This window comes from Vicugna pacos, chromosome 9 (assembly GCF_048564905.1).
Source record: "Vicugna pacos chromosome 9, VicPac4, whole genome shotgun sequence".
Classification (NCBI taxonomy): domain Eukaryota; kingdom Metazoa; phylum Chordata; class Mammalia; order Artiodactyla; family Camelidae; genus Vicugna; species Vicugna pacos.
In genome coordinates this window covers 73,197,592-73,485,949 of record NC_132995.1, presented here as the reverse complement: position 1 = coordinate 73,485,949, position 288,358 = coordinate 73,197,592, and the positions used below count along the sequence as shown (strand labels likewise).

At 41.5% G+C, this 288,358-nt stretch overlaps 1 protein-coding gene and 4 long non-coding RNA genes across 10 annotated transcripts in view; 3 read left to right on the top strand and 2 right to left on the bottom strand.

Annotated features, from left to right (window-relative positions):
• RWDD3 (RWD domain containing 3) overlaps positions 1 to 8,486 on the top strand; it is a 13,853-nt gene extending 5,367 nt beyond the window's left edge. Inside the window, exons 2-4 of the mRNA XM_072968158.1 lie at positions 4,095 to 4,582; positions 6,418 to 6,533; positions 6,632 to 8,486. Of these exons, the coding sequence (XP_072824259.1) occupies positions 4,095 to 4,582; positions 6,418 to 6,533; positions 6,632 to 6,746 (719 nt within the window). The 3' untranslated portion in view covers positions 6,747 to 8,486. The remainder of the gene's footprint in view (positions 1 to 4,094; positions 4,583 to 6,417; positions 6,534 to 6,631) is intronic.
• A 43,864-nt stretch (positions 8,487 to 52,350) lies between these two features.
• LOC140698536 (uncharacterized) lies at positions 52,351 to 57,797 on the bottom strand. The gene is made up of 3 exons (XR_012076354.1): positions 57,059 to 57,797; positions 52,742 to 52,811; positions 52,351 to 52,547 (listed from the first exon to the last, which is right to left on the bottom strand). It is a non-coding gene; the product is annotated as an uncharacterized lncRNA (long non-coding RNA).
• A 140-nt stretch (positions 57,798 to 57,937) lies between these two features.
• Positions 57,938 to 62,517, top strand: LOC140698535 (uncharacterized). Of its 2 annotated transcripts, none has more exons than XR_012076352.1 (2): positions 57,938 to 58,313; positions 62,168 to 62,517. It is a non-coding gene; the product is annotated as an uncharacterized lncRNA (long non-coding RNA). The 2 variants fall into 2 exon arrangements; XR_012076353.1 differs by having other exon boundaries at positions 57,938 to 58,619.
• A 13,597-nt stretch (positions 62,518 to 76,114) lies between these two features.
• On the top strand, positions 76,115 to 265,950 carry LOC140698294 (uncharacterized). Of its 4 annotated transcripts, XR_012075999.1 has the most exons (4): positions 76,115 to 76,201; positions 96,439 to 96,512; positions 150,086 to 150,183; positions 265,797 to 265,950. It is a non-coding gene; the product is annotated as an uncharacterized lncRNA (long non-coding RNA). The 4 variants fall into 4 exon arrangements; XR_012076001.1 differs by lacking the exon at positions 96,439 to 96,512; XR_012076000.1 differs by lacking the exons at positions 76,115 to 76,201; positions 96,439 to 96,512 and adding an exon at positions 115,902 to 116,109.
• On the bottom strand, positions 220,136 to 238,017 carry LOC140698295 (uncharacterized). 2 transcript variants are annotated; one of them, XR_012076003.1, is made up of 5 exons: positions 237,888 to 238,017; positions 234,439 to 234,513; positions 228,880 to 228,971; positions 224,170 to 224,224; positions 220,136 to 220,490 (listed from the first exon to the last, which is right to left on the bottom strand). It is a non-coding gene; the product is annotated as an uncharacterized lncRNA (long non-coding RNA). The 2 variants fall into 2 exon arrangements; XR_012076004.1 differs by lacking the exon at positions 224,170 to 224,224.
• Positions 265,951 to 288,358: the final 22,408 nt, after the last annotated feature.

Below are 288,358 nucleotides of genomic sequence, written 5' to 3'. Positions count from 1 at the left end.
TTCTGGGGATGAGGACGGAGGCATCTTTGGGCCAACTTTTGGCCTACCACAGGCACCAGGGACGTCTTCACCCGGGAGACCATGACTACAAGCTAGTGGCGTAGTGCTCAGAGCTGCGTGACTGTAAAACTTTAAAGTTCTTTTTTTTTTTTTACAAATTATAAAACTATTTCTTGGTTGTTGTCTAAAAAGAAAACTGAGATATTCCTGTGGAGAAGAAAATAGTTAATTTGGTTCAACCATAATAATTCTGGGTATGAAAACACCACAATAAATTCAGAGTACCATGGAACTCGTAAGACAGGCTTTAGAGAGCAGCTTTGGTGGTTGAACAAGAAAGGGGCAGAAAGCGGAGAGGTAAGGGCCTTTCAGGGAGCTGGGATAGGAGGAGCAAGGCCCAGAGATGGGAAACCAGAGACTGTGTTCAGGACGTTGCAAGAAATGGGTTAGCTTAAGTAAGGAGAGAGGACGCTGGGGTGGAAGGCTGGCTCTCGGCGTTGGGTGGAGGAGTCTGTAATTCGTTTCTCAGTCCGGGAGAGTGGCGTGGGGTAATTTGGTTTAGGGAGAGGTGGGCTGGCAGTGAGGAACCCACTTTTGTAGAAACCACAGAAAGGCTTGCCTTAGGGTAGTGATAGTATGAATGAAAAGGAGAGAAATTCTAGAGAACTTGTGGTGGGACTTTGGCAATTGAATGTTAAGTGTGAAGTAACGGGGGAAAAAAGAGGCCAAGGTGACTTTAAGAATTTAAGCCTGGGTGACTGGACCATGAAAGTAGTTCATGGGGTTGTACTTTAAAGGATGCCCTAGAGGGTTAGGAAAAGGAGACAGAGCAGCAAAGGAAACATCAGGGGTGTAGGGAAAGAAGCAGGACAGTGTGGCGTCTGGGAGGGGAGGGAGGAGAGCACTTTGAGAAGGAGATTGGTGCAGTGGGTCCAGATGCCGTGGAAAGCTGGGGCAGGATAGAGGCCGTCGAACGTGGCTGGATCAGGGGTCCCAGGCCCCCTCAGGCTAGAAAGACTCACAGGACTCAGCAAAGCTGGTGTACTCGTGGTTACAGTTTATTACAGCAAAAGGACAGGTGAAGTCAGCAGAGAGGAAGGGAGCCTGGACTGAGGTCCGGGAGAAAGCAGGGCGAGCTCTCAGGAGTCGCACAAACGTGCGCAGTTCTCTCGGCAACGTGTGGCAGCACGTGACAGGTGTCGCCAACAAGGGGCGCTCCCCCGAGCCTGGGTGTGGAGAGGGCGAGTTGGGAGGCGGTCACAGCGGCATTCTGCCTGCATGGCTGACCTCAGCTGCTCAGACTCCAGCCAGAGTGAGAGTTACCGTACATCCTGCTGCTAGCATGTACTGCTCAATCAAATCGGTGCCCTGTTGCCCAAGGCCACAGCCACACAAGAAACACTCCCATCAGGCAGAATATCCCATGGGCTCATCGCTCACTTCTCAGGAGCCAGCCACCTGAGGACAGGCCTTCCTAGGGAGTGCGGCGTCCCAGCACCCCGGGCCTGCTGGTTACCTTCCAGCATGGCGGTGGCTGGGAGCCCACTGGCAGAGTCTGGGAAAGGAGTTTCCGGGAGCAGTGATGAGAAGCCTCGGTACCGGTAGCTAGGCAGGGGTGAGAATGAGAGCTCAAGAAGATTGGAAATGAAAGGACAGAGAAAGATCTGTAGCCTAAGAGAATTAGTGGCACTGAATTTTTTTTTGAAGCAAGGAGAAGGTAAATATTTTATAAGCAGAAGGAAGCAAACATTAGAGGGAGGGGTGGAAAATGCAGGCACAGGAGAAGCGATCAAGTTTGGAGCCATGTCTGAGAGGTGGTGCTGTTTGCTGTGAAAGGGAGGAAGACACTCCCTTCTCAGAGAGAAGAGTGAGGAGGAGAGAGCGAAACGCTGGGAGAACGAACGTACTGCCAGGTGGTCAGGCGTTCCTGACCACCAGCGAGCGCTGGTGCACTTCTGTCGGGACGCAGTGAGCCCTGGTGGACTTCGCCAGTGTATTACTCACTGCACCGCAGGCAGCATCCACTTCATGCTCATGTTGCTTCCCCTTGTCCCGCAAGTCCCATGGGGCCACGAGGACACTGTACACACTGGGGGTCTTTGTTCCAGCTGAGGAACACGGAGCCCCCAGTTTTATAAGGGAGCCGTTAGCAATCCTGCCCAACCTTTGTCTTGATCATGTTATCTTTATTATTCTGGTCTGGAAGTGAATCTGCCCTGGCCTGCAGGGAGCAGCACATTGGCTTCAAAGGCTGTCCATCATGCACATGCTCTTGACCAAAGCTGTCAGTGTCCTTGGTCAGAAGATACTCAGAAATGCCACTCCCATGAGGAGTAATCTCCATGGAGATTAAAAAATATATACAGGTTTATAGAAATTATATGAAGATATGCTTGTAAGTAAAGACATTTTTGGGTGTAGAAGAGAAGGTGAGGAAGACCACCTTGGCCCTGTCCACTGTCTGATGTTGCGAAACTGGGTTGAGTTAAGGCTGAGGGCTATGTGTCCTTCCCACCGTTTCCTCTCAGACTGGTACAGTGCCTTGGGCCCGTGGGTGCTCAGTGAACACTTGTTGAATGATGAATGAATGAGGAGCTTTAAGTCATGCCTCCTCCTTGAGAGGGAGGGTGGGCCCCCTCCGTGATTTCTGGAGGGTTTATTTAGCCTCGTGTGTGTACTTTGCCTCTAGGTCCGTTTATAATGCCTGTTTCACCTAGAGAAACGTACTGATCTAACTGACATATAGGGCGCCTACTTTAATAATAAAATATTTTTTAAAAAGGATAAGTAAAAAGATGGAAGAAAGAAGGGTTTTGAGGAAATGGTGATGGGTTTTAGAGGAATTACTAAGTTATGGTTGGAAGATCTTTATGCACACACATTTTACTTACATAATACAAATCTAAGTTACAGCATTTTAGTATGATCTTTAGAATGGTTACTGCCTGGGTTTTCAGGGTGGTGTCCTAAAACAGCAGTGCTGTGCAGCTGGTACTGAAGTTTCTATTAAAGAAAAACCCTGTATAACAGATGTGTTTGGCCCAGTGCGAATCAATGTCTGTAGCAACCGCTTTTTATGTAAGTGGAATCGGATGGCTAGAGAGTCATTTTAATGTTCTGTTAGGTTCTTTAAAATGGGGAGGCATTCAGGTTTCCATTGTTGAGGCTGGTGAGCAGCAATCCGGGTATGAAAATGAGAACGATTTGACTGCCTGTCTTGTGAGGCAGAATGAAGCACGGACTGTGGGGGAAGGAGCGGGGTCGACGAGGCAGGTTCGCTTCCAAGAGCCTTGTCTGCGCCCAGTTCTCTCCTCCTCTGCTCTCTGATCCGCGTGCTCCTGCCCCCTGCAGAATGAATTGGCCTGACGTTTTATCAGCTTTTGAAAAGTGGGGTGAAGTGGAGCAAATCTGAAAGAGAGCGGCGTGTTTCATCTCGTTCCTCGGTGTACTTTCCCCTCCTCCTTGGGAGCCATAAACGGCTGACTTGGTGTCCGCCCAGGTTTAGCTCCTCTCGCCGCCCTCGTGTTACGCCCGATCCTAATGTATGTGAAGTGAGAGAAGAGCGGGTCCAGGCAGTTCCCGAGTCGTGCACAGTCATCACGCCCTCTGCACCCCTACAGCCACGCGGGATCCAGTGTCTGCTGTGACTTGGACTTACTGCAAAATGACTTTCACTGGATTTCGTATATAACTTTTAAACTAATTACTGATTTTATATATACACAATACACAATTTTTTTTGAATGTTCATATGAGTTTATTAGGAATTTTCAGAATTATCAACTAAGTCTGGGTAGGAAAAAAACCATGTGCTGAGAAACCTTTCTGGTAACCTTAATAAAAATGGGTTAATAGCAATTGTAAATGCCAGTGAAATCCTGGGTGCTGGTCTGCATGAATCTGTGGATATGTATGTATGGCTGAAGGAAATAATCTGTAAACTGTCGCTTTCTGAGTATGATGTGTCTCTTCATTAAAGAACTGAGTTTTCACATGAACAACAAATCGACACTTGAAACAAAAATTTTAACTTGTTAGTGTTCCATTCAAATTGCATTAGGCACAGCTAATCATTATTTTTGGATGCCTTCCAGAGACAGATGGGACTGTGTTCAGAATTCTCACAAAAGCCGAAGGATTTATGGATGCGGATATACCCTTACAATTGGTGTTCCATTTACCGGTCAATTACCCATCGTGTCTACCTGGTGTCGTGGTTAACTCCGAACACCTGACCAGGGCCCAGTGCCTGACTGTGAAAGAGAAGTTACTCGAGCAAGCAGAGAGCCTTTTGTCGGAACCTATGATTCATGAGCTAGTTCTCTGGATTCAACAAAATCTCAGGCACGTCCTTAAGCAACCCGAAACTGGAAGTGGCAGCGAAAAGTGTACTTCCACAGTCAGCACGACTGCGGATGATGGATTGTGGATAACTCTTTTGCATTTAGATCACATGAGAGCAAAGACTAAATATGTCAAGACTGTGGAGAAGTGGGCTTCCGATTTAAGGCTGACAGGAAGACTGATGTTCATGGGTAAACTAATACTGATTTTACTGCAAGGAGACAGAAACAACGTCAAGGTGCCAACAGTTTAATGTTGAATATGAATTTGGCCATTTTCTGCTGACGTGGTGTGTCTAATGTATAAATGTGTTTTATAACAGTGAGACCGATTAATCATTAAGATGTTTTTGCTTTCACTCTTAACATGTTAATGGATCGTTACTTTTCTTCTTAAAGAATATCTTTAACTTCTACTTACAACTACAGACTTGCAAAGAATAAGTAGAAGATTATGTTTTAAAAGTCATGCCGCTTACTGAAAGTGATAGGTTATTAAAAAAAATCTCTGTGGTGCATGAGTGTTTGTTTCTGTAATTAGCGTTGAGCCTAAACTTTATATAAATTTGCCCTAAAAGTTTGGGCATATTTTGTTTCTTTTCTTAAGCACAGCAAAGTGTGTATTTGTGAGTAGTCTGCAAAAATCTTAACTTTTTGGCATTCAAAGATACGTTCTGACGCTTGAATTGGTGTGTGCAGTACCTGGAAAGAGGAGCTGGTCCCTGCTAACCAGGATTCAGTGTGAGTGGAAGGAGAGTCGTTAGCGCTGTCAGCTTGTCACCTCCTCCCTAACTAACTTTTGCTTTCCACCTGACTTGTCTCAGCAGCTGCTTTCAAAGTCATCATCTTCTTCCCGTGTTTCAAGTTCTCATTCTAAACTCAACTAACCTGTGTGGGACCAGACAAGACAAGCTGCTTATTACCTTTTAAATCTTAAAAGAGCTACAAATAACCCAATAGGTTTTTATGCTTCCAGTTGGGGTGGGTCAGCAATAATTACAGTGGAATTTATTCTAAACAGATTTATGGATTTATCTTGCACAACCTATCATTTTACAGATTTGTAGGGTAACTACCTAGCTTTTTCACGGTGGGGTCTCATCACGAAACTTGCTGGTAAATAGCTTCGGCTAAGCAGAGTAGTGCTGGGTTATAGCATACAGGCACAACAAGCAATTCAGATTTATATAGATCCTGGGCTGGGGTCTGGCCAAGGAGCCACATATTTTAAGGTGATTTATAGTATATGTATAAAACTTGATCCTTTTGGGTAAAATACTGGCTGGCAAAATGAATACAAATTAATTTCCTTGCTCATATTTCCCCAAAAGGCTCAGCTTTTTCTTTAAGCCAGCTCAGGCACATCAGGCTCAGGGCGGCTGATTTTCAGATGTTGCCCAAATTGGATCCATCAATTAATTACCATGCATTTAATCGTATGGCTGGAGCTCTGCTACTGCAGAGTACTTTTGAAAGAGTTCTTTCTTTTTTATTAGCTGTCCCTGAAATGTCATTTAACGTAAATATCTCTTCAGTTTTTATGGTTGTGTATCAGGAGAATTAGTTACATATTTATAGACGGCATCAATTTGGGACGTTAGGTGCTGTGCACCTCTGAACTTCATTCAGGCCTTGAAGTGGTAACAGTAATGACAGCAGCTGGCGCTGTGTTAAGCACCGTGTGCCAGGCGCCCCTCTCAGTGCTTTTACATGTATTAACCCATTTAATCCTCACAACTGCCCCGTAAGGTAGGTGTTGTTATGAGCACCATTTTGTGGAGCAGGTTACTGAGGCACAGAGGGTTGTTGTCACGAGTGCCAGGATCAGACCTAGCAGGCTGTCCAGTCTAGATTTAAGCCTATGTAGTTCGTTTACATCCTCCTTTTACTTCAGCACTCGCCAGTGCGTTATGCATCCAAGGATGTAAAGACACTGTGACTCACTACTTGCTTCGGAAAGCAAGTCAGTACTCTGTAAGCATGAAAGTAAGCCGGCAGGTTTATGGCTCCTGTAAAACTAGGACTTTGAAATTCAGAGTAAGATATGTTTTTAATGTACTGCTTTATCCTTTAGGAGTACCTGATTCTTCAGAAAACCTCCAAAGTAGATGTGGACTCAAGTGGAAAGAAATGCAAAGAGAAAATGATTAGTGTACTGTTTGAAACAAAAGTACAGACAGAACACAAAAGGTATAATTTAGTACTATTGCAGATGGAAAAGCAACTGAATCGATAATTATACTCTGACAAATCTAAGCATATTCATGAGTTTCTCTTGTATAATGCAGGTTTCTGGCATTTGAAGTCAAAGAGTATTCATCGTTGGATGAGTTACAAAAGGAATTTGAAACTGCAGGACTTAAGAAGCTTTTCTCCGAATTTGTACTTGGGCTGGTAAAATGAAATGGGAGACAGAAGTCTTTCAGTGAAGCAGTGGTGGGGTTTTTGTTGTTGATTCTGCATTGGATTTGAGGAGCAGCTAATTGAAATACTCATAAGGGAACAATTTTAGAGTTTCTCTGAAGCAAAATGACAGACACCATCACAACTTTAGGAACAAAAGCCAATTCTGTTTATGGAATATTAAACAGTAAAAATAACTGTGTATTCTAATTTTTGCCAGTAAAGGCTTGGTTTAATAGATAGAATGTTATTTGAAAGATAAATATAAAAAGATGATGGTAAATGCGCCCTTGTGTTTATACAGAGTATTTGTTTGGAACTGCGCTATTTTCTGGCCAATTTTCTCGTAATTAAGTGAATTTTTAAAAAGAGATTTATTTTCATGTTTACATGTTTAGCATTTGATCACAATTTTCCCCCATTCAGCTTATTATGTCTAATGTTTTAAGTTGAATGTTAAGAAAAATATAACACTGATTTTCTTTGTGGAATTGCATAAATGCTTAGTTTAAATACAAACTAAAGAAGTTCTATAGAACTTGATTTACAATTTCTTTCTTTGGGGTCCCAGAATAGCATGGTAGTTATAGGACTGGAGAGTCAATTTAGAATAAAATTCTCTTTTGAAATATTTACCTTCTAGTTTTATAAGGGGAGAAATGTTTCACACAAAATTAACTTGGCTTCCTGGATGGAGGAAATTATATAGAGATACTATTTTTTATTTCTTACGAAATTTGTTAAAGTATGATAACCTCAAAATGCATTTATTATGACCTGAGGAGAGAAGTCATAAAATAAAAGCTTGTGTTAAAATCTGTACCACAAGCATAAACAGGCACTTATGTTTGAAAAAGGATAGTTGTGTGCATGAAGCCACCTGTGCTTTGAATAAGGGGCCAAGTGATGGAAGAAAGGCCAGGCACATCCCTCTCACTGCAAGTACGGGATGTCATTATAAAATTATAACTGATGGGAGAGAGAACTGAGGAAACGTGCGGCGTGCTGAGCAGCGTTCTCGACAGGGCTGCCCCGTGACTGTGGCAGTTCGATCTGATTGGCTCGTTTTCAGGCGCCCTTGTACCTGTTGACTGTTTTATGGGGCTCCGTTAATGAGAGGGGATTTCGGTTCATTTATCTCACTCTAGAGTGTCGATGATGTTTTCCTGGAGAACTGGCAAGTGCAGCCAGGTGGTTCTACGGGAGGGTGACTTCTCGGGGCTCAGAAGCCACAAGGAGCCTGCGCCCGCGGCTGCAGCGTCGGAGGCTGTTGTCATTGAGCCTGGTTCTGCTCGAATGGTGCTGCCTCGAGTGGAGCTGCAGTTGCTGGCAGGAGGGAGTCAGAGTCACTCCACCCCTGTTGTGCCACCGCAGCAGCTGCCAGCAACCGCCAGGGCGCTGGGACTCTGCCTTCCCAGCAGCACCCCCACCTGGCCAAGCCCTACAGCAATACCGTCGGCCAAGAAGGCCGGGAAATGTAGTTCGCATGTCCCAGCCCCAGGGGGATGGGTGTGCCGCGGGAAGTGCGGGGAGGGAGCTGAGTGCCTATGGTACGGACCCAGCACGACCTCCCCTTTGAGCTGTTGAGCATCCACACACAGCCTTCTGCCCATGTTTAAACTCCTGTATGACAACAGGTTTATGCTTCTGTCTATGCAGACGTGACTATCTTTTATACAAATGAAGAAACTCTCACCTTCTTCCCAAAAAGGGGAGAAATAAAGTCCCATCAGTTACTATTATCCGTAGTGGTGTTAAGTTTTCTAGTTCAGTCACAGTCCTGCCTAGATGATTAAGCTGTCAGGTTTGCTACCACCACCATTTCTTATATAACTTGACAGAGGGTAGGGGAAGAAAAAAATAGTTAATACGCACAAAAATGCATGGAACAAGCAATGAAGCAAATTTGCCTAAGTGCTTATTTCTGTAACTGGTCATGAAACTGTGGTTTATACTGACAACTTCTTCGTCTACTTCATTTACTTTGTTCCCGGCCAGCACTTTAGCTGGTCAAGGCTCTTTACCTAGTAGGGAGGCTGACTCTTCATTCTGGAAGGATCTGAGTCCTTAGGCGTTGGTTGTTTATTAGCTTTCACTGTTTAGTAAGAGAATATTAAGAGGCAACCTGAGACTGGGATTTCAAAATGTAGGATAGATAAACAAGATTATACTGTATAGCACAGGGAAATAGATGCAAGATCTTGTGGTAGCTCACAGCGAGGAAAATGTGACAATGAGCAGATTTGTGTTCGTCGTGCTCTTCACTGGAATTTGACACAGCATTGAAAAATGATTATACATCAATAGAAAGTGTTTAACATTAAAAAAAAAAAAGAACAACAACAACAAAAAGGCAACCTGAGAATCTGCTGGGTTCCTGACGTAGTTCTTACTGACCCCACTGTATAGCAGAAGACCAGCTTCCTTGTGATAACCTGGATCCGTCACCCCAGCCATGGCAGGAACCTCTTTCTTTGCTTATTGGTTTAGTGTCATAAGGAGCCTAACATATTCAGGTGTCAGTCTTCTAATTCACCTGAACCATTTTGTGTGCCCTGGTAGGAACACTTTTTGCCCCCATGAGAACTGACTGCCGAATCAGCATAGCCCAAGTTTATGGGATGGGAATCTAAAAATTCTGTGAGTGAGTTATTAAACATGACATTGAGAGAAATCCACCCTATTTTTCTTCTGGGATTCTTGGACCCATGTATTCTGGCAATGGGAGAAGTGATACCATATACCAATCACTGGTTCAGAGTGTAGCTACGTCTTACATAATAGCACCTCAGCCGCTCAGGGGCTTGTCTCCCAGCTGGCCTAATATCCGAGTCTTAGTAGGTTAGTACATTATTCTCTCAAGCCAGCCACTTCTGGGTGATCTGGTACATGGAAAAACCGATGAATTTCATAGCTATGAGCTCATTACTACATTTCTTTTGTTGTGAAATGAATTTCTCATTTAGAAGTTACGTAGTGAGAGAGAACCATGTCTGTGAGATTATGGTTGGCGGTATTATGGGAAGGGACTTAGGCTTGACACCCAGGATAAGTATTTTCATGAGGACAAATTGCTGGCCCTTTTACTAGAGAAGGGATCCAATGTAATTAAGCCACTAGGTGGCTGGTGTCTCCCAGGAAGGGAGGCCCTGCTGGTAGCTCAGCACTGGTCTCCGTTCTGAGCAGGTTAGGCACTCAGCAGTGACAACAGTGAGATCAGGATTGTTGAGAAGAACTTCATGTTGCTGAGTCCATGTATAACCTCCATGCTGCTGCCATATGTACTTTGTACATGAGCCCGCTGAGCAAACTCTGGGGTGCTAGGGACAGAGGATCGCTGACAGCCGCAGGGTGGGTGGATGAAGACTCCCTCTGCAGTGGTGGTTCTGTGACCATCATATACGACGCAGGTCGTCTCATATCTTGTGCTCATCCTGAGAGATTCATTCACACATCCCTGCCCCTGATTCCTTGTCATTAAATGTTTTCTGATCTTATTCTCTCAAAGCCCCCGACCACCTGGCCAACCATTAGCCACTGCCCATGAAATACTGTAGATTTGCATCTGAGGGCCTCTCTTTACATAGACAAAGCAGACAACCGGAAGTCCTGCTCGAAGTTCAGCCCACCGAGATCTCCCTTCACCTTTACCTTTCAGAGACACTCTAGGTTGGAATGGCAGTTGCTAAAAAATATTGTGAAGAACCATCCAAATACCAGGCCTGAGTTCCTCCTTCCTCAGCACACAAGCTCTGGGCGTCCTCAGGACCCCCTAGGTGTAGACTGAACAAACAGCTGTTTAGGAGTCGCTGTAGGCCTCTGAGCCACTTGATCATGCAGCTTGCTGGTGCCTTCAGGACCTGCTTGAGCCGGATCTTGTACATATCAGTTCATTTGCACATGCCCAACTTCGTAATCTCGTGGATGAAGTAATACTTCATTAGTAATTAGGAGAAGTGCAAATTAAAACCACAATGATACCACTAGCCACCCACCAAAATAGCTCAAACTTAAAGGATGGTTAATAGCAAGAATTGACAAAGAAGTGGAGCAGTGGCACCACTGATACACCGTTGGCAGGAGTATAAATCAACCCAAATATTCTGAACAAACAATTTGGCATAATCTAGAAAAATGGAAAGTCCCATATGTTACAACCTAGCATTTGTGCTTCAAGGCGTATACCTTACAGAAATGTGTGCATATATGTGTGATGTCACCTGTACAAGAATGTTCATAACAATATTATTTTTGATAGATCAAATGAAGCAACCCAAACACTCATGAACATAGAATAGACAAGTAAATTGTGGTACATTCATGCAGTGAAACACTATACAGCAAAACTAAATGAGGGTGTCATAGCCACATAGAGCTACATGGATTCATCTTAAAAAAAGCAATACTGAACAAATGAAGAAAACAAAAGGAATATGTACCATATGATTCTGAAAGTTCAAAAGCAGGCAAAATGACATAGAATTGTGAATGCATACTCAAGGGCTAAAACTAAAAAATAAGCAAAGAAGTTGATACAATAAAGGTCAAGATGGCAGTTGCCTATGGGGAGAGGATGAGGTTGGAAAGAGGCACATGGAGGGTATTCTGGCGGGTGGGAGAGATGGCTGCGTTCTACTTCCTGACCAGGGTGCTGATTCTCATTCACTTCATTTATGATAATTCATTAAACTATACACTTGCTTTAGTGCATATTTCTGTATTTCTTCCCCTATAAAAGTAAACTTGGCTTAAAAAAATGCCAGAGTTATAAAATTTTGGTAAATGAGAAAAATATTGAAGATAATTCTTAAATCTTTGTCATTAATAGCAATTTCTCCCATCCTAACATTTGGCCCAGCCATGGACAAAATTGTAAATTAGGTGCGAAAGTGTAGTTTATTTAAAGTAGGGTGGTTAGGGAAATCTGTAAGGGGATGACATTGGAATTGATAACCTGGAAAAAAGGCACCAACCACAGGAAAAGGAGGCAGCAGGAATTCCAGACAGTAGGAACAGTAAGTGTGAAAGAGCTGAGGCCTAGAGGAGCATGGCCCGTTTGAAACAGTCAGAGCCAAGAGTGGCCTCTATGGGAAACAGTGATGTATGGGGTAACATCTACAGTGTATGTGTGCAGTGATAAGTTTGGAGAGGGAGAGAGCCAGATCCTGTTGAGTCTTACAATCCAATGGAAGACTCCCCCCCACCCCACGCTACGTGTAATGGGAATTCATTGCACTGGAAATAGATGTGATATCTGATTTACACTTTAATAAGATCATCTGGCTGTTACAGAGCAAATAGCAAATGGTCCAGCTGAGGGATGATGATGGTCTGGTTGTGATGGTACTGGAGACAAGTGGTCAGATATTAAAAACATATTGGAAATAGAGCTGAGCAGACTTGATGCCAGACTGAGGTTGAAGATGCATAAGAACAAAATGAAAGATTATATTTAGGTTTTGTCCTTAGTAGCTGGGTGAATGGTGGTACCATCGACTTATGAATTAATGGGGTCTGTGCAAGAAGCATATTTGAGAGATGTGTTAGAGGAAATTGTTATATTTTCTTGCCTCTTCTTTGCTGCCATTCTAGGTCTGTTGGAAAAGAGGACTTAAAAAAATGAATTCAATGAGTTTTGGAGGAGGTCATTGAGAGGACGTGCACTGCCGGTTGACCCGAGAACTGGACCCCTCAAACCCTCCTCTGTCCTTGGAATGTATGTTCTCCCCACTGTTCCTAAACTAGGATCCCTTTCAAGGAGGCAGCCTTAAGAGAGTAAGGTGCAGTTAAGAGCACCTGGACTGAATATGTGACTGAACCCACAAGAGTTAAGATTCTGGCAGGGTGTAGAGATCTACTTGTCTTAGGGCTGTCCGCGACAAGCCTTGTATGTAAGTTCACCTGCTTATTAAAACCCACCACCTACTAACCTGGAGGGATCTGCCTCTTTCTTAGGTCTCTCCTTGTTCTCTGTGTACGGGGGCCAAATTGTGAACCAACAACAAGTTAACAAATGTTAAGTTCTGGCAGCAAATGATATAATTTATAATAATTTTTCCAAAAGCAGTTTGGATGAAAAAAAATTGTTCTAAAATCAATTGTTTGGGTTGAGTATTATGAATTACTGATTTTCATCTAGTGGAATTTTGGTAAACCATGGAGAGAGTAGCTTTTGCAATGTTGGTGTGCCCCTCTGAGTGTGAGTCTCTTGTAGCCATGCCATTCAAGGTGTGGTTCACGGACACAATCTCATGCACTACCCCAGACCTGCTGAACTAGAGTCTATAGTTTAACAAGATCCCAGGGTGATCTGCATGCAGATTAAGGTTTGAGAAGCACTATCCTATAGTCGTATGTTCCTCAAATACGTGAGGAGGTTGAATGTGAAAAGTTGTAGACATACACGTTGTAAGGGCATTCCAGGCCCAGGAGGCAAAACATATAAAATTCTTAATTACCCCTTGTCTATCAAATAATATTTGATCGTATATTTCTAGCATTTCTCACATATTCTTAATCTTGCTCTTTGTCTCATAATTAACACTCAGCTGAGTGAAGACGAGAGATTGCACGATAGAAGCTGTGCCGCCCCTTTGCGTGCCACATGATCTCCATCTTCTCTCAATTGTGCTCCCTTTACGAGACCTTTGCTTGTTAGCATTCTTTTTGGCCCTTTAATTTGCTGTTTCCCACTTATTTTTATACAAAAGGGAAAATGTAACATTTAAATAATTGTAAAAATACAGCTACATAAGAAGAAGATGCTGTTGAAATTTTGGAATTGTCATATGATGGCTGATTTGTTTGTAAGTTGATGCACACAAGTCTGAATTTGATCAATGAAAAACTATTTTTAAGTTTTTACTGCATAAATTGCACTGGGCAGGAAGGTGGATTTGAAATAAAAAATTAAAAATAGGAGCAATTGCCTCACATTGTGAAAAAAGACAAAAATGTCTAAAGGTTGTAAAATTGTCAATGATGTACAAAAATTATCAAGAAATAAAAAAGGGAGTGGAATCTTAATTTTGATCAGTTTGTTATTTCAACTACTTTAATGCCCCAATCACTTTGCTTTCTACCATTTGGTTTTTGACTAGATTGCTTTTTTCCCAGACAACCTGAATCACAAATTGCAATTTCTCCGATTTCTTCGTATCGCCTGAAGTTAAGTAGCTTCATTCCTTCCACCTGTCTTGTATTAACCAGAGAAACAGAACCAACAGGACATACGTTTATTTATTTTAAGGAATTGGCTCATGCGATTATGGAGGCTGGCAAATCCAAAGTTTTGCAGAGTGGGCCGGCACAGGCAGAGCCCAGGCAGTAGCTCCAGGCCCAGAGCTATCAGCTGGAGGACCCAGGGAAGAGTCCGTGCTGCAGTTCAAGTCTAGAGGTTGAGGCTGGAAGAATTCCCTCGTGTTGAGAGGTCAGTCTTTTGTCCTATTCATGTTTTCAACTGATTGCACGAAGTCCACCTAAATTACGGAGGGCAATCTACCATAAAGTCCACCAATTTAAATGTAAATCTCACCCCCAAACACCCTCACAGAAACATCCAGAATAATGTTTAACCACATATCTGGGCAATGTGGTCCAGCCAGGCTGACACATAAGATTAGCTCTCATACCTGTCAAGAAATATCTCATCTGTAGCTTTGTTTTCTGAGGTGAGGAATGTGGCTTTTCGTTCATATCTGCTTAACTCATTGCAATTTATTCTTACCATGTTTTCATCGCTACAAAACATTAAATACTGATATTGTTACCCAGTCCAAACTCGTTCTGCTTGCTGCATGACAGGCCAATAAATTGGGAGACAAGGGGTTGGGGCAAGGAATAATGACTTTATTTCGAAAGCCACCCGACCAAGAAGATGGGGGACTAATATCCTAGAGAATCATCTTGCCCAAGTGACAATTCAGGCTCCTTTTATATGAAAAAAGGGAGGGCATGTGGTTGGTTGTTGCAAACTTCTTGGAGTTGGACTCCTTTGTTCTTGTAGGAGTCAGGTCATGATGTTCCTGTAAACCTCCAAAAAGACAAACGTTATTATCCTCTGTTCTGCGACTTTTTTTCTCTATGAAAGGAGAAGTGTTATACCCTTAAAGGTCAGAGCCTTGAGAGTTGGCTGTCCTGTGTATTCCAGGCTGCAGACAGCATTCTTTTACAAAAGATGCAGAACCAGGATGAGTAGGCGCAGGGAGCAGAGCACGGGGTAGAGCTAAAGAGCAGATCTAACATGGAGCCAGGTTTGTTCCTCCCTATCGCGGTATGAGTCTGTAGCAGCGCTGGTAAGAAGGAGATCATTTTCAAAGAAAGCTAACAACTTGACAAACTGTAGTTTACTTTGGCTTGAACAGTCCTGTTTGAGACAGAACTGGCCACAATGATAGACTCCACAGAAAGCAACATTTCTCCTAGACTGGGAGAACAAAGAATGTGGACTCAAGGACATATATTGATTTTAGAAAAAAGTGAACTCATCTTCTTCGGGGCATCTTTCCAGGGTTCTAACTTTATGTTTGCTCAGCTTACTGTTGGCAGCAGACGCCCCGAAGTGTCATTAGGAGAGAACTCTGAAGCTGTGCCCCTTGCTCTGTGAGCCCGGTGCATTCCGCTGCACCTGACAACGCTGCTTCCCCGTTGTTAAGGATGATTAGCCTCTGCTAAGCTTCAGCCGTAGACCTTTCATGCAACTAAGAAAACTAGGTCGGAAAGTGCTAGTGATTTCCGCAAATGCTATGCATCTCTCACTTTATTCCTTGGGAATTTCGTCCATTTCCATGTCTTTCAGCACCCCCCCTATGTAGCTGAGTCTCAGATTTGTGCCTCAGGCCCTGATCTCTCACCTGAACTCTAAAAGCCTGTAACTAACTCTGCCTGACATCACAACCTGGATGGTGTTCGCCAGCATCGTAAACCCAGTATGATTAGAACAAACTCATTAATGAACCCACTTTTGCTGTTGTTGATATTGTTATTGAAACTGCCACTAGGCTCCCAGGAATTTCCTTTGACTACTTCCTCACTCTCTTGCATCAAATTAGCTGCCAAATCTAGTTCCCAGTGGTTCTTACATTCACCCGTCTTTTCCATTTTCACAGCTACCATACTTTACTTGTTTTTTTTTTTCTGGCCAGAATTATTGGAAGTGTCCAAACCATTCTTCGCACTTTGGTTCCTCCATCCCATCCTATACATTGCTAGACATTACAGTTAGTAATATCTCATATTAAATTCTTGCAGTCAGACTTATTTTAGAATGCAGATTTTTCTTTTTAACTCTTGGAGTTTTAGAAAGGCAATATGGAGAAAATACTATATATTACAAAGTCCCCATAAAGACTGGGCAGCATCTTGTAATCAAGCGTTGTTATTTCTGTAGTGAAATGCAGGAATATTCACATTAAGTAAGCTAAATAATGGTGTAAATGGTCTAAATAAATAGTCTCTCGTTGTTCATGTTAAACTTTAATGCCAAAGATCAGATTGGCTTTTGTCTCCAAATAAATTAGTAAAAACCTCCGTATTTTTGATTTTTAGAACTTTTGGATTTTGGAGTTGTGACTACAGACTGGTAGACCTGAACTAGATAAATCTTCCCCAAGGAAGCACATCCGTCCCGCTTCCTGCTGGATTCGTTGTAAACTCTTCCCTCTGCTATTTTCAGGTGCCTTCTGAATTTGATTACAAGCTATTATTTCTGGATCTGTCATCCTCTGAATATCCTCTTGCCCTAGCTAAACTAGATAAATACTCCTAGTTTTTTTTTTCTGCGTATACTCAGGTTCATCCTTCTCCCTGAAATATCTTTTTCTCTTGTCCATTCTTCCATTAACTATGTTGACATTTTTTCTAGAACTTTTTCTCCCATAAGGAGTTTAATCCCCATTCTGGGATCAGTAATTGTTCTCTGGTCTCAATTCTTCTAGCAAGTTTCAGTTGTCCCATATGCAAAGTGAGAATAATGCCACTTTCTTATCTCTTAGACTTGTCAGGGGATTAAACGATGTGCAAGTGCACCTAGCGCAGTGTGAGATTCACAACAGAAACTTCATTGAGGTTCTTTACCTTCCCTCTCCTCCTCCTCCCCTCCTTTTTCTTAGTAAATACTGTACTTTATGTTACAGTTTTAAGTGGACATTTACTGTCCCCACTATTAGATCAAAAGTTTTTTGAGGGTAGAAACTTGCTTATTGGAAGCTCAGTAAATATTCACTGTGAGATGAATACAAAGGGTGTTACTAGAGAAATTTCAACTCCTCTGTATTCTGAAAAGACCGGTTTGTGTACATATGAATGTATATTAAAAAAACTCTAAACAAAACCAAACCTATGATCACAGAACCCATCTTGATGTTTAGTGTCGTAATTTCTGCTTCAGTGGTCTCCTGAATGGCCTCAGTGTGAGGGAGATTGCTCACCCAGACCATGGCAAGTTTCAGGGCCGAGAGGAGCACATTTCCTTCTGGTGTACAAATAGGTCGCTGTGCTCCTGGGAGGCTCTTGCCAGAAACCGCTGGGCAGGATGACTAGCACCTTAGCTCACCAGCTCCTCATGGTGGACTGTGGTGCTCACCTGCATGAACCTGTATGGTGAGAGAGCACTAACTCTGCTCCCGCATTGTTCCCTGGAGCGCACTGGACTGTTCCAGAGGAGTCTCTGAATACTGAGTTCCATTTCACAAAACTCGATATTTACTGAGCTTCCAATGAGCAAGTTTCTACCCTCAAAAAACTTTTGATTTTTTGTTCGTTTGTTTTTGCCCACTTGGTCCTTTCTGGTTGGTTCGATTTATCTCAGGCTCTACTCTCTCTTTCTCACTCAAAATGTCTCCTTTAAAGTCCCTTTAACCCTCAGCCTAGAGAACAGTAAATCCTCTGGAGAGAGGAAAGCTGGTGGCGGTAGAGATCACCGAGTGTTTACCTAATTTCCAGGCCAGGCTTTTCCTTTGTAGTTATTTGTCTTAGTAATTTGCTACCTGGGTACGTTGCTGTCTAGAATAAATAGTACATGTTGTAGTGCTTCTCGAAGCTTGATATGGTCATCAGGCTAAATTCTGGGTAAGCAGAGGTACCATATGTGACTTCCAGCAAGACTTCAAGGCGTTGCCTCACCGGCAGCTGCTGCCTTTGCCGCCCCCCCACCCCCACCCACCCCACTACTGCCTCAGTGTGGACAGGATGGCTGAAACGCCGACGGCTGTCTTGGATTGTGAGGCGAGCCTGAGGGGGAAAGTGGAGTAGCAAACAGGAGCCACCTTCTGTTCATTTTTGATGTGAAAGAATATACCGTTGTGGCTTTAAGCCACGTTTGGAGCTTTCTATCATGTGTCGTCAGATCTAGTCCTGATGGATGTGAAGTTTGATACTTAGTATAAATAACAGAAGGTAAAAATGTGACTTGTGAATTATTCCAGATCTATTATTTATGGCTTAAACTTTTGCTTGGAGTTCTTAGAAATCTAGATTTTCTCAATTCAAAGTACGCTTTCAAAACACGTCTATGAGTTGAATTCTTTTGTTTACCTGTATCCAGCTTCAACAACCATTCCATACTGCAGTGAAGGCAAGACGCCCCGATTGTTTGGGCTGAGGAAAGGATACAAGGAAATGCCAGGGGAGAAGACACGTGAGTTAGTATTTCCAGATACCATTCCGCCTTGTACCCTATAGATAAATATTCCTTCGACTATTTGTAGGGAAATATCAGCTTATCACATTCTTAGTTTATGTTTCCATGTTTCTAATTTAAGAACAAGCTAATTTGGCATGCTTTTATTTTTATTACTATAATCTTTCTGTTTCCCAGAATTATTACTAATAATTTTGGAAATTTGCATGGTGCTAAGATAGCCAGGAGACCTAGAATGACATGAAGCTTTTTGCTCAGAATTCTCCTGAAGACACCGATTCCTAAGAAAAGAACACACACACACACAAAAATGGGGAGAAATCTGCTGTGAATTTATGTGCACTTGGTGGTTTTCATTAAGCCCACTGCTGGATTTACATCGTCAGCCCACACAAATGTGAATTCCCAAGAAATCCAAGTAGAAAGAGCATAGAGAGAAGGGCAGAATATATTTGATTTCTTTATGGCTTGAGCTTTGTTCTAGGCCCTCAAGTATGAAGTTATTTATATCTGCTTATCAATCATCCATGTATATATATGCACAAATTCACTCCACGTACCTCAGTTAATTCTGAATGAATGAGGTTCCTCACCACCCAAAGGTCAGTTCCTTAATTAACAAGTGTCTTTTGGAAACATCTTAGAGATGAAAACGTTTTAAAGATGTTTCATGCTCATCTGCTAAGCAGAGCGGATTGAACAGACTCCACTAAGCTCAGTGCATCCGGTTGTCACTAACAGCCAGGACTCCACTCTGCTGTGGGAGAAGGAAGCCCTCTCCTGGTCTGCGGAGGTGAACGAGCCTGGGCTCCCACTTCTGCTGCGCGGCCCCCATTGTTTCATGCTCCAGCCAGAGTTTGTTTCTGTGTTTTGTTTTTGCTCCCACTACTTCATTTCTCTTCTCTCTCTCTTTTTCCTGCTCACCATTTTTGGTGCTTTTTAAAAACCTGCCATTGCAGATATTGGCCGCTTAAGGACTTCTTTCCTCTCTTCTCTTCCCTCTTTTTTGGCCCTTTTTCTTCTTTGTAGTTTCTTCTCTCCCTTTTTGCCACATCTTCCAAATTTTATGACTTTAGGGTAACAGGGCTTAGCTTTTATAGCCACCATCACTCAATGAGAGTGTGTTTTCTTTCAGTCGGTGTGCCATCCGATCACAATCTGTCTTCTTAAACTTTATCCCTTTTCGCTTTTTGTATTGCCATTGGTATTCACAGTTACAGGCTTAAAACCTATTTTTAGGTTCATTGTTTGTTCCTGAAGGTCGATGGTGCTTGACTGCATAAGTGGGATATCGCATACATAGAAGTCATAGACCTTAGGGCCAGAAAGAACTAAAGTGATGCTTTAATCCAACTGCTTCTTTGTTTTTTTAAAGCGGGATACTAAAGTAAGTTAGTCACCCAAGGCCAGGCATATATGTGGTAGCAAAACTAGAACGAGGACCTAGGTCTATAAACTTACTTTGAAAGAGAATTGTATTAGCTCTTTCATCCTGTATGCAATCAAGGAGAACTCAGGGAGCCGAGGAAATAATTGTTGTCCAATAGTTACGGCCTCCTAGGAATGTACCTGCTCCATTCTGTTCTGGCGTGTTAGCAAGGAGAGGCCATTTCCTTTATTCTTGATTTGTAAAATTACCCTTAAATTTATACTCATGGTAAATTCATATAGTTTCCTCACAAATAAAAGTTGCTTTCTTATGATTGCGGTTATTTATATATGAATAGAGTATACAGGGCCTGTTGCCTGAGACCTGTTATACCTCCCGTTTCATATATTGCGTGTTTTAAATGGCCAAATGACCCTTTCTGGTTGGAAGTAAGCATTCTGTGCATCACAGAGTCTTATATTAATTTTTAAAACCTTAATTGAAAATATTTTTCTTTTAGAGAATTGAACATACAGTAAAAATCTCCTTTTATCTAGAAAAGTAGAATCTGAGACTCAGAAAGCAACTTAGAAATTTTCAGTCCAGTTCTCCACCAGGTACAGTAATTTTAAACAATGATAGCTCTGTTAGACATCTAGCTTCCAACTGAGAACCTCCAGAGGTCGGCACCACCCTCATGAGGCAGCTGTTACTGTTACAGGACAGCACAAGCAGATCTAAAGTTCATTCTTGCATTCAATCAGACTCTGCCGTAACTTCCAGCTCTCTCCCCTAGCTCTAGCCTCTGCAGCAGCGCAGAATCGGTACACTCATCTCTCCATGGAAGCCTTTCGAATATTTGAAAGCAGTTATTGTACCTTTCCTTATTCTTCACTTTCCAAGTTGCTTGAATAATTTATCAAAAATTATAGCTTCTCCTGTTCACCTGGACATTTAATTTTCATTACACTCTAATTGGTCAATGTCCTTCTTAACAGTGGCTCCCAGAATTGATTTCTATATTACAGATGTGGTTTAACTAGCTAGAAACACAATAGAACTGTCACAGGTAGTGATCTGTGGGTAGTAATTTCTCAGGGAAGCCTCTTAAGTCCCGTAAATGAAAGTGGCTTGTATGAAAACACTTGGTAAACTGTGAAATAATTTATAAATGAAACGCTTTGTTCTATTTCATTTAAAACCTTTAAAAGTGCAAAAAGTAATGAAAGAATGTGTTTTCTTTTCCTTGCCAATAGCAGTGCTAATTTTAACCTTTGAGTTAGCAAATTAGCAGAGTTAGCAAAAAGGCTGGTGTTCTTTCCTGGGGAAAAGTACAAAAACAATTTTAATCTTAGCCATTATGTTGGAGTACTGGGCCCTTGTGAGTTGAACAAATTTGAAATCATCTAGTCATTTTTGGAGCATGCTTTCTGTTAACACACATGGTAAATGCCATTTTCTTATCTGTATATGCTTATTTAGTGGGGCAATAGCACAGTGTGTTATTGACAAGACATCTTAATGAGTAAAACCATTTTCACATTCAAAGAAGAGTTTTACACATGTAATCTGTATACTTTCCATTTCAAAGTTTACTTTTAAGCATTTCTGAATTTTATTAATTTTGAGTAAAATGTGAATGTGGCTTAATATTGTCTTCTAACCATTCATTTCCTCTCAACTGCTTATTGAGTACTGATTATGTGTTAAGGGCTTGAAAAAGACACTGATGAATGATTTATCCTTCTTTGTTCACTAACTCTGAAAGAGGTTCTGAAAAGAGTAACTTTATGAGGCCCAAATGGCACAGTGGTGGTGCTGGGGAGCTCAACACACTCCCTGGCACATGGGGAATTCTTAATCAATACTCGCCACACGAATACAGCATATCAAAGGAGTGTTATTCTAATCAGGTGGTGAGCCTGGTGTGTCTGGAGGTTGAGGCCCGTAGGCTGATGCGCCTTTGTGCAGTGAGCACGACACACTTGGGGCTGCACTACATTTCAGACCTCATGCCTTTCTTTTAGAAACATTATTTCTTGGTCAAAGAAATTCCCACAGTTTCTAAAACTCGACAGTGTGTTGTGGTGGTTATAATTTGATTTGCCAGGTGTCAGATGCTTTAAAGAGCATAAATTATTTAGAAATACATCAATATTCAGAATGAAAAAATCAGTTGTTCTAGACTGTCCAGGCTGGAAAGAAATGTGTTGGAGAAAATAACCCAGTATATCACTTCCAGGGATTAAAGTATTTTGATATCTATTTAGAAAAAGAAGAAGAAATTAGAATTCTGGAGAATCATTACTTTTAAAAAATTGTGCGATTTTTTTTCTTGTTACAAATCTTGGTGACTGGGGCCGTATAAATTGGACGGAGCCCGCTTTGTAAAATTAGATTTGGAATCACATAATTTAAATTTATACTACTAGACCCAGAATTTCTCTTTCTATTGGATTTTCTTTCTTTTTAATAGTTTTAAAAAATTACTATACAAGTAGGTAAGCCATTCTAGAGAAAGGCAGTGTTTTCTCTTTATATTTTGTAAACTTAATCTTCCTAAGCTAGGTATTATCTGGCTAAACATACAGTTTATAGTCGTACACAGACTGAAGAGATATAAATATTCTAACAGCATCTAGGCGTTACTGTTTTTGGCTGTATAGGTGTGTGGACTTTTATATCAATATTAGTTAGTGTTTTCTAAACTTCATAGTATTTTCCTCCAGCGAAGAACTGTCTCTTTTCTGAGAGGAGAAAAAAAACCACAACTGCTTATAAAATGAGGCCATTTTGCATATTAATCAGCAGGTCTTTGAACTCTAAGAATAAAATCTGTTAATGCTTTGGGTATAAAACAATTATGCATTCAAGGACTTTAATTTTATGCTAATAATGCAACAAGCTTTACATTTTTCTTTGTTTTGTTTGCATTTCCTAAAGATAATTTAATGCAAATAATCCATCCATATACTGCATGGAGCGTGTCGGATGGCTTCCCTATAGTTAAGATTGTATCAGCACTCCCATTATAAATCTCTATTACCCATGGTTTATAATTTAATTGAAAAAAACCCACTGCAGGCAGAAACTCAACACTTAGGGTTTCAGGCTACAAGCAATATTTCTCTTTTAAAAATTGCCTCCTCTATTTAATTTCATAGTTAATGGAAATGTATGAAGGATCATCCTGGACCTGATTTTGAACAAAGCCAAACAGATCATTGTCTGTAACTAAAATAATTTCTAAGTAAAAGTAGTTGATATCTTATTGCTGGCTTAATACTACAACGTTTAACCAAATGAGAAAGGACAATGGAGTCTGTTTATCCTTTCCAACACAAAAATACGCACAAGGGGAACAAGAAAATTGGGTAAGAGGAGACATCTATAAAATACACATTTGACAATGTTGTGTGAGGTGTTAATGCTTTATTTTACTTTCAAAGTGCACACCTTACTCCTCTCAGTGGATCTGGGCTAAGGCTGTGGGATCTGCTTTTTGTCAAACTGAGATAGGAAGGGGCGGAGGGTGGGAGAAGCATGCTCTGGAATTTACTTTATCTGCTGTATTAATCTTATCTAAGTTTATGCTTCAATTACCTTGACAGGATTCAGGGGTTAATTAACAGGCATAGCAGTCTCAACCTGCTTACACAGTAGGATTGAAAAGATCGGTTTTTAGACACGTGGTGGTTTTGTCATCAGCTTTTGAACCCAAATCCTGTAGAAGAGAAAGGTTAACCTGCCAGGTAATAGGCAATCTCCAATCAAGACTTCACCGTAGTTTTATCAAACCCAATGAGACAAAGAAAATATGAATCAGTTAGCAAGATGTTCTCTGCTTCTCTCAGCCCATCAGCTTTTTCCTATTTAATTCCTGCTTGTAATGAAATTTATGCCATGATTTCTTAACCCTAAGCAGTCATCAGAAACTTAAAAATGATCTGGCTCTATCTATGAAATGTGTTTCTAAGTCAGTAGTCTGAGATCCTAGGGACAGTTATTGAGAACAATAATATAAACTCACATTTCTTACAGCACTTAGCAGTGTACAAAGGGCTTTAACACACATTAACAAACACTACTGCTCAACAGTGAGGAAAGTGGAGGCTAGGAGATTAGGTAACTCGCTGAGGGTCATGCGGCTAACAAGCGGCGGTCGGCTCTCTCCTCATGTATTCAGTCTGGTTCTTCTCTGGTTGCCCAGTGGCTCCTTAGTTCTTTTAGGGGAACCCAGCTTTTTAATTTTGAGGATGAGAGTCTAGCGATACCATGATGAGAATGCCTTGTACTTCCTTGACATCTATTGTCAGAGACGATAAGGGAATTCATAAAATTTCTCAGCCTAATTCTTTAAATATTTCATATTAACTTAGATTCATAAATGAAGAACTTAGAGCTTGGGTAAGATTTGTATATATCTAAGCTACGCAGTGAAATCAGTGATAAAATAAAAGGAAGTCATGGATTTACTATTCTCTCTCTCTGATTAAAAATTATTCTTACTGTTGATGTTTTGATTGTATCAGAAGCATCGCTTAAGTATAAAGGTCATGAGAAAAGATAGTGTGAACACAGGTAGCTGTACAGCCTGAGGAGATTTTTGAGAAAATAGTAGGTAATTACTTTCCAAGGATAGTGTAAATGTAGCACGGCTGCAATGAAGCAGGGAATGTACTGGAAGAACCCCTAGGATTGCTCTGAATCTGGAAGTCCACATTTTTTATGTATAGTGAAAAGCAGACTGTCTTCTGGTATTTACAAATTGATTAGAAAGTTTTCAGTTTTGATTATAAAAATTTTAATAGATCATTTCTTACCTTGCCCCTTTTATTTCTGTTGCTTTTGAGTAGTATACTTTTAGAATGAAGTGCAGGGTTTACTTCTAAATTTTTTATTACAAAAGGTTTCCTGACCCACTAGGTGTTGTGAGTAACGTGTGATGTTGAGTTCAGACATTCAGCATAAAAGTGTGCGGTCAGTGGATGATCATGCCGTGTGCCATGTGAGAACGCGTAACCTGTTTCCTTCTCCTGCTCTGTCCTGAGCAGACGTTATCAATTGGTGCAGTTCTCATCTCCCATCCAAGTACTAACCTGCTCGACCTTGCTTAGCTTTTGAGATCAGGCGCATTTAGAGTGGTATGGCTGGTAGGGTGGTATATATATATTTTACCTCCTTTATCTCTCTTTATCTCTCTACATTCGCCCAAGATGAACTTGCTCGTGCTCTTCTGTTTTCTTGCACTGAAATTCTCTTGCTTGGGCCACCAGAGACTCATAATGACAGCATCCAAGAGATGAGTTTCAGGCAGTATCAAGGAGCGGCAGTGAGATGTCCTTGAAACATAATGGGTTTTGGATTCAGCCCAGGGTTGCAACCTTTTCTGTAAAGAAGCAGACAGTAAGTATTTCAGGCTTTGCTGGCCATGTGATCTCTGTCCCAGCTCCTTCCCTCTGCCACTGCAGTGCTAAAGCAGCCGTAGAGAGGTCTAAACAAATGGGCATGAGTGTGTTACAACAAAACGTTAGTTGTGGACACTGAGATTTGAAGTTCATTTAATTTGCCTGTGTCACAAAGTATTCTTTTCATTTGTTTCAACAATTAAAAAGTGGAAAAGCCATCCTCAGCTCATGGACCATAGAAAAACCGAGGGCAGTGGGGATTTTGCCCACTAGTTGTAGTTTGCTGACCTTTTTAGTCAGAACTGTGTAAACAGTGGCTCTATTAATTACTGGCTCTGTGTCCTTGGGTAAGTTATTTGACTTCTCTGAGTTTCATCGGTACAATGGGAATTGCACCTACTTCATGAAGTAAATCTGAAGGTTAAACTTGATCATGTACATAAAGCACAGTGTGGTAACTGTTAATAGGTACATTGTAAATGGCAAATATAAAACTAACACAAATTTTGAATAATGAATGATTAACTTGCCTGTTGGCTTCTCCTCGATGAATGTTGTTGAGCTCTTCTTTCCTCTCACAGTGGAAATAGCTTTTTTATTCATGAATAAAAAGAATACATGTTCTTTTAAAAATACAGAATAATATGGAAATACAAAGAGAAAGAGAATGATAAAATAGTAAGAATAAGATTAACCCACAACGTTAATCCCACAACAAGCCTGTGATACAGGCACTGTCACCCCCTTTTATGTATGAGGAAACTGAAGCTCAGAGATGTTAAGTAATTTGTCCCAGGGTACTATTAACGTAGTGTTTATTTACCTTTTTATTGTCCAGAAGAAAATTTCTCTTTGGGGGAGATTGTGTTTCTTCTATCTCAAACCTGTGATGGTGGTGGGGGCCAAAAAAATGCTCATGTCCTATGGCCACAGAGTGCACGTTTATGCCAGAGAGGACCAGTCATCGTGCCCTGGTGCCGCGGCGGGCCATGTGACCCAGGCTTGTCCAATCGGTGCCATTTCCTGGGACAATTTACAATGGAAGCACCAGGGACCTCCTTTCCCTCTGGACATGAGGCTTGAAGAATATATTTTTAGTATTGCCTGTGTCTGTGGATTGAACCTGTGGGAACAGAGGGCCTGAGAAAATGAAGCCAACTGTCGGGAGCAGAGCTGGCAGATTACGGGAGGGGAGGGTCAGCAGGTTGGGGGAAGAGAAAGAAAGAACCTGATGAGGCTCAAGTCCGTGGACCCAAGTATTTCTGAAGACTTCCTCATGGTTTGGTGGTGTGAGCCGTGACTAAAACTTTTTTCTCAGGTCAGTTTGATTTCCTCTGCTTTTTGCAGTTAAAAGAATGCTGACTGGCAGCTAAATTGAGATGAAAACCCAGACCTGGCTGGCCATTGAGCCCTGAGTTTTCTTTCCAACCCTCCTCTGAAACAAACACTGCTAATAGTTTGAATTTTTCTTACCAACTTTTAAAAAAATTACTAAGCAAATGTTATGATATATATGAATATTTATATATATTTTTCTTTTTTTTATTGAAGTACAGTCAGTTACAATGTGTCAATTTCTGGTGTATAGCATAATGTCCCAGTCATGCATATACATACATAGTATATATTTTTCTTTATTTTTTTAATTGAAGTATAGTGAATGTATAATATAAGTTACAAGTGTACAATATAGTGGTCCATAATTTTTAAAGGTTATATTCCATTTATAATTATAAAATATTGACTGTGATTTCTGTATTGTACAATATATCCTTGTAGCTTATTTTATACATAATAATTTGTACTTCTTAATCCCTGCCCCCTGTCTTGTCTCTCCCTGCTTACTCTCCCCACTACTAATCACTAGTTTGTTCTCTGTATCTGTGAGTCTGTTTCTTGTTTGCTATATTCACTAGTTTGTTGTATTTTTAGATTCTACATATAAGTGATATTGTATATTTGTCTTCTCTATCTGACTCATTTTACTTAGCATAATACTCTCCAAGTCCATCCACATTGTTGCAAATGGAAAAAAAAGAATCTTATTCTTTTTTATGGCTGAGTAGTATTCCATTGTAAAAATATACCACAGCTTCTTTATCCATTCATCTGTTGCTTCTAAATATTAGCAATTGTAAATAATGCTGCTGTGAATATTGAGGTGCATGTATCTTTGTGAATTAGTGTTTTTGGGTTTTTTTGGATATACACCCAGGAGTGGAATTGCTGGCCATATGGTAGTTCTATTTTTAGTTTTTGTAGAAACTTCCATACTGTTTTCCACAGTGGTTGCACCAATTTACATTCCCACCAACAGTGTACAAGCGTTCCCTTTTCTCCACATCCTCACTAACATTTGTTATTTGTGCTCTTTTTGATGATCGCCATTCTGACTGGGGTGAGGTGATGTATCATTGTGATTTTGATCTGCAATTTCCTGATGGTTAGCAATGCTGAGTATCGTTTCATGTGCCTGTTGGTCATCTCCACGTCCTATTTGGAAAAATGTCTATTCTGGTCTTTTGCCCATTTTTTAAATTGGGTTTTTGTTGTTGTTGAGTTGTATGAACTGTTTAGGTATTTTAGGTATTAACCCCTTACCAGTCATATCATTTGCAAATATTTTCTCCCACTCAGTAGTTTTTCTCTTCATTTTGGTTTCCTTTGCTGTGCAAAAGCTTGTAAGTTTGATTAGGTCCCATTTGTTTATTTTTGTTTTTATTTCATTTGCTTTAGGAGATAGACTGAAAAGAAATTGCTATGATTTATGTCACAGGGTGTTCTGCCTATGTTTTCCTCTAAGAGTTTTATGGTCTCCAGTCTTACACTTTGGTCTTTAATCCATTTTGAGTTTATTTTTGTATGTGGTGCTAGAGAAGGTTCTAATTTCAGCCTTTTACATGTGGCTGTCCAGCTTTCATGGACACTTACTGAAGAGACTGTACTTTCTCTGTTGTATATTCTGGGTTCCTTTATCAGATGTGTGAATATTTAAATGTGTGATATGTGCCGCCAGATTATCACCCACTTTGGCTTTACTTTTATTTCCCTGAACTCTTACACGCTAGGCATCTTTTGCTGCCCCTTCGTGTGCACCCTCTACTTTTCTCTACCTTGTTTTGTGCTCTGGGAGGCTGATCTAGAGTACAGGTCCCTTGGCTTCTGGCTTCTGGTGGGGCTGGGTTGACTGATGGAAGGGTTGAGGGGCGGGGCACTGGCAGGAGAGGAGAAGGAAGGAGAGTTGGGTGAGGTGCTGCTTGTCCTGGGCCTCCCTGGGAGGTTGCCAAGGGGCTGGCTGCTTCCCCAGCCCCAGGGTCACAGTCCTGGTAGGTGAGCCTCCCTGCTCGGCTGTGTTGCTTGAGCCTTGGGGACTGCCCTATCCCTCTACCCGGCTCACGCCCTTATGAATAATCCTTTTATTAAATGCCCTTCAAATTGCTCAGTCTGAGTGTGCTCTTTATTGTCTATGTGGACTCTGAAGTAATACTACTTGTATGAGAGAGACTTCAAGTCAGGATAGGGTATTACCCATGTTTTTAATCATTTCAGTTCTCTTAAGGGGAAAATGGTATCTTGATCTAATTTATATATTTTTTATTATTATTGAGTTTGAACATCTGTCCATATGTTAATTGGCTATTTGCATATTTCTCTTAATTGCTTGTTAATAGTCTTGGCTCATTTTCCTTTCGGGTGATCTGTCTCTTCCCCTCTCCCTCTCTCTTTTAAATTCTTATTTTGAGTGGAGTATTTTTTCCTATTATATTTTCCAACAGATTGTTTTGTTAGTGTAAGTGAAAATTACTGCTTTTCTATTTTGTCATTCCTCTGAACTCTTTGGTTAGTTTTAATAGATTTTAGTTGATTCTCTTTGATTTTCTAGTATCATTTGCAAAGAATGGTAATACTATCTCTTCCTTTCTGATTTATGCCGAATTTCTTTACGTGTTTTACTACATCAGCTACATCCTTTAAAAGACGACTGAACAATAGGGGTGGGACTCTGTCTTGCTCCTGACTCTAACTCTCACCCAGAGTGTGTCCCACAGAACTCTTAACGCTGATGGGTACCCCTGGAGAAAAGCTCAGACTCATGGGGGAAGCAGTGTGCACTCTTAGAGTCCCAGTGCACAGGAGCATGCTAAAGGCTCTGAGTTTTTTTGTTTTGGGTTCTTGCTTAATGTGGCTCTGGTACTGAATTTTATGCAGTTCATTATCAGCTCAATAATTTGCATAGGTCCTGGAGGGACAAAACACAAACAAAATGTTTTGTAATAATATAGCTAAACCACTGTGTTTTTATGTAAAAACTCTGAATTATTCTAAGGCTTATTTATTATGCTTTTTCTCAATGCTTGTTAGTGTAGAAACATAAGCCACGGTATTTTGTATTTAAGGGATCATATGAATCGCCCACCACTTTGGCATGTTTCGCTCTCAAAAGAAACAATTAAGATAGGAAAAAAAAAAACCAACTAACTTAAATAGAAGGACAAATGTCAGGAAATCATACTGTTTGTTCTTTATCCCTCTCTTTCTTCTCTGTTTTACACACACATACATGTACACACAAACAACCAAACAAAAAAATTCCAAGAACCAACGGACCTCAAGTTACCATTTTCATATAATGTACGCGCTTCCTTATTTACCCCCGCCCCCTTCTCTCTAACACTTTTTCCTCCTTCCTTACTGCCCCCTCCATTCTTCCAATGCATGTTTAGTTATCGCCAGAAAAATCTTTCTCCGGTATTGCTCTTTTTCCATTCAGATTATCAGTCAGAAATTACTCATCATTGTTGATAAAAATCAAGTTAATATTAAAGAATACCTGCAACAAGGAAAGGGAAAGGCACTCGATTTTTAAACTTACCTTCACTGCACAAGTAATGTACGTTACGTGTTCACATGAAATTAAGCCCTAATGCGGAGCTGAAGACAACAACCTCCAAAGCCCTTGAAAATGCTCAGAAACCCCCTTCAGAATTCTGACAAATGCCTCATCTACATTTGCTTTCTCTTCAAATTAAATCTATTATTCCCCGAGCATTTAAGAATAATAAACTATCTTTTATTCAATTTAACTTTCCATTTTCTTTAATTGCTAGTATTGAAACAGCTTTGCTTCCTGCTATATTTCATTGTAAGTCTCTCAGCTGTGCCATAAGGCTAAATTAAGCTTTTATAGATTTTTTTTTTTTAGGATAAACCTAATCCCTATTTATTGCTTCTAGGGTAATATTCATCTTCAATTTTAAAAAACTGACATGTAAATAAAGTCTTAGAAAATAATTCACTTATAAATAGGTAATTCCTGTGTGTTGAATTAAAACCAAATGAAACCAAACCAAACCAAAAGATGGACTCTCTTATTTTTATAGAATTTCTTTAGTTAGTTCAATTAGGTCAGATTTCAGGGGCGTGATCTTAAACCACATTTCTAGTTTAATATAGAAATTCAGTGGTACCTCAATTTAATTGTTATCCCATTATTTTAGTCATATGTTTATTTTACATTTTAAATAAAATTTCTTTAATTTCTGAATTTCGAATTCCAATGTTTAAAAGAATAGATCCATGATTTTATGCTAATGAAATGGCATCCTGGGTTTTTCTTTCTTTCTTTCTTTCTTTTTTTTTTTGGACAGGGTGGTATCTGGCAAAATGTCTTTTCCATTAAATAGATATAAGAAGGAAAAAGTCATTATTGCTAATGAATTCAGAGACTTTACTTACTGGAAGTAGTCAAGCAGCCTGATACAAAAATGCACATTGCATTATGAACCATAACATTGTAAGGTTTGTAATATAAGAGCTGCTAAATATATTTTGAACATCACAAAGACTGTTTCTTGCCTGGAGCACGCTCTTTGTTATGCCCTGCATCTCATATTCTTATCTTTTTCATGAGGAGTAGTGAATCTCAATAAAATCTATGGATTGTGTTATGTTTAAAGGCTACTTACTGAGCCAATATTTTCACAGATAAGATCAATAATATATGTGTAAACCTTTGAAATTTAGATTGGAGAGGAAGCTGCCTAATAAAACTCTGGTACTGAATTTTATACAGCATCTTACCAGCCTTTTAATTTTATATTCAAGTCCCGAAGGACCAGAAGACAAACTGAACACATCTGCAATTATCTGGATTAAACCATGATGGTTTTATGCAAAAACTCTGAATGCATTTAAGGTTTGTGTATCGTGAAGACATGGTGTAATGGTTATTCATTTCATTTCTTTGTTAAGAACCTTTGCCTACTGTTAATATTTTGAATTAAAAGTTTTATGTTTACACCTATTTAGTTGGACCATTAGTTCAAGATGCAGACTAGGAAAATGCCTTAGTTCTAAAGTGTGCTTCATCCAAAGATTTTTTTAAAAAATAGAGTTGGTATCTAATGCTATATTTGTAAGGCCATCAGTTATCAAACCATGTAAGTGCTAAATTCCTTTTGAAGCTTTCAAGAGGTATTTTAATTAAGTTTTCAAAATTGCTTTTGGATCATCTTCACAATTCTTTAGTGCTTTATTTCCATTAACAAAATAGTAATTAAAATTAAATTTTAAAGGAAATAACCACAGTAGGTCATACTTTTAATAACTTGAGGTAGATAATGAACCTTTCCTATATAAAGACTGAGCTAAATCTGCTGAGAGGCTGGGGATAGTGTATTTTAATTAAGGAAATCCTTATTTGCATCTAACAAACAGCATTGCTGCTTAGAAATTTAAGACCTCAGTGATGCACATTAGTACATTACCTCAACAAATCTAATAGAGATTTAATACTTGTGTTTTAAGGAGCAATTTGTCATAAATTAAGAGCATTTGCATAGTAAATTTCAAGGATGTTATTCTTTGCAGAGTTTTCTATAATTAAGAAACACGTTAAACATTAAAATTTTATACTTTTTGTGGTACTAGGAAAGCTAGCTTTGTTATTAAACTGAGCCTTATTTTCAGTGATGCAAAGCCCTATGGAAAAGTCCACCTTTAATAAAGACATAATGAATGTACTGTCACAAAGATTTTTTTTCCTCTTAAATCCTGAGCGATGGCTTATGTGTTTAAAGAATGTTTTAGCATGCAAAATGCAACTCTGAAGACGTCTATTCAGTTGGATGGAGAGTATTTAATCATCTAAAAAGCAGGCCAAAGAGACTTACCCCAACCACACTGCTAAACAGTTATAAGCTGCATCATAGATGAATTAAGTGTTCTCTCATTGGGGGTCTGGCTAGAGTCTTTCTTCAGTCAGTTAAGTGTTTATAGTATTAATATCAACTTCAGTTAGTTAGAGTAAAGGAATTAGAAAGCTCATTTTAATTAAGAATGACAACTATATTCTCAAGGTTCCTTTTATTTTGATGGTACTACACGATAATTTTAGCATTTGCATTTTATTGATCCAGAGAGAGTGATTTTATGAAATATAGCTGAGGATAAGGCTCAGCAGCCCAGCTTACCTGTAATCATATGGATTTTTGACTTGTGGTCAGAGTGTCACTGGGACATTTTCACCTCAGGGTGACTTCGGATATGAAGAGCTAGGCTCCTCAGCAAAGGACGAGTGTATACTTTATTCAGTTTACCTTAGATTGCTGTGTATTCTTATTATCTTCTTCCGTAAACTAAATCCCTTTGCTTTTCCCAACCAAGAGGAAAGGACCTAGAGAGGGTTTGCCTGCGGTATCTACAGAGTTCACTGGCTCCTCTAGCTTGTAGTAATTTTAAAGTCTCCCCTTGCAGAGAATGCAAGTGTTAATTCAACATTGTTTCAAAAGACTAATTCAGATTATGCGGGTGTGAGCATTGTATGACTCGTGATTTTTAATTCAGCATTGCATCAATTCTAATTATAAAATATTTAGATCCTTAGTTTTATCATATATTGGAGCCCATATGGAAGGTAGTGTTTTAAGCTATTCTCATAATTTAGAGATTTCTATGCTAGCAATATGTTTTTATTATTATTGTATAATTGGCTAAAAGAGTCAGATAGTTGTAATGTGTTAAAATGAGTTATATGTAAGAAATAATAGCAATGAAAGAAAATCTGAATTCTTCCTTTCATTAGAAAGACAGGTTGAAGCTGTGGAAAGAGCAGGCATGTGAGGACAGTCTGTTGTGGGCTCAAATCTCAAAATTGTGATTATTGGCTGGGTGGTCTTGGGCCTTAATTTTTACATCTGTACATTGAAAATAAGGTTGCAAGGTTAAGCATGAGTTCCCTATTTCTTCAACTTTAAAATAATAGACGAAAGCTTGAGTGATTTTATAGACAAAATCTATGGCACTTTTCCTTCCCATTCTGTTTTCACGACCACTTGCTCATCTCTGCCCCTTGCTATTATTTAATAGTTGAAAAACTAAAGGACAGAAAGATAAAATGATTGATTGGGGTAAAACACTAAAAAATTCAGAAATAAAAATGAGCAGTAGACTCAGATCAACTCACCCGAGTCACTCAGTCACGGAGATGAATCAGGTGTTCCTGCCTCAGGTAGGACATAGTTGTACCACTGGGACTTAGACAGGAATTGCCAAATTCTCCATCATGTCAAAGAATCTACAATCTAATGCCTTAGATTAGAGCTACTTTCAGACTACTTTGCTGTTTAGGTTGAAGTGTGTTAGATGCTCAATAAAACCTGGTATTTGGAAGCTGGTCAGCTAACTCGTTGAATTGTGGATAACCAAATCTCCATTCCATTATAGCCAAAAGAGCTAAAAACCACATCCAACATTATTCAGCACTTTCTATGTGTCAGGCTCCAGGCCCTTAACTCATCTAATTATCACTGCAGCCTCCTGACACTGGTATCATTGCCACTTCATTTTACTGAGGAGAACACTAAGCACAAGAAGATGAGAAAGTGCCCGCGTGGGGAAGTCACAGAACTGGGAAGCTAACCTAGGCAGTGACGCCATAGCCCAGACTGTCACCTACTTTGCTATCCTGCCACTTATATTTCGTGGGCTGCCCAAGGGGAGCTGGTACCCAGAGAGGGATGGGCCCAGGTGTTGCCTTCAGTCACTATTTTTTAGGTTTGAGGCGGCTCTAGTGGAGGGCACACACGGGAGAGGGTCTGAGAGAAGAGCATCGGAGTGGGGACTAGTCGTGCCCCAGCGGCTTTGGAGGCAGACGTGACTTTTCCTGTTGGCTCTGCAACTCCCTAGCCTGGCCTCAGTGAGCTGCCGACGCGCTCTGAGCTTCCTGCTCAGTAAAGTGGTGATGCTCATGTCTGTATGATGGGACTGTTGTTCGCGTCACCCGCCAAGCAGATGCCTGGTTTGGAGGGAGGCTCTCTGCACTGCAGCTGTTATTATACTTCGCCCATTTATTTCACCTTAGAGAAGTAAGAAATAGCAGTAGGACTCTTCTGCCCAAAGAGCTCCCATTCAAAAGTTAAGGCCTGCTTCATTTTTGCGAATCTTGGTGGCCTACCAAGTCCCCAGTTTCTATGATCTGGGTTTTATTATTGTGTTTTCAAATACGTATAGCTTTCTTTTGGGGTGTATGCAAACATCTGCATGAGATTGGAGGCTCACTGCAAAAATATTAAGTATTTTTATAAGGCACTTATTTGCTGTTAATCTCTAGGACGACACTTTGTGGGAATTAGTAGTGGTTAAATTGATTTTGGAAGAACAGAACTCACATAGTGTGTTTTCATTTGGGAAGAAGGGCGGGAGTTTCATTTTTTAATTTCAGTGAGTATTTATGGAGAACTTCCTATGTGCCAGATGCTGCACCTGAGTGGAGTGAATGGATTTCATTTTAAGTGATCACTGAGCGATTTGATGGAGGCTGTTTGCAATGCTGTGTTGTGGATGCACTGTGATCTTGAGCTGGTAGAAAAGATTGCCAGGCACTGAGAGAGGGGGATGACAAAATTGGACTGTGTACTTGCTGCTTAGGAAGAAACTACGTCCATGTAAACAAAGTCCAAACCTGAGTCATGTTGTTTTCTTAGACTCTCCCGGTATTTACAGGGTGTTTTGAATGTGTTGACTATTTTGGACCTTATTATACATATATATAATAATGACTTATTCATATATTATATGATCATTTGGTTTATTTGCCTCACCCATAACATCATTCTCTACCATCCTGGTATGAGTGTGTAGAAGTGTATCTTCAAAGAGAAGTTATTAATTATCTTCAGATGTATAACAAAGACATAGGCCCTTTCCTTTAGGAATTTAGAGTTTGAAAAAACACTACTGAGATGAGAACGCCCTATAAATATCAAACAGGTACCTACACTGAATAAAACATTTTGTATTTCCAGAAATGTCACTCACTTACCTTAATCAGCATGTGTGCTGGTAATTTTTGCTTCTGTTTCTACAAAAACAGAAAGAACTAATGATTCAATCCTAATGGGGAAAGAGCAAAGATGTCACAAAAATCATACAGTTCTTTAAATTAGTTTTTTTTCATACTTCTTATTATTTTTCTGCTCTTTATCTATGATTGCTGCTCTAAAATATTAACCTTTTAAAAAAATTCATTGCACAGTTGGTTGCAGCACTGTGATCTGCCAAATTATAGCATTCTGAATGTTTATGCCTTTGGGAATTCCCAGCGGGTCTGCCAAAATTCCCTGAAGAGAGAGAAAAATTCAAATCATTGTTTCCCCCTTCCTGCCTTTGTTCACAGAGAGAACAGACTTGTTCATCAAGAGCAAAAGCACGGAGGTGAGGGATCAGGAAACTGTGGGACGAGGCAGCTGAGTTCTGCTTTGCTGAGCATCATCAGAAGGAGTGAGCCCTGCAGTCAGTCACCACGAGGTGTCTCGGTGTCTGAGACGGATGTGTGTGAACTGTCAGCTGAAAGCACTGACAATGTTCCATTAGTAATGAATTATGGGAGTAATTTCATTAATTTCTTTACCTCAGTCAGTACATGTTAGTGTAAGTTGCTCAGCCAAACATCAAAAGAACCCCTGCATTTTAACCTTTTAGTCTTTTACTGTGTAGCCAGGAACAGCAAAGAAATAAATTAGCGCAACATTCCTCTAAAAAAAAAGAAAAAGACTGGCGATAAGCAGTGGACATAATTTTTCCTGTTTTTAATTTAATAGCAGGTTTATAGTTTTATGCAAAACCATTCACATTACATTTGACCCTCTGGGAGCTGCCTTTTTTTTTTTTTCTGTGGGTATAATTTTGAGTCTTTAATAATCTGTTGTTAAATCCGGTCTGAGTTTGATTAATGAATTGTGATGAGCTGGAGCGTTAATTTGCAGGTTTGGTCTAATGCCCTAAAAGGCTGCTTTGTTGTGGGTATTATTAACTGTGAAAGTCTTCAGGAGAAGCCATGGGATGGCAGTGTGCTCCCAATAATGGACGAGCTACTTCTCTGGGCAATCGCAGGGATGGGGCAGTAGCTCTGGGAGTGGCTGTGGAGCCGTGTGGTTGAGCGGGAAGATCCTGCGTTAGCTTTATGTTCTAGAACTGGGGGCCACAGACTCTCTGTGGATGGAGTTCAGGGGAGGACTGTGACTTTAGATAATAAAAAAATTCTGTATTTCCATTAACCTCTAACTGAAATTTAACATTCTGTTTAATCGTGAACATCAACCGCAGACCAAAGTGTTAAGCGCAGCCGTGACTGTGTCGTCAGCAGGAGTCACAGGTATTTTCACAGCACATTATAGGGTTGCAGGTACCTCGACACATCACTGATGCTCGTCCCCCCTCCAAGGTTGTTGTCGTTATTCGGACAGCCCCTCCGTCTGATCATTTAACGTGTTAGTACAGAAGTACATACGTTACTGTGTCACAAATTTAAAACATGGTGACTGTGTTTTAATCTAATTGGTTTCATTTATAGTCTTACTTTAGATGTGATTCTGAGAAGAGGCCACTGGCCCCCAAAAGGTTAAGAACCCCCCTTTTTGAGTGACTGTTGTCTGTGCTGCCGTCTTTCCCCCGCGTAAGCGGATACTGTTCCTGATTCCTCAAGCTCTATTGTCAGGAACAGGTCCAAGGCTCACACGTGTTACCCACGTGGCCAGGTGATAGCACGGACGGAGCTGTCTAACACTGTCAGCTTCTCAGTTCCTCCCCTAGGCTCCTGGAAGCTGTGGCCTGTTTGTCTCACTCACTGGTCGTTTCCCAAGCACACATTGTGCTGTTTGACACACAGTAGGCACTTAACAAATATTGAATGAATGAATGATAGTTCAACAGGAGATAATTTTTTTGCCCCATTTCAATGAATCTGGGTTTTAAAATCATTTTTTTGAACATGAAACGAAATCTGGTATCCCCTTTCTAAAGAGTTTACTGCATTGTAAAAGGTCTTTGCAAGGCTTTAGGAGTGTTTACAGGGACTGATAGCAACCAGCTCCGTGTCCAGCAGCTTAGCTTCTCAGGGCGATGTGGACTCTCATGGCTGGTGTTTAAAAAACCTTGTTATAATGAGACAAAGAGAACTGGAATTCTCCAAAGGCAAATACAACTGCGGAGAGACAGGAAAATTAGATTAAAGAAAGAGATTAGCATGCGTGTTGGGAGTGTTTATAAGCGTGTGGTGTGTGTTTTGTGTGTGTCTCTGCGTGTAAGGAGACGCAGGCCAGGTGAGAGAGTCTTCAGAGCTGTAAGTTGCCTTAGAGGTTATTTTTCGATTTAATTTAACAAGTATCGAAACTGAAGCACAAAGGGGTTAAATGATCAGCGACCTCCGAATTGCTAAATGCGATAAGGCCTGCCCAGACCTCATCGCGCTTGGCCGCTCTGCTGCTCTTTGTGTTGTTTGCCTTTTCCTCTTTCTCCAGGCCTGTGCACGCTCCTTCTGCCACCAGCGCGCTTTCCTTTCCCGCCCCTTTCTGTCCCTGCCCCCTGCTCTTTCTTCTTCCACGGAACACATCTTGTAAACCCTCCTGGTCTCCATCTCCCAAGGAGAGATGTGTTCTGGTATAGCGTTTATCATTTAAAAATTGTAGCCTTCCTAAGTAACCTTCTTAGACATTTTTTAAAACCCTCCCCACCCTCTGGTGTCCTTGTAGTAGTGGAGCTAGTACCCCAACCTAAGATACTTTCACCCCAAGAACCAGTTTCACCTCCCTGGGGGTAAGAGCACCCCTGTTGAGAATGTGTGCTCTCGTAGAACTTGCATGTCACCAGACTCTCTGTGTCTGTGGATTCAAATGAGGTTACAAAGGGCACCAACCTTATGTTCGGCTAGCAGAAATTCCAGCCTTTTCTATGGGATTCCTCCCTCCTCAGCCTCCTCAGGAGTGTTGACCTGTTTTGTTCTTTCTGCCTGTTTCTACCTGCAGGGGAACTGGGAGCACAGACTGCCCGCAGGGATGAAACGCAGAGGAACCGTCCTCCATTTTGCCCTCGGTCTCGACGGTTGAGCCTGTGGGAGTGCTGCTGGCGGGCAGCGAGTCTCAGACCCCTCTGCTGTTGCTGCCAACACAGCTGCCTGGTAGGTGGGGAAGATGGTGGCCATCGCTGCTCTTGCTGCTGGTGGCAGCTGCCTGTGTTTGCTGGCCTCAGCCTAGAGCTTTGGCGGAGTAATTGTCAGCCAAGTGTGTTCTTAGTGGCATAACTCTTTCAGCTCCCACCTGACACAATATGCTCTCTAGGCTGCATCTAAAAGACCAGGTGAACTTGCAGCTTCCTGAGTGTTCCTTGTCTCTCGAGCCTCCAAGCTTTGCCCATGCTGTTCCAGCTTCCTGGAATGCTCTTCCCCTTTCCAAGTGGGTAACTCCACTCTTGGTTACAGTATTATAATATCACTTCTTTCAGGCAGCTTCTTGGGCTCCCCTTCATAGTCTGTGTGTGATACCCCTCCTGTGTGCTCCCACGGTGTCCTGGATCCCTGGAGTTATTACACACAGACTGTGTGTTTGTCCGTATGTCCCACTAGCCTCGAAGCTCCTTACGGTAGGAAACATGTGGGGTCCAGCCTAGCACAGTCCCAGTCACCTGGGAGGCATTCCGTGAATGCTTGCGGAGTGGATGAATTCATTCCAGGTGCCTGTGCTGTAGCAGCCAACAAAACAAACAAAAGTCTTTGCCTTCTTGGAGATTACATTCCAGTGGGTAAACATAGATAATAACAAATAAATAAAGAAAATAGATAGTATGTCAGTGTTGATAAGTGCTGTGGAGGAAAATAAAGCAGAAAAGGGGACATAACACACCAAACAGAACTGATTTTTCCCTCTTTAAACTTGCATGTTCACTCTTTCTTATCTTAGCAGCTGGCAACTACATTCTTCTGGTTGTTTGGATCAAAACCCTGGAAGTCATCCTTCCTCTTTCTCTTACACTCCTCCTTCAGTCTCTTATTGCCTCCTTCTGCTAGAATGTAAATTCCATGAAGACAGGAATGCTTGCCTGTTTCATTTACTAATTTGTCCAGAGCGCTAGACCAATGCCTGCTCATACTGACACTGGATAAACACTTGGTGAACTGAACGGAAGAGGGATTGGAAGTTGTTGGTGGAGGGAGTTGCAATGATAATGGTCAGGGACAAAGGTGATTTTTATGAGATCTGAAGAAAGTGAGGGAGTGAACTGTGTGAATCTAGGGGACAAAACATCCAGGCAGAGGACAGAGTGAGTGCAAATGTCACGGGGCAGGAAAGTCCCTAGTGTGTTCTGTGAAGGGTAGGGAGGCAGGAAGCCTGGAGCAGAGTGAATCAGCAGTGAGGGGTAGGGGATGAAGTCAATGAGGGGATGGGAGTCTAGGTCACTCAGAGACAAGAATCATGACAATTATTTGGCTTCTATAGTGAATGAAATGAGAAGCCAGTTGGGAAGTTTTGTGGAGAGTGGTGGCATGATCTGTTTCAGCCTAACAGCTCACCGTGGTGACTGTATTGACAATAGACTACAGGGAACAAGGGCAGCACCGGAAGACCAGATATGAAACTCTGAAATAAATCGAGAAAGAGATGCTGTTGGTTTAGACAAGATTAGCAGCTGGGAGGTAGTGAAAAGTGGCCAGATTTTACATAAATTTTGAATAAAAGCCAACAGGAAATGTTGATGATCTGGATGTGAAATGTGAGAAAAAGAGGAGCCAGGAATAATTTCTTCTTTTTTTTTTCGAGTAAAATTTTCTTCCAATATAACAGGCATGTAGAAAAATGCCCAAATCATAAATGTACAGCATGGTTGATTCTTCACAAAGGGACAAGACTTACGTAGTCACCTTCTCCAGCAAGACACAGAGGCCCCTGCTGCGCTCTGCTCAGTCATGACCCCTCATTCTCAACGTAACCACTATCACTGACTTTTCCCGCTAAGCACAGTTTAACTTGTATTCACAACTTTTGATATGTCATGTTTTCACCATTATTTAGGTTCAAAATATTTTTCTAATTACCATTTTGACTTCTTCTTTGACCAATTTCCAAATATCTGGGGGACATTCTAGTCATTTTGTTACTGATTTCTAGCTTAATGCCTCTGGGGTCAGAGAATACATTAATGCTTTCAATATTTTGAAATTTGAGGGAACTTGGGCCCAGTATATTGTCAATTTTGATAAATGTCTCTTGTTCCGTATGTGATGCAGAGTTTTATATACGTTAATTAAGACATGTTTGTTATTACATCATTTAGTCTGATTATTCAATGAGTAGCTGAGAAAAGTGTTATTAAAGTCTCCTCCTATCGTCTTGGGTTACTCTACTTTTAATTGAGTCAATTTTTGCTTTCATTAGTGACAGAACATGAATTTAAAATTGTCATTTCTTTCTGGTAGAATAATTTTTTACTATTTAGAAAGTGATTTTATTGTGAAATAAAGCATACATACAAAAGAGAGTTAAGGTGTCACCTATGTGTACCATTTAAAGGATAATAGAAAAATAAACACTGTACAACTTAAAGATACAGAAGCCTCTTAATCTTCTTATTTATGTTGCTACCTAGTCCTTTCTCATGCTTCTATCCTGAATTTTTTGTTAATCACACTTTCTTTTAAAAAGTTTTTCATTAATATAAGCATCCTTAAATTATTATTTAGTTTTACCAGTTTTTCATCTCCATATATAGTAGATTAAAACTTCTAAGCATCAGTTTAAAATGTCTTTTTTATGTTTAATAAAAGTATTTATATGATATGTCTCCATTCTTTTACTGTCAACCTTTCTGTATTATTATATTTAAGATGCTTATTTAGGCAACATATAATTAAATTTTTATTTTTTTCATCTAGATGGACAAACTTTGTCTTTCAATGGAAGTATTTAGTCCATTTACATGTAATTTAATTACTGATATGCTTGGAATTATATTTACTGGATATAACAACATCCTTTACTTACTAGAGTCTGATATAAATTGGTAGTTTTACCACTTCCCAGACAAGGCTGGGATTTAAGGACACATTAAATTCATCTATCCTTTCTGCTGTTTGAGTTATTGCTGTCATACATTTTAACTATACCTGCATTTAAACTTAATCACATGTTATTACTGTGTTGCAGTTAACAGTCATTTGTATTTATACTTATATTTAACTTCTACAGCTCTTCATTCTTTCCTGCATTTCTATCTTTTCATCCGGGATCATTTTCCTCTTGTCCAAAGAACCCCTTCTATTATAGGTTTGCTGACAACAAACACTCCTTTTTTTTAATGCGTTTATGTTTGAAGGATATATTCATTGTGTATGGACTAAGTTGTCAATAGTTTCTTTCACCACTTCAAGATGTCATTCTTTCTTCTGGCTGCTATGATTTCTGTTGAGAACTTAGTTATCATTGTTGCAGTTCCTTTGAAGGAACTATGCTTCTTTGTCTGGCTGTTCTTATGGTTTATTCTTTTTGTCATTTGGCAGTTTTACTACAATGGAATTAGTAATGTATTTATCCTCCTTGGGAGTTGATATTGTTCATCTGTTTTGCAAAATTCTCAGAGATTAGCTGTTCAAACAATGCTTTTGCCTGTTTCCTCTCTAATCTATGTCTGTATTTCTGGAGCTCCAGTTACACTTACGTTAGAACTTTGCCATTTCCCATGTGTCTCTTTCACTCTTCTTTTCTATATTTCATTCTTTTTTGGGTTTTTCTTTTGGTCCTTTTGTCTGAATATTCTCTACTGTGCTATCTTATAGTACTAAGCCTGTTTTCACCTGGGTTTAATCTGCTATTAAACTCATCTGCTGACTTCTTAATTTTAATTATTGTATTTTTCAGTTATAAAATTTGCACTTGATTCCCTTTTTATAGATTCTATTTCTCTGGTAAGGATATTTCTCATCTATTTTTTGAACACATTAATTCATGTTTGATAACTCTAATATCTGGATCATCTGTGGCCCTGTCTCTATTTTTTCTTTCCTTCTTTCTGTTTTGGGGTATCTGATTTTTTGGTATATCTGGTGACTTTTTATTGAACACCAGACACTTTTGAACGGAGAGCTGTAGAGGCTCTGGATGAAGATATTTTTCTCTAGAGAAGTTTTACTTTATATAGTGGAGGCAGCTGGAGTAGGACCAGAACAACTCAATCCAATCAGTGTGTGACTGGGTTTCAGAATTTGTGAGGCTCTAGAGGCATCTGCCTGGGTTCAGCTTGCAGCCTGGGTAATCTTGAGCAAGTTACTTAATGTTTCTGTTTGTCAGTTTTCTCATTGATGGCACAGGGAAAATAATAGTACTTTCCTCACAGAATAGTTAAGAAGATTAAATGAATTAATATATAAAAAGTCCTTGAACTATTTAATATATAAAAAGTCCTTGAAAATGGCCACATAGTAAGTGGCCATTAAGCATTTGCTAACGTAGCTATTAATTTTTGCCTAAGGCCAAAATCTTCTCCCTCTGTTCCTGCATTGAACAGCTATTAATTGAAGTGGCTACTGATGGAACGCAACATGTGGAGAAAGATTAGACCTTGTTTAGGGCAGGATCAGGAAATAGGGTAGAATGATAAAGCACTTAAAAGCTCTATTGAAAACAGAGTCAAAGAGGTAACGTAAGCATCTCAGTGTTGGTCCATGGTTATCCCAGATAATTTCCTACATATAATTCAGTCAGTTCCCATAATGCTAGGTGGAGTTTCAAGGTGCAAGTCTATTTCAAGGGCTGGTCAATTTCCCACTTGCCGTCTCTGGAGTGAGTGTGAGGGGTGGTTAGAGGAAGAAAAGCTCAGGAAGAGGGAGTGAATAGTCTCTACTCTTCTCTCATTCTTCCCGTCAGGCTTTGTCTTTGTGTCCTTTTGGGGCAGTGCATTCTCCATCTAGGATCCAGGAAAAAATGTTGTATCAAACCACGAATTATACACAATTTCATTACAGAAGTTCCTAACATGTTTCTTCCTCACTCTTACAAGAATCACCCTCGTAGGATCATTCCAGTTTGATCAGATTCAAGGTACATGATTATGCCACAGACACTGTACATGAAGCAATCTGTGTTTTGACTGGTGATAAATTGATAATCACCTAGCCAGCTAAGCCAGTTCACAGAGAGGCAGTTAATATTGTGAAACTTCAATAAAGTCGGCTGTCAATGCGATAGATATTACAGGTGAACTCCTTGATCTCTCATTGTAATCCTTTGAATCTCGGTTATCCATCACTCTATAATACATTTGTTTAGCAGGGAAATAGGCTTCTCAAATCTCACCATCAAAGTAAGCCTCCACAATAACATTTCTAAATCTGACACGCAAGTCTCAACAACACTGTCAGAACACTATTTAGCTATCAAATTTAGTGAGGTGATGTAAATTTACAGAAGGATGGCAAGGGATGGAAGAATGTTCCCCTTTGTTTTCTTGGACAATAAAAAAGTTTCAGAAGCATAGCGTTCCCCCCTCTCCTTACCGACTGGACGTTTGAGTAGCAGGTTTTGGTACGAAGCTTCTGAGATTTCCAATTGCTAAGTCTTAAGTGGTACAGAGCAGAGTAAATTAGATTACAGAAGGTACAGCTTTATTTTCATGAATGGAAGCAAAATTTTGAAGAAGCAGATAATATTGATGGATTTTTTTCATCTAGGAAAAAGGATTTAATTTTTTTTTAAGTTATTCTGTACTAGGTTTCATTGTCAAAGTGAGTTATCACCTCAGTAATTCTTCCTGAAGAACTTGTAACTCATAAAGGCCAAAACTCAAGAGTAAAGCCAGTCATGGCTCCATTTAGCATTTCTAGGGTGTTACTTTTTATGAAGAAGACATTTACTCTTCCTGTGGTATATTTTGAATTTATATGAACATTCTAATGAATGATCTTATTGTGTGCAGTTCAATCTCCCGAGGAAAGAATTTTCTTCTATTTAATCTCAGGAAATAGGATCAGCTCTGCCAAAGTATTATAGAGCCCAAGGAAACACTTCCTGTATTTAAATTAAGCAGCTTTAAAATTGCTTAAAGGGGTCTTACTAATTAGGATTCCACTGGAGAAAGCTTGGGAAGGTTTCAGAGCGCTGTGTCTGAACCCACCTCTCTTCTCCTCCTGGCGGGAATTTTGAGGGGATTTTGCATAGTTTCCCTAGGTGGTCAATTACAGACCTACTTTTCCCAATAATTTTTGAATTCATTATTCTCAAATATCAAAATGCACAAAGGAAAATATATTCTTTAAGCTATCGTGTAAGACATAGTGATTCAACCAAAGGTTCCTTAGAGTTTAGAAAAAAATCTGATTTTTCTCATATTTATGCAGAACAGTCTGGGAGGAGTGTGGCGTCAACACCCTCCGAGGAAATGAACTTTTCTTCATGACAGCAAGCTCCTTGAGGGTGGACACCCGTGCGGTACTTCCTACATTCTCTCAGAGCAACGTGCACGATGTTTTGTGCAGAATTAATGTTCAGTGAACGTGTGATTAAATATACTGGCTTACATTGCTGGGGAAAATACTTCTCAGGTATTCTAGAGCATTCTGATGGTTTTGAGAAAGGTGGATTTTTTTTCAAGCAATCTCCAGGCTGTTTCGCTTGCTGTTGATTTCTCGTAACAGGAGGACTTTCCTCGTGTCAGTAGAATGCTACTAGCCAACAGGATGTTTGCTTTGGCCTTTGACCCCAGCGTAGCTAATTTTTTTTTTTTTACAAGTTGCCAGCTATGTATTTATAGTAAGATAATCCCCTGGCTTTAAATAGACATTTACATACAAATGTGAACAAACTTAAAAAAATACAAACCCTTGGGTAGATGGGGGTTGCCGGGAACCCCTCTATCCTTCCCTCTCACCCAAGGGCAGAGGGATCTATCCTAACTAAATTTAATGAAAGGTCTGGGAAGCGGGGCAGGCAAGGATAAGATTAAAAAAATTTTTTTTACATACGATACGTTATTATTTCCAAAAGTAGAATTTTATCTAACATGGTAATTAAAGCAAATTTTCACAGACTTACTGGAGGTATTAGGTAATATTTTTAATCACAGTAATAAGTTGTTAGTTGAAATGCTCAGAAAAGAAATAGTAATAATAGCTAATATTTACTGAATACTTAGACGAGCCGTCTCTTACCACTGGAAAAACTGCCTTTCAGAGCTGGGTCACGTTTTCCATTTTTCATTTAACGATTTGCTCTCTCACAAGGCAACCAGCTGTGTTTTAGGTCCAGCTTAATTTCTTCAGTCCTAGGTATGTGGGCCTATGCTAATTTTCATAGTCACGTGAATGGTTTTGGATCTTTAAATAGCATTTCATCAGATGCTTCCAGCGATTTGTCAGAAAATTCTGTTCTCCATCTATCTTGCGTTTCCAAGCCGTGGTCAGTTCTCCATTCTGGGACATCTTCAGCCAATGGATTCTGAAATCTGAAGAGCTCATCGAGGCACTTCATTTTGTTCAGTGCTCCCAGTGAACCTTCATGTGCTGTGTGGAATTCTGTTCATCTGGAGCTCAGTGTCACTGCATTTAGATCGGCCAGGCCCCAGGGCAGTCAGAGGAATTCACAGAAGGAAGGAGGCCAGAGCACCCAAAGGAGGGACTGGAGCTAACAAGCCAGCGTTCATTTACCGCCCTGGATGGGCTTAGGGATATTTACACCATTTTAAACCTCGTTGTATGAAAATGCTGATAGATAAATGTGTTGGATTTGGGAAAGAAACATGGTTCCTGCGTCATGACCACACAGTGACGGAGCTGTGAGCAGGTAAGAGAGCAAAAGAACGCTGTTCCTTAGTGCCATCGAGGGCCGGTGCAGAGTAAGCTGCCGACTAACTTTTGTTGAGTGCAGGGAGGAAATGGCTATGAAGGGAGATTTTCCAGGACGGTGGACCAAGATACCACAAACACGATGATCTCAAAAGGACATTAACTCTGGATATACTCATACACGTGCGAAGTGTGAGGTCAATGGGGACAAGTGATAACCAAATGCTCACTCTGAGATTCAGTCTGTCCGTCTACCACTAATGCACTTTACAGCATAAAGGAGGTGGTATAAATGGGGGCCTGTGGAGTAATGAGGCTTTTGTTTGATCCTTAAAACTTTTTTGGTTGCTTATTTGCCTCCTATACCCAGTAACACCGCTATATGGGAACAGAGGTGTGGGATAATCTTTTTCCTTTAATTTCTTTTTTAAAAGTGGTTTTTGGTTTTATTATTTACTTATTTTTTGTTTGTTTTTTGGGGGGAGTAATTAGGTTTGTTTATTTATTTTTACTGGAAATACTGGGGATTGAACCTAGGACCTAGTGCATGCTACCACTGAGCTGTGTCCTCATCACTGCACCTCCACCCCCCGACCCTGGATCATCTTCGACAAGTCATTTGACTTGAATTTTTCACCTGGAAGGAAATGGGATGGTAATAGGTGAGCCTTGAAATCTTTTTGAGCTATAATCTTGGATTTTCTCCTTTTTGCTCCTTCTCTGTGCTTGAAACCTACCTCCACTAACTGGCTTTTATATATGTCAAAGTATATAGAGTTTCTGATTTTAAAATTATCTGCAAATGGGAGGAGTAAAGAAAGAAAGTAAGAGATTGCTTGGGGGTGGGGTGGGGAAGTATAAAAAGGCAGATGAAGAACGACTGAATCCCCGTTCCCTTATTTTAAAGAGTTTAATAATATGAAGAATGGATTCCCCAACAGGGGAGATGGAGCAGTGGTTTCTTTCTGCCCCAGAGATCTTACAGAATGTTCCTGGAAAGGCCGTGTGAGTCTGGTCTCTGGCAGCCTTGAACAGAAGGACGTCCCCCTTCTGGCTCCTGTTCCCCTCCCTGACTCACACTTGATGAACAGGCAGCCCACTGCTCCCTTCTAGGAGCCCTGGGACAGGATTTTCAAGATGGGATGATCTTGGAGGAGGAGCTCAAGGGGCTACCATAACCCCTCGGCTAACATTTTCCCTATTTATTGATTTCTCTAGGTTGAAAAAAGATGCGCTTCTCTTTGTTTTAGGAATCACCCTATTGGTGCTGAGTCAGTATGATGGGGAGGACGAGTGATTGAATTGATTGGCTTGAATTCTCACTTTCTGAAAGCAATCTATCCTATAATTATTTCATATATCAGTGAGTTTTGGGTCATTATTTCCGGTGAGCACTGGAATGTGTATGGGAAAATTAATGTAATATCTGAGAAGTAATTCTTTAAAAAATATGACTAATGCCTTACTGTATTTTAGGAGCTTCATGGATTTTAAAAAGTGTATTAAAATTAGATTAAAATAAATTGGCTATATCCTCCAGTGAATTAGGAAACTCAGGCCTTTGATAATAATACTGTTTACTTGGGACTAAAGTAACCCGTCGTATATCTGTCTACTTCTTGGATCATACTACATCCGGCCGCAGTCGAATACCAACTGGGGACACCATTAGAAGTCTACCAAAGACTCAAAGGCTGCAACTGGGGATCCAAACAGAAATGCAGACGATCTCAGTAAAAGAAGTTTTGGCTTGTGGAAGATGCTCAGTAAATATTTATTCACAGAATAAAACTGAAACTACTAACTGTGTGTTGGGGGTGAGGTTTGTGGTGCTCACTCCAAAAGCACAGCAAAAGTAGATGATTTCTTACTCAGGAAACCACAGCGTAGAGGACGTGTAGCCTTGACACGGGCGGAACTCAGTGCCATGGGTCAGCTCAGCCTCTGCTACACACTTGTGTCTGTGGACAAGTTATCCTGCATCTGTGGGCCTCGCTTTTCCTTTCCATCAAAGGAAGAGGTTGTCAGTGGTTTTTAACGTGTGGTTTTCTTTTTTAAAACTAAGTCTTCTGAAGAATTCTTATATACACAACAGGTAAAAGCAGACCCTCTTGGGCTGAGTCAGGGAAGGCAGCCTGAAGCCCTGCCTGCTCTGCCGCCCACAGGACCCCCACAGCACACAGTCTGAAAGCACCTGGACTTGGCAATCTGTGACGTCCTCTCCAGCTGGGACATTGGGGGCAGTGTTAATAATCAGTGTGACAAGGAGCATGTGGAGGAGGCCAGTGGAGGGTATTGGAGGACGTGCTTTGAGAAGTACTTCTTTTCAGTGTCATCTTCTCCCCTCCAACCTGTCCCGGCCCTCGGAGTCTCTAACTCACTTGGTGGCCTCCGTCCTTGCTGTCTACACCTGAACCCTGGGGGTTACTCGCGCCTCCCCCGTCTCTGCCCATGTCCGATAAGTCTCTAAGTACTCTCTGCTTTTACCTCTGACTCTTCCTGAAGCTCTCCTCTCCAACCCCAGCTCCACCACCAGGATTCAGGGGTTTATTCTCTTTCTCCTGGGCAAGCACCACGAAGCCCCACCGCTCTTCTGGCCTTCACTCTCATTCTTCCCCCAGCTACGTCACTCCTTTATAGAAGGCTTTTCACAGTTCCCTGTGGCCGATAGGACCACTCCCGTCTCCTTAGGAGGGCAGACGAGGCCCTCCGTGACTGCCCTTCCCCGCCTCCGCAGCCTCTCCTCCGATGTTCACCTTGCACTTTATGCTCTGGTGATAGCAGGCTGCCCGTAGTTCTTTGGCTACGTCGTGTAGTTTTACGCTTTCACCCCTTGGGTCCTGGCGATTCTCCTCCTATATTGCCCTCTAATCCTCTCCCCTGTAGCTAGTTTCTAATATTTCTTTAAGACTTTGTGCAAGTACCCCAGCTAAGTACCCCACTTTGTCTTTTAGGGCTCTGCATGTTGCTGCCACAGGATATTAAAGTTATTCACGTAGGTCTGTCTCCTTCACTAGACGGTAACTCACTGAGACCACGCCATACTTCTTTTCATACCTCTTGTTCCTCAGTGTCAAATACAGTGCTTGGCGCCCAGCAGGCACTCGCTGAGGGGCTCATCCTGGGATCTGTGGTCTCAACACACTGGCTCACTGATTCAGCTTCACCTGAGAGCAGTCAAGAGCTCCAGGTGACCTCAGGGACATGTGAAGGGCTCATGTGAAGTACAGTGCTTTCCATATTTAAAAACCGTTTTTTTCATATAAATTTATATTTATCTATTCCAGTGTTTATCATAGCATTACTTTAAGCTTTAAATATACTATTTGCTTTTCCTTTTGATAAACTACATCTTAAATTTAAGAAGAGAAAAGTCAAAATACACAGTGAAAGATTTTGAATAAATTTATTCCAGTAAATTTTGGGTCTTTTGAGAAAATTTCCCACTGTTCCTTTGTCCTAACATGAGTCCCATGGAGGGTGAATGCTCATCATGCCCCCCAGCCCTGGCGCACATGAGAATCTCAGCCAGGAAAGCAGACTTCTTCAGGATAATTCTCCCTCTGCTCGCCTAGCACCAGGGCCACCTCAGGCCTATATGGCACCTCTGTGTGAATTAGGGAAAAATTTTTTTCTGCAGTGGTACAGCCCCAAAGGCACAAGGCTGAGCCACAGAGCCATGCCTTTGTGCCAAGAAAAAGATGACTGTGCCCTAGGCAGATGGCCTCACAAGAAGGGGAGCTGGCTTTGAGGCCCTCTACCAGGCACCTGTGAAGTGCACAGACCTACCCTGCCTGCTGCGAAGAGCCACACCTCTCCCCTCTGCCCACAAGTGATCACCTGTGGCTGCCAACTAAGCAGGCGGAGGAGTATCGTGGGCTCCGTGAAGAGCACTCTTCAGGCTTTCTTGTTCAGTCCAGCTTGCCGTTTCAGTGGGGCCAGACTGTGGCATTCTTGCGTGTTTTCTGAGCTCTCACCCACAGAAATCCTCCCCTTGCATAGAATTGTCACTTTGTATAGCTCATTTTGCTAAGTGACAAAGCTAAATCTGTCACAACACCCGCCAAACAAAATGGTGATGGCCGGCTCGCGGGCGCGGAGCCTCTTCGTTGCACGCACTCTGTGGTGGGCATTATTCAGGAGCAGTTAATTATTGGTCTTCATGCATAAAATGAATATGACATTTGAGACAGAGGCTTATTGTTGGTGACATATGTATGTTTTTCAAAACTCCAGCTACTGAAATTGGCTGAAATTACCATCACAAAGCACAGCATTTGGGCATTTGGGGTCGTATTCTGATCTCTGACCCGTAGGAGCAGAGCGCAGATGCAGTGATACACACACAGACACTTTTCTCCTTATTGACAGGGTAGATGGAGTTTCTCCAACAACTGTGCTCAGGCTGAAACAACTGCTGAGTTCCACCAGGGGCTGCTGTTGAACTTCTTAAAAAACCCATATTTTGGAGGAGAAGGGGGTTGGTGGTGGATAGGGAGGGAGGGATGAGAATGGGGGAAAGGAATAAGAAAAAAAAAATCTTGGAAGAAAACCTGACATTTCTGTCTGAGATGGAGCATGCTTTGCTGATGCCACACATGGAATGTTTCGGAAGTGTCAATAATAAATACTTCTATCAGAAATCTTCATATTCTAAATCTCTGCATATCATACCCCGAGGAGACTCATACAAAGACATAGCTGTCAGGGTCTAATTTTGGATCTGAAAACTATGACAGTTGTCAGGCATCTTTTCCCATGTGTGATATTTATCTTCTCTCACAAACAAACTGAGTGCAGAGTTTTTAATTAATTTCCAGGGTCTCCCGTGATAATTTCCCCCCTAATATATTAATACGATGATTTAAACCTTCATTCAGAGGCAGACTTCCGGTTGAAAATCACTAAAGGCTTAGATGGTGTTTAGTGTTATCAATAAGCTACATGTTCGTTGGTTTGTAGGGAATCAATAGAGTTGCCCTTTCCTCCATTTTTAGTTTTAGAGGCATCCGTGGGATTTTATCTCTTTTAAGTACATTAAGGAAATCACGAGTTAGCTGATTTTGTAGTTTTTTTCCTTTTGATTGGAAGCAGTACTTAGGCTGTTTCTCTTGTTGCTTATGGATGAGTTGCTTGTAGAAAACTTCTCGATTTGATGATGAGGCAGTGAATTTTCTTCTTTAAAGTATTTCCTTCAGAGAAAACTTCATTTCATTTTTAAATAAAGAATCGGAAATAGACCATTGAAAGGGGCATATTCCTGAAATATACAAGTCAGTTGGGGACAGCATGTGAATTCATCTCTTCTTTCCTTGTCCACTATCTGCCTTAATAGAAGATGTGGAATAAGAAGTCTAACATCATAAAAATTCTAAGGACAGGAGTAAGTTGGAGTTATAATGTATGTTTCTTAAACAGCACATTTTAAAACAAATGAGAATGAAAGTTATGTCTTCCAAATAAGAAGACACATTTGGAAGAATTTTATATATTTTTGGCAATGCTTGTATTTCTATTTAATATTATTACATTCTTAGATAAAAGGCTGCCTCAAATTTCATAAAGATTTTTTTCTCAGTTCACCTTTAAGATATTTGATTACTGGGGTGATAGGGCAGTTCTTGAAGAAATATTTATCTTTCTCTGAAAAGGACATTCAAACACCATTGGAAAATCATGGCAATAAAGGTAAATTCCCAGAGTCTTATATAAGGCTTTTAATTCTTGGCAATCAAAATATTAAATTCTTGGAAATGGGAGAAACTCCTTCTTCTTACAGGAGTAGAGCTGACATTTGTGACTTTTTGTTAATGGATGAGGATATGTTTCTCGCCTTCTCTATCTGAATCCCAGCACCCGCCATACAAACGCTTTCTCTAGATCCACTAGGAACATTTAATAACCAAATTATCTATCTAGTAGGAAAGGAATTTTTAAGGTTCAATTGCTCTGTTAATAATTTGTTTTTCCCTGTCTTACAGGTTGCATGTAAGCACCACAGAAATCAACCTTTAAACACAGATTGATTCTGACAGCTTTTATTTTATGTGATTTTCAAGAATTGGTATAGAAATGGTTCTTAATTGAAATAGTTCTCCTTTTTGGCTTTTATTTTATTGTCCTTTACTTCTTGACATCTTGTACATTAAATCAGAGGCTGTTTTAGAGGAATGAAATGACAGCTTTTCAGAGCTTGATTCTGGATCCTGATAGATCTGCTCTTCTCAAAGCAGACAGGCTGCTCTCGACAGCCTCCGAGAAGCTTCCTGCATGATGGACACGTCACCTGGAAACACAACCATAAACTGCAGGTTAATCACTGAGGACCGACTTGTGTCAATTCCCCGTTGCCCCGCTTCCCATCTAAGTGGGAGAAAGCCAAGAACTATTTTTCCTTTGCTTATTTAATTTAACAGAATCTGGGCTCAACTTTAGTTTGAAATTATATTTCCTCACAGGCAGGATGGAAAGGCTACTCACGTAATTTAGCAGTGTGTTGTAAAGGAAAATCAAAGCGTCCTCATGGAATATTTTTCCCCACTGTCTCTCCCTGGGATGAGAGAACACATAAAGTGAATGAAATGTGACACAGGCATGCACAGAGAACACATTTGTGACACTGAAACTCTGAGGAAAATGCTATTTGTGTTCCTCTGATGTTTTGGACTTAGAAAAGGGCTATTTGGGGAAAAAATATGTATTTATATCAGAGTCAGTAGCAATAAAAATGAGACAGGATGCAGAAACAAGATAGCACAGAAAAGAACAGCGCAACAGACCAGATCTGCCCTCGTTCGAGGTAGAAAGCAAATATTTGATAATGGCAACGCTAAGAAGATGAGTATTCTAGGTTTGTTTTTCGGTTCTACCTAACTCTTTGTAACTTTACAATGTAAGATTCAGAAATTGGAGCCAATTACCATAATACGTGGTGGTTTGGTGGGAGCATGCTCTACATCAGACAGTTAAAAGGTTTTATTGCTATTAGGAGCATGTTAATGCCCTTGATAATGTCTCTACTTGCATTGTAATGTCTCTGGTTGAAGTATGGAATTCTTTTATCTTCTTATTACATTATGCAAAAACTTGAATTGAAAAGATATTTGCAGGAACATTTAAAGTAGTGCATCAATCAGCTTCAAAGAAGAGAAAATGTTCTCGGAATAGCTTATAAAAGGATAACTGTCAGTTTTATTTTGGATGAACAAAGGCGGCAACGTAAAAAGCACTTTATTGTAAAAGCATACTGTGCAATTCAATAAATATGCCATATAAATATAAGAGAGAAGAAAGTTCATAATTATCTGATGACTTAAATGTAATTTAAGCAATACTTTTAAAATGCATCTAGCAGCGAAGCACTCTTTTTCCACCGGGTTCCGAGTTCTAGCCTCTAAGGCCCCATTAGGTGACAACTTAACTCTCTCTGATCATGTAAGGATTCGAATGGATTACGCATGGTTCTGTTTATAATATATCTTCGGAAGATACTGAAAGGAGCATGCGTGGAAAGCATTAGGAAAAAAATTTTTAACAACCACTTAAAGGTGCAAGCCTTTCAAAATGGTTTGTTCTCATCCATGCCTTGTTCAGTTGTTTCTCATTCTGTTTTTGCTGCTGTAAGACAATTTTGAATTTGAATGGAACTGTATTGTGACTTGAAACAGCATTTCCAAGTGTTTTATGTTTGTTAGGAATATCCATTTGCAGGGTAATTTCTGGACTTTCTAAATCTGGGGTGCTTTGTTACTCTCTCTATAAAGATACTTACTCCTTGTAATTAGAAATATTTTTCTTATTTTAGAAAGATACATTTTAAGTGTACGTGCTAAATAGATAACCTTGTCTGCAAACTTCTTTCCCAGATCCTGATACATGCTGCAGAGATGACTCTTTTTGATAAGGTTTAAGAATCTAAAAAGTGAACTATTTAGAGAAAATATTCAGATCTAGCACATAGAAAACATAATGTAAATCTTCAGAGTAGGAAAAAACTATCTACAGAATTCAATTTTTCTATAATTTCTTCTTCTACACATACCTATATGCATCTAGCTGTAGACAGCTTCCTGCACATAGAAGGCAAATTGATAAATATTTGTTGCTTAAGGTTAAAATATAAAAAGAAAAGAAATTCCAATCAGTAAAAATCTGTCTTTTGTAACCCGACAAAAGGATGCTAACTCATTATATAGAGTAATATAAATTTCTCCCAGACTCAGACCCTTTGGAGATTCAAAAAACTTCATTTAAAGTCAAGTAACCAGGCTAATTCACTCCCCACACTGTTGTAGCTTGTAAAATTATATTAATGCTCATAATATTTCTAAGAAATAATCTTCATTTATTTTAAAACTGCAAATATGGCACCTTGTAATAAGAAATCAGTTCATAACTTTATTGTAACATCATTTTGCTGGCGACTTATTTCTCATCGCTATTGTACATGACGCCTAATTAATTAAAATAACTTTCTCCTCATTTCAGTGGGTTTCATCCAGACTCTTCATAGAAAACAGACCTCGGTCTGCTGCTACTCTCTGATCTGCCCCATCTTCTCATCCTCCTCTTGGCCTGTTTGGGAACACTCTCATTTTGAAAGTACAAGGAAAATTATCTCATAAAAGAAATTTAATAACAACAGAACTTCTGAGATTTCAAAAACATAGAATTCTTAAGTTACTGAACTATGGGAAAAGCTATAATTTATAACCAGCAAGTTAGTATGTTGTACACATCTGTGTACTGTTTCAGAAAATAAAGGTTGTTACCATAGCAACTGCCACATACTATGGAACATACGTTATTTGTGAGATGCCAGGCTTCGTGTTAAAAAAAAAAGCTCCCTCCTCATGGCTGCTCTCTGATGTTTCAGGGATTTCTACCTTTTTCTTTACTATTATAAGGGATTTTCTTCTTTCATGTCCTGTTATTTTAAATATTTTTGTCAGTTTCAGTCTCCTATGCGTTCAGAGTTTGTGGGCTGAACTGACAAGTTTGCATAGTACTGCTATCATTTGGTGACCACCATCGAGATACTTTCCCGCTTAATCTTATTTTAATTTAATTCAATTTATTATTTATTGATTTGCCAGGGGAAGGGAGTTAGATTTATTTATTTATTTCATGGAGGTACTGGGGATCGAACCAGGGCCTCTTGCATGCTAGGTGTGCACTCTGCCACTGAGCTCCACCTTCCCCCTTATCTTATTTTAATTAAAAAATATTCTAGTAATTTTTAAGATATAGCAACAAGTGTGTGGTAAGGACACATGTGACTACTGTGACTACAAGAGGTTACACACCTAGTGCCATTTTATTGAGATGGCCCATCTGGGGTTTTATAATTTTGTGAAACAATACAAAATATCGTATGGTATTTCACCCCTTTTTTAAACTTGAAAATGTCACAAAATATGTACCTACTTCATGGATATCATATTTCATTTGAAAATTTGTATATCATATTTAATTTCATTTGAAATAATTGTTTAGTCAGCATTGATCGTTTTATGATGAGAAAATTTGAGTCCTTTACGAAGGGAAGGCTTCCAGTCTTTCCTCATAAGTGGCAGTGTCAAAGAATAAGAGAGTTGGCCAAAAATTCTGAAATTTCAATTACAGGCAGAATAATGATCAATAAAAGGAAGACGGTAATAATAAAGAAGTGGAGTACTCTTTAGTATGGCTGGACAAGGGCTCAGAATGTCCAACTGGTTTGAAATAAGTGTCTAAAAACAAGTCGACACTTTGAAACAATTCAGAGAGCTTTGGTATGTAGAAGTCTCCAACACGACTGGACTTCTTGTGTGTGGATTTTTAGCCCAGATTTAATACATAATTGTAATCATTGACATATTTTTATCAGGTTAAAGGTTCCTGGGGAGCAGTATCTGAGTTTCCCTTTGCACTGGACAGGATGCTGGCTACTAGCTCTCCTTGGATACAAACTGCCTGTGTCTTCAGAACAATTCGTGTCGTAAAAATGCACCATATCAATCCTAAAAACAGAACACTTCGGGTGAAAAATGGCAGAATGAATACTACCTTTCTTTTCTTCAGAAAAACCTTAATAGTTACATCAATAAACATTTATTAAGCCTCTACCATGTGCCCGGCACAGTTTTGGGGGCATGAAGATGGATAAATACTTCCCTGTCTCCAGGGAACGCCGCAGTCCGGCCGGGGAGAGACGGGCAGGACGGACGCAGGGAGGTGCCTGCTGTGACCTCCTTCTCCGGGGGCCTCACCGTCGGCAACAGCAACAGCACCCACAGCAGCCAACATTTGCTGAACACTTGTTTTTTGGCAAGTGCCTCGGGCGCATTTTGCAATTCAATCCATACAGCAGCGCTCTGAGGGTTTCGCTCACATGCACTAAGGCTTAAAGAGTTTGGGTAACTTGCCTAGGGTCGTACAGCCACACTGGGAATTCTCAGCCTGTTGCACCTGAGACGAGGCATCTTGACTGCTTGTCCCCATCTGCACCGCTGCCACCCGTCCTGCCCGCCTTCCCCTCTCCCTGGGCTCTGCAGCAGCTGTTCAGTTGCCTTCCCTGCCGCGTCGCCCCTACGGTCCATCTCCACACAGCTCCCAGAGTGGGGAACGTAGTCAGATCATGTGGCTCCCTTGCTTGGACCCTTCCAATGGCTTTCCATCGCCCGTAGAATGCAACCCAAGTTCTTCGCCGTGGTTTATGTTGTCCCACAGTTGGCTGCCTCCCACACATCTTAGATTTCAGTTCCCCCCGCTCACACCCAAGCTCATTCATAGGCTTTAGATCAGAGCTCAGCCCACCTTTTCTGTAAAGGGCCAGTTAGTAGAAATTCTAGGTTTTTCAGGTCATACAGTCTCTGTTGCAACTAGTCAACTCTGTTATTCTAGAACTAAAGCAGCTACAGGTCATAGATGAACAAATGTTTGGGTAAAACCTTGTGTCAAGAGGCAGCAGGCTGGATTTGGCCCACAGACCATAGTTCGCCGAACCCTGTTTTGGATTTACTATTCTTCTTTCTGTTCTTCCAGTATGCCAAGTCTCCAGACCTTAGGGTCCTACTCTCTGTCTCCAGGTCTTCCCAAGCTTCCATGCTGGTCATCAGCCCTCACTGTGAAGGGGAGGAGTCACTTGACTGCCATGCGTGCGTAGCTCCCTCTACCCCATCTCTATACCATACCACCTGTTTTATTGCCTCCGCAGCTCTTAAACAGGAAATCTGATTAGCTTGATTTTTCACTCTTTTATGGTCTCTGTCCCCTCTGTAGGAGAAGCTCTATGTGAAGAGTTTTTTTGTCTTGCTCACTGTGGTATTTCCACCGACTAGCGCAGAGCCTGAGGCACAGAATAAATGCTCAGGAGATACCTTCGGTTGAATGGAGTACAAGTCTGCCTGAAAGCAAAGCTTGTGCTTTTTATGATGTCTCAGTATTCCCCTTCTGAAAAAACACAGTCACACCAATGATAATTTGAGGGCTTCATCACTTTGGACTCCTAGAGGGCCTTGGCAAAGCACCCTCCCACCCCCTTATTCCTGGTTGACCTCAGTGGGAATTATGTCCCACGGGCTTGTGAGTCAGACTGATATCTCAGCCCGTGTGTCCACTGAGTGTTGACCCCTCTTATGCTGTCATCACTGCCTGGCAACAGTGCCGCTGGGGACCACGGAGGCCACAAGACGACAGCCATGGCTCCCGCTGGGCCCTGCTGCCGTCTCTGCAGTGGGGGCCTCTCTGGGTGCCGCTGCCTCTAAGTGTCCAGTGGTCACGTTGGGAAGAGCAGCCTCTTTTTGTTTTCACTCAGTTTAGTGCTGAGTTCTGAGTTAGTGCTGCATGTGCCCCAAGGCCTTACAGCATCTTCCATTTTTACCTAGCTGCCATCTCTCTTCCTAAGTACACTATCTGGTGCTTATTACATGACGCTTTATTGTGGGGCAGGTACTGTTTATATGCAAACAGTGTAACGTGTAATCCTTGCGATAGGCCCATGAGGCAGGAGCTCTCTTATTATCATCTCCGCTGAGGGTGGAGAGGCTAACTGACTCCCTCAAGGCCAACAGTAAGTGACAGAACTGCGATCTGAGTCCAGGCGTTGAGCTTGAGAATTCACGCTCCTAATCATCAGTCTCTAAGGACCTAGACATGTGTCCCTGGGGTCAGACTGGGGACAGATGCACGCGGCCAATACCACTCTGTGCTCCAGACCTCCCTTCCCCATCACTGTGGGGCTGGTTGCCCAGTCAGCGCCCATGCCGTGTCCCGTGGGCAGGGGTCCCTCGATGCACACCACTGGCTTTCTCCATTTGCGCAGTTACGTCTGGCCTCAGGCTCAGGGGAGACCTGCGTCCCCCACGTCCTTCCCCGGGTAAGATGCTAAAGTAGACACTTGAACAGGAGCTGTAGCACAAAGGCTGAGTCATGAACTCTGCAAGGAAGGAGATGACATTTGAACTGGATTCGGAAAGATGAGTATGACTTTGCCATTCAGAGATTTCGGAAAAAAGGACATAACTACATCAAAGGGCCAGTGCAGGCTGGCATGTGAGACAGGGAGCTGGCTAACATGCAGTGAGAGGCAAGGCGGGGAAAGGGAATGGGCTGGGTCTTGAAGGGACCTGACACATGTTAAAGAATTTGGACTTTTTTTGCAGGCATGGGGAGGTGTGGAAGGGTGGGGGGACTAGCAGCAGCTTGAACATGTGATCGCTAGACAGAAAAGAGCTGTCTAATACTCCTGCCAAGTGGAGGTTTTCAATCTGTTCAGTCAGCTTGGTCAGTGGGTATTTTGTGGACTAACTTCTTAGAATATCGATGGGGATAGGACTCTGTCCTCATGGTACTAATGTGAACTAAATACTTATAGTATCCTATATCAAAATAAATTTCATTGTCCTCATTTTTAAAATAGAAATCTGGTTGATTTACAGCTATATTCGTTTTGGGTATGTAGCACAGTGATTCAGTATTTTTATAGGTTATATTCCATGGAAATCTATTACGAGATCATGGCTATATACTTCCCTGTGCTGTGCAATAGCTCCTTTTTGCTTATCTATCTCATACGTATAGTTTATATCTCTTAATTCCATACCCCTAATTTGCCCCTCCTGCTTCAGCAACCATTAGTTTGCTTTCTGTATTTGTGAGTCTGTTTCTGTTTTGTATATACATTTGTTTGTATAATTTTTTAGATTCCACATATAAGTGATAGCATACAGTGTTTGTCTGACTTATTTCACAATAAGCATAACATTCTCTAGGTCCATCCATGTTGCTGAAATGGCTGAATTTCATTCCTTCTTATGGCTGAGTAATATTCCACATCTTCTTTATCCATTTGTCTGTTGATGGACACTCGAGTTGCTTCCATATCTTAGCTATTGTAAACAGTGCTGAGGTGAGCATTGGGGTGCATGTATCTTTTTGAATTACTATGGGTTGTTTTGTTTTTTTGGGTTTTTTTTTTTGGATATATACCCAGACTAAATTTGCTGAGTCATATAGTAGTTCTATTTTTAGTTTTTTGGGGAACCTCCATACTAAGGGTGTAAAGAAACATTCAAGAATGATCTATTTTCTCTTAATAGTGAATTAGCCTAGATTTCACTTGAATACCATTCAAAATGGCATGACTTATTCAGAAGACTACAAAGAGCAACAAAACATAATGGTTCTTTGACTCCATTATTTATTCTTATATTACACATATGTCTCTTCCCACCAAGAAGGGCAATGGGTCATTTCACTTCAGCTCTGATAATCTCCCTATTTTCAGTGTCGGTGGTGGGAGTGGGCACTGAATCACACAAACTGTCTATCTTAGCATGACGTACAAGTGAAAACCAACCTTGGGCTATTTTTAGCCTAATTTTAGCCTTTTTTGAGAACTGGATATGTAAAACTTTGCAATCATGCACATTTAAAACTCAGGAGAGAAAACAAAAAATTATATATGAAGACATTAAATAATGGAAAAACAGATCTCCATGCTGTCATAGTTTAGTGCAGTTGGTGGAAGAGAGAAGGGGAGGAAATAAAGGCAGGGAAGCTGGGGAGGGAAGGGAGGGGGAGAACGAGATGAGGGGTGGCTCGGAGCTAAGGAGGGAAGGGTGGCTGCCCAGCTCAGGCTCCCTCATTTTCTTACACCTCTGGGAGCTCCATTCAGGGTCTGTTTTGGGGGCAGTCCTCACCTGATGGTCAGCATCACTCCATTCCTGGAGTGACGTGACCTGCTGAACCACGAGGAGCAACTGCACCATGTCCACAACTTGGCAGAGGCTCCCCTTTATCCCTTCCTGTCTTGGCTTGTTGTGAGGTGCCCTTTGGAAAAATTCCTGAATCTTCCTAAGAGTACCTGTTTCAAATTTCCTCTCTGCATGATTCAAGGAAAGTCAGTGTGCTGGGGTGTTTTACTCTTTTTGAGAAATGTTTTCCATGAATCAAAAAGGAAAGTAAAAATTAAAAATATTTTGCCCTTCCTTGAGGTTTTAATTTCCTTCTAAAATTTTTCTGAGAGAATTTTTTTTTTTCAAATTTAAGAAATCAATCCGTGGTGGAGAAGTAATTTTCTTTTCCAGGATACTGTTTCTTAAACTTTGGTCATTTCAGTACCTCTTTCATGACTTTGCTGTGCCTACATACCATCTGTGATATTTTTTGCAATATTTTCCTTTAAGTCAATTTAAAAGGGAATAATTCTAAGTAATAAAAATAGTGAAATCACAAGTTTGATGTGATGCTCTATTTTACAAATAGATAGCGATGAAAATACTTAACTGTGTAGCAGTTAAAATTACCTCATTGGTGGTTCCGCAATTTGGGAAAGGTTTCACAAAGGTTCCACAGTTTGGGAAATACCATGTGTTCTAGGAAAGGGTCCGCTTCTGATTTCTGACTTTGACTATAAACTTAGGATCCGATACAATTATCCACAATGCATCAAAGAGAAAAGAAATGAGGAAGCTGATGGGCCAGGAGGTTGACAGGATCCTATAAGTCCCAGGATAAATGCGGGGAGGGTACAGCTTGGTGGTAGAGTGCATGCAGGAGGTCCTAGGTTCAATCCTCAGTACCTCCATTAAAAAAACAACAACAAATAAACCTAATTACTCCTCCGCCAACAAAACAAAACAACCCCCCCCCAATTAATCAAATAAAATGTATATGTGTTTGTCATATATGGGTATTCAGTTTCTATCCCAGTTTTGAGTAGTGATGTTAGTAAGTCTGTTGCACAGAAGATGACCACCCTCAAGGCCATCATTTAGGAAGCTTCCTTGTTAGTTTCGGGGACATTCTAAGCCGCAGTGTGTTTTCCTGAAGGTGGTGTGGTGGTTCTCTCATTGTCCTGTATTTGTTCTTTCATAAATAAACAGGATTTCTGTGATTAAAAAAAATCATGCTCCTTAATAATATTCTCAATCAAATGAGCACCTTTGTGGTTTCTCAGGAAAAAGATGAAATAAGATTATAGTCTTACTTTATATTTTTCTGTTTTCCCATAGAATTTCCTTTTCAGCGTCCAGGGCAAATAGAACAAAGGATCAGTTTTTATAATTCATTTCTTTCCCAACAGTATGTTCTGGTGTCTCATTATTTGGAGATAGCTGTGAAAAGAAGGATCCGGAAAATAGAAAGGCATAGTTAATTGTGTAATTTGTAATAATAGCAATTTTTTTCCATTTATATGTCTTTTTCGATTTTTTTTTTCCTGAGAAAGACTGAATGGAATAATTTTCTCTTTTTCTCTCTTTTTCAAAACTCATTGGTGCCACACAATGCGTGTTCCATAATAATCACAGTTATCATGGCTCTGGGGAAGCAGGGTTTCAAGCAAACATACTGTACAAGGTATTTTATGAAAATTTTGATTCTTATGTTTGAAGATAATAAAAGGATTCCTTTGTTTCTTAGAAAAGAAATCTTGAAAACAAACGAACAAATGGACGTGATGCATGGACACCTAGCCGAGCCTGTGTCTGGGGAGAATGACATGCCTTCAGCATGAAGTAGCTACAAGAAAAAGACATGTAATTAAGGAGGGGGATAAAAAATCAGAAACTGGAGCCATTAAAGAGACTGTGATATGAGGGAAACATTGTACAGGAGATGCGACCAAAGATCTCAGATCTGAGAGCTGAAAGGGAATGAAGCTAGTTAAAATTCCACTGCTCATTCACCCCACAGGACAAACAGCGCTACTGTCGGGTGCCACTTGCCTCTTCAATTTTCAGAAACAATTAAAAGATGCAAATATTTATGAATTGCTGTGTGTGTTGTAATCCTGTTCTGAAAACAAACAGTGCCTTGTACCTTAGCTTCTCCGTGCTGGTTACTGTTGGGATTCAGGGGGTTAAAGCAAACCCTTCAGAAACGAGTTCACAGCGATACTCAGACAAAGGGATGCGATTCTGGGAGTGCGTTGTGTGTGCCTGCAAGCTGGCGCCTATGCCAAATGAGCGTTTTAAAAACCATTCAAATTAAGTTGAAAATTTGTAATTATATTTTCCCTTTTAATTGTAACTTATGCAAATGTTCTATTCCAGCTGTACAAATAATTTTCGCTTCAGACGACAACATCACATTAAATCCAGCACGTAACACCCTGAGACTCTTCCCAAGCTTGCAGATTGAGAAGCCCGGAGTCGGTGCTGTTGGTTGTGGCTTCTATGGCTGTTACCCTGCAGTAAAGTGCAGACGGCAAAGTGGCAACAGAGAAGGGAGACACCTTTGCTATAACTTGCCGGAGACTATTTATGTATAAAACACGCAGAAACAGACTAGGAAGGCCAGCAGACAAATAGGCACAAAGTCCAGGGAAGCTGGGTGTTTGGTAAAGTGGATATTGTGTCCTTGCTGTAACTGATGAGTCCGGCTGGCAGGGCATTAGTTACAGGAAGAGGCTGCCTGCGACTCATTTGTTAATTGTCATGCATTTTAAACCACTTAGTGCAAACAGAAATCGAGTATTTTCCATTTTCAATGGAAATTTCACTTGGGGAAATCATGTATAAAACCATTACAATTTTTAACCAAGAGTGAGAGAAGCATGGATTATTTCCAATGCACACACACACACACACACAGGAGCACATACATGAGAAATAAAAGACAGAAGGCAAAACCCCTAAATGTAGCATATTGTTTTGATTATTGAAGTGCTTTCTTTACATAAATTTGGGAAGATTTTAATATATTTTGGAAGGTAAACATGGAGAACCTCGATTTACTTCAATCCAGTTGACCGCTGACCAGCTTTTTGTGTTTAACAGTGTCTGGAAGCAATGGAAGAAATGAAGACAGAGTTTATGACATATCCTCAAGTGACTCCCAACCTTGTTGATAAACAAGCTGAGCGGGTGGAACAAGATGGGCCATAATAAACGACACGTGTGTGTTTGTAGATCTTGCAGAGAGTTCAACACGTCATTTTTCACTGGGCAAGCAGATTTAGTGGGACGCAGTGATTTGTTCAAGGCCACACGTCTAACAGTGGTGAAAATGTGTTTCAAACCTAGGAGGTCTAACTTCTTGTCCTTTATTTTTTCCATCACTGAAGCATCTGTCAACTGAAAGCTGCACAACTGAGGAATCTATTTGCTAAAGGTGGGTCCTTCCTATACTTGCCCATGAAATGAACTTCGACTCAGTCACAAAATTGAATAGGTTTTTTTTTTTTTAAATACTATTGTAGGCTGTAGATAGAGACTGGAAGGTTTTTTGTTGATCTCTAATTAGCCCCAATTAGTTAAGATTGATCTTTAAACAATGGAAAATCCAAGATAAAGATCCCATGGCCCTGAAAAGGATGCTGTAAATCCATATGCTTTAGGTCAAAGAGCAAATGATTAAAAGTTCAGATTGATCCTTGTAGTAAAAGGGCAGTGCAAAGCAATGCTAAAAAATAATGGCCCTGGACAGAAACCCTGGTGGTGTGTGAGCCATTGGCCTGGGGATGTTCATGGCCTGTGCCTCCTTTATTTCCTGCTCTTGGCACAGTCTGTTATATAAGTAGCTATGAACCCCCCTTTACTTGTGCAGAAGCTTGGGGACCAATGTCTGGCAGAAAGGAATGACGATGGCGGGGCTGGTGTGTTGGTCTATGTGCAGTGTTTTTCTCCAGGTGAGTATGAGGATGCATATATCTTTGAAAACTGAGTTATCCACTCATCAGTTCACATATTTATTTACCCATTCATCATGCATTTATTGGGCACTGACTGTGTGCCAGGTATGTTTCACACTGGGAATACAGATTGACAAAGTCAAAAATTAAATAATTCAGTTAATGATTATCTATTGTCTACATGTTAGTTGCAGTCTGATGGAACCAGGACTCGTTGAGTTCTGGCCTCACTGTCATCGGGAAAGTCAGCTGTGCTGCCCACGTCTAGAACCACATCCGTCATCTAGTCGAATCGAGTGTAGACTCTTAGATCGAGACTCTTGCTGCTGTGTTTCTTACCAGAATGTCAGCGTCAAGCCTGCACCGCTGAAGGGATCCAGCGTCTTCCAGAGCAGGATTGTGGTTAAAAGCATGGACTTGGGAGCTAGACGTGTATGGTTCATACCCTGGTCCCACTACTCACTAGATGAGTGTCTTTATTACCTATTTATTTCCTCATCAATGAAATAAGTGTAATCTGGAAAGATGGCTGTGAGGATTCAATTAATGACAATAAGGCCTGACACATGTGGCACCGGTAACTCCTTGCTAATATTTGCTCTCAGTGCCATTTCCATTTGCAAGTGATGCCTGTTGCCTGCCATGTATAGCCCCGTGTGCCCAGGACATTTTGCTCTGTGAGCAGCGGTTTAGGCATCTGGAGTTCACAAGAATCCCCTGGCTCCCGTTGATCACTTTGCTATGCAGCTAATGGTTTGATTCGATGGGTGGGGCTACTGAGCTCATCTGTGGAAACTTTGTGGGGGACATCCTGAGGTGCAGCCTAGACGAAAGCCAAGCCAGGCCGGCTTCCCTCTGCCCCGGCAGAGGGATTTCTGTGGTGTAGATTGCAGCAGCGTCCCCTGGTCTTTCCCTTGGTCTCCTCTGCAGCCTTCATCTTCTACTTTCATCCCCCCACCTTTCTGGCTAGTCTTGAGACGTTTACAAATCCACGTTCACTCCACAGTTCCTGACTAGGGCATTATCTTTATTAATGCTTGCAATTTGCGTGGGTTCAGATCTTTTCATGACCTCTGCAGTGCCCCAGGACAGACGGCTGCCGTTTATGTGAGTGGTCTTCTACTCTGATGAAACGCAGATAAACTGAGGAATCTGCCAAGTGTCGTTGTCCTCGGGATATTGGGAAACAAGCACTTCCACAGCTAGTTGTGTGTGTGTGTTTAATCGTAGCCTAATAAATTGGTTTTTCTTTCTTATTCCTTTAGATTTGCTCTCAGAAAAATCTACGGATAGTCATGTTTTTGCTTCACGTGCTGTCAACTGCTCATCCTCAGAGCACAGGCGGAACCAGGCAGAGCACAACAAAATCAGGTGGGGCAGGATGAGATTATTTTGTAACTTAGAAGTAGGAGAAATTGTTTTCTTCAGGCCTTGCAACCATATCAGACATCTGGGGCAAGGAAATTTCACATACAATGTGATGGAATTCCAGTGGACTAGGATTCACAACATAATATTTTCCCCATCTTGCTGACATTTTCTTCCTGGACAACAGGCCTCTATCCAGAGCTTCTCAGACTGTAGGGCACATAAGAAACACTGGGATGGCCATTACAATGCTGATTCCCAGGATCCACCATCAGGGATTCTAATTCACTAGATGGGCTGGGGCCTGGCATCCTGCATTAAAAACCATCATGATGCACGGAGTCTGCTCTGGCTCTGCCTATTTTTCCAGGCTTGGCTAAGGAAGCTGGTGCAAGAGGAGGTGCCTGGCACAACAGATGGAGCTGTGTCAGAGCTGTTTATTCAGAGCACACAGCACTGCCTAATACACAGTGCCATCAGGGCGTTGCTTAGGGAGACACCTATGATTCCATTAATTATTTAGAGATCCAAAGTAGCCACCATTAATGAATTCGAATGTATTACAATGATCCTAATCAGAGTAACAGATGCAAAATGACAATATGATACACACAATTTTCCCCCAGCGACTTGCACACTATTAAGGTCTGTTGCAGTCAATGAATCCAGATGCTTCCGCACTCTTACTGACCATGAAAGATCCTGGTTTCATTACACGAAAGGAAATAAGTTCACCCTGTCATCGTGCAGAGTTAAAGCGGGATCCAATTCAGCAGCTGGTAAGGCATCGTCAGTTGGTTTGCAATAATCCCACTTCCATTTCAGGATTGACTGAGTGGAAGAATTCTGTTGCATCTGGGCTTATCACTCCCTTTACATTATTTTTATGCTTTCCTGGATGAGATGGTTTACTCTTGCTCAGAAAGCCTCCGACGGACTAAACGAGTTTTATGCACACACTGAGTGAGAAGAAAGTGAACTGTTTTTATAGAGGGTAAATTCATCAAAATCAGAGAAACAAAACCAAAGTCAACCACAATAAAATGCGAGGCATAAAGCTTCTCAAAAGTGTCTCCCTAATTATGCTGTCAGATTTCTGGCTTTTCCCCTCTTCCTGTCATAGGAATCATGCAAAAGAAAAAAAAAAAGGAAAGAAAAGGAAGAGTCTCCATCATTTTCAGAAAAACCAGGAGACAAATATAAACGAGACTCTCCAACACCTGTAAGAACTGCCAAGAGGAGATGAAACTGTGTAACAGCTGCCAATGAGGAAACAAAAAGGGTAACACAGAGGGTGGAGAGAGGGACCGGGACTGGCGATTGCCGGACGTGCCAGGGAAAATACCAGGGGAAGGGCTCACTTGAAGTGCGCAGTCAACACAGCTGCCCAGGAATTCGGGTTCGCCGGGCTGGTGCTCCTGCTGATGCGCCTCTTCTGGTCTGGCTCCAAGAAATACAGTCAAGAGCTGAACAAAGAATCCCAGGATGAGCTGTGTTTGCAGGGAACAGTCTAATTCTGGGGCAGCAGTGGAGGAGAGTAGAGTTTGGGCCGCCTTGCCCCCTCCCCAGTCAAAGAACTTCTTGAAAATAGCCCACTGGGGAAAGTTCAATTCGTTCAATGAGGAAAAGTAAAAAAATTTTAAAAAGGGTATTGTTAGAAAGATCCTATGGGAAAAAAATGTGGGCCCGCAGGTGGAGAACACTCATAAGCAGATGAAAATCTAGTCCTAACAATTTGCCATGAGTTAAAATAAAAATACACTCAGTGAAGCAATCAACAACCTTGATGAATGAAGACCACAAAGCAAAAAATAAAAGAATACAGAGGGGAGGTGGGGAGTAAGTGGAAACTAGAAAAGGTGAGCTGCAAGGCAGGGAATAAAGAATCACAGAATGAAGACACAACTGGAAGAAACGTGAGGAAAAGCGACACCATAAAAACAGCGATGGAAATAATGGGCATAGAAGACTAGAAATGGGCCATCCTGGAGACAGTCAGCTGAAGTTCTAGTGGGAAAACAACGAAACAGTGAACAACCATAAACAATGAAGAAAACCCCAAACATTTAAAGATACCATTCAGGGAAAACTTCTGGTAATAAAATATGTGACTGAACAAACCGAAAAAACACTGTGTCCCAGGGAAAACGGGCCCAGACTATCAAAACAAGAAGTGTTCTGATGATGAGACTGAACTCTCAGGATGAAGAAAGAATTCTTTGGGCAGTAAAAGGCTCCAATAACTTAGAGAGGGAAAAATATGACTCCACATTCGTCTCCACAGCAACATTCAACACCAGGGGCCGGAGGAGCGGCACCTCTCAGATTCTCAGCGAAAAAAAGTGGGAGCCACTTTCTTTACATCCACTCCCACTGCGCGTGGAAGATCTCAGGGAAGACTTGCCACAAGCCTTTCAGGAATAAACAACTCACGGGAGAAGTTCTGCCAGTCAAACGACGGCCTGCATGTCTGGGGCAAGAGAACTGGCAGTGAATTTTTTCTTTCTGAAATTGAAGTTTTTTATTAGAAAAAAAATTCAAAATATACAAAAGTAGAATAAGATAATGACCTCTCATGTACCCATTATCCAGCTTCAACAGTTATCATGATCAATCTTGTCTTATCCACACCCCTAATCATTGTCCTCCTATCCTCCAACTGGGAAATAATCCATTATGTCATTTCCCCTGTAAATGTGTTACTATGCATCTCTGAAACAAAAGAGACATAAAGCATATTCTAAAAATACAACCCCAATACCATTATCACAACGAAAAATAAATGATAGTAATTCTTTAATGTCATCAAATATCCAGCATTCAGATTTTGTGATTCTCATAATATTTTTAATACATGGTTTGTTCAAATTGAGCTCCAGTTAGGGGCTATACATGGAAATTGATATGTCTCTGAGTTCCTTTTAATCTTTTTTTCTCTTTTTAAAAAAATTTATTTTTAATTGTGGTAAAATACACATAACATAAAATTTACGATTTAATTGTAAAAATTACAATTAAAAACCATTTTCAAGCATACAGTTCAGCAGCATTAAGTGTGTTCAAACTGTTTTGCAATCAATCCCAAGCTCTTTGCATCTTGCAAAACTAAAACTCTGTACCGGTTAAACAGCACCTCATTTCTCTCACCCTCAGCCCCTGTGCCTCCCATTCTGTGCATGAACTCGACTCTTCTAGGCACCTTGTTTAATGGAATCATACAGTGTTTGTCTTTTTTGTGGCTGACTTATTCCACTGAGCATAATAATTGTTTTTGAACTCTAAGTGCTTCGTTAAGCTTTATTGTAATACACTAAATTTTTTGGTTTCATGGAGTCAGTGATACTAAATTGGCTATTGGGTTTACTGGCTTCTTGCATCAGCTCCTGCAGCTGTCCAATTTGTTCACCACGAAAGTCATTACGTTTTTCTTCTGGGAGGATGGTTCCGAAACAAGCTTTTTCTGGTGAATGTTGTGTTTTCATTAGCTTGTTGCCATAGCGCGGCTGCACATGCCTCCCCTTCCTGCAAGAAACACTGGGCCGCGTCGGAGCGCAAGGCCTCGGGTCTCCTAAATTCCTCCTTCACGTACTCGTTGCCTCGGGCTTTCAGGTCCAGGGTGCAACCCGGAGCAGCAACCAGGTGCCCGGGTGTGAGGCCAAGAAACCCGAACGGAGCGGGCCTGGCCTAGCGCGCGTGCGGACCCCAGACCACGCCTGCGCAAAGCGTCGTTCACGTGAGGCCGGGTAATTCAGGCGTACCCCGTTTTACGGTGCTTTGCAGACATGGTGTTTTTTTTACAGATTGAAGTTTTGTGGCAACCTGCAGTGAGCGAGTCTGTGGGAGCCATTTTTCTGACAGCATTTGCTTCCTTCATGTCTTTATGTGACTTTTTCATTATTATTATATTTGTTATGGTGATCTGTGCTCGGTGATTTTTGATGTTACTGTTGTAATTATTTTGACATTTTTTAAGTAATAAAGTAATTTTAAATTAAGGCATGTATAGTATTTTGAAGACACAATATTGCATACTTACTAGATTACAGTATGGCGTAAACATAGCTTTCTATATACTGGGAAGCCAAAAATTTCTTGTGTCTCACTTATTGTGATACTCACTGTGCTGCAGTGGTCTGGAACCGCACCTGCAATGTCTCCGAGGTGTGTCTGTGTTCCACTGCCGTGTGTGCTGCATTTTCTTTACCCATTTAGCCATGATGAGCACTTGGGTTACGTCCGCCTTTTGGCTATTGTGAATAAGATTGCTATGAACGTGGCTATACAGGTATCTCCTAGAGCTGTAGCTTTCAGTTCTTTGGGGTGTACCCAGAAGAGGAGTTGCTGGATCACATGGTAGTTCTACTTTTAATTTTTTGAGTAACTGCCATACTGTTTTCCATAGCGGCGTCACCATTTTATGTTCCCACCAACAGTGCACAAGGGTTTTAAGTTCTCCACATCCTTACCAACGCCTGTTATTTCCTGGCTGCTTCATAGTAACCATCCTAATGGGGTGAGGTGGCATTTCATTTTGGTTTTGATTTGCATTTCTTTGTTGATTAGCAATGTCGAGCATATTTTCATGCATATCTTGAAAACTGACCATTTGTATGTCTTTTTGGAGCGTGTCTATTCAAATCCTTTGCCCATTTTAAAATTGGAGTCTTTTTGTTCTTGCTGAGTTAGAGGAGTTATTTATATAGCTGGCTATCAAGTCCCTAACACATATATATAATGTGCAAATATTTTCTCCCATTCCAAGGGCTGTCTTTTTACATTGTTGATTATGTCCTTTGATGCGTAGTTTTAAATTATGATGTAGTCCAGTTTATTTATTTTTTCTTTTGTGGCCTGTGCTTTTGGTGTCATATACAATAATTCATTGCCAAATCCAATGTTGTAAAGATTTCCCCCTATATTTTCTTTTATGAGTTTTATGGTTTTAGCTTTTACACTTAGATCTTGATCCACTTAGAGTTAATTTTTGTATGTGGTGTAAGGTAAGTGTCCAACTTCATGCTTCTGTGGCAATGATCTTAAATGTATTTAAAAGTGGAGCTAAGACTAAGATACTTGTGGAAAGTGGGATGAGAGAACAGAATGCAGACGTTGTGTGCGTGACAATGAAGGAGTGATACCACTAACTAAATGGAGAGAAGAAAGGGGCAAAGAAGGTAGGAGGTAGAATGAATTTGCTGAGTCCTCATTGGTAATTACTGACAAATGATTTCATCTAAAGGTGACAAGAAAGCAATAAAAGTGAAATGCTTATTTAGCAGTAGAAAGAACAATTACAAAGATAATAATATACCACTGGGTGGTGGAGGGGGCAGAGAGAGAGAGACATGAAGGGAAGGAAGAGGAGGCAAGGAAGAGTAAGAAACCAGTAGATACTATTTAAAAATGGAAGATTTTCATTATTTTATAAACTTGTAATTATAGCTGTAACAATCTTTCCAAAAGAGCAGAATAACCATGTACACATAGTCATCTCTCTCTCCCTCTCAAAGGTGACCACATAGTGAAAAATTAAACTTACAAAGAGAAAATAAAGATAACATAAAGCAATACGAGTGAACTGGAGCCAAATATATCTGCCATATTAAAATTATAAATGAGTTTGGCTCAGTTATCAAAAGAGAAAGATCTTTGAATTGGAGTGTAAGAAAAACCTGACTCTATGCTGTATTTATTTATTTTTAATTATTTTTGCTCATTTATTTCCCATTTAAAAAAAATTATTTTTTGAAGGAGAGGGAGGTAATTGGGTTTATTTATTTAAATTTTCATGGAGGCACGAGGGATTGAACCCAGGACCTGGTGCATGCTAAGCACGTGCTCTACCACTGAGCTATACCCATCCCCCCAGGCTGTATTTATAAGACAGACTTAAAATGATTCAGAAAAGTTGAAAATAACAGGATGGGCAAAAGAAGAAAATTCAAACAGAAGAAATTAAGGTTTGCAATCTAAATATTAGACGAAGTTGACTTTCAACCAAAAAGTGTAAAATGAGACAGAGAGAGGTATCTGACATTTGTTCTAGTTATCTATAGCTTCATAACCAGCTGTACTACACTTAGTGGTGTAAAATAACTGTTTTATCAAATGCTCAGTCTCTGTGGGAATTTCGACAGAGCATAGCAGAGGTGGCTCGTCTCTGCTGTGGAATGTCCAGGGTCTCACCTGAATGGCAGAGAGCGAGGAGCATTTGGGAGATCCTTCATTCACATGCCTGGTGCATGGTCTGGGATGGCTGAAGGCTGGGCGCAGCCGGGACTGTTAACCAGAGCCCTTACGTGTGATTTCTCTGTGTTGCCGAGGCTTCCCCATAGCACCGTGGCTTCAGGATCTTCAAAGGGCAATCCAAAGAGCAGTTTCCAGGGAGCAAGGAGAAAGCTGCCTGACCTATTATGAACTAGCCTTTGGAGTCACATAGCGGTACTTCTGCTACATCCTATTGGTTTAAGTTGTCACAGGACCACTCAGATTAAAGAGAGGAGACGGAGACCCTGCTTCTCTTGGGGAAGGGTGTGGAAGGATTTGTGACCGTGTTTTAAATCTGCCGTGGTGCTGAAGGATTCAAATGACAGTCTACAAAAGTAATTATGGATATCCATGTACTCAACAGGAATAGACGAATATTTCCTTAATATGAGATGTATCAGGCTCGGTGAAAAAGCAAGAACCAAGCTTAACGGTAAACGGTACGGGCATTCATTTTAAAGACAAGAAAAAGGTAAGGATGTCCACTTACCACCGATAACCATTTAACACTATTTGAGAGGTACCAGCAGAAGCAGTTACCTGAAAAGGAGCGGGTAAAACTAGCATCACTACTGCTTGATTCTCATCTCAGTGGCTCAGAAGAAAAGAAATGCTGTATCTTCCTTCCTTGCTTTTTTAGTACTTTGAAGCCAGTAACATTCCAAAGCAGTTATTAGCTTTTATGTATGATGATAACTTGCTAACTTAGTTATTCTACTACAGTAGGTGAGAACACGTAGCTAGTGGAGTAAATGTGGCTCCAGCAATTACTGAACCTCTCTGGTCTCAGATTTCTCATTCATAAAATGGACACAGTAACACCTACCTCATAAGTTCGTGTTAAGAACTAGCAAGAGTTTTGACACATGAGGAGAATATTAGATATTATTCTTATTTCAAAATATACCTAAAAAAAGTGGAGAGTTTTTTTTTTGAGGGGGGCTGGGGGTGAGCTTTGGAATCTTATAAAAGTATCACTTAGAAATTTTCGTCTCATTGTGGACTGTCTTTTTTGGGGAAACGTCTATTTACATTTTCATCTGTCTATTCTTTTTTTTTGGTCATTTTTTCCTTGGAGATTTTATTCAGTGTTACAGTTTCAACTCCTAGAACACTAGAAGTTTCTCTACAAAGAATCAGCTTCTCTCTTTAGTACAAAACTATAAATCCTTCAAGTTAGAGCAGAGAACTTTAAAAGATGAAGCAGCCACGTGAGTATCCCTGACTCTTCTGGCCCCTCTGTCCCTGTTTTTCTTCTCTTAAGAGTGCTTTAAGTGTTTTCTTCTTTAATCATACCTGGGGTTTTTAAATCATATCTGGGGTTTTCCACTATAGGGGACATTTTCAAGAAAAGATATTTGCAAAATCCACCCCCCAAATAAAACAGAAAGAAAAACAATTATAGGCATTTTATATGGCACAAGAGTCACCAATTTAAAAAAGATAGATCTCAAAATTTGCTAATTACATGACAAATCTAGCCTTATGTAAGATAGCTAGCCTCGGTTGAGAAGACGTGGAATGGCACCAAGGCAGTGGGAACGGAAATAGCGAAGTGAGGACGGGCTTGTGACGTATTTACTGGAGGTGGAGCTGTGCCTGGTTGGCTCAGCTGATGGAAGCCAAGGAGGACTTGAGGATGACTCCAGAGTGACTCATTTGGGCAGCTGAGTGAATGGTCTGTCTTTCCTGCTAGACGGTGAGCTTTTCGAGGACAGCTGTTCTGACTGGCTGCAACCTAGGAGAAACCACAGTAATTTTTTTTCTGCAGAGCATTTTGGTACCTATCCTTCTAGACCAGACATCACACACCTGAATGTTTGTATGAACCAGACAGCTCACGCACATGAGTCAAGCCAGCCAGATGGGATTTGGGGAAGCAGAGATCGCAGGCCTTACCTGCAGGGGCATCAGAAGAACATTACCCGAAGGAAGTGGCCTCTCATTGCTAAAGCTTCTGATTTTTTCTTAAAGTTGAAATCTCCTGGCTTTTAAATATTGTCAGCAATTTTTTTTGAATTAAAAAATAACTATAGGCTGCTAGTTAACAATCTTCATTCTAGACCATGCATAATAAATGTGCATGTGTTATATATTTATTTATCTATAATTATAATTTGATTTTTTCACTAATTTGTGAGCATCTGTCTCATTCAAACTGACATATATTTTTCAGCTCCTTTATTTATCAGATGGGGATAGTAGGATATTATTTCATAGGATTATTGTGGTGATTAAATGAAACTGTGCCTGCAAAGCCCAGAGAGCAAAGCTAGGCACACAGTAGGTGATCCATGAATGGGGTCCCTCTTTGTCTCTCATTTAATCTTCACCACAGAGAATCAGGAGCCCTAGACGTGGCTAAGGAGAGTGTGTTCCCTGGGATCCTTTGTGAGGCATTAATAGATATCAGGGTGAAGGGGGTTCTACGAACAAATAAATTTGGTAAGTGTGGCCAATTTAAGCATGCATCTTTATAAAAGACTTCCTAGAGACTTTCATATGCTAATATACCTTTTGATTCTTCAAAAAGGGGGTAAAAGATGGAATATTTCTAAAATTTGACTGACCTGAATGAGCATCTCATAAAGCACACTTGGGAAAGTGCTGAATCCCAGTGCCTGCATCCACTGGACTCTGGCTGTAAGGTCTGCTCAGAAGCAGTGGTCAGAGCTCAGGAAGCAAGCTGTGTTTCCATGCTGCCTCCCCTCGTGGGCCCACATGGGGTTGGCACCAGTAGTTGTAGAGAGTGAGAAATCAAGGGCAACTTCATTCATCCTGCAATGCTTAGTAGCAAAGCCACAATCAAATGCACCCACTGAACAGTAGTAAGTTGATCCTGGCTAACCAACTCCTCTTGCTACCATTGGTTTTTGTCTTTAACTAGCTATTCTACCAGAAGAATCAAAGGAGGCAGTTTTATTTCTGTTGGTTCCATCCTTGAGATCGTTATATTGATTATGTGTACTCTTTTTTTTTTTTCCCATGTAGATGTTTGAAATTTCCCTAGGAAACATTTCCCTCTGTCTAAGATTGCATAGAGCATCATTTTAACACATAGTAAATGTTGTTGGGTAGAAAAATGCATGCATTACCATGTATTTTTGCAAAGTAAGAGGTTTATATCTATGTAATTATTTTCAGTGTGTGTTTATTGATTTTTATAATACAGGGATATTAACTTGAAAGGGAACAAATTACATACAACAAATTAAGCACTTGCATGGATTAGAAAATCGAGGTAGTGCACTCAAGGCATGCCTAATATGTGTTGCACGATAGAACTGGATGGTTTTACATCACATCTTGGGTAATTTCATCCAACCACTTAACAGAAATGCAGGTGAGGGATGGCATGCATTTATAGAATTGTACGATTTTAGAGAAGGGAACCTTACAGGAGGAAACTGAGGACAAAAGGATTATTCTTAATCTTAATCATCGTCAAGGTCACAAAGGTTAGTGGCATGGCTAGAGCTAAAACCTAACTTCTAGAGCCTCGTCCTGTATTGACTGTCCAGCCGCACAGTGTCTCCCTGAGTCCCAGTCTCACCAGTTAGCTGCTTCGTGTCCTTGGCAAGTAACTCTCTCCTCATTCATAAAATCAGAACAACACCAGACTGATGAAACAACACGCATGGACGCAGCGTTAGGTATGGCACAAATTAATGCTCTCTAAATAATGCTTCATTTACTCATTTGAAGTGTATTCATTCATTCCCTCCCAAGTTTCAGGCACTCATATCTTTGAGAACAGATTTTTCCTTCCAGTTACAGATATCTACTTTAAGTTTTGACATAATTTATATGGCATATTTTTAAGTGTGTAGGCTTAATACTATACATTTAAATTAAAAACACACACAAAGTGGGCGCTGCAGGAGGGGTGGGAGGGGCCGGGCCGTTGGTGGCGGGCACGGACGCGCGCCCCCTGGCGGGCTCCTTGTGGGGGTCACGGCCGGCGCGCACTTCCGGACGCCAGGCCGGCTCTCCCAGGGGGCGCTGCGGCAGGGGCGGGGCGGTCGGGCGCAGACGCGCCCCCCCTGGCGGGCTCCTTGTCGGGGTCACGGCTGGCGCGCACTTCCGGACGCCAGGCCGGCTCTCCCCGGAGGCGCTGTGGGCGAGAGAACCGCTCCTGGGATGCTCCCTGTGCGGCGGCCCCGCGGGTGCGGGGCCCGGGCTTCTAGGTGAGGCTTGGCCGGCTGGGGAGGGGGGTGGGGGGTGCGGAGAGGGCCGCTGGGTTGAGGTTGGGGTTGGGGGGTGGGGAGGGGGTGCGCAGAGGGGCCGGCCCGGGGCTCGGCCTGGGGCCCGGGCGTCCTCCAGCCTCCAGACGCCGACCCTCGGGGTTCACGGGGTGAGCTCCCGCCTCCTGGCTGGGAGGGGGGGTGGTTTAGTTTGCTCAATAGAACAGTAAAAATGCCCCGCAGTTTTCATACCACAGACACAGACACACACACTAAAAATGCCCCGCAGTTTTCATAAAACACACACACACACATTAAATATGCCCCGCAGTTTTCATAAAAAACACACACACACATTAAAAATGCCCCAGTTTTCATAAAACACACACACACACGCACATTAAAAATGCCCCAGTTTTCACAAAACACACACACACACACACACACAACACACACACACACGAAGTCAATAATCCCCAGTCTAAAATCCAGTGGTTTGTATGTAGTATGATCCTAAAACTCATGGGACGGAAGTTGTTATATCGATTAACTTACTAATGTTGTTTCCATTACCATCCCCTGAAGTCTTTTCTTACAAGGGCAGTGATACGTGCCCTCACTCCCTCACCCCCTCACCCCCTGAAGTAATGGATAAAAATCTCCAGGAAGGTGGGAATGCACGTTGCCCAGCGGGGCAGTGCCTGCAAATGGTGGGGCGGCTGAAAGGGGCTGGGCATCTCCTGCTTGCCCTGTGTCACAGACTTTTTCTTTTGATTTGTTTTCCTCCCAGTTCGGTGACCTTGCTTGCTTTATACGTGAGGCTTTTGGGAAAGATGATTTCAAAAGGGGTGATAAAAACTCATCAGGATCCTGGGAAGATTCCGTTCACAGTGCCTATACCCTGGTTCTGCTTCTCTTTATGGAGATGAAATGTGCAGAAATAGAAAACATAGTGAGTAGAGATCGTGTATCGTTTTTTTGATCAGTGCTAGGCACTTCCTCCAAAGATGACTTTGGATCTACTAGTAGCTTTGAGACACTGAAGGTGGGATTGGAAGCAGTAGGGTGTGGGAAACAGCAATCGATTTATTTGGACATTCTCTTCAGCAGGACCTGATGTGTCCTTACATTCTTTAATGTGGTGAGTGGGTGCATGATGCATCTTGGCAGCTCTGGGCGGGGGGAGGTCTGCTAGTCGCCCTGCAGGAGTCTGGGGGTCCTTTCAATTCAGACTAAGAACTGAACTGAGGTTCAGCTCAGTGAAGCGGGGTTTTGAGAAGACCACGCCTACTTTTTAGGAGAAGGTCATTTCGAGGTCTTTCTGGTTGCTTTCTTGTTTCCTTCCTTTTGGTTGGTTGTCCTCCTTGGTTCTAAATGCTACAGAAATAGTACATTTTTGAAAAACTTGAGTAAGTGTAAACTTTTCTAGTAAGTTGGATAGATTTATTCTTCGATTCATACTTGGAAACCCTGACATTACAATTAAGTTTTCCACTTCTGTGGACAATCAATAATTATACATTGGCATTTGCTGTCATCTGACACTTGTGTATGTCTCTCTCCCTTTTATTAAATTGGAGAAAACTTTTTCTAAATTTAATTATATTGCCTCAAATCTTAAATGTTATGTTGGTAAATGTGATATCTTTTACAGGATAGTCCCAACTTACAGATTGTTTCTTCTCTGTAAGTTTATTTATTTATTTTTAAATGCTTGTTTGGAATTCAGAAAGCACTCTTTCCAAACAAATACTATGAAATGATTAGTTTCCAACACAACTCTTTTCATCCATAATGCACCTGAAATAGAAATTGTATATTTATATAGAAAAGTAAAAACTGCTAAAATAGCAAGTAAAACTAAAAATGTGAGAATTTATCATACTTAGTGAAGTAAGTCAGATGGAGAAACGTATCATATGACGTCACCTAAATGTGGAATCTAAAAAATGATACAGATGAACTTGCTTATAAAACAGAAACAGACTCACAGACATACAAATGAGAAAGAGGGGGAGGGATAAATTAGGAGTTTGGGATTAGCAGTTACAAACTACTATATATAGACTAGATAAACAACAAAGTCCTACCGTATAGTAAGGGAACTATATTCAATATCTTGTCATAACCTATAATGAAAAAGAATATGATAAAGAATATATATATGTATAACTGAATCACTATATTGTATACCAGAAACTAACACAATATTGTGAATCAACTATACTTTAATAAAAAAAAAGACTAAAAATGAAACCAGTATTTATTTACATTAATTGCTAGATATTGAGAAAAAGATTTTAATTAGCAGAGAATTTATAAAACTTTAGGGGAATACCTGAAGGGGTCTTCAGGATCATTAAAAGGATTTGTAATGTGGACTCCTTAATATATTAACTTTTGTTTTTCTATTCTTTTATACAAGTATATGATAACATTACTCTTATATCTATATAACCTCAGCTATTACCAGGGCAGTTCTTTGGCTTCATGTATGAATTTAAGGGGGGATAACAAGAATAAGTAAACATTTTGCTGTTGAGTATTGCAGAGGATATAACTCAAAAATTAGAAACAGCTGTAGACTCTGTGCTCCCCTCACCAAATTGATAAGTTGAAGCCCTAACCTCCAGTGCAGTGGTACTTAGAGACGGGGGCCTCTGGGAGACGATTAGGCTTTGATGAGGTCGTGAGGGTGGTGCCCTCATGTTGGGATTACTGCCCTTCTTAGAAGGTGAAGAGACACGAGAGCCCTCTCTCCTCCATGTGGGGACAGAGTGGGAGGGAGCTCTCTGAAGAGCAGGACAGGGCCCTCAGCAGAAACTGAACTGTCTGGCACCCTGACCTTGGACCTCCCAGTGTCTAGGACCCTGAGAAATAAATGTCAGTTGTGTAAGCCACCCAGTCTGTGGTGGTTTGGCACAGCCACGTGAGAAGACTAATACAGGGGCCAGTTTATGGATTCCTATGATCCCCTCCCGAGGGGAAAATGTGGACTGTTGCCTGGCTCCGAGGTCAAGTTTTCATCGTGGGGTGCTATGAAGTTGAAGGCAGGAGAAGGAAGATGATTTAGACGGTCAGATTTGGAGTCAGAGCTGAGGGCGAGGGAAAGAGTGGCGCAGAGCTCACGTTGGAGGGAGCGGCATCCCGAGAGAAGTGGAGGCTTGTCGTTGGACATTCATTGCTGGGAGAGCGCTGTATCGATGAGGTTAAGGCTGTTCTCAGCGTAGCTTTGTGAACAAACCTGGCTTTAGTGTGATACTCAGATTTGGAATTTGAAGCTTTTTGTGTTTTTTTTCTAAGTAAAACCCAAGCCGTTTCAATTTCTTTACTTTTTACGTTAAAATAAATACATTATGAAATATTTTTTTAGGACCTCATAATAGGGCACTGTTCTTCAGTTTAATAGTATTTACAAGCAGTGATCCCTTTCGCTGAATTATTTTCATATTTGGTGCTTAAATAAGGCATCACAGAGTCTTGTGCCATTGTCTCATAAAGTAGCCTTATTTAATTAATTTGATAAACTTGAGTATTTGTGTTAAAAGAAAAAAAGTCAAAGACAGGGAATATTCATTGTAGTCAAATGTGAATATGTTGGATTTGGGGCAAAATGTTGCTGAAACACACCCCTCCCACAACTCCACTCCAGTTTTGAGAGGGAGTGGATGTGGGTTGATTTTCAGAATTTTTCTCAATATTTTACAGGTGTTTCCGAATGTCGTTTTGCTGCTGTAACATGGAAATGCTTTTCTCTGCTGGTACCCGAGGTTCTTTTAAGGATCGAGGGAGACAGTGCTCATGTAAGCACCTTGTGAACAGTCAGGTTCTATGCATGTGCTAATTCTTCTCTGCCTTGTACTTAGGTACAATGGCTGTACGCAAACAGGTGCACTGAGGGCAACTTGCAGGGCCACGAGCTCCAGCTCCGCAGCCTTTCCCGCTCCGCGCGGGCTTACTCCGTAGAGAATGCTGAGTGCACGTGGCAGGATCCTGACCCCAAATCATTACGATGGATAGACTGTGCGCGCAGAGCTTAAACTACACGTGTGCTTGCTGCAACATGATGGATATAACTGCTTGCTGAGAATTTGATTTATTTTCCAATAGTTTAGCATCCCTCTGCTTTTATCTGATATGACTGTTTTACAAGCGTGTGTACCAAGCATGGCTTCAAAATTGCAGGTTATGAAATACAGAAAATGGAACAATTGCCGTGCATAGCCGAAATCTTCCTGTTCAGTCTGTGTGCTGTATATTTTAAAGGCAGGTGGACTGCTGAATGGTGACGGGGGCTTGCCTTGGGCTTCAGCATTTTTTTCCCCCTACAGGTGAAAGGAAATACAAGACTTTCTTCTTCATTTTCAACTTCGTGTTGTTGGTTTTTCATAGGCTGGTTTGTGATGATGGGTTTTTGCCTTATCATTTGTTGGCATAATAAAAATGACATGATGATGGGGAAGAGAGCAGTTCCGTTTAGGACGGAACAGAGCAGCTGATACTAGTGCTAGAAACATAGCAGGCTGATGGGGATGGCGCCCCTTTCCCGTTTCACCTCAACACAAATCTCTGTTTTTTAATCATACACTTGCTTGCTGAGAAATGCCCACCAGAAACTCACAGCTGTTATGCACGTGCCTGTGTTTGTACGCAGAACAGACTGGCTCGTTGGCAGGCTGTGGGGCTGATGTACCAGAGTAGGAACGCAGTTCCTCGAAGGCCAGCGTGCTTCGTTGGAGGGTGTATTTATTTCAGCATTCTTACCTGAAATAGCCCTCCTTCCCCCTGGTCAGAATTGACTCTGGGTGGTGAGTAATTGACATTTAGGAACAGAGCAAGTAGACGGCTGGTTTGACTGATAACACCTCTGCTCTGCTAGAGGTTTCCTTTAGCTCAGCTATGTGGAAGGGGTTGCTGGGCAGTGTGGGACCCCTATTGGCATCATTCGAAGCAGACTTAGGCAGAAGCCAAGTGTGACAGACCTGGGAAACTTGTGCTGGCAAAACGGAGAGAAGGCACGTTAATGGGCAGTGCAGAGAGGACGTGGCAATGGAATGTGCACCTGTCTATTGACTGTATCTGGGATGTCAGTCATCTGGGACCTTTCGGCTGGACTGAGCATTCACCAGTGCGTTAAAATGCTTGCTGAAAACTCACGTTTAGACCTTATGAATAACTATCCCACCTTCATGGTTAGGCCGCAACCTGTCAACCTGTGGTCCTTGTATGCCTTGGTGCTCCTGAGGTTTTCCTCTTCGGCGACACACCACGTAATATAATAATCTCTTGCCATTGCTCCACTGTTTGTTTATTTTAGATGATTGATCATATGATTATTTTAAGTAAGTTAGGTCTATACAAACAAAATTTAGCACTTACCTCAGAAAAACAGATGATTTTCTATTTCTTCTTGATAATAAAGTGACTTCCCATAGAGGATAAATGCCTAAAATGCATTGAGCATTTGCTGCATTTCAGGCACTGTGCTAAGCACTTGCATGGTCATCATAACATCCCCGTGAGGTGGATACAATAATTATCACCATTTCATAGAAAGGAAACTGAGGTACAGCAAGGCCAGACGCCCTGTCTGAGGCCACACAGCCACCAGTGGCCGAGAGGTTTCAGTTTAAGCGTTTGGTCCTGGAGTCTGAGCTCCTAACCTCTACTTGATGCTCCTTGGCTCGGTGTTTATCAGGCACAATCAGTATTTTTCAAATGCTTCTAATATGCTAGATTCTGACTTCGGTGTCTGAGTTTTAGCTAAAATAGGTAAAGTATCTCCTGGAACTTTCATTCTAGTGATGTAGGGGAGGGCAGACATCAAACAAACAAACAAAAAAGATGATTTTATTATTTGTTTTTTGGAGGGAGGGGGAGGTAGTTAGGTCTTTATTTATTTTATTTTTAGTGGAGGTGCTGGGGATTGAACCCAGGACCTTGTGCATGCTAGGCACACACTCTACCACTGAGGTATACCCTCCCCAAGAGATGATTTTAAATAGGAATGAGAAAGTATAAAGAGCCAGGGTCAGTACTGGAGTGACTGGTGGGAAAGAGAAAGAGTAGACTGGGTGGTGAGAGAAGGTCTCTCTCAGGAGCTGGTATCTGAACCTGGACCTTAATGAGAAGGAGCCAGACACGGAAATTTTGTGGGAAGAAAGAGCTAACTGCAAAGGCAGAGGCCGCGAGTGGGGACGTATGTGCTGTGTTCAGAGACTGCAGAGTGGGTCACTGTGCAAGTGTGCGAAGTGGAGGGGACTTTGTGGCATAAAAGTGTCTTCAGGAAGGACATAAAAGTGCCCCACTCTCCTGCCTCCACATATGGTGCTTTGCACTTGACACAGTGCGTAACTGCTTGTGACTCACTCCGCAGACCCCATGCAGGGTCACTCCTCTGTGCTGGGCCTCTGCTTCCCCTGCCTGGAGCAGCCTTCCCAGTGTTTGTACCTGGCCAGCCTTTATTCTTCTTTTGAGACCCAGCCCGGGGGTCATTTCCTCTGGTGGAACTTCTCAAATTTCTTGGTTGGGCTCAATTTTTGTCCCTCCCCTGGACTTCTCTTGTCCCCGTCTGAATGCTTAGCATGCCTCTATAATTTTTCCTTTATATGTTGCCCCGAAAGACCACGAATTACCCGAGAGCAAGGGGTGCGTGATGCTCATCCTTGTGTCCCCAGTGCCCAGGCCCGTGTGTGGCTTATGGAAAGTAATGTACGTGTGCTGGACCCCCCTGAAGGCAAATTAGACTAAAGAATAAGAATATCCCAGGGCAAATGGAAGCAAAATAAATTCACTGGAACCTGGAGTTCCCCAGACTTGGGTGTTAGATGCATCTGTCATTCTTCTACCCATGTTCCACTCGAAAGGTTGACTGGGGGGTCCTAGTTTCTTCATAACAAGCGACAGTCTTAATGAAACTAGTCATTGTGGCTAACCACGTCTGTGTCACCTCGTTTAATTCTCACAACCCACTGGAAAGGTACTCTTAATTTTTCCATTTGACAGTTGAGGAAACTGAGATTTAAAGAGCTTTGGTAGCTTCCCCAGGGACACACAGCCATTTTAGAGGTAGAGCTGGGATTCAAGCTGAGGTTTGACTCCCAAGGCCATGCTGTTGACTGTGACACAATGGTAGCCATTCTGGACAAAAGCGGATTCAGTTAGTGTTCCGTCACCTGCGGCCTGGTGGCTCTGGAGTTCTCTAGGATCACCTGGAGGGCTCACATGGAGGCAGCAGTGCTGAGCAGCATCCATCAGAGAACTCTGAAGGGCAGAGGGTCCTGGCCACCCGACCACTCTTCACTGCAGCCACGTCACTGTCGTCCTGATTCTCCCCACGCGCCGTGTGCGTCCCGCCCCCATGCTCCTGCTCACAGTGCCTCCCTTCCACCTGCCTCCCCAAAGCCCCTTCCTCCTCGGAGGCGTTGCTCACGTGTGAATTGAACTTCATATGGTTAATGAATAGAGGTGGTCATAATAACAACAGTTTAAAAGGAACTAACATTTGTAGTGTTCTTACTACATGCCAGATACTAGCTCATTTAATCTGCAGCGCTTAGGGGTTGGTGCTGTGATTATCTCTGTGTTACAGAGGTGGGGACAGTAAAGAGACGTTGTGGAGTAGGAATCAGACAACATAGGGCAGAGGACGTTTTTTCCCTCCCTCGCTCCCCTCTCTTCCCTTCTTCTCCCTTTTCCTCTTTCCTCCCTTCTCCTCCCTTTTCCTCTTTCCTCCTCTCCCTTCCTATCCCTCCCTCCTTCCTTCCTCCCTCCGTCCCTTCCTTCTCTCTCTTTTTCTGCTGAGCACAACTGTACTTTTCTTCGCTAGTAGCTCTCTAATGGCATTTCAGAATTACCTTTTCCATACTGGGTGCAGCCTTGGTGGGAAAGCCAGTCAAGGGTCTTCCACCCCTCCCCCCACAACACCACCCCCTCCAGCCAGGCAGTGATGCATGACCCAGTCAGAGCCAATCATTTTTTTCTCTTGAGACACTAACCTTGAGCCGAATAATACCTGGATGGAAAAGCAGCTGGAGGTGATTTACCCAAGCTGTGCCCCGTCAGGATATCAATTTGCTGCTGCTGCCTTGATCCCTGGAGTGACCTTTATTCTTGCCCCTTCTACATCCATTTTTTAGCAGCTCTTTCAGTTCTGTGAGCTGCTTTGCAGTTAATCTCCTTTTGGTTAAGCAAGCCAGAGTGAATGTCAATTGTTTATAACTAAAGAATGCATCAGATAACTAATAATGCTGACATCCATCCCGTATTGTGTGACAGACCTTCCTGGGTCACCTGGAGGTTCCCTGGAATCTCTCTTCCTTCACTGACTGCCCAAGGTACCTAGAATACTCACCATAATTGCCAACTCTATTTTTAAAAGTCAATTTAGGCTTTGGATCTCTTAATAACCATTGAACAAGTATGATTGGAACTGTATCTTTTGATTCCTTTTTATTCAGTGCAGTGGTGGACACTGGGTCCATCCCCCACTGAGCGCGGGCCCTAACGTCATCTTTAAGGAGACAGAACATGTGGGACAAATTCCAGTGTTTCTTTCTGTTCCCCTCAATTTTATGTAGAGAGCAATCTGGCTTATCAGTTGGTTTTTGGTGTTCACTCTGGTGCTGCTGGATTCTGATATAACTGGTTTCAGATGTTTATTCTCTAGTTTTGAATTTAAAACTCGGTCAGTTATTGGTGTAGCTGGACTTGCCTGTGGCCTTGCTGATCCACCGTTAGTAAAGAGGGGATTTACTTGAAAGAATGTTAGCTGTAGATAATCATCGAGGACAACTTTGAAAGGAAAAGAAAGTAGCAATGAAAAAGGCCTGCTTCATAGCTCTAGAACGAGCGAGGGCGGCTGGGAGAGGAGAGGAGCTGCTCCGCCTGGTTTTCTAGGGAAGGCCGTAGGCTTTGGGTCTGGGTGTGTGGCCGTGCTGCTCAGGAAGGGATGTTCATTCTTTCCAAACACGGCTGTGTAATGTACACCGATTCCTTCCCCTCTTAACCATCTGGTTCTGCAGATCCTCCAAAACACTGAGTAGTGGGCACTTGACAGATTCTAGGGGCAGCTGGAAGTGAACGAGTGCTTGCTGGTGGGTTGGCTGTCCCCTGCATTCATCTCCCTGCAGTAGAGGATTGTCTTTGTCCGGTACCTGCTCTTTTTCTGGTAACAACGACTTGGTTTCATTTGGGAACATTTCTCCGTGATTCACAGTTTATGTGGTTCAGTCTGTAACCTCACTGTCAGCTCCTGGGTGGGCCCATGGTCTAGCCATTTCACCTCCTCAGGTAAGGGCAAGGGTATAAAATCTCAGTTTTCTTTGAGACTTTTGGGAAGAGACCCTCTTTCTAGTAGGCTTTATGAGACAATAGGAAATGGACGTGCAGCTGCTGGCAGCCTTCTTGTCGTGCGGCAGGGAGACGGGTTTGGAGAGAGGCAACTTTCTGATGAGTGAGTTGGAGCACCTGCGTCCAGCCTTGTCAGTCCAGAGCTAACCCAGGCTTTTCACTGGCATGAGCCGATGATACGCTTCCTTTTTGCCTTAAGCAGTTTGGTTTCTCACAAGTCTGCCCACCACAAGTTCTGATTAGCTCCGGGACCATTGCACTCCACAAATGGAGGGCTAGTGAATTGTGCAGACAGGAACTCTCTCAGCTGCCAGAGTGCTTCTTGTATTTTCCACTGGGCAGCTCCAGTGGAGAACGGTCAGGAAAGGGATATAATGACTTCTCTGACAACTGGAGCTAAAATAGAAAAGATCCGTGCCGTGATGACAGGGCGAGCCCCTGCAGAAATGTCCCCGTGCTGTGGGAGGAGCTTCCCGGCCTGCACTCTTCTAGCAGGGAAGTACCCAGATTGTCAGCAGCAGCTGTGTGCAAGAAAAGAAAAACGTCCTTTTTGTCTTCCTCCCACTTACTTCTTTTTTTTTCCCCCAATGTTGCAGATATTAACTAGGGAAACAAAACTCTCTAGAACAGATTTTTCCTATCAAAAAATAGGCATCAGAGTCTCTGGAAGATCTGGTTCTTTTATTCGGGGTTGGGGGGAATAACTGAGCTAGACTAGGAAAAAGGGTTGCCCCTTTTTAGTTATCACTAGTGGTGCCTCCTGCCTTTCTGGATGAAGTCTCCCAGATCATGGCTGAAGTCTGGACAAGCTTCCCTGAAACCGGGGTCACGGAGTCCATCAGCGTGAGTGCTCCGGAACGTGGCTCGATGTCACTTATCCTAAGGAATCAACTTGTCACAAGCCTAAATTCTTTGTTGGTTAATTAGAGTGACAGACAATAGAACAGTCTGTAGCTGCTCGATTTTCACTGGACTCACAGCATCAAAGAAGCAGAGCAAAGTTTGTCTGATTGAAGGTTGAGTCACATAGAGAGGGATCTAAAGACTGGATGAAAATGAAGACATAAACAAGAAAACAGAAATGCAGAGAAGGCTTGGTGTCCTGGTGTCCAGAGCCAGCCACACTGACTGTGAGGCGAAATGGAAGATCTCAAGGACGTTACTGGTGAGAGAAGATAATGGGAAAAGTGGAAAAGCTCCAGGGAAATGAGACTTGACTGACCTTCTCCAAGCTCCTCTGGCCCTGAGAGCTGATTGGCTGCAGTCAGTCTAAAGCCTTGGTGACATTTAAGATGAGCTGCATTTGTGGCTTTCTTAGGGGAAAGAGAAACAGGAGAGCACGCTGATCCTTCGGAGCTGCCTTAAGAAACTGCATGACGTATTTAAAGTGGGATGATGTTTAGATTTGGAAATAAAGCAGAAGCAAGCAGGGTGTTTCACATGCCAGGATTTCCCTTCACTTATTAACTCTCTACACTCTGCCTCTTAACTTTGCCCATTGTTACTCAGATGTGATGTGTTCAAATTTGCATAAATTTGTGTTAACTGGGGTGCTGTGATTCAAAATTAGTGGATTTTTTTGTGTCCTTTCAGTTTCTGTAGATTCTTGCTTTAGGTGGAGGAGTGTAGTTCCAAAGTGGCAGCAAAGCACTGTGTGTGGAGGACCCACTTGCATTCACTACTTCATGGAAGTGGGTGAGGTATGGAATTAGGGTGGATTTCTGTGGTTGGGATGAACTGAATCTCAATACTGATTTCACCTATACTCATGATAACTTGGACAAATGACTCAGTCTTACTTTTCTCATCTGTCAGGCAGGGATAATAATGCCTTTTACCCCGGAGTGTAGTGAAGATCAAATGAGATGATGTATGTGTAACTTGAGTGTCCCCAACAAGGCTGCCATCTTGCACATAGACTTTTATGTGAACAGTGGCTCCTGGGGTTGTGCAGTGAGACGTTCTGGTCCCCACCCTTCCCAGTTACCTGAGACTTACTTCAACTTTAAGGTGGATGTAAAGTGACCACCTTTGGATTGAGGCAAGACCGATGCCTGTCTCACATCTCCAGGTATTCTCTGTGGGATGTGGTTGGTGGGGGCTCACAGTTGCCTGGTTGTCCCTTACTTTCAAGTCGGGTTCCTGCTGAACCTTGTTTGCCGTCTTATTTCCAGAGCAGCAGATGTGGTTCCTCATTTTTCATTCTCTAAAGACAAGATCGCAAGGTAGTTTTTACTGAAGGCTTGGATAATGGGGGAGAGCTGCAGCATGGGATAGAAAATACATTTAAAATGAAATACCTGTTTTCATTGTTCTTAAACTTCTTGCCCATTCTGCCCCAGGGGATTCTCATTTGCTGTTTTGCTTTTTCAACTCAGATGGTCCACAGTGCCTTCCATCTCCTCTCAGATCCTCATATTTCCTGGTCCCCCCAAATCCCAGTCTCCACATCTGCCTCTGGAAACAGAAACATTCTCTGCGTTGATGATGTTCATTTGACACTCCCATTTCACACTAGGTTCTGGAGTCCACCTTTGTTGAATCAAAAAATGCACTTAGGAGTCCATCTATCTGGACACATGCTCTGTCCCTCCTGTACCACGTGAAAGTACTGGAGTCATTTCTTTTATAAAACAGTACTTGTTCCTCTTCTGCAAAATACTGAGTCCATAATAGATGCTCAGCCAAATGAGAGCTAATGCTTGAATGGAAACAATACTATTAGTGGTGAAAACAAGGTGGACTTGGGTTTGTCTCTAATCTGTAGAGCGTGTGGCTCCCATTCTTATGTTTAGGGGACATTTCTGGGGTTGACAGAAGAGGGGTTCACTTAACAGCCAGACACTGTCTCAGACACCTCAGTGAATAAAATGTTCTCAAATAAGCTGTTGACATGGCTTGAGTTTGTGCCTTTGTGTGAGTTACTCATGACACAAATGATGCTCAGCTAACTACCCCAAAAGGGATGCAAGAGGAAAGAAATACTAACAAACAAGGACAATTCTGCAAGTATTCTGAATCACAGGTGTATAAGACTGACAAGGTCTAGTACTGGTCTGAGCACGATCTCCCCAGGTGGGCTCCATTCTCTCCTTCGGGTCTTTGGTCAAATTCACTGTCCAAGCGAGGAGACCACCCTTTCTGACTTTGAAGCCCCTCCCCACAATATTCCCTCATCCCCTTTCTCCTCTTTATTTTTCTCCAGTGCACTCATGACCACTTAACAGATTATATTTTCCTTTGTGCTGCCCTTTGTTCTTTCTGTTCCCATACCAGACTATGTGTGCCGCGTGGGGTGTGATTTTGGTCTGTCCTACTCATTGCTGTGCCCCAGAGCCATCCACACAGCCAGGTACGTTGTGGACTTGGTACATATTTGCTGAATGTTTATTGACCGACTGAGGGACTGGATATGATAGCAAAGTGCTGTTCTCTTGTATGCTGCCTTAGTTTTTACAGAGAGCTCTCATGTACATCATCTTGCTTAACCTCCTGCCAACTGGGGGGACCGACAGGGAAGGTAAGCTAGCATGGGGATGTGAGCTCTCTGGGTCACCTAGCTTATAAGTAGTAAACCTGGGGGCTTGAGCCCTTCTCTTTTGACTCCAAATTCAGTGCCCCTCTCACCACCTGTACCAAGTCTCAGCAAACAAGTGTTTGCATAAAACCCAGCGACTGCTCTGGGGTAGAAAGAGTGATGGGATGTTCTGGGCTAAGTATCCCACAGCATCTCTGTTGTCTCATTATCCTAGTCTGAAATGCTTGACTGAGAGGGCCTTGCCTGCCAAAGCGAGGACAGGTACCATATATACTGTAACAGCATCACACCAGCTGCAGTCTCAAGTGTTCAGGTTCCATGCCAGGTTTAACATAACCAGCCCAGATATACTGTAAGCCTTTTGTGTGCAAGTCTTAACCAACCCAACAGCACTGGAGGGTCCCACAGAAGAGAGCAAACCCCTGAGGGTGGGCAGGCTTGGAGGCTCCTGTCCATAGTAACAAAAACTCACATTTGTCAAGAGATTTACAGTCACCACATTTCTTTAACATTTACCATCAAATTTGGTTTAAAACATTTCAAAAGGAAGTCTCTTGCTAAAAGGAGACAGACATGAATTTGTCTGCTTTACAGACGAGGAAAGCTGAGGCCTGGACAGATTGTGCAATTAGCTTAATGTTAGACTGTAAGGGACAGAATTGAATTTTCAGCTCAGGATTTTTCAGGCTAAGATTGATGGATTCTTCTTTTTATTACAAAGAGTGTTTCTCAAAGTGTAGCATGAATAAGAATCACAGTGAGACTTCAGATGCTGCCAGACATTCTGATTTAGTAGGTGTGGGGTGACATCTAAGAATGTGTATTTTTGACAAGCTCCCAGGCGCTGCCGCTTCTGCTGGTCTGCTGGCTTCGTGTAGCACTGACATGGGGGTTAGAGCACGGTTTCCTGTGCAGTTGGGCTTCCCTCTGGCCACCGTCCCCCACCCCTCATATTAGGCATCTGATGTCATTTCCTGCTACACACCCCTTGCTTACTCCACTCCAGCCGTTCTGGCCTCCTTGCTGTTTTTTTGAGCATGCTGTGCACACTCCTACCTCAGGGGCTGCACTTGGCTTTTCTTGCTGCCTGGAATGTTTTTATTCCTAGATAGTCACATGGCTCATACCTTTTCTTTCTTCAGCCTCTCGGGTGTTACTTTTGCAGTGACATCTTGGCCACCCCCACCCCCGTGCTTTGTCTCTGTTACTTTCTGTACTGTTTGTCACCTTGTAAAATACTAGGTAATCACTTGTTTAATTTGTTTATTGTCAACCTCCTCATTCAGGAGTGTAAACTCTGAGGATGGAGTCTCGTCTTTTCACTACTGTATCGCCAGCACCTAGGACAGCGCCTGCTGTAGAGCAGATTCTTAAAAAAAGTCAACTGAAGGAAAGGAGGGGAGGAGGGAGCAAAGTCAAGGGCTTTGCCCTCTTGTGAACCCAGATTTTCTCAAGAAAAGAGGAAACTTTGTCTTTGTTCACTTAGGTAAGAAAATAAGAATATATTTTTAAACCTTTAATAAATTTACTTAAATTTGAGAAAATAAAAATTTCAGAAAAGCACAAGGAAACCACCATCCACAACTAACAGTTGTGGCCATTTTGTCAGATTTACTTCAGTACTTAATACAGTAAGTAAAACAGTGCAAACAAAGTTCACATGCCTTTTGTCTGCCATGCCCTGTCTTAGTCCCTGTCCCAGCTCCCCAGATACAACCTCTGTTGTGAACCTTGAGTGTTTTCTTCCAGTCCGTGGAAATAGATCTGTCTATAGTAGCAACATGCGTCTCAAACATCTCATGTTGGGAAAAAGAAAGTTGCAGAATATGTGTTTACAGTATAATGCCTGTAATGGAAACACACACCCACAAAGCAGTGCTACGTGTTGTTCACCCATTAGATACGGACTTCTTTAAGTAGAAGAGAGCACTTGGGGAAGGTTTCAGAAAAACCAGTTCTACTTAAGAATAACTCTTCATAAAGGGAATCTGTATAAAGGAGGAGGAAATAAGGATCTCATACTGTTTCAGATAATGTCAGTTTCATTTTACACGTTCTCTTGAGTTTGTAAGGATTTTTTAAAAACTTTATGGTGATAAGATCTAGAGAAATACTGACATAGGTGGGTTTGATTTTACTTGTTGGATAATTGCACAGTTGAAAGAAGCCCTTGGAATGGATTAGATACATGATTGATTAGTGATTAGTTTCATTCATTCTTGGTGTATGGTACCTGAGGGTAAAGCTTTCCATACCATGTCTGTCTGCAGAACTCTATTTAGCAAACCTTTGGTCTTGGTGACTATATAAATTGGCAATTACATGCACTTTAAACAGAGGAATATTGTGTTGAATTAAATTGTACAGTGGTTTAGGTTGAACCTAGTTCATGCTAGCAAGTCTTTTGCTTATTAAATCTGTGCAGTAGCTATAAAATCTTTATATTATCTGAAGAGTTTTACTCTTTTGCAAAACAATCACATTATCAGATGGTTTCCCAGAGTGTGAAAAGAATAAGATATTAAAATATATTTGAATCATGAATCATATTTGATAGCACATGTTCTTTTCTCCTTGCTTTGTGCATAGGGCTCAGTCCTGGCCAGGGCCTCTTAGAGCTTCTGTCAGAGTGCCCCTCATGCCAGAGGGGGGGGAAACAGGGCTCATGAACTCTGGGGCTTGCTCCAGGCTGCCTCCTGCAGGCAGGAAGTATTTTGAATGTTCACGTTTTTCTTTAGATTTCACAAAAGTGTGCATTTTATTCTGAAATATTTCCATATATATATATGTGTGTGTGTATATATATATATATATATATATATATATATATATTTTTTTTTTTTTACATTTACTTACAAGTTAAATTACTTCATTTTTTGATCCCAAAATCTTGGAGCAAAACTGATGCTCCAGAGAAGATGGACCCTGTTTATTCTGACATTTTAGGACATTTCCTTAGGTTGATGGGAGCACAAGAGTGATAAATACACTATAAGTTATCATGGTAAATTCGTGGGAAAACAGTATTTTCACTGCTTCATTGGGTTACTATTTCTTACACTTATCTTACAACAAATTTAGGGGTTTTAAAACTGTATTTTTCTCTCTTCCTTGATTTGTCCATTTATAAAATGAGATGAGAAAATTACTGTGAGTTCTTCAGATTAAGGTGACCACATACAAAGTTACATGGACAACAGCCAACATTTACTGAGTGTTGACCATGTGTCAGGTACTCTTCAATGTGCTGCCTGTGGTTTTTTTTTTTTTTTTTTAGTTCTTACAACTGTCCTATGAGGCTTTTTAGCATATCCATGTTCATAGTAAGAGTCCACAGTGCTTGGAAGTCAGGAGACCACTTCACTGCAGTACAGAATTTCTCAGAAATTCTCATAATTATAATCAAATAAGTTCTGGAAGTTCTGCATATTATATAGTACTGGAGAGTCACAATGAAAGTATAATATAGGCCCTGAAAAATGTTGCAGTGAAAAAAAAAGAGCAAAATATTCCTCCCTTAATTTTGTTTAATACAAATCTCCTAAAATAATTTAATCAAAGGGTCTCTTTCCCCTGCCTCCTCTCGCAGAACAAGTATTACTATCCCCCAGAAACAGTGTCTCCGGCACAAACGTGGAGAATCAGCTGATACAGCCCTATGGCCCTGGGAAAGGACATGGGACTCTGTGACTGGGGACAGGAATTCTCAACTCTGAAACTTGGAAAACTGTAGAAGCGGTTTGCTGCGTCCTTGGCGTAGCTCTTTGGAGAGAACTGTAGTTAATTCAGCACAAAGGAGAATCTATCCATGAAGTGATAATAGCTGAGAATTAGTGGAGATTTTTTGCTCAATCCAGTGATCGTTGAGCACTGCCTGTGGGCTGGACGCAGTTCTCCAGGCCTGGGACGCAGCAGTGAGTAAAACGGATATGTGTCCCTGCTCTTACAGAGGAGATGAATGATCAGTAAAATAGCTAAGTCAATTATCTGTTATGTGAGAAAGAGAATGACCCCAAACCCAGATTTTAAGATTTCTGGCAGAATGCTTCAAGAATTCTCTGTTAGATGAGAGCTTAGCAAAGGCAAGGCCATGGGTCCAACTTGCTGTGAGCGGTGAGGGCATTCCCTGCCGAGAGAGAGTTACAGGACAGTCATAAAGCGACAAAACGCTGGTCTGCTTGTGGTTATCACCATGGACTGGTGCTTTCAAACTATGTCAGTGATAGAATATTCTTCCCTGGAAAAACCTTTTTTTGGTTTAAGTCTAAACAGTTACTATGGTTACTGTTGAGCTTAATAGATAGGTAAGCTTCAATTAGCTCATTTTATTACCTCTTCTTTAATAAACATTATATTCTACATGAAAATTAACTCAGATTATAAAGTGTCCTCCCCTGTCCACCCCCTTCTGCCACCCAGGAAATTCAGAATTACTAGAATGTGCTTCAGGGACAGTACATGTCCCCTGCCCCTAGCTTAGTATATGTGCTAGTGCTTAAACAGTAGGTTTGACACAGTGATAGCAGAGTGACCGTAGAGAAAAGGCATAGGAGATAGGTTGTGTTAGGTCTGTCATTCCAAATGACCACTTGGAGATTGCATTTGTGTTTGCAATTTAAAACAGTGAAACAGTGTGAATAGTGGAGTGTCATATTTTTGTTTGGTAAGTGAAAATTTTGGTTTCTACATGAGACATTTTACTATATTTGAACAATATCTTTAAAATAGAAATTTGCTTTTAGAAAATTCTTCTTTAATTGTCATTAAACTGCCATTTATTCATTTCTGAGGCAAAAGTTATATAGGTTTAAGTTTTTCTTTTTTTCCCCCAAAATACATAAATTTGATGAAAATGATTAACCCGTTGCTTTTATTCCTTTTTCATAATATAATGTTTATTTTTATATATTGTTAAATTCTATTACTGGCATGCTTATATATATGAAGATCAATTAAAGAAAATGTTAAATGCTGGAGATGGTGTGGAGAAAAAGGAACCCTCCTACACTGCTGGTGGGAATGTAGTTTGGTGCAGACATTATGGAAAAACAGTATGGAGATTCCTCAAAAAACTAAAAATAGACCTACCTTATGATCCAGCAGACCCACTCCTGGGCATATATCCAGAGGAAACTAATTCAAAACGATACATGCACCCCATAGCACTATTTACAATAGCCAAGACGTGGAAACAACCTAAATGTCCATCAACAGATGACTGGATAAAGAAGTTGTTTTTTATATATATATATATTCATGCACATATATATATGTAATGGAATACTACTCAACCATAAAGAAGAACAGAGTAATGCCATTTACAGCAACACAGATGGACCAAGAGATCATCATTCTAAGTGAAGTAAGCCAAAAAGAGAAAGAAAAATACCATATGATATCACTTATATGTGGAGTCTTAAAAAAAACCACAAATAAACTTACTTACAAAACAGAAACAGACTCACAGACGTAGAAAACAAACTTACGGTTACCGGGGGGGGAAGCAGGTGAGAAGGGATAAATTAGGAGTTCGAGATTTGCAGATACCAACTATACAATACTATATACTATAGATACTGTATATAAAATGGATAAACCACAAGTTTCTACTGAGAGCTATAATTAGTATCTTGTAGTAACCTATAATGAAAAAGAATGTAAAAAAAATGTATGTCTGAAACATTATTTTGTACATCAGAAATTGACACAAGATTGTAAACTATACTATACTTCAATTAAAAAAAAGAAAATGTTTACATTTCTAATTCTTCTCTGGCCATTATTATTATTAATTTCCATGATTCTTTCTAAAACTACTTCTGTTGTAAGGAGAAGAGAGAGAGAAAATGATCTGCTCTGAGTGTCAAATACATTGGTTATGTCACTGAACTTGAAGGAAATTAAGATTCTTAAGATTTCTCTTTTGGAAAGTTAGATTTTTTTGCCCAGCTAATCATTTGTCTCGTGACAGCCCTAATAGCTTTTAACCAGACATCCTTTATCGTATCTAGTCTAACATTATTATCTAACCACTTTCCCTGCTGCTAACAAGAGAGAAATCTTGGATTTGGCCTTCTTAGGAGCCTTTTCCCTTGTGTCAACTTTGAAATAAAATTTGGACCCTGGCTTACAATTGATTAGTTTGAAAAGTTGCTTTAACATATGTTTGATGAGCTTTATTGCTGAAAAAAAAAAAGAGGGGTGAGAGGATTGGCAGCAGTGGTGGGATGTTGGTGGGTTGCAATTTAGAATGGGGCAGGTGACATGTAAGCAAAGATGTGATGGAAGTGAGGGAGTCCATCATGTGACTACCTGGGCAAAGAACATTCTAGGCAGAGGAAATGGCATGTGCAAATGCCATGAGGTAGAGACTTGCTGGTGAGTTTGAGAAGAAAGCAGAGGTTGGTGTGGCTGGTGTGGAGTGAGTGAAGGATTTGGTAGGAGAAGAGGTGGGAGGGGCCTCGTGGGCTCTTTATGAGGACCGCAGAGGTCCTGTCACCACTGGGATGTCGTTCCTTGTTTAAGATCCTGTTTTAAGCCTTGTCTTTTCCCCCTTCATTTCTGTGATGATTTCTTCATTTAAATTCCTATGGAGTTTTGGTTTCAGCTTTTTATATTCTACTTTTCTTAAATCCTTGGTTTCTAGGCTTCTCCACCTTCATGGATTTTTGGCTGTTTAAGGGCACAACTGTATTTAATTCTTGTTTGTAATCTCATTCATTCAGTTATTCAGTAGCAGTGTATTGAGCACTGCTGTGTGCCAGGAATTGTGCTGGGTTAGAAAGCATGACTCTGAAGGTTCTGTCATCCTAAACTGCACCACCTGAAACCTGCCTGGCATATTGGTGATGCTGAGCTGCAAGCACCTGACGAGCAGCAAATGCAGGAAGAGGCTTCTCGGAGCCTCCCTTACCTGCTTAGCGCCGGATCCTCCAAAAGGAGTGCAAGCGCCATCAGCCCTTCCCTAGGAGACTCGTCAACCAGGGAGGGTTGGCTCCTGTCACAGGAGAGGAGGCCAGAGGGTGACACCACACCCAGACAGCCTTTGTCACAACTGTCGTACCTCTCGGTGATTCTTCCGAGGGCCCATTTCTCTTGCCTAGAAATTACTTACTCCCCCTTACGCTGCCTATGTCCCGCCTCCCCTTCCCTGTGAAGATGGCGTTCACGCCTGCATCCTAAGCCGCCGCTTTGAGTTACTCATTCCTCCCTGGGTATCTCCCATGTTTACATAGGGTGTGCGTGTTAATAAACTTCTGTTTGTCTTCATTTCTCATCTGTTTTTTTATTGGAGGGATCTCAGTCGAGGACTCAAAAGGGCAGACGAAAAATTATTTTTCCTTCTTTACAGCCTCTGCCCTTAAGGAACTCATCATTTACAGGAAGACATACAAGTGGAACAGTATATACAGCACAATGTGAAAGGTATTGCTGGGGCAGAGAGAGAGGCGTCTAATGGGGGGACTGGGTAAGGGGCAGGTGTGATTAGGGAAGACTCCCAAGAGGAGGTGATGAGTAAGGGGGAGAGAAGGTGCAGCCCCTTAGCTTTTTTCCCCCAAGTTTAAAAATTTATATTAAAATTTAAAAAGTGGAAAAGTTTTATTGAGGTATAATTGACAAAATTTTATGTATTTAAGGTATATAGTATGATGGTTTCATATAAATATACATTGTTAAGTGACCACCACAGTCAAGCTCATTAGCAGTCATTACCTCATAGAATTAGAATTTTTTTCTTTTCATCCCCCCACCTCCCTCCCTTTCGGCAACCACCTGTTTGTTCTCTGTGCCTGTGAGTCTGTTTCTGTTTTGTTACGTTTGTCCATTTGTTTTGTTTTTTAGATTCCACGTGTAAGTGAAATCATACAGTGTTTATCTTTCTCCGTCTGACTTACTTCACATAGCATACTACCCTCTAGGTCTATCTGTGTTGTCACAAATGGCAAGGTTTTATTCTTCTGGTGGCTGAGTATATATACACACCACATCTTTATCCATTCATCTTTCAATGGACACGTGAGTTGCTTCCAGATCTTGGCTGTTGTAAGTAAAGCAGCCCCTTCACCTTTGAATCAGTCTCCTTAAAACTGTTGAGGACCTTTGTGAGCAGCCCCGGACCCCGTCGCTGGGAGGGCGCGATCACCAGGCTCAGCTGCTTCTTCGCTTAGTCCCTTCTTTCTTGGTTGGGATGCCATTTTCTAGTCAACCAATAACTGAATCAATGTTCAGCCAGTTCTTCGGCAGTCTGCTGGCGAGTGAGTTATTTCAGGGGGCGTGGCATCCCTTTCCGTGGTTTTGGAATGTCTTTGGTGAACCGCGGGGTTTTTGTTCTGAGGGCAAGGAAGAGTTTTGAGCTACCTCATAAATATAAACAACCTTCCTGCGAAGCTACTGGGGAACTTGAAATTATTTGAATGCATTGTTTTGCTTTTATAGATGGAAAATGGAGTCACACGTTGGGAAAATGCCTTTGTTAGTGTCGCATGGTAAATTGATGACCAGAGTGGGAGCACATCTGCAGAACAGTAGCCTGGGGGCCGCTGTCTGCCAGCCTGTGCGAGCTGGGTGGAACAAAGACCTCGATTTACAGCAACTGCACATTTCTAGGCTTTGGTGTTTAAAATGCGGAAAAGTAATGATGCATTAACTTCGCGTTACACGGTTAATTTTCTTGTTACTTTTGTGTGTGTGTGCATGTATATGCATGTGGGAGGTATTTTTTTTTTTTTTGGAGTGAAAAAGATCTGCATGCACATAATGTGCTTGATTTAGAGGCTACACACTGAGTGCATTCATTTGAATGACTCCATAATCACTCACTCTATTAAGTGCCTTGATGTTTTTATTTTGTTTTAATATTTGAACACCCTGGACACCTTCCAGCCAACAACAGGAAATTATTTACTGTGTCATACATCTTAAAGTATTCTGAAGGTACTAACTTATTCTTCCCCTTCAGTTTTTAGGAAGATAAAGAAGTATCTCCAACATGCTATTGCTTATTTTCTTATGTACAGGGAAGCAAACCCATGCAAAGGAAGAACTTGCCCAAGGGGCTCAGGGAAGGGCTTGACCAGTGCTTTGTAAGACCCAGGCTGGAGCACCCTCTGTGACAGAACATTCCACAGGAGAGCTCTCCGGCTGGTTGTACCCAAAAGGCTGTGACTTGAAGGCGGGATGCTGACGAGGGTAGAGAATCATCCAGAGCCTGCCCCACACCTGCTGGCGTTTGGGTGGCCTCAGGCTGAACGGAAACCCCTCTGTCTCCGCATGAACAAGAATGTGTCTGGTCACCCTTTTACAATGAATGTAGTGTTTAGGGAGAGAGGGTTTTATCCAGAATTGCCTTCAAAGTGTTGAGGAGCAGGGAGAGTTGCTCTGATGAGAATAAGATCTCCCAGCCAAGGGGCAGCGCTGCTTAAATCCCTCCCAGGAGCTGTGCTCTTTCAGTCTGAATCCAGCTTCTCTTGAACTCTCTGACTTGGGTACTCAAGAAATATCTGTAGATTTATTCATTTCTTTGGGTTAAGTGATTGCCCTCTCGATTTGGTCTCTTTAAAATGCAGACTGCCTGGAGAGATAGCATATTAAGCTGTTAATATTTACACCTCAGAGGCAGTAGATTTATAACTTTCTTTTTCTTCCCTGATGAAGGGCCTTCCAAGTAGTACAGTGGCATCGAATTGATGCTTGCAGTGAGAGGTGTTAGAAATGGGGAAGGATTTAGTCCCATCCCCAGTCTGAGCCTGGTGGTAGGGGGTGTGAGAGAGGTTGGTCGGCCAGGTGTGCTGATGCTGAAGTTGGGCACTGGAGCCCTGAGATCTGCTGCGTGGACTCGGGCGGTGTTAGGTCAGGGAAAGAACGAGAGCTCGGTAGGGGTTGGTCCTATGGGAAGCATATGCCAGGCTGGATTAGACAGACTGGAGATTTATCAGGAGAACCGCCTATGAGAAAGCACAGGAAGGGAGCTGGGAGAGCCGTCAGGTCACCGTGCAAGGCTGACCCCAGTGAATGAGAAAGAAGGAGGAAAGTTGCCTGGCAGAGTTTTGGTTTGATAAGGAGCCAGGGTCCCTTGACAGTCCCCTGTTTTCCAGGAATGGCCCTGTCTTAGTGTTGCTGCCATGGTCTGTCATTGTATGGGAACAGGTAGTGGGGAGTGTGGCCTCTGTGTGAATGAGGTGATGAATTTCAGGGAGTGGCCACTGGGCTGGTCACCCAAGTGTGCACCTTGTCAGCAGAGATCTGAAGGGTGTGTTGTCATGCCATCGTGTTTGCTGTAGACAGGGGAGCCCACTTGGAGCTCTTTCTGGGTGTGGGCCACTTGCTGGGGAGTGGAGCCGCCAGGGGTACAGTGATGTTTGGAGTGGCTAGAGGAAGATGAAGGGAAAGTGAAGATCCCTGAAGACACGCACGTTCTACAGTGTCGTGAGCGGGAAGAGAGTCTGTGCTTTACTGCTGCTCCGGCTTTCAGCTCTGCTGCTTACTTGGCTGCATAGCTTCGAGAGAGATGCTTTGAATCTCTGAACGTCGGCTGCCCCATCAGTAAAATGGGGACAATAATACTCATCTTGCGGGATGCTGTGAGGGTAAAATGAGATGATGTCTTATACTGTGCCTGCCATACAGCAGACCTTCCATAAAGGGGCAGTGTTTGTGATTCTGTTTCAAAGTGTGCTTACAACTAACAAAACATGCTTTCAGATGCATCACTTGTCATATTTTAGAACATGACCCCCAGTATAACTGCATTTGTGAGGTCAGGCCTGGCGGAGAACTCTGATATGTGACTAAGTTCATTTTCTATGTCAGCATCCCTTAAGGCTGATTTGGTTTAGGGCCGTGTAGAAATTTAGCAGAAGCTATTCTATTTGGTGACTGCTTTTTTTGACACATGTTCATAATATCTTAACATGTCAAAATGACCAAGTTGTCCTAGGTTAGAGGGATGGCATAAAGTAGCAAAAAAAAAAAAAAAGCACAGTAATCAAAAGGTAATGACGAGTCATTTGTGCAGAGTGCTTCACAGTTTATAATGTACTTCAGCAAAATTTGAGCTTCAGGGTATGGTAGGTAATAGCATTCCATTACACAGATACAGAAACTGAAGTATAGGAAGTCTTAATCTGCGTAAGAATGTCTGTGTTATGCGTGCCTTGAAGGCCACATTGAAGAAATTAGAAACTTGTTATGAACACCCTTCCAGGAGGGAGTCAGTGTACTTCACAGCACTTCAGGGGAGTGAAGGCCTTGAGTCTTGGTGTGGGGATGGAATACGACATTCCTTCGGAATGGTCACTGCATCTGATCCTTGGGTTCGTGTATTCCCAAAATTTGCTTAGGAGGAAGCGAATAAAAAGTGACAGTATGGAATACCACCTAGTGTGGTTTTAAGCAAATATGAAGTTCTTTTAAAGAACTATTTCTTGGAAAATTTGAATAATGGCTATGGCAGTCATTTGCCCATTTAGTCTCAACTTCCTTCCCTGGCCTTCCGAACCCTGTCCTGTGTCAGAGGAAACCGCTTTTCCCAGGTTCCTTCTGTGCCTTTTAGCTCGAACAGAGATGTGACCAGTGGGAGACACCAGTAGAAGACTGGAGGGCAGGACGCGGGAGAAGCCAGTGTCACTCCCCTCCTTTCTGCTTTGGGCAGCTTCTCCGGTGACGGGTCTCCTCCGTGGCCCGGGTTCCCACTCAGCACACCCATGGTGGTTCCGTCTTTGCCAGGTCAGCCCTGCCTCTTCCCTTCACGTTGGGGGTGAGAGCAGCTTCCCGTTGTTGCTTACCTCCAAGATGCCTCTCTGTCCTTCTCTGCCTCCTCATCTCTCCCTTCCATGTAATCAATTTCCTGTATTAAATGCCTTTTAATTGACATACCTAGAGTAGTTTCTTCTTTATGACTGGATCTTGGCTTATACAGTACCTTGAGTTTATTATACCAGACATTGATTTCAATTTTTAAAATTTCACCTGTCCTTACAACTCATTCAACTCTGTGAGTAGATATTGTGATTATGTGTCCCAATCTCAAGATGAGAAAGGAGAAACCTGAAGTGCTGAGATGTGAAACAAGCAAACCAAGGTCAGACAACCAGGGAGGAACTGTTCCGGGGCATGAATCCAGGTGGGTGTCAGGCAGACCGCTTCACCGCACTGCCTCTGTTGCAGCCTCAGGGCACTGCTTCCCACTTGCCGCTCCAGGGCTTTGACCTGCCGTCTGGAGGTGACAAGGACACACACAGAACTGTACATCTCCTGTCTAGGTTTGAACTTTATTTTTCACTTCTGATTAAAAAAAGTAATCTAAACTCATGGCAGAGATTTCAGAAAGAATAGAAAACAGAAGTAGAAAAAAAATTGCACGTGATAGTACCTTCATCTAGGAATCGTTATTAATATCTGGGCACTTTTTTCTTTCAGTCTTTTTTCCTATTGGAAAAAATACCCTGGAAACTGTTTTTGCATACTTTGAGTTTAGAGGAGAAAGCTGACTATGATTAGGGATCATGTCTCGCAAATACAAGCATCTGGAAAGAGAAACGAATGTACAGTAAAAACGTTGTGCTCTGTTGACCACATTGCCCTGGAAGTCTGCTCGCGTGAGTCACTGCACGTATTTGGCCAGCAGACCTGAGGTTACAGAGGAGGTGTGAAATCAGCACAACACAAGCTCTATGCACAGCCTGGAGGTGCACCTGCTAAGTCTTGCTCAGCGTGTGTCTGGCTTCTTGCACCTCGGTTTGCCCGGAAGATGGCTTTGGGATGAAATATTGGAGCTCTTTCAACTGGAACAGAACATTCTCTATTTGTTATACCAATAATGCTTTAACTTCTTGCATTTTACTAGTGTTCTCCACCTAAAAAAGCAAAACCTAGCAATGATTCAGCCCCCTGAGGTGCACTATGAAAAACCTGTGCAGCAGAATGGCTGCAGCTAAGGTAGGCACCAGGGGTGAAGTCCTGAGTTTTATTCCCTGCCCTCTCTCTGCTGCTCTGACATGTGGAGGGCGGTTCGCGCCGCCTTTTGCCATGCTTCAGTGTTCCCAGTCAGGGACAGGCAAGTGGACCTGGCAGGTATTTTTAGAAAGGTGTTGTAGGGATGTAGAGGATTCTAGGAGGAACGCTGCTTGCTGTATCCTCTTTCAAGCTGGGCTCCCGTTCTAAGAGCCCTGTTGATGAACTAGGACTCATTTCAGTGATTGAAGATGCTTCTGTGACCTAAAGGTGTGACCTGGGATTCTCCTTAAACTACAAATGTTTGTACCCATTCACCAGTCTGAAAAGTTCCTAGGAGCTGTCATTGTATGTAGGTAGATTTTCTTTCTGTCTTGCAGTTTTTTGCTTCCTCTGTGATTGCCCTTTTCACTCACCTCCCTCCCCAAGGACTGGCCCAACAATTACTTTGGTACAGAGTATAAGAGAAAAACAGGGTAAAGGCAGCCGGAGGCACCTGCCTGGATGGAGCAGGGAGCAGATTATCACCAGTAACGCAGGGAGATGGTAGAGCAGGTTGACCTTCCATCTGGAGGAAGAGAAGGGGAGGAGGAGGAGGAGGAAGGGGAGCAGAGGCATCATAGAATCCCGCAGGTGAGAGTCAGAGGGAGCTCCCTGGCCTGGAGGTAACTATGAGAGGATGACAGAGATTGTGATGTGCTTTGTTCCAGGAGGCTGCTTAATTGAAATGATGAGGTCGGGGCTGGGAAGGGGAAAGAACCAGCTGCAGTCTCTGTGGCAAGTGAAGATCCTGTGAGGAACCGTAGTTAAGCCTCGGATCAAGGAACTGGAGCAGGGAAAGGTCTTGGTTCCAGCTTCTGCTCTGTTAGCACACTGCAATCTCTGGCACTAGTAAAGCTCTCTGGAGGGGATATGTGTACAAATGAAATGATTTTATCATTTTTGGGGGGAGTGGAGGAGGAAACAAAAACCTGATACTTTTTAAGACCGTAAGATTGTGAAACAGTATTCCTCAGGATGGTCCATCTGAATGTATGAAATATTTTCTTAAAACCCTCATTTTTCCTATTTCCTTTTTTTTTGTAATTTCATATTTAACTTGGTTGTGCATCTGTAGCTTTTTGGCCTGTTTTAGATTGTTTTCATGGTAGTTGTTCCTTGGTGGTTGTGTTACGGACTGACGTATTATGCCCAGGCTAATGAACACCTGCTGTTTGGGAGGCCAAGAGCACCCCTTCCTCTATCCCCTTCCCTGGGGACAGAATGCCTTTTGTGATGGACACTGTGTCTGTCCACCAAAGCCTGTTTCCTCTTCATCCTGGGCACCCCGTTGTTACCTGACCAGAGCTATGTTATGAGTGAGAAATAAACCTTTACTGAGTTAAACCACAGAGGTTTAGGGGCTTATCAGTTTCCAGTAATTAGTAGTACCCTAACTTAAACAACTTTTATTTTGGGACCTGCTTTTCCCCTCCATGTAGGCAAAGCCATGTTCTTAAAGCCCACAGGTCATCTGCATTCCCATCTCCACTGTTGATTCAAGGGTGGCCACCTGATTCAAACTGAACCAACTTGTATCTTATCCCTGGCTTTTAAAACTCAAACCAAGATAGTCAGGTCTTCTCCAGCAGTGGAAGATACAAGATGTCAAACTCAGAACAATCAGGAGCATAGGTGAGAGAAAACAAAGACAGAGAAAGTCAAAGGGAGTCAGGGAGGGAGAGGGGAAAAGGGAGAGAAGCGGGAAGAGAGACTTTTTGAGTCTCTGAGTTCTCTTGGCCTTTTGCCCATCTTATATCTCTGCCTTCTCCATAATTTAGGTGTGACATTCTCTAACATCTTTCCAATAAATTCCCATTTGTTGCCTAAGCTAGTTTGGGTTGGCTTCTGCAGTTTGTGACTGGAAGAGTAGTGGCTAATACATGCCATAGGAGGTTATTTATTGAATTGTAATAAAATATTGAAGTCCATCGTAATAGTTGCCCAAAGAATCAATCTTGTCGAGTATTTACATATCTAATATGACAGTCCAGTTGTTACAGAAGCAAGAAGGTAAAAACAGCAGGTTTTGATGTTTAAAAGCTTGCAATCTAGTTTGGACATTAAATACACACTGTATAAACCAATGCCACACACCATGTATGGATAAGTAGAAATTGTTAGATATTTGGCATAGAGAATACTGACAAAAGTGACTGTCTTGAGTACGGAGAGAGGTCCTGCTAGAGTCATTGGGAAATTCCTGATTGGAATATTTCTTGCTTTTCCCCCAGCTGAGACACCCATCAGTGGATAATGTTTTTAAATAAGGGGGGAATAAAAGACTAGTAAAATCTAATTTTAAAAAGGCTTAAAGTCTATACAAATATTTTAGAATGGTTTAACACCAGACAACAATTTATAGAGCCATGTCTGGGAATACTCATCATCCAACAAAAACCAGACTTCATTTGAACCATTGTCCCGCTGTTCTTTAAGTTTTGGGAATACTGAGCTACTGAGAGTTCCCCTGTCCTAGACACAATTAGTTTGCCTACTTCCTCTGTTTGAAGATGCCTCCTTCCACCCTTAGTAGTTGTTGCAGAAGTAGATCTGGGCAGCCAGGCTCACAGTGGAACACACCAGTCACAGCTGATTGGACCAGGGGTGATCACCTGACCTAAGCCGAACCAAGCAGATTACTTCTCTATATACATAGTTTGGACAGTGAAGTGTTGAGGCTTTAAGGCCTGTAGAATTAAGGTCATGTTTCCAGGTAGCCAAACCCGTGGGCTAGCTGTCAGAACTATGTAAGCAGAGTAAACCAGCAAGCAGAGGAAGCTGATTAGCAGAGAGGAGAACGGGGCATGGATTCGGGTTGAAGTGGAGATGAGCGGGTGTGTGGCGCTAGTTCCTGGCGTCACTGCCTGAAATTGGTTTCTTTACTAGTGTTTTAATTATATTAATAATAAGCCTCCTTTTCAATGGAGCTTAGAGTTGGGGTCCGCTTCTGATAGACAAATAACCTGTGATCAAGGTGTCCCCAGACACGTTTCCTTCTTGGGCCTGTGGTTCTCCCGTGGACAGGGCACTGTGTGTTCTGAACAGTGTATAGGAGACAGAGAAGGGGTTGGCAAAGGAACAGGGCAGTGGGGACACGGATCAAAGCAAGGTTCGGCTGTGTTGGAGAACAGAGGGAGGAACGATCTTCGGCATTTCTGAGGGCCAGATGTTTGTGGTGTTGGCACCATTTTGTCTGGAGTCAACGGGCTCACGACATGCTGGATACCCCAGAGAGGTCACTTTAAATGACCCCGGCCGTGGGAGAAGCCGAGACTATTCCAGGAATCAGTAGTAACTCATTTCTGTAGCACGGCAAGGTTCAGCTCAGGGCAGGGGACCACCCAGATGTGCATCAGATGTTTCCGCTAGAATTCAAATGAATCACGTTTGAAGACACTACGCTGCTTCCCATCAGGGGTGAGAGGTGTATGTGCGAAGTGGTGTGAGCTCCGCAGGGCCGGAGGAGCATCCCCGCATTGCGGAGGAGGGCGGTGACGAGGAGTCTCCCCGCAGAGAAGCCCCAGGACGAGGGTACTGATTGGAGGTGAAAGCAGTGAATGTAAAGTTGGAGGGTTTTTCAGTTTAATCCGACACCTGTCATTCCTGGAAGAATGAACAGTTCGAAGTAAAACCTCGTCCATGTTAATGTGTAAGAAGAGCTCTGGGTTAGGGAAAATGGGGCCCAGGAGGTCAGGGCTGGGGAGCTGAGACAGAGCAGAGGTGTCCCTGGTAGTGTTCATAACACGTGGACCAAGCAGATTGCTGTTTTGAAGAATTAAGACAATGATACGCTGAAAGCAGCTATTACAATGCTGAGCTCAAAATGGAGATTCAAAAAATATTAGTTCTCTTCTCCTTTCGAAGAGCAGAGGAAGGTTTAAAAACAGACTCCTGACTCCTAGAGAGGAAAAATGCGTTGGAAAAGCACAGATGTGTCGTTCTGGTGTGCAGAGAAGCCAAATTTTCCATTCTGGGGAGAGGGATTTTTTTTTTCCCTAGCTAAGTGCTTTCCTGGAAAGACAGAGTGGCTGTATTATTTTTCCCCCTCTGCTATCCCGGGAGGTAGAGAGAACACCCAGCCCCATGCTTCCCTCATCTCCTTGTGCTCCCATGGTTTTCGGCAAAGTCGCTGGTCAGCCCAGCAGCCTGAATCCACCTGCTGGGGTGTCCAGGCTCTGCAGAGCGCAGCTGGGCTCAGGCGCTGTCTCAGGTAAGTAATGGGCACTTTGGGCTGCAATTTCTATTCCTGAATAGGCCTCCTATCTCAGAGTCATGCTTCAACAAACACTCAATTAAAAAGAGAAAACCTCTGGGTGATGGCAGGCACCCTATTACTGAGAAGCAGGGGATGTTTACTGAAGAAAGCAACTTCTCCCTAGTTACTAGTAGCCTAGCGAAGATTTATGAGCCAGTTTGTCCCACAGCGATCAAACCTGAAATGTGAAGTTTAAACCGGTGCATGTTTTTAATCAACCAAGCAAATTAGGCCATGAGAGTTGCTTAAGATTAGGAATTAGGCAAAGAGATAGAGTGTTAAGGCCACAGCTAAGAATGTGCAGGCCTGGGGTGGTACTGTTAGCAAAATACAGTAATTTTAGGCATCTGCAAAATGAGAAATCAGTATTATTTTTATCAAATGCCACTCACAGCTCATGACCGTGCTCTTAAAAAAATACGTTTTCTTTCTGGAATACAGAAGTAATCAGAATTTATTCACGTGGCCGAACTCTGAGAGTTTTTGACATCCATGGGCAATCCTGTCTGATGGCTACCGCTCAGATAGATGGCGCTGTTCTTTGAAGAAGTGTAGTTAGAGAGATGGCAGTTTAAAGGCTGTAAGTTACAGGCAAAGTGAGGGTAACTTTACATACTAATTTCTGATGCGTGATACTGTGTGGTTTTCCGGAGAGTGAGTCACTGAAAGGAAAGGGAGGAGGGAATGTGACTTTCAGGTGCTATAGAAATACCAAGGTCAACTGTCTTTTCCCCTATAGTACTCCTTGTGTAAATGAGAGCTTTGGTACCTAAAACTCTGGAATGTTAACAAACCATGGTCATTTCTCCCACATGTGTTACTTTGACAGACAGTCTTCTCTCTCCCCCATTAGGATTCTGTGAATAGAGACTTTAAAGTATCCTCTATCCTTAGCCCCTAAGGGGCTCTCCAGGTCGAAGGTTGTTACTGGTCACGTGCATGTTTCTGAGCAAGATATGGCTCTTCACCGTTCTGTCTCAAGAAATCCATCATTGCCTGTGACCTTACAGATTAAGAAGTTCTGAAAATGGAGGGGTGGGGGTGGTCAAAACTTGTTCAGTAACTGAAAATTCTCAACATGTTTTCTCATTGGTCCTAACCGGAACAAGGTAATGCTGGGGAAGCGACCTACCTGGGGCTGTGCTAAAACTAGGGGGCCCAGACTCCGTGCCCTTCAAGCAGGCAGGTCACCCAGCAGGGCCGTTCCTGGGGGTGTAGCCAGGAGATGAAGGGAAGAGTCGCGGAGTTGACAGCAGCACAGCCTTCAGTGAGCAAGAAGCACGGACATCAGAGGCAAAATTGCCAGCTGAAGATAGTCTGTCTTCTCAGAAGGCCTGCTGGGGGCACGGCGGGGAAGTTATGCAGGTGTGGGGAGTCCGTCGTGCCCCTTTCTCTTCTCTCTCTTCTCTTCCACTGATCTTGCTGGGTCACCACACGGCCCCAAGGTGCTAGATTCCAGGGACAAAATGGGGAATGATAGACACACAGTCTCTGTCCTTAGGGGGCTTATAGGCCAGTGGGGAGGAGAGATAAACCCGGGTAAGTGCACACAAATAAAGTCATTCCAAACTGGGATTAAGTGCTATGAAGCAAACAGTCAAATTCTGAGGTGAGGGGTAGCACGATGGTACACTGCCTTTCGTAGGGCGGGCGGGGTATGCTTTCGAAGAGACCAGTATGCAGATAGAGATCTTCTCAGTAAGGAGAAGGGAGAATTGCAGAGTTTTAGGGGAAAGAGATCAGTGAAGTGTGGAAGGAAGGCAGTGTGGTTGGAGATAGCACGCCGCTGGAACAAGGAAACTAAGTGGAACAAGACTTCGTATGGGGACCGTTGCTCCCTGGACTGACCCTGGTGAGCACTCATTTCGTAAAGTGTTTCAATGTTGAATCACTGTGGTGTTCATCTGAAACCAGTAATACTGTATGTCAGTTATACTTCGGTTTAAGAAAAAGGAAAACGAAAAGACAGCCCAGGCACGGTGACGAGCTTTCCTCTGGTCACTCACCTGTCATCGTGGTACCTTCCAGGCCACCTGGGCTTCCACTGGAAACCCCTTCTAAGGAATCCGGCTGCTCTAAATTACAGGTAACAGGAAACCAACCCAGCTGATGTGGGGCGCAAAGGGGACTTACTGAGCTGTGAGCAGGTCAGGGTGCAGCCGACCCCGTGGCTGGTGGGAACCTGGGAGTGAGGGTCACTGTGGCTCACTTCCTCTGTCATGTGGGTCTCCTTCATTTTCCTCAGGCAGACAGGCTTCTCCCACAGATGACCTGGGACAGTGTTTCCGACAGTGGCTGGATATGTGTCTTCACACATTTGTCACCGTTAGTTCCAGTTTGACTCATCCTTGGTGAAGACTCTCCTTTCCTTGGCTTTGGTCACATTCCTGCCTAAGAAGGCCGCGTAGGAGGAAGGGCAGCTCCCCTACCAATGTGGGACCTGTGTGTGTGTAAGAAAGTGTAATCTGGATGTGCAAGTGTGCGAGTATGTAAGTGCACTTCAAGAATATATGAGTGTGTAGGAGGATGAGTGTGTGGGTGTTTGTGTGTATATATACATGGGTGTGTGTGAGAGTATGTGTATGGGGGTCTGTGTGTGAATGTGAGTGTGTGTAAGTGTGATTGTGGATATACATAGGAGTACGTGTGTGTATGCATTTGTGAGTATGTGTATGTATCATGGGTTGAGTTATGTCCCCCACCCCCCACATTCACATGTTGAAGTCCTAACCCCTAGGACCTCAGAATATGACCTAATTTGGAGGCAGGGCCTTTGCAGAGGTAGCTGAGTTAAAATGAGGTCGTCAGGATAGGCCCTAATCCACTATGACTCGTGTCCTTATAAAAAGGGGAGATTTTGTCACAGAGACACTCATAGAAGGGAGACTGTGTGAAGAGATACAGGGAGAAGATGGCCGTTTGTCAGCCAAGAAGAGAGGCCTAGCACAGATCCTTTCCTCACAGTCCTCAGAAGGAAACAGGCCTGCCTGCACCTTGATTTCAAAGTTTTCGCTTCCAGAACTGTGAGACAGTACCGCCCAGTTTATGGCACTTAGTTATGGCAGCCCGAGCCAACTAACACAGTGAGAGAGAGAGAGAGAGAGAGAGAGAGAGAGAGAGAGAGAGAGAGAGAGAGTGTGTGTGTGTGTGTGTGTGTGTGTGTGTGTGTGTGTGTGTGTGACTGTGGGCACTGGAGTGTCCGTGTGTGTGCTGACTGGGAGGGGCCCTAGTCAGAAATCAAAAGATGTCCATAATGCCTCGTCCTTTTTTTCGCTTACCCAGTCCTAGTCACATTCCCAGCACACACGCCCCCCTCCTCCCCGACATCTTTCATGGGCTTTGGTACTCTGGGAGCAATTCATGCTGCCGCCAATCAGATGTGTGATTCACAGTAACCTTGAGGCGAACAACCTTCCTCATTAATCTCTGAACCCCCAGTATTTGTCGTAAGGCTCAGCACATAGTAGGTACTCAGATAATCTTCATTTATTTACTTAACCTTCCATTTGAAATTTTTACTATAAAATAAAACTGAGAAGTGTATAAAACAAGGCTGTAGCCTAATGTCTCATCATGAGGTGAATGCTGCGTGACTACTACACAGAGCAGGAAGGCAGCATTGCCAGGAGGCCCCGCCCTCTGCATGTCCTGTTCTAGTATGTTACCTTCTGTTTCCCTCAAGGGTAACCATGCCGCTGATTTTTATGGTAATCCCTTCGTTGGTTTTCTTTATAGTTTAACTATCGGCTTGCATCCCTAAATATGATAGTTTAGTTTCCTTGGCCAGTAATGGAGAAGTGTTCAGCCTCACCAGTAATCAAGAAAATGCCAATCAGAAACATGACATCCTGGCACTACGCACACAGCAGAATGAAGAAATGTGAAATGACTGGTTGTGGTGACAAGGGTGTTAGAAACAGGAAATTGCAAACACTGCTGAGGCTACATAAACACTTTGGAAATGTCTGTCTTTTTCTCAGGTTGAACTTCTGCAGGCCCGCTGACCCCATAGTTCCCAACAGAAGTACGTGCGCACGTGCACCGAAGACAGGCTCGTGAATTTTCATAGCAGCGCAGATGATAACGATGTGATGAGGGAAAAACACGTTGTTTTTGTTTGCCACAGCTTGCTTACTAGTGAAGTTAAGCACCTTCTCATGGTTATTGGTCATCGATGGCATGGATCCTTTGATGGTTTTCAGACACATCTGCAGAGATTCTCTTTGGGCACCCAAGTGGAGGTGCCACCTAGGGAGCTGGGTATACATATATGGAGTTCATGGGAGAAGTCAGAGGACAGAGATGTAAATTTGTGGCCATCAACACGTAGGTCGTAGTGAGAGCAATGGAAAGAATAAGATACGAGTGTTGACTGAGAAGAAGTCTGAGGACTGAGCCTTGGATGGAGTGAAGAATCCAGTGAATGAGATTGGGAAGTAACAGACAGTGAGGTAAGAAGAAAGCCAGAAACATAGGATGTTCCAAGTTCAAGGAAAAAAAAAGTGTTCCAGGAAAGAGGGAGAGAGAAGTTATCAAATGATGCTGGAAACCTAAACTAGATGACAACTAAGAAAAAGCTATTAAATCTGGCAATTAGAAGGTCTTCAGAGACCTTGAAAGGAGCAGTTGTAATGACATAGAGGGAATATTAACCTGAATAGAAGGGGTTCAGGAAAGAATGGTAAGTGAGAAATTGGATACAGAGAGCATGGACACTCTTGAATAGTTTTGCTGTGAACAGGAGCCAAGAAATGGAGGGGGAGATAACAAGAAGATGTGGGGTCAAGGGAAGGCTTTTCTTTTTTAAGAAGGAGAATATTGCAGTTTGTTTGCTGATGTGTTGATCTGGCAGTAAGCCCCAAATGCTTACTCAGGATGCACCAAAGTCCTTGAGCAGGCAAGAGGGGATGGATCCACTGTGTAAAGGGCAAGGGTGGCTTCAGAAAGGACAAGACAGCTCAGTTATGGTGATAGGACGACAGCCCAGGTTGGGGCGCAGCAGCAGATTGGATGCCAGATTTGGTTGTAGGATGAGAAAGTTCCTTTTTAATTCATAAAATAAGAAATGATGTTATCACTCGAGAGGAATGTGTAGGAGCTGCTGGAGTTCTGAGCAAAAAATGTGAGTATACTTGTCTCAGAGGGCAGGGGAATGAACTGGCCAGGGCCATTTGCTGGAATTCCAGGTTACTGTTGAGGATGTCGTTGAAGTTTGTGGTCATGATTTTAAAAAGGGATTAGTCAGATAGGTTGAGTGTTTTTCTCCAGCATTTAGTGTTGGTTTGGGTGTAGGCATGGAGTAGGCAGGAAGCTGAACTTAACCAGGATTGCAGTTTTTTCAGCTGAGTACATGGTGGGAGGGATGAGCAGGAGAGTTGAACATGTGAGATGTCGAGACTGGGGGAAGGGCCAATCTTCCAGGATGAAGTAATCCCTCACAGACACAGTTACGGAGAAAGAAGATCATTTAGAGAAAGAAGGTTCTGGGTCAGCATACTTAACTGATTTTTTGTTTGCTGATCTCAGAAGAAAATACTAGGACAAGATCTGCTGCTGGAAAAAATTTGTTTAAATCATAAGCAGATGAAAATGCTTTGATACTTAAAGAATATTCTCGTCCTAGATGTTTTTAGCCGCTTATATTTAACCAGCTATAATTCTTCTTAAGCACCATTTTGTTCAATCTTTTGAAACTGAAGATTAGTCTTTCAATGAGAAATCTGCATTTCATTGTAAAGATGGAACACAATGCCTTCGGCTCACTTATTCTGTGGAGGAGCAATCTTATTTTGGTAATATATCTTTAGCATATTGTAAAAACAGTGATTGTAGCAAATTTATTTCAGGCAAGACAGACTGAGACATGCACATGTATGGCTCAAGGGGCATGAAAGACACAAACTCCTTTTTCCACACTTCAAGTAATGAAAAATTCAGGGGTGACGTCAGTTATCTTTGATTTCAAATTGGGTGTCTGTGATAAAAGAACCAGTGAGGGGGAAAAAAAAGTAATTTCAGAATGAGAGATTATTGTAATTAGAGTCAGCAGCAGATCTCTGTGCTATGAAGATGTTTCTTTACTTCCTGCTTCTTTTGGGAAAATACAAAATCTTTTTTCCCATTAGGTCAGACCAGTTGTCATTTCTGTCTCAGATTCTAAATATTGTACCTTAGTAGAAATTGCATGGAAAAAGGTTGAGGTTCTCTCCATGGGCCTCAGCCTCATTCCCAAATGATTTTCTAGCAAGAAGAATCCACAGTTATATCCACAATGGTATCCACCCTCAGCCATCCAGCCCCGACCACGTGACCGCCCTTGTGGATTTTGAGTCCATTCCCTCTTGTGCATTCCTGTTATTGTTGTCCTCACTCAGACCCTCGGCGTCTTCCGGCTGCACAGTTACCGTGTTTTGTGACGAGGTGAGCATGATGGCGTCAGTCTGGACCAGTTAAGGGAAGGCTGCTCTGCGGGGGTGGGGTTTGAGTTAGGTATTACAGGATACTACAGGCAGGAAGGGCGCTCCAGGTGGGGAGGATGTTTCGAGTGAAGGAAGCGTGATGAGAAAGCATAAGGACCGTTCGGACGGTACCGAGTTGAGCAGCTGACCAGCAGTCTCCATTAGGGAAGATGAGGCGGGCAGACTGCGTTCGGGCATGACTTAGCAGTGGCACCCTGATTACTCAGTGAAGGAGACTGGGCTGTATTTGGGGAATTGAGAACCACTCCCCCCTCTTTATTTTTGGTTGAAAAGAAGCTAATTTTCAGTTTCCTGATGTCTTAGATTGCCCCGAGGAAGAAAATAGGCAGGTCTTACAGAGAATGGTAGTAACAGTAGAAAAGTGCAGAGGAGGGGCAGGAGCAGCAGAGTCTGCTGGGGAGACCCACTGGCTAACGTGGCTCCCAGTCGGGGCCGGTGGGAAAACACTAGTCAACTGAACACACCCCCTCTACGCCGTCGGCAGGACATTGGAATATTTTCTGTTATAATAAACTTTTTGTTGTAATTGTAATTGCCATAGAAGGATCTGGCCTGAGGACTCAATTTTGCTGCAATAAAATGTCATAATTTTAAAAGCTTAAGTCTGATAGAAGCCTAAGTGGAAATGCAGGCTCTAACAGAAGTTCTAATTTTGCCTAGAAATAGGGCAGCAAAGCAATTTCTACAAAAAAGACTTTATGCTAATGAAGGAGATTGTTTCACAAGGTGGAGATGGCCAGTGGCACATTGAAGAATTTGAAAACCCATCATCCACTTCACTGTTTCCTACACTGTGCCTAGTACTAAGCCTGGCAGGTGGGTGCTTGAGGAATGTCTCTTGAATGAATATGAAGCGTTGTGGCCTTAGAAAGTGGTACTTACAATATTTACTCAGCTTAAAATGTTTTTTTTTTATTGTCACAAACTAAGATTATACAGTAGAAACAAACCAAAAAAATACCCCACCATCTCCTCCAGCTTTTAAGATTCTCCAGCCCAGGATGAAGCATAATTTGAAGAATCCATAAAGCAAGTAGATTTTGGACACTTGATTCTGATAAAACTGTCACATACTTGTTGAAAGCATCATAGCACAGGGAGGAGATAAGCTGATAACTTAGTGTTTTGAATTCTTGGGAGAGTGTGGTTCTGTTTACCAAGAAGCTTGATTCTATTTAAAAAATGCCAGATATTACAGTAGAGGTGTTTACGTGCCCCTGTTGACCTTCCCTGGAACTTACTACTTTTTAACTTTCAAAGCCTTTTTGCTGTTGGCAACGTCAGTAGGGAAAGTAATGCTGAACCTTAGACCAATTGTTTAATGGTGGTTCAGGGCTAAATCGGGGTGGAATTATATGTATGAGCGGCTACAGGAGTTTGGGGTTCAGGGGTCTCACTCTAAATTCACAATCCACACAGGAAGAAATGGGGTTTTGGGTAAAGAATCAAAAGTGGGTGGCTCATGCTGTGAATACTGTGTTGCTTGGAGGGCCCCCAGTGATGTGACAGCATCCAGCAAAGCCAAAGGGTTGTGCATGCAGGTTTGGTCTGACAAGGGAGTGAACAGAAGCTCCTCTTTAGCAAGGAGCCTGCTGAAGTCTGAAAGAGGAAAGATGAAAGGGCGAAGGTGGGAGCATTTTTTCCCCTCAGTGCTTGGTTAGTGCTGCCATCCAGCATACTGGCGAATAGGATTTTTTTTAAAACTAAATTTGTAGTTGTTAAAAAAGGAAGTTGGAAATACATTGTCACTGAAGGTGTGTTGGGGTTCTTCTCCTGGGAGAGAAGGCTCCTACTTAGGTGAGAAGTGTACCCGGATTACAGGTTGAAATTGCAAAATGAGAATAAACCTTTATCTGGTGGTTTCTTTATGTCTCCTCCAGTGAATTCTGACTTTCGATCAGAAAGAGAGGATGGATTTTCTTGCCTTACAGCTTCCGGGGAGACATGCTGTGGGAGTCTCACTGCTTCGAAATAATCCGTGGATGTTTTGTGAAACCTTTTGACCTGGCTGGGAGCCTGGGGCTTTTGAGCATTCGAGAATAATAGGCAGCATTGAAAAGGAGTGGATAGAATGTTTTATTAACTGTAGCTATTTTTATTAACTGGAGTCAGGGGAATATCAGAAAAGATCAAAATTGAGGAATTCTTTGAAAAGCCTTTATTTTACATTGGTTTTATTTTACATTGCTTCGATGCTTTGCTCCGTGGTATGACAGACACTGCATTTTATGCCCTAACAAATGAGAGGGCCAAGATGAGGCTTTGAAATTTTTGTTTGTTGTTGAAAGTGGGGGGAATGTGGAGTGGGGGAGAGAGAGAAGGAGCGAGAGAGGCTGAGAGGTAGTGGTAACTTTTTTGAGAGCAATTTCCTTCCTTCAGAATTGATACTACTCACAATAAAGGTTTACCACCATTTATCCCCCTCTCCCAGCCATTCTCATCTGGTTGTGTTACCTGTGGTGCCATTCAGTAGGTCATTTTGAGTTCAAACTATGTGTAAAGCATGTGCTGAGGTGTGTAAGGATTTAGAAATAAGTCATTTGGAGTCTGGGTTCGCAGTCTGTTGGTTGGCCTTAGTTCTCTGCCTCTTGTGGGTTTATTACCCTTTCCACCCTCTATTTCCCAGCCCCCAAACTCTAGGCCTAATTTTTTTTTTAAATCTGGTGGTTTTTTTTCTTTTTTTCTTTTTAACATTTTTTATTGATTTATAATCATTTTACAATGTTGTGTCAGACCTAATTTTTGTACTTAGCACTTGAAACTGCTAAGAATTTTTGGTTATAAGAAATGGAAACTGATGCTAGCTAATTTCAGCAGAAGAGGTATAGACAGATATGCAAGTTGCTCATGAGACCAAAGAACCAGATTTGGAACAGACAGGAAGCACGTAGCTCCAGTAGTTCTGCATAGAAGCAGCCACCCAACTGTCTTGCCAGAATGAAGGGCTGTCTTAGTAATAGTGGAATGCTAGCTACTTTACTATTACTCTCACAATTCAGATTCTAGGAAGGGAGGCTCTGATTGGCCAGTCAGGGTCGTGTTGATTGATGGTGCGAGCCTTCCAGTTTTCCAGAAACAGAGCTAGTGCCTGCTCTATTTCCCTGTAACTGAGTCTGGACTGAATTTCCGGCTTGTAATCTCTAGGCTTTTCAGGGTGGGTCACTGCTGCCTGCCGTGAAGACTCTCCAGTGGATGTAATCTACTTGACTGGATAAATTTATTGAATCTCTTTTCCATACATTTTGTGGGCACGTATAACGGATAATCCCTGAGATGAGTGCCACGTGGCTGCACAGTGAGTTGAGGGTCACAGGAAACAGGGCATAAGGATAAGCAGTCAAGCTTGCGGTCCCAATTCCATGCTCTGTTGTAAGGGAAAACCATGGCGCAAAATGAGTAAGGCCAGACACGCAAGTGATGTGCAGGGCTTAAGTGACAAACCGCGCCATGCTGGGATGAACTGCGACTAAGAAATTGTATAAACAGTATGAATATGGGGCTCACCTATGGTGCTGATCTTTGCTCATATCAGGAGAGATCTGGCTAGAGATTGGATGAATGAGCTATTTGTGAGGCGATACAGAAAAAACCCTCAGTGTTTTTAAAAGTGTTTTTGACTATAACTCACAGTAAGAATTGTGTCTTACATTGGGGTACCTGTACCCCGCACACTCCCCTGGAAGAAATGCTTTATGAAATAGTCATTATCCTTTCTGCATGTGAAACACTCTGGTCGTCTCTGTTCAATTCTGTTCTACTCTAATACTTGCCTATTCAATTTCCTAAAAAAAAAAAATACTGATTGTGAACCATTAGATTGAAGTCAGGGCTCATTAAAGGATCACCACACACAGTTTGCTAAGTACTGCAAGGCAGCTGAGTAAAGGTGCTGGAGTCTGTTAATCTAGGTTAAAATCTTGATTTTTCCATTTCCTAATTTTCCTAAGTAATTTAATGTATTAGTCAGTTTGGGCTTTCATAGCAAGATACCATGGACTGGGTGGCTTAAGCAACCTACTATTCTGGAGTATTGAAATTTGCGATCAGGGTGTCAGCAGGGCTGGGTTTTGGTGAAGACTCTTCCTGGCTTGCAGACGGCTGCCTTATTGCTAGGTCCTCACGTGACCCGTCCCTTGTGCATGTGCATGGAGAGAGATTTCTCTCTCTTCCTCCTTATACGGCCACCAATCCAACAGGACTCTTATGACCTTAATCATTTAACCTTAATTACCTCCTAAAAGCCCTGTCTCCAAATTCAGTCATATTGGATGTTAGGGCTTCAATATATGGATTTTAGAGGAAAGTAATTCAGTCTGTGAAGTTGCATAAGTTATTTAACTTCTCTAAATCTCAGTTTCTTTATCAGTAAAATGAGGGTAATAATATAGTGAGTATATTATTCATTCGTTGACAGTATTTATTGCTTATTCAATAAGTGCCGAATCCAAGAGAAAAAAGGCAGAGAAAAATCCTTACCCTATAGGACTGTTCTGAATAATAAATGAAACAATGATTGTAAATAAATGAAACGGTGTTTAGCAAAAATGTTGTGCTCAATAAACATTAGTTGTTGTCATTGCTAATTGGTGAGAGACACACCTGGTTGAGCTTGAGTCCATCTCCTGGATGTAGAAGAAGTATCTCCTCCTGTCATATTATGGGTGAGATGCTGGGTGCTGTTGTTGTTAATGTGGGTTCAGTAAGACTATCCACGTGGTTTGAATATGCTCTTCTGTGCATTCTTCACTCTACCCGGAGAGTCAGGCCCAACACTGTGAGGAACTCAGCTGTGTCAAGATAAATGGCATGATTTTCCATAACTGAGATGGATAGGAATTGCAGGGACTCATAATTGAGATGGATAGATAGACATAAACACAGCTCTAATGTGTCAGATCAGTGCTATAATGAAGTTATGAACAAAGAGCTGTGGGAGCACAGAGAAAGGAGATGAGTTCTGCTTGAGGGTGAGGAAAGGCTCAGAGAAGTAACATCTGAGCTTTTCCTTCTTAATTTTCAGGTAAAAATTTAGGGTGGAGAGTGAGAGTGTTTTAAGCAGAGGGAACGGTGTGGATAGAGATGCATGCACGTGCCTGGAGAAGGATTAAGAAACCTGTGGTGGCTGGAGCCAAGTCTGAGTTCTGTCTTAGGAGACACAGAAACAGACTATCAGGGGAGTGTTAGCAGCAAAGGGTCCAGCAGTTGGGAGGAAGGAGGCAGGCACTCCAGCTCGGAGGCTGTTCTACATGAAGTGAGAGATGAGGAGGGCTTAGCAGCTGGCGATGGGAGAGAAGCAGACTCAGGTGAGAGACATTTAGAAGTTGAATTTATGGAACTCAGGGGCTTACTGGGAGGTGGTGAGACAGTTGGAGTCAAGATGACTTTAAGATCTTTGCTTTGGTAATCAGAGGGACTGTTACCTGAACAGGATGCAGATGCAGGAGAGAGTTTGGAGAAGATAATGGGTTCATGTTGGGCATGTTGAATTTGAGTTTTCTACATGGTTTATGTACTCAGTAATTTTGCGGTGAAGAAAGAAGTAACCACAGACTGATTAATGCTGGAGGATTCCAGTTCAGTTAGCTGCTGAAGAATCCATTAACCCAACTTCCCTCCCCCAAAAATTGTATTTGAAAAAGTTGAGTTTGAAAACTGATTTGAATGTCTGGCTGTAACTTAGCTGCCAACAAACTGGGAGGATAGAACCTGCCTTCTTGCTTGCTTCTGATGCTGCACACACTGTTTCTTTATTTAGAGCCTCTTACCAGTATCAATTAAACCCCAGTTAGATCTGACGTCTCGTAACCTCGCGTTGGATCGAATTCATTGCTCCAGCAGAACCCATATGGCACAGAGACAGTTGCAGGCATCCGTTCTCTACTTATGTAGAGTTACTGGCCCAGTGCCAACCAGTAATCACTGCTTTTTGTTAATAGACATGTTTGCTTTAGTCATTTCTATACACAGGGCTCTGGATTAATTAAATTAAAATCTGTCATCCATCTAAGAAACCACAAGAACTCACTCTCTCTTCTTCTGAGGGAAAGGGAATAGCAGATTTTGGCAAAATTTAAAAAAATGTGGTTGCTTGTTTCCATAAGAACATAGTAGACTATCTAAATAACCAGTGCATAAGTAATTTTTGATAATTAATAAGGGGCATAGAGTGGGTTGGGGACTTGAATAAATAATTGAGTCCTCAAAGGAATCAAGGTGAGATCTTTCTCAGGATCTGAATTGGTTGATTTTTTTTTTTAAAGCATATTTGGTTCTGGTATTTGTTACCCTGAAAGTTGACAGACAGCTTTTTGTTTGGGTGTGAAGATTTAAAAAAAGAGCCCCCCTTGCCTTCAGGTCAAAGGTTTGCTTAAGTTGAAGAAATAGCCACTAGGTTTCTTTGCACTCAGGTTCGAATGGGAAGAGAGGCAAGCTCCCAGGCAGTTCTTCAGCAGAGCCTTGCTGGAACTCTGCCTTTGGGTCCACAGCCCCGAGCTGCCTCAGCCTGAGACCGCCGCTCCTTGACACCTTCTGCTACCTCACTAATGAAACCCCCTTAGACATGCCTTATGCTAAACCCTTCTCTGAAGTCACTATTTTCAGACTAAGTTTTTCTTGCTGTAATATGCATATTGCTTTTGGTCTCTTATATGGAAGCACACAAAGATTCAAACAGTATCCCAGAGTTTCCCTGTGTGTATGAGTAACTTAGTGTAGTGTCTGACGCATATTTATTGAATGAATGAAAGATGGAGGTAGAAAGCAGAGGAATAAAACCCACATCTGTGGAATGATCTCTGATGTTTCTTTAATCTGCATTAGAAAGACTCCAATCTGCTATATACATTTGATCTCTTCTTTTTTTTTTTTACTGAAGTATATTTGATTTACAATATTGTGTTAGTTTCTGGTGTATAGCAGAGCGATCCAGGTATATATATATGCTTTTTCATTATCAGCTATTACAAGATATTGAATATAGTTCCCTGTGCTATACAGTAGGACCTCATTGTTTATCTATTTTATACATAGTAGTTTGTATCTGCTAATCCCAGACTCCGAATTTATCCCTCCCACTCCTTTCTCCTTTGGTAACTGTAAGTTTGTTTTCTATGTCTGTGAGTCTGTTTCTATTTTGTAAGTTTATTTGTATTATTTTTTCAGCTACCACATATAAATGATATCATATGATATTTGTCTGACTTACTTCACTTGGTGTGATAATCTCTAGCTTTATCCATGTTGCTGCAAATGGCATTATTTCATTCTTTTTTATGGCTGACTAGTATTCCATTGTATATATAATACCATAACGTCTTTATACAGTCATCTGTAAATCGACATCTGGGTTGCTTCCATGTCTTGCCTGTTGCAAATAATGCTGCTATGAACGTTGGGGGGCACATGTCTTTCTGAATTATAGTTTTCTCTGGATATATGCCCAGGAATGGGATTGTTGGATCATAAGATAACTCTGTTTTTAGTTTTTTAAGGAATCTCAATACTGTTTTCCATAGTGGCTGCACCAAATTACATTCCCACCAACAATGTAGGAGGGCTCCCTTTTCTCCACACGCTCTCCAGGGTTTATCATTTGTAGACTTTTTTTTTTTCCCACTCATTTATGCCTTTAATTTTGTTAATAATGTTTTATAATTTTCAGTGTACATGTCTTACACTTCTGTTAATTTTTTTAACATTTTTTATTGATTTATAATTATTTTACAATGTTGTGTCAAATTCCAGTGTAGAGCACAATTTTTCAGTTATACATGAACATGTATATTCATTGTCACATTTTTTCTCTGTGAGCTACCATAAGATCTTGTATATATTTCCCTGTGCTATACAGTATAATCTTGTTTATCTATTCTATAATTTTAAAATCCCAGTCTATCTCTTCCCACACCCCGCCTTCTTGGCAACCACAAGTTTGTATTCTATGTCTGTGAGTCTATTTCTGTTTTGTATTTATGCTTTGTTTGCCTTTTTTTTTAGATTCCACATATGAGCGATCTCATATGGTATTCTTTCTCTTTCTGGCTTACTTCACTTAGAATGACATTCTCCAGGAACATCCATGTTGCTGCAAATGGCATTATGTTGTCGGTTTTTATGGCTGAGTAGTATTCCATTGTACAAATATACTACATCTTCTTTATCCACTCATCTGTTGATGGACATTTAGGCTGTTTCCATGTCTTGGCTATTGTAAATAGTGCTGCTATGAACATTGGGGTGCAGGTGTCATTTTGAAGTAGGGTTCCTTCTGGATATATGCCCTGGAGTGGGATTCCTGGGTCATATGCTAAGTCTATTCCTAGTCTTTTGAAGCATCTCCATGCTGTTTTCCACAGTGGCTGCACCAAAATGCATTCCCACCAGCAGTGAAGGAGGGTTCCCTTTTCTCCACAGCCTCTCCAGCATTTGTCATTTGTGGATTTTTGAATGATGGCCATTGTGACTGGTGTGAGGTGATAGATACCTCATTGTAGTTTTATTTGCATTTCTCTGATAATTAGTGATATTGAGCATTAGATTTGACCTCTTGATTAAAAAAGTAAATCTCTGCCATCCAGGGTTAAGAAGAAGGGATTGATTAGCCTGTTATTTAAATCATCCAGGTTGTTGCAAACATGAATCTTGCATTTCTGACTATTTCCCATTCTATTTTTCCAACTACCACTTTGTGTTTATTGATCTCTCAGTGACTGGTTCGCCATCTAGCTGTAGAGGGTACTTAGAGACTGGCTGGTTGAAGTTGATAGATCTTTCCGTGCTTTCTTCAAACATCTGTGTTGAATCTGTGTATAAGGACAGTCTAGGGGAAGGATTCACCACATCTGCTTCTCTGAAGCCAGCCTTTCCCTTGGTGTATTGTGTGTGGGGTCCAAACTTGGGGTTGACCACGATTGATTGTCTTAGACAGTAGGCCATAGCTAGCATCCACAAAATGGCAGCAGCTGGATTCTTTTCCCAGAGGCTAGAATGTAGGTGATCAGTCTTGCGCAGGCTAACACAACTCTTATCAGCTGATCAGGCCTTGTTTTCACTAGTTAGCAACATGTTCTGAGAAAGACAGAGAGATGCAGAAATAATAGAAACTACTGTTTATTGAACGCTTACTATGTGCCAGATACCTTATTAAGCACTTCATCTATGAAATACATCAATAATTGATTGCAACACTGAAAGTACAGTAGTATTATAGGTAAAGCAACTGAGACAATCGGAGACTAACTTACTGGCTCAGGATCATTCAGCTGATCATTGTCAGAGCTGTGGTTTATACTCAGGAGGTCAGGCTCCTAATTGTGCACTTAGACACTGACTCGTTGCCTCTAGTGGATTCAGTTCCAAGACTATGAAATCCAGTTGCATATTCTAGTGGTTCTGTTTCTGGGGAAAATCCTTGTAGTTATGAAGCTCAGTAAGATATAAAATTTTACATTCAGAACATAGAGGTATGCTATGTGAAATGCAGAAAATAAGTATTTATTTAACCTTCTTAGCAAACACTTTCTCTATGTTGTTTCTGTGCAAAACAGACTTTGCTTCTGCCTGCTTCTTCTTTTGGTAGTTGTCTTTAAATTTTAATATGAACACTTAACAAAGTCCAAAGTTAATCAGCATCTTATGATCCTCCTGAACAGCATATGGAATTTAGAATAGTATACTAATTAATGGCCTTTGCCCTCCCTGTTATTGTTACCTCATATTTTAATTTTTAGCATTTTTAACTGTTCAGTATTAGTCATTGTTTTGAATTTTTACTCTATATCTGTCAGTGCTTATTTAGAATTACTGACACATTTGCTAATTTCTTTACTCACTGTTGTTTCTTGCAACATACTCATTTCCTTTGAGTTTAATTTCCTTTTTATTAAAGAACATCTTTTAGTAGTTTTTTCACCAAAAACTTTTTCTTAATTTGGTCTGAAACATTTTATTTGATCTTCATTTTTAGTGATAATTTAGCTCGATGTAAATCTTCTAAATTGACATTTTCTCTCTATACCTTTTTCCCCCAGCTTTGTTGAAATATCAACATATAATGCTGTGCAAGTTTAAAGTACACAATGTGATGCTTTGATATACATATATATTGTGAAATGATTACCATGATAAAGTTAGTTAACACATCCACTACTCATGTAGTTACAGTTTTTTTTTCTGGTGAGGACTTGAAGAATTTTAGCGACTTTCAATGCAGTTTTGCTGACTATAGTCACACTATGTCCCTAGAACTGAACGTGTTCGTCTCTCCCACTCCCCTGCCCGCATCAGCCCCACTTCTCTGCTCTCTGTCACTATAGAACACTTTGCGTTTTCTGCAGTTCTATGTAAGTAGATTTATACAGTACACACTGTTTTTGTCTGGCTTCTTTCAGTCAGCAAAATAATTTTGAGATCCATCCATGCTCTTGTGTGTATTAGTAGCTTATTACTTTTACTACTGAGAAGTATTCCACTGTATGGTGTGATAGCTAATTTTATGTGTTAACTTGACTGGATCAGGGAGTGCTCAGAGATCTGATGGAACACTTTCTAAGTGTGTCTGTGAGGGTGTTCCAGATGAGATTAGCATTTGAATTGTTGGACTCAGGAAAGTAGTTTGCCTTTCCCAATGTGGATGCTGTCATCTAATCTTTTGAGGGCCTAAATAGAAGAAAAGCGTGGAAGAAGAAAGTATTCAGAAAGTATTCACTTTTTTTTTTTTTCCTCATTGCTTGAGCTGGGACATCTCATCTCCTCTCCTCTCAGACTGGGATTTACATCGTCAGCTCCTTTGGTTCTTAGGCCTTGGGCTTGGATTGAATTACACCACTGGCTTCCCTGGGTGTTCAGCTTGTAGGCTGTGGGACTTCTCAGTGTCCACAGTTACGTGAAGCATTTCTTCATAATGTACCTCCTTTTGTGTTTTGTTGGTTCTGTGTCTCTGGAGAGCTCTAACTAATACATACCTATATATTACAATTTATTTATCCATTTATTTGTTGATGAACTTCTCTTTTGTTTCCAGTTTCTGGGTGTTACAAATAAAACTCCTGTGAACATTATGTACTAGTCATTGTGTAGAAATATGACTGCGTTTCTTGGGTAAATACCTATGAGTGGAATCTCTGAGTCATATAGTAGGTATATTTAATACTTTAAGAAACTGTGTAACTGCTTTCCAAAGTGGTAGAAATACATTTTTTACCCACCGGAAGTGAATGAGAGTTCCAGTTATTCCAGATTTTCACCAACAGTTGATATGGTCAGTCAGTTTAATTTTGGGCATTCTAATAGGTACGTAGTGGTCTCTTCTGTTTTAATGTGCATTTCCATAAAGACTAATGATAATAGCATTTTTATGTGCTTATTAACTATTGCTGTGTTTTTGTTGAGATGTCTGTGCAAATCTTTTATCTATTTAAAAAATTGGGTTGTTTGTTTTCTTATTTTTTTATGGATACATAAGTGCTTTAATACATATATGCTTTGCAAATATTTTCATTTTATATTTTGAAAAGCAGATGTTCTTAATTTTGATGAATTCAGTTTATCAGTATATATTCTCTTATGGGTCATTCTTTTAATGTCATATCAAGGAAATCTTTGCCTAACTCAAGGTCACAAATATTTTTGCCTATGTTGTCTTCTGGAAGTTTTATGGTTTTGGTTTTACATTGAAATCTATGATCCATTTTGAATTAATTTTTTCATATTATGTAAGGTATGGCTTGAACTTTTTTTGGCATAAAGGTATTCAGTTGATTCCAACATCATTTGTTAAAAAAGAGTCTCATTTTTTTCTAATAAATTGCTTTTGTACCTTTGTCAAAAATAAATTGATCCTATATGGAACAACTGGATGGATCTTAAGGAAATTTTATGCTCATTGAAAAAAATAATCTCAAAATATTACACACTATATGATTAAAATTATATATAATTGTTGAAATAAAAATTACAGAGTTGAAGAAGGCATTAATGGTTCCCAGAGTTTAGAAAGTGGGAGGTGAAGAAACTAGGTGTGACTCTAAAGAGGTAGTAAGAGGGAGCCTCATGGTAATGGAACAGCTCTGTCACTTGATTATGGTGTCATTACATGAAGGTATACATGTGATTAAATTGTGTAGATCTATATACATTCACACAAATTGTAAAACTAGGGCTATCTAAGCAAGTCTTATAGATTGTACTAATGTCATTTTCCAGGTTGTGATACTGCACTATGACATGCAGGTTGTTACCATTGGGGGAGGCTGAGTGAAGGATTCACAGGCTCTCCCTGTACATTTTTTCAACTTCCTGTGAAGCCATAGTAATTTTGAAATGAAAATTTTAACAAATCAAGTGATCGTATGCATGTGGGTTTATTCCTGGACTTTTCTGTCCTGTTGATCTATTTGTCTATCTTGATGCCAGGATGAGAGTGTCTTGATTACTGTAGTTTTACAATAAATTTTGAAATCTATTAATATAAGTTCTTCAATTTTGTTTTTATTTTTAAGTTGTTTTAGTTACTATATGTCTTTGCCCTTCCATATGAATTTTAGAATCAGCTTGTCAATTTTTTCTAAAAATGTGCTGGAGTTTATTGCATTTTTACTGAATCTGTAGATCAGTTGGGAAAATCGACACCTTGACAGTGTTCAATTACATGACCCATGAATATGATATATTTATTTAGATATTTTTTAATTTCTCTAAGATATGTTCTAGTGTTTTCAGTGTACAGATTTTACATGTCTTTTGTCAAATTTATTCCTATTTCATTTTTCAGATGTTATTAAAAATTGTATTACATTAAGAATACTGATTTCTGAGTTTATCATTAGTATACAGAAATAAGTTGATGTTTAAATTTGATCTTATATCCTACAATCTTATAAAAGCTCAAGTATTAATATTAATGGTATTTTTAATAGTACTTTGGATTTTCTGTATAGACAGTCATGTTCTCTGAGAATATACACAATTTTACTTTTTCTCTCTCCAATCTCAATGTCTTTTTTTCTCCCTTGCCTTACTGAATTTGTTATAACCTTCAGTACTGTCTTGAATAGGAATGACGAGAAAGGACATCTTTGCTTTGCTCCTGATCTTAGGAGGAAAGTATTTTGTCTTTCACTATTAAGTATGACATTAGCATTACTTTTTTCATAGATGCTCATTATCAGATTGAAGAAATCTGTTTTCTTCCTAATTTATTGGGAGTTTTAAAAATGGCAGTTGAATTTTGTCAAATGCTATTTAGATGAGCATGTGGTTTTTCTTCCTTAGTCTGTTGATATGGTGAATTACATTGATTGGTTTTCCTATGTTAAACCAATCTTGCACACCTGGGATAAAGCCCATTTGTCATAATTGTTAGATTTGATTTTATAAAATTTTGTTAAGAATTTCATCTGTATTTATGAGTGGGTTTTTTCCTTTCATAATATCTTTTTGTTTGTTTGTTTGTTTTGTTTTTTAAATCAGGATAATGCTGATAAAATGAGACAGGAAATATTTCCTCCTTTTCAATTTTCTGGATAAGTATATATAGAATTTTATTATTTCCTCCTTAAATGCTTGGTATACTTTATCAATGAAGCCGCTGGGCCTGGAGTTTTCATTGTGGGAAAGTTTTTAATGACAAATTCAATTTCTTTAACAGACATAAAGCTTTTCAATTTATTTATTTATTTTTTCTTGAATGAACGTTGGCAGTTTTTGTCTCTCAAGAAATATGTCCTCCATTTTATCTAAGCTGTCAAGTTTATTGGCATAAAAAACATGCTTAAAGTTGCAACTCCTGATTTTTTTAAATGTTTGATTTAGGATTTATAGTATATATCTTTAACTTATCATAGTCTAGATTAAGTGATATTATAGTAATTCATGTATAACATAAGAATTTTATAACAGTATACTTCCATTTCTTTCCTCTCCCAGGCTTTGTGCTTTTGTTGTCATAATTTTACTTCTGCATAAAGGGGTTAACTGTTTAATGCTTTGATTTTTTTCTCTTTAACGTCTCATTTTTTTGTCTTATGCTCATGGATTTCTGAGTATATATTTAAATATTTAAAATTTAATCTGGCAATTCTGTAGTCATAGGTGGTAGGGATTGTCCCTATAATCTCAGGTGATCATGTCATTGGAAGTTCCTCAGAGAGCTTACAGTCTAATGGGAGAAACCAATAGTAACTGCAGTTGTAATATTTTAAGTACAGTTATGATAAGTACTAAGTACTAATCTACTGCTTATGGCAGTAGATTACTGAGTCTCTATAGAAAGGACTTTTAAGCTGAGACTTGAAAGGTAAATAGTGGTTGGGTAGAAGAAATGGAGAAATTGTGTTTCAGGTATAGAAGGCAGTATGTACAAAGATGTGTATAGGGAGTTAAAGAAAGTCAAGAGTGACTAAAACATGTTAGTCAAGAGATAGACAAGAAAGGATATTTGAAGGGTTTTGAAAATTTCAATTTCAGTTGTTGAATTTATTGGAGAGAAGGTGAGGACTTACAAACAAAAAGATGAGGAAAGAGGCTTAAGATATGAAGTGCAAAGAGAAGTGCGCTGTCCAGCAGTGGGAGCTGTCAACCCTGACAGATATACTGTAGCTAATGTAGCCAGCTGTTCACTCACTTCATGTGTTCTTTGACCCAACACTTAGTACATGTCTACACAACAGGAACTGTGCTTTCAAAATAATCTAAAACCAGACATATAATTAAATAATTAAAATACATTTGATAAGGAAAGATCATTTATTAATTTATGTGTTAAATAAAACTGGCCCTTTTTTGGCGTCTGTTTCCTTTGATTTTTCAGATTTTAGACTTAAGGTAGATGAGTGTGGGAGTTTACAGTGTTGTACAGGCACATTTTAGAGAACCCAGCTGTCAGCCTTACAAAGGGGAGGTTGCAGTGGCACAAGGAAGAGAATCATGTACATGTTTAGAAGGCGTGGAGCCTGGGACAAAGCAAAATTTATTCTCATTACTCTCATATATTTTTAGTGGGTAAAATTTGGTTAAAATGAACACAAGGATCATTCTTGATCAAGGGGTGTAAGAGAATCAAAGGAAGCATTTGGTAGGTGCCAGAAGGGACAGGAATAGGACTTCTTAAGGTTGAAGGACGTTGAGGGGTTATTTTTGCATCTGAGATCTTAGCTACCAGACACTAGTTCTTCGTCTCTATCTCGTTCTGCTGTGGCTGTGAATCCTTCCAAAATGCAGGACCTGGAGAACCATGCCAATATGTCAGCTCTGGTGGGTAGTAAGTGTAAAAAGGTGAGATGGGGTATGTGAGAAGCACAGGGGTGTGGTCTTGAAGGAGATGAGTGTGGTTAAGAATATATATAGTCACTGTTTCTTGAAATTTGTCCAAATGACTCCTCCATATGATATGAGATTACCAAAGCATAGAATGTACTGGTGTTTATGAGAATAGTGGCTTTTCTCTATTCTTTTGGAATTTCTGCTTCAGCTATTATTTTCTTAGGGTATGATTGTCATAAAACAGGAGTAAAATAAATCTTCAGTAGCTTTTACTGATATGGAAGAATGTGTCTTCCTCTTTCAAAGGAAGTGGGGTGTGTGTGCACACGCAATTGCCTCCTCTTATCACCATGGAAGGTCAGAACATTGCATTTTTTAGGACCAGTTGGGGAAACTGGGCTGATTGTGTGTTTGCATACTTGTATCTGGAAGCTACAGGCTGTAACTAATTAGTGGCAGTTGTAGTCGGCTGTGACAGGAGCAAGTTCTATGGCCGATGGACTTTAACTCCCAGAGTGCTCCACAGCTAAGAGAAAACTTGCAGACCCAAGCTCTGCTATCTGGCAAACAGTGGTGCCTCTGCATGTAGTCTCTCTGAGGGGTGCTCACCATTCAGAGCAGCATCTCCTATCAGCATTTTAAAACTGAATGTTTCTCACATAAAACTTGACTTGCTGCTTGTCTCATTAAAGGCTGGAGACCTGAAGGTTCCCAGAGATTATGTTTGTGGCCTGCTCTGGTGATACATGTGTAAATTACTCTGTTCCAAAGCTCATTTTCTGGCCTGTTGTTGTCCTGTAGACATTTTTAGCTTCTGCCACAACTGAAGGATCTGTGGCTCACACAGTGTACAGTATTGTCGAGAGTGGTAGCCATGCCCCAGAATCTACAGTTGGCCATAGGTGTCCAGCGTATGCAAATATGCTCCAAGAAGTTCCCATCATGACACTGGATACAGAGATGTTTCTGTAAGGACAAGATTTAATAAGAATTTTCAGACACCACTTACAGGCCACAAAGAAATTTGGCCTTAATAGGCTGGATGTGTGTGACTCATGTGCTCAGATACTGCGGCCAAGATCTCAAGTGTTCAGAGCATGAGAGTAGCTAGTTTAAGCTATATAATGCTTTGGTCATCAATTACACTAGTTAATACCACTCTGTTTCCTGGTTAGTTAACTATTTACAAGTACACAGTGTTGGTAATCAGGTTGTTCAGTATGACAGAAACAGCACAAATCCATCAGTAGGTCTGGAAGAAATGACACAACATACATACACATGTGCACACACATGCACACATGTATGTGCATATATGGGTATGTATGTTAAGTATATATGGAAGTAGGGGTAGAAGGAAGAAATGCTAGTGAATTTAAAGTCTGTGAAGATTTCCTCTGGCCACCAGCAGTAGAGCCGTTCATTATGTGTGGACATCAGATTATGATTCAATCAAAAAGTGGTATTTAAAGTTGAATACAGGATGTACTATAGGAACTCCAGGCACACGGCGTCTGCCTGGCAGCTACTCCTTCTTGCACAGAACAATGAGATGGGATAAGCAGCTGAGCATGTGGAACCCGGAGATCGCAGCGCATGGGAGCCTTGAGGAGAGTGCAGACTCCTGGTCCAGCTGTCGGTTGGTCTGAGGCCAGCTCTGGCCTGAGGTGAGTCTGGACAGTGACAAGGGGGCCAGGATAACCAGGGAGGTCAGTAAGGCCCTAAAACATACGTGATTAGGGGAGATGTGACTAACATGGTACTTCCTAAAACTAGACGTTGGTTTAATGTCAGAGGGCCTATTTAAAGAAAATCACCTCTTACAAGATTCATTCCTCACCATTTTCCCAGTGACTGTGGTTGTAATTCATTACTTTCCTCCATCTTTCCATCTGAGGCCCAAGATATAGAATGCTGAGAATTCAGCCATCGGCAGTAAAATTCTAATTGGGAAACTCTGCTTAGAGTTTAGCTTAGAGGAGACCTAGGGCAAAAGACCTAAAAGAAAAGCTCTTTTTAGAACAGATGTGCAGCCTAGTTTCCTAGGAAGCTCCCTCTTATCCATCATGGTGGCTGTTGTTACCTTGATTATTTTTTCCAAAACTCTATCTCATCCCTGCCCCATTTTCTACAGCTGACACATCTTCATGGAGAAAATAGAAGCCATCAGGTATAAACTCCCGTAGTTTCTTTGTCCTAACTCCATCCATCCTCATCTTCCCTCCGGACTTGGGTTAAAGACTAAGATTACCCCACCCCGTGGCCTCTTGATCTGCTCCCTCTCACTCCCCAAACTACTATTTTCAAACTACCACATCTACTCTATTGAAACTGGCTGGCCATTGTCACTGCTGACCTTATAGTTGTAAAATCCGATGGCTAGCCCTTAAGCTTTTATTTTGTAACATTCCATATGATTGATTGTATTCTTGTTTTCAAAATTTCTCTTGCCTTGGATTTCATAGCACTATTTTCTTCTGATTCACCTACTTATTACTTTTGATTAATCTCTTTTCTTTCTTTTCTTCCTTTGACTGCTTCTAAATATCAGTATATTAGTAATTTATTAATTACAAAGGGAAAAAGAATGACTTCAGTGGAGAAGCCTAGCAGATACCAACTTAATCAAGTGATCAAATTAAATATCATTAATGAGACAAATCAAAACTGTGTGCCACCTAATAGGATGCAATGAGAAGAACACAGCATCTCTTCTGCAGTATTCCTGTGAAAGGTACATAACCTGTTTCATGAGAACAACAGAAAAATCCATATTGAGGACATTTACTAAATAACTGTCCTGGAATTATCACAAATGTTGATGTCATGAGTGTCAAGGAAAGACTGAGTAGCTTTTCCAGACTGAAGGAGATAGGTGAGATGTGAAAACTGAATGTCATGTATGATTCTGAACTGCATCTTTCTGATCTAAAGGACAACTGGTGGAATTTGAAGGTGGTTCTGAGGATTAGATAGTAGCGATGTATCAATATTAATGTCCTGATTGTGGTTATGTGAGAGAATGTGTTTGCAGGGAACATTAAAGTTTTCTGGGGTGATGGAGTATCAGGTCAGCAACTTACTCTAAAATCAAAAATCATTCAAAGAGAAGGTTCTTTGTATTTGCAATTCTTCTGTAAGTTTCAGGTTTTTTTTCAAAACAGAAAATACTTATATAAAAAAAATAACCTGTGCTTTGAATCAGGACATCTAGGTCTGAAAACAGATGTGTGGTGTTGGACAATGTAGAATGGGGCAAGGACGCCTAAATAGGTAGGCATCTTGGATAGATTCCAAGTCCTTGAGTTGTAATAATTACACACTGAGAAAAACGAAGAAGGAATCTTAGTGACTTTAAGATCCAGCCTTTGGAAATCAAAAGAAAATCAAAGAGAAAGAAAAAGAAATAAATCAGTACAAACAATGATCACATGAAAATGCCAGAAATAAGACTCCCATTCACTGACAATGACTAGAACTGGACATCTCTATCTCTGTCTCCACTCTGTCTCTATCCTTGTCTGTTTATGTCTAGCTCTTTATTTCCTCTCCCCAACTTTTTTATTGTTTTCTAAAATCTGATTAAAATTCTTGAGGGAGAGCAAGCTGGTGGAGTAGAGGGATGTGGAGCTCACCTCTTCCCACACATAGATAAAAAATACTTACACATGTGGAACAGTTCTCACAGGGTATCTACTGAAAGCTTGCAGAAGATCTCATACAACCAAAGCTGCAAGAAAGATCCCCATGTAATTAGGGTGAAGGGAAAAGGGAGGAGAGGAATCGGGATTGGCACTGAGCCCCTGGGAGGGAGCTGTGAAAAAGGAAGGGTTCCCTCACTCTGGGAACCTCCTTCACCAGTTGAGAGGTCCAGCAGGACAGATAGAGAGCTTCAGAGGCCTGAGAGGAGAGTGTGAAAGCTGGCTTGCAGCCCTGCAGGGAAGAGAGAGACCAGCACAGCTGAACCCACCAAGCAGCTGCACTTCCCAGCCTGCGATGTGCACCTGCTGGTGTGCACAGTGACTGAGTGCTGAAACTGGGGCTTCAGTGGACAGACCCGGGGAAGGGCTTGATTTGGCTGTGTGGAGATAGTCTGAAGGGCCTGGAGTGTGGCCTAGGCTGCAACTGAGGGTGTGTGCAGGACCGAACATGGGTCCACTGTGCAGCCCCATTGTCAACATGGGAAGGGAGGGGTGTGGGTTCACCATAGCAGCTTCATTATCAGCATGCTCACAGTAGCAGGGGTGCAGCTCCAGCTGCTTCAGGTTTTCTGTACTTTGTGGGTGCACCCGCAGAGGTGGCGCTGAAATCTGAGCCTATTACTGTTGCTCCCATAGTGGGTGTCGGGGTGCAGCCTTGGCAGATTTTCACACCAGTAGCTTTGTGAGGGCACACACATGTGTGAGGAATGCCCAAGGTGATTTACAGTGCTTTCATAGCAGAGGTAGGTCCAAGTGCCAGCAGCAGCAAACTTTGTGGATGCACACACTGGATGGCAGGTGACTTCACAGAGTCGCATGTCCCAGTGGACAGCTGCTGGGGAAGAGCATGCAGCATCATCTTTCCCAAAGAAGTGCTCCAGTCCTGCCTACCTGATGCCACAGCTTTGAATTGGATCTAGGGGTTTCTACTTCAACAACTGCGGAGCAGACTCTGCTCCCAACAGGCTTGTGACAACCACAGAATGAAAAGGAGGCTCTGCCCAATATCTAGTGCAGGTGCTGGTCACAACACTAATCACCCTCATCAGTGGGATAATGGCCAACATACCCCGAGGAAAGCCATGGCAGGCATTCATACCACAAAGAGGCCTCACACTAAAAATACTGGGCTCATGCAGGCTACACAAGGCTACAAGGATGTACCCACAAAAAAACAGCACTTCAAGGCCACAGTAGGTAACTGTTTCTCTTAAATTCATAGAGTCAGAGAAATATAAGTAAAATAAAAAGGCAGAGTAACTACTCCCAGTTAAAAGAACAAGAGAAATTCCTTGGAGGAACAAACAATGAAACAGACTTCTCCAGTCTACCAGACCTTGAGTTCAAAAAGGAAGTAATAAAACTGCTGGAGGAATTAAGAAAGACTATTGATAGAAATACAGATTATTGTAACAAGGAACTAGAAACTATAAACATGAGCCAGTCAAAATTAGACTGCTCAATTGCTGAGATGAAAACTGAGCTAAAGGCAGTAAAGAGCAAACTAAATAGTGCAGAACAAATAGATAGAATAATGGATATCACCCAATCAGAACAGCAGACAGACAAATGAAAAAAAATGAAAGCAACATATGAGATCTATGGATAATATTAAAGCATGCCAATCTATGCATACTAGGAATCCCAGAAGGAGAAGAAAGAGAAAAGGGGAGTGAAAATGTATTTGAAGAAATTATGGCTGAAAAATTCCCAAATCTAAAGGAGGAAACAGATATTCAGGTACAGGAAGCACAGAGTCCCAAACAAGATGAACTCAAACAGATCTACTCTCAGACTTATAGTTAAAATGGCAAAAGTTAAAGAGGATTCTAAAGGCAGCAAAAGAAAAAAAAAGATTCATTTACAAGGGAATCCCCATAAGGCTAACAGCTGATTTCTCTACAGAAACTTTTCAGAACAGAAGGGAGTACAAGATATACTCAAATTCCTGAAAGGGAAAAACCTGCAACCTGGGATGCTCTACCTGGCAAGATTGTCATTTAGAATAGAAGGAGAGATAAAGAATTTCTCAGACAAGCAAAAGCTAAAAGAAAATAGCAACACTATATCTCCTTAAAGAAATATTGAAAGGTCTTCTCTAAATAGAAAATAAGCAAGAATCTATAGAAAAGGGGTAATCACAATATGAAAGGCAAATATATGAAAGGGCTGAGGATCACTTAAATAAGCCAGAATAGAGATTAAAAAACAATCAGAAAAATTCTATGAAAACAATTGTAACTACAATGAACAGCAAAAGGATAAACATGAAGATGTAAAACAGGACATCAGAATCACAAATGTGAGGGAGAGGAGTAAGAAAATGTAGATATTTTTAAAGATTGTGTTTGAGCTTATATGACTACCAATCTAAAGTAAGTAGATATAGTTATGGGTTAAAATACTTGAAAACCAGGGTAACCACAAATCAAAAACGTACAGCAGATTCACAAAAACCAAAAAGAAAAGAACTCAAGCAAAATACAAAATGAAACCATCAAACCACAAAAGGAAAGGCAAAAAAAAAAAAAAAAAAAGAGAAAGGAACCAAAAAGGAATACAAAATCAACTTGAAAACAGGATTTAAAATAGCTATAAACACATATTTACCAATAATTAATTTAAATGTCAATGGACTAAATGCTCTGATCAAATGACAGAGTGGGAATTGGATAATAAAACAAAAACCTACAATATGCTGCCGATAATAGATCCACTTCTGGGTAAAAGACACACATAAATTGAAAGTGAAGAGACAGAAAAAGATACTTCACAAAAATGGGAATGACAAGAAAGTGGGGCTAGCAATACTTGTATCAGGAAAAATTGACTTTAAAACAAAGGCCATAAAGAAAGATAAAGCAGGACACCATATAATGATAAAAGGATCAGTACAAGAAGAGGATATCACACTCATTAACATATATGCACCCAATATATGAGCACCGAAAAATACATAAAGCACTAACAAGCATAAAGTGAGAAATTGATGGAATACAATAATAGTAGGAAACTTTAATGTCCCTCTGACATCAATGGATAGATCTTGCAGATAGAAAATCAATAAGGCAAAAGAGATCCTAGATAACATAATAGAACAATTAGACAGAATTGATATCTACAGGTCACTATGTACAAAAAAAAAGAGAAGGAAACCCAGAATATATATTCTTTTCAAGTGCACAGGGAACATTTCCTAGGATAGACCACATACTAGGACACAAAACAAGCCTGAACACATTTAAGAGGATAGAAATTATTTCAAGCATCTTTTCTGACCACAGTGGCATGAAACTGGAAATCAATCACAGAAAGAGAAATAAGAGAAAAATGATTACCTGGGGACTAAACAACAGGCTACTACAAAATCAATGGATCAATGATTAAATCAAAGAGGAAATAAAAGAAAGCTTTGAGACAACTGACAATGAAAACATAACCATACAAAAATCTACTGGATGCAGCAAAAGCACCCGTAAAAGGAAAATTCATAGCAATACAGACCTTCCTCAAAAAATAAGAAAAATCCCAAGTAAACAACCTAAACTACTGTCTCAAAGAATTAGAAAAATATGAACAAACAAAATGTAAAGTCAGCAGAAAGAAGGAAATAATTAAGATAAGAGAGAAAATAAACAAAACAGATTAAAAAACAGAAAAAAAAATAACACCAAGAGCTGATGTTTTGACAAAATTTACAAACCTCTGGCCAGGTTCACCAAGAAGAAGAGAGAGGACTCAAATAAACAAAATAAGAAATGAAAGAGAAGTAAAAACTGATACCACAGAAATACAAATTATAAGAAAATATTATGAACAGTTATATGCCAACAAGATGGACAATCTAAAAGAAATGGACTAGTTTTTAGAAACCTACAGCCTGCCAAAACTGACTCGAGAATAAACAGATAATTTGAACAGACTGATCACTAGAAGTGAAATAGAATCTGTTATAAAAAACCTCTCTGCAAACAAAAGTCCAGGACCAAATCACTTCACTGGGGAATTCTACCAAACATAAGAAGAACTCATACCAATCCTTCTCAAACTCCTCCAGAAGTTTGAAAATGAGAGAAGGAATACTCCCGAACTGATTCTATGAAGCCACCATCACCCTGATACCAAAACCAGACAAAGACACTACCAAAAAGGGAAATTACAGGCAAGAAAATTATCTTTGATGAATATAGATGCAAAAATCCTCAACAAAATATTAGCATTCTGAATCTAACAACACATAAAAAGGATTGTATACCATGATCAATTTGGATTCATTCCAGGGTTGGAAAAATGGTTCAAAACATGCAAATCAATCAGTGTAATATACCACACCAACAGAAGAAAAGAGAAAAAACACGCGAGTATCTCAATAGATGCAGTAAAAGCATTTGATAAAATTGAACATCCATTCATGATAAAAACTCTCACCAAAGTGGGTATAGAGAGAACATATGTCAACATAAAAAAGTTATTTATGACAAACCCGCAGCCAGCGTAATACTCAACAGTGAAAAGCTGAAAACCTTCCTACTGAATTCTGAAACAAGGCAATGATGCCCACTCCTACCACTTCTATTCAACATAGTATTGGAAGTCCTAGACACAAAAGAAATAAAATATATCCAAATTGGAAGGGAACACGTGAAACTGTCATTATGTGCAGATGACATAATTCTCTATGTAGAAAACTGTAAAGGCTCCACACAGAAACTACTAGAGCTGGTAAAAGAATTCAGCAAGGTAGTAGGATACAAGGTTAATAATACAGAAATCTGGTGCATTTCCTTACAGTAACAATGAAACTAACAGAAAGGGAAAGTAAAAAAAAAAATCCCTTTTAAAATCAGTTAAAAAATAACTAGGAATAAACCTGCCAAGGAAATGAAAGGATTATATGTTGAGAACTGTAAAACATTGATAAAGGAACTCAAAGATGATTCAAGGAAATGGAAAGATATCCCACACTCTTGGATTGGAAGAAGTAATATAGTTAAACTGGTCATACTACCAACAGCAATCTACAGATTTAATGCAATCCCTATCAAATCACCTATGACATTTTCACAGAACTAGAACAAATAATCCTAAAATTTATATGGAATGACAGAAGACCCAGAATTGCCAAAGAATTTCTGAGGAAAAAGAACACAGCTGGAGGCATAACCCTCCCAGACTTCAAACAGTACTACAAAGTTATAGTAATTAAAACAGTGTGATATTGTCACAAAAGCAGACATATGGATCTGGGAACAGTCATGCCCAGAAATAAACACACACACCTAAGGTCAATTAATGTTTGACAAAGGAGGCAAGAATATACAATAGAGAAAAGACAGCCTCTTCGGTAAGTGGTGCTGAGAAAGCTGGACAGCCGCATGTAAATCAGTGAAGTTAGACCACTCATACACACCATACACAAAAATGAGCTCAAAATGGCTAAAGGCTTAAATATAAGACATGGCTCCATAAAAGTCTTAGACATAAAAAGTCTAAAAGTCTCTGACATAAAATAGTAGCGATATTTTCTAAATCAGTCTCTCAAAGCAAAAGAAACAAAAGCAAAAATAAACAAGTTGGAACTAATTAAACTTATAAGCTTTTGAACAGCAAAGGAAACCAGGAACAAAACAAAAAGACTTGGAGAAAATATTTGCAAAGAATGCAGTGTCCAACAAGGGCTAATTTTCAAAATATACAAACAGCTCATACAACTCAATATTAAAAAACAAAACAAAAACAAAATAAATCAAAACAAAAACCCAAATAACCCAAATAACAAAGCAAAACAAAAAACCAAAAAAATGCAATCAAAAAATACGCAGAAGATCTAAATAGTTATTTCTTCAAAGAAGACATACAGGGCCAACAGACACATGAAAAAACACTCAACATTACTAATTATTAGAGAAGTGCAAATCAAAACTACAGTGGGGTATCTCCTCACACCAGTTAGAATGGCTATCATTAAGAAGTCCACAAATGATAAATGCTGGAGAGGTGTGGAGAAAAAGGAACCCTCCTACACTGCGGGAATATAAATTGGTGCAGCTACTGTGGAGAACAGTATGGAGGGCCCTTGAATAACTAAAAATAGACTTACCATATGATCCAGCAGTCCCACTCCTGGGCTTATATCCAGAAAAGAAAAAAACTCTAATTCAAAAACATACATGCACCCCAATGTTCATTGCAGCACTCTTTACAGTAGCCAAGACATGGAAGCAACCTAAGTGTCCATCAACAGATGAATGGATAAAGATGATATGGTATATATATACAATAGAGTATTTTCAGCCATAAAAAAATAAAATATTGCCATTTGCAACAACATGGATGTACCTAGAAATTAAGTAAAGTAAGTCAGACAGAGAAGGACAAATATGTGATATTACTAATATGTGGAATCTGAAAAATAGTAAAAATGAACTTATTTACCAAACAGAAGCAAACTCACAGACACAGAAAACAAACTTATGGTTATCAAAGGGGAAGGGGGGAGGGATAAATTTCAAGTATGGCATTAGCAGATAAACACTACCATATATGAAACAGATAAACAATAAGAATTTACTGTATAGCGCAGGGAACTATATTCAATAATGTATAATAACCTATAATGGGAAGAATAAAAATGCATATATATGTAACTGAATCACTAACACAATATTGTAGATCAACTATACTTTGATAAAAAAATTCTTTAGTATGTATATGTAAACCACATTCTTGAATTGGGAAGATATGACTGCCCAATTAAAATTTAGGGCTCTAATGGGTCCTCCTCTTTTGGATTCTAGCAGGTCATGAGCTACATAAGTATGGTACCTAAGGGGGCCCAAACAGAGGTGGTCTCCCACTTGAGTCTTTCAAGCATAGCAGTTCTTTGAAAATGGCGTCCGTCAGGGACTGTTCCTCTTTTTGTCAGTCAGGCAGGAGTTACTTTTGAATACAGAGGGTGGACCTGTGTTCTCTTTGCCTTATGAAGGAGAATTTTTTACTTAAAAAGAGAATGTGGTCTTCTTTTATCGTATATGATCTTAGATCTCATTGGATCATTTCTACTGAACAGATGTCTGCACGCACACATTTGTATGTATTTAGCTATCATGTATCTATGTGTTTATTTAAATTTCACAACTGACAAATGGCCATAGTGAAAAAAGAAGAAAAGAAAGAAAAAGCAACAGATACAAACAAAACAACAAATCATCTGAAATCTCATCCAGAAAGAACCACTGTTACTTCATTATATATACTTGGAGACTTTTCCCTGGGCGAATATATATATAAGATCATACCAAAATATTGCTCTGTAACCCGATTTTTTTCACTTAATATCATTTTTTGTTATCCTTCCTTGTCAGTAATTATAGACCTACACCTTCTTTTTTAATGTCCTCCTAGTATTTTTTAGGGGAATAAAATATGCTTCCCCAAAATGTCTGTTTGGCATATGGATTGTTTTGAGTTGAAAATAATCAAAGCCCAAAAGACTTAAGAAGAACATTTGACTTTCCCCCTAACCGTCTGAAGAATGTAGATGGAGGCCCTGTTCAAGGAAGGAAGCCATCACCATAGATAACTGTAGTATGAACTGCAGTCTGTCCTGGTGGACAAGGAGGAAGCTGGCAAGGTCTGTTAAATTTCACTCAGTGTCCCATTGTCTCTGCCTGGCCCAGGAGACATTGGTTTACCAAACATTTGCTTTTCCATCTCCATGTCGGTTGTCTTTATACACTTTGAAGTTACAGACCACTGCCCCCAACATCCTCTTTTGTCCTTACCTGGAGAGGGTAGTTAAGGGGAGCGTTTCAGCCATCTTGGCGAGTTTCTGAGTTTCCCTGGGTCTCTCCCGTTTTTACGTGTTATTAAACTTCTGTGTGATGTTCTCCTGTGAATCTGTCTCTTGTCAATTTAATTCTTAGACCCGTCAGAAGAACTGAGAAGGCAGAGGAAAATTTCTTCTTCCCTGACAATTTTATCGTGCGTCATTCCACACCATTAAATGCTTATGGTATTTTCAGTTCTTGCTATTACAATTATTAGGTTGATAGGTATCCTTATACATACATCTTTGTGTTTTTGTTTAGTTATTTTCTTTGGATAAATTCCTACAAGTGCCATTTCTGAGTCAATCATTTTGGGATACTTTTGACAAATATTGCCAGACAGCACTCCAGAAAGGTTGTACCAATTATTATAATTTTTTGAGGAATAATTTATACAGGTTAAAGCACGCAAACCTGAAGTGTACTGCTCACTGAATTTTCACAAATGTGTGTACCTGTGTAACCACCACTCAGATCAAGATCAAGAACATGTTTGTCACTCCAGAAAGTCCCTCTTTGAGGTAACCACTATTCTTACTTCTGCTACCGTAGATTAGCTTTGTTCTTGAACTTCGTGTGAACGGCACCGTGGAGTGCATACTTTCATATGTCTGGCTCCTTTTGCACAACATGATACTTTGGGGATTCTTTCCTGTTGTTTCCTATATCAGTATTCCTTTTTTAAAAAGCTGAGGCTAGAATTTATGTCATTGTATAAGTGTGCCACGGACATTTTTAATGCATTCACCTGCTGATGGGTATTTGTGTTGTTTCAGATTTGAGGCTATAATAAATCAAGTTGCTGTGAGCATTATTCTACATGTCTTTTCATGACTATTTTCATGTATTTCTACTGGGTACATATTAAATGTTGGAATTGCTGGGCCATAGGGTAGGTATGTATTTAGCTGTAGTAGGTCCTGCTGAATAGTTTTCTATAGGTATTGAGGCAGTTTACACTCGCACCAGCAATGTACTGAAAATTCCAGTTCCTCAACATGTGGAAGTCCTTTTCTAGCTACCTGCAGCCATCTTGCCATGTTTATGGTGGGAAACATTTACCTCCTCCCTATCTTGGTTTATATGTCTAATCCAGCTCTTACTAAGCTCATTCATTCATTAATTCTTGTATTTAGTTAATAAATATTTATTTAAGCAATTATTATGTGCCTGGTAGTGTATTAATCCTTGTGGATCCAAAGATAAGAACAAGTTCTTAAGGAAGTTAAAGTCTAGCAGAAAAGATAAAACATCCAGTTAAAATATGTGATGAATGTAGCAGTGAAAGCATGCACTTGTGCAGAAGCGCATGGTCATACAGAGAAAGAATAGCTAATACTAGACAGTGGAAGAGAGGAAGTGGCAAACAAGAGCCTTGAGGTTCCGCAAAAGAGATGATGGTCGTGATGAACATCTGTTGAACACATGTTATCCTAAATACTGTGCTCAGAGCTTTCTCTGTCTCATCCGATTTGGTCTTTGGTGTAGGTTGTATTGTTACTGTGCTCCTCTTACAGTTGAGTCAGCAGAGGCCTGGGGAAGTTAAGCAGCTTGTACACAGCCACGTAGCTCGTAGATGAGGAAGCTGGGATTTGAACCCAGAAAGCCTTACTCTGGAGCACACACAAGACCCCTTCTGAGATGGTGTGTGAGCAGAGAGGTTTTGGGGAAGGCGTTCTAGGCACTGAAAGCAGCTGTACCCAGGCAGGAAGATAAGATGTAGTCTGGGAAGTCTGAGGAACCTCAAGCAAGAGGCCTGGAGAACATGGTCGTCAGAGTGAGTAGAGGTTGGAGGTGAAAGCTGGCAGGGTCCAGGTCTCGGGCGAAGAGAAGTTGGATTTCCTGTGATGGCTGTCCATGGGTGGTCACCTCTCCCTCTACCCCATCACCACACACCAAACAGTATTTAAAATGTTTCATCATGTTGTTGAATGAGCCATTTGGGCACACTTGCCAAATAACTGAGGATTCCAGTTTCCTTGAGTGGAGGGGGAAGAATTACTTGCAGCTAAGGGAGCAGACCCTGGTTTTAGACACCACGGCTCCCCGCAGCGCCTGCTTGCCTGGTGTGTCCTGTTGAACACGACCGTCTGCTGGTGAGATGGCGGCTTTCACATGAGCTGAGGGTATTGTTCCCCAGCACTCCCAGAGGGTCCAGTTATGAAAGGATAAAACCCGCACAGTGTTCTGATGTGGAGTGCAATGGGCGATGCGAGGTTTTGCTAAAATAGGATTAAGTTAAGAAACACGCACTGTGAAGCATTTGTTTGGGTAAATAATTTAACAGGTCTTGCATTCCTGCTTCAGTCAGTTTCCACAGAAAATGCTTCTCTGGGGGGTTCTCCTTGCGAACATCATCAGGCTAGTCATGCGCAAGCCTGCCTGGTGCCAGCTGGACTGGGGGAGAGCGGGTGGGTGCCTGGTGGTCCCCACGATGATGGGAAGGGAGGCAACGCGAAGCTTACCTTTGGGGAAAATGCAGACTTCTCCGCCTGCGGAGTGAGTGTGTGTGTTAGTATGCAGAGCCTGTTGGCCCATTGTTGGAGACTCCAGCTTTCTCAGCAGAATGCCTGGCAGATGGCTTGCATTTGCACTCGCCTTCTGGAGAAGGAATTCACTACCAACAACATAAGCTGCAGCTTTTCTTTTCAGAATTTACAACAAATTGGCCAGAATGGCAATTTAAAAAAAAACATTAGCATCACTATTTCCACATTCCCTTTCTGAATAGGGTAAATGGTTCCCTCTCCAACTGTGTCATTTGCACTCCCCCCCAAATGTTTATTAAAATGATTTAGGTATTTCATTATGCAAAATGACTTTTATAAAAAGACCTTTCTTTTTGCCCCACAGTCACACATAATTTCTTTTGTCACTTGTTATAGAGTGGAGTTATGTGAAGCTAGGACATATTATTTGTTCTCGTCTGTATTGGATAATTTATTACATTAAGAAACCAATAATTTTCAAATATAATCAGATTTAAGTTTTTAATAAGATTCATCTTCCCATTCACACTTGCTTAATTTAAGGATATTAAATCTGCTCAGGAATGAGCCGCCTCTCAAAGCCTCGTGTGCCCATTAAAGGGCTTTATTCCTGATGTGTTAATAGGATTTAATTACATTACCGTCTTCATGCAGAGTCACAGTGCGATAGTTAACTGTGATAAGCCAAGCAAACAACAGCCTGAAAAGGAAGTGGTGTATAGTAGTTGGTTTATCGGCTTAGAAAATCAAGACGATTATTATTTTAAAATTGATGGTTGCATGCATTTGCATCACGTTTAGTTCAAATGCTGAAGAGAACAAACTTTCCCTTTTTCTTCTAAAAAGAAAATCACTTAAAAGGCCACCCACATAAAAGGTGAACAATAAACACTTAACAGAAACTACTTAATTGCCATTTATCTTTTGAATTGCAATGAGATTTTTACTATCGACTTCAAAGAGATTTGTTTCAACAATTTGCCCTGCTATTCTTTTGTCTTTTTGACTATCACATCCGTGATTTGGGGTCTAGAATAATAGCTGTGTTCCTTGTTAAAAAGTAATGATTTTAAAATTGCTTTTATCCCGTCTTACTTTTTTTTTTTACTTCCACTCCATCTCTTGCCCCCTGTACCCATTCCCAAGTTTCCCAATTAATTTAATGACAGATAACAGGGTTTCAGGCTTCTATGGCTTGATGAGAGTAGGAGTCAGGATGCAGCCCTCCGTAAGTCTTGTCAATTTCTCCATCAAGACCATTTGCATCGATTGGAAGTGTTGACTTCTGTGAATTTCCGTTTCATGTGAACTTGACAGAACTCAGTACTTTTGTTCCATCACAGATGCCTGTGAAATAGAAGAATGGTTCTTTTTTAGTGCATTCCAATGAATTAAAAAAAAAAAAGAAAAGGAGAAAAGAATAACAGATAACAGCAATATGTTATCTGAACTTTTCACTTCCAAAGTGATTGACAACTTCTGACACATTTTCATGAGAGATCATAGACCTGGCAAACAAAATTTGAGATGATATACACAGTCTTGCTTTACTTTGTTAAAAGTTGTTATGGAAAATAGAAAAAAAAAGTATGAAAAGGCTTCAGAGCTAATTTTTTTTAGCAGTCACTTTCTACCTTGGTCTGTCAGGAAGATGTTTCTGATGCCAACTTTTTTTTTTTTTTTTTTTTTTTTTTTGCCGAGCCAAGTTGGCGGGAGGTGGAGAGAATGGGAAGAGATCTGTGCATACACCATTGTTGTGCTTCTCTCAGAGCTGCTCCATTTTCGTCTCTTCTATGAGAGGTTGGGATTTTATATATATATTTTAAAGCAGTTCCATTTTTCATAAAAGTTTGAAAATCAAAGAACACCATTTACTGTTGTCAGAGAGGAAGAAATTTTCCTCTACCCTTCTAGGTTCTTCTGGCTGATTTAAGATTTAAATCAGCATGAGACAGATTGACAGGAGAAAATTACACAAAAGTTTAAAAAATGTGTGTGCATGTGAGAAATCCAGGAAGACTCAGTAACTCACCCAAAGGGCCGAAACCTTCATCTTAAATACCATTTTCAGCGAAAGACAAAAGAGAGGATGTTGAGGGTAGTGGTTTGGGATTTCAAAAGGGAGGAAGGCAATTGACATGGAGATGGAAAAGCAAATATTTGGTAAGCAAATGTTTCCTGAGCCATGCAGAGAGAATGGGAATAAAGAGAGGAGTTTCAACAAACAGACTTTGCTAGGTTCCTCCCTGTCTGCACACCTAGTTCATACCATGTTTATCTATGGTAATCGCTCCCTTCCTGGAACAGGAAGTTAGGGGGAAAGTCAAAGACTCTTCCTAAGTCTGTGGGCCTTACAAGTAACCTGCCTGAATGGATCCTCATGCCAGAGAGACACATTTAGGGCGGCCAAACTGGGAAGGCAGCTGAGGCCTCTCCTCTCCTGAGCCCCTCTGCACTTTTCCTGGCCCCCTGTACCTTCAGGGCAGTGTTAGCTCATGTCTGCACTGCTGGCTCTTTGGGCAGATGGCCACTGCACTTGTTCCGGTGCATTTGTTCTGGCTTCAGTTTCTGCTCGGACGCACTCTCTTCCATGAAGTCTTTCCTTGCCCTTCTAGTTGCGATTTCTTTTCTTCTTGTGCTCCCATTCTCCCTGTTCTACACTTAACTCTTTTTGCTTTCTACCTGGGACCAGGTCTGTTTCCTCCATTGGCTATTGAGTCCTTAAATCCAGAGACTGGGTCTTGTTTATCTTTAAATGAACTATGAGATAAGAAATAACCCAGATAAATCCTAGCACATGGGTGCTCAACAGTGCTAATTCTTTTTTCACCATATTTACTGCTTTAGTATCCAGCAAATTTCCTTTAGGATATAGAATATGCTTAGTAAATGTTTGGAAAATCAAATACTGTGTTCTTCCAGGTATTTGGATTTTGACTAGGAAATTTCCTTATATTCTTTCGTACTTATATGTTTGTAATTTTTTTTTTTCAGTTCTCTCACTCATCACCACAGTGACATTGTATTGTATGCTATTACTCTTGGCTTGTACTGATACACTTTTTCCTTTTCCTTTACCAATTTTGCTTCCATTTTCTTATCCCCTCATCTTTCCCAACTATAGTATATGGGAGGAAAAATACTTTTCCTCTCTACACGCCTAGGTTCAGTGCCTGGGAACCACCAATCAAACTGATGAAAGACAGATTAACAAGAGGAAAACCAGTTTTAATTACGTACTTACGCACAGTAGTTCACAAAGAAAAATACAGCTCCAGGAGGTGGCCAGATGATGGACGTTTATATGCCATCTTAGGCTAGACAAAGGAGAATTGGGCTTTGGGCCGCTGGCAGGGAGGCGAGTTAAGGAAAGGTGAGGGGAAGAAGTATGTGGTACGTAAGTGTTGTTTTCTTACACAGATAAGAGCCTCTCAGGTGATAAGAATTGTCTCCAGCAGTAGCTCTTTTCCTGGGCATCTTTACAAATGGGAGTTTTCTTTATAACTGTAAATTTACTTTACAAAAAAGGAAATTTATACTTTATTTTTAGGCAGTTAGGGGACAGTAAAGAGCCTTCCCTGCATTTGCTGGTTCCCAGTCGCCTTTAACCCAAAACAATCAGTATACCAAAGCGGTGTACTTTGGAGTGGCATATTCTGGTACCCTTTATTACTATGTTCCTATCAACATTTATATTGACTCACAATTACAATGTATTTTTGTGACTCTCCTAGAATCTCCTACTTACCTCATTTATGTAACATTCCTTCAACTGTCAGTTCCTTCATGTTCCTACTATATCCTCAGATGCTGATGTCCACATGGGAACGCAAAAGTGAGTAAGAAATCTCCTTATCCTCAAACTTATATAACGAGATTATGACTGAATGGGAGACAGCAAACATAAATGTGAAAACCGTAATGTTCCAAGCTAAACATAGTTTCTACCATTTTAGAAGATCTTAATAGTCCTTAATAAAACATTAATGCACTTTATTTACATAGTTAATTGAAAACCCAGTTAACATTATTTCTCAGAGTTCATACTTAATGAATCTAATTTGAAGGATTACATACGAAAGCAATAAATAGTTGTCCACACTCATATAGTTTTCAGAAGCTATAAGCAAATACTGTCAAAGGCTAGCCCCGTGACTTGGTGGTTACTGAAAAGGCAACCAAACAGAAGACTGTCTTATGTAATTATGAAAGTTAGAGACGGAGCACATGGAACAAAGGGCATGTAGAGCTTGAGTATAAAAGTTCGCTGCTGTGCACCACCTGTTTTCCTACCTGAGCTCCTCTGGGTGGACTGCAGCATGGCTGTTATTTGCATCCTGTGCATCTGTTTGAATTATCAGCCTCCAGTATCTTGCTCCCTCTTACACCCCATTTCCATCATTCTTTTGTTTCTTCTCTCTATCCTCACGTCCCTGGAGCTTCGTTTCAGTGTTGTAATCTACTCGATTTCTTCTCTGTTGTTCAGGTAGTATTTCTTCTAGAGTTTCTTATAGCCAGACCATGTGCATATGTGTGCACGTGCGTGCGTGCGCACACACACACACACACACTCTTCACTTGTACAGTGATAAAAAGAGACCATGTCACGTGTGGACAGTGAAAAGTTGTCTGGTGTGGTTGAAGAGTGGGGCAGTAGGGGGAGAAAAGGGTGGAAGGTTTATAGGGACTAGTACAGGGGATGAAGCCCCAAGGGAGCTGGACTGAAGGCAGAAAATTCTGGATTTGCAGATTTCTAGGAACAGGAACTTCAACCATATGTTAATTTTCAGAAGAGCCATGTTCTGTAAAAGTAACGTGAACTTCTAAATCTTCTAAAATTGTTTTTCATGAAAAATATTAGAGTCACTTCTTTGGAGAGAAATGTGGTCCCAACGTGTTAGAAAATACTACTTACTGCTGCTGCCTGCTCGTCCTTTTCTTCTTTCAGAAGAAGAGGCACACACAGGGCCTAGTTGCATGTGAGTCTCCAAATTTCCCCAGTGATCTGTGTTTCCTCAGAAGTTTGTGGTACTAGTTAGATACCATCTTTGTAATTTTTTCTAATATTAAGAAAAATTATCCGAAATCTGTCAGACTTAAGAGGATAACCACATATCCATTCCAGGTTTATTTATTTTTCTAAGAGAATGTACCCTTCACTGATTTGTTATTGTTGACCTGAAACAGATAGATTGCCAGATATTTCTCCAGCAAAGATGGGTTTATTTGGGATCAGCAGAGAATTGCAATTTGGAGTCTGCACCCGTGGCAAATCATGTGCAAGTCTCCGCACAGAGAACCCCTTCATGGAGGGAAAAGGAAGTTGGGAGGGCTGTCGTAAACACAGTCCATGGCTTTGCATTGGCTGGGTCCTTTCTTGCCAGGAAGGAAGAGGAGTCTTTCTTCTTCCTGTTGGGATCGACCGTTGACACAGGGTGTGAGAGCTCCCCTTTCTGGTCTCCTGACTATTTAATTGAGGTTTCTGTTTACTAATTTTATACATTATCTTCTATTAATTAAGGGCTTGAACTATGTGAAGTTACATGTTGACTCATAAATTTGTATTACATTTTGATGGAAATTCTTTTTGTTCAGTAGGTTAGGTGACCAAAAGGTTTTGATTCAGTGCCTTAGAGGACTCTAACCAGTTTGTATCTAATTTAACAATCTTATTCAACATTCTTTATTTATCATTTCTTTGTAAAATTTTCTATACTTGCCCTGTAAGTCAGTTTCCCATTTTACTGTCTTCCTCATTAATTTATGAGCACAATAAATTCTTTCTCGCATGAGTTTATTTTATCTTGTATGAGAATCATGTTTTTGACTTTTTTGGGAACAGTATACTTTGATAATATAATCATAAATTCTTTATAGGCTTTGAAAACCTTAAATACCAGAACCTGTATGCCCACAGAGCCATCAGAGCTTGTTTATGAGCCATGCACATTCAACAGTTCTGATCCATTTTGATCTAAAATAATACTTTATGGCTTCATCATCCTCCTTGGTTGTAGGTATCTTTGTATAGCATTTGTTTGTTTTTTTACCTCCCCATTCCAAACCTTTCAAAAGAATAGGAATTTGTTACTACTGAGGAGATGTGGGAAAATAGCAGTGATGTAGGATCTGAGGGAAGTTATAAAACAGGACTTTCTTAAATGCTTTCTCTAGAGGCAGCAGTGCTGGTTATACATCTAGAGCTTTCCAGGCAACTACTCTGGGTTTAGTTCAATTCAGCGAACTTTTATTGAGCATTCACCCTGGACCAGGCACTGTGGATCGGCTTGGGGATATAAAGGTGAGTAGGTTGTAGTTGTTAGATTCAGATGTTTACAGCAGAATATAATGCAAACAACAGTGTATGTATATATATATATGTATCTGTATGTATGTGTGTATGTATGTGTATATATATTCAAGTTCCGTTGCAGAGGAGAGAATGATTAATTTCATCTCTGGTTATTAAGGAGTGGCATCATCTGTACTTCGTTCCAGGATAAATTGGTGTTCCTCAAGCTGACAAGTTTGGGGGAAGAAAATGTGAAGCTATGGTATTAAGGAGCTTGACATATTTGCAGAATTGGATGTGGTTCAGCATTACTGGAGCACGAAGTACACGGTGGAGAGATGATAAGGATGGGGGGGAGCTAAAAGTAGGAGTTGGCTATGGAGGACTTGGGACAATGTACTGCTGCCTTTGTTGCTGTAATAAATTACTACAAACTTAGTAGCTTAAAGCAACCAGTGTATTCTCTTACAGTCTGAAGGTTAAGTCAAAAATGGTGAGCAGGTCTGTGTTCCTTCTGGAGACTCTAGGGAAGAACCTGTTTCCTTGTTTTTCCAGTGTATAGAGGATGCCTGCATTCCCTGGCTTGTGCCTTGCGCACACCCTGCCCCCATCATTCCAGTGGTTCCACTATCACTTACCTTCTCTGAGTCTGACCCTCCAGTTTCTGTCTTATAATGACCCTTGTGATTACATTGGGCCCTCCTGGATAATTCAGGTTAATATTCTCCCCATTTTAGGATCCCTAACTTTATCATATCTGAAAAGTCCCTTTTGCCTTGTAAAGTTACATGTTCACAGATTTCAGAGATTAGGATGTGCACATCTTTGGGAGGCCATTGTTTAGCCTACCACAAATGGAATTTATCAGTTTTTGGGAAGCCATTTGAAGGTTGTGAACAGATACTATGGTGATATAGTGGTTCTGAAAATCAAGTGGATTGTTGAGTAGAAATACAAGTGATTCAGGTTCCGTATGTCTAGGGTCGGTCTGGGAGTTGCCTTCTTAACAGGCATCCAGGTGATTCTGATGCAGGTGGTTTCAGAATCACTCCTTGGGAGACACTGTTCTGACGTCTGGACGGATAATGGACTGGAGAGGGAGAAGCTCAGAGCCGCAGGCCCTGTTGGTAGATAAGTGCAGTAGCACACACACTGTAGAAGGTAAATGCGTCTGATGATTGTCAGCAAAAACCTTCCAAAGCCCCCGAGAGACAGTATAGTGCCTTCAGTAAGAGCGTGGACGATGGAATCAGACAGATCTAGTTTTAATTCTATCACTTATACCTGTTGCCTTGGCAAGTTGCTTCATTTCTTTGTCTCGGTTTCTATATCTGAAAGTGAGAACAGTAATATCTATCTTGTATGGTGGGTTTGAGGGTTAACTGTGATGTGTCAGAAAAGCACTTGGCACAGTGCCTGGCAAACAGTGAGCCCTCACAAGTACTGGCTACTGTTGTAAGTACCATTATCTCTGAAGGACAGATGTTATTTTCTAGCAAAATGCTCAATTTAATTCAAAAATAAATGCAGAATATCTGTGAGTTATTCATCTGCTTGTCATACACTTACCTGAAGCTCTGCAGAAAACAAAATAACAGCAATGAAAAACTCAGAAGAGCCCCTCCAAACACAGAGTCAGCACACCTTGCTTCTTAAATGTATACAGCAGTCCTTAGGACATTTCCTCTTTTTGGTTTCTCAGATCCCGTTTTCTGGTACTTTGTGGGCCCAAAAGTGATGATCAGCCTAAAGGCAGAGGATATGGGAACAGCAGAGGCGAGGTTTCAGATGCAGCCGAGGGTGAGTAGCCCTTAGGAGGGACCGCTTGTTATAACACAAGGTGGAAATACATGGAAAACCCATCTGCCAAAATATTAGAAGCAAGAAAATTAAATAAACCAGGATTTTGAGTTCAGAAACTCCTGTATTTACAACTGATAGAGAATTTTAGGAACTTTCAGAGAAACGAGATCCAAATTTGTCTCCGAAGAAAGATGTTCCAGCTCTGCCAGCCAGACGACTTTAGCGGTCTAAAGTTGTCTTTAGGGGCACATGGGGGCATTGCATAAAAGGGAAGTGGTGTTTGTGTTCGTGAGTAAGGGAGTTTAGGAATAGCCTTTCAGCACCAGCCTCTGATCAGGCAGAGGAGCTTCTGCTTTGTGCTTCAAATGGGTTCCCTTTTTTATTAAATAAGTGATGCAACAGCATCCTTAAGAGAGCTTCTGTATAATGAGGTAAGCACATTGGCCTGCTGAAGAAGGTGGTTGGGGGAGGCGACTGCATCAGGGGGCGGGAGGTGAGATAGGAGCGAAGTGAAGCCTTTGGTGGCGGGTGACGCCAACTCTGTGCCTTCATTCCTCCAGTTACCCCACTGGTCATGAACATTGGGCATCCCAGGGCAGAATGGGTAAGAGTAGGGAAAGTGAATGAGAAAACCCTATTGATATGTGCTCTTGGACTGACTGGGCAGCCCACTTGGTAGAACATTATTTGTTAGAAGAGCAAAATGATCACCTGTGTCGAAATCCAAGAGGAATGTTTAGCCCACTTAAAATAAGAAATTGTTTTCAGGTACAAACTGTTAACATTCAGATAATTGCTATACACTGCTCACTGACAGCCATGCTTAATTATTCATTAAAGTTAGTCCCTAAAGGACCTGTACTTACCAATTTTTTGTTCATCTAGCTTATGAGACAGCATTTTGAACTATGTCAAAACTGTATTTGTGGAAATAGTTCACAGTTCCATTTGAAATAATGTGGTTGTGCTGAATTATCCCATTTCACAGATGAAGAAATTGAGGAACCAACAAATAACCTACTCAAGATCCTATTTAGACCCATGCCTAGTCTGCTAGACATGGAAAGGTAAACAATCCAAGTAACTTGTGGCTTTTGGCAGTCATTTTTTAGCAGTGAGTGACCATGACAACATCACTAAACCATAGCCGAAAAGTGGCTGTACCTCTCTTTAATTAACCAGTAAATACTCTTCAAAGGTTTTAAGATACATTTATGGCACTGGGCTTAGGCAAGAAATCCACAAAGAGAACATTCAGCAAGATGTGTCCTCAGTGAGAGGAAGGTACATTTCAATTTGGCAAACTTGACCACCTGGCTCATCAGGACTTCTGGTTCTCAGGAACCATCAGCCTTTAACTGACTTCCCCTCTCTACTGCTGATGTTGCTTTTTGATCTTTTCCTGTTCGTTTACACCTTACCACAGGGCAGAGAAGGAAAATAGGGTGGACATCAGTATCGCTCATGGGTTCAACCTCCAGCTGCAGCTCTTAAGGGGAATGGGGAGGGAGGCTAGGATGAGGTTTTGTTCTGTGTCCTTGTTCTAGTCCCCAGTGCCGTCCAGCTGGTGCCCCTGGGTTGGCCCCCAGTCCCCTCAAAGTGAGCTGGGCTGATCTTAAATGTAAATCATACAAAGATGAGATGTCTCTTTTCTGTTTAAAAAAAATGGAAGACTGAATTCACATTGCAAAGAAAAAACAGAATGTTTTAAGCAGATATAGTAATATTGTTTTACCTTAGCAAACATTCGTGTGTATGTATGTACACACTTGTAACATATTCTCTAAATAAATTTTTGGTGATTTATGGGTACAGATGGAGAGGTGAACCGTACAGTCTTTTATGTGGATAAATTAGTGCTAAGACTCCAATTTTGACCACCACCACCCAGTGCTGCTTTTCTCCCTAATTAACATTAAAGCGGGAATCATGAGTTGGATGAATAATAGTCTTGCTCGTAGAATCAGGAGATATCTGAAGATCTTGACCTCAAGAAAGTCATGCCTGTTTGTATCATTACATGTGGAAGATGACACCAAAGTTAGTTAACAGTTTTAGTTGTCTGACAGTACAGTTTCAAAGACTTTGATGGGAAATATAACTCATTCCTGGTTGCCTAAAATACCTGGAAAATAGCCCTCTCTTCCTTCCTTCCACTGTCCCTCCCTCCTTCCCTTTCCACTGCCCCCTCTCCCTTCCTTCTTTCCACAGACATATGTTAAGCACCTACTAAATACCAAACAGATGTAGGCATGTACTGATCGTGAAGTAGTAAATAAGATAAATATGACTTCTGCCATTCTGGCACTTGGCAGAAATTAATTATTTTAAATATAGAAGTAATTAGTTAAATAAATTGTGATAGTTGTTATCAGAAGAGTTTGGGCGCTTGCGGGGAATATAAGAGGGCAGTGTAGGGACTTCCTGTCTAGTCTGGGGGAGTCCTGAGAACGAGACATTTAAACTGAGTCTTAAAGAAAGAGAAGGAATCTGGGTAAAGGGCTGGGATGTGGTGGATGAACAGGCTGTGTGGGAGGACGAGGTGTTTTACACACTCCCTGAGTGGGAGAAAGCTTGCTGTGTCCAAGGACTAGAAAGAGGGCGAAGGGAGCGAAGGGGAGAGGACAGCTTGGACAACTAGGAGAGGAGCGGTTGTTTGGACTGGGGGGTAAGAGGTGCCAGGTCACATGGGCTCACTTTGCTCGGGTCCAGGGAGGAGGCGTGCAGTATCTCAGGAGCATCGGGGATCACGAAGGCTTACCGTAGGATCCTGACGGGACTAGACTGGTACTCTGCAGAGCTGGACCTGCTGCAGTGTGGAGGGTGAGTTAGGCGAAGGCCAGGAGTAAATGTAGGGGGCCAGACAGGAGGCTTGCTGCCTGGTGAGGCGTGAGATAGTCTGACCAAGGAGGACTGTGATGGAGGTGGGAGAAAAAGTGGATGGCGGCATCAGAATCCGTCTGGACCCTGTGATTGGTCGGACGGCAGGTGAGGCAGAGCGGAGTGGGCAGGGTAAGTTCCAGCCTTGTCTCTGGACCCGAGTAGTGGTTGCAAACATCTCAGGCGCTTTGCTATTTGTGGGGTACAAGGCATAGACCGTCTAGAGCTCTCTGGACAATCCCCTGTCCGGGCCGCCTTCCTCGCTTGGACAGCTAGGAGAGGGGGCCGCCCACAGCTGCCTCACCTGCGGTTTCAGGCTGTCAGGGTCAGCTTCCTCCTTTTCCCTCCTGAGTCCCTTCCTCCAGTCTGGGAGGCAGCTACGTTCATCTCTTCAGTGTGAGTCATTTAAGTTGTGACTCTTCCAGGAGTCCCACATGGTTACTGACGTCCTTGCCGTGGGTCAGGCCTTCCTCTTGGTTCTCCCCACAGCGACACATCTTGCCTCCAAAAGACTGTATGCACAATCCCACTTTCGGCCACGGCCACGGCCACGTCTCTGGAAAGCTGTGTGGGAAACAATCTTGTTGATCAAGTCATTTTAGACATTTGGAAATGTATCTATTTTGAGGCCTGCTTGGAAGGAATCGTTCTGTGAAATGAATGATCCTCCTGTCCTGCCTGCTGGGTTTCCCTCCCTGCCCTGCCTCTTTCTCTGTCCTGAGTGTGAAGGCTCCGTGCTCCGTGCGGGCCGTGTGGAAGAGTCGCTCGTAGTCTGCGTCCACGGGAGCCGAGGCCCTAGAGCGGGCCTTACTAGAGCAGCCTTGTCGCGTCCTGCACCTCTGCGTGGCAGGCGCGGCCCCGCATCGGAGGCGCGGGGGCATCAGCGTCGTTGCCAGCTTTGGTGTCAACAGAGAAAGGAGATGGTGCAGAAAGAGGGAGGAGAAAACAGTAGACAGCGGACTCTAGGACACGTGCGAGGCGCCTGCTGGGGAGTCCCAGACTCCCCGGGAGGAGCTCAAGGGGCAGAGGAGAGCAGCTGTGCGGCCTGCTGGGGTTCGCTGACTCACGACGCCCTGTTGTGCCGCCCGGCTGCGAAGTGCAGAAAACGCGGTTGTGGAAGACAAAATCGCCGGGGGAGGGATAGTGAGAGAAGAGGCTGAAAACACGCTTTGAGGTTAGATTATGCTCTAAAGCCTTGAATGCTTAAGGGCAGTGATTCTCAAACTGGGAATTACTGTTGTGTAAGTGCAGACGTTACTCAGTGGGGCTGGTGGTGGTTGGCGGGGTGTGTGCGGAGATTGCACGTTTCTGACAAGCTGCCAGGTGATGCCACTGCTGCTGGTCCCTGGGCTCCCCTCTGAGTAGCAAGGCTCTCTGGTCAGAGAATATAAATGGTATGTAGGGAGACTTAGTGGAAATCTTTGGTCAGAAGCCTGAGATACTATAAACTTCAAGAGAGTGTTTCTCCATTTATAGTTCTACAGGATAACAAAAGTGTTTAGCTTTGGAATCAGCCTCACTGGTTTGAACCTCAGCTCTACCGTTCAGTAACTGTGTGACCTTTGCGAGTCATCTAACCTTCATGGCCTCAGTTTCCTCATCTGTAAAATGGCAATAATAGTACTTACCTATAGCTATAATAATTTAGTTTGAAGAACCTGGGGGAAATTAAGTTAAGCAGGGGTCTTTACTGCAGGACTTCTCAGGATCTTTAATTTGCTAAAGTGATGCTCTGGGAAGGCACTGATTAGTGGCAGTTCCCAAACTGATTTGACCATTGAACTTCTGAGTTTCCAGGAGTGTGTGGTGAACCGATTATTCTTTGGAACCTCTGTTTTAGGAGGAGTGATCTGGTGGCAGACAGGAAGGTGAGTTGATTTGGGAAAAGACTATAGCTGGGGAAATTCTCCAGGACCTAAGTCCAGAAGGACGGAGTGCAGTGAAATGCCCAGGTGTTGGGCCTTCGGGAAGTGGCCTGGGGGAGAGAGGAAGGAGAGATTAGAGGAAACGCTCAGAGCTGGATCAGGCTGGAGACTCTCTAGATGTGAGAGTTAGGAAGAAGGAGGAGCCATGTAAGATTCTCTCCCTCCCAGAGAGAAACAGAAGGCCAGGGGAGAGTGCCATGTGTTTAATTTTCCATTCTGATTTAAATTCTGCTGCTTGTTGCCCACAAACTAACAGCATGCCTCTTGAGTCTCTAGGGCATTTTTACAGTAAAGCCACATATTTTCTGAAGTTGGGTCAGGATTGAGCATATGAAATTCCTCAAGTGTGAAATTCCACTTAACCCCATTAATGCTTATAACCCTGAGTAGGTATTGTTTATAATTCACTTCTAGTTACCAGTGGATATTTGCATTTGTCAAATCTTTTCAGTTCTATCTCAAACTAAGTTTATTTTAGGGAAGAAAATTTGCCTTCTTGTCAAAAAGCTGAGAAGAACCAGCCTCCCCCTTCACTCCTATGGTTTGCACATTTGGCTGTGATTGTGTGTGTGTGTGTGTGTGTCTATGTGTGAGTGTGTGATGATATTCTGAAGTTTATAATACTTATGATAATAAGACCTTCATTTATAAGGTCCTCTACAGTTTACCAAAGGTTTTTGACACAATGATCTTATTTTATCCTGGAAAACCAAGACATAGGTATTATGTAGCGTTATCTTTTTTTTTTTTTTTTGCTTATAGTAGGTGAAGAAAGTGGGGGTGGTGTACAGTTTCATATACTGATCTGTAGATACTTTCCTTCCCCGGGGAGTTTTCTACAGCTTTTATACAGAGATTTCATACGTGGTTGGTTCTGAAAATATTGAAGCAATTACTTGAATTACAAGGATAAACCCATTTGTGTGTAAGTGCAGTTACTGAAACATGCTCGCGGTGTAAAGAGCCTGGCGGAGATGCAGCTGGAATAATTTTAGCCCCCTCATTCCTGCTCCCAAATGGAATTACACTCTGTAGCTTTATTTAAACACCCACACCCACGTATAAACAGGCGCTAACAATAGTCACATAATTCAGCGGTCGCTTTAAGTTTCACATTTTTGAATGGCCTTTGACTTTCTCTAAAGTAATTACTCCAGTTAATATTTTAGAATCATTTGATAAAAGTCCAAGATATAAATCTTTTTGAGTGGCTGTTCAAGTGCACTCTAGTATGAATATGAATCTCTACATTTTCTGCAGATGGGGGATTCTGTTCTGGCCACCACCCCGATTTTAATTAGTGAAAGTCTCTCATGCACTTTACAATGCTGATTGGTTTAGAAATCAAGCTTTCAGATTGTGCTCAACAGTTACCAGTAAAAGCCACCACTTGTGGAACATTTTGTGTAAATCCTCCATCTTTTCTGTGAGGCCAGGACTTGTGCCCCATTTTTAGAAGCAGCAGCTGTGGTTTGGAAAGACTAAGCCAGAGAGCAGGAGTCTGTTTCCACTGACCCCCAGAGCCTGCATCTCCCACCAGCTAAAAAGTCACTGCTTGTGGGACTGACACATGTTGTTCTGGATTTTGTTTAGAGAGTTTAGGTTACATAGACACTCAGACATATTGCAAAACATGAAGTTTAACTCCCACTCTTTACAGTACCTCTTCTCTTTTGTCTTATACAAAGGGAATGAAAATAAGTAATGGACAATGACCAAAAAAAAAGATTGGTGATGATAATTTAATCTTTTAGTTTTGATGAGGAAATTGGCGGTAACTTTTGAGCTGTAAACATAGTGGGTGAGTATTCACACATAACTGCCGGGAGGCAGAGGTGGAGGAGAGCACGTCAGCTGGGGTCTCGGTGGGTGCTGAGGTGTGCTGCTCAGATCCCCTTCGCCTGCTGGGAAGCCCATTCCCCACTTCTGAGAATGTTGGCTTCTAATGCTTACAGCTTTCCCTTCTCAAGAGAAATACTCTCTGACTCATTGTGAAGTCTCTCCCGCATCCCCCAGTTGGAGCCAAAGCCAGTTGTCTTAGTAAGTGACCAAAATCCTAGTGTGCTTAGGACTGTCCTAGTTTTAGTGATGAATGTATTGTGTCCTTGGAAACCCCTCAATGCCAAGCAAACTGGGGTGGTTGATCACCCCCTTTCCCCAAGGGGGGCCCCAACACTGTGGTGCAATGAGTGTGCCAGAGCTCCAGGCTAAAGCTGGTCTCCAGGCAAAACTCATTCTTATAAAGGAGATCCCAGAGCTCCCTCGCCCCTTCTGCCATGTGAGGATGTGGAGAGAAGATAGCCATCTGTCTGTGAGCCAGGAAGTGGATTCTCACCAGATATTGAATCTGCTGGTGCCTTGACCTTGGACTTCCCAGCCTCCAGAACTGTGAGAAATAAATGTCTGTTGTTTGTAAGCTACCTAGTTTATGGTATTTTTGTTACAGCAGCAGCAGCGGGCTAAGACACATGTCAAACCAGTAACATTTTCATTTGAATTCTTTTCTATTGATGCTCAAGAGTGATGTGAAAAAAGGATGTATGTCTCCATATATTTTCAAACCTGGCTGAGCTGAGTAATGATGTAATTAAATCATGTTTTGTGTTGAGGAGTGTTTCTGACTTGCAGAATGTATTGTCAAACGTTAGCACGTGTGGAAGGGTGTGGTACGTGTGTTTGTGTGGGTGTCAGTGCAGTGAGACTCCTTTTGAACTTCCTGCTCTGAAGACGAGCAGGGGAATTCTTAGCTCTGGAGAATAAAGCACCTGCAGAACTATGAAGGCAGCACGGTACAGGCTGACACCATGACTGGGAACCAGACATACCTGCATTCAAACTCGGTTGCTGGCTCTGTAGAGCTGCGTGATCTTGGGGAAGTTGCTTGGAATCAGTTGGCTCACCTCTAAAGTGGGACTGATTGTAGTGTTCAGGTTTGTGAGGACTGAGTGTGTGAATGCATAGTGCCTTGCTGACAGGGAGTGCTCCCTAAACACGTGCCATTGTGCATTGAGTACTGGTTTGCCTGAATTTGTTTTAAGCTCAGTTTTGAAGCATTTTATGTAGATGACTTTAACGAACACACTACTACTTTTCCCACCTTCCACTTGCATGGAGCTTTTTGTTTCTCAGCAGCTTTAAATGAGTCATCTCATCTGAAGTTTATAATCATGCTGTCAGGTCATTGGGAAGGCATTTTATCCCCTTGGACAAGGCTGCGGAGGTGGGTTTAAAGTCACATCTCTTTGAGATTTGCAGATACTAACTAATATATATAAAATAAGTAAACAGCAAGTTCATACTGTATAGCACAGGGAACTATAGTCAATATCTTGTAGTGACTTGTAGTGAAAAAGAATATGAAAAAGAATGTATGTATGTTCATGTATGACTGAAGTACTGTGCTGTGCACGAGAAATCGACACAACACTGTGAACTGACTACACCTCAATAAAAATACGTATGTACAAAAAAGTTACATCTTCTCCTTAGTGGTGTTGCTTTCCAATGTAAGATGGGCTTGCCTCAAAGAAGGGGTATTTCCTTTTCACCTGAGGACTGTGAGTACAGCAATTTCTCAGGTATTCTTTTCAGAACCTTCTGAACCAAAATTAATCCACAGTATTCCTCTGAAAGGAACAAAGGGAAAACTACACGCTCTCTTGTTCATGAGAATTGCCAGTGCTTTTTTTTTTAATTAAATGAGGATGGATACCTTCACTCATCCATCCTCTTTTTAATTTCCTATGTTCAATTTGATTAAGATGTGTTTCTTGAAGATATGTGCTATCTGGTTCTTGTTGTATAAAAAGTTTAATATCTTTCCCTCTTTTATTGGACTAGTAAGGCATCTGACATTAAAAATAATAGCTTTGAATTTTCCTGTTGCTGTCTGCATTCAGTAGGGGGAATATTAAGAATAGATGGGAAAACTCATTTAGTTCTTTCTCTGAAGGGTCCTTTCAAAGCATTGTACTTAACGTGATCTACTCTATAATCCACAGATGCATAGAATAAATAAAATAGAATGATAATATAAATTCCTTAGTGTCTAATCCAGGAAATGAATGTCTGTTAAAGAAATATGGCTACTAATCTTTAAAAAAGTCACTGAAAACTGATTTCTTCCCTTTGTATTTAGCTGAAGTGAACATGTGAATTCATTCTTAAGGTGAATTGCAAGAATCTTTATGAAAACAATATTCTACCGTTTAAATCTGCAAAGTGCGTTCAACCTCTAGTTGTATCCTATATCCATTCCACATCTTTGTTTTTGGACAAAGACTTGGGTTTGGACAGAACTTGTCAATGGGAGAAGGAAGAAGAAAAAGCAAATAGGTTGAGTATCCTGCACTAAAGTGCATCGTGCCCTGTAAGACTTCCAGCCATGCTGGAGTCAAGTGGAATAGAAACTTCCCGGTTAAAGCCATCATGGATGGGCTTTCAAACAAGAAGCGTGGTCCACTAATTCTGTATGTTTTTCTCCATGTTGGCTCCATAATAGTTTAGTCATTCTAAAGGACTAGGGCTCCAAATAATAAAAATCTAGGTATAAATATTTATTTCTCTAGTACTAACTGTACTCTTTGTGCATCAATTTTTGTGGTAGCCAGCTTTCAGTATAGCCCCCAGTGATCCCCACCTTCTGGTACAGACACCCTTGTGTAAATCACCTCTCATATTTGCCAGCTGGTTTGTGTGACCAGTAAAATATGAAGGAATGATGGTATGTCACTTCTGAGATTAGGGTATAGAATACTGAGACTTCCATCTTGGTGGCCCTCACACTTTTAGATTATTTTCTCTGGGGGAAGCCAGGAAAGCCTATGTGGCAAAGACCTGAGGTCTCCTGCCAAAAGTCACATGAGTGAGCTTGGATCCTCCAGCCCCAGTCAAATCTTCACCTGACTGCAGCCCCAGCCAATGTCTTGACTGCAACCTTATGAGATTCCAGGTCAGAACTACCTAGCTAAGCTGCTTCTGGATTTCTGACCCTCAGACACTGTGTGAAATAATATATTTGCTGTTTTAGGTTGCTAAGTTTTGGGGATAATTTGTTACGCAGTGATAGGTGACTAATACAGTTGACCCTTGAACAATGCAGGGGTTAATCCCAGTATAATTTATTGTTGGCCCTCTGTATCCACAGTTCCTCTGCATCCTTGGATCCAGCCAACCACGGACTGTGTATTTCTGTAGTATTTACTATTAAAAAATATCTGCCTATAAGTGGACGCATGTAGTCTAAACCCCTGTTGTTCAGTGGTCAACTGCACACTTTTCTCATTGGCAAAATAGGAATAATAATAGTATTAGTATTTACCTAGGCACTAAATGAGACAGTATATGTAAATGCACAGAGTTTAATGTTCAGTAAGTGATGGTTATTATTGTTATCAGCACTCTTGAGTTGGCCAGTTAACTCTTCTCTCAGATCTCGAAATAGCATATATAAATGTTTCATGCTGGGAGTTTTGCTGGTGTCATTGTGCAGATCTCCATTTAGCAAACACTGGTCTTTTCTCTCTTTTTGCCAGTCCTATCCTGCCTCATCACTGCTTCCAGTAGAGGGATAGGAATCAGCTAACTTGCCAAATACTGTTTGAGTCCCTCCCTTGGTATGTCTTGGCTGTGGGAACAAATCAGCCCAGAAAATCAGCCCTGAGAACAAAAAGGATGTTTTGGAGTGGAACTTTTGCAGTTAATTTTTCTTTTTTGACAAATTTTTCCATTTTGAGAGGAGATGGAGAGTGAGGGGTAAGAGTCTTGAACAGAGTCAAGGGAGTGAATCTAAATACGTTATCAGTAAAAATGGAAGAAGGCTGTTTGACTTTTTCCTACTTTATTTTAGTTCACTTTAATGTGAGTTATCAGTATATGTGTGTAACACAGTGTTTGTATGTTGTTGACTTTCTTCTCACAGACAAGGAAAATGCAGCTACTCTCAAATATGTATTAGAGAAAGGCGCTCTTGCTTTTTTTGGGAAAGTCTACTTGGTTCCAGCTTATAGCTCCAGGAATGGTAGGAGGGGGAAGAGGCACCTACCTCGTCGGCCGGTGTGAGAGACCTTGGCAGTCAGAGGGAGAGACAGATGTCGCATGTGGACGTCACAGGTTGTTCTCACAGCCTGGTTCTTTTCACATTCACAGCTGTGTATGCTATAGATGAGTCAATACGCTTTTGAATAAATGTGTTTTTTCCTCCATAGTTAGAGGTTTTGGTCAACAGTGGTCATTTAAGGTGAAGAGTATGGAGGGTAAACAAAATAACTTCTTTCACAGTGGGGTGAACTAAAGCACTGAACAGTTATGTTATTTATCTCAAGGTAGATAAACCTAAAAGCCAGGTACCTCACTTCCACAATAATCTACACGGTTGATACTGCTTCATTGTTATGAGTGCTATTATTTTTAAATCAATGGAGCACGCATATGAGAAATGCTGTGGATTGTGGAGATCGATTTATTTCTGTGAATGCGGTACTATTTTTTATTTATTTACTTCAATTAAATATACTCAGATGTATTAGATGTCTATAAATCTTATGTAGTTCCCTTTAGTCTCCAAATCTTTGGATACCAAAGTTGCTCTGGAATATTCTACAGATGAAAAAGGCAACAGATTTATCAACGGTAGACCTAGAGAAAAGATACACAAAGTAGTGACTCAAGGAGTCAGAGCTGTTCTCTAAGCTTTGTGTGCAGTTGTTGATGGACTTAGTTCTCGATCGCTTGTTCTTAGAGCAGTGTCAGATGTGTTTTAGTACACCCTGAAGGCTCCCATTTCCTTTTTCTTCCTGAGTCACTGGCCAGTCATTAGCAGGGAGATGGTTGCCCTGGGGCGTGGGGCAAACGGGGATGAGTAGTGTGAACCTTTCACTTGTATTAAGCAGAATACCTTAAATTTGATTGTTTCTAAATCAAGCTGTGCTATAGCATATTGATTTGCCAACTATAAGTTGAATGTAATTTGAGAAACAGTATCCCGCTTCTTACTCTATCAGTAAATTTCTGGGTTATTTTGATTACAAATTCTTATGTTTAATGCAGTGGGCTACCCTTTTCAAAGCATATTTGCATATATTGCCTCACTGAATTTCTCATAACACTTCTGTTCATATAGCTACGTATGTACCTTAGAGTATTCCTGAAAAGCCCTCTGTCATTCTGGAGCCATTTAAATCTCTTGTTCAGGGATTTTCACATGAAGTAATCTGGGCAACAGGCTTGTACTTGTGAGTAAATTACCAAGACTGCTACCTCAGGTGGTTCTAGACAGGGTAACTATAGGGAAGTTGTGTTTTATAGAGTAACTAGCAACCTCTGGAAATAACTGATGAAATAACTCAAATTAATTCAGAAATGAAAGAGGAGATGTTGCAGCTAATACCATAGAAATACGAAGGATTATAAGAGACTATGATGAACAATTATCCACAAGTTGTACAACCTAGAAGCAATAAATGCTTAGAAGTTTATAACCTACTGAGACTGAATCATGAAGAAATAGACAATCTGAACAGATTAATTACTAGTAAGGAGGTTGAATCAGTAATCAAAAACATTCCAACAAACAAAAGTCCAGGACCAGATGGCTTCACTGGTGTATTCTACCAAATATTTAAAGAATTAATATGAACACTTCTCAGACTCTTCTGAAAAGTAGAAGAGGGAACACACCCAAACTCATTTCATGAAGCCAGCATTACCATGATATCAAAACCAGACAAAAACACTACAAGAAAAGAAAACTACAGGCCAATGTTCCTCATGAACATTGATGCAAATGTCCTCAAAAGATTATTAGCAGACTGAATTCAGTAATACATTTAAAGAACCATACACCATGATCAAAAAGGATTTATTCCAGGGATGTAAAGATGGTTCAACATCCTCAAATCAATCAGAGTGACTCACATTAACAAAATGAAGGATAAAAATCATATGATCATCTCAATAGAAGCAGAAAAGGCATAGGACAACATTCAACATCTTTTATGATTAAAAACTCTCAACAGAGTGGGTATAGAGTGAACATGCATCAACATTATAAAGGCCACATATAGCAAACCCACAGTTAACATCATAATCAATAGTAAGAAATTGAGAGCTTTTCTTCTAAAGTAAGAAAAAAGACAAGGATGCCCACTTCCACAACTTTTATTCAACATAGTATTGGAAGTCCTAGCCAGAGCAGCTAGATAAGAAAAAGAAATAGAAGGCATTCAAATTGGGAAGGAAGAAGTAAAACTGCCTCCATTTGCAGTTGACATGGTATAGAAAACCCTAGACTCCACCAAAAACCTGTTAAAACTAATAAATGAATTCAGTGAAGTTTCAGGATATAAAATCAATATACGAAAACCAGTTGCATTTCTATACAGTAGAAAGAGAAATTAAGAAAACAACCTCATATACAATTGCATTAAAAGAATAAAATACCTAGGAGTAAGTTTAACCAAGGAGGTGAAAGACCTGTACACGATACTGTAAGACATTGATGAAATAAATTGAGAAGACAAATAAATGGAAAGATATTTTATGCTCATGGGTTGGAAGAACTGATATTATTAAAATTTCAATACTACTCAAAGCAATCTGCAGATTCAGTGCAATTCCTATCAAAATTCCGACAGCACTTTTCACAGAAATAGAGCAAGCAATCCTAAGATTTGTATACAACACAAAATACTCTGGATAGCCAAAGCAATTTGAGAAAGAAGCACGAAGCTGGAAGCATCACATTTCCTGATTTCAAATAGTACAAAGTTGTAGTAATCAAAACAGTATGATATTGATTGATAGAAAAGCAGACAGACACATAGATCAAGGGAACAGAAAAGAGAGCCAGAAATAAGCCCACACTTATATGATCAATTAATTTATGATCAAGGAGCCAAGAATGTACAATAGGAAAAGGATAGTATTGTCTCTTCAATAAATGATACTGGGAAAAATGGACAGCCACATGCAAAAGAATAAAACTGGGCCACATTCTTACACTGTACACAAAATTCAGCTCAAAATGAAGTAAAGACTTGAATGTAAGACCTGAAACAATAGAACTCCTAGAAGAAAACATAAGGGTTCATCTCTTTGATGTTGTCTGTCTTATTAAAAAAAATGATTTGTAGGGTTTCCTTAATTACTGTGAATATAAACCTTTTATTTGTTACATGTGTTGCAGAAATCACTTCTTATTCTTTACTTGACTGTTCAGTTTTGTGATGGTGTAAATATAGAGTTGTTAATTTTAATGAGGTCAAATTTATTGACATTTTTTAATGGTTAATGCACTTACTACCCTGCTTAAGGACTATCTGATCTGAAACTCATGGCAATATTCTCTCTTTTTTTTCTTCTAGAAGGTGTATTATTTTGCCTTTCCATACTTATATCAATGATAAATCTAGAATTATTTTTTTGTGTGTATGATAAGGTAGGAGTTAAGATTTTTTTAGTGGCATCTAGTTGACTCAGTGTCATTTATTAAAAAGAATATATTTATCCTACTGTGTGGCAGTGCCAAGCTTGATTGTATGTAGGTGACCCTATATGTGTTGTTATGTTTCTGGGCTGTCTATCCAGTTCCTTTGGCTTGTTTTTGTTTTTCTATTTTTGCACTAATACTGCACTGTCTTAGTGTAGCCTTAAGAATACGTCTTGGTATGTGGGAGAGCAAGTACTCCTACTTTTCTCCTTCTGCAGTATCTTTGCTAGTCTTCATCCATTGCACTTAGATACAAAAGTTGGAATTCTCTTGTCAACTTCCACAAAATACATCTTTTGGGAATTTGAATGATTTGCATTAAATCCATATGGAAGTTTGAGGAGAATTATTTTCATAATGGGCTTTCCAATTCATTAATGTGATAAATGGTTCCATTTGTTTAGATTTTCATTAATGTTTCTAAGTAATGGTTTATAGTTTTCTGTGTAGTAGTCTTGCAACTCTTTTGGTAGAGTTATTCATATTGACTACATTTTGATGGTGTTATAAATGGTATCTTTTTAATATGCCATTTTTAAACTGTGACTAACACATGTAAATAAAGCTGATTTTAAAATATTGAACTTTACCAGAAAACTTGATACATTCATTTATTTATTCTAATAATTTACTTATACATCATTTTTTAATACAAAAATTGTATTATCTACAAAACAATGAGAATTTCATTTTTCTTCTTTCCAATCCTAGTATGTTTTGTATGTTCTTTTTCTTGCCTTAATGTTTAGGCCCCCAATCAATATTGAATAGAAGTAATGTTAGAGGTTTTCAAGTCTCATTCCTTATTATCAGAGGGAAGATTGTCAACATTTAATATTTATGTGTCACACTTGCTATATATATTTTCAGTATGAGCTTTCTCATAAGACTAACGAAGAGTTCTTCTATTCCTAGTTTAAGAGCTTTTTTTAAAAATTGTGAATGGGTGCTGAATTTTACAAATTTTTTTCTGCATTTATCAACTAATCTTATGATTTCCTCCTTTATTATGTTTATCAGGTTGATTATATTGAGCATATCTCTTATCTCTTATAAATAGCATATACTTAAAAAAGGATTTAGCTTGAGCACTTTTGTGCTTTAGTTGGAACACTTAGTCCCATAACACATGATCTAATTTCTAATATATTGATTTTAAATCAGTAATTACAAATTTTTTGTCTTCTTGTTCTGTATATTTTTTCTCCTTATCTTCTTTTCAATTTATATTTTTAATATTCTGTTTCCCCCTCTACTCACTTAAGAGTAATATTAATGCACTCTTTTCTTGTTCTTTTGTGTTATCTGAGAGATTGCAATGTCACTGATTCATCAGATTCTACTATTGCTTGGTACTTTTGCTTTTTCTCCCAAAGCACAAAGTTCTAGAATCTTGCTGTTGAAAAGTGTGGCCCAAGGACCAGTATCATTGACACTACTCGGGAGTTTGTAATAAGTGAAGACTATCAGTCTGTCTATCTGACCTACAGAATCTGCATTTTAACAAGATCCCTGGGTGTTTCATATGCACATTAAAATATGGGAGGTAGTTCTGTCTTCTCTGTGCACTCCGAGATGTTCTGAGTCTGTGTCTTCTAAGTGTTGAACAGCAGGGGAGATAATATGGAGGCCAGTGGTACAGTGGGTGAGCACCAGGAGCTAGCCATTGCTACCTGCTGGGCTCTTCCTCCCTAAGAATGAACTTAGCCATTGCAGAGCGTCACCACCACCACCCCTGCTAGGGCCCCCATGTCAATTCTGACACCTGGTCTTTTTTGTCTCTGCTGTCCCTTCCCATCTTTCTCCACTGAGGTAGTATTTCCAATAAAAGAAAACTGAGTTATCATTGTTTTTTTCATTTACAACTTCTGGCAAAGGTATCATTCTTCTGACTAATTCTCACAGTATTTTTATTGGTGTAGCTTTGCATCTTTACCTTTCACTTTTGAAAATGACGATTTTATTATTTTAAATGTTTTCCAAAGGCATAAAACGCCCTCAGGTGTTGAACTCTTAGAAGAGGAGGCAAAACAATCTCCTTAGGTGGTTCAGTCACAGACATATTTTACTTGGCCCACAGAGTATTTTTAAACATTATTTGAATTTTTATGTCTTTAAGTGAACCACACCATCTCTATCCTCCCTCTTGTCCTAAGCCAGCCTCCCACGCTAGTGTTATCCCTGTCTGGCCCCTGACATTTGGCAAGGTGTCTTATCAAAAACTGGCCTGCTTTTACAGGTGACATTTGTCTCTTCAGCAGGACTAGGACTAACTGAAAACATTCTGAAAAAAAGAATTTGATTTTTTGTGATATATTCTTAAAATGAGCCTGAAGGTGTATTAGTGAAACACTGCATCTCCCTCTTGCTCTTCCTGTTTGGATAATGTTCATCTTCGCTCATGGAGTCGGGAGTTCACGGGGAGCGGGGCTGCTAGCAGGGCTGCCCTGTCGCCTCTTGGAGAGGCTCTTCCTCATCACATCCTGTGCAGCAGTTTTCCTTCCTATTCTCTCACCTCCCAGCTTCTTTTCTTCCTGCCACTTACGACAGAGAGTAGTTACGTTGTTTAATTATTTGCTTACTTGCTTGTCTGTCTCCCCTTCTGGCCTTGATACTTCTTGTACATCTGTTGTATTCCTGGCATATAGTGCAGGGCTTTGCAATGGAAGATACGCAATACTATTTGATTTAATTAATGAATAAAAGAGGAAAAGCATTGTGGGTGCTCACACACTGTGTATGTTTTTCTGCCTGTGACTGCTTCCTTCCCTCGCAGTCGCTGGTGTTCGGTGATGCGAGGAGCTCACGCGCGGCGCCCTGCGCTGCTCCTGCCTTGCCGCCGATGCTTGTGTGCCGTCCGACAGCTATTTCTCCACAGGGGGCCGTGCGAAAAAGAGTGAGAAGCCTCTTCAAAAGGAATCTTGATAGTTTTCTTGTCGAAGATAAGCCTGCACAGTTACTGTAGTCCAAACAATAAGAAAATTTATTGGGTCACAGACCTGGAAGTGGAGAGATAGGGGAGAGGTTACAGTGTTATTAATTGATGTAATAAAAATCCAAGTTCCTTCTATATCTGCTCTGTAGTCCTGTGCTGGCTTCACCCTAGGACAGGAGCTCCTTGTGGTGGTAGCAGGGAGTTTTGGGGCTACGTACTTCGTCTTTCACATCTGGGGTGTGTGTGTGTGTGTGTGTGAAAGAGACAGAGAAAGAGAAAGAAAGTCCCTTAACTCCAGTGATTTAGCAAAAGGCTCTTCCTTTTTGTCAGATTGGGCCAAACTGGGTCACATGCCCATGTCTGAACTAGTAGTTCCCTTCGGTCTTTGTTCAAATGCATCTCCTTAGTAAGGCCTTCCTGACCATTTTGTCTGAAGTCCCAACCCCAGCGTTACAGTTTCATTTCTCTCTAGTTCACTAACCATCCATCATCTAACCAGCCATGCATTTTACTTAGCTTTTCCTTTGTTTGCTTATTGTTCATAATCTTGGTGCAGAGATTTTCTGTTTTGTGTCTAGAACGGTACTTGACTTCCAAGTCCTCTGATACATATTTATTGGTTGAATACATGAATGAAGTGGCCAGAGGGATTTTGTGGAACTGCTGGCTTTGGCCTTTTTCTGGGAACAGCTTTATTAAAATAAAATTTCACATGCCGTACAATCCACACTTGAAGTGGACAACTCACTGGCTTTCAGTATCTTCACAGAGTTGTGCGTCCATCACCGCTGTCACTCGTGGAGCATTTCCATTACCTCCAACAAAACAAAACAGAACAAAGCTCCCCACCCATTATCTATTATTCCCCAAGTCCCACCTTACCTCCAGCCCTAGGAATCCACTAATCTACTTCCCGTCTCTATAGATTTGCCTCTTCTCAGCATTGCGTATGAACAGAATCATACGGTATGTGGTCCTTTGTGACTGCCTTCTTGACTAGCATGTGTTCAGGTTTCTTCTGTGCTGTGGTGTGTATCAGGACTCTGTAGTTTTACTGCTGAGTCATATTCCAGAGTATGGATATGTCACATTTTATTTATCCTTTCATCAGTTGATGGACTGGCCTTGGCTTTTAAATCACAACCACCGTCAAGGGGGAGAGCTTTGCCTGATTGGCTCATAATAATCCTAGCCCATCTTGGTATCAGTTCCTCCAGCTGAAGTGCTGACTCATGCAAAGAGAGGAACATAGTGGATGCTAGTGGTCAGCCACGATCAGGTCAAATTCATGTCACAGAAAGTGCCTTCTTTCTTCCGTCTACCTTTGAATTGTCATGTTTTCCTCCTTCCCAGTCATTATTATGTTTTTATATTGGAGGGTCAATGGCTTGTGACATTAAAACCACAATAAGACAGAAGGAAGGCCAACAACAGAGTGAATCATACTACTGTGTCTTCAGTTTAATTTCCTCATAAAAAAAAACCTCTCATTTTTCAATGGACACTGAAGTGTTACTGTGGAGGACTGCAATAAAAAAAATCGCCATTCACCTCGGATGTAAAATACTTTCCCAAGGCAGTCTCTTCTTAATTTCCTGTGTTCTGTCTGTTAGAAGGCTCACTGGTGCAAAGCCAATATGAGCTATGCTGTATTTCAACCAAATGCCTTTTTGTTCTGGAGGGCTGTGCTTTGTTTTCTTTCCCAAGTAATTAAGCCAGTCAGGGAAAAATATGAAATGTCATTTTGCTCATTTTTGCTTCCTTTTTCCTCTCTGATCAAGGTTGGAACATTCTTCTCATCAAGATATTTCCAAAGACATCTCTGGGTAGTGAGTGAGGACATTGTCCACACTTTGTAATTCAGTGGCAGAGGCCGTGGGAAAGCAGCATGCCACTTGTAGTGCAGGCAGAAAGGTGTAAATGGCTTTATTGAAAATCAGTGATGCTCTTGTGAAGTGCTGCTCCTCGCTGGGTTCTTCACCATTTGTCATTTTGCACCGATGAGAGTTGCAAGGAGGTTTACAGCTGTGGGTCTCTGAGTTTGAGGTTTTATTTATTTTTTCCTGTATTTTCTACCATGAGCATAAGGTTAAAGGATCATTTGGTGTTTTATTTGTTTACTCTTTGGAAGAAGAGATGTGTGGCTTTTTTTCTTCTTCATTTTTTTCTTTTTGATGATGGGAGTTGAACTGCCACTGAGGAGTGCAGCTGTCACCCACAGTGTGGTCTCATAAGTGAGGTCAAATTTGAACAGACTTTGGAAGAGTGTTTAAGAAGCCTGCAAGGCTTCTTAAAAGTTCCCTTGGATGCTGTAGAAAACTCTACCTTAAACCCAGAGAGTGAAAAGCTGAGGCACTGGAGTGTGGAGGCTGTCAGTGTGGGAGGGCAAATGTCTTCATACTGTACAAAGAGTGCCGAGGGCGCCTCCAGAGTTAGCTCCTGCTCTGACCATTATTGTAAGAACACAGACTGATTTTCATCGGTTACAGTTTTGGTGAAAGATTAGCTGTGAGATTAGATTTATCAAAAATTATGTGCTAGTTACTGCTAATGTGGCAGCATCTGAGGAAGATCGGGGTCATTTGTAATGACTTCATTTGATTTGTATAGATTTCGATGAATTACAACATTTTTCCTGTGCTGAGAAACTAGATATTTCCTCATAAATTTCCATCAACTCTTTAAAAAGTTTAACCTTCATTTTAAGCCTGCAGATAGCATAAATCTCCGCAGTGAGGTGTGGTGATGCTGTGTCACAGCAAGGTCTTAATGACATAGGGCCTGGGAGGAGGCCACAGGAGAGGGGGGACTGGGAAGTGTGCCTTGGATAATTTTTTAATGAATCCGTGCTCAAGGGTCACTTACGTACTTATTTATACTATTTTTTTCAGTGCCTTGCAATTACATGGTATTCAGTGCATTTAGTTGACCTGAATTGAATTGGATTTAGAGAGAATGAGGCATGACCCCAGATTATTTTAACTTCTCATTGTGAATGAAACGTTTCACTTTTCAGTGTTTCAGGGAAGAAGGGAGGTGAGAATAAACCCAGGAGGAGAGAATAGTCTTATTTCTTAGCTTCACTTTTTTTTTTCTTGTAAAATTCCTACCTATACTTAAGCAAATAATATTCAACTTTGGCCTCATTTGCTACATCCTTTACCCAGACTGGTGCCTCAGTTTCTTTTCAGTAACTCCTGAAACCTTTAAGACCCTGCCCTGAGACCTTTGAGCAATCCCGTCAAGGCTTGCTAAGTAAGCCCTTAGAGAAGGGCTATTATTATGAAGTGTTACTAATGTTTCATATTGTAACTTAAACATCACCTGTTGTACAATTTGATTACTGGTTAATTAGGAGTCTGTTTAATTTGATCAGAACCTCTGAAATTAAATCATTTTATATTTAAAAAATTACCAAATTTGATTGTTCCAAAGAAAGATTATTAGAGTGCCAATCAGGTGGTTAGAAAAAAATTGTCATGAAATGCTGAGACTAATCTTATAAACGAATTGGTAAACAGCCAGAAAAGGCAGTCCAAGATTGTTCCCAAAGCATGCCTCCTGGGAACTGAGAGCGGGTAGAAATATTCCTAATGGTTCCTTGGACCACCTCTTGTAGCTCAGTTGTTTGTAATAAAACAAAGGCTGTATATTTATTGTTGTCATGGATTGAAAACTTACTTGTGATACTTAGCAAAATAAAACCTAAACGTAACCACCGTTGTTTTGACTCATTCAATGATTTAATGCATTCGCTTGTTTGTATGTGCGTGCCTGACTTATTTTAGGTGGCCTGCTGAATTTGGTGAGGTAAACTAGATTACTCCTGAAAGGTTTTCTAGAAGGTACTCTATTGTGCAGAATGGAATCATTCATCTGCTAGTATTCGGGCAACCAGACTGCCATTTCTTCTCTTCTTTTACCTGCCACTGTACGTCAGATTGTAGGTCAGACTCGATGCCATTTATTTAGAGTGGGTGGAGGGGGAATGGCACAGGAAACCTCTATTAGTGAGATTTGAAATTGTCTCCTAGGAGATTTGCCTCAGTTGGTCTGGCCTGAGCAGGGGAGAAAAGGTGGAGGACAGCCAGCCCCGGCCAGGAGGGTTGGTTCCCTCGGTCACTTCGACCAGAGCACTCCAGGTCCAGGTGACATGACTGGGAATCTGCCCCTTGTTTTCACAAATGTGACTGATTTGCAGGTGTTTAAATATGCATTACATGTTCTTAATACCGTGTGCTGCTTTGCCAAAACAATGAAGAAACCCCGCTACTGCATAGTGTATTTGAGCCCTTAATCTTTATGTTGTGTTTAATTTCCTCGTGGGATTTTGCAGAGGTAGCCAGTTTTGCATATTCCCTACTGTATTGTTTGCTTGTTAGTTTAGTTAGTTGTTCTCATGAACAAACCTTTCGTCTCAGATAAAGTCCCCTATAATGTAACTAATTTGGAGAAAGATTTTCTATTGCTTCAATTCTTTCTTGGTAAAATTTGACAGGTTATCCCCACCTTTCAAAAACCACACACTTTGTTTTGTTCCCTTTGTTATTTTTCACCAAAATTAAAAAAATTCTTTTAATCTTCATTTTTACTTATTTATTTAATGGCAGTACTGGGGATTGAAGCCAGGACCTCCTGCATGCTAAGCATGTGCTCTACCTCTGAGCTATTTCCCTACCCCCTCACCAAAATTTTACCTAAGGAAAGAAAAATGAAATAGATGTTTTTTCATGGATGTAATATGAGATCTTAGAAATTCTATAGATTAAGAAGATTCTATAGATTAAGTAATTAGTAGTATTAATACTGCTACTAGAATGTATAATATGACTTTGTGAAGGATGTATCTGCCCCACCGGTTAGATCTTAGAGATTATAAGAATAAACACTCACTTATTGACTCAGTAGTGGAAGATTACTCAAAAGATTTATCAATAACTGAGTATAAAAGAAAGTTCTTTCATGTATCAGTTTTCCTGGACTCTGTGATGTGCAGTAAGTTCCTCAAATACTAATAATTTATCAATAACAATGATAATATTAATAGCTAACATTTATTGAGTACTTCTATGTGCCATACATGTTACAAGGATTATATAATTAAATCTTCAAGGTGATTCTATGAGGTATGTATTGTCTTCATCTTATAGATGAAGGTGACTTGGAGAAGTTAAATGATTGTCTGAGATCACATGGTTTTTAAGCGGTGAACAGGTGAATCCCGGCTTTGAGGTATTTTGTGTGTTCGGTGTATTAGAAACTTTTGAATGGCTAGTACTGCAGTCACTGACTCAAAACCATGAACATGCAGGTCTCTCCTTCCCCACCGCACTTAAATGGCAGCAATGTGCTAATAATTATTATAACTGGTTTCTAGTCATTTATTAAAACAAGTCCAATAAGAGTCTGACTTGACAGTATTTGGCCTTGATTCAACATTTTTTGAGCCACTTTTCTGTGACCATAAGAGGCAGCAGGATGGCATGAAAAGAGCCTGGGCTCTGGTGCCAGAGACTGGCATTTCCACTGTGCCTTAACCACACACGAGCCCATGACCTTGACCCATGATTCCGCCTTTCAGATCCTCAGCAGTTTGAACTGTCGATGTGAGGTTGGAGGAGACGACTCGTATCAAGTGCCTAGATGGTGACTGGCATGTGGTGGTTTCATCATAAATGTATGGTATGCCTCCTCATTTAAAAGGCTGGAAACCAGACTCTGCTTGTAAAGCAAGCCTGCCAAATCTTAGCCAATGGGAAACATAACAAAATGACTTTTAAAATATATGTATTAAAGTTGCAGTTGACCTGCATTCAAGTTATTCTAAATGACTGAGATTACTGAGGAGATGAATTTAACGATGTTGGTGGAAGAAGAATTAGCCAGTGGCTTCTAACGTGTGGAAGCTATTCCATGGTGTGAGGTCACTTAAAATGAACTGGGATATTTAGGTAGGAAGGTCTTAAACATCGACCACATTTTGAAGGCCTCTGGAGGCTCCTCAGGTAAGCATATCCCTCACTTAAACATGCTGAGCTCTTTGTCAGCATCTTAGGTACCACGTAGCAGTTCTAGCTGGGGTGCCACCTCTGAGTCACCTGGATCTTGGAAGCTGTGGATGTCTTTCAGCAAACAGGCAGCGGGGTCCATTTTTTGATTGTTACGCCCAGTGAAGGACACTCGTCCAGGAGACAGCTGCCAAATTGCTAGCCAAGCTTATCTCTCCTTTGGAACATTTTATTCACACACTGCTTCCAGTGTAACCGTCTCTTAAAGAGGTTTCTGCCATTAGTTTTGGAGACAGGATTTCATTCTACCCTACAGCCCCATTCTTTGACTGGTGGCCTTAAGAGGGTTATTATGTTGTTGGCTATAGAGTGCTGAAATTTTACGACATGCCATATGGAACTAAAGAAATCAGGACGTGACCTCCTTCGTATGGTATCATTAGTTCTGAATATCACTCATCTTCTGCCTTCAGCCATTTTTCTGGCCCCTGGATGAGGTCTGTACCAGTGGTCAGAATTAATACTGTTTTGGCTCCTAAAAGCTGCAATTTTCCTGAGGTGGCAGTTGTGGTAGAACGCTTTCTCCTTCTCTCCAATTTCCTAGACACATCCACACGTGGAACTGAAACGGCTTCTCTCTGCTAGCTGTGCGCGTGGGACCTCTACACCTGTTCAGTCGTGAAGCCACTAATGAGGCCTCTCCTGTCCTATTCAGGATTTTGACGGAATATGAAATCTCGTTACCCAGAGTCAATGAATGACATCTGCTCCCCATCCCCCTTCTGAAGCCAGCATTCCAGCCGCGTGGTGCTGTGAAAAAGATGTGCGCTCAGAGAGAGAATTAGAGCTCAGAAAAGGAGGTGTCCCTTCTCTGCCCAGCCAGAGGGCAGATGCAGTTTTCCAGTGTCCCGGCCCCCATTTAGACCTCTGTCCTTAAAGAATTAGCAAAAAGGAAGCTTCATTATTTCAGACTATAAAAACAAATGCTGACTATTTGAAAATTCTGACTAATTTTGAAATAAGTCAAAAACTGGAAATGAGGGATTTTCTTGATAAGAGAACAGTGAGTTAAATGGATACATGCTTGAGTTGATTAAATGTTAAATTGATACAAAATGAGTACAATATAAAGATTACTTACATAGTTTGACCTCTCACAGATCCTTCTTTTGGAAAGAGGGAGGCTATAAATAAATATGAATATAATAAAGTTATACCATAAAATTTTTATTTGGGGAGTATCCATGCATATAGTATATATGTAATATAAAGTCAGTGTAATATAGAACTGCTTTATCTAAAATATTTGTTTTCATTCATTTGTTATTTATTCATTTATGGAAGTGACCATTAAATAAGCATTTACTGAGCATCTCTTGTGGCAGGCACTATAATTGCTGCTGTGGATGCAAAAAGGAATGTTTAGAAGAGGCTAGAGGAAATCATTCTAGGCTGCGTGGTAGGTCCCACAACGGATGGGTTGGAGGAGTGAGATCACCCCTCCCTGGGGTGTGAAGGCTTCAGAGCTGGGGAAACACTAGCTGGGACCTTGGGGTGGCCAAGAAGACACTGGGAGGAGATCATTCAAGGCAGAGCGCACATCATGTACAGAGGCAAGCAGGAAGAAACTTACACATTTCCTTCTTGGGTTTGGAGACTTGCAAGCACTTTGACTGGCTGGAGAAGAGGCTCTGAGAAGAGAGAGAATGTTGGATAGGTTCTTCTGGCTCAGATCATGCAGGGCCTTTTATACCAAAATAGAGTTTGGGCTTTTTGCTGTAATAGGAAACTTACCCTTCATTGTCAGGAGCAGACTCTCAAAGCTCAATTGCACTGAATATTCTTAAATCTTTTTGGTTTGTGAAACTGTGTTAAGTGCACATGGTAACAACTGAACTATAACTGATTATTTTGTCATGAAAACAAGTCTGCATTTCTGCTCCTTCCCACCCAGATGAGGTCTCACTCTCCATGGGCAAGCTTCTCCTCCTCCTCTCCTCTTTCTCCTTCATGTGGTTTTCTTCACATTCAAAATAAGATGCTGCACTGTTGGTGGGAATATAGTTTGGTGCAGACATTATGAAAAACAGTATGGAGAGTCCTCTAAAAACTATAAATAGAGTTACCGTTTGATCCAGCAATCCCACTACTGGGCATATATCCAGAGGGAACTCTAATTTGAAAAGGTACATGAACCCCAATGACTAGCCAAACATGGAAGCAACCTAAATGTCCATAGACAGAGGATTGGATAAAGAAGTTGTGGTGTGTGTGTGTGTGTGTGTGTGTGTGTGTGTATAAAATGAAATACTACTCAGCCATAAAAAAGAATGAAATAATGCCATTTGCAGCAACATGAATGGACCCGGAAATAGTCATTCTAAGTGAAGTAAGCCAGAAAGAGAAAGAAAATGCCATATGATATCACTCATATGTGGAATCTAAAAAAATGAGACAAATGAACTTATTTACAAAACAGAAACAGACTCAAATACATAAAAAACAAACTTATGATTACCATGGGGGAAAAGGCAGTGGAGAGATAAATTGAGAGTTTGGGATTTGCAGATACTAACTACTGTATATAAAATGGATGAACAACAAGGTTCTACTGTAGAGCACAGGGAACTATATTCAATACCTTGTAATGGCCTATAATGAAAAAGAATATGAAAAGGAATATATATGTTATGTATGTATATGTAACTGAATTACTGTGCCTTACACCAGAAATTAACACAACATTCTAAGCCAACTCTGCTTCAATAATAAATCAATAAATCAATACATAGGACACTCAGCTTTCATTTCTTGTTTGATCACTCTTAGGTAATATGCAGTGATGCTAGAGGTAAACAATAATGATTTAATTTATTTTTGGTCCTTCACTCCTTCTCTTCTGCTCTCAGTGTTGGGTTATTATCAATGCTGAGATTATTTTATTTCTTCTCTGGATTACTGTCATACCTTTTAACAGCATACTAATACCTCTAGCTCTTGTTCAGTCAAATTTGATAGTATCTCTTGACTTACCACTTTATAAAATGGGTACCTTTCCCTTATACTTTTTTTCCAACTTTCCTCCCTGATTTTCTCAGTCCATCTTTGTTAGCTGCTGCCCTTTTATGTTTGTCGAGGTGATTCAGGTTTGCATCTTGTACTGTGAGTATAAGTCAGCATTAGTCAGTATTAGTTAACGATAGGTCAGAGTGTGCTGGGGTAACACTTTGATCTCTGTGTTACAAATCTAAACCACTCAATGCAGACTATTCTTAGCACTGAGCTCAAAGACAGATATATTCCCCTTTCTTTCATTCCACTAATTACTTGAAATGATGCATTTTACTTTACATTTGGAGCCTCACTTTTATGTGTACCGTTTTGTTGTTTTCCTGGAATTCTGTTGGCTTTCTATTGTTCTTGCACTATTTTATTTAAGATAGTTTCAGTTTCTTTTTAAAATTCTTAATGTTGCCTTCAATCCCATTGAGGGCTCATTTTAATTTAAGTTTTTCTGGAATCCTTTCTTCTACAACCCTTTGTTTTCCTACTCTAATCTGGACCTGTGTTTTCCTAGGTTTGCTGCATAGCTGTCATCCTGGAATGCTCCATTATTGCTCTTCCAGGTTGTACTACTATTTCTTGGTTCCTATGTCATCCTCTTTATTTGTTTATATCCTTGTTTTGCTGGAATATCTCCTTAAGAAAATTTCTTGAAAGGTAACCTTTCTCTTGCTTATCAAATCTTTATTTTCTATTCCCATTCTTCCCTTCCTTACTCAGGCAACTATTTTAATGTAGTTAATGTGCATCTTTTTGCATGTATGTGTTCTTGCAAATGTTTATTCTTTTGTCTGCATACATCTTTTTCATTTAAGTAAACAGCATTTTATTACTGTGTTGGTCATTTGCCTGTTTCCTCTGAGATCCATCCCTTGAATTTCTTTTTGCTCTGTCCTCCTATCATACACAGAGGGGTGAGCCCTGCAAAGTACATTTCTCAGACTACCTGGTATAAGTTCTACGTTCTTAGAAGGATCCTTAGTTACATAGTCATATGTTTCATTTTGTTTCTTACATTTTTCCCCTATTAGGCATTGTATTTGTTGGATCTGTCCAAGTTACTATGAGCACATCTAATCCATTGGCCCCTAGCTGCTTATACAGTATTCCATGGTATACCTGTGCCACATTTGACATAACCTCTCTCTTAGTTATAGACACCCAGATTGCCTCCAGTTCCCCACTCCACAAAAAACCTGAAATAAGTATTCTCATTTAGTACCCCCAAGAACCTGTGAGAATTACTTTGGGATAAAGATGCAGGGGTGAAATTGCTGAGTCATGTATGTAATCATTTTGATAGCCAGATTGTTCTCCAGAATGTCTGCATCAGTCTATACTCTAACTTTGTAATTTTTTGCCAATCTAATAGATAGAAAATGATATTGCCTCTGTATCTTAATTTGAATATCTCTGTTTACTGATTAAAAAAATAACTCTTTATATATTTGTTGGTCTTTTGGATTTTCTGTTTGGCAAAATTGCCTGTTCTTATTTTCCCATTTTTCTACTAAGATTGTTGTCTTTTTCTTTTCTTTTTCTTTCCCCTTTTTGTAGTCTTCTTTGAATATTCTAAGTAGTGGCTGGCTTAGACATACATTATCTCAGTCTTTCATGAGTCTGTTGAAATTGTCCCTGGTTTCAAATGATGACAAGTTGAACTTAAATCGAACCCTTAGTTTTTGATTAATGAAATCATGAATTCCTTTTTAGTTTTATAGTTTATACCTTTGGGGGTTTTGAATCAAATGAATGTATTTTCTTCTTTTCCATTTCATTTTTAAGTTTCCCCTTTCATTTTTAAGCCTTTAATACATATGAATTATACCTTTTGTGGGGTTTTAGGTAGGGAACAACAGCTGTTTTTTCTATAATGAAGTACTTTTCCTAACATCATCTACTGAACACAGTAGAGGTCTCCATGCTTTATATTGTTTAATTAGCCTATTAATCTTCTCTTGCACTAATATGACATAATTTTGATTACTGTGAGTTCATAGTATCCCTTAATAGCTGGTAGGGAAAGTCTCCCATTTCTGTATCTCTTTCTGATAAGCCTGATTTTATTCATGTACATTTATTGTTTCTTATGAATATTTTACTATTTATGAAGTTCCACATAAAAATTCAAACTGACATTTTGACTGGGGTTGTATTGCAGAAAGATAAATTTTTTGTCTTTGCATACCTAAAATATTTTACTTTGCCCTTCAATTTAATTGATAATTTGTCTGGGTACAGAACTCTAGTTTGGAAATTATTTTCCCAGAGAACTTGGTAAGCATGTTCCATTAGCTTCTAGTATCCGCTGTGCTGAAGGGAAGGCATCCTTTGCGGATAACTTGTTTTTCTCTCTGAAAGCATTTAAGATCTTTTTGTTATACTGAGGATTTTGTCATTTCACAATGATTTGTTTAGGTATGAGTGGTTTTCTGTTTGTGTTTTTTTAATTCATCACTCTAGGCCTTCTGTTTGCACTTTTAATCTGAAGACACGTATCTTTCTTTAACCCTAGGGAATTTTCTGGTATTATTTCTTTGGTAATTTCCTCCCTTTTAGTTTTTGTTTTTTTTTCTTTATTAAACCCTTATTAATTGGATGTTGGTACCTTTTGAGTTTATTTTAATTTTCATTTTTTCATGTTCTTTTTCTTCAATTTTGGAAATTTCTTTGACTTTATTTTCTTGCTTTTTTCTAATAATTTTATTTCAAAAATAATTTAAAATTTCCAATATCTTAATTTATAATTTTCACTAATTATTTCTTTTTAATAGCACCCTGAGTTTGTTTTATGAAGTGACTGATGTTTTACTGTTTCTTCCTGTCTATGTTAATTAGACTTAAAAAGTTATCTTCTTTTCCCTGATTTTTTTAAAGTCTGTTTTTCAGTTTCTCCTTTATGCTTCTGGTTCTCCATCTGTTGTTTGTCATCAATGGTTATTTCTTCATATCTAAGAAGGTAGAATTGGATACTGGGATGGATTTCCTCTCCTGTTGTAGAGGTAGGAGTGTTTCCTGCAGGTCTCTTCTCTGAGTGGGAATTCTGAGGGGAGTTCGGTGTGGGGTGGGTGGGGCAGGGCAGGGCTCGTCAGCATGTATGCACTTGATGATGAGGCTAGGGGAAGTAGCTTACAGGCTATAGGCTCTCAATGCCAGAATGAGAAGGTCTTTACTCAGGGACACCAGAAAACATGCTGTAAGCATTTGCTATTCCCATCTGTTCAATTTCCTTATAGAAGATCTTTTCTAATCTAGGAGTTAATGCCCTCTGCCCACATTCTACCTTGGCCAGGCAGGTGATAACTTGCATTCTGATGGATAAAATTTGTCTTGTGTTTGGTTTTAGAAGTCCCCAGTCAGGACTGTGTATCTGTCCATCTTCATGGGAAACAGATGGCACCCTCAGTATAAAATAATTAGAGGAGGTTTACTTACCAAAGGACTATTTACAATGACATGTGTATAAGGAAGCAGTAAGAAACGGTGCAATAACTCAGTGTCTTCTGAGCAGCAACTGAGCTGTCATATGCTGAGTCCCAGAGGTAGGGAGGTTTTTGTAGGGTCAGCCTCCTTGAATGGAACGGTGACCTTTGGTGAGCAGACACAGCTATCTGCCAGTGACTTCGTAGAGAAAGAGTCACTACTCTACTCCCTTCCATTTCCTACAAGTGCTCCAAATTAGCTCAACCCATGTGAAAGCCAGAGGTCATGGGAATCAGTCAATATGGTCTACACAGACCATCTCCAGGGCAGAGACTAAGGTGAAGATGGGCAGAGAGGTGATCTGGCAAATGGGAAGCACTCAGCATAATAGGACTGCATTGTTTGAAGCTTACCTGTTAACTTCCATGGATTTTGAGAAGGCTTGATGCTGGAAGCTGCTTTTACTTGAATACTGGAGATGGAAATGAATCAAGAGGCCTGCTAGCTTTGGGTGAATCTGATGCCACATTTTATTAACATGCCATAAATTAATAGTTAAGAGTATAGCAGGGTGAGACTATTTGGATTTTAGGGCCCCAGTCCTGAAGTGGAACAAATGTAGTTACTTAACCTGGTGAAATATGACAGAATTAAGAATAGCATCCTTCCAGACACAAATAAAAATTACTAGTGACTTTCTTTACTTAAATAATCAGTAAATATGCTTTAGGAGGCTGTAATGAGGAGAGATATGGACATTTGGGACGTTTTAGCATTTAGGGTTCCCAGAGGTAAGTGAAAGCTCTGCTTTGGATTCTCTTGTTTAGGAAGCAGAACTTCAGTTGAGCTCCTTCATCTCAGGCCTGATTCTAGTGCTGGACCTGTGAACGTTGAGCCCAGAGGCTTTCTGAGATTGACATCCACATCTGATGTTTGTCAGTATAATGTTTGGAATGTCCTTGGCCTACTGTATTCCTCTAAGTGCTGAAGGCAACTTCTCAGATCAGTGGGAAGTGGCAAATTTTGTGTGCCCTAACTCCTTGACCCTGGGGCTCACATGTCACTGCAGGACTTAAGAATGGAATCCTTTGTACCTGATCTTCCTGGTTTTCTGATACTCTGAAATGATGGGATTTATAAAAACAAAAATCTAAATGGGTACTTCTGCCAGGGTTCTTTTTGTCTCTAAACGATCTAAAGGGCCTTTGCTCAGTAGAATGCAGTGAACACCGCTGCTACCTTTTTCCCTTTTCAGTGTCTTAGACTTGCTGCATCGTTTCCTTGGTGTTACAGTCTCTACATCGATATACAAAGAAACACACTCCTCTGGCCACTCGGCTTGTGGTAGAGGCACCCATGCTTTAGAAAGTCCATGGTTTAGTTTTTGCATTGATACAGATCATCCATTTCTGAGCTTGAGGGTGGCAGATAGTGGGAGAAGAATGAAACACCTTCCTAATTTTTCCAGGCTATCAGGGGTACTCTGCTGGTAAGCCTCAGTGTGTTATCTTTTTCCTAGAAAATTATCCATTATATGACATTAGAAAAAAACAGTCTTTTATGATTCTTCAAATTTCCTTTGAATCTAAGGTATTTTCCCCTTTATATTTCTTATTTTCTGTGTTTATTTGCTTTTACTCTGTTTTTTTTAAATTAGAATTGATAATGCTTTGTCAATTTTTTGGTGTTTTCCACTGTTTTTTAAATTTATATTTTAGCTTTATTTATTCCTCTTAGTTTCTAATTCATTCTTTTTTCCTTATCCTTATTAATTCCATTGTCCTGGTTTTTTAAAGGCTTATTTTGTATTTTTAAGGTGAAGGGCCAATTTCCCCATTTCTCCTTCTCTCTCTCTTGAATACCCAGAGGCTTGTTGAGGCTGTTGGCCCCCTCTGAGTCATGCCTTAGCTGTTCCCCACAGGGTCTCGTGTGCTGTGTTTTCATGATGGTTATTTCCTGGCATTCCTGAGTTCCTGTTTGGATTTCCTCTGTCATCTTCAAGAACATTTATCAGGAGATAGGGAGAGCTTAGTAAATTGTTCTAAATGATAATGTTCTAAATAAATTTAAGAAAATTAGGTTCTGAGTGATGAAAGTCAATGAAGACATGTGAGAGACTTGAAGTGGTTTCTCTGAACCAGTAGCAGACTGCCTTTACATGTGGCCTTGAGCCAGCAAAGGCTGGAAGAATTTCTGAGACAAGTAGAAGTAGAATTAGAGGCAGGTTTAGGGCAAACTAAGAGGAAGAACACTGTCAACGTGGGAGCGCCTGAAGCACGTCACAGAGAGTTGTGTCCTGTCTCCCATCCTGTCCTATCCACGCAGGGAGCTCCCGACCACATCACGGGCTGGGTTGTGCCTGCTCCGCATCAGGCTCCGTGAGGGCAGGGACTGTGTCCCCTGCCGTAATAGTCCCTGGTGGTCACCTCACTTACCTGTTCTGTGGCTGATCATGGTTGGTGAGGTCAAAGTTTTACAGACTTACAACTAAAATGCCATTAAATGTATTTTAAAAGTAAGTAAAGCTTCTAGAAGGCACCTGCTACTAATAAAAATTAGATTAGTTGGCATAAAAATCTGTTCTCAATCAATCATCAGTTTTACCTGTTTGGAAAATAATGTTGCCCTGCTATATATGCTGAAGCATATTTTTCTCAAGTATCATAGTATAAGAAAGTGATTCTTTAAAAAGCTTTCAGAGTGTCCCTTATTTTGGAATCATATGTCTTTTTCATTTGTCTATTTCTTTGCTTGGTTTTCTGAGGTCTCAGCAGAATGCTTGCATAGCTGTCTGACCTTTCCACAAATGTTGGCGGTACTTACAGGTGCACTTTTCTGGGCTTGGTCTTCTCTCTGTATAGAGATCTCTGTCACTCTCAGAGCCACGACCTAGATCTGCTTGTTGAGCTACAGAAATATGGGCAGCCATTGCTCTGGGTGTTTATAGTAGAGCAAGCGCAGACTGAATGCACCAGGGCACATAAAAAGATAATTGCAAGTTTATTTATGTCAAGATACAAGCATGATATTTTAAATCCATAGTAGGTAAAACCACTGTACTTAGTGCTTATTGCAGTTCCCCTCAGTAGGTAACAACAGCAATAGTAATAATAATAATACAGCAATAACACCAATGACGGGAGCAGCTGTCATTTACTGAGTGCTTACTCTGTGTCAGGTACTGTTCTTGGCACTGTCCGTGGACTGACTCACTGCGTCTTCATTTTCAGTGGATGATGTAACTGTTACTTTCCCCGTTCTGCAGACAAGGGAACTGATACGTTTCCCAGGCCTCTGCGCTGGGAGCTCACACCCCAGCAGCCCTGCTTTAGATCCCTCACGTGTTGCTGTTACAGATGGCTGCTCCTAACTCGGAAGTGTGGGGCTTCAAATAACTGTCTCTTCAGTGGCTTAGACATCACCAACAATGACCAATGTTAGTGAAACAAAGAATTTCAGAATTGGAAGTGGAAGCTGTAGGGATCAACTATCTAGTCAAATATTATCAGTTTTCAGATGAGACGTTGGAGGCCCAGAGAGATGGACGTTAAGAATCACAGGGGGGGAGATGGACAGAACCAGGAGTTGAGTGCGAGTCTTTTGCCTCCCAGGACATTGTGTGTTCAACAACATTATGTTCTCATTTCTTGTTTTTTTTTTTTTAAATCATGAACTGCCTTGTATAGAAAATGGGAAATTTTACTAATCCTATTTTTAGTCTATAGTTGTCCAGGGTCAGGGGCATGTTATTGGTTGAGCCCCTGTTCCGTGCTGGCTCCTCAGAATTCTGGGGTGCAGGTGCTACTGTCTTCTTTAACCAGTTGGAGAAGCTGAGACTCCGAGACGTTAAAAAACCTGCCCCAGATCCTACAGGCAGTAAATGGTGGAACCCCATTTCGAATTCTTTCTTATCTGGCTCTGAAACTAACAGTCTTTGCGCTCACTAGGCTGTCCCTCGGTTAAGGACTCCAAGAAGACAGAGACGTCGTCAGCCAGGTATGTTTAACTCTGGCTGTTTGTTTCTGCTGCATAGATCCTTGTGAATTCTGGAAATGTGCTCTCCTCCAATTTTGCAAATAGGGCTGCTTCAGCTATTAATGACGTGGTGAAAGAAGAGGTCTTATATCTCTCTGCTTTTTGGTGAAAAATTTACTGAGTGCCTCCTGAAAAAATTCTCCATTGCTGAGAAGCTTTTTTAAATTTGTTATTATTTCTTAGGTTAGACTATGGGAGATCTCTCCCTTGCTGCAGTCTCTGGGTTGTAAATTGCACTCTGTCTTTCTGGGATTCTGTGGTTTGATTCTTCCATGCCACTAGCATGGAACTCCATTTATAGACACATAGAGGAGTTAGACTAATAGTCAGCTGTCTTGCACTAGCTTGCACTCTGGATTACCTAGTATCCCAGGAAAAGAGTTTGTATCCAAGATACTTTCTCTGGACTTGTTTCCTTTCTGTGTTTTGACCTCCTCAAAAGCAGCAGAATCACCTTGCATCTCAGGAAAAGCAGAGAAGGGGAAGGAGTTTTGAATTGCTAGGTAGGATCGCATCTCTCACTCAGCATTTTTGCTCTTCTGCACAAGAAAACCTCTTGTTACACTCTTTGTTGGCTCATCGCAGACTTCGAAGGCATGGTATTTCATATCTGACACGCTGAAAGTAAATCCAGTGCATTAAATAGTTTAATACAAATGAGGGGTTGGGGCTGTGAGATGTCAGTACACACTTGGTGAGAGATTTTGTTCTTTTTATTGTTGTGTTGCTCCCCTATTCGCCATTACAGTTCCTGGTTGGGCTAATAGTGTTTGCCTTCTGTTTTCAGTGGTACTGTCTCATTGGCTCCTTTGAAATCTGTTCCAAAAATCTGATGCAAAAAAACACAAGGACCTTAGTTTTCATTCCGAAAGCTATAGTGACAGTGGCAAGTGTGAGTACGGGAGATTTAACTAGCAAGGCAAAGGGCAAGAGCTTAGACCTAAGCTGTTGGTTTCGTCATTTCCATCATTCGTCCGCATCCTTGAGGCCAGTGGTAGTCAGTTAAGCAAGAGGGGGCCCCAGGCCCTTCTTGCCTTCCCCACACAGGTGGCCACAGGAGAGGAGTATGCAGCACTGCACATTGTGTTGTCTCTGGTTCCACGGCATCCAGCTGGCCTCCTCATGAAGGACCCACGCAGTTCTTTACAATGTGCCATCTAGCGGAGCTGCTCTCCTACCCAGATGGCTCCCAAATTAGCACGACAGTGTCCTAACGGGCCTCACCACTTCCACCTCGCCCATCTTGCTTAAAGTGCACTCTCAACAGCATGGTCATACCCATCAGTCAGGGAATCCACTTACCCACCTGTTCCTGGCTGAAGGAAAGGTCATATGTCTGTCTTGTGAAACAAAAGAGAATTGTTACAAGACTGAGACCAATTGCAGCGCATTTCAAATGCCTTTGGCTACGTCAGGAGCCTGACCTTGACTAATCCCATGGTAGGGTGAGACCTACAGAGCCAATCCTAATAATGAAAAACCAGACAAAACAAAAACAAAACCCCATCCACTCTGGTCAAGGGCATTGCTTCAGCTGTTGTTTGGAAAGGGATGTTGTTATCCACGTGCAGGGAGCTCCTGTGAGCCGTGCGGATGCGGCATGGCAATAATCAAGGATGCCACGTGAAGGAATATTGGAAGAGTAATTAGATTATCCTCAGCTTGTTGTCTAATTAGAGGGCGGGTTAAAGTCCGGAGTAATGAAATTAAAACCTAACCACTGTTAAGACTGATGCTTTTTGCTGAATGCCACCAAAGCCCTTGGCACCTCGCGGGACATGCGAGGGCACACAGGCCTTGCGGGCTGAGGCGGGTGAGGCTTTAGGGAGAATGTGACAGGGTTTGCTTTGAAGCAGGAAAGCTGAGAATGAATCTTTAAGATGTCAGAACGTAAGTGTTGAATCCTTTGTGGAAAAAGAAGAATCTTAGTATATAAAAGTCTTAACTGGCCCATCTTCTGGTTTATTCAGATTTTGCTGATAGGCCTAGTGAATGGTTACGTTTCGTCATTTTTTTATTAATTTTTTTGTGGGCGATAGGCCCGTTGGTAGGAAATCCGGACGTGCTAGTTAGTCACGGCGGTTGTTACTGCACCAGTGGTAGGTAGTGAAGTGTGCGTATCCGTGAGAGCCACAGGGTCAGCACAGCGACCCTCACGTCCCGGACTGAGCCCACTGCATTCGGAACCGGGGCGGAATCGCCCGCGGCAGAAACACGCCCAGGCGCGCGCACAGCCACGCCCCAGGGGGGAAGCCCGCAGCCGGCGGCCGCCTTCCCGCCGGGTACCGGGCAGCCCCTCCCCGGCGCCCTGGCCGCTGCCTGGGGGTGGGCGCTCCTCCTCCTCCTCCCGGGCCCACGCTGGGGGCCTGCGCAGGGCCCTCCCTCCGCGGGAAGAAGGCGCCCTGCGCACCCGACTTCTCGCCGGCGAGCTGTCTGTCCGCGGACTGGCCGCCCTGGCCTGAGGGGCGAAAGGACGCCAAGGAGAGCTTTATGTTTCTGGTGCCAGGGCTTGGGTGACCCAAGTGTCCACTTTTCCTTCTGCTGTCGTGGTCCCTCCTTCCGAAGACTAGGGAAGAGGAGGGGCTGTTTCCCCCCGGCTCCCCAGTTGCCCACGCCGGCCCGCCCTGGCCTCCGCGCCCACCGCCCAGGGCCGCCCTGCCTGCGCTGCGCACGCGCGGGCCCAGGGCGCTGTCACGGACGCAGCCCCCTCCGGCAGTGGCCGCGGGCCGCGGGCGGGCCAGCCACGCTCTCTGTGCAGGCGCAGCTCTTGTGCCCACGCTGCCTCTCGCGGGGTTGTACATTAGGCATGTTGTTAACTGCAGGGACTTTTAGGGTGGGGGGTGTTCAGACTGAGCTCTAAATATGACTTTCACCACGTTCCCTGGGAAACCCACCCGAGGAGGTAAACTTTACATTGTCTTCATTTTTAAAATTTATTTTAATGGAGGTACTGGAGACTGAACCCGGGACTTCGTGCATGCTAAGCATGCGCTTTGCCCCCGAGCTGCACCCTCCCCCCAGGAGGCGGACTGTGAACGGGTCCTCTTGCAGATGCCCTGCTTGTCAGTTTTGCACTCACTTCTGCGTCAGCCCTTTCGGCGCGAGTGTGGCCTTCTGCTCTCCATCGTGTTACTCTCTGAGAATCTTCTATTCGCGGAGGCAGATCTTGCTCCTCATCCTGAGTTTTTAAGTAGAGTTACTCAGTCTGGACTGACATCCCCCAGAAAGATGCCCTCAGCCCCTACCCCCAGCTCTGTGTCCACAGGATTCTGAATCTGTGTAGATAACCCAGCGTGGGCCTGAACGCCAGGTCTGGTGTCCTTTGGGGTTGTCCGTAGGTGTGAGGTGTAAACGTGCTTCTTTACATTTCTCAAAATTCAGACTGTCGAAACATGCAGACACGTGTACACATGCACGCGTGCGCGCGCACACACACACACTTCCCAAGGACAGAGAGTGCAGCTGGCAACCCTAGCAAGACGCACGTCACACCCACCCCAGGTGTCCGCGTGCTGCTGCTCTCACAGTGGTGCCCTCACTTTTTTATGCAGCTTAACAACAGTTTAACTCATTTCCCTCTCTCTTCTCCCACCTTCAACTGTGTTTCTTTTGGCCCCCCCAAATAGAATTACCCTGGAGCCACATATTCTTTGTGGATTCTCGCCTGGCTACTGCAGTACAGAGCCCCGGTGGGTGCCTTCTAAGGGCTCATTAAGTGCTGAGGCCCAGGCCCTCCCTCTTCCCGAGCTCTGCCTGCCGGTGGGGGAGGGGCGTGTGCTCGTGGACGTTCTTTCTTCCCGTCATTTGAGTGAATGTTGACATCATTTCTTAAAGCATATGGCACAAAGCATATTCCATTTTAACCTCTGTCGACTGTCTTTCCATTTAAAGCACATTTTATAAGATCAGTGGCAAATCTGATACTTTACTTAATTTTTAAAATCCCCTTTTTTGGTGTGACTGACTTGCCCCTTCCCACTCTTTCAGTCTGCTTGAATGTCACCTCCTCGGGGAGGTCTTCTCTTACTACACACCTAAGAGTAGTTCTTGCTTGTTCCTCCCACCGTAGCGCCCTGTTTCTTTCATTGCTCTTGTATTTACTTACCTGTTACCAATTGTTTTTTTCTTTCTAGAATGTGAACTCCCTGAGGGCAGTGCAGTGCCCGCCCTGCCCACCCACTGCTGAACACCCGGCACAGGGCATATGCTTGGTATACAACAGACATTTGCTAATTTGAGAGGGCAGAAGAGCAGGGGGGCACAGAGTATGTCTCCAGAGCCAGGAAAGAAATCTGTTCATCTCCGCTTTCTTAGTGCGTTTACGTCCGCCATGAGAGTTTCAGAGCCCTCTGACTCGTTCTCGGCACCTGTCGTGGCCTGAACTGTGTCCCCTCCCTAAATGCATATGTTGAAGCCTCAGCCCCCAGTGTGACTGTATTTGGAGGCAGGGCTTTTAGGGAGATAATTAAGGTTAAGCAGGGTCTTAGTGTTAGGGCCCTAATCCAGCAGGATTGCTGTCCTTTAAGAAGAGGGTGAGACACCAGAGCATGTGCTCTCTCATTCCGCATGTGCGCAGAGAAAAGGCCTTGTGGACGCGACCTCCACAGCCGGGAAAAGGGGTCCCACCAGAAGCCAGTGGTACCTTGATTTTTAACTTCTAACTGTGAGAAAATAAATTTCTGTTGTTTAAACCACCCAGCCTCCGTTATTTTGTTATGGAGTCTGAGCAGATCAGCGCAGCACTACTTTGAAATTTCTGTTTTGTGATCTGGTACCTTACTCTGGAATTTTCCATCATGTCACAGAATCTCAGTCAGTGCTTTAAATTTAACAATCCATTTCACTAGGAGCTGAGAATATAAAGTAAGCTGTGCTCTGTTCCTTTGGAAAACTCAAGGTCTAGTGCAACTTCCAGTTCATGGGCCTGACTCACGGGCCTCACCAGCCTGCATGGTCTCCCTGGTCTTCTACCTCCCTGATGATTGATTCAAACTTTTTAATTTAGTTTTTTCTTTTGTCCTCTTCTCCATTCTTGTCTTCTCCCATTCTCCTTTCATCTTTCTTTTTATTTTCCATTCTTTTCTGTATCCCTGGCCCCCCCTCTCTCTTTTTCCCTTTACTCCATTCACACATGCCCAGTTTATGTCATCACCATGCTCAAAAATATCTTTCTTGGTTTTATTACTTTTTCCTTCTTTTTCCTCCCTCTGGTTTCTAGACCAATGGGTTACTTTGTTCCCGCAGAATTTTATTTTGTATACTAATTATCTCCTGATTATTCCAGTGTAACTTTTATCCTCAATATTCTTTGAAAGCTGCCTCTTTCAGCTCTATAAATACCCACAGGTTATTATTTGATACCACAGATACAAAGATCTATCCACTTTCCTGCTAGTTTGTCTACTATCCTTGGCTTCTCTTTGGTAGTTCTTGATGAACTTGGTTTTGGGGGTGCCTGTCCTCGAGGACAGAGGCACACTTGCCTGTTTTTATATCCCAAGTGAACATTACAACAAAGCACCTGACAAATATTTGGAATGGTTAGATGAATGAATGCAAAGCTCACACTTGCACTATCTGTGTCAATTCATTCATTTGTTAATTCTTCTCACACCTTTTATTGGGTTCTTAATCTGTGCCAAACACTCTTCTGGGTGGTGGGGATGCCAAATAGCCATGGTCCTTGTTGAATATACATGGAGTATATATTCTATTGGAGGGGAGGTAGAAAATAAGTCAATACCTGAAAAATACTAATTTCAGACAGTTATAAATGTAAGAAGTGAATGTAGAAGGTTGTCATGGAGAGTGACAAAAGGAGATGGGATTGGGGGCTATTTTAGGGAGGCAGTCAGAGGAGTCACTCTGAAGTGGCTACATTTAACCCTTGATCCATTATGGCTAGAAGTCAGACCTGAGAAGATTCAGAGGAAGAACCCCCAGGTAAATACATACTTAATGCGAACATTTGAAGTGGGCTAAAGCTCAGTGTGTTCAAGGAGTAGAAGTCAGTATGCCTGGATCATAATGAGTGAGAGAAATAAGCTCATTCAAGTTGGGCTTCAAATCATAAGGGCTGAGTATTGCTCTAAGAATGATAGAAAATTTGGAAAATTTTAAACAGAGGAAGAGCATGATCTGATTAATATTTAAAAGTTTTTCTTGGTGGCCAGAGGAACACCTAGGAGGCTACTGCATCAGGTCAGGTGAGAGATAAATGTGCTTTGAGCTGGGGGCAGAGGGAATGGTAATGGAGGCACGTGGATGAATTTGAGATATTCTGTGGAGTTAAAGTTGATGGACTTGATAATTTGATTTAGGGATGATGAGAGAAAGAGGTTTAAGAATGAACTGCAGATTTTGTCTTTGAAGCTGGGTATATGATAATGCCATTACTAAAATGATGAGGACTGGAGGAGGAGCAGAACTGGGGGAGAAAATTAAGAGCTCTGTTTGGACGCATTAGGTTTTGAGACCAGTATGAGGCTTTGATGTAGAAATGTCAACGAGGCATTTGGATTGCCAACTAGAGTTTAACTGGAGATCTCCCTTGGGAGTCATCAGATATGGGTGGTATTTGAAGCATGAGACTGGATGTGATTCCCAGGAGTAAGAAAAGATAACAAGGAAAAGTCTTTGGACCCAGGGTGGGACATGCCAGAATTCAGCAGGAGCCAGAAGATGATGGGCTGGCAGATGGAACTGAGAAGGAGAAACATGCAGAGAAAAATCAGGATGCTGTGGTATCATAAATGAGAAATGAGAGCTTTCAATGAGGTGGCAGTTGAAAAGCTGAGATGAATGTGTTCAGAAAATGACCATTATATTTAGCAATATTGAGTTCACTAGTGACCTTGAAAAGTGCCATTACTGTGCACGGTGGGAACAGAAGTCTGATTGTTGTGTGAAGAGAGTTTGGGAGGTAAGGAAGTGAAGATAGTGCCTATTAATAGCTTTCTAGATGTTTTGCTGTGAAATGGATGTAGTAGCTGGACAGAAACATGGGAGGCTGTTTTTGTTGTTCAATACGGAACATTTGTATTCTTTCTGGTGAAATTCCCATGTTTTCTTGGAGTGAGGGAGAAATTGGTGATAGGCAAGAAGCTCTTGAGCTGGCTCCCGATCTATTTATTTTTCTTCTTTTTGAGATACCCCGCACCCCCCTGCCTTTATAAGTAAGTAGTTACCTATTTTTCAAAAATAACTATGACATAATGCTGCTTCTCCTCTTTCCAGAAATCCTTAAGATTTTTTCTACCTTTCATGACAGGCCACAAAACTTTTCAGGACAATATATTCCTGCAATATTGGATCATCTCTTTGAAGCCAGCTCTGGGGCCACAGAGATTTGAGTAGAAAGGTGTGATTCCATGTCCTTTTGGGATTGAATTTAAGTTCGAGGCTGGAAGAGTATTTTGACAGTTGAATGCTGCTGCTGCTTTCTGTCCATAAAATCCTATAACAGCAGTTACTGTGTTTCAGCAACTCTAGGCTTCAAAAGGGAAGACTGTTGTATGATTTTAAAAAATGCAGGGATGTGCAAAGAATGAAATGTGATAGTGTGATTTTCACAGCGTCCGTGACCTGAGTAATAGAAATGTCTTAAAAGTCTATTTGTAAGTGGAATTAGGATTGATGAGTTTTTCATATATTTGGAATAAGAGAAATATACTGATGGTCTGGTGAGTGGTACCATGGTTTATCTTGAACAAGCCAAGGTGAACAGGTACTAATCTATTCTCTGCAGAGCTGGGTTTTGTGCAGCAAATTGGAATTACCCGAATTCCTCTATACAGTCTGTGCAACATGAAAAGTCAGTATAGAAAATCCTTATTGACTTGATGATATGGCTGCGTGATGAAAGCAGTAATCATGTTTAGACCGGCTATGAAACAAAATGCAATCCTCATGCTCACTCACTGCCCGTGATAGGATTATATTCTGATTGACTGAAAATGTGGTCAGCAGGAGGATCATTTGGCGGCAGAAGAGGCCGATTTTTCTGAGGATCCAGAAATCAGATTTGGATTCTGATGATTAGATATTTGGCTTATAGACTTTTCACTCCTAAAGAATGCTGGCAAGGTCAGCCTGTCTTATATACTTTGGAGAATGAATGAATAATGGTTTATTATAACAACAAATAAGTCAACTAAAGCCTCGTGACTCACTGCTGTTATTCTTCACCAAGCAAATGCGGCTCTCCTGTCTGGATGGCCAGTGTGAGATTTACGGATGCTGGAGAGCTGCTATTTAGTTTTATTATACGAGGAAAGAGGATAGACATTTATACTGAGTGGAATTTAATCTGAGAATATGACAAATATTGAAATACACATGGAATAGTCTTTTTAAATCAGTTTCTGATATGACTTTTTAACTTGAAATTTAAGTTGAGAATATTTTATTTTAAAAGTAATGATATGTTTGAGTTGAAGAAGATCAAACATATAGAAAAGTATAAAATAAAAGTCCCATATGTGCCCCAAGCCCAGCCCTCCTTCCCAGAGATAACCACTGTGAGTGGTTTCCGTGGGCACTGCTAGCTGTGTGTCAGGCACTGTGTGCAACGCTCCACATGACTGTTCCATTTAGTCCTCACTACAGCCCTATGAAGTACCTATTGCTATTATTCCCACTTTAAATTGTGTAATGTGAGGCACAGAGAGGCTAAGTATTTCACTTAAGGTCATCATGTAGGTCATTACTAGGAGACCTGGTTGCAAAATGGGCAGTCTGTTTTCAGCTGTCATGCTTTTCATTAAGGATTATACCACCTACCTTGCTCTGAAGTGAGCTGCACCTCGCCATGTAGCGTTTCTTACTCATCCTTCTGTAGAAGCACATGTAGACCCCCCTTGTTCTTTCTCTTGGTTGCATGAGTCTGTGGTATAGATGTGCCTTAATGCACTTACCTCATTAGCTATTGAAGCTTGTCTTCAGTTTTTCACAATTACACATATTCTTCTACGGGTACCTTTATACACTTATCCAAATATTTTTATAAAATAAGTCCCTAGAAGTGGAATTCATTGGTCAAAAAGAGTATAGCATTTCTAACTTGGGTTAATATTGCCAGGTTGGCCCCCCTCCAAATTTGTACTAATTTGTAATCCTGCCAAAAATTCATAAGATTCAAGATTAAATATTATGAAGCTATTGAAACTATTGCTAATCTGTAAAATATGGTATTCCATTTTTAAATTTGTATTTATTCATTATAAGTGATATTGAATATCTTTTCATATATTTGCTGGCTGTATATATTTCTTTTAATATGAATTTCTGGCTTATGGCTTTCTCCTATTTTTCTGTTGAATTATTATTCTCTTTGTCATAGTATTAGTCTGTTATATGTATTGCAAATTTTTTCCCAGTTTTAAAATTTCTATTTTGACTTTTGTTAAAAATAACTTTTTAGGTTTTGTGTATTCAAATTTAGCAATACCTTCATGGCCACTGGGTTTTAGTTAATGTTTAGAATGACTTTACCCATTCACCTAAGTATTAATTTAGTATCTTTGGGGCTTCCTAATTTTATATTTGAATTTTTACAATTTAAAAATTTACAGTTTATTTTTGTATAAGCAGCAATTTATTTTTTTACAAATGACTGTTCAGCTGGTTTGACACTATTAATTATTTTTACAATATTTATTTATTCAGTTTGTTCAATAAATATGCTATTTAACACATTATTTATTATTTACTGTATAATATACCAAACATCTATGTTTATTTGTCTGACATTACAAATGTCAGTGGCAAACTTTCTGATTAGTGTAGCTTTATAATATATTTCGTATCTAGTAAAACCATAACTCCCCCCTTTCTCCTCTGGCTGTTCTCACATGTTTATTTTTGCAGATGAGCTAATGCATTATTTTGTTAACTTGGAAAATATAACATTTCTATATTAATTTAGGGAGAACTGACATGTTTATAATACCCTCTTCCTATCCAAGAATAATGTATACTATTTATTCAAATCTTTTAGTCTCTCAAGAGAGTTTTTAAGATTCCTTCTGACAGGTCCTGCATATTTCATGTTATTTGAATTATAATCCTTAGTGACGGCCATACTGTGGAGCTTGTGGCAATGATCTTTTTTGTTTCCCTTCTGCCTTCCACTTGGTTGCCCCTCCCCTGTACCATTTTCCCATACATCTGGCTCCCTGTTTCTTGGTCTTCCCACCTGCTCTTTCTGTTGCGTGTTCTAGCTCAGAAGGAGAACGTATTTCATGGTGGAGAAGCAGAATTAAAAATCAGTAGTTTATTTTTCCTTTACCATCAGCTTCCTATGACAGGATGAAACTCCCCTTTTCTATATTTCCTTCCCTTACTCCTTCAAAGATGCTGAAAGAATAAGAAACTGCTCTAACCAGTGTTAAGGGAAATTTTGAGTTTGAGGGCAATAACTAAACCAGTATTTTTCGAAGTATGATTCAGGAAACTCCAGGATAAAAAAAAATCACCAGATATGTTTGGTAAAAAGTCTGGGTTCCTGACCTATCCTTAGACCTGCAGAGTCAGAATCTTTAAGGACAATGCCTGGGAATCTGTGTTTTAAACTGTAATGTGCATGTGAATCACGTGGATGTCGTGTTACAGTACAGATGCCGATCCAGCAGGGTTGGGGTTGGGGTGAGCGCCTGTGTTTCTAACCAGCTCTCTGGTGGCGGTGCGCAGCTGTCTGGGGCCACACCTTAGGCAGCAAGGCTTCCGAGGCTTTTCTGCTCTCTGAATGTGAGAACCACTGAACTGACCTAGAATGGGGCACTGAAGGTAGAAAGGTTTTCCCTTAAAAAAAGAAACCTCTAGAAAGAGAGTGTGTGCTCTTCTTTATGCGGCACCTTGTATGTAGAACCCTGCCCCTGCCCTTCTGTCTTCCGCTTCTTAGAGTTTAGTCTATTCATCACTTCCACATTCTTCTACCCTGATTCCTGAGCAAGTTCTGACGGAGGCAAGGGCTGTAGCCGCAGCCTCCCAGCCCTTCCTGGGAAGGCCCGGCCAGGGCTCCTGGCACGACGACTTCCACAGTGCCTTTTATTGAGGTGTTAATCCGAGGCTTGCAAAACGCAGAAGACTTCTTCATAAAGTTATCCAGAAAGAAAAAGAAAAAATACCATATGATATCACTCATATGTGGAATCTAAAAAAAGAAAAAAGAAGCCACTAATGAACTCATCTACAAAACAGAAACAGATTCACAGGCATAGTAAACAATCTTATGGTTCCCAGTGGGGGAAGAGGAGGGAAGGGGACAAATTTGGAGTTTGAGATTTGCAGATATTAACTACTGTATGTAAACTAGATAAAAAACAAATTTCTTCTGTATAGCACAGGGAACTACGTTCAATATCTTGTAGTAACCTTTAATGACAAAGAATATGAAAATGAATATGTGGATATATATGTATGACTGAAACATTGTGCTGTACACCAGAAACTGACACAGCGTTGTAAACTGACTATGCTTCAATTAAAAGAAAGAAACTTCATAAGATACCAGTGATGGTGGACGTTCTGGTGTCCATCTCCCTTCCAACTAGACAGACCATGCTGGAGGGGTAAGCCCAGTGTGAGTCGAGGGCCCCAGCACTGAGATGTGACTGGAAGGTTGAATAGACTGGTGCTAATAAGCAGAACCATGGAGTGAAGACCAACAGTCTCTTCTCACCTCTACTGCTGACCCCAGGAATGAGAACCTGAATGGCCATTAAACTCTGTCTGCTGTGACTTTTTCTAGCCCTTAATGCCCTTCATCCTCCCATAGGCCTTGCCAGCACTGTTTTGCTCCTTGCGTCCCACATTTGAGATGGCTGTCCCATGCTGCCATATTGGTGAGTCTTATAAAGCGCACTGGTTTGTTTGGAGACCACACCTACCATTTTCCCTTCCAGAAGCTGAATGCTAATATTACTAAGTGAACAAGCCAGTCACGCTCTTTTCAGCATGAAAAAGTCCTTGGTAGTTATCAGGAGGGCTGCTGAATGTGACTATGGATTGTGCAACTCCAGGGGATGTGATTTGCATGTGTAAATGACACTCCTGAGGTTCCACAATGTTTTTCTGATTCTAAGACACTTGCAAAAATCGTGGCATTGGGAGACTAATCTGGGTAGTAGAAGAATGTCGGTCAGGGTAAAGACAATGGGAAGAAAAGAAACATATTGTGGGTATTCAAGTGTCTGCGCAGAAGCGAAAACGGCCCTCCGTTACAGATGGCCATGAAATTGAGAATAAATGACAAGGCTGTACTAGAATGCTTACATAAAGTGGCAGAAACTGAAATCAGGGCAATTTATCCTCAAGATAACCCAAGAATCCAAGAAAGGATGGAGCAAGGCAGTGTGGGGAGGACAGTGATTCAGCTGAGCCCAGGAGCTTCTGTAACAAGGTTGCAGTGCTGTTAGAATTCTTTCGTCACCCAGTGTTGACTTCATTCTTTCTCCGCAGGCTGCCTTCCTCCATGTGGTAGAAGACACAGCTTGCTGATAGTTCCCAAGTCTTACATTTTAAATCTTCACTCCTAGACTCTGATTCTTTTCTTGGCTCCACGGTGCAAAATCCAGAGGGAAGGCTCTGGTTGGCCTGACTTGGATCCACTGGCTGAGGCCAGCTTGTCAGGGTCGTGTAGGAAAATGACAGCTCTCCCATAGGAATCACATAGTTAGAGTGGAGTCAGGTTTGGAGGAATTTCCAGAAGGAGAAAGCCTGCTGGTGTTGGGCTGTGCCCTGTAGGCCTACAAGCCCTGTAACTGCCCAGCTTTAAGACCGAAGAAAGAGCCTCGAGTCAGCGACAGAGACATCGCTGGTTTAATGGAGAGGGGAACTTACATGTCCGAAGCAAGGTCCTGGAGTGACTCCCCACTGTGTGCGGTGGACGCCAGGTGGGACATGGCACAGTCGTTGCTCCCTGGGGCTAGGGGAGGGTAGCCGTTATGGGGGGATTGACATCAGGTTGGCTCTTTGGTTACCAGGGAAACCAGCAGAGGGGACTGCCCCTCACTGCCTCTTTGACAAGCTGTTCGAGGGGAGGGTTCTGATCTAAAGCTAGAACAATCATTAGCTGGAGCCTGGGGCAAGGATGTAGGAGGTCTGTCATGGGAGTACGTGTAGGTGAAGCGGGCTCTGGTCGAGCAGGGGATGTACAGAGAGCAAGAGGACGGCCACCTTGAGTGGCCTGATCACACATAGTGGGTGTCCACTCCGAAGCTTGTTTGCCTTTCCACACACACCGGAATCTCAGGGGGCTGCTCTGGAGTGCACACGATCCCATCCGTATTCAGCAGGAACGCCACTCTCTGCCGGCCTGCGGCTGCACGAAAGCCTTGGCCCTAATGCTGTTATATGGGGCAGCTGTATCACAGCAATAGTTGCTTATTTATTCACTGTAGTGACAGTTACATTTCATGGAGCAGCTGCTGAAGCCAAAAATGTTCAGCAAGGGCAAAATGTGATAAAAGCTCAATGCAATTTGCTTGCACGTTATTAAGTTTTAATTTTTCGTTCAGGAAAAAATTTTGTTTTCTGTAGCTATTTTCAACTTGTTTCTGCAGTTGAAAAAGAAATGAATTACTCCCATCCCACCAATTAAACTGGTTAGCAAACCCTTTTGGATTTAAGATCTGAGTTAACTCTGAATTGAAACACAGGCGAAACAGAGTCTATTCATGGGTTTATTTATACGGCTACACCAGAAAATGCCGTGGGCAAAGAAGGCCCAGGATTAAGTGTAGGTGAGCCTCCAGGAGACGGGGTCAGGAGTGGAGATGATCTCCCTCTCCCCAGGACCAAGTGATTTCTTGCCCCTGCTCTCCTGTGTTTATGCTCCATTCTGTTCTCAGACCATCTCCTTCTCCCTATGTGTGCATTCTGCTCTCATGGCTCAAACTGGAATTTACCCATTTCTTTGTTTTGGCGCCAACTCCAACCTTAAACCTATGTGGTTCTTAATTCCTGAGCCCATCACTCAGTGCCTCAGTTGGATTCTTAAAAGAGAATAGCTGGCCAGCCCTTGGCCTTGGATGAGATGTTCCACCCTGGGACATCCACTAGTTGTGATCAAAGGGCAGAAGGGTCACATAAAACCACGCGGGGTTATCCCTTCAGTGGGGACTAAAGGCCAAGTAATTATCAGAAATAAGACCGTGGGCAAGAAGGGCATCTGAGACCATGTCTGCTCCAAAGGGTTTTAATGACATGATGACTTACCAGGGCCTTTCTGCTGTAAATCCTGAGAGTGGGACCGTGTAGTCCCCAGGCTACTGTGGTGGCAGGAGTGCCAAACACAGTGCTCTGGAGGTTGGAGCCAGGCCAGCCTCCAGACATGAGCATCGTATGGTAGTTATATCAAGGGACGAATGTTCAGGAGAACAGCTCTTTGACTAGTTTGAACCTCAGTGTCATTTACAAAAAGGTGACAATGTCGACCTAATAGGGTATTGGGATTAAGTGAGGAAAGGCATTTTATACCTAATCCAAGACACTTGGCACCTAGTAGGTACTCAATAAATGATACTGCCTTCTCTTTTCTTTTCTTCCTGCACATGCATTGCCCACTGTGGAAACCTATCCATTTAAAAGAGGCAATTGAAATGATTTCCCTATTTTGTTGTACTTGAAAATAAATTCAATTATTTGTAGGTAATTGATTTAAGTGATGTCTATCCAAACAGCTTGCTAGATTTTTTCCTGTTTCTGATGGTAAAAGGAAAATCAGAGCCACTTAAAACTTTCTATTGATTTCTTGAGATAAATGCTGGTGTGACTTTGCAAATACCGTTGGTGTATTGAATCTGTCATAGTAGACTGTTTCAGGATCCTCTCCTAGTGCACAGCTCTCTCTCTGTAAAATGGTGGCCGTGCCTCTCGGATGCAGCCCACCTGGAGGGGCAAACATGTCCTGTGCTGCTTCCTGAACTCACTCAGTATTGAGAAAAGGGCACCTAGTTATTTAACCTTTCTAGCCCCACATGACGCACATTCTCTTCGGGGTGAAGCGTTTTTCCTTCCTCCCAGGTTCACTCCTGCCTCTCTGCTGGCAAATCTCCCTTCTCAGTCCTCTAGGCTGTCTCCTGCTACGGTGCCCTTCCACTCCTGAACCTCTAACCTCTCCCTTGGTCCACAAAGAAGTTACACTTTCCCTTATCTTGGAAAAGTCTTCTCCAACCTGCTTTTCAAGCTGACCTCCTGTTTCTCTCCTTCTCTGCCAAACTTTCAAAAACGGTGATATGAGTTGATTTTCATGGCTTTCTCATGCCTCAGTCACTCTTAACCACCTGGCCACAATGTTCTATCCCGTCGACTCTGTAGCTGCTGGTCTCCGAAGCCACGAACAGCCGTCTGATGCTAAATCGTGCAGCCTCCTGGCGTCTGACACTGTTTACTGGCCCTTCCTTCCTGAGGTTTGCTGTTTCCTTGGGTTCTGTGACACGAGTCTTCACTGCCTATTTTCCTGCCTCTCGTAGACCTCCTTTCTTCCTCTCCATTCATATCTATTGGTTTCTTTTGTAGAACTTGACTATTTTAGTAGCTTATTTATTGCATGTCTCCATTAGACTGTAAGCTGCAGGAAGACCAAGCCCGTGTCTTTCCTGTTCACCATTAAAACTCAGTGATATTACCATTCTTCTGTCCTCTGAGGATGCCTTGTCTTCTCTCTCCCTCACCCTCTTCATCCAACAAGGCTCAGAGGCCAGTTCTACCTCCAAAATACCTCAACTCGATCTCAACATGCTGATTCCCACCGCTAGCTTAGAGCCCTCACGGTGGCTCAGCAGAGCTGGCCGGGCGATGAGTTGACAAACTGATACTCCTGCTTCCAGCCTGTCCCCACATCAGTCTCAGTCCCTTGCACTGCTGCCCGGCTGGCCTTCCTTAAATACAGCTCGGAAAGCCTCACCCCCTGCTTACGAGCTTCTAGTTCTTCACAGTTGTTTCTGATCAAGTCTGTGTTCCCTGCCCTTCCCATGCTGCCCTCAGTTTACCCTTTGAGCCTCTCTCCTGATGCCCCCTGATGCTGCTGACTTGTGTGCATGCAAGAAACTGAGCTGCCTTCAGGCTCTCGGAGAGGGGCAAGCGAGTTACTTTCTACATGTCTGGAGTGGTGTCCGTGTCCCTCTAGAAGTTTATATTGTTATTAATAATAGCAACCATCACTTACTCAGCACTTATGTGCAAGACATTGTATTAAGGACTTTACATGTAATATTTAATGAGGTGGAGTTTCATATATCTGAAGAATGTTAGTGACAGGATGGGGTCTTGGCGCTAATGTGGTCCAACCCTCTCAGTTTTGCAAAAGAGCAGACTGGCGCCTTGGAAGAGATTAGAGAGCTCGCCCAAGATGTATAGCAGTTACTGTTACTAACAAGCTGGCCATGCGGCAGGGCTGATGAGTATCCAGCTGGACAGTATGAAATCACTCCAGTTCCTCAGTCTTTTTTCAGTTGTTGAGAAAACAAGTAATTTCTGCACCACGTGTGTTTGCCTCATATTTTAACTAATTCTGTACCTGATGAACCTTTAAAAAGATGACATATAATTTTCAGAAACATAGAAGCACATCCTTTTGTGTATTATGAACTCAGCCTACTTAGGTTTTTGAGAAACATGAATGCTGCATGGAGCTGAATTACTCTTTCTTGATATTTTCATCTTCATTTATATCCGTTTTTAAAATTGTATTTAAAAATTTGAGATAGAAAAATTGTGATAGCATTAGGTCTGTGTGTCTATGTGTATATATTGAAGAAAGGAATTTACCTAAAACTGCTACCTCCTGAAATAAGCTAATCCATTTACTCTGCTCTGTGAGCCTTGTTTTCCCACTAAGTTTAAAGAAAGAATAATTACACGATTCGGGGGTTCTTTTCCCTCTGGCTAAAAATGGCCTGGTAAACACCCTGAACAATCTCTCCCCTCTGTCCTGAGTCCTCTCACATGCTCTGCATTCTGCTTCTTGAAAACCCAGATGCTCTGGGCTCCGGCGTGGTCTCTGCCTAACATCTGATTTGAAACCCTGCACTGAAGCCATCTGCCATATCTGGGGAATAAAGGGCGGGGTGAGCGATGCTTTTTACAAATGTGTACAAATCGGGCAATCAAGAGAAGGCTCATGAGACGCGGATGCCTGCGCGGTGCCGAGCCCCCTGGGCGGCTCCTGGGTGGCTTCTTAGGGGATTTGTGTCTCTGCCTCTCGGCTCGCCCATCTTACTGTTCCTTGGCAATGAGATTCCGGTTCTACCCTTTGACTAAACTGAACATTTTTAGTGGCGAAGTGAGAATTCTGAAGTTCAAAAACAGACTGTGATGGATGAAAAGTTGCTATTCTTGAAAGATGTGTTTGAGCTCCTCAGCGCCCTTTGCGACATGCACGTCTGCAACAGCCATGATTCCTGTTTCTTCCCCCGACGCTGGACCCATCTGCAGCTGAGCTGGACGTGTGCCCATTCCAGCGCTGTGCAGGGATTTTGGTGGCTGTTTGCAGGTCTGGTTGAACATCTGTAAATCCTCGGCTTGGGCGCGCTCCCAGCTACCACCTTAATCTGTTCCTGGGACACAGTGCTCTAGGTTTTTAGCAGAGGGGGCTGGGGAGACATCTGTTCACTGGGGCAAGTAGAGGGCTGAATAGTAAACTCAGTTTCCTGTGTGCTAGGAACATGATGAGGAGCTCCTGGGAGACCTCAGTAGCCTTCTTTATCACAACGTGTGCTCCTTTCTCAGAGAAGTGACGTCTCTGAGAATCCTATTTTTCAAGTTATCGTTGATGAAGCATAAGGGCCTCGTGAGGCAGGGGAAGCATGAGGGCAGGGATGCAGCGGGGCTGACACAGACACCTAAGTGGAGATGCGCTGAATCAGTAGTGAAAGGGTGGGACGGTGGCTGACACCACCTGAGGGTGCTGGCGGACTGGGGTGGGTGCCCACAGCAGGAAACCACACCCAGCCAGCATCTGTGCTGTGCGCTCGGGGCCAGCCGTCCAGCTGAACCCTTGCTGGAGACCGGATCTGTGTGTGGCCAAAACCTGTTGAATTGCTGGCTCGTACGTGACTTTTCCAAGGCTTTGGCTCACGTCTGCTTCAGCTTCTCCATGGAGCACACTGCTTCCATCCAGGAGAAAAACGACCGAAAACCTGCATTCCTAGCGCTTCTCCCGGAAGCCGTCTGTGTCTCTGTGCTGCCTCAGATCTGGTGATGGCAACCAGACTTTTCAGCATGTTTCAGTCAGTCTCTCAGGAGTGAGTCTTTGCTGAGATTTTTTTCCCCATTCCATGGAACTGTGAAATACTCCTACAGTTTTTCACACAACCTGGGAGTTCAAATATTCTTCTTTAATCTTTGGAGACTGAGAGTTAGTTTAGAACTTTAAAATCCAAACATCTCAAGTCAATAGAAAAGTTTTTCTTCAACTACAAATACCCATTAATTGAATTCTCTGAACGTTGCAGCCTCCTCCCCCTTTTCTACCCACCTGTCCCACCCCAAGACACAGAAAGAATAAACTGAAGCTACTTTGTGGCGACCCTGGAGTTTTCTTGCTATCATTTGAATATTTAAAAATGCATATATTGATGGGTTTAAATTGGAGGCTTCTCTCTGGCTCGAGTGCCCTGAGGAACTGTCCTTCTTTTATAAGAGGAAGAAGTAATTCCTAGGAAGTCTTCTCCTTCAAAGAGCCCCAGGCTGACAGTTCAACTTAATAAATAAAAATAGTAACAACAACAAATGCCGTTTATTGACCACTTACCGTGGGCCGGACCCTTTATGAATGCTGTCTTCTATCCCGTAATATCCCTTCAAGCTGTTACTATTATCACCCCCATTTTGAAGAATAGAAAATAGAGGCTCAGGAGTAAGCGAGTTGATTGAGCTCATACGACTGATGAGTGATGGGGTTGGGATTTGAACTCCGCCCTGTCTGAGTCGAGTCTCATGATCCTTATTAATGTCTTTCTCTGGAGTTAATTGCATTCTCTGAGATGACCAAGAATATTGAGCAAATTGTGGTTGAGGGACATGGGTGATTAGGATAGTGGAGATAGTAATCATAACATTTGCTTACTAATTACATAGCAGTGACTTACTACTTACAAGAGCCCTTACGACGCCTTGTCTTGTTTAATTCTCACAAGTCTGGAGCATATCTTCCGCGACCTTGACCGTGGTTGAGTCTCCCTAACCTGTGATACACCTTGTAGTCACTGTAAGTGTCAGGACGCTGTAAAGTCATCTGCTGTGGCTGCCGAAGACCCAGAGAACAGGACTTATTTCCTTCATTCCTGACCTGCTTCTGTTTGGTTCAAGTCCCCCAGTTCCAACTCCAAAGGATCTGCTTTTTCACTTCCACCTTGTTTTTGTCTTTTTGATTTGTTAACTGCTATTGTTTATCCCAGATGGACCCACAAGACTAAAGACTGGTTGCCATTCACCCTGATGTTATTTGGCTGATCTGGTAGGACAGCCCACTCGGAACAAATAAATTGGAAGGTCAGTTCAGCTGGGAGGTTGTCAGGGAGGAGAGCCTTCCCAGACTCAGCTTAAATTGAGAGGTTAGCCAGGTCATTTCCTAGAGTGCCAATAATTCAGAGTACTAGAATAGTCTTGGGGTCTAAACTATCCTTGGAACTGTGAGAAGGAGAAAAATGATATTTCTAGGACTCTTCTCAGGGAGAGTACTGTATACAAGAAAAATACAGAGATACTTCATTGGAGGGGAGGGTGAGAAGATACTCAAGGTAAATTCTTGAGTAGCAATAGTTGGCAAGAGCTTAAATGCTAAGAAAAAACAGGAGATAGACTCTGGTGGCCTGTAGCCCAAGCTGCTGTTTTTCATCTTAGCCCTCAACACCTCCTATAGATATTGCTGCACAGATATTAAAAAAACAGAACTAAACAAAACAAAAACACCTGATTGAGGACCACCAAATTTTAGCTTGCTCGCTCACCAGTATGTCTTTGTCTGACACTGACGCCACTAGTCTTAGTACCTTGATACTAGAAGTGGGCTCCTTGACTAGTGAGTACCAGCTCTTTCCTGCCCTGGTAAGGGAGATTTAGGCTGGATGTAGATATCATTATCATTATCGTCATCATCACCACCATCATCACCATTATGATCACCATCATCACCATCATCATCACCATCATCATCGTCATCATCATCATCACCATCACCATCATCATCACCATCATCATCACCACCACCACCACCACATTTTCAGATGGGGGGCTCTGAAAGGCCAAGTGAAATACTCAAGGTCACTCATCCAGGAAAAAGTGATGGGTTCTGAGTTCTACACCAAGGGGCTCCAAAACTTTGTGGGTTTTACTGTTATGTCTCTTATTTCATACACGAAGCCGCTTGCTTTCAGAGAACATCCACCTTTCAAAGACCCTGCTTGTGATAGTTGATGTGTTGGCTTGTCTAGGCTGTAGCGCCCAGCTGTTCAGTTAACAGTAATCCAGGGCTGGCTGGGATGGTATTTTGTAGACGTAGTTGACATCTATAATCAGTTGACTAGAAAAAAAAAGTAATGGTTTCTAAAACAGCACCAAGATCCTTCCATAGCAGTATACTTGAAAGGGAAACTAATATTTTTCCAAAAATGTAACAGTGGTCATGGAGAACTGGAGCTAGTCTTGCATGCTTCCTGTCAAGGAAACTACCTCTGCATCTCTTCCTACAATGTTAGGAATGCTTATTTCTTAAATGCATTAAACGTGCCCAGAGAAAGTGAATCGTGTTAGTACATGTCACTTGTTCTGAAGCATGTTCTTAATGAATGAGAGTAAACACATGTACATCTTCAGTGACCACATTTAATGGGTGCTTTCGTATTCTTTCCTAGCAGGGCCCTGCCGTCATGCCTCCAGCTGACCAGGAGTTAGTCTGGGCTCCTGTGGTTCAGGAGCATTTCCATTGAAGTGTCTGGGGAGTTCTTTGGCAGAAGACTTTTATAAACTCCTAGAAAGTTGAGCAGGGAGGAAATCAAGATGGCCTAGGAAGTAAACCTCACATATTACATCCAAAATGAACTTCAGTTTAAGTATGTTTAAAATATTCAAGCCACGTATAGGCATCTCTGTGGTGTGAAAGCTGTGATCCGTTGTCCCAGAGTAATCTGGGGCTAGTGACGCCCTTCTTCAGTCAGTCTTGCATCTCCGCTTGGTTGCATCTCATTCACAGCAGACCCCATGGCTTCCTGGTCCAGAGGCAGTGTCCTGGGACCTCCTCCGGGAGTGCTTGTCCTGGTTGTCAGCTGAGCCCTGCCGCTGGATTGCTGTGTGAAACCCGTGTGGACTGTGGGGCTGGTTGGGGTCACGGACGCATTGAAGGCAGTGCAACTCATTGCTTGTCCTTCTCACCGGAAAGTGAGCACATCTGGCTCTGGTAGGCTGGAGGGGATCAGGGTCTCTCCTTGTTCCACCTGTTTACAACTAGCAAAGAGTAATAGTCTGGGGAAGACCTTTTCAAAAAAGAAAAGGAGGAAAAAAAAAAGAAAAGGGAAAAAATAAGTGAGGAGGCTGAGAGAGTGGGCCCAGACCGTCTACCCTTGTTTCAACCAGATCTGCTCTGTCATTATCTTTTTTTAATGTACTGAAGTTCTTCTGAATAAGATTTTCATTGAAAAAAGGAGTCTGCTATAAAGATAAAAAATTGGAAACCATTTATCTTGTTCAGTCCCTTCATTGCACAGATGAGTAAAATGTGCTATAAGCAGGTTTTAACAGCTAAGGCGTATCAGAAATACCACGTATTGTCTTTCTCCTTTTTTGTATGAGTGAAATGTTTTATGGAGTATAATGATGACCTGTTACTACTAGATACATTATGGTCAGATATAATCTATATTCCTACAATCTCTCCAGCAAATGTTATTGCCATCCTTTGGCAGGGGTGCTCAGTCCATTTGAGATGGATGAGAAAAATTCCTTGGGAATAATGTCTTCTCCCTTAGAAGTGTTTCGTGTAGCTGCAAAGTTGCTGCCATATGGTTCCTATAAAGGTTCTGCCAAATTCCTGTGGTTCTCACAAGAGCTCCTGCCTCCTCTGTTCTTTGACTCTCCTGCTGCGGGTGGCAGACATGGGAGAGACAGACAAGCTGCAAAGGGAAGTCGACGGGATAAAATTAAAGCCCTACAGCTGTGTGTGTGTGTCGGTGCAAGTGGGGGTCCCCCCGCCTCGTCTGCTCACGGAGGTGGGCATGAGCACCTACAGGAGTGTCTGGAAGAGATCCTGGGGAGGTCATTTTGCCCAGCAGCTGGAGGAGAAGCGAAAGGCAAGTGTTCAGTGTCTGGGAAGGCCCGGGTGGTGGGTGGAGGTGGTGGAGGGGTGGGGAGAAGCTTTTGGGGATTTTTACCTTCTAGAAGGAAGAGAACTGCACTGGAAGGCTGGTCTGCATTTGTAAAACAACAGAGCAACACACAGAAAGGGACCACAGACAGAAAGACTGCCATTCCTGATTTCATGTCCTGGCAGCAGGGGAGAAAAGCAGGCTTGCTGCCCATGTGGGGACTGGCTTCTCTCCCTTGTGTGGTTGCTTTGAGTCCCTTGTGTTTCTCGGTGAGCTGTGGTATAGCCTCTGCCCAAACGCACAAACAAATCCCATGTATTAAGTGACTGCCAACTTCCTTCTTTAGAGGACCTCGGAATACTCTTGACGGTAAATGACAGCGTGACGAGACAGGCTGGTGGAGTCTGCAGTTGTGGAGCACATGCTACTGCTTGCTAATGTTTGCACATTTGGAACTCGATTTATTGAGCTTCATAAAGAATTATTAGCTGTGGCATGGTGCCTGCTAAGTTGGGTGTGGATTCATTTTGTATACCTTGTGTGCACATTGATTTAAAAAAAATCTTTGATAATAGCTTACGTGGATCAGTGGTTTTTATTTTGTTTTATCAGAGTAGGTAAGGGAAAAGAGAATTTTGGCATCTGCCACTCATTCTAAAATTATACTAAGGAAATAACGTCTCTGGCCCAGGCTTGCTAGGCTCAGAAGCCCCCAGTGGGGCTTATGTTTCTGACTTAATGTCACTTCTTTCCTAGCTACCTGGTTTGTGGGCTTATCAAGAGATATGCCACTCGCGCTGGAAAGCAGTGAGGTGAAACCGAGGTTGCCATCGAGTAGGGTCCACGCGAGTCCTCCTGCTAGCCAGAGGTCCCTCCGCGTCCGCTCCGTGGGCGAGCTTTCCCTGCCTTGCGAGATGCTTCCTGGCGCCCTCTTCTCCGGGGCCCCCGCTCCTGCGCCGGCGTGGACCGCTGTGCCTCCGATGTGGCGGCTGGGCCTGGGGCGTCTGCTGGGTTTGACTGAGACACCGAATGGCTCTCCCTCCCCCGTCTCCCTCTCCCCACCCCTCTGTTTGGATCGTCTCTGCATGCTGGAGGATGACGTAATTAAATACATCCTTGAAGGATATAGAAAACAATAACATTCTCCTTTTTGCCTTATTCTGGGGGAGTACAACCCCTTAAACTACCAGGTTGTCTTGTCAAATGAGTTATTGTTTTTCAAAATATAGCCTGAACAGCATCCTTTATAATTAAGGCTCCTGGCTCTCAGTTTAAAGTGATATTTGCCAGTAAAAGCCTGCCAAAAAATAAATAAATAAAAGCAGGCTTACCGTTAAATATTGATTTAAGCTTGGAAACCGGCTCCAAATTTTGTTATACCAGTCTTGATCTCCACGGCCTCTGGGCATCTGTTTCAATTTGGTCAAATTGAAATGGGGAGGGACAGTGCCAGGCTAACAGCAAGGTGATCCAATATAGAAGGATGAGTTGTATTTGATGAAAAAGAGCCAGGCAGAGTCATCTGCAGGTCCTGGGGACAGGTGGACCGGGCTCAGGCGAAATAAGAGCTGATGGGCACCCTAACCTCTCCCGTGGGCTGACTTGAGCCAGTGATTATTTTTCTTGAAACGTTAAAAAAAAAAGTTGAGTTGTCTTTTGAGGGCAGTATGATTTTTTGGGTTTTAAAAATTTTTTTATTTATTTTTTGCCTTTCTGGGCACCCTGCTAAATGTAAGGTTTTCCTCCCACTGGTCTGCTTGGGTGGTGCTCCCCAGGATCCTTTCACATCACTGGTAGGAATGTTCAGAAGCCTAAAAAGAAAACTCTTGTGAACTGAGTTTCTCAATTCCTACCTGGAGATTTTCTCTAATCTGGGGGAAAAGATAAGGTTCTCAGAAGAATTTTCTCCTCTGGAACTTAGACGCTTGAGACTTGTTACGATCCACCTCTGTCTCCGACAAGAGAAGGCGAGCAGGCGGGAGAGGGTTAAAAGTTCCCGAAAAAAGGGCCCTTGATGAATCTGAATTCCATGGGTGCAAAGTGCCTGAGATCCATTCATTTTGACAACCTCGGTTATTCTGGTGCCTCTCGTCATCTGTAAAGTTAACAAGGGCTGATAAGACATGATGAGGCCAGGCCCTGGTTTGTGTTTCCAGACTCATCAATATTTCACGATACCGTTTTCTTACAGTCAGATACATCCGTTTGCCAAGTGTGGGTGCCGCTGTGTGTTCACCCAGTGCTTTAGCAAAAGCCCTGCCTTTGAATCAGCAGATGCAGGGCCCTGAAGCCCACCTCGCCAGCCCCTGGACCTTGCTTTCAAATGCGTGTTCTAGTTCAGGTGAGGGAGTTGGTGTTTGACTTCTACAAACAGTTGCTGTCTACCTTAAAAAATATATTGTTATGCTCTACGGACAAAAAAGCATCCATCTTAGCCACGTTCTCCTGTTCCTTTTCGTTCTCCACCCCTGATGCCACCCTTGTGTTTCTTTGTACTTCACACTGGACTGTAGAATCAGGCGCCAGAGGCTGAATTTAATTTGGAGCAGACCTCCGTCTTGATGGAACTGCCTTTGCTCAGGCTCAAACACAGCAACCTGCAATTTCCTGAGGCCATGCCTCACCTCGCACTGTCACGGGCTCTAAAAATTGAGTCCAGCCCCAGCACCTCCCATGGCTGCCCCAGCTCCCAACAACTGCACAGAGTGGTGTGGACGCGAGCAAGTCAGCCAAGCAGCGGCGGTTCCCTGATGCAATCAAACCGAGTGCACGGCTATCACTTGATTAACAGCTGCGGTATTAATTTCCCTTTTTGGTTGCTTGACTCACAGCAAGAATCATGTCAAGGCAGCAGAGAAGCAATTAAATTGATTTTAATCTTTGTCAGGGAAGATAACATGCCTCTTTCTCTTCTCATTTAAATAATTAAAGTTTCAGTAGGTATTATTTCTGGCTTTAAAGACATTGGTATCTTAATGTAATAGAATCCTTGTAATTATATACTTAATGGTTCTTAATAAGTTAATCATGGTTTTTCATTTAAAATGTATTTTTTACTTATTAAACTTTTATTTGTTATAGTATCTTTGCTTTGAAGGAGAAGGGGGAAAACACAGAGAGAGACAAAACAATTCTGTCATTTCTCATTATTAATCCTTTCAACAGCTTTCTCCTCCTTTTGTGCTGTGTTGGACTTAAGTTTGAAGTAATATTTTTACATTTTAGTGCATTTAAAAGAAGCCCACTTCTCTTAATGACAACATTTTTATTTTAATGATGATGGAGTTTTAGACTTATATGAACATTTTCTCATAGGGCATCCTATGTATTTAAATTGTGCACATTTTCTCATAGGGCATCCTATGTATTTAAATTGTGCAGTGCTCCTTTAAACTTCAAAATTTCACTGAGGTCTTAGAGAAATGTTGAAAAAAATTATTGCAAATGTTTGCATTCCTTTTTGGTATTCAGTCAAATATTGTATGTTTATTTTACTCCTCGCACTATTGTGAAATGTATTATAAACATCTCTGAGAATAGGAAATAGGGGCAGAATTCACAGGGCAAGTGGCCTTCCTCACCAGATGCTGAATTTCAGCTGTAATGCATGTGCAACCCACAAGATATTGAGCATTACATGAGTTAACTGCTATCAACCTGAGTTGCTACCACTGGAGTGAGTGACTCCTGAGACAGACGAAGTGTTATCCTGGAGAGAGACTAGTTCTCAGTTCAGACCCTAATCAAGAAGTGAGTGTGTTTCACCAAAAACTTTAAAAAAATACTCCCTCTTTCAGGATGGTGAACACTGATTTAAGAGACAAGAAAGAGCACACATCATGCAGAGACCATGGGCCCTGGACCAGACACACTGAGGTTAAAGAGAGCTAAAGCTAGCATCCTGGAGCCAGTCCCTTTACCCAGGGTTTTGGCAGGGTGCAGTTTTTTGTAGGAATTAATTGACAAGACTGAATCTCCTCATAGTATTTTGAAAGAAAGCTGCTGCCTGCTTGTATACTATAAATTGCCAAATGCCACTGCCTCTGGGTGGATAGATGACAAAAAGACAGCTCTTCCTCTTAGTGTGGCCAGCAGAGGACAGGCTGGGTTTCATCACCCCTGCTCCTTGGCAGTGCACGATCTGCACAGCCTTCCCTGGTTTGACACGTGCACAGGCCAGGCTGTCAACTTTGAAACAAGCTCTGAAGTAAGGTGTGTGTGATAAGGCAGACGGCAGAGGGAGCGAGCAGCGTGGGCGGGGAGAAGCGGCACAGAGGCTGTGCGAAGAGTGCTCTGGATCGCTCATAGTAGACACTGTACCTCCTGGCCACGCTGATTAAGAATTGGCACTGGTTTCTTAGGACTTGAAAATTTGGAAACACACTGCATGTCCTTTCTGGTTTGTTACAGAGCATAGTTCTCATCCAGTGTGTCTTCTGTCGTTTTAACCTTGAGCTGTTGGTCTCTCCACGACTGTTGCATTGAAGATTCGGGAGCCCAGGATACTCAGGACCAGCGCTCCTCAGAGTGTAAGGATGCTTACATAAGCACAGGCTGGAAGGGAGTTAGGGAGCAAAGGGAAGGGGAAGGACGTCCCAGGCAGAGAGTTTGGATGTGGAGGCGCACAAGAGTATGGGCTCTCTTAGGAAGGGTTTTTGCACCTGATTAAATCTGGGTGTCCCTGGGGATGCCAAGTTGAGTACGACACATTCCCTGCCTTGGAAGAGCTACAAGTATTTTCACATCTACCCTATTCGATCATCACACAAATTCCATAAGTTAGGTAGGAAAAATCTTACGAACTCAGAATCACTGGGGAGGAAATTGGAGCCTGAAAAAGCACACACGACTTGAGGTTATACAGCTGATTCTAGGTAAGTTAAGTTGAGACTGAAACCCAGCCTCCTGGTGTCCAGCGTGGGCCTTTCAACTAGATAGGAAGAGGGGAATAGCTTTCCCCTTCCTCCCCAGGCCAGAGCAGCAAACTTTTTCTAAAAAATATGGTTGTGATAATGATTATGATTATTAATTATCATGCACTGATATGTGGAAAAAGAGAGTACAGTCGGGTCATCCATTTCTCTCTATTAGTAGTGAAAATGTGGAAAACTCTTGCCAGGTGAGTTAGTAGGAGTGAACTACAATGAATTTATTCATTAATTCAGCAAATATTTATTGAGCACCTACTGTATGGCAGGCACTATTCTGGGAACTTAGGATACAGCGGTGAACAAAACAGATGGGATTCCTATGCTAATAGAGCTTATATTCTGGTGGAATAGTTTAGTATTTACACAAGTAAATAAAAAACTAAGACATGTGTTATGAGGAAAATTAAAAAAGGATGTGATACTGACTCAATAGGGGTGACACAGATGGGCAGTCAGGGAGACCTCTTTGAGAAAGAGACATTTGAAATGATATCTGAATGCCAAGATTCAAATGTAGGGAAAAGCTTGGTGTGTCTAATAGACGTAAGGACAGCGTGACTCATGGCTGAAGGGGCCAGAAGAGAGAAGGGGTGTGGAGGCGATTGGGAGGGGTCAGAGGGGGTCATGTCAGAGAGGGAGGTAAAGGAATTAGGCAATGGCAGAGCTGACCCGTGCTGCTGGGGCCATGTTACAAAACTTCACCGTGCTTCAGACTTTCTCCACGACAGATGTGAGGACACCATCAAGAAAGTAAAAAGACAACTCATAGAATAGGAAAAAGAAACATTGACAAATTATATATCTGGTAAGGGACTTAGCTCCAGAATATATGCAAAACTCAACTCAATAGTAAAAAGGCAAATAATCCAAAGGATCTGAATAGCTGTTTCTCCAAGGAAAGTACACGAAGAGACAAACAGCAAATGACAAGATGCTGGGCACCATTAGTCGTCAGAGAAAAACAAATCAGAATCGTGAGATACCTCTTCACATGTACTAGGATGACTAGAAGGAAAAAGGCAGATGATAACAAGTGTTGGTGAGCATGTGGAGAGACCAGAATCCTCGTACACCCCTGCGACTGAAAATGGGAATGTTATCTGATGCAGCCACTTGGGAAAGCAGTCTGGCACTTCCTTAAATTGTTTAACAGAGAATCACCGTATGTCCCAGCAGTTCTGTTCCTAGGTGTATATCCAAGAGAAATGAGAGTGTATGTCCACACAAAGACTTACACACAGATATTTATAGTGGCGATATTCACAATACCAAAAGGTGGGAAGAACCCAAATGTCCATCAGCTGACAAATGAATAAACAAAATATGGTAGATTCAGACAATGGAATTTTACTTGGCCATGAAAAGAAACGAAACACTGATACATGCTACAACATGGATGAACCTTAAAAACATGAAGCTAAATGAAAGAAGGCAGTCACAAAAGACCACATGTTATATAATTCTTTTCATATTAAGTACAGGGAAATCTGTAGGGACAGAAAGTAAGCTAGTGGTTGTTTAGGAGATGAGGGGAATGGAAAGATACTGGGGTGATAGCCAAAGGGTACAGGGTTTCTTTTCAGTGTGATGAAGATGTTCTAAAATCGACTGTGGAGATGTTTGCACATATCTGTGAATATACCTCAAACCATTGGATTCTGTACTTGAAATGTATGGTATGTGAATGATACCTCAATAAAGCTGCCAAAGAAAAACACTAAAACCCCCAAAAGCCTAAGGGTACGCTTCACATTCCCTGAGAATTCCAGGCTTTTCAGATAAAACTTAGAGTCCAGATCAGAATAGCTTTGTGCCGAAGGGAGAGTCATCAATGAAGCTATTCTTTGAACACAAAGCTTTTTTTCCTAAGGTATTGGAAAGGAGCAACACCTTGAACACCACAGGAAATCCATAAATATCTAATTTGCACCACTGCATGATAAAAGCAGCTTGCTTCTTCCACTCATTAGCAACACTCAAAAATGTATTCTAGCGCTTTGCCTGCTAATAAGGATATTTACATTTGCTCTTTGCACCAACTAAAGAAGCCCTGTTTATTCCCCCAGTTTCTCTGCAGCTCTGGTCCACCTAGACTGTGTTTAGAAAGCAGGTAGAGAGCTGTTCTGGGACAGACTCAGTGGCGAAAAGTGCAAATGATATAGGAGAACTCATCTAAATTAATGCATTTGGAATCATGGATTTCTAAGGGAGTCTGGAATTTGGGAGCTATTTCAGTTTCCTTGATGACAGGAAGTTCTCCTTTGTATTCTACTGCCAGTAACATGTTCTTACCCTGCACATGATGATCACTGCACAGGCAAGTGAAGCCCTTTAAGATAGGAAGAATCTTACTTATCTTTATCTTTGTACCCTCTACAAGTCCATGCTTTTGTACGTAATATGTATTTAGTAAATTTTTAAATTGAATTTGAATTAATAGATAAGTAGAGTTTAAGAACAAGATCGAGGAATTTTTTTTAATGATTGAAACAAATAAAAATTGAACACACTAATGGATGGTATTAGCCAAATATAAGTCTGACTCAACCTGGGAGCCGGCTTATAAATGCCATGCTGTTGGAACTAGAGAGTCTCCAGCTGCTAATCAGGAAGCCATGTAAGTGACGGTGCTATTATTATAAGTTGATATAAACAGGAAATGGAAAGTAAGATTTTCCCAGTATCTTTTAGCTCAGTCAGAGAAAGCAAGACTGCGTCTGGTAAACACAGGCATTCAACTTGAAAGACTGACGTTCTGTTTGGGTGGCAGAATAGTTCACCAGGCCATGCCACAGTTAAATGAGATATCTGATTTCCTCCTCTTATTATGAGACAAGAATCCTAGTAGTTGGTATTGTGCATTTGCCAGTCATAGGAATCAAACTTGCTTCTATATTGGCCAATCACACGGTACTACCCATGTGTGTGAGGTCTAGTCTGAAAGAGTCTGTTGGCCTCCCTTATGGAGAAAAATTAACAATGATTTCCATCATTTCTGTTTAACCTTCCCGCTTTCCTGCTGTCCAGCAGAAAATGACCTGTTTTCTTATCTTTCCTCTGTCCATCCAGGTTACATGGGTAAGTCTGAAGTGTCCACATCTCCTAAATGCAGTTTGAATGTATGAGATGTACTTTGAAATCCTAGGTCTGGGATACTGATGCCATCTTTACCACACATATGGCTCTTAGTACTTTATAGCTCAATTTTCTGCTTAAGAGGGTGCCGTATAAACCAGCAAATACAGCAAGTGACTAATTAGCCAAATTAATGAGGGCTTGTTTACTGGAAGTCCCCAATGCCCTTGGAACTTGGGATGTTTCATTATTACAATCTGCAAGTGGTTTCCTCCAATTAATTTTTACCATACGCTCTTGCCTCTTCTCAGTAATATGTAATATCCTAATACTTCAGAGGGATTTACAAGCATTAACTCATTATTCCTTCTAGGGAACTACTGAAAGATTGAAACAAAAAGGAAACCATAGTGCTTTTTTGTCATCATAGCTTTTTGGCATACTTCACAAATTCTAGTCTGTAGGTCTACAGGAAAATTGGGAAAGAGCATTTATTAAGACCTCTGAGAAACAAAGAAAAGGGAAAAAAATGTAGATATGAAAGGAATCACTTTTTTCCACAGGATGAGTGATAAACTAAGAAAAGTCAGTCTTCTTCCTTACAGGCCCTTGTGAGTTGGCCTGATTGAAGACAAATTCAAATCTAATTAGGCACAGGGAAGCATGTGTTTAGAGCACATTCAGAAGTGATGTGTGAATGTAGAGCACATACAGAAGCAAGGTTCATAAGTGATGTCACAGAGATGGTGAAGTAGGGAGCTCCAAAAATTGGTCCCTCCACTGAAGGAGCCATTAAGTGGGTAAAAGCTGATAGAATCATGTTTTTCAGAACTCTAGAATCTAACAAAAAACTTACAACAACCAGGAGAGAGCTAAATGAAAAAGAAATTGTTAAATTTCAGCTTTTAAGGAAATCTTTGTCAGGTCACTGTCTGCCTGCTGAGACCAAAAAGAGACTTTAGGGATCACACATGACAAAAGAATACAGTCTTCATAAAAATAGTTTGAAAAGTCACTTAACAAATGGATTACTGATGCCATCAACAATCAACAACAGACGCTAGAGAGAGAGGATCTGATTTCCGGAGTTATCACACTAGAATGTTCAAAATGTCAACAAAAATTTTACCAAAAATAACAAGACATACCAAGACACAGGAAAGTATAACGTCTTCATAGGAGAAAAACTGACATAAAATATACCTGAGCCAGCTCAGACATTGGATTTACTAGGCAAAGACTTTAAGTCAAACATCTAAATGAAACTGTGGGTAAAGAATTACAAAAAACAGGGGGACAATTTATGAACAAATAAAGAATATCAAAATATCATTAAAAACATTGACATTGTGAAAAAGAACCAAATGGAAATTCTGGAGCTGAAAAGTAAAACAACTAAATGAAAAATTCACTAGAGGGATTCAATAGCAGATTTGAGCAGGCAGAAGAACGAACAGCAAACCTGAGGACAGGACAACTGAAATTAATCAGTCTGAGGAGCAGAAATGGAAAATGATTGAAGAAAAACTAACACATCCTAAAGGATTTGTGGGACTTCATCAAGTGTTCCAACATACGCGTTATGGAAATTGAAGGAGAAGAGAGAGAGAGAAGTAAGTAATGTGTGAAGAAATAATGGTTGAAAATTTCCCCAGTTAGATGAAAGACATGAATCTCCACATCCAAGAAGCTCAATAAACTTCAAATAGGATAAATTCCAAAGAGGAACACACTTCAAGTAGAATAAACTCCAAAGAGATCCACACTGAGACACCTTAGTATTAAACTATCAAAAGCTAACACAAAGAGAGACTCCTCGAGGCAGCTATAAGATAAAAGCAATTTGTCACATACAAGTGATCCTTAGTAAGATTAACAGCTGTCTTCACATAAGAAATTATGGAGTGCAGAAAGCAGTGAGTGACGTGTTTGAAGTGCTGGTAACAGAAATAATGCCAATCAAGCATCCTATATCTGGCAAAAATTGAAAAAGAAATTAAGACATTCCCTAATAAACAAAAGCTGAAAGAGTTCATTACTAGTGGATCTGCCCTGTAAGAAATGCTAAAAGGAGTCCTTCAAGTTGAAATGAAACTAAATAGTGATTTAAAGCCATACAAAGGAAAAAAGAACTTTGGTCAAGAAAACTACATAGGTAAATATAAAAGCCAGTATTACTGTATCTTTGGTTTGTACTTTTTTTCTTTTTAGGTTTCCTATATGATTTATAAGACAATGCATAAAACAGTCATAATAAATTTGTGTTAATGGGCACACAATATATAAATACGTAATTTGCAGTGATAAGAATCTAGAGCATGTGTGGAGAGAATGGGTTTGAGGTTTCCTTTGATGAAAGGGAGTCTGGTTGGTTGACTTGTATGGAAAAAAAGTATATGCCAGGTGCGAGGAGGAGGTGAAATGGGTGTTGAACAGAAAATGGCTTTGGAAGCTAGGAAGACAAAGGGCACTCTATAATCCAGCCCTTCCTTGTAGTGAGTGATAAACTCAGATTCGTAGGAGAAGAAGCAGTAATCTTACCCTCCAGCACGTAGAACTGTGCCCAGCATGAAGAGAGTAGTGAACTGTTAGTGGCCGGATAGTTCTCTTCCCTCCAAATGTCTGATGCTTTATCTTCTTAAGATAGTCTCTTGTCAAACACTTGATGACTAGCTCTCCGTTGCTAAGAAATTCAAGCGTCTTAGCAAATCTTAGGGAGTAGGTTGGTGAAAAGACTCAAGTTATACATATTTTTGGTAAATCCAATGTTTTAGAAGTTTGGGGATTTGGATGTTATGATGATTTGAAGACGAAATAATCCCAGAGTATTCTCAGCGATTCCCATCCCCTGATCTGGAAAAAGGGTTTTAGCATTGCCTGCAGTTTCTCTGCCTTTCTTGCCACCTGAGGAGTGTTCTGCTATTACAAGGCCAACATTTTTAGGTTTGTGATGCAAAATGAGAAAGGTAGGTCCAAAGGGTAGAACAACCGGGATGCTTGGACCGGGTGTGGAGGAGGAGCTGTTTCTGGAGAGTTTCTAGGAGAAAATTGGTGGTGCGAAAAGAGCTCCAAGGTATGAGGAAAATAAATGGGAGAAGAAATTAAAGTTTTAAAAACATGTAACTGTGGAGTGTAGTTCTTATTCAAGGGCAGTCTAAGGGAGTTGAGTGATTCTGACTGTACCCTGGTTGCTAAACAGTGGTTAGTTGGCTGTGCACCACTGAGATCAAATCACATGGCTCCTGGCTCAGCACGCTTGCGTGGATGATGGTGAAGTTCTGGGAACCAAGTGAACATTAGGTAGACTGGATTTAAAGGCACTGACACTAGTCCTTTTCCACTCCTATTTCTGAGACTCAGATTCTTGTTTTATCTGGAGTTATTTCAAAGCCATCTTTCAAGACTCAGCTTCAGCGTTACTGTCTCTGTAAAATTGTTTCCTGATATTTCTCATTTCTCCAGTGGAATTGACTCTCCATCCTTTGGGTCTCTCTTTTCCCTTGTGTAGATTTCTCTCATTTTACCTATGGCACTTGGCTGGATTTATGTCTCTCCAATTGACTGAGTTCTTTGAGGGCAGAAACCATCTTTGTTTCCTTGGAGCCTAGCACTGCACCTGGCATGCAGCAGGCACTTAATGCCCTTTTGTGAAATAAACGGTCTACTAGCCATTGGTCCTGTGAATCTTCCTGAAGAACAATAAAATACACAGTGATTCCACACAGTCTATTAAAATGACAATTCAAATTCATTAATATATAGCCTTCAAAGTTCTTGGTAATCTGACTTTAAACTATTTTTAAGGCCTCCTCTCCCTTTAAAACCTCTATGTTCTCTCCAAATTGAACAACTTATTTTTTTCCCTTGTGTGTGTGTGTGTGTGTGTGTGTGAAGGAAGACCCTTATAAAATACCCCAGCATATGCCCTGCCAGGCCCAGAATTAGCACTTGTAGACTGTGTAGTACAGAGAGCTGGGATAGAGAGACAGGAGACAAAAGATCACAGGAGGATGTGAGTTATTGTGAATGTTCTAATTTCTGTGTTAGTCTGTGGGATCACTGGCATTTGCTGTATTTTAAATAAGCAAGCAAACAAACAAATAAATAAATGAGAGCCGCATGAACCAATGATGAAAGTATGCTGTAAAAAGCACGAGTATGCTTAATCCAATTCCATGAACTTGAAATAAACAAAAGAGCAGCTGAAAGCTGCAGTGTAATGAAGAAAAAGACTACACGTAATATACTCAAAACTGCTTGTCTCCTGTCTTGAATGTCTGAGATCCTTTCTGCTTTCTCCTTGCTGCTGCCTTCACTTGTGGGACAGTCACAAGTAATAGTGGATAATTTAAAATTTTTTCTTTTCCATGCCTAGGCACCTATATGGAAAAGATAGTCAAATTTTAGGGTGAGGATCTCTCAGCAATGATTTTTTGTAGGTGACCCTCAGGGTTTAGTGTGTCCAAGAAAAACCTAAGTTTTGTTAACATTTTGAATTTCTGGACCCACCTCCCAGAAATGCTGATTCATTAGGTTTGGTTGTGTGATCCAAGAATCTGACTTTAAATAATTACTCTTGGGGTATTTTGATGCAGATGGTCCAAGAAAAATATGTCATTATACTACTCCGGAGTATCAAGTTGAGCTGCAGACTTAGTGGTGTAGAGATGTGCCGTGACCCTGAAGACACTCTCAAAAGAGCATCACAAATGGTTAGAATAGTGGGGGCATTGATTTGAGGCCTTTTCCGGGTTTAAAGGATCTAAATGTCTCTAATCCGTAAAGCCTTGCTCAGCAACAACTAATGAGAGGTGATAATGCTCGACAAATATTTGAATGCCATCAGCATCAAAGAAGGAGAAAACTTACTTAGCTTGTTAGAAGATGGTATGATTAAGAGTAACTAAAAATGACCTCTAAACTGGATTTAAAATTAGCCTTCTGAAAGTAAAGTGATTAGATTTCAGGATAGATTCTTAACAAAAGTGATAAATCAATAGAAATGTGGAAAAAAATTGATCCGCCAATGAGTTGATTTCACTTGTGTTTCGAAGCTGCAAATGACAGCTCCCAAATTTCTTCTGGTCTGCATTTCTTCTGTAGGTCTGGACCACTCTCCCGTCCGCTCTCAAGCTCGGCCTTGGCCTTGGTGGGTTTTGACTGGTCCTTTGTCTGGCCTCTGGGGACATTGCGATGTTGGCCAGACTTGATACTCCAAACCCGCAGTTGCGGGTCTCCCTTTCTTCCCTCATTCAACTAATATTTAAGCACTTACTATTAAGCACCTGTCAAATGTCTTTTAAATCTAGGCTCTGGGTATCAAGATAAACAGCAGCTCTGTCTCAGGGAGGTTGTACCTTCGAGGCTTACTGATTATTATGGACTGACTGGTTGTGTCATCCCCAAATTCGTATGTTGAAACCCAAACCCCCAGTGTCATGGTATTAGGAGGTGGGGCCTTTGGGAAGTAATTATGAGGGTGGAGCCCCCATGCATGCGGTTGGTGCTCTCTAGCCCCGCTTCTGCCACGCGAGGGCGCGCTGAGAAGCTGGCGCTCACCAGACACCGAGCCGGCCGGTGCCTCGGTCCGGGCTTCCTGCTTCCAGAACAGTGAGAAGTAAGTGTCTGTTGTTGGGCCACCCAGTCTGTGATACTTTTGTTACAGCAGCCTGGGCGGACCGAGACACAGATAGCACCCGACTTGCCGTGTTTCTAGTTGGAGTTGGTTGACTTCTCTCTGCCATGAGCTCTGTGTCATGGGGAGAGCATGAGAGCCCTTGGCTGTGAGCTAACTCCAGAACACAGGCAGCAGGGAGAAACACCATGATGGCAGAGCAGAGTCTGAGCCTTACCCCAGTCCTTCTTTCCAGCTCTGTCCGACTCACCTCCTTCGCAGCCTTTTATTACTAACTCAGCTGAATTTGCACCATTCGTGCCGGCAAACATGCAGGGTTTGTGTGTTCCCTTTACTCTGCATCGCCTCGCCAGCAGAGAGGCCTTCAGGGCACGCAGAGCGGGGCCATCTCCCCGGGCCACGCTCCGTGTGCTGCCTGGCAGCTGGCAGCACGGAGTAGACAGGGAGTAAGAGACGACGTCCAGGTAGAGGCACAGGAAAACCACAACTGCACGTGTGCTGACCAAGTGCCGTCTCCTGGCCAGAGAGGACAGGGCTGGTCTTCCTCCTCCATCTCAGGCTGCAGGTGGCTCTTTTATGACTCGCTCCTTCAGGGCTGATGTTTACCTGACAACAGACACATGAACAAAAACCCACTGAATTTCATCCATAAACTCATGCTTCAGCGAGGGTTGAACGGGCAGACACCACCACACACATCCACACGCAGACATGTCCTGTGACTTGACCCAGCCTTCCACTTCCCTGGGCTCTGAATTCTTCCAGGATCTCGGCTTCCATCCTGTTACCCTGGATCTAGTTAGGTCTAGCGCTTGAGGGCAGGGACAGAGCCTCTCTTTCTTTGGTAATTCCTGGCTAGGCCAACACTTGCGGGCCCTGATGCTTTTCACACGTTATCCCCTTTAATTTTTACCGCAATTGCATGGCAACTCCCATAGCTCGATGAGAACGTGGGACATGCACACAGAGCTTTATCACCTCTGATCTCTGGGTTTCCCTCCTTCCTACAGATACACGAAGTAACCAAGGCATAGTCATTGGACTCTACAACACTTTTAAGGAATTTAAAAAAAAATACATTTTCTGGGTTGAACTAAGCACTATGATCATCTTGATTGAATGAAAGTCCTCAGTTGCCGTCTGTGAAGAGGACACATGCAGGCATTTCAGAGCCTTCCCAGGGTCATCTTTTCTGAATATTTTTATGAACTTCACGAAAGGGATTAACTATAGTCTTACCTGTCAGCAAGGGAAAAGCCTAGAACTATGCTGTTCACTATGGTAGCAACGGGCCACATGTGGCTCAAAAACACTTGAATTCAGCCAGTCTGAACTGTGATGTGCTGTAAGTGTGAAACACACACCAGACTGAGAAAACTTAATAGGAAAAGAGAATGTGAAATACCGTATTAATAAATTCTTAAACTAATTTTTGGTTGAAATGGTATTTTGCATACACTGGGTTAAAATATACTATTAAAATCAAGCTTTCTTGTTTCTTTTTACGTTTTAAAAATGTGGCTCCCAGAAAATTCAGGTATGTATGTGCTTGCATACATTTCTCTTGGATAGCGCTGGTCTAGCAGAAATATTTTATTTGTTTTTTCTGGAACTGCTTATATCTAACCATTTAAACTAGCTTAGATTTAAACTGCCTCCTTTGCTTTAAAGACATCTGTCATGTAACACCTAGGCGTCCTTATTTTTCTGCTGCAGCCATGTTGCTCTAGGAGCAAAGTTGTGGTATAATAAAGAGCAACTATAACTTGTATATGCAAAGAGTTACATCTTCATTGTGGGAACCACGAGGCACCCATACTGTTTCATTGCACACACAAATCCCTTTTATAATGATGCTTTTTCATTCATTTGGCATACTTTTATTTTTATTAATACAACAGTGGAAACTCCATGCATATCTGGGTAAAAGCATCTATTTGGGATAATCAAACCTATAAATCTTGTGACTGCTCAGATATAGTCAATTAACTCCCCTTCCTCAGAACTGCAGTGTACCAGATGGTGCAGAAAGGGTGGCCACCTAGTTCTTACAGTGCTCTTGATGGAGAGACAGTCACAAGAGCCATGGTGGCTAGTGGGGAGGGCAGGTGCTTCAGTCACCAGAAACGCTCATTTTAAATGCTAAGAAGAAATGTTCCTATTTCTTAAAATGCTGACGTCTTCTTTAGGAATGTCCGAGTTCTCATTAACAGTGTCCTTCATGGTACGCTGGAAGAGCCCTTCCTTATACTTCTCATTGTTTCACTTTATAAAGAACTCTAGTCACATCTCATGCGTCTTCGGTGATGTTACTTTGTTGCTTTGCCTGCTGATCTGTGTTGCTGTTGTTGTGTGTGTGGGGGGTGAGGAGAAGCAGTCTATAGATAAAATGCAGTGCCCTCAACAGACAAAGTGAGACATGAGTGATGATCTTTTATTTTCATTCAGTTTTTAAAATCTTTATATAAAAGTTCCTGGTTACAGTGTTTAAATGGTTTGGTTGATGCTACCTAAATATTTATTGAATTAACTAGTCCTACCACTGAGGTAAAATACAGACTTTGAAATTTCAAAAATTAGGAAGTCACTTCATAATCACATGAACCGGCATGTGTGTGTGTATGTGTGTATCCCCTGGGCACTATCTCTTTAGGATATCTGGGATCTTGTTTTTATTGAATTAAAATTTGCCCCATGAATTTAGTGGTTTTTTCCTTAAGCTGTGTTTATAGATAGTGATTGCTTCTGAATTTGTTTGAACTTATAATGGCAGACTTTTGAAGTGCTTAGATATAGTTTAAAAACTGGAGTAAAATAAACTGAGACAACTTTCATATTTGTATACTTCTTACTCAATATTGTTTCTTGCCTCCAAATCTCCTCATAAAATACTGCAGATTTCAGTTTCTGTTTGAGTTATTCATCATTCCTACAAACTATAGCTGACCTTTTCATAAATTTATTTTTGGATAAAAATGATACCTAGAAGATATTTCACCAAGTAAAACTCTGCCAAAACCTGGTAAGTGGGGTCCAAAAAAATCCAGTTCTATAAAATGAAGGTTTGAGATATTGTGAGCTTAATAAAATGAGGGCGGAGAGCCTGTTCAGCTACCTGCCACAAGGTTCCTGGGGCTTGGCTGAGGGATCCAGATCCGTCTGCATCCCAGCTGCAGTGTGATGCCACCTAGCGGTGGTTCTTCTCTCTGACTTAAGCAGTATTGGCAGTGATCCAGCATCCTATGAAAGGCTGGGAGGTCTCAGACAGCGGCAGCAGTTCCAGGAATCTCTGGTTAATTTGTACCCATTTCCTTGGCCTCATTTTGGGAGATGTGAGCCGGGAGAAGCCTGGGGTCCAGAGACCCACTCTTCCTCTCCCTACCTCCCAAGACGAGGCTGCCTGTCTGTTCTACCAAACAACCTTCCTGTTCATACTCCATTCCCCTTTCCCCTTGTATAAGAACTATAGCCCTCCAGATCTGAGAGCAGGGTTAGGTAGAGGGAAGGAGGCATTTGCATCATATTCAAACTTATTCTTATCGCAGGGCCTGTGAAGTGTGCAGTTTTGCTGCAATTTTGTTATTTTCAGTGAAATATTGTTAGGAACAAATTTGGCAAAAACCGCATCCTTTATTAACATGAGTAGTTCTAGATTTTAGTTCCCATTATATTTTCAGCTCATGCCTATAAATGACTATTAAATATGGAGATTTTACTTTATTTGGTTTATTTATTTAGCTGAGGCATATTAACTTCATTAGGACATACAGATGATATTTTACTAAATTTTTTGTTTTGTTCCTCAGTCCCAGCTTTTGACTGATTAAAAAAGAACTGGGCAATTCATTTGCTGATCACAGATGAAAGAATATCAGATTTTCAAACATTAGAACTCTTTTCCTTTTCTGAATACCTATAGTGTTTGATTTGAAACAATTGTACTGCATTTGAGCCCTGTGTCCCTGACAAGAGCATAAAAATATTATCGTTAATGAAAGATCACATTCATCTTCGAGTACCTCCTGGTGCATACGGTAGATCTTCAATAAATGTTAAAAAAAAAAGAAAGAGCATACACACACACACGTGCTTGTATAATATTCTGCAAAAAACAACAAAAACAAAAAAAGCTGTGATTCGAATTAGCCCGAATCATAGCTTCTCACTTCCCTCCAGCCGGCATGAATCAGCCACTGTGAATTTGGTTGCTGAGACATGATGTAATCACACAGCACACATGCTTCCCAGGCAGCCAAAATGTTTTCAACCTCCTTTGTCACTTAACTGATTTGAATATCTGATCGAGGCGCTGGAGATTAAAATCGGCTGGTTTCTTCATGCTGTAAAAGAAATGGAGCTGTAGCCACAGTCCTAATAAGCTTTCATTCCAGCTGAAAGATTCTAGCCAGAGAGACAGGTTTGGTTTTTTTTGAAGACATGTTTACCCAATTCTCGGTAATTAAAACCTCCTACATGCTGACCAGAACTCTGGAGGAAAGTTCTCAGGGAAATTCAAGGACTTTGAAGGTTACTTAATGCAGCAAGATATTTTTTAGATATGTAGGTTCTTGGTAATTTTGCTTAGTATTTTCCATGAAGAAGATTCAGGCTTCAGTTACATGGTGCTCAACAAGGCAGAATCTCTTCCGAGAGTTAATGAAATTGTCTCAGTCCCAATTGTATAATAGTCATGAATTTAATTTTGTGCCAGGATCCTTAGCTTGAGAGAAATGGAGTAACACATACTAGTGAGTTAGTTAGAGGAGAGGGTGACTTAATGGAAATATGAACTCTAAGCCTGGTTCCAGAGGCGGACTTCAGAAGAACACTGGACCCATCCATATTTCACGCAGAATTCTTTGTGGATGTGCATATATGCATTTTGTGGGTGAGGGCACAGCTTTCATCAGATTGACAAAGGAGGTCAAGATTCCTCAAGGCATTAGAACCTCTAATTTCAGGTACTCAGTGTAGCAGGTATAGTCTAATGGCTGTTTAGAAAATTTAATGGCCTTAGGATCCTTTAGGAATGATTGTAACAGATTCTGGGTGGGTACTTGTGGCTAATCTGGAAAAAGGTAACATCTGGGCCTTTGTGTAGAGTTGTGCCCTCTTAGATCTGTGCTGAAATCATGACTGTCCAGAGCAGAGCTTTAGGGGGACAGACATACTGGGGAGCAAATTTGGGTGGAAAGAGAGAGAACATGTATGAAGCAGGTCAACAGAGTGGAACCCAGTCAGAGAAAAGCAGCTTAGATGGTGGAGGGTCTAGAAATTACAGAACAGGATAAACATGAAAGAGCAGAGAGCATTCGGAGGCAGTAAGGCTTTGCCTGGGGCAGGGGAGCCATGTGAACCACCTTTACATATGTTGTGGAAGAGAAGCTCGACTTGCTCTGGTGTCTGCAGGCAGAATCAGGGCAAGAGTGGGATTTGTAGATTCGGAATTAGTGTAAAAAAAAGTTCTTCTCTTAGAACCATCTTGCCGTGGACTGAGACGCCTTACAGAAATGGGTGTAGAGGTGGGGCTGGGCAGTCGTCCCCAGGGAATGGGATAGAAGAGATGCGCACATTCAGAAGACATGCAGTAGATGGTTTCCAGATTCGTTAGTTCACCGCTAAGTTGAACGCCTACTTAGATGTCCCGAAGGCACCTCAAACTCATCATATCCACGGCAAACTCATGAATTTCCCCTTTAAACTTGATTTTCTCTAGTCCTCTGTCTCAGTGAGCGGCACAACCATCCACCCAGCTATGCAAACCTGAACCCTTTCTATTACTTCTTCTTCTGTCCTCATTTCTGATCCGTCACCAAGTCCCAATGATTCATCTCCTTAATCTATCTCAAAACTGTTCTTTTTGCTCTCTCCCTATTACCTACATCATGTCACTAACACCTCTTTCCAAACCACTGCAGTAGCCTGCCCATTGCTTTGTCTGTATCTCCTCTTGTTCTTTCCACCTATTTTTCGTCTTTCAGCCAGTGTAGTCTTATTAACACAACCTTGATTAGGTTCTTTTCTCACCCAGTTCTCTTCTCTGGCCACTTCTTAACACTTCAGTGACCTCCCATGGCTCTCTCTCTCTCTCGCCACAGGACCTTTGCACATGCAGTTTCCTCCCTGGAATGCTCAGCTCCACCCCCATGTCCCATCCTGCTTCCTATCCCCTCACTTCTTAATACCTGATTTTCTTTGAGAGTCAATCTAGCCATCACCTGTTCAGTTCATTTTTTCTGATCTTTCTGTTACAGACGCTCTTCACAACGTCTTCCACAGGTGCCATGTGACATTTATTAGTGTGAGCCTTTGGTTACTGTTGTTTTCCCCAATAGACTGAAGTTCTGTGAAGGCAAGGACTGTGTATTTTTATTGACACAGAGCTTAGTAGGTGCTTCGTGAGCAACTCTGAACTTCTGTGGTCCTGATCCAGGAGCTTGGGGATAGGGCTGAGGTAGAGGGGCACTGAGTGGGCCAAGGCTTGAAGGGGGCCTTAAAGACGAGCAGCAGAGAAAGCCGAGGACAAAACTGGCCCGCGTCCCAGATTTGCAGGGATCTGCAAAGATGGCAGCCTTGGAATGGTGGTGGTTCTGGTAGTGCCTTAATCCAGTGTTTGATCCCTCACCAACTCAGGAGTTCAGTGGTACAGGCGGGGGAGGTCGTTCTTCTCTCCAGGACAGAAAAGATGAAGCTGGGAAGAGGGCCCCTCCTCTCTGAGCCTGATTAACAGGTAGTGCAGCCCAGCATGGCGCCCTTACGCCAGCCCAGATCCCACGGCGAGAATGTCTTTGAACTGGCCCGGGTCTAGTTCCTGAACCGACCCCCCTAACCCAGCAGTACATCTTGTAGCCTCTGCTCCTTATGGTTTCTCCCCACAGTGCTCCTGCTCCTGCCACGCACCCCTTTGGACTCTTACGTTTCCTTCGGGAGAACTTCTAGCCAGTGGTCCAGCCCAGTGGACAGGATCCAGAAACATCCCACCAGAGCCCATCACCACAGACCATTTCTCACACACCGTAGTCAGACGAAGACCCATGCCATCCATTCACTGCGGCGCACATAGCACGTTTATTCTGAGAAATGTTACACTTGAACTTTACGGATAAGGAGCAAAGACCTGAATGGGATGCTGGCCTGCGGGGGGCCACTGAGGGTAGCGAGGTGCACTGGGTTCTGTTTTTTATGTATTTATTTTTTGCCTGTTATTGTGGTACAGTAACAGAATTGTGGTAAACGGCAGTCACATTATTGGTGTCTTATGTTCAGGCTTAAAGTGAATCTTTTTCCCGATTTCACAATGCAGTGAAGTCTGGTGCAGAGACTGCAAGTCGCTCAGCGGCCTCTCCTGCGCACCCATGGGTGCCGCGAGCTTTGGATCACATCACTCTGGAGCGGAACGCCAGCACTGGTGCCGGGGCCCAAGGGCCCGAGGGCTCCACTCTCTTAAGAGGGTTCTCTGCTGCTCCTCCCTGGCTGGCCACAGTTTCCTCCACCTCTGCTCTGATGGAGCGGTGGCTTTGTCCTGGTAGAAGTAGTACTCTGATTAATAAAGGGGCATCTTTTGCTTCCTCAGGAGATCAGAGATGGCCCTCTGGGCTGAGGGGCAGCTGCAGTTTGGGTGGGATGTGAGCTGCAACGCCAAGGCTCTTAGACAGTGTTCCCTCAAAGCAGACATGGAGACGACGTTTCAAGTCGAGTCATTTATTTAGGAAGTGACCCATGATGATGAGGCAAGACAGGAAAGCTGAGAAAGAGGGGTGACTGAGGGCAGCTGAAGCTCTATCTCCCAGGGGCCCCTGAGAGACTGGAGAGCATCCTTTAGTGCTCCAGGGGCCGAGGAATCTGATGTGGTTCCCCTCTGGCTCCTGCCCCCGACCATGACGGTCACTCCTGAACATTCTGGCCTGTGTGCAGCTCAGGCTAAGCGTGCTCCACAGCCAGGGACACTCTCCCCTCCACCGGGGGGAGGTGCAGGAGGGTGTAGGCCTGTGCAGGGCCTGTCACGGAGGACCTCAGGGGATGGCTGAAGGCATGTGGGCACTGACACCACTTGTAAGACCAGATGAGGGAGAACCCCCACCAGCTGGCACCCCCATGTCCACTTGCCCTCTGCCTCTTTGCATCAGTGTGGGGCTGGAGTCTGCCACTCAGAAGCTAACAGAGGTGGGGATGCACCCTGGGGTGCGGTCAACTGGGCCCACGCCTCGGACCTTGGGCTCTGGGACAGGGGCAGTAACTGAGGGAACAGAAGGTGGGAGGAGAAGAAATCAGGGTGACACCTTCGGGGGATGTCAAAGCAAAGGCAATGAACTGAAATGGTGATTTGTCTCTCCTGCTCATTATGACCATGCTGCTCTCCCAGTGAGGGATTGGTGACCTGGGACTAACCCCCTGGCAACAGTACCCTCTTCCACGTGTCCCCCTTAGGTTGTGCTTTTGTGTCATTCCTCTCCCTGCCAAATGTTCTCTTTAACCAGATTCCCTTTACTCCCAAAGAATGGGCGGTTAGGTAGAGGCTGTTCTGTGGTTTACAGCAGGCCTGCATTTGCCCTGTGGGGCATGGTCCTGCCTGTGCTGTGTTCTCTGAATTGAAATGAATTGAGTTTTATCAGGTAGAACCAGGGCAAGAAGACAGGCTTACCAGGATTCTGGCTTATCCATTCAGTAGCTCAGCCAACTGAGCTGACTCAAGCTCTTTAATAAATTTGTGCTAACTCCACCCCCTTCCTAAAATTGGGACTAGACATCAAACTGGTTAAAGTGAGCGTTGTCAGCAATGTTCAATTTTCTTGTTGTTTTGGGTTCAGCGGATAAGTTGACTCAAGGAAATGGAACTGATTATGCCAGTTTCGGCCACAACGTTCCATCATAACCACCATGCATCCTTTCCCCTTTCCCCACTCAGTCCTTGCCTCTCTCTTATGCACTTACTTCCCTTCTTTCCATCTTTAATTTAGTGATCACTTCAAATAAGATATTTAGAAAAAGTGCTGACCTATAAAGCTGGATTCCATGTTGCTTCACTCCTCCTCCGCCAAAGACTAGACTGCTCACTTCTTTAAAAATATAACTTACGGCAATTTAACCCTAGGATAGAAGAATATAAAAACATTTCTCAGCCCAATTTTAATTCAGGTGCACGTGCACAGTGGAATAGTCTTAGAAATGAGACAAAAATTAGAGTTATAAAAGCCAACCATGCCTTTGCTTGGTAAGACACACACTATTATGCCTTATAAATTTCAGCCCTTCTGACTAGCTTCATTTTAACTAGCTGAGAAAAATATAATCCGCCAAAGACGGTTCCCAGTGTTCAAAGTCAACTGAGAACGAGCCGGTGTTCGGTAATTACACACGGGCAATTTCTAGGAGATTCCATCCCCACCAGACCTGCCGTCTCACATCCCCATTTGTAACATTGTTCATTATGTTCAACCTGCTGCCATCACTCTGGAGCTTTCAAAGGTATTCTGGGGGCTATCTTGCTGTAGGACGTGGATGATGAAATAGTTAGATGTGACTTGTATTATAATCGCCTCACCTAACCCCCATTTAGCTTGAAAAGTAGACTTAATAAAAGCAGGAGTGAAAGGCACTTTATGTTTTTAATAAGGAGTCTCATATGGTATTACCTGCTGTTTTTCATTGTGTGTCTCGTCTCATGGTTTTCCTTTGAGATACATGACAGAAGAAAGCCAAGCACATCTCTTAATCTTAAAGCACTTTAAGAATCTATTGCAGTAATCTACCAAAATGGATCAATAACTTCAAGCTAACAGGGCTGATTTCCAAAGTACATATGTGTACTTATAGAGACAGGCACATTCATTCACTAGCAAGTGAAGGCCATCTTATGTCCAAGAAGCTAGAGGATTCCACTGTATAATAATTTAATGTTCTGTTTGCAAAAGGTAATTATAAAACTCTCATTCCATCTCCTGCTCTGATGGGCTCAGGATGAATTTAAAATGGATTAAGAAGAAATAGATAAGACATTCTGTATTGCTGAACTCTGCCTGGTGTCATGATATGCAAACAGTAGGCAGAGCGCTGAAACTACTAAATACACACTGCAGAGATGACAGGCTCAAATGCGAGAGTGCCTGGATCTGCCAGAGAAAAGGGCTCCTAAAAATAGTGCTAACAATTTGCAGAAGAGAAAACCTGACTGTGGTGCAAAGATCTTTGAAGGCAGAGCTGCTTAGGGCTGAATGCTATAAACATATTCATGATGTTATATTCAGAGAGGCATCTATTTTCCATGCATTAGTCTCAGATGAGAAAGGGTAACAGCATCTATGGACCAGCAATATGTGAAGAAAAAGAATCTGGCTAGGAGCTGGAAGGCCTCATTTCCAGACGAGGCCTTAGCACTGATAAGCGCGGTGACTTCAGCAAGGTGCCCTGCCTCTTCAGGCCTTATCAGTAAAATGGGTCTGTCAAACTGAGGTTGGCTGCCATGTGCTGAAAGGTGCTGGCAGGTTGGGTATTCAAGAGTTTCCCTAATTCTAGCCTAGTTATGATGTAAAATTGATCATTAATATTTAGGGACCACATTTCTCTAGCGCTGTCTGACACCTCCCTTTTTCTTTTATACCATTAGATGTTTTTAAATAAAATAAATAATGTATGCTCATTGTAACAAGTCAAATAATATAGAGATGTGTGTAGGAAGAAAAGCATTCAGATTTAAATCTCTCTCCCAAATCTTCCTCTAAACAGCCCCCCAACCCCACCTGAAGTAAGCTGTGATAGCTGCTTGGTATCTGTCTGTCTATAGATATATATATACACACACATGTACATACATACATATTTTTTGAAATGTAGTTGACATACAATGTTGGTTTCTGGTGTACAGCAGTGGATTCAGTTATACATATATATATATTCCTTTTCATATTCTTTTTCATTCTAGGTTATTATAAGATATTGAATATAGTTCCCTGTGCTCTACAGTAGGATCTTGTTTCTCTCTTTTATGTAGAGTAGTTAGTATCTGCAAATCCTGAATTCCCAATTTATCCCTCCCCCGATATATATCATTACATTGTCTTCACCATACATTTATTTATTTTTTTTAACATTTTTTATTGAGTTATAGTCATTTTACAATGTTGTGTCAAATTCCAGTGTAGAGCACAATTTTTCAGTTATACATGAACATTTATATATTCATTGTCACATTTTTTTCGCTGTGAGCTACCACAAGATCGTGTATATATTTCCCTGTGCTCTACAGTATAATCTTGTTTATCTATTCTACATATGCCTGACAGTATCTAGAAATTTTGAACTCCTAGTCTATCCCTTTCCGCCCCTCTCCCCCTTGGCAACCACAAGTTTATATTCTATGTCTATGAGTCTGTTTCTGTTTTGTATTTATGTTCTTTTTTTTTTTTCTTTAGATTCCACATGTAAGCAATCTCATACGGTATTTTTCTTTCTCTTTCTGGCTTACTTCACTTACAATGACATTCTCCAGGAACATCCATGTTGCTGCAAATGGTGTTATGTTGTCAGTTTTTATGGCTGAATAGTATTCCATTGTATAAATATACCACATCTTCTTTATCCAGTCATCTGTTGACGGACATTTAGGCTGTTTCCATGTCTTGACTATTGCAAATAGTGCTGCTATGAACATTGGGGTGCAGGTGTCTTTTTGAAGTAGGGTTCTTTCTGGATATACGCCCAGGAGCGGGATTACTGGGTCATACGGTAAGTCTATTCCTAGTCTTTTAAGGAATCTGATACTGTTTTCCACAGTGGCTGCACCGAACTGCATTCCCACCAGCAGTGTAGGAGGGTTCCCTTTTCTCCACAGCCTCTCCAGCATTTGTCATTTATGGACTTTTGAATGATGGCCATTCTGACTGGTGTGAGGTGATACCTCATTGTAGTTTTGATTTGCATTTCTCTCTCTGATAATTAGTGATATTGAGCGTTTTTTCATGTGCCTATTGCTCATTTGTATTTCTTCCTTGGAGAATTGCTTGTTTAGGTCTTCAGACCATTTTTGGATTGGGTTCACCATACTGTTAAAATTTACTTATATACAGATTCTTCTTTAAATAATTTCTTTGATTGAAATGACATCATTTTTCTTGTTATTGATTTATCACAGACATTCTCCTAGGTTAAGGGTAGGCAAACTATGGTTCACCGGCCAAATGTGGCCATGCTAAGTGTGTCATCTGTGATTATTCTGCACTACAAAAGCAGAGCTGAGTAGTTGTGACAAACCCCTTTTGTCACCAGAGCCAAAAACATTTCCTCTCTAGCTCTTTAAAGAAAAAGTTTGACAACTCTTTTCAATATGTGTAGCTCTAGCACCTTGTTTTTAAAAAGCTGCATAATATTCATCATTTGTTCAACTCAGTTGGCTCAAGTAGTTGAAAAGTCCAGATGCCTACAGGCTTCAGGTGCCGTTAGGCCCACGGGCTGACATCTTCAGGAGTCTGTCTCCCTCTGGTCCTTGTTTCAGCTTTCTTTTCTGTAAGCTTAATTCTTAGGCAGTCTTTCCTATTTTACTGACAAAATGGCCATCATCAGTTTCAGTCTTAAATCTCATTTGATGGTGCTAAGGGAGTGTTCCTTTCCCAGTAGTTTTATCAGGAATCCTGGCTAGGACTTGCAGTGGCCTGGTGGCTCATCCCTGGACTAGTCACGATGGTCCGGGGCCAGTATTCTCTTGGCGAAGCGTAGGCCACGTGCTGCGCTCTGGGCCTGAGCATGAGGCCAGCCTTATCGAAACCCACATTGGAACCGAAGGGAAGTGTGGTTACCCACAGGATAACTGGGGTGCGGTTACTGACTAGAGGGAATGAACACCAAGAGCCTGAGACAACAGACTCCCACTCCAAGCACAGATTTCCCAAAGGCTCCCAGCGCAGATTTGCTGGCTTGGATATTTGTCCTTTGAATTTCTCAGTAAATATTTCTGGAGTACTTTCCAAAAGGCATGTGGTAGTTAATCACAGTCGGTCTCAACAGCGGTTCTGGAGAGTGTTAGGTTTCCTGTGTTGTCACCTGCACTGGTTATTATAGCACAGTTTGTTTATTGATCTGATGTTTGACAAATGACATCTCATTGTTTCAATGTGCATTTCAATGACAACCAGTAAGACTGAGTATCTTTTTGTAACTTAATTATTGGCAATGCATGTTTATTCTTTTATGAAACACTGCTTTATACCATTTGCCCGTTTTTCTATCGTGCGGCTCTGAGTATGTTGGGGATGCTAATCTCTTGTCTATCATAGGTGTTGAAAATATTTTTTCATGAACTTTTATTTCTTAACCTCATTCATGACATCATTTGTTATATTGAAAAAAAAACAAGTATAAAGCTCGCTGAAGGAGGCTTTCCCAGTGTGGGCGTATGTGTCTCACTGGCCTGGGAGGGTTGGGTGGAGGTGTCACTGCAGGTTATGTTCACCTCTGTACATACATTTAAATTGCTTATCTTCAGGAGTTACATGGTTTGGGGTGTGTAACTAGTGCGCCGTCAGGCTGTCTGTTGCTGTGCGGTGTTCAGGGAGAGACATGGGCTCAGGTACATAAAAGCTCAGTTCTCTTCATCTGTGAGGGGTTGTCTGTTACGGGCATAGGCCGTCCCTACCACCTTGGTCAAGTGACAGAAGCCAGACTCTTTTTGCTTAAAAAGAAAGAAGCTGGATTCATTAGCTCTCATTCAGATCTTCAGTTTACAGAAATCACTTCAAATTATGTAACATTTTTGCATAATTATATGATACTTTTCTTAAAAATTTTTTTCATATAATTGTGAAAAGGAAAATTATATAGAGAAGTGTTCGTGTGTTTGTGCATATGAGTAGAACAGTTTTTAAATCATTACCACAAAGGTATGAATACAGTATTTTTGTGTGCAGAGTAGGTGTGCAGTAAAGCATGATTTATTTACTTTAAATCTGGATTGAACAATCGACATAATCGCGCAGCAAACTGATGGACAAAAGGAATGTGGATCATGTTATTTTTCTGTTCTTGATGACGTAAATATCAAGAGTCTCAAAGTAGTTTTAATCACTGCCCAACATAGTCCTACTATTCCCAATTAGATTACAATCTTTTGGAGGTGTGACACGAAATTATTGGAATTTTTTTTCCTTAAGCCATGACTATCATAGCTTTTTAATAAATACATCAGGAGAGTTCGTTTCCCCAAACCAGTAAAGCCCTTTAATATCGGGTGTTGCATTAGGCAACCTGGTCAAAATTGTGGGTGGGCCTTTTCTCTACTGAAAGAAGAGACTGCTTTGACTTCAGACACAAAGCAGCAAAGGGGAACACACAGGGTGGCTGGCCGAAGGCCAGGCCTGACCGCTGTGGATCTGTAGTCAGCCTTTGATTAATTTAGTGATATATATTATATATTAAGTGATCTTTATTATGTATTATGATTAGAAATTAATGTTCTAGTTTATCTTATTAAGAAAGAATTATTGTGGAAAATAAATGTAGGTCACCAGTTATAAAAAATTAGACAACTCTGCTTGACATATGTGGATGTATTTTTCATGACTCATACCTGAGAGTCCCATGGTGTCTGCCCCAGAGTCATCCTCAGTGTAAATATTTGCAGTTTGCGCACCTGCTGCCAGTGCTGGTGAAAATGAAGTCTGAACGTTAGAATGTAGAAGCAAAATAAATGATTTCTCACCCCGAATACTTTCTTCCAACTCGCATGCTTTTGATGGAGGAACAGTAGTAACAGTAACACATACGGGAGCAGCCCTCCTGCGCCCGCAGGTCCTCGCAGCCCCTCCCGAGGCGAGCTCTGCGGCCTGCGGCCTCTCGCAGGCGAGGGCCCCGAGGAGCAGTCCTCCGCTCGGAGCGCGCAGAGCTGGCCGAACGGCCGGGAGTCACGCCCAGGCGGCTGCGCCCCAGCGTGACGCTCGCTTTTGTATCAGGACTGCCACACGAGGTGTTGCGAGGGTCTGGAGTGGGATCCTGGGCTTGATGGTTTTAGGAATATATCCTCCCTGCCTTCAACACACACTGGTTTGTTGTAGCCTCTGGTGGCGATGACACGTCTACCTGCGCCATTGCCCTACTTTACAGATCGTGTGGATTGAAACATCACAACTGGTTGCTGTACACACTGCTGCTCCTGACTCGCCAAACTGTTGGCAGCCTTAACCCTCATATTTAGCGCCACCTGCTTTCTCTTATTCTGCTCTCAGTGGGAATGAAAAGCAGCTGAGTTTCTATTTTTGTCCATTAATCGGTCCCATTACTTGGAAGCCATTTTTAAATAGAGCGCCCACCTTTTCCAAGTTTAGCAATCTGTTCATTTCTTTCTTAGTCCAACCCTTTAATCATTGTCAAGGCTCACCTCCCAGCTCTCTCCAACATCTCTATAGTCCTGCGGAGCCCAAGATGGGACAAATACTCCAATATGGGTCTGACCATAGAGAATTGGGAAAGCACTTCTGGCCCTCACATACTGTGTGATTCGTTGCAGTAACCTGGTTTCCAGTTTATATTCTTCCCCTGCCTCTGTCTGCTGCATCCATGGCACTTTTATTTAAGAGAGGTTCACTGCATGGGCAGAGAAGTGGCTCTGCTCCTCTATTCCCTGCACGTACCAAATGCAAACAGTGCCCAGATTACATTTTGAATCTTGTTAAAGAGGTTATCAGCAGAACACATTTCAAAACAATGATTGGAACCACAACTCTTCTAAAGTCACAATTGGGATGGTCATGAATCGGAAGTTTCTGTTAGAATCTTTGAGATTTTAAAATTTAAAATAGTTTGAAAAAAATGGCCAAATATATGTGATTTATTTTTACTTAAATTGTTTAGTTTGCTAGCCAATAGATATTTAAAAGGACCAAAGTTTAAACTCTTACTTTGTGATTGTGAGATACTGCTGTTAAGTTACCCAGTTAAATTATTGGGGTTTTTTTTTTTGGTGAAGGATGGTTCATGGTTGTGTGAAAGGGACAAAACACTAGATCTATCTTTGTCTATCTGGGAAAAATAATTAGCTTCAGAGCCTTCAAGTTAGTTCAGTGCACACAAATAGCTACGTGTCTTAATTAAATAGGTTTTTAATACCAGAGAAAGTTGAGTGGAGATTCTTAGAAATTTAGGAGACTCTGTGAAATCCTGTGCCACAAGCTGGGTCTACACCTGTGGATGACAGAATCTGCAGCACAGAACTAGGAGACTGAGCAGACTAAGGAGTGATCATCAAGCCACATAATGTAATAGGACGCTCCATGTATTGCCACTAATCTTCACTAATCGTCCTATATTTTATTTGAGAAATGAGAATTATGTATTTTTCTTCTCCTTACATCCACATCTTTCTTGGTTGAAGGATCTAGAAGTTAGAACACTCGGTACTTAGAGATTAATGAACAATCTGAGATACATGGGACCTTTTAAAATATCAAAGATAATCTCTTGATAACGATATTGGTTCTTTGGCAGCTATCTTATAGATGACAGAATAGATTGTGAATTTTTACAGAATGAAATAATTCAGCATTAAGGACAACTATAATATTTCTGTCTTTGTAACACTATTTACTTTGTGAAATTTGCCTGTATAGTATGAAGATTCAGTTAAATTAACCAGTCATGTTTATTTATGTTAGTTTAAAAACAGTGCTTTGAAATAAAATTAAAATATTACACGGGTATAATTGAGGAAAAAAAAGGAATTCCTCTCTCTTATCCTTTTAATTTTAATTGTCAAAAAGGAAAAAAAAAACCACAAAAAGACTGATAATAACCACTGTAGGAGAAGATATGAAGTAAAGGACTGTGTATTGTTGGTGGAAGTATCAATTGATAAAAAAAAATTTGGAGATGAACTGGCAAAAAAAAAGCCACTAAAAATTTAAATGTATATACAATTTGACCAGAAATTTTGTCTTAGTCATATATCCTGCAGAAGATTTCAATTATCCTATGGAAAATTTAAAAGATGTTCATTCCAGCATTATTGTGTGATAGAACAAAAAACAAAGAAACTGAAATATCGATTGTTAGAGGGGTGTTACATGGTTTATAATGCATTCTTATTAATGGCTTTACAAAATGTGGTCAGTCTCCATACAGATACGATAAATTGTCAAGAGGACAAATGTAGAACAGCACCTCATTCATGTCGTATGCTATAATTTTTTTCTTGCACAACGTTTTGCTTTTCCCTTAGATTAACATTTATCTTGCTGTTTTGTGTTCTTAGTTTCCTATGTATTTATCCCTTATTTACCTTCAATGTCTTTCTCAGTTTTGTCAGTCTCTCTGGTAAAACACATCAAACAGTGTATCAATTTTGTGTCCTTGGGGACATCTGTCCTGAAGTTTACTGACCTCAACTCTCCCCTGGTTGCTGTCTAGTTGTTATCTTGATCTCCATTTACCATCATCCCAAGGGGAACCCTTCACCTTTCTCCTGAATTACATCCTCTGTTTCCTTCATGCAGTACCTTTCTCTTTTCTGGTGCACTTTGTTATTTTGACAAAGCACCTCCTTCTAGAACTACATGAGAAATTAAGTGTTTTGCAGCCCGTAGCAGATGTAGCTGGTGCCTCCCTGGATTACTTTGATGTTCAGAATTCCGTATCTGTTGCTGGATATGCCTACAAGCACCTCTGCTCTCCATATGAGGGTTTCTCTTGGTTCATGCACAGGAGAGGCTCTCAGGCAACGATGGATCAACTCTTTCACCCCTTGGCAAGGATGATTAAGATGCACTTTCTACCTGTCTCCTGCTGTTCCTCAGGAGGGTTGAGTCCCTGTTGTCCACAGAGGGAACCTATCCAATAAAATGTCCTTTTTTCTTCCTTTCCTTCCTTGTTCCAACTCTCCATTCCACTACTAGTGCTCCCTGAGATCACCTCCCAAATAAACTATTTGCACTAGAATCCTCATCTCAAAGATTGTTTCTGAGGGAACCCAAATTAGAGATATTTTGCCTGCCTGAAACAATCTTTAGAGTTGATTCTCATACTTACTTGCTAATTTAGTTAGATACAGAATTGTAGCTTGAAAACCATCTTCGAAATTTGAAGGTATTGCTCTGTTGTGTTTCAGCTTCTATTGTTTTGAAAAATTAAATGCCATTCTGACTCCTGATCATTTGCATGTAACTTGACTTTTTTTTTCCTCCCTAGAACTTTTATGTCTTTCTCTTTGTCTCTAGTGTTCCAGAATTTCACAATAATATGCTGTGATGTAAATTCATTTTCCTTTATTGTGGTAAGCATTGGATGAACTCTTTCAATTCTTGAAACTCCTACCCTTCAAATCTGGGTTTGTTGTTTTTTTTTTCTGATTTGTTGAATAATATTTCTCCCTCATTTTCTGTCATCTCTACCTGGGACGCCTATTATCTGATGTTGGACCTCTTGAACTATCCTCTGCTTTTCTTAATGTTTCTTAATTTTTCTGTCTCCATATTTTTGCTTTACTTTTTGGAAATTTTCTTATTTTTTTTCAGTTATCCTACTGAGTTTGTTGTTTCTTTGATCTTAAAATTTAATTTAAAAAATTTAAACTCATTCTTCCTTTAAATTTTTGTAGTAATACTCATTCTTACTTTTTGTGGATACTATCATTTTCCATATCTCACTAGGGATTTAAGTGATAGCTTTTATTTGAAGTTTTTTTATTCCATAGTCTCTTTCCTCCAAGAAGCTTTTTCCCTCTTTTTGTTTTGAATGAAGCATTTTATGTTAGAAAAACTTCTCAGTCATCTGGTAATCCTTAGTTATCTCCTTAAGGACACTGAAAAGTTGATTGAAGACTCTGTGAGCATGAACGGAGTTGTCACTGTGTGTCTCATTGTAGTTTATATAGTGATCAGGCCACTATATTATCTTTATGTTTACTACTTTTGATAATTGAATAGTCCTTCACGGAATAAATGTAACATAGCTAATGACTGATATGAGCTACTGATTGATATTGAGTATGCATGTAAAGTTCTGCTACTAGAAATAATTCTCAAATGGACCTCTTTTACATGTATTAGATTATTTCCCTGGAAGAGAGTTCATTTTCTAAATTTTTCAGAAAGATGCAGTGGAGCAGGGAATGGTCCACTCAGGCCTCTACGGTGACAACAGTATGATAAGGTTACTGCCTTTCCTCAGAGAACGCCTCTCGGCGAGCCTGGGCCAGTGGGGGAGTGAGTCTCAGCCTCTTTAGGCTTTCTCAGAACTTGCAGAAGCCAAGTTCAGCTTAGTTTGACGCACTGGGGTATCATTCTGTTGTTTGGCTTTAGAGAAGGAGATATTTTCTAGAGATGATACTTAGAATGGCAGATAGGGAGATGTGAATGCAGAATCGAACTTGAAAATCTGGTGAATTGTAATGGTCACAAGTGATACAGGATGGCTAGCACATAGATGGTATTTTTCCTAGTCAGTTTTACTGAGGCAATAATGGGGTGAGTTGCCAGAAAATTACCTGTTAGTATTTTTGTGCCAAAGGAGCTGGCCTGGCACACCAGTCTACTTCTCTCGGCAGCTGAGCTCTGTGCTAATGTGTCTCTAACTTGTCTCTGTTTTATCTTATTACCTGGGGATAGCTGACAGCAAATAATAGGTAAATGGATGGACTTCAAGTCATTTATTTATTCTCCCATAAGAGATTATTCTAACTATTGTGATGGATTAAGTTGTTTCTCCCCCTAAAAGAAATGTAGGTGTCCTGACCTCCAGCACCTTAATATGTGACCTCTTTTGGAGCTAGGTCTTTACAGAGGAGGTCGAGTCAGCATGGGTCGTTAGAGTGGGCTTTAATCCATGATGACTGCTGCCTTTTAAAAAAGAGGGGGGTTGGACACAGCTGCGTTCATAGAGGGAAGGCGATGTGGAGAGACGCAGGGAGAGAGGCATCTCCAAACTGGAGTGAGGTCCCTGGAGCAGATCCTTCCCTCATGGCCCTCAGAGGGAACCAGCCCCGCTGGCATCTTGCCTCCGGATTCCTAGCCTCCACTAACTGAGACGGTAAGTTCCTGTCATTTAGGCCCCTCGTTTGTGGTGTTTTGTTCGCAGCTCTAGCAAATGAAAACCACCGTTTATTCTGTCCCACTTTGTTAGCCCCACTCTTTGTGTCGTGTCCTCCAGGCACTTTTCACTGAAGAAAAACCTTAGTTTTGGAAGAATGTTAAGTTGACTTATGCTAAACAGATAATGGTTTTCTTCCTCCCAATACTGTTTTTCTACCTCCCAATTCTAAGTTTTCTTGAAATATAACTGGTTTTTTCTCTCTCCTTATTTCTGAATTTGCAAAAAATAATCTCATCAGACCATTGTTTTCAAATATGCTAGCAAACCCAGTTAAAACACAGACTCCTGGGTTTTGCCTGGATTGTAGTGATAAAGCTAATTATGAACCCAACACGTAAGCTTTCTAAGTTTCCTCTTCTGTTCAGATCAAGCTGGCAGGTCTGTTAGTGTAGGAGCCCTGAATGGTCATTACCAGGGAGTGATGAAATCATCAATGAATGTTTGACAGTTTGTAAGGTACAGTCATGTTACTCAGAGATTTTGTTTTCTCCTTGCAACATGGGCAGGATGATAATTACAGCATATTTCAAATCATTGCTTAGAGGGAAATGACTCATTCCATTATACAGTACTTAGTTAGGGACCTGGCCATGGATATAGATAAATAGCTTTCTGTTTATGGCTTTTCCCGAGATATGAGAAACCAGACAGAGGCTTATGTTCTTTAGAAAGTTTACAGTATATTTTTCATTTTAATGAGATGCCTGGTTAAATTCAAAACTAATACTTTACACTGACACTTGGTATGCACTGACATGTCATCATGTCATACACATGCTAGCCAGGACTTAGAGACTAAAACACCAGAGCAGGCCCAGGAGTCTCCAAGTAGCTATGGAATGAGTATTATGCATGGATAGGTGGAGCCTGCTTGCTTGTGCACTTGCTGTTTTCTACTGACCTCGTTTGGAGCTGAACACTGCTGCAGACTTCCTTAAATTGATGCCTTATGACAGGTTCTCAGTTGAGCAGTCAAACAGCCAGATTTACTATAAGTTCTTTTTCTACTCTTTCTGGCCTATTTGCCCAACTAATAATAGTGACTGTTATTCTTGACTCTACTAGGGGCTGTATTATTTTTTATTCCATAAAAACCAGTCCAGTTTATGGGGAAGATGACTGTGTGAAGAAGGAAACCCCAAACTGATGTATTTACTTCTCATTGCGGTCGAAGACCTACCATCATCTGTCCCTCTAGGTGTTGCTTATGATGGGCTGAGATCGAGCATTTACTGGGGCTGGTCTGCGGTCGGCTTTCAGGCTGGTCTCCCTTTCACCAGCTTGTCGGCTTTCAGTTCTTCTAACACATAGATGCACGTCAAGCGTCACGAAATCCTTTTGTCTTTCAGTGGGTCTCCAGCTTCAGAAGCTGCAGTGGCTGACATCTCATTCATCTACCTCCATCCAGCGACGCCTTAGATATCAGACTTTCCCACGGTGTCCTTTTTCTCATCTTGTCTTTCCATTTTTCCTCCCTGGGCAATTACCAGCCATTCCCTTGGCTGTAATAGACGCTCATGACTCTCGCCACCGTATCTCCCATTCCCAACCTCCCTCCTAGACTCCAGACATGTCTTATGAGTTCAAAATATTATTGCGCGCTTTCTGTGTCCCATGGGTATGTCAGACTTGGAATGTCCTAACCCAGTGTTATTTTTTTCTCTGGAACTCCTCTCCTTCTCAGAGAGCATCCCTCCATTAATAGAATTGCCTCCTGCAGTCCCCTGAACTAGAATATCTGCTCTTCTTCAGCGCCTCGCTTTCCCTTACCCCTCCTGTACAATTATCGTCAGAATCTATTGATTCTTTCCCCCAAATCTCTTTCTTCCATTCTCTGGAATCCACCGTGGCAGGCTTAGTTTGTAACCTTATTATTGCTTGCCTGGACGATTGAAGTAATCTCCTGCTTCATCTTGAGTCATTTTCTCTTTCGATTCTCCATCCACGCTGCCTCCAGAGTTACCTTTCTACATGAAATCAGATCATTTCGATCTCCTGCTCAGAATCTGGCAGATTCTGCCTTAGCATTGACATTGGAAGGCAGTGCAGTCTCAACGTAAACCAAATATCATTTCTTACTGTGTGGAGCGAGTCTGGGTCTCTACATAAATGGTTCTTTTTAATACGTAGTGATTTTGCAAAGCGCGTGTCCCGTCTCTCACAGAATGGCACCGCTGTTTGTCCTTTTGCCAAAACTAGAAACCAAAAGCCTCACAGTAATCCTCAAGTCTTCTCTCTTCATACGCCGCCCGAACCAGATTACATCATTCCCTGAGATGTTTCTCAAATATGCCCAAGACTCTCTCTGTGCTGTTGTAAACCTAGTAAACTCCATTGTCTTTCTTCTGGGTTCTTACAAAAGCCTCTGACCTGACCTCTCCATCTCTGAGCCTGCCTCTTTTCCATCCTTCTGTCTGCCACATGAGCTGTCTTCTAGAATGCAGTTTGTCATGCCCTCCTTTCAAAAACATTTCAAAGGCTCTGCACAGATTTTAGGATAAAGCCTAAACTAAAAGTGGCTGCTGCATTTTCCCCAGCTGCATGTTCCTCCGCCCTCTTCTGGTCTTCTCTCTTCCGTGCGTTAGCCATGCTGAACTTCTTCCTTTTTCTTAAATACCATCCTCTCTTTCTTGCTTCCAAGACTTCCTGCAGGCTGGTCCTTCTCCCTGGAACCCTCTCCCTTTCCCTTTTCACCTGGCTGACTCCTGTTAGCTTTTAGATCTCAACAGAAGGTAACTTCCTCCGGGCAGTATTCCTTCTCACCCCTTGAGTATGTTAGGCGCCCTTCCTATGTTCGGGCACAGCAGGCCGCTTTCCCCTGTTGGAACACTGATCATAATTGACTGTAATTACTTGTTTAGTTAAGTGTCTCATGTTTCCCCGGCTAGAAAGTGAGATAAGGGAGGATATCTTGCCTATTGTATACCCCAGGCCCAGCACAGAGCCTGGTCGGTAGCACGTGTTTGAGAAACACACACTAATGAGCCCTGGAGTGAGGCAAACACAGAGTACTTTAGGAAAAGGTCTACGCAGAACAGATACTGAACCAGGGAATAATGAATCAATGTTCTTCTCCTTGACGGAAATGTCTTTCCTTCATTTGCCTGTTTGGTACCAAAAAAAAAAAAAAAAAAAATCCCTGAAGAATCTGATCAAAAGTCATGTTTTGTTTTAAGATTTTGCCAGATCCCTTCGTCTTTTCTTCCTTTATACTTTTCTCTACATGCAAATTAACTCCTTCCTAGCTTTGCCTTGCTGGTACATAAACATCTGTTAAACACTGTAAGGTAGTGGGGTTATCTGTCTGTGTGAACCCTACAAAATGAAGGGATCTAAGATTGGTGATCATAACTCATTTATCTTTGGTTTCCAGGAGTCTGGCTATGGGAGTACCTAGCTCATAATACGTACTGAATACATAAGTGAGTGAATGAATGAATGAACGATGAATGGCTTAATATCAATGCTTAAACTCCTTTGTCTGGTCTTCGCGGCCCCCTTGTCTTTTCTTCCTTCCTTGAGTATTTCAGTTCTTAGTTCTTTGCTCTGTAACAAACAAAATGTGGCTTTGCTCATGTGACTTGTTCATTTTTTCCTCTGCACCTTTACACACGCCACTTTAACCGCCCCTCTCACTCCCCATGCCTCCTTCACAGCTCAAGCTGAAACTCCTGCCCACAGTTAACCTCTGGCTATTATGGTTATTTATTTATTTAGTGATTTCTTTGCTTCCTTGTCTTCCATTTACAAAACTAAGATTTTTCATTTATACTTAGTACTTCTTTACTTTTTTTCTTGTTTCTTTTTTTGAAAATTGAGGTAAATTGGTATTTAACATTATATCAATTTCAGGTGTTCAACATTAAAAATGAAACTTGTACACACTACCAAGGGATCACCACCATTAGGTCTAGCTTCCATCCATCATCATACAGTCATCCCCCTTCATCCATTTTGCCATCCCCTCAACCCACTTCCCCTCTGGTAATCACCAGTCTGTTCTCTGTATTTATGAGTTTGTCTTGTTTGTTCATTTGTTTTTTAGACTCCACATACAAATGAAGTCAAATATTGTTTCTTTCTCTGTCTGACTTGTTTCACTTAGCATAATACCCTCAAAGTCCATCCATGTTGCAGCAAGTGGCAAGATTTGTTCCTCTTTTAGGGCTGCATGGTATTACATTTCCATATATATCTCACATCCTCTTTGTCCATTCATAAGTTGTTTTTCTCTTGCCGCTTTTAAGATTCTTTTTATCTTTAACTTTTGACATTTTAGTTGTAATGTATCTTGGTGTGAGTCTCCTTGGGGTCACCTTCTTTGGAACTCTCTTGCATCCTGGATCTGGGTATTTGTTTCCTTTCCAAGATTAGGGAAGTTTTCAGCCATTATTTCTTCAAATAAGTGTTCTGTCCTCTTACCTCTCTTTTCTCCTTCTGGGACTCCTTTTAATGCAAATACGTTCCCCTTCATGTTTCCTCGTACAGTCCTCAAGCTATCTTCATTTTCTTTTCTTTTTTTTTTTTTCACTTCTTTTTCCTGATCCTTCTGCTCCATCTCATCTGCTGCTGAACCCCTCATATAATTCTCAGTTACTGTGTTACTCACTTCTGTGACTTCCTTTTGGTACTTTATTCTCTTTCCTGTCTCTTTGCTGAAGCTCTCTCTGTCTATCCGTTCTTTTCCCGAAGTTGGTGAGCATCATTGTGATCGTCACTTTGAACTCTTTATCAGGTCAGTTACTTTTCTTTGTTTCATTAAGGTATTTTTCTGGGGTCTTATTCTGTTCTCCCATTTGGAACAGGGTTCTCTCCGTTCCCTCATTTGCTTGACTTTCTGTGCTCATTGTTTTGTATTAGGCACAACAGCTGTCTGTCCCAATCTTGATGGAGTGGTCGCTAGGAGACTGAGGATATGTTTCAGTCCGCTGTCTGTGCAGCGCCCTGGGGGTGGCAGCCTGCCAAGAACTGTCTCTGATGGTTTCAGTTCTGTAGGGCCCTGAACCACAAGCCGCCCGGCTGCCAGGGCCAGGTGTTGAGGTGGTTTCCCCTGTGTGGAGTGAGTGCACCTTCTGGGTCTGGTGGGGCAGGGACCGTGGTGGAGAAGAGCTAGGCCACTAGGGGGAGTCCTCCCACTGGGACCGGTGGCCTGGGAGCCACGGTGGAGGAGCACCAGGCCAGGGGTTACAGTGCAGGAGTGTCTGGCGGAGCCTGCCTGCTGGGTTGGGAGGGCTGGGGCTGCAGGAGAATGCCGGGGTGGGGCAAGTGGCTTCAGTGAGGCAGATGGGGAGTGCCAAAAGTGGCGCACCACAGCCTAGAATAGGAGAGCAGAAGAGGAAAAGATGGTGCTCACCAGGGCCTCCATCCCGAGAGTTCCAACAGGCCCCGCTCCTGCGGTGCACGTCCTGAGATAAGCCAGTGGGGCTCCTTCACACATGGCCCGGGCTCTTTTCAAAGTGTTGCTTCTATGCTGGGACTCAGAGCAGATGAGTCTGTGCACAAGCCCTTTAAGAGCGGAGCCTCGGTTTCCTGTAGCCTCTGATTCTCCCGGGTGGAAGTCCCACAGGTTTTCAAAGCCACATCTTTTGGGAGCGTGTCTTTCTGGTGCAGGTCCCAAGGGCCTGATGTGGCACTCAGATCCGTGCTCCTCGGGGAGGAGCTCGGTGTTTGTGATGTCCTTGTCTCTTGTGGGTCCCAACACCGGGGAGGGGGTCCTGGCAAGACCATGTCGCTCCTCCTCCTGCCCATCTCGGTGGGGCTTTTTTCCTTTGTCGTCTTTTGTGAAAGAGCTGTTTTGCTAGTTTTCAGGTCCTTCTCCGAGAGAATTATTCTCTGTAGTTGTAGTTGTGGTGTATCTGTGGGGGAAGGCAGGCTTAGGGGCTTTCTACGCTGTCATCTTGAACCTCCTCCTCTTGTTGCGTTTTTAAAGGTGTTGTAAAATCCCGTCAGAGATTTTAAGTTTGCCAAGAGTCAGAGAAAGCTGTATAAGTCAAGATGCAATTCCCAAAACTCAGTGACTTAAAGCAAAGGGCTTCTTTAAAAAAAAAAATCATTTGTACCGTAAATCTATTGTGGGTCATTTAGGCCTTTTTTCTGCTTGGTTTTAGTTTGAGACCCAAGCCAGCAGAGCAGCCACTGTTTGGATTATTGCTGATCATCGTAGCAGAGGGAGAGAGAACACAGCAAATTACACACTGGCTCTTAAACCTTTACCTGGAAGTGGCACTGCTCATCTGTGAAGCAAGTCATCTTACCATACCTAACTCCAAGGGGTGGAGCGGTGCAGTGTGACTGTACACTTGGGGGACTGGTGGGCTGTGATGGGCAGCACCAGTGATCGTGTAAGGCATATTTCCTGTTGAAGGTTTGCACAGGATCTGGTGTGGGGCTCTGAACGTGGGGGTCCGCAAATGCTGGTCAGCGCCTTGCTTGACCTCAGGACCGTTCACTTCACAGCTCTGCCCTGACCTGAATGGTGGTTTCCTTGCAGATGAAACCCAGGCTCTGAAAAAAGCAAGGAAATGAACTGCACCCAAAATACAAAGGCAAAAAACATTTTAAGTGCTTTAGCACTTTCTGAACTTGGCAGTGATAAAGGCCTTACTAATAGTGCAGATGAACTTGATATTGCTGCCCTATTTAAAAGCACTAAATCCTTCCAGCTGGAGATAATTGATGAAACGGCTGTATCTCGGAGTTTCTCTGGCTGCCACTAACAGTGTTAAATTAGACAACTAGCAGCAGCGTCGTGAGGAGGTGGAAGCCATCTGATACCAGAGAACGGAAAGGAGACACAGAGAAAGGCATCAGAGTCCCGAAAGCGGTTGGTGAGACTTCTGAAGTTCAAGCTGCACCACCTGGAGGAGTTGAGTTGTGGAGATAATGAACATAGGAATTGTGATATGTTTTATGGTCTTTTAATTGTGCTTCATGTGGGAGGATAACCACAGTGTGAATAGAAATCCCCAAAGGTATCTGTCATGGCTTGTCCTCTCTGTGTCCATTAGCAGCCAATAAATTGTGGTAGGAAAAATGGGGCTGTGTGGGCAATATGGCGTCCTATATCTAGGGTTAAAACCATCAATTCCATCACTTGTAAAGCGGAGGATGTATCTCGGAAAACGTACCTACCTCACGGGGCTGCTGTGAAGACTCAATAAGATGATGAATGCAAAGACTTGACCTCTATGCCCAGAATTCATGAAATGTTTGCTGCTATAATTATTGTACAGTTCTTTCTTATGCTGGTTATTGGTGTTTTTTTTTTTAAGATAGTGGCATTTGTTCTGTTTCAGAAAATGAAGAACTAAACATTCTATCTTCAACAGGAAAAAAAATAAGGCAATTCCATATTGGCACTCAAATATTAGTGTTTTTAGAACTGACCTCTGTAACCAGTTAGTGGGACATAAAGTTAGTTTAGCGAGTCATGACCAGCATTTAAAATAGGAAATAGAATAGAAATATGAGAGTGCATTTGACATTCAGAAACAAATTTTTTTCATGAAAATTTTATTTCATGTGTGTAGTATATGTCTTTGTTAATGTGTATTTATATTGGGTTAAAATGTAAAAATGCACCTCTAACTCTGGGATGCGGTTATAAAGTCTGAAAGTCTTCATTCTAAATAAATGTACATGGGTCTCAGTTTATCAAAGACCGTATGCCCAAGGTATGCCTGAATGTCTCTTGAGGATAAGTTCCTTAAAGATGTTCTCCTTCTTATTGTTTCATGGGGTTTCTGGGGTAAAACACAAGTAATGGGGTGGGGTATTTACTCCCTGTCCCGCTTCACATCCCGAAATCCATTGACGTTTCCTTTATAACAGTGCCAACTATTTCAGATGTGTCATTCTGAAATCCCAATGAATCCGCCTTAAGATTTAAACCCTAGGCCTCGCAGTACAGCGGGCTGTCATCACTGGATGGCCTAGGCACTACGGGAGCCCCAGGCTTCCAATTTCACAAGCGAAGCACTTCCCAAATATTAAAGAAAAGCACATGACATTACACAGTGGGGTGTCGCATTTGGCCCCTGAAGTGCAGTGGTGTTTCTCTGGGCTTCGGGCGCTGGATGTTCAGGCTTCATATTTCCCACGGCTTCTCTTCCTCTGAGTATGAAGCACATGAGAACAGGAGTTCAGCCCGGTTCTTCAGGCTTTTAGCACCTCGGAGTGCACTGCTCAGCCACGGGAAGCATCATGAGGCGCCATTTAGTGAAGGCACCGGGCCAGCTCATGAAAGGATCCTCACAAGGAGGAAACACAATAGTCTGTCGTTGGCCAAAATCCACTGTGTTTTCCTGGCTTTTCCCTGAAGACACTGCTTTCCCTGCAGCTCTGTCATCTGGTGTCTGTTTTCTCTCACGGATCTTTCCTACCTCCTTGCATTTTCATTGCTGTTTGCAAACCACTCTGACCCCTCTGTTAAAAGAAAACCACGCTTCGCATTGCGTGTCGTCACACTCTCCCACCCGCACCCCACCTTGCCATGTCGGGGTTCTCTCCTGAGCCCTGGGTCCCTTGTGCCTTTCAGGTTTCAGTTGCGGACTCCCTGTCAGTCACAACACCACTCCCGTCATCCTTCTTGCCAAATGGCTTATTTGCATATGTAATCCTTCCAGTCAACTGGCCTCTTAGTTCCTGGTCTGCTCTTCTGTGACCGTCTGGTCCTAACTGCCCTCTCAGCCACTCCCCTGTGATCACATCTTAGACCTTATCTTGACGAGTAACCGTGACCCTCTGCCACCAAAGATTTCTCCCTGGCTTTGTGGTACAGTTAACAAATAGAAATTGTACGTACTTAAAGTGTGCAAAGTGATGGTTTGATATATGTATACATTGTGAAATGATTACCATGGTCAAGTTAATTAACGCATCCGTCACCTCACATAGTTACCTTTTGTATGTGTGTGTGTGTTAAGATCTGCCCTAACGTTAGCAAATTTCCAGTCTCAGCCTTGAAATAGCCAACTCCCTGACCCACACTTTTGATACCTGCTTCATAATAGTCATGTGTAAGTAACCTCAGCTGGATAAAGGGTACTTGTTTTACAGATTGATCAAGCATACTTTTTGTACTCACGTACTTCTTCACATAACCGATCTTTTCTTTTGCTGTTCTTTGGTTATTTTTAATAGCTACCATAATGGCTCATAATTAAACGGTGGAAGGTGATGAATGTCTTTGGGGATCTCTTTTATCCTGCTCTCTTCAGTTCTGCTCCAACCCCCGTTTGTTTGCTGGCTCACAAACCATGCCCCTTGTTTTACATCATTTCTTTTCCCCGTATCTGAGGTTGTACCTCTGTCAGTTACTGTCCCTCTTTCATTCTTTCACTGGACTCTGTGAATTGGAGACTGAAGCGCCCTTGTAACAGTTGCTGTAGTTGAGGACTTACTGGGTTGATTTATGGGATTTTGGTCTGTTACTGTAATGGTTTCTTGCGGCATACACATGTAAACATCACCTGATAAATGCTTCTTTCTTTTGTAGCAAATTAGGAAATTACCAATTTATTGTATCATTAAACATTTCCTGCGTGTTTTTGTTCTCTTAAGAAAAATGAGAGAATGCTTATGTTTTGCAGTCTTTACCATTGCTTTTGCATTCAGTAATAAAACAAATACTGAAATTCACTAGCTCAACTATTATTTGGAATAACCAATTATGGGTTCATTGTATTGTAGATATTTTAATACAAATATAATCAGTTCGTAAATACTTGGCTTGATCTTTTCATTGAGGAAGGAGGTTATTTTTCACTCTGGTAGCTGCATTAATTTGCCTTTGCTCCTAGAATATAATTAAGTAAATTAATTCCTTCAAGATTTTCTCAGACACCTCTTGTGCAAGTGAAGATGCTAAGAAAGCAAAGATGTTTAAGCCATGTTTCCTGTTCTAGAGCTACTTGCAAGCTAAATGATGAGATAGGGCTGAGCCAGTGGTTAACCACACTGCAAGCATTTCAGGTTTTTTGTCCTTAAAACTTGAAATAGCACTCTAATTGTGGCAGATTGGCTAGCACTACACCTGACCAGTGTCCCCCACCTCCTTGACTATCAGCTAGGTCGTCTTTCCCAGATTCTTTTGAAATTAGGTGTGGACATATGACTGCGTCTTGGCCAGTGGGGATGTAGACTGAAGTCATCCCATGAAACTGCCATACAACCATTTATTCCCTCTCACCTGCCTTCTGCTGGCTGGATAGCTACACCTGAAAGTCCCGTACGGAAGATGGCAGATCCTTTGTTAGGTTGGGTCCCTGAGTGAAGCCGGGCTGTGTATGCTGCCACTCCCTGCTGGACAAAGAATAACTCTCCGTGTTAGGACCATGAAATCACAAGGTTTATCTGTTACGAATCCTAGAGTTGTAATAACTATTATACTAATGAACCTAAAAAGGCATCCTGCTCATTAGAGTCAAAAGCGTGCTTTCATTTTGTGAGGAAATGAAGTGCATAATACATTTGAGATACATCATTGTGGAAGCTGAATATGGACTCGGTTGCACAATTGAAGACTGCCATGAAATCTAGGAATCACAAATTATTTGCATTAGAGTAAATTTTTCTATAATGGTGTTTCTGTTCATTCAAATACCCGTTGCTGGGTTTCCCCGGGATCCTGGATCTACTCTTGGCTGTTTTTTTTTTCATTGTACAGAAAGGTGGAATTAATGAGCTTTAGATCAATGCCTCAAAGAATGCCTAATTAAGTAAAGGCCATTGCCAGACCCAGGATAACTCAATTTCTCAATTCTGATTCCTGGACTTTCTGTATTCTGTATTATTAAGATTTTAAAATGTTTACCTCCTGGTATATAATTAATTTTTGTATGTGCTGTGTGTAAATCAATTTGCAAAGATGAATAACCCTCAGATAGCATTCACAGTTTTATTTTTAGGTGCATGTTATTCCCTGAAGGGCTCAGCAGTTTGATTTTACCCCAAAAGAGGAAAATGTAATCCTGTGTCATTAAACATGTGACATTTAATGGCAAATGCTCCAAATATCAAGGAAAAGTGGCATCTCTTTTCTTAAACTCAGGCAATAACTTGAAATCATGCTACATTATAATTTTATTCATACTTGAATGACTTCTTGATAAAGCATTTTGTTTCCTTTTCTGAGTTTCCAACTGTTCTCCTCTTTTTGGTTATTGACAGAAGAGACATATGCTTTCCTCGTAGCATATTTTTACAGAAATACATATGCAAGTAATTTTTTAAAAAGAGTATATGTGGGAGTAAGCTTTTTAATTTCTTGCATGTCATAAAAAGTCTTGGTTTTGTCCTTACACTTGATTGATAATTAACTGGTTATAGAAATATAGGTTCAAAATAATTTCTTCTAGGAATCTCAAAGGAATTGTGACCTTGTTTTAAGCATTCAGAGTCTGTATTTAAAAAAACCTGCCCCGCTCCCAAATTCACAAATTTTAGATTTTTCTCTTTGTATTTGAAGTTTGGAAACTTTATCAGAATAGTTCTAAGTTTGGCTCTTTACTCTTTGTGCCTGGCACCCAGGTGGCATTTTCAGTATTAAAATTTAACTCTGTGTGTGTGTGTGTGTGTGTTTAAGGGAAATTGTCTTACTCAATGACTTTTTCCTCTCTATTCGTTTATGGCCTTGGTTTTCTTTTCGTAACTGCTCTTAGATTTTCTGGGTTTGTCGTCCATATTTCTTAGCTTATTTTTGCCGTATTTCCCATTTTGTCTTTTTGCTTACTGTTCTGGGAAATTTCCTTCTCTATATCATCTGTCATTCATAACCATTCTATTTATTAAGCCCTTCTATTTAGGTTTTAATTTCGGGGAACATGTCTAATGTCTAAATTCTCTTTCTTGTTCTTGGATCACTCCTTTTTTACAGTAGCCTTTTCTTGCCTTATTAGTGCCAGGTCCTCTTGACTGTCGCTGAGCGGAGAATGATCCTGAAGTTTCCTTCTGTTATTACGTTATTTTTGTTTCGTACAGGACGAGTCGTTACGTTTATTCATCTTGAAATCTTTTCTTTCATGCCCTTGGCTTTCTATAAACACTAGCATATGGGGGTTCCCTTTTTTTGTAGGAACTCTTGCTATATTTTCTGAAACACCTTTTATAAAAGTATATGTGTACAACTCTCTTTCCAAAGACCTCAGCAAATCTCTCTTCCAAATACCCACAGATTTGTTTAATATGTATTTCTGGAAATTTGGTCACATATACAAATAACTGATAACAAAACAAAGAACATGTCAGGCTCACAATCGACTTGTCTCTGTATAGGCCAACAGAGATTCCTTGTAAGGGTTCCCTCTATGTGGATAAAGGCCTGTGCTGACTCGGTCAGTGAAAGCAGCTGACCCGCACTTCCTGCGCTCTCTTGGTCTGTACTCGAAGTCCTCTCGCGTGAGTGGAAGGTCTGCCTGAAGAATCCATGTATGTGGATGGGTTGAGTCAGAAGATAGTTGAGGATGGGGAATAGGCTGACAGGCTGGAAACTCCCATAACAGCTGAAGGAAGACTACTCCGAGGTGAAATGCGTGAGTGTGTTTCTCTTAGAGTGACCGTACTTCTCAGTCATGCCTTGTGTCATATTGTCATTAGTGACAGTGCCCCCTTTTTACTCTCTAAAGAAGTCTGATTGGGTGATGACATATGGTCACCCTGTTCCCAAGTGGAGTGGCCTTTTCCTTCCTCTGTTCCGAGTCTCTGATGGAGCTTTGGCGTTGCCGTGGGCTCTGCTGCTATGTGTCTCTTCTGATTTCTAGCACTCCGTCTCGGGTCCTTCCTAGACCAAAATCTAAATCTATTAAAAAACTTCTTCTGATGGTTTAGCAGGGCAAAATTCTGCCACCAGCTGTCTTACACACACAGGGGAAGGAGAGCCCAGCTTTTTCATAGACATGCTCTCTGTCACCCACAGCTGTCTCCTGTTCTGTGTATCCATTGATTTCAACTGTGGAGCCTCTTTGGGACTTTCCTGGCTAAACAGTTTGCTATCTCTGAAGCCATGCCCAGTGCTTGTTCTGCGCCTCGGCTGGCATTACTCTGTTCTTCATCGACATAATCTGTCCCAGGCTGTAGTCTTGTATTAGCTTTCTCTGGCTGCATAGCAAATACCAAAATGTTAACATCTTGTCTGTGAGCTGGAAGAGGGCCCTTACCTGACCATGCTGGCGCAACGATCTTGAACTTCACAGCCTCCAGATCTGTGAGAAATAAATTTCTGTTGCTTTTAAGCCACCTGGTCTGGAGGATTTTATTATAGCAGCCAGAACAGACTAAGGCACAGGGGGATCCGGGCTGTGCAGCACAGCATCCATTGCCTGATGCCACCTGCTCTGTTGTCTTCAGGGCACTTACTACCTTATAACCATATCTAGCTCATTCATGTACTTAATTTATTTCTTACCACTTTACTAGAATATAATTGTCATGAGAGCAGAGTTCTTACCTATCTTGTGCTGTTCGATCCCTGGATCCTACAATAGTGGCTGGTACTCAGTAGGTTTCAATAAATATTTGTTGATTGGGTGAATGAGTTCAGTCCAGAATTTATTAAAAATCTCTGGTCTCTTGGGTTTGTTCTTTTAACATATCCCCTTTTTTCCATTTTACTGGGAATATGAGAGTGCAGGAAAATATTTCGTCCGCTATCTTGACTTAGAGGCCCCCAGCTCCTCTTTCTGAATCTCTGTGACGCTGCTGCCAGCTTGTTCCTCATCGGTGACCTCCATGGACTGTGCCCTCCTGCCCCCCTCACCTGCAGTGAGTCCAGCCCTAAGAATTGAATTCTCCCTCGGGTACCCATGTAGTTTATTGATCCAGGCTTCTCCTAATCATTCCTGCTGGATCTTATCATGACATCCTGATCTTGTACCTTAATTTCTATAAATGGATCCTTATCCTTTTTATTTTTTTAAACCAGTGCCTGATTACCCGTTCGGAGAACCTACTGGAGTTCCAGAATTCTCAACAGTCGGGCAGTGCTTATTACTGCCTGCCGAGAGCCAGCTGTAGAATTACCACCGTGGTCAGTGATTTCACGTGTCATCTTTAGTTCTTCCAGCAACCTCACAAAGGAGAAGGATCATCATTCCCATACTACAGACGAGGAAACTGAAGCTTGGATGCCTTTTGTGGAGTTTAGCATGACCTCCCCGAGATAAACAGGCAGGCAGGCAGGCAGGCAGGAAGTATTGGTGCTTCAAACCTGGGTTTAACTGACTCCACTACCGGTGGTCTTGCTCACGGAGCTGTTTCTGCTGCACAGCTCGCCCAGGGTCTGGAAGTCACCTGCTTATTTACCCTCTATAAAATGAGTTCCTCCAATTTCATACCCTTCGGTGGTCGGATACCTAGATACAGCTGAGCACTGCTCTCCCTCCGTGGAGGGAGAGGGAGGTCTGGTTGATGACGCCGGACCCCTCCAGCCCCATTCAAGAGCTGTTCTTTATGAAGGCCATCATCACAAAATGAGCTGAAGTTCCTTCTTGAAGGATCATGAGTGGCTGAAATTTCGGGGAGTTCTGTCTCTCTCTCTCATATTGTATCTATATGCCTCTGCTGAGCCAGTATCACTCTCTCCTAATATTTACATCCGAGTGTATCACACTGCATTGTACCTATATGCATGTTTTCCAGCCTAAATCCAAGATCTCAGACATTTTGTAGAACATGCTAAGCCTCTGGGAGCCCACAATGCATTGTTTGTGACAACCGTTGAAAGAGTTTATGCCAGAGTGAGCCTCCCACATCTGTGTCAGACTTTCTACTCTTTTGATTTAAACAACGGAAGACATTTTCTCATCTGTGTCATTATCACTGACCATTTAACTGACACCCTAGCATGGTGGTATTCATCCACCAAGGTGGACCCACAGCAGTCACAGTCCTGAATCCTCGCAGGTTTGAGATGGGCTGGACTGAGCTGCAGCCCGTGGGCGGAGGGGGAGCCTGGCTGTAGATACAATGATGGCTCATGGTCTTTAGTAGCAGCTGCATTCTTCATTAGTGGTGGCGTTCTTGGTTGAAGGAGCCCCCGTGCCCCGTGTGACAGGCCTTGGTCTTGGAAGGCAGCGCGTGGTAGCTGGAGGCACGCCGCTCCTTGGGAACTCTGATTTACATCTGCACAGCATCTGTGTTGTTCTGGTGAAGGAATAAGCCTTAAAAGTTTTTTTTTTAAATAAAAAACAAAGTCAAGTCTGAATTCAAAATCTATGTTGCTGACTCAGACTTTGTTGACAAGTGAAATTAGTTTTTTGAGGAGAAAGTAGCTAAAAGGCTGTATGTGTGGTTATTAAAAATTGAATTATATATGAAGTGATTCACCTTGGGATCAAACTTTATTCCCAGGTCACCCAAACAACCATCTAAAATTGCCGAAGAAACACAATGATACAAGTTCTTGGAGAGTGTCATTTGGAAACCTGATCGACACATAAAAGTTTAGGAGCTTAGAGCAACAATAAGGATGTCAGTATACTTTGGGCTGTGTAAAGACTTGCCAGGAATCTACTTTCCAAAGATGAAGAAAGAAGCCTGCTGCCGGGAACACAATGTCTGCTAAACACCCGGGAGACGTGAAAGCAGGACCAGTGCTAAGAGGTCCCAGATGTCTTCCGGGAACCTCAGTAGCTCTGGAAGTATTTTCAGGGTTTAAGGCAAACAGAAGCTCTGTAAAACATTCCTTTATGGTTTCTTGTAAGACACTGAGTTCTGCACCAGTTGTTCATTTATTCCTTCACCTGTTTCTTCACTTAACGAAATTTCTGTTATGTCTTGGGGACAGTGATGGGCATTAGCGATACACAGTCCTGGTAATTAAGGGGTTTGCAGTGTTTACTGGACTTATAAATTACATTTTGTGTGTCTTTTGATGCAAAATTTACATAAGATAAAGCTGACCAATCGTAAGGGTACAGCACAAGCTGACGAGTGTGTACGGCTGTGTAGCCGTCACTGGTCACACTGCTAGTCACGCTTCCATCGCTCCACAGCCTCCCTTGTTCCTCTTCACAGTCAGTCCTCCCCCATTCGCCCCACGTCCCTGGCAGCCACTGTTCAGCTTTTTCTCATAATAGTTTTATTTGTTCTATAATTTGATATAAATGAAACGATATAGTACATAATCTTATGTGTCTGGCTTGTTGCACTTAGCATAATGGTTTTGAGATTTATCAATTTTATTGCAAATATCATTATTTTGATTCTTTTTTCATGTATTGAAGAGCAGTGTTACTTAAATGGATGCACCAGAATTTGTTTATCCATTTATCAGGACTCAATTCAAATGGCCTTCTTTGACTTCCGTATTCAGTATTAAACTTTGCCAGGATTGACATGGTTTATGTCTCTTAAAACACTTGTAACTCTCCAAATGGTCTTATTTGTCCACTTGTTTCTTGTCTTTCCCACCAGAATGTAAGCCTTGTGAGGGGAGGGACTTTACTGTGTTCACATTATGATCCCCAGGACTTAGCACAGCTCCCAGGACATGGTAAACACCATATAAATATTTCCTGATGAATCAATGAATGCATGAATTCTCAGCCTGACAGTCAGAATGTTTCATAATTTGATGTCCCTTAATTTCTCTAGTGTGAATCCTCAGATGCCCTTCATGCTCATAGTCTTATGGTATCTTCCCATGAATCATGATTTTGAAACTTATATCCGCCCTTTGCTCTTCTTTTTCCATCCTGAAGTTGTGCTTAATCCTTTAAGGCCTGATACAAATTATCTTCCTCATGAAGCTTTCAATGAAGGTCACACTCTTTGTTCCTCCTGTGAGCTTTGTCTGTGTTGCTGTCAAGGTAACGGTTTCATGGTTTATTTTGTATTTCTTTATTCTGCAATTATCTCATAGTATAGCTTTTTTTCTCCCTGACAGTCTCTTCAAAGCTAGGATCCTCTTTTCTATATGCTAGGAAGAATCTAAATCAGGCATTTAAGAAAAATCTTAAAATGCTCAGTTTTATGTAGATACATAAAGACTATGGAATTTTCTTTCTAGGTGTATGTACACGTGTAGGAGGCTACTTTAACAGCATCATTCATTTATTTATTCATTCCATAAATATTTACTGAGTGCCTTCCATGTGCCAGGCACTGCTATAGGATCTAAGGATCCATAAGTGAATAAAACAACAACAAAAACAAAAATCCCTGCCCTTTTAAATTTTTATTTATTTTTTATTGAGGTATAATTGACATATAACATTATACTAGTTTCAAATTACAACATAATGGTTTGGCGATGTCTGTATACATTGCAAGATGATCACCACAATACAATTGTCACCATACAAAAAAGTTACACATTTTTTTTTCTTGTGATATGGACTGTTAAGATTCAAATATGCAATACACTATTATTCACTATTGTCATCATGCTGTACCCCCCTGAGTTATTTATTTTATTGCTGGAAATTGATACCTTCGACCTTCTTCACGCATTTGGCTCTTCCACCCCTGACCTTTTTGAGCCTAAGTTTTTTGGGGGATTTGCAAGAACAATTCAATAAATAGAATATATTCTATGTAAAATAGCCATAGGTAAGTGAAGAACTTCAAATCTGAAGGAATAAAAGGAACTCAGTAGTTTAATTCAAGTGTAAATATTAGGTCCTCAAAATTTAATGAAAGTCATTTGCCATAACTTCCATTTAGATACAGATTCTGTGATCTGTTTTAAAGCAATGAAGAACTATGTGGGTTGAAAGGGAGTGAATATTATTGCATTTGCTTCAAGGTGGAGCAATGAGCAGACAGTGAGCATGGTCTTCTACTAACTTGATCTGCATTATCTGTGCTTTATTGTGAGCCACAAAAGTTGAATTAACGTAACCCTGAAAACTGCTGAAGTGGAAATGTCATTCATGAGTCTAAATCGACGCACCGTCAGGAGAGGATGTTGGCACCTAGGATTGCTTGGGGCGTGTCCATTGCGGCCGCTGCTTTCTGTGCCTCCCTTCCCATTCTCTCCTACAAACCTAAGTCTGATGTCTTAAAATAGTCCTCTCCCTGTTCTTTTTTTTTTCTCCAAGAATCCACTCCAATTGGGGCACATGAGTAGAGCTCTTTGTGGCAACTGTATCTCAGTCTCTTCTCAGGACCCTTGTCCATAAAGGCTTCGTAACAGACATGTAGCCAGTGGGTATGCAGGTAAAACTTTTGGTCCAGCAGCTAGGTTGACTTGAATCATATACTTTTGAAAATTTACATTGTTTAAATATTCCCCAACTTCTCTGATCCTACCCTCCCAACAGCTTGCTTCCATTTCCTGGAGTATATAGCCTACTTTCCGAAAGTAGCCCTTGAAAGAAGGTTAAAACTTGAGTATTAAAATTTTTCTATAGTGCAGGCAAAGAATAAAAAAGAGTATTATTGGCTTAGCAAAGGTACTGGTTGTGGAAATATTAATGTCTATTAAAAATAAATATCTATTGATATAAATATTCTAAATTGTGAAGTAGTGATGGATTTTAAAGCTAAATATTATATGAACTTTTAAAATGTGTGATGTAAATATAATTCAATAACATTTATAAGATTCATATTTTAAAGATGAGATTAATTTCTATTTATTTTTCATTTTTATAAATGTCAAAGTATAATGTATTATGAACAATTCAGGAAATAGAATTTTTGAAATTTCCTAAGGCATTCATAATTTATCAGTGCTGTCTGTCTATTCCCCAAACAGCTTGGTATTTTTGGAATGAAATTATAAAACAGAGTGCATTCAAGATCTAGGTAAAAGATTGCCTGGCTTTAGGAAAAAAGAGGAAATTTGAAGTCTATATACCACTTTTCCCTGCCATTTTTCATGTCATGTTTTTTAACCTGTTTGTATGTCTGTTTATTCATTCAGCAGATATTTACTGATCTGCTATGTGCCAGGCACCATTCTAAAGTCTGAAGATAATGTAATGAAAAAAATATTCTTGCCCTCGTGGAGTTTATGGTCCAGCAGACATACAATGGAGTAAAAAGGCAGAACACACGCTATGTTAGATAGCAGTATATACCGAGGGAAAACGAATAAAGCAAGGAATGGGGCTGAACTTCTAAATTGTACCATCAGGAAGGGCTTCAGTGAGAAAGTGACTTGGAGTAAAGATTTAAAGAAGTAAGAAAACAAGCCACGTGGTTACCTGGGGGAAGAATGTTCTAGGCTGAGGAAACTGTAAATGTAAAACTCGTAGGTAGGAACATGTTTGGTGTGTGTAGGAACAGAAGGATGCCAGTGTGACTGGAACAGAGTGACTGCATCAACGAACCCGCCGATCGTCCTCCTCGGCCCGTATGACTGTGGGAATATATGTGGTCTAACAAGTAACATTTACCTGCCCTTCATTAGTGGTTCCAGATCTGGGCCAAACGAAAACAGGGCGAGTTATATTAGTTCAGGACAGTGTTTACTTACTTTTTATATATTTCTTTTTAGAGATTTTATTTTTTGGATTAGTTTTAGGTTTACAACAAAACTGAGAGGGAGGTAGAGAGATTTCCCGCCTACCCCCTACCCCCATACGTGCGTATTTCCCCGCTACCAGCATCACTCACCAGGATGTTACTTTTTTTTTAACCAAGGATGCATGTACATTGACACATCATAATTACTCAAATTCCATTTTAACTTAGAGTTCACTCTTGGTGGTGTGCATTCTATGAGTGTGGACATATGTGTAATGACATATGTTCATCATTGCAGTAGCATGCAGAGCATTTTCACTGCCCTAAAATTCCTCTGTGCTCCGTTTATTCATCCCTTCCCCCTCCTCCACAGTGTTGCCTTTTCCAGAATGTCATACCGTTGGAATCATACAGGATATAGCTTTTTCAGATTGACTTCTTTCACTTAGTAGTATGCATTTAAGGTTCCTTCATGTCTTTTTAAGGCTTGATAAATACGGCTTTTTAGCACTGAATAATATTCCATTATCTGGATGTACCACAGTTTATTATCTTTTACCTCCTGAAGGACATCTTCACTACTTCCAGGTTTTGGCAGTTAGGTATAAGGCTGCTATAAACATCCATGTGCAGGTTTTTGTGTGACATAAATTTTCAATTCCTTTGGGTAAAATAGGAAGGAGCGTGATTGCTGGATCATGTGGTAAGAATATCTTTAGTTTTCTGAGAAACCACCGAACTTTCTTCCAACGTGGCTGTACCATTTCGTATTCCCACCAGCAATGATGGGAGTCCCTATTGTTTTACATCCTTACCAGCATCTGCTGTTGCTTAGTTACTTTTCATTTCTAAGAGAAGTGTTGTTTCTAACATGACTTAGATTGGAATTAATTGGTCAGTCTATTCCTTGGCTTTGATTGAAGAAAGGATTTTAGAAAATGAAAAGCTCCAGTATCTTGGTTAACTTAACTGAAATATCTAAAACTTTAAAAAGCAAAACGGCAAAAATAAAATTTTGGAATTGATACTGTGCCAACTCCAATTTAATTCAGCAGACATTTATTGAGATCCTCTAACATAACATATTTGCTGCTGGCTCCTTTTTGGGATATGATAAGCAAAAAAAGCCGTGGACTACAACTCTTCCCCTTCCAGGGCTCTGTAAGAAAGGAGCCTGATAATCTGTCCTAGCAATACTGTTCCATTTTTGCTTTCCTTTGCTCTGAGGGTCTTGCTTAACATGCTTGCAGGCTGATTTGTTAACAAAGAAACTAACCATGCCTCTGTGAAGTGGATGGACACTAAATACTATTCTCAGTCTTTCTGTAGAGTAGTAGAGAGATTTCCAGGGTTTGTCCTGTGTGCTCCAGGCTGAACCCTGTCCTGGGGTGGATGCTGGTAGACCTGCAGCAGTGGGAAGACTGCAGCACAGCTCCCACGTCACTTCAGAACGTGCTCCCTCTGTCCCAGAGGTGTTGTAGTGTGAAGCAGGTAGACTTTCCTCACAAGGAGTTGTCTGCGTTCACTGTCGGAGCTAACAGGTATCTGTGACGGCCCTCTCCCTGCTGACACTAGATCCTGCGGGTCTTCTCCCTGTCACTCGGGTTTGTTTGTATTTCACGCCCCACCCTTCACATTGCTCCTTCTTCCTCTCAGTTTTGTGATTTCCATCCAGTGGCCTTACACCTGGATTCACTCTATTTTGAGCGATAGTTTTATTTCTCACAATGGATTGGTGGAGATTATTTGGTGCTCTGTCTGGAAGGACTCTGAGACCAAGTCCAGGTTCAGGAGGAGGGTGTTGGGATTAAGTAGGAGTGAGAGAGTGTGAGGAAATAGTGGTTGCACGCTGTCTGCACTGTTGACTCCCATGGGCAGTGCAAAGCCCTCCCCCCAACCTGTTGTTCACATCACCCTCCTTAATCCCTTAAATTGCAACACGAGGGCAAATCATGCTCAATCAGGGTCCTTAAGCTCCCATATCTCAGCAAAGGTGTGATATTTGGAAGGACCTGGTTACTCTATATAAAGGCTCCCCAGGATACACAGACTTACAATATGTGGATTTTAATAGGAGGAGGCCTGGATAGCTGAAATCACGTGGGACCGTCTATTTCAGACCTTCTTCTTGATGGATTGGCTACAGTCAACGGTATCAGCAGGCAGACTGGGTATCTAAAAGACTCTGAAGTTTCAGGTCCCTGAAAATTTGTGGGGTTTATGTCCTACTTTCTGGAATACATGTTAAGGCATTTAAAGCTCCTGCCAGTTCCTGTTCATAGGCCCAATAAAATTGATTTCATCAATGTAGTTGATATGATATTCTGTGAAATGTCAAGATGATCAAGTTCCCTATATGTGACTTCATGTCAGACAATGGAAGAGTCGATTTAGTTCCAAAGCAAAAAGGAAGGTTGAGGTGCCCTGCTGTCCCTGCTGGGTGAGAACAAACTGCTTGTGGTGGGACTTGAATTTGGTACATATAAAAAGGCATTTGCTGGGTTAATAGCCATGCACGAAGATCCAGAGGTTGTACTGATTTGCCCATTTAAAGATATCATATGAGGAGTGGCTGCTGAAATTAGACTCATCAAGAACTTTACAATAACCCATGATTTGCCTGCCTTTTACATAGGCCAAAAAAGCAGAATTACATTGGAATGTTATGTGAATAATCATCTTTTCAAAACCTTTCAGATTTGTGATGAAGGCAGTGATCTTGTACTTCCATCAGGGGTCAGTTGTGGCCTACCATTTTGGTTGGGAGAGGGAATGTCAGAGTTTGCCACCTCCCCGTTGTCCCATAATAGCTCTATCTCTGCAGGTAAGAGAGCTCATATGGAGATTTTGTGAGCTTGATTCATAGAATGACTCTTCCAATTATATATCTAGGATGTGGGGATGTAATTGAAGGTCCAAAAATTCATTTTTATCAGTTGATCTCCGTAATCCCCACACTGACTAGTGGGCTCCAGTGGCACTGTGGGTTAGCATCAACAGAACTAGAAACAAGTCATGTCAAGACAGGCCTGAGTGTTTTCCTTTTCCAGTTTGATTACCCTATATAAGCACCCTTGTGGAAAGCTTAGAAAAATACTCCAGAATATAATTATGGCAGTGTCGAGTGAACCTTCTGCAAGGAACCAAGAACTCTGAGCCTGTGAACTGGCAGTGGATGAGAAGACGTGCCTTCGTCACTGCGGTGTTCCGAGTCAGATTCCTGCTCACTTGACCTAGAATTTTTCTGATTATAATTATATTTCATACATAATTATTTATGGGCCGCCTATTTGTTTTATTGAAACACTGTGATCAGTTAGCCACTACTGAAAGTACCTACTGGTCAAATATAATTACTTTTTTAAAAAATTGAAGTACAGCTGATTTACAATGTTGTGTTAGTTTCTGGTGTACAGCATAGTGATTCAATGATCTATATACTCTTTATCATTATAGGTTATTATAAGCATTCAATATAGTTCCCTGTGCTATACAGTAGGACCTTGTTGTTTACCTGTTTTGTATATAACAGTTAGCATCTGCTAATCCCAAACTCCTAATTTATCCCTCCTAACTCCCTTTCCCCTTTGGTGACCGTAAGTTTGTTTTCTATGTCTGTGAGTTTGTTTATGTTTTATAAATAAGTTCCTTTGTGCCATTTTTTTAGATTTCACATATAAGTGATATCATATGATATTTGTCTTTGACTTACTTCACTTAGAGTGACATTCTCTAGGTCCATCCATATCGCTGCAAATGGCATTGTTTTATTCTTTTTTATGGCCAAATAGTATTCCATTGAAAATATATACCACTACATCTTTATCCAATCATCTGTTGATGGATATTTAGGTTCCTTCCACATCCTGGCTATTGTAAATAGCATAATTGTTTTTTATGGTAATTATACCTACCTTGTCTTTAGTGGTTTAGTGATACTCCTTGGATCCTAACACTCCAGAATTCCAATACCCACTTTAAAATCAGGAAGCCCTTTTCAGTGGTGGCAGTTTTCATCATCATCCTTAGATTGCAAAAGATAGCCACTCACCACAGATCTCTTCCAGGAGGACAGTGGCCCCTCATTAACGCCTTTCTCAATGCTGTAACGAAGGGCGTGCATGCTGAGCTCTCTCAAGGAACACCATGTAGTGGATATTCAGTTCACTCCAATGTTTCTGTCTTTCTAAGTCTTTCAGTACTTTTCTGTTTTGTGTCAAGTAGGTTCTAGTGTCTTATCCTGATTAAATTAGGTCACCTTAGAATTCATATTTCAGTAATCATTCAAGCAAACTGTTGGGACCCCTCACATTTACTTAATTCTCTGTTAAGTTAAACTATAATAATATATTTGTTTGATCCAACAATATATTTCATCTTTTTGGGTTAATAACCTTAGAACATACTCCCCCGTTGATTCTCCAAGTTTCTGCCAATGGGTATTTGCAAAATTTTGCTACTCATTTGGAATATGAACTCTCTTCTCCAGAATATGACTTGGCACTTGCTTTCCTGGAGTGTTTTGAGATCTGACTCTAGTCTTGAGGCAGTGAGAGGTGCTGAGGAGAACAGACATGCTTTTTGAAGGCATCAGCTATGGAGGAGATTATCGTAAGGTCTTCCAGTAAGATAAGGCTACTCTCCTCAAAATATGGGAAGTGGCTTCTGCTGGCAAGTGAGGCTCAGGGATATTAGATTAAAAGTACTCAGCCCTGTCTAAGTTGATCAGAATTTCTTCCAAATGTCAGGCATCCATACCTTCTAAAGAATTCCTAAATTTTCACATAAACACTTTGTCTCTAATTTCACTTAATACTATAATTCTGAAACTCAGGAAATTAGATTTTGATTAGTCATATCTGCTTTATGATTCCAAGACACCAGAGATTCTTTTATGGCCACAAAGACCACTTCTGGCTCTCTATAACTTGATGTCAGAGAAGGCTCATTCCCAGTTCTTGTAGTTACAGCTATTACTGTAACTGTCAAGTCCCTGAGCAGTTTTGTCCCTCAAAGCCTTTCCTTCAATAGAAAATTCGTCCTAAGCAACTACAAGTAATAATTTAAGTCGTCTTGATCGTGTGGTCTGATACGGATTACCAGTCTCCCATTTGCCATTGGCAAGGAGATTATCACAGGATTCAAAGTTAAAGAGGTAAGTAACACAATTACAAAATTCTATCATTGAGGGTCAGCTTCTTAAGTTCACTCATGTTACCAAGTACTCTATCAATCAAGGTCCAGCATAACCATGATCGATATTTCAAGCGGAGGACTTTAAAATAGGTAATTGGTTAGTTGGTGTACTAATTACCTGTTGCGTCATAACCAATTACCTCAATATTTAATGGCTTAAAGCAATGAAGATTTATTATTTCACACGCTTTCTGAGGTTCAAGAATCCAGGAGCAGCTTAGGGTCTCTCACGAGGTTTTAGTCAAACTGTTGGATGGGATCATAGCTTTCTCAAGGCTCGGCTGGAGACTGCGGATCTGCCTCCAAGATGGCGAACTTACATAGCTGTTGACAGGAAGCCTCAGCTTCTCACTGGCAGTTGGCAAAAGGCCTCAGTTCCCCATTGCAGGGACTTCCTCACAAGGCTGTTTGAGTGTCCTCATGATGTAGCAGCTGGCTTCCCTCAGAGAGAGAGAGAGAGAGCAGGAGGAAGCCGCGATGCCTTTCATGACCCAGCCTCACCGCGTTCTTTCTGTCATATTCTACTCACCTGGAGCAAGTTGCTAAGTCCAGCCCACAATCAGGAAGGGATGAGTTAAGGTCCACCTTTTTGAGAGGTCATGTTGAAGACTCTGTGACAGTTTAAAACCATCAACGCTGCTATCAGAAGACGGGAGGAGCAGGCGGGGAATGCCGAGGGAAACCCAGTGTCAGTGCTTGTAGAAGGCAGCTACTCCTTTTGGGGTTGAAGGAACCAAAGGGCACTGGTACACGTGGCGGCTCAGAGGACTGGTCTGTGTGGCCGGCGCACTGCCCCTGAGCGCTGGGTATCACATGGCTATGGTGTGGATCGCTAAGGAGGCTACCGCTGGGCTATTTTTCAGCTTTCTGAGGGGCAGATGCAGTGAGGCTGGTGCTCTCTGAGCAGTGGGTGGTGCCTCTGGGACTCCGTCACTGACGGGGCACAGCCAGCTGGTGGTTGTGCCTCTGAGGGGTGTGGCATTGTTGGGACGTTAGCTGTTTTCTGCTGCTGGAGGAAAACTTAGGGGAACTGCAAATAGAAGGAGTTCGTTCTTCCCTCCTCCTGTCTTTCAATTTCACACTTTCTCTTTCACTGACAGAAACTAAACAAGGATCCATCTGGCAAGAGAATATTGCAAATATCGTGCAAAGGAGCAGAGTGTGGATGGACGGATTGGGCATTGAGAAGCAACAGGCAACTAGCTGGCACAGCTTGATTTTTGGTTGATGTTTTCCTTGCAGGTACTACCGCTCAGATCCTCCCGCTTACTGAGTCTTCACACTGAGCTATGAAGACCGTTACGTCTGGTCCAGATCCCTGCATTACCTCTTCCCAGTAAGTGGCTGGTGCCTCGAATAAATTGGATACTCTGTAGTTTTAAAGTGCTCAAGATAAGTAGATTGGTGTTCCATGGATTTTAATGGGATGAAGGCTTGACAAGTTTAAATCATTTGGGTCATCCTTTATTTCAGACCCTCCATGATCAGCTGGTTGTGTGGGAATGGAGGCTCTGCATAGGTTAGAAGCCTAGATGTCGCCATCGAGCCATTCTCTCTTCCTTGTCTTCTGCCGTGTTGTCTTGGCAAATCCGGTAAATGTGCCCCAGTTGTTGTTATCTTGCTCTGACCAGAGCTGGACCGAGCGACCTGAAGGCCTGTCGCCTTGGAGAAGGCTGTGAGCGGGCACTCTTCTGAATCTCAGCCAGAGAGTGTTACAGCACAGGCAGTCTGGAGCCTTGTCCTTTCCCAGGTCTTCTTCGAACGAGGAGCCCCAAACGGCCAGATTAATCCCACTCACCCTGCCAAGCATGTATCCAGTCCCGGCTGCTTTGCAATTCATGGGCAGGTTCTGTTCCCAGTCTGAACTCTGAGACGAGTCTCCAGGAGCTCTGAGTTGCTCTGGAGTTTGGTATTTCCCAGGATGTCTGCGGCCCATGTAGGCGGAGCAGCTCAGATAGATTCCTGCCACTTTTTGCTTGCGCCCATTCTCTCTTTACACACCCTTTAAGGGATGCTTATGCGAAAATAAATTTAGTAGATACAATCAGGAATTCAGTGGAAAGATGAGCGTTAGAAACTGTCATTTGAACATTTTCCAGTTCCTCTCTGGTCGGTGAGCTTTTATCTGGCTTGGTTGCCTACTTCCTGGCCAAACAGGGAGGAAGACTGGGCTCATCTTTGTCTCTGTCTTCCTTTCCTTTTAGGCATCTCCTTCCTCTTCCCACCAGCTGCTGTCTTGTGTCCCGCCCTGATGCGCCGTTGTGGGTGAGTGACTGGGTGCACTTCACAACTTCTCTGTGCGCCCATTTTCTCACCTGCTTATGTGACCGCCTAGTTGACTCCACTCTTTGAATGTCTAATTTGTACTTCACACGGAATATACCCCAGACTAAGCTCCTGATTATTACAACTTCCCCAGACTCTGTTTCCTCCATCTTTCCATTTCAGTTGATGAAAACAGCATCCTTCCCGTTGCTCAGAACAAAAGCCCTCAGAGTTATTCTTGTCTCTTTCTTTCTCTTATCCCTCATGATCCTACTGGCTCTGCTGTCAGAATCTGCCCCTTCTCACCGTCTGCTGCCACTACCACCCTAGTCCACGCCACTGCCATCTCTCACCTTGATCGATGCAGTAACCTCCCACCTGGTTTATCTGCTTCTACCCTTGCCTCGCTTCGGTCCCTTCTCAACGTAGTAGTAACATGATCCTTTAAGAATGGAAGACAGAGCCCGCTGCTCTTCCACTCAGAGCCCTCTAACTGCTTCCCATCTCACTCAGAGCAAAAACCCACGGCTTTAAAATATTTGCAAAGGCCCTGTGCTGGCCAGGCCCCTCGCCAGTCCTCTGAACCTCGTCACCCACTTCTCCTCCCCTTGTTCCCTGCTCACGGAACACACTGTCCTCTGGGTTTTGTTTTTCTTTCAATAACTCATGCTCCGTCATGGTTTTTGCATTAGGTCTGCCCTCTGCCTAGGACGCCCTTCTTGCTCAGATAGTTGCACTGTTTGCTCCGTCCCCTTTTTCGGGTCTTCTCGCAAATGCCACCTTCTCAATGAGGACTTCCCTCATAACTGAGTTTAACATGGAAGCCACTTGGATTTACTGCCTGGCACGTGCTCCCTCTCTTCCCTGTTTTGTCCTTGTGCATGACAGTAGTCACCCCTGGGCAAACCCACGCAGCTAAGCAACAAATACATTTTACATCTGTATTGTTGACTTTCTGCCTCTTCCCAGAATAGTGTAAACCACATGAGGGCTTGAAGTTTTCTGTTTTGTTCGTTCCTGTGTCCTGAGTTCCTAGAGTAATGCCTGGCACGTAGTAGGTCTTCAGCAAATGTTGGTTGAATGAATGAATGTGTAAATACATGCATGAAAAAAATCCCTTAAATGTAACGAAGAGGAAACTGGATGACTATAAAGCCCTTTCATTTCTAAATCTAGGAAAGTGAGGCTCAGGGTGAGGTTCCCTCGGGACTGCAGTCACGGGCTATACATTTAACGTCTGGTGATAGACCAGCACTGAGTAATCAGAGCTGTTGCCAGCCAGCAGCAACCACCTTGGCCTTATTGATCGTGCATGTAGCCTAGATACCAGCACTGCTTCAATCCAGGAGTATCTGAATTTTAAAAGGATTCTCTTGAAGATTGAGAAGCCATAGGTTATCATTTGGTAATAGAAGTCTCAGCATTCTAGTATGCCAGTAGCTGGAAGTATTTGACTGTTCATCTCACCTCTAGAAAGCGTCTATTCTGCACACTCATAAGGTTAATCCTGAATTTTTATGTAAATCTCAGAGATCTAAACACACTAGAAATAGAATTTGTGTTTTTCTCCTTGGGTTAGTAGAATTTTCCCTGCCTTGAATTAGTTGTTGTTCAGAGTTGAGTGGAAAAGCAAAGCATTTTTAGTTTTGAGTCCTTAGGAGTGCATTTGAAAAGGTTGACACTAAGAAGAAAGGCCCCAAGGAGCTCTCAGTCATGAAAGAATTAGCCAGCAAGGCCACCTCCAGCCCATGTTGGCTCTTGATAGTGGCATAGCACACACTGACTTAGCCTGCAGTGGGCATTGTTACATTGCAGAAAAAAACATATGGAGAAAGATTATATAGAAAACAGTGACCAGATCTTCAGTTCACTGACAAGTATAACATGATTCATTCACTTACTTGTTCATTCATTTGTTCAAGACGTTTTTATTGAGTGCTTACTATATGCCAGCCACTTTTCAAGGCACAGGTGATACGTGAAACTCCATTTCCCGGAATGGGTTGCATATTTCATTCATTTATTCACTCAGCATTGGTTGAATGCCAAAAATATGCTAGATGCACTGTGCTAGGTGCTGGGTGCAGGAAGTAAGTTGGTATGGACCTTGTCATCGGGTGGCCTTCTCTCCAGCAGAAGGAAGACATGTTTTAGCTACCTGGGCAAGGTGCAAGGGAAGAGCACAAAGGAAGACGTGGTTAATATAACCTTGGAGTTCTGGTAAGATAAATCGAGTTCCTAGAGAAGAGGGTGTCTGGAATGAGTCTTGGCAAATGAGTAGGTGTTTGTTAGGACAGGAGGTTGGGGATGGGAGGCAGGCTTTGTAGGCAAAGGGAGTCAGTAAGAGCAAAGGCAAGGTGTTACGCAACTACATGAAACAGGGAGTTAAACAATGTTGAAGTCAAGACAACTAGAAGGTCAGATAATTTAGGTCTTCTACGTCATCTTAAGAATTTTGCTTTTTGTTCTGTAAACTATGGAGAGCCTTTGAAGGATTTTAAGAAGGAGGGTTACATGATCTTTCTTGGCTTTTAAAGATCACTATCACTTTGGGGACATTTGGAGGGAGGGTGAATTATAGGAAGTGAGATCAGAGACAGGGAGTTAATTAGTGGGTATTTCTGATTTGATATAAAGGATGTTGCAGGCTGAACTCTAGAATCAAAGATGGAAGGAGAGAAGGGTACAGGTATGAAAAATGGTAAGGACATGGAATTGCCAAGGCTTGTTAATGGGCTGGCTGGGAGACAGGGAGACAAGACCAAGGAAAGAGTAAAGAAGGAATTTTTGCTTTCTTGCTTGAGTAAAAGAGTAAGTGGTGGTGTTTTCTACAGAGACGAGAAACTCGGGAGGAGAGCAGATTCTTAGTGTTGGAGGGGGGTCTGGTTTTGGAGTTGACTGTGTGGTCTGGCTCAAAATTTACCCATAGCATTCACCAGTAGGAACTGGGGAGCTCATCCGGAAGGTGTCTGTAGATGAGATGAGGTTGGGGGTCACTAGCGTACGAGGGTGAGCTGAGGAAGAGTGCGCACAAATGCCTTCCCTGCAGGACTTTGCAGACCTCTACGCCGGAAACAGTTTCATTGTCTAAAGTAGGCTTTTTTTTTTTTTTCAGTTAATATATTTCAGTCAAGATCCAAAAAATATAGTTCAAGAAAGGAGAAAGGTAGAATGGTGTAAAATGACTAAAGATGTTCTAACCATTCAGTTCAAGTGTTACAAGCAGGGAGAGTCTGCCTTAACTGAAGTGACCATTTCCATGTGACTTGGAGATTCTAGACAGGAGCTGATTAGGTCCTGATGGTCCATTTCCACTTCCCCTCATTACTGATAAAGACTTAGAGTTGAAGCATTAGGACCTATTCCCTGAGCTTTGGACTAACTACAGTTAAAATCTATTCTCCCTTGCTAAGAGGTAGGGCTTAACATTTATCTGCTTTATATATAATATATTAAATTATATATAAAGTTTCCATGACTTGCCTCCAAAATATTTGATTACTTCCATTCCTGTGGCTCCAGAACACTCGATTAATACCTGTATTAGGGTTCTAATCTAATGCTATGAATATTTTTTTTCCATGACTCTCTATTAGACTGTCTCCAAGGACAGAGACTTCATCGTATTCATCACTGTGTCCAGCATCAAATGCAGTAGATGTTCAGTTAACATTTTTGAGATGAATGACTAATCATGCATGGTAGTAGCACGTGATTGGCCCTTTAAGCTTTAAAGCACTTTAATCTGTTTGTTTTGTAACTGTAACACATGTACGCTCTTGGGGAAGCAAACCATTTTATTATCTCTGTTTCACACATGAGGAATTCAAGCTGAAGAGGTAAAGTGGCTTGCACAGGTTACACAGCCATGAAGAGATGGAACTGGAACCTGGGTTTTCTCATATCAGTTCTTTCTCTTTTCTCTCTGCATTGCTGAGCCTTTCCAAGGAGAGGCTTTAAAAGGGGAGGAGACGGGGAGCACTGGGCCCTCCAGAGAAGTATGGAGTAAATGAGATTTTGTCTCAAAACATGGAAGCTGGGAATAGAGGTGAAAAACTACATCCACTGCCAATTTTGTCTAGAGTAGCCTTGAAAGCTAACATTTTATAAAGACACCACTGAGCTCAGATTTCCACGAAGGGCAGGTCAGCAGTAATCCTGGCATTATGTGCTCTCAGGCCTGTGACCACAACATAAATGCCAGTGAAAGAAATCTTACAGTCAGTTTGTGAACTCCATTTGAAAGTGCAGGTGTGGTTGTAAAGAGCTAGGAATACAGGGAGTGTGAGCTACCAGGGCAGATGTTAAATATTCATCTCATGAAAGGATCATTGGGGTTTATAATAGTATTGACTGCACTCTAGTTCTATTTTCTTGGTTCAAAAAAAAAAAAAGCCTTCTGTTGCTATAGACTCCAAGTGTAAGTTTTTAAAATTCTGTGTTTAGGGGAAATAAATGTTATTCATTGTGGCAGAATTCAATATGCTTTCAATAATGGGCAGGTAAAGTGGAGTCTTAGGAAGTAAGTGCTGTGATGGCTAAATTAGTCTGAGAGATGTCCCCTCTACCATTTTTAGGGCAAGAGCTCTTTCACTTAGGCTCTGTGGGGTGGTACATAAAGGTCAGGTTAAAAAAAAAAAAGGAAGAAAGAATGAAAGAATGTAGTGGGAATAAGACGTCTGCTATCTATTAAACATACAGAACTTTTGCTTCCCCACCTCCTCCCCCTAGCCGCCGATGTGTTGATTGAACGCCTTTGGGTTATTCCCTTCTGTCCTATAACGGGTCGGCATATATTGTATGTTACAGCAGGGGTTTAAAGATGGCGGCCAGCAAATGTCAGTGCCTTCTTTTCTTATAGCACCTAAAAAATTGGAATTTGCTGCTCTGCTTTCTGGTGTTTACATGTGCATGGGGGTCTCTGACACAATCTCTGTGATTTCTCTTTGTATATGCATAGCAATTTGTTGCAAAAACCTTGCCTTCGGTTGTTGAGTTACATCTTCTAGTGCAGACACTTTCAAAGGTCTTTGGGAAAGGAAACACCACTGTGTGCAGTCATTATCTCCATAAAAGAAGTCACCAAATGGTGTCACCGCCTTTCTTCTCCCTGCCTCCTTGCTTCAGCTCCCTGACTACGGTTTCTAAGTGCATCCTCAGCTCTGTTCTTTCTTTTATTGGTTTTCCCTTTGTCATTCAGTTATTCATCCACCAGAAACAACCACCACCACAAAAACTGGGTGTTTGTCCAAATGACCTTTCCACTATCTTACCCTCCTGTCTGGCTCCTTTCTGTGATGACAGCATGGAAAATCCATAATTTATCTTCAGGACCGGGCATCTTTTGGATATTTATTAAATTTTGTACATGACACATTGGAAAACTTTGATGAAATGACCCCAGAAGTACTTTATTCTCTCTTTTTGCTTTATTATTATTTTTCTTTTTTAGTGGCTGGCGAAAATAGGAAAAGGTGGGGGTAGTCATTTGGATGAGGAAAGACATTTCTCTAAATGTCAATACTTATGAAACGCCATTTTAAACCTTTATAAATGATTATCTTCCTCAGTACTGATGAGGCAGTTTCACATTGCAGCTCAATTTATTTACTCAGGAGACCAATTTATTTCACTACCTCTGTACTAACTGTTTGCATTGACATCTAGGTCTGCTTTGAGCAAGCAACTGTGACAAGTTGTTTATTGAACTGTAAACAGGTATTGTCTGAATCTAAACAATGGCTTTATCTAATTAGGAGACCCTGAGCATCATCTTAGCCCCGTGTGGCTGTTCTACCCAGTCTAGCATCTCCTGCAGATTTCCCATGGCTTTTCAAGTCTTCTTGCTCACGTTAAAACTCTTCATCACAAAGTGAAGAATCCCCTTATTTTGTGCTGTGGCTTTACATACTGGTGTTTTGTGCAAAAAAGGACTGACTGTAATAAACTGAGCAAGGGTGGCCCAATTTAGCATGGTTAAATAAGAAAAGGAAAGCATGAATGAGATATAAAAAGAAAAGACGAATGAATAAAGATGAAGTGGGTCTGTTGCTTAAGCTGCAAAAATATCTTGTATAAATTAGAAGACATTTTCCTTCCAAAAGGGAACTCAGTGAAATGATGGGTTAGGAGTTTTCAGACAAAAATCCAGGTATGATTATGGAAAGCATTAACAGGAGAGCTGAGGAGTGAAAAGTTAATTTCCTGGACTCAGATCGAAGTAGAACATATTCGGAAGCACTCGGGAGCCCTGGTCTCACCGCCATTGCTTTGTGTCTGAAGATGCTAATTGGATGTAGCAATCAATGTCTTTTGTTTTCAGCTGTCAGCACTTTTCTGAAAGGCTCTGCCCAGTGCTAGAGAGAGGAGCTCTTAAGAAAGCCTCACTTTTTGGTAGCTATGATTATTATGGTTTCCTCTTGGAATGGGAGAATTAATTGCAATTTTGGAAAACAAAAATCATGGCAGTGAGGTTTTCAAATGTGAGGCCAAACATAGATAGCTTTCTAAAAAAAAAAAAAAAAACAAAAAAAACAGACCGATGCAGGGGTGGGTGCCCCACTGGCACAGGTTAAAAAGAAAAAGCTGTATCAAAGGGAGCCGGCGATGAGGTTTTTTGTTTTTTTTTCAGTCAGTATATAGACTGTTTATTTTATCATAAAGGAAGATTTTCGTGTTCTTTTTGTCTCTCCCCCAGGCGTTGCGAGTTGCTTTCTTAGTTGCTTCCTTAACGATTTGTGTAATAGGTTTCACTCACTGAGGCCCAGTTGGTAGGTTCATTGTGAGTGCCTCATGAAATATGAATCTATTTAAAAATTAATCGTAAATCAGTATTAATTCAATAAAATATTTTAATCTGAGGAATGAATATTTTATACCTTCACACAGACATGCAGATTTCAAAAGCCGTTTTCATGTTGCTGACAGGCTGTCCAGCCTTGCCGGGACCGCGTTCAGATGCCCCTCCCCGCGCCCTCGGCCTGGTCACCGCTGAAGGAATGCAGATGAGAGGCGTGCTGCCCGGGGACGCAGGAAAGTTTACCTTGTGTAATCGAGTTTATAGTCTCCCTGGTGTCTGCCTGGAATACACTTCAAGGGAGTCTCACGCAGCCTTACAGGTTAATCCTTGTTCACACTGGGTTTGACTCCTATCAGACCTGGCAGGCCGTGGCACCTGAAGCCCGTCCCCGACAAGGCGCTGGGAAAAGATGGACTGCCACCGATCTGGGCGAAATGAGCCAGTTGCACCCAGCTGATAAAACTGGAGATTTAGTGGAGCGGACAGGTCTGAGCTTAAACAGGCTTCTTTGTCTATTGAAGCCCTGTCTGTCACTGGAATCAGTCATCTCCCCTGTCAGGCGTCATCAGCTGAAACAATGGAGTGGCGTCTGAGTTTAGCAGCAGAGAGGCCCGTGTCAGGTAACAGACAGGAAGGTGCTAGTCTGCCCAGTCGGGCTGGGTCCTCCGGTGTCCCCTGGCCTGCGCTCTGAGAGGTGCGGGAGAGAGCCATGAAGACTTTGGAGCTGAAGTGACAATAATGAATTAGGAGGAAAATGGTTTCAGTGCTGATTCAATATAAGAAGTGGTAGGTTATGGCTAAAACAATAGCTTCCCTCCTGTTGGGGTTTCCACCTTCATTTGTCTTTAATATGTCTGTGCTACCTGACGCTTCGCTATGTTGGGGGACAGGAATAGGCTCCCAGAGAAGAAAATGTAACCTGAATGTATGAAAAATTCATCCGCTATGGTTTCTTCTTCAGGGAACGATGGTAAATGAGGCAATTGAATTACTGAATGTTTTCTGTGCATGGCCCGAGCCCTGGAGAACAAGTCTGTACAGGCTAGGAGAGCCCCAAACTAGGAAGTGGGCATTATGACGACAGTGGAGGATTTAAATAAGATGCCTAGCAGACTAGCCCAGAGCCCTTGGTGTCTCTGTGGGTCCCCGGGGCCCTGCGCGGAGCCTGGTGTGGAGGAGGCCCTCAGCAGACATTTTGCTGAAGGAATGAATATGTATATATTCATTTTTGACAGTGATTTAATTTCTCTTTGTGGTGTTCTCTGGACACAAAACAGAGCTCTAGAATGATGTATATGCTTAACTTTTCCGTAATTTATTATTGCATTTTCTTTTTAGAGGAGAAGGCTGCAGCTTTGTAAAAATGTATTGCTGCTATATATTGAAGCTAAGGGAATGTCACCACATCAATCAGGTCCCACGACAGGACTCTCTCTTCGGTGTGTGGGAGGGCACCGGCCGTAAATGTTCCTTCTGACGTGTCCCCCGGCACCGATAGCGCTCTCCTCTTCCACTTCCCCCTTACTTGATCGGTTGGTTTATTTCTTACCTGAGTGGGTTCCCCGGTCCTCTTTCATAAACCTGCTGAGTGGGAGGTGTGAATCAGGACACAAAGAAGCAGTCTGCTGCTAAATCAAAAGATGGCCTTGGTAAGTTGACCAGCTGTTTGGTTCTGCCCGACTGTCCCATTTTTAGCAATGGAGATCCCACATCCTGGGAAACCCCTCAGTCTGAGGCAAAGAGAGATGGTTGGCCACCCCAGGCTTGGCACTTGGCATGGCAAGTCTTTGACCTTTCTGCTGTGGGTTTCATGTGAGTGCTGAACTTCTGCAGTTACATGGCTTGAAGATTGAGAAGGATTATGATACAATGCACGATTTTGCTAATAATAATAATAATAATAATAGTAATAACATGAAAACAACAGTCACGTAGATTAGAAATCACCCACCTGGTGGTCCTGTTAAACTCACTTCAGACTCACGAAGCACATTCAGTGTCGGCTTACAAGGATCTGGTGTGGGAAGCACGGCTTTTGGCGGAGTGGGGTCAGCAGTGCCCTCCCGTGGGGAACCCAGCAGCTCCTCTGGGCTGTCAGGCCCAGCGTCCTTGCTTCCAGCTGCTCTGAACACATGAGCTGTGATGTGCTCGCTGGCGGTGGAGTGACTTGTTGGTATTTTCGCACTAGCTTATGGCTTCCTTAGGGGCAAGGGCCTGGCCTTATTCAGCCCTACCTTCTCCCCGAGACCTTGTGGCTTTGTGGGTAGGGCAGTCTCTTGGCTTCCTGGAGGCCGGCAGTGGTACTGGTATGTAAAAGCCCACGTTTGCCGTTCTTTCCTCCTGCTTTCCCCTCTTCTCCATCTCCCCCCACCCACCGCCACCTTTGGAGTTTACTCTGGCTCTTTCCTGCGGGAAGTGGGTGGGGTGAACCCCAGTCACTTACATTGGGATGACAGACCAGGTCTCCCTGATACATTGTCTGTGTGTGTGTGTGTGTGTGTGTGTGTGTGTGTGTGTTTGCACGCGCGCGCGTGCGTGCACATGCGTACATGTTGGTACATAGGGGAGAAGAGGGACACGTGGCAGCCCCATTCATATTTGTGTATCTTTTTTATACAGACAGATTTTTATACCTTGGCACTTGTCTATTTCTTCCAAACCACCTAACCTCTGGGAGGAAAAAAAAATCGTTGTTCTGTTGCCTAACAGCAGCTGTTCCAGCTGTTTGGAGAGAGGGCATGTGTAAATACCCCAAAGGTATGACTCTTTAAAGGATGAAACTTTATTTAATGGTTAATGTTTTTATTTGCAATAATTTAAATCCCTTGCTACTGAAAGCACTGTGGCACGTTAGGCGAAGCCACAGTGAATGCAGGTGCCAGCCTCGCTGTGAGCCTGGGCAGGTAGAGCAGACTTCCTGAGCTTTATTTTCCTCAAGTAGGAAGTGGGACAATGACTACCAAGAAGGGTTTTCTGTGAGGTTTAGTTAGAAGGGTTGAGTGAAATAACAGTCTCTGGCCCACCGTGATGGCTCTGTAAATGGCAGCTATGAAAAGTAAGAGAGACAGTTTAGTTCCGCCCAGGCAAGTGCTTTCGGATGTTGCCTCTGTGTAGCAGTGAAATGGGCTGCCCCTGGGTCAGTGAGCACCGCGTCACTGGAGGCACTGAGGACGGGGCTGGGGCCTTATCTGTCTGGGATATAATGAAGGGAATGTCTACACAGTGTAGATTTCTGTCACTTAGTAAGTCATACTGAGAGTTTGGTAATTCTCATCTAAACCTCTTTTAATAAAAACACTTTAATGACAAGAAATACTTTCTGATAGTTCTCAGGCTAAATACATGAAGCTGGTAGACTGAGCAGACAAGTACAGCCAGGAATCCGTTTCCAGAGCAGCGAGACCATCCTTTCAGAATGACGGCTGTTCTGCTTGTCCAGGCTGCGCTGGGAGGGACTGGAGGACAGAAGGCTCTGAAACGGGGGGGTCCTACTTTGCTTTGTCCTCTTGGCCCCTGACTCTTCAGTTCGAGCCCCAGGATTCCCTTCACGGCCAGAGGGCTAGTGAGGGGCTTGCAGCCAGGAAGGCTCCAAGGCATCAGCCCAGGAAGCCCCTGGCGAAGTGGGTGGTTCTCCTGGAAAGGCCGAGGGAGAAAGTTCGAGAGTGAGTTCCTAATTTCCCGTGCTTCTGTGCGTTGTGAATTCCTGTGTGTTAGTTTTGCTGTGACAGTATTTGAAAGGATTTCCAGTAATAGTCCTCTTATATGAGGTTCAAGATGACTCCACTTTGATGACTTTTGAGTGTCTGTATATAATGTGAAAAAAGTGATCCTGGTTTTGAAGTTTGAAGAACAATGTTTTGCTAATTTTAGTAGTCTGGGTCCCACAGACCATCAGCTATGGGGCTGTTAGCTTAATATCATCATCACTTTTTGTGTTTTTAGTACTAGAGAATGTAACTTACTTTTAAACGATGGTGCTTTAAAGTTTGTGAAGGTGCTGAAGACCTCAAGTTATCTACAGAAGAGATAAACCTTTTTTATTGGTGTGTAATTGACATACAACATTTTATTGGTTTTAGGTGTACAGTATAATGACTCAACATTTGTATATATTGAAATTACAATTTTTAAGATAAAATTTGAGGTGTACAGCATTTTCTTTAAAACATCTGGATTCTTAAATATTCAGAAAAATTTTTGGAAACAGTATTTTTTGCTACTTGGCTGAATCCAAGGTGTTTGGAAATTGCTCAGAACCATTTGGGCAACATCTGATCACTTTCTACTTGAAATAATATTTTAGTGTCACTGATATAAAATGTAATAGAGTCTTACGTTTAGGCTTTCCAGTTTACCCTCAAATTCTCCTTCCCATTAATCATGTGACTTCCATTTTAAGATTTCAAGTTTCAGTGGGATTTTTATTAAAATATGAACTAGAACTACTTTCACATTTTTAACTGAAAAAATGTACAGAGATGAAATTCCAAATAAATACTACAGGTTGGAGGAGGTAGAAGACAACTATTATCAGTGATTTATGGTTACTTTGCATCAAAGAGTTAAGGTGTCTAAAATGTTATTTACTCTAAAAGATTTATTAGTTGAACATTTTAGATTTTCTCTGGATGGATCAGTTAGGGTCCAGTCAGGGAAAAATCATTCCCTCTAGGCGTTTCAACAGAGAGAATTTAATACTGAAACTTGAAAATTGCTCCCACAGGTGAAGGGCTCAAAAGCCACACAGGGGATGGTATGGCATCCCAGATGGTAGTAAGAACAGGAAGCCACTACTGCCTCTGTGCTGGAATAACAAGAGAAGTTGGTGTTGTCAGAATCCAGAATCTGGGTTGTCAGGTGGGAGATGGATCCACGGAAGGAAAAAGAACTCTAGTAACACCTAGCTTCTCTGGAGTCCCAGAGGACTTAGTCCCTGATATTATCCAGTGGAGTTTGGGAGATGTGGTGCTTCAGAGCAGAGCAGGAGAAAGATGGTGAATTTATGGAGGAACAAATGACTGAGACAGTGGGAATCAGTGTAGACGTTGTTTGATGCATGAAGATATATGACATTTTGGGCACCAGAAATGACGTAGCTGGCTTTTCATCACCTTCATCTTGGACAGCATCTCCAGAATGGTGGCTGGTTTGCACTGATGGCTCCTTCCTCAATGTTGCCCATCCATAAGGAGCACGAAATAATTAAATGCTTGAAGCCCAGGTGGCTGTACCCAAAATATGATGCTTGAAAGTGTGAGACACTAAATATTATGCTTGGTCCAGGCAATTCTCTTCATTCCAATAACGTGGGAGCTAAAGAGTCTGCTGACTAGCAAGTGAATTCATTCATCTAAGACACAGACCAGGTGGACTCAACAGAGAGGTATGGCTTAGTGAACAAAGACAAACTCAATATGTGGTTAAAAAGGCAACAGTCATTCTGAAGAGAGGCGAGGAGAGGAGTTTCAGACCTTGTGTGGGTCTGAACAAAGCTGGTAGGAACAGGATGTGCCAAAGCTACAGAAATACAACGATTAAAGGCCGGACACTTCAAGTGTAAACTTTGAGCAGTTGCTGACAGAGGGCCTGAGTTGAAGTAAAGGCTCAGATGAAAGAAAACAGCAATTCTAGTTTTTGATAGTCCAGGATGCAGAAGAGGATCTATGGATGATTTAGAAAATGATGAAAGAAAAAAAAAATCCAGACAGAATCAGAACATCCACATTTTCCGTACAGACTGATTAGTTCCCTAGTGGAAAGGGATAGGAAGGCAGTGCCTGAACAGTGCTGCACATTTGGTTTATATTGTTAAAGATAATTTAACTATTTAGTTTATTCAGGCATTCAACAACTATTGAATGTCCAGTATGTGCCGGGATAAAATGACAAACTGAATTAGACGTGGTCCATGCCTCAGGGAGCTTACAGTGTCAAAGGAGATACTAATTGGTGACCAGGACACTCTAGAAAAACCTGAGGTGCCATTACAGAGGAAGGGAGGGTCCTGAGGAGGTACCTTGGGGGAGTACCTAATCTAAGTGGAATGCAACGGGGTGGCGGGGGGAAGATCGGGGGGGGGAAGCCAATTAAGTTGAGCTTTCAAGGATGAGCAGGAGTTGTGCAAGAGAAGGGTAACTGGGGAGAGGATTCCAAGCAAGAGTATAGCATATAAAATTCCCACGGACAAGGAAAGCATGGTGCTTTTGAGGATCTGAAATAGATTCATAATGGCTGGTGGGTAGATAGTTATGCACTAAATGGCAAGGTAAGAGACGACAGAGGCAAGCAGGCTTCAAGTCCTTCTAAGTCATGTTAAGAAATTTAGATTTAACTCATTCATTCATTGGTCCATTTATTTATCCATTCAACACAGATTTTAGCTACTCTTACGGGACCCATATGTTAGGTGCTCGGTACAGAATGTTAAAATAGATATGTTCTGCATGCAAATAACCTAATAGTCCATCCGGAGAGAAAAAGGAAAAAGCAGTTTCAATAAAGCATGAAAAGTTCTATGATAGGGCAGCTAAGCTAACACTTGGTTGTCATGCAAATATGCAATAGAGGCATCTACTTGGATTTTGTCTGTGGAGATGGTGTTGATAGTGGTACCTGGGGAGATAAGGAAGATGTTCCAGAAGAAATGATCTTTAACATTAAACCTGAAGCATGATTAGGAATTAGGAGAGAAGATGGAGGTAGCAGTGTTCTAAGCATAGGAAAGAGCACGTGCAAAGAGCCGGGAGCACGAAAGAGTGTGCCTCGTCTGAAGACATGAAAACAATCCTGTATGACTAAAAAAGACAGGCTTTGAAGACAGTGTGCTTTCGTCTGCTTTGCAGGTACTGAATCTTTTACAAATTGAAGGTCCATGGCAACCCTGAGTTGTCAGATGATGGTTAGCATTTTTTAGCAACATAATATTTTTAAATTAAGACATGTCTGTTGCTTTTTAGACATAAAGCTATTGCACACTTAATAGACCACACAGTAGTAAAGATAACTTTTGTACGCAACGGGAAAGCAGAACATTCGTGTGACTCGCTTAATTGCCGTATTCCCTTTATGGCAGTGGTCTGGAACTGGACTCGTAATATCTTCAAGGTCTGCCTGTAAAGGGTTTGAAACCATGTTAAGGAGTTTGCATGTATTCCAAGAGCAATGGGAAGAAACACGTAAGAGCATTCAGCAAAACTACTGGATATAACTGTAAAGAAATCTGTAGACATCCTATATGTTAGCAATAATCACTTAAATGTAATTGTGAACAAAAGGTATCAACAGTAATTTTGATAATTATGGCAAATCCATACAAAGAGCTATGACTGGTGCCAAGTCCTCTTCTCTGAGGCCCCCCGCACACCTACGTCTCTGGTTCAGTGCTCTTCACTGCACTCTACTGTTCTAGAAACTTCACTGTACAATTCACGTCTTTATTGAAATGCTTTCTCTCTCGCTAGGCTTCTCAGTCCACCTTCGCTCCAGCTGCAGGAGGGGCCAAGCATGTAGCCGGTCGGTAGCCTGGGGATGGGCAGCAGCAAGTCTGCCCAGGGCCCTGCGGGCCGGGACCTCCCAACCTCAGCGCGTGGGGAAGGGCCGTGGCCGCCAGAGTCTGGGTCCTGTCCCGATGCCCCTCCTTAACCTTGCTGCTTCATTTCCAGCCTGTTGCTTTTCCACCTGCCCTCATTCTTGCTATTTCAAGTTCTCCCTGCTCAACAGCTGATTTCTTTCCAGTGCTTATGGATCATTTCCATCCTGCACGTACAGTACTGGATAACATACTGACGTTTTAAAATGCAATTTTACGATTCTGTGGACATGCACATAAGTTGCCCAGCACGCTGGCCACCATGAACACAGTTCCATCAGTAAAGGCAAGGTGCATGGATGGCCCAGATGTTAGCTGGTTGACGACACTCTCTAAATCTTAGTTAAATGACCTAACGCGCTACTTTGGAATTACCATAATGCCTTTGGGAAAGCCATTTATCTGGCTATGTTTAATTTTCTAAGGCAATAGCTTCCAGAAAAAAAAAAAAACAACCCAGGGAGGATTTATTTGCTCAGTACTTTCTATAGTGATATTTTTATTTTGTATTAAACATACGTACTATATAAATTCAGTGCTTCCACATTTTATCATAGTTTAGGTATATTTAAAATATCACATGCTATCAGCCTAAGCATGAAACTTGTTTATGGAATTTCTTCCTGAGCCGAGTCCAGACACTCCTTAACTTAGAACAAATCGCACATACAAAATGAAGATAAAATGCCCACATCCAGAGCAAGGTGAGTAAATATTGCCATGGGTGCTGCTGGAGTAGAGGAGCGAGCACCAGGCTTGGAGTAAGAACAACTGGGTTTGCAATCCTACTTTTCTAATTAGTAGCAGTGGGACTTCAGATAAACCTAAGCCTTGATTTTCTCATGCAAAATTAGGACAGTGGATCCTTCCTTACTTCCTTGTATTTGTTCACTTACGGATTCATCCCTCTCGCTGAACGCCTAATTCGGGGAAAGTATTTTTGTAGGTAAACAGACGGCACAGTCCCTGCCTTCATAGGTTGTCATGAAAGTCAGACAGGCAGTCACAGCAAACTTACCAAGTGCCCAGCGTGCGCCGCAGATTTTGTTCTCTCTCTCATCCCGTGTGCTGGGGGCTTGCATACGGTACCTGTCCTCCTCGCCTATTCAGGGAGTTCTTGCTCCCTGTACCCATCAGGGGACAAGCTCAGTTAACAAACTTGTCCAAAGCTAGATAACGTGTAAGTTATCAGATAAGTGCCTGAATGGGGTTTGAAACAAGGTGGCTCTCACTCACAGGACCCTGATTTTTCCAGCAAGTCCTGTCAATATGGAAGTTCTTTACAAACATAAAGCACCGTATAAAAAGGAATATTCTTTCCTATTATTGTTATCCACATTCATGTGCGATGCGGTAAAAAGAGATCAAAACCAAAACCAAAGCCGGAAGTGAGTTTGGGCGTGTTACTGTGGGGATTCTCACTGTAGTGCTTAGAGTCCTGGTTTTGCAGTTTGACGTTTCCATTCTCTTTCTCCCCTGCGGGCGCACACTGTGGATGTTCTTTTTCTGTCTGCAGATCATGGCTGGGCTCGTAGTAAGTGCATCATTTGAAAAAAGAAAATTGAAATGTTTTTGTTGGCGAGTCACCATGTCAAGGAGGTTGTGTCCCTCCTTGGTGATGAAAATGCCAATTTTTCATAAAGAGGCGAAAACTCTCATTTCAAAAGGTTGAATATAATGTTACTTAACTAATTTCAAATGGCTCCTTTTAGGTCACTGAAAAAGTCTAAATATAAGAAAGAATAGTCTCTGAGGTCTGTAACATTTTCATTTGATGCAAGCATGGATACATTTTAATTCATTTTAACCTCTTGCCTTTTGGCATTTGGCTCTTCTGACAGGAAGCATCTGTCTGCTGTGAGCTTTGTTTTAGTACATTAGCCTCCCTTTACCAGGAGTCTGTTTTCATATATCTGTGAAAGCTAAATAAGGCCCCAAATTTTTTGACACAAGCTACATATACTATTTCAGTAGCTTTATTGATTTTAATTGAAATACAGCATACATAGAAAACTGTAAAAACTGAAAGTGTATTTTTGCAAAATAGACCATTACAAGTACCCCCAAAGCCTTGATCATGCTGCCTGTCAAGTGTACTACGCCCAAAGGTAACCACCATTCTAATTTCTATTGCAAGAAATCAGTCTTGTCTGCTTTTGAGCTTCATAAGAATGGCAATGGTGTCCTATAACATGTACCTTTCTGTGTCTGGCACCATTCACTCAACATCACGTTTGTGAGATTCCCCTATCTGTGTAGTAGAAGTTCATCCATCTCTAAGGCTGCTTGACAGCCCGTTGTATGAACACACCACAATTTGTTTCTTATTCATTCCACTTTGTGTAGACATTTCAGTAGTTTCTAGTTTGCCCCTGTTAAAATCACTGCTGCTTGGGATGTTTGTGTATACATCATTTGGTGCATGTATGTATACACTTTTCATGGATGTAGACCTAAGGATGAAACTGCTGGGTATTAGAGTATTAATATTTTATGCTTGAGTAGATACCATTAGTTTTCCAAATTGATTGTGAAACTGCATAAGAGCCCCTGTGTCCCTTTCCTTTGAAGTAAAAGGCTTTTGCTTTAGCCTCCCAGGTCTCCCCTGAGTCTCTGAAGGCTGGTTCAAGAGGTAATGATTAGGAAATGTGAGGATGGAGAAACAAAGAATAGCTATTGGGCTGGGAAGCTGGTGACAATTTGGACTATAAACCAGTGACACAACAGGGTCACCAAACTCCCAGTTCCCTGAAAGGTATAAAGGTCTGACATGCATTCTTAAGTTGTTTTTACAGGAAGCAGACCCCCTCCAGATGAAAACTGCTGAGTTCAAGCATGTAGACCTCAGGTTGAAACCAGAAATTGGTGATGCTCAAAACTTCACCTTGGTACCAAACAGTCAGAGTATTGTATGTGAGCGGCTCGTGCACCCTGCAGCCCCCTCCGTCACACTACCTTTAAAAGCCCTGTGCCTGCACTGAGGTGTTAGCATGGTTTTTAAGGACATTAGTCCACTACCGTCTTGGTTAGCTGACTTTCCCTGCCTCAACACCTTGTCACTAGGCTTACTGGCCTGTTGTGCAGTGAGTCGCTGAACCTAAGTTCGGTAACAGTTTCACTAGCCTAAAAACCTCACCAGCAATATATGAGAATCCCTTTTGTTCTACATTCTTACCAGACTTTTTAATATTAGCCATTCTGGGGGGGAGGGGTCTCTCGGTATATCCAAGGTTATCCAGGATTATCTAGGTAAGACTAGTGTGATCACAAGAATCCTGAAGAGTAGAAGAGGAAATCAGAAGAGAGAACCAGAGATGGCAGTATGAGGAAGACTTGGCTCAGTGTTTCTTGCTTTGAAGACAGAGGAATGGGGCCACAGACCAAGGAATGACGGCAATCTTTAGAAGCTGGAAAAGGCAAGAAAGCAGATTTTGCTGTAGAACTTCAAGAAGGGATGCTGCCCTGCTAACACCTTGATTTTAGCACAGTGAGACCCATTTCGGACTCATTTAGTACCGGAAGATAATAATGATTTTGTGGTAAATAGTAGCAACAGCAGTAGGAAATAAATACATGTGTGTTCCAGTCTTTTGCCCACATTTCTGTTGGTCCTGTATTTTTGATCTATAGAGGTTATTGGTACATTGTGCGTAACGTGTTTTATTGGACTTGTTTGGCATTTTGCATCCATGTTCTTAAGAGAGATTCCCATAGTTTTCCTTTCTTACAATGTCCTTGTCAAGTTTTGGTAACAAGTTTTAGTAACAAATTAAAATCGCTTTGAGATGTGGTCCCTCTTTTTTCATTCTCTCACAAAGTAGGTATGAGATTACTGTTATTTCTTTCTTAAATGGTGGAATTTACCAGTGAAGCCATATGGGCCTGGAGTTTTCTTTCTGATATGATTTTTTAAATTAAATCATTTAATTTGCTTAGTAGGTATAGGATTATTCAGATGTTCTATTTTTTCTTATTTCATCTTTGATAACCTGTATTTTTTCAAGGAAAATCTCTTCTAAATTTTAAAATTCATTTCCATAAATTTGCTTATAATATTTTCTTGTAAAAGTGTTTGTAGGATCTGTAGTGATGCCCTCTTTTCATTCCTGAATTTGGTAGTGTTTGCCTCCCCCTTCTCTCTTTTTTTATCTTGATGAATCTTGCTAGAAATTTATTAATTTTTATGTTTTTAGTGGATAAAATTTGGGCTTTGTTGATTTACTCTATTATGTGTGAATTTTCTATTTTATTAATTTTTTGCTCTTTAATAATTTCTATTGGCTTTTGAAAAGGGATACTTAATCACATAGTATTTTAGTCTTTATTTATTTATTCTCTAATATAAATGTATTTTAACACTAAATATGTGTCTAAGCACTCCTTCCATTATGAATCTCAAGTTTTGATATTTCTGTTTCATTCATTTAAAAATATTTTCTAATTTCCTTTCTAACTCATTTCACCCATGGATCATTTAGAGGTACATTGCTTGATTTCCAAGTATTCAGACGTTTCTAGTTATCTTTTTGTTATTTCTAGATTAATTCCTAGATTAATGTAGTCAGAATGCATATTATCTTTGATTGCAATTCTTTGAAATGTGTTGAGATGTGCTTTATAGCCAAGTATATTATCTGTTTTGGTAAGTGTTCATTTTGGATTAAAAAGATGTTCACTTTTCAGTCGTGAGCAATGTTCCAAATATGTCAAATAGGTTTGGTTTGTTCATCATGTTGTTCGAATCTTCTGTGTCTCTATGGTATTTTAATACCTACTTGTTCTATCAAATATTGAAAGAGGTATGTTAAAATCTACCATGATTATGGATCTCTCTAGCTCTTTTCATTCTGCTAGTTTTGTTTAGCTTTTTGAGACTATGTTATACAGTATGTATAGTTATAGAATTATATTATTTTCCTTAGGGATTGACCTTTTTAACGTTACAAAATGTCCCTCTTTATCCTTAATAATCCTCCTTACTTTAAACCTGCTTTATCTGATGTTAGTTTCACTATGTTAGCTTTCTGTGCTTAGTGTTTGCATGGTATATTCGACACCCTCTGTGCACTGTCTTACATTCTCTTGGCCTTACATGTGATTCCAGCATTAATTTTGATTCCAGAAATAATGACACAGAAATAAAATTTTAAAATTTGCCCTATTATAAAGATTTGAGTCAGCATGTCAGTTGGTCTCATATACCAGGAAAACATGGTTAGTGTAATCAATACTGATATATATCCTAATAAACTTACTGAACCTGAATGTTAAAAAAAATGGCATCAAGACAAAACTGAAGCCATGTACAAAGGGGAAAGTGTCAGGTTGATACTAGATTTCTCCCTGTACACTCAATGCTAAGAAGCAGCGTCTGTTGCATTCCTGGGGAATGTATACCCCAGTAATTTTCACATAGGCAAGTTGTACTTGAAGCTTAACAAGCAAACATGTTTGTATTCAAGAACTTTAGGAATACAGAATTTATAAAACAAATAGTCCAAATTTAACTGGATAACATAACCCAGCCTATCCAGAGATAAATCAAAATAAAAAATTTTGAAGTGATGAAAATATAAAAAAAAACACAAGTGATGAGCATTTAATCCATCTAAATACATAACTAAAATTTGAAATCTGCCTCAAATAATGGAATGTAACTGTTATGAACCTTAACAGTAGACAAATAAAATAATCAGAAGGGGGAGAAAGTCTAAGTGTATCAATTTCATGCTTTTTTATCATAGGGAATCAATAGATTCCACCTAAAATTAAAACATTTAATTTATAATATATAGTAAACTCCAGCCTCCCAGCATTTTTCATAATGCTTTCAATTGACTTTTGTGAGATTTTTTTTGACTTCTCATTCAGTTAATGTAAGTATAATCAAGTTTTCCACTGCATAAATGAGGACAGAGAGACTTGAAACAGTGGTCTCTAGCTGTTAACCATGGCTGTTTGGGGATGGTAGGTTTTTAATCATTTTTTTCACTTTTGCATTGTTCTTTTCCTTATTGCTTGACTTCTCCTTTTCTTATAATGAACATGCGTCATTTTCTGTAAAATCTATGAAGCCATTTCTTCTAGAAAAAAATAGAGACAGCAGTAGAGCCATCTTTAGTTAGATGGATTTTTCTCACCTTTTTCTAAATTACTTTTAGGAAGAAACTATATCTTTTATCTTAAAAGACACTACTGACTGAATTATTCTTTGTCATGGGGAGCCTAATATGATCAGTTTTTATTTGGGTATCACTAATGAAGAGTGAAATTCTTTTCCTCTGCAACTCCCAGCATTCTGTATCATTCAGTATAACCTTTCATTTCTCAGTCTTCCCTGTTTTAAGTCAGGTCTGTCATCTCTTCTTCTTAGATCTACGAACAGACAGTGTCACCCAAAAGGACACTCTCTGAGGAGCAGGTTGGCGGTGGGGTGCTGCTGGTTTGAAAGCTCGTCAGATTGACAGCCATTCTGCTGTGTACTACAAGAAAGAGTCAAAGAATTAAAATGCAGAGTGCCCTGTTCTATTATCTAAGATGGGGAGGACAGGAAAAATTAGCTTACAGTTATTTAGCGCCTAATGTATGCCAGGTATGGTCACAGCAACCCTGTGAGTTGGGTATTCCCGATTTCTTTGTACCCATGGAGAAGGAGAAACTTGGTGGGGGATGGATGAATTGCTCGTGGCCATGTGGCTTCTGGGGAACACCTGTGCTCCACCGTGCCCTCCTCTCTGTTTCTGTTGCTGCTATTTCTGCATTCTCCTTTGCTTTTTAAAAAATTTTACAGTTTTGTTTATTGCACTCAAAACAAAAATCTCAACATTTTACCTTTGATACATTTTGCTCCAGATTGTTTTTAAAAATTTCTATTAAGACAATAGAAGCAGCTGATTCCAGCCAGAATCAAAATTTAGTGGTGAAACGAGATCAAACCACAAAGGGTTAATTACTCTAGCTCTAATTAAGTGTAGTCTTCTTAAACGAAAGAAAAAAAAAAAAGCCTACTATATCCTGGCAAGAAGCCTGTAAAAAAGGGACGATCTGTCACAGACTCACAGAACACAGTAATTAAGGGCTGAAACGCTTCCCAGTCCAAGAACAGGAAGAGTTCACCCGGAGTTAACTATTTAAACAGCATCCCTTGTGAAA